The following is a 288,358-nucleotide window of genomic DNA, read 5'->3' as shown; positions in this document are numbered from 1 at the left end:
CGTGCATACATGCACTTGGAAGTGTGACGCAGCCTCTTAATAATAGTTTGTAAAGGTCATATCGGCTTCTTTTTTGTGGTTCTTTCAGTTTGATTTTAAAAAGAAAAACTTTCGTAACCCGCTCCTGGTGTATTTGTTTTGGATTTAGAAGAACGGCTGTGTTTTGTTTTATTCAACTCTATATTTTAATTTATGCCAATATGTTTTTTTTTTTTTTAATTCATTTTGAACAGAAAAGACATTGTGTTTAGATTATTAGTGTGATTACATGTGGCCTGACCAACTTCGATGAGTTGAGCTTGGACACTTCTTTGTGGCTGTCATGGGCGAGGCTGGAGCACTGCCTGGAGGGGCGTGGCCTGGTCACCGCTCTGGGCGGTGCCACCTCTGGCACTCGCCACAGCTGTTGCGCGTTCGACATGTTAATTGACAATCTATTTATGTCGGAGTTTTTGTCACGGGCATTTGCCAGTTCATTGAGTTTGCGCTGTGTCACCGTGTGCGGACACTTCTACTTCCGCAATAAAACTCACTGGACATTATGCCTTTGTCTCGGAGTCCTGCATTTGGGTCCTCCCCCGCACGGATAACTCGTGACAGTGGCTTTGTATTTAAGTTCCACTGGCACAGGCTTTCACCACGGTTCCTAACCCCAGAGCAACTGGAGCGACACAGCACGCATCTCCTTGTAGTCCGTACAGTCTAAGATCATATCTGTCTTTTCATCCATGCAGAAAATACAATTTAAAAAAAATAAGGATGGAGATCCATCCTCCAGAAAATGAACAAATAAAACGTGTCATTCATCTTAAATCCTGCTCATCCCAACACCCGCAAATCGCTCTGCAGATGAGTGGTAATTGTAACGTCGCTGTAATGTTCAGAGTAGCTCGCCGCAAATTTCTAGATCCCGTTTTTTTTTTTGGGGGGGGGGGGACCGCGCACCATTATTGAAATATTTTTCTGTGTTGCGACTACACAAAAAGAAAAAAAAAAAAGCTGTCCTCTGGCCCAGAGGCACGCCACTGTTCCTCATTTCTCTCGGCCTGACCTCTTAAACGCTGATGTGGAGCACAAATCAAGTGCAATGGTGAATCATTTGACTTTGCCTTTTAATTTTCAGAAACTATGCCTATTCAGACCCCGGTCACCAGGTGACAAGTGGCGACAAGGGTTTCCCTCCGCGCCTTCATTCCAACACAAATTAGAGCTCTGCTCACTGTGTGCAAATGAAGGGGTATTTAAAATGCCACAGCTTTTACTTGTGTGTAAATCAGGGCTCGGGGACGTCGCTTTACGTGCAAATCTCCACTGTTCCAGCTGGGTTCTCTGTAGATTTGCTGTGTATCTTCTCCACTGAAGCTGACCCCCGCGTACTGACATCTTAATTACATCTTTAAAAGATTTCATTGGGCCAGAGACATATGGCTTTACTCCGAAGCCACTAGGGTCAGATGAGCCCTGTTGTTAGAAGTTACTAAATGACAAAGGCATACGGTTTCAATTTCCACTTGCCTCTTCAAAAGTGTTTTTTTTTTTTTCCTCTCTCTCTTCGTCTTTTTTAGCAAACGTTCAGTGTTGACTTTGGGATCCACCAAGCTCTTCTCCATCTCTCTTTTATGGTCATGCTGGCGAGGTTGGCATAATGGTTAATTCATCCTCAGCCTCACAAGCAAGCCCCCTGCAATGCTTCTGACAGCTGAGAAATGTCATTACGGGCCATAATGAAGAATGAAATCAGTTATAGCATCACCACATGGCCAAAATTTAATTAGGGATCTCTGAAGGTCAGCGCGAAATGCTTTGCTTATGATGTTTTCATGTGCACACGGCGTCGGCTGGATATGTATTTCCACTTTACTTCTGCATTTGAAAATAGAACACACACACACACACACAAAAGGTGGAGAAGCAAAAATACGATAAAACTGAAACCGAAAAAAAAATGAAGCAAAAAGGAGATAAAACTGAAACTCAAAGCATGCACTGTACAAATGCCAATAAACAAGCAGCGGTTTAACAAAGGCAACTGATCAGACATTGAGATTAAAATGAGGTGCGGAGAAAAGCTCCTTTTTATCGTCTCATGCTACACCTTCACACAATGTACAATTAGAGCTCATACGGGAAGGGAGACACAGCCTTGGTGTTGCATCAATTTGCAGATCATTTAGTCTTTTCACACGCACTCGTCCTCCGCTAAAACAGCACAAATCAAAGCGGGATAAAGATGAAAATAGAGCATGACAGGAGGAGGAAAAAAAAAAAAAAAAAAAACGTCATGCAAATGACTTTTGTTTTTGCACTCTGATTTTTATCCGAATTGTAAGTGATCATTCTGCCTTTTAGTTACAGCTGTCAGCCTTCATTAATGTGCATTATAAATTGCATCAAAGTGCATAAGGCAGTGTGTGATTAATTTATACAGCTCTTTACGTGGGAGGAAACTGTGCAGGTGCCGAGGAGCCGAATGATTTGGCTTGGGTGGCACAGCTAATCGTGAGCGTCTCATTTCGGGGTTGTGTTTGTCGCACGAACGTCACTTTCGACCTCAACCGGCCGACAAACATAACACCGAAAGGACGCCCCGGCGCCGACGGCACGCAATACATACATTATTTTTAACCTCAACGTTTGCGTGTCTATGACCTTGTGAACGTGCGGCGTGGCTGCTTTTTAATTCACGTAAAGCATTCTGAGGTATGAAAAACAATCTTCTGGATGAATAAAGCGTGATAACATTAAATTTGCACTGTGAAAAAAATGACTACTAGTGCCATTTAGCAGTGACGATCTTCATCTTTCGTCATCAAATCTGTGCATTATGTACATATTATACTAGCCCCTAGTGGCCAATTTCTACAAACCAGTGGGAGCAACACAATGTCCACTGTTTGTTTGTTTGTCTCGTGTTTTATGTTCAATAAGCAGCACATCACTTTGTTAAACATGCGGTTGTTGTTAGAGTACTATATCAATAAACTTCAGTTGAGTTTTAAATAAATGATGACATGACAATCGATGGCGGCACGGTGAATCAGCTGGTAAAGCGTCGGCCTCCCAGTTCTGAGGTCCCGGGTTTCTCCCGGCCGGACACGCCTGTGTGGAGTTTGCGTGTTCTCCCCGTGCCTGCGTGGGTTTCCTCCGGGCACTCCGGTTCCCTCCCACATCCCAAAAACATGCAACATTAATGGGACGCTCTAAATTGCCCCTAGGTGTGATTGTGAGTGCCACTCTTGTCCGTCTCTGTGTGCCCTGCGATTGGCTGGCGACCACTCCAGGGTGTACCCCGCCTTCTGCCCGGTGACAGCTGGGATAGGCTACAGCACTCCCCGCCACCCTTGTGAGGATAAGCGGCGAAGAAAATGGATGGATGGATGGATGACAATCGAATGATGAGAGGCATTTCCATTTTTTTTATAAGCCAAAAGTAAGAAAAATGTTATTCCAGCGGGACTCAAATTGTCTTGTACAAAATCATCACATGTTGCTTTTAATGCCAGTGTCCAAACATGATAGTGAAGCCAGACAAAAACGCGAGGGGCGCTTTCACAACGCAATTGAATAAAACATTTTCATTTCCATTATTTAACTATTTTAAGCTGAGCAGTAGGAAAGCGCCCGTAGTGAATTTATAGACCAGCCGCCACTGGTTTCAACTAGCAAAAAGGTGATTTGCGATAGAATTTGGTTCACTTATGAGGGCGAACGAAGAACAAATTAAAATCGAGAGTGAAAGTAAAACGATATTGACAAGATGCATTGGTGACTGGTGTCAAAATGACTTCTTTCATTCCGTCATTTGATATTGAAGCCTTAAAATTCAACTGCAGAAATGACTTGCCTTATCACAACTGTCCCAGCTCCCAACTTGCTTCGGTGTGTTGTACAACTTTCTTCTTCCTGATAAAATGCTTTTTTGATATACACCCGATCATAATGCACTATATTTTGAAGATGCTCTTGTGGTACAACCTATTCTTATATTCAGCTTAACTGGCTTCTTTTTTCCCCCCTTTCGTGTTTACTGGTTGGCCAGCGTGGATGCGTATTTCTGCAACAAGATGTGTTGCTACAGCCACGGCACTAGTCATTTTATATATATATATATATATATATATATATATATATATATATATATATATATATTTCTTTTTCGGAGCAACAAGTGCAAGACTTATGCAAGTGTAGCTGCCTTGTGATTAGCTATTTTGTCGAAATTTTTTATTTCCATTCAACCTCCACGACATTATTGAGTAGAACGGTAATCTAATTCAAGCGGACGTGAAACAACTTCAATTCCCTGCAATATGGTGGACAGAACGGCGCTTCCATTTGGCATGTTGTTGCGATTACACAAGAGACTTGGCTGAGAGATGCAACCACCATGTTAGACAACCTCTTCAATTTCCCTCCGTACATCTGCTTGCACGAAGGAGCCCATATGGAGAGTACAGTGCTGTACGAAGATTTTAAAAAAAAAAGAAAAAAATCTTTTCTTCCCCTGCCAATGCCTTACTCTTATTAATCGACCGACCGTCCTGTGCGCTTGCGACCTCTAATGGATTTCGCATGACTACGGGCCAAGCCGGGACAAGAGCACGGGCCCTTGCTAACATGACAACCATTAGACTGCATGAGGGGAGGGGGGGGGTGAAAGAAGGGAGGACTGAGAGGGTCTCTCAGTGTCCTACAAGTGATGTGCGGCGCTCTGAGGCGTCTCCCTCGGGTGGGACGTGGATGTATCCACTCTGACAAGCGTCTCGCTCTTTTCTCCGCGTCCCGACGAGCCTATTATCATGAGGTCGCGCCAATGTTGCACATTCCGGAAAGTGGCACATAAAAGAATGATCAGGCAAAGCTTTCAGACAGAAGTTATTCGCACAGGCAGGCTCTTTGTTGAACAAAATGGAAATGCGGTGACGAGAGGTGCACCTGTTGAGTGTCCTTGCGGAGACACAAGCACTCACACTTGGCATTATGTGCCTTATTATTTATATGGCACTGTCATCTAATAATGCATAGCTCTCTCACCGGAGCACTTTCTGCCATCTTTGAAAGTTATGGCGAGAGGCAAGCGTGGTTTCGCGGACATCTGGGGTCCGCTCACAAGGGTGTTGTCTGAAGAAGCCCTTCCCACTTCTGCTGATATGATGCATCTGTGCTGCTGCAAGACGGTCATCATCTCTGCTCAGACTGTTTTTTCAAATCAACCAACATACTGTCAGCTTGACGATTATTTATTACATTTTTTTTTTTAACTAGAGACATCATTGACAATTGAGTAAAACTGTTTGAGTCAGCTTCAAAAGTTAAACTCTGTTCCTCATTTTTTCTGGATACGTTCTAGATCGTGTTCTTTATGAAGGAACCGGCATGGGGACAAGATTTACCAGATTTTGCAGTCACAACAGAGGAGGTGAAGCACAACAAGTGACACTGACTTCTCCCAACCTCTTGTGTTGGAAGTAATTGTTACTATCCAACATGTATGTCCCAAGTCGCGCCAGGCAACGGTGCTGATCATGTCGCGCATTTTCTGGGGTGCCTCATTCACAATCTTGAACGCAACTGTTTGAAATTCTGTTGCGTGACCTTTACGTTCGATGCTCTAGGAATACGGGTCCAAAATCCATCCCGACCATTGTGTAGATTAGATCTGCAAATACGGGAAATGTTTGGTTGAGGCGCTTCCTGCCAAAGAAGTGTCAACCACTTGTTAAAGGTAAATCATTTCAAAAATTTTCCACCATTAATGTGATCTTACAATATGCATTTGACATCCTAAAACTTCGAGTTGGTCTTTGTGTTGAAATCTAGGGTTGAACCTTTTGGCAATAATTCCAAAAGACTTGTCTGGCACTGAAACAACTTGGCTCATCTCCAAATAAACATCATAAGTTCAGTGACACGTGGTTGTTCCAGCATTATGATTTCAAAGCATAAGGCCACCTCCCCTAGTGGAAGGAATTGTGAGCAGTTCTCAATACCGGTCAATCTTAGCACAAAACCTTCAACTTTCTGCTGGAAAGCAAAAAAAATTAAAATAAAAAAAATCGGGGAAAGTCGACTAGAACAGCTCTAGGTATAGAGCTTGTGCACCTACTTGTGCTTCAAAATCTGGCCATATTGCCGGTCTAGCATTGCTAAGTCTTTTGGAGACGACACAAAAATACGTCTTAAAGCACGACGCCCAGAGTTTTGTCCGATACCGTTAAACATTAAGAAGGTGATAATAAATGAAGGTACGCGGAAAAATGAGAGACACTTGGCATAGAGGGCCCATATTTAATCACGAAGTCGATATTTTCGCTGATAAGAAAGTGGACTGTCAACCCGCTTTCGCTTGTCTTGGACAAGTGGAGAATTACGCGGAGGGAGTTTGAGAGCGTAGAAAAGTCTGGACGCATACAAATACTTCATTGCTGGATCTGTTCTCAATCAAGAATAAACACACATAGTGATGGAGCCACTCAGATTTCAACACAAATACCAATATTTAAATAAATGACCCCTGGTTTTACAGAAACTCGCATTCATTAAATGTGATTTAAAAAAAAAAAAAAAAAAGGACGGGGAGTCGGCTCTTTTGTACACGGAAGCGTATTGCGGCCACACGCGCACACACACACACACACACACACACCTCTAAACCTCTCTGTGACAAACGTTTTTTTGTTTTTTTTTTTAAATACTCATTGTACTCAAATGAGCTAACTTGGCATGATAAATACTTCTTGGTAATTTGAAATTGTGAAGAATAATTCCTACCTGAAATGAAGCGATTGCTACACAGTCGTGTGTATTCGGTTGGGCCCATCCATCACGTTTCATTGCCGAAATCCATCGATCTTTTCTCGTCTTTTCATCTGATATTCCATAGAATGATCTCTTTGTATATCTGTCTCGTCTGTTGTGACAACCAACAGCACAACAAGTCTCGGGCATTGTGAATATTCTGGTCCGGTTCAACGTCCCCCACACTGTCGAGCAGCTCTTTTTGACCTGGCAATATGGCGCCGTGAAAATGGTGACGTCACATGCACGAGCTCTATACCAGAAGCTCTTTGAATGGTGGCGGGTTTTTGTTATCACCCATTTAACATGTATTTGAATGTGTGTTCATTCCGAAGACAACAACATCCAAGTTTTAACATAATCTCAGTTGTTTATCTCATTTCCTGTCAAAATTTATTTCAATTGAGTTGTGCAAGACATGTCACATTATTATTATGTCACATTCGTTTTTACATACCACTATGTACATGGGGTATACATATGTAATGTATCAGTGTTTGAATTCCTCGTAGCAAGATACTATAGCCTCAAAGGGTTAAGGCATTGTTCCCTTCTGTGAGAGGGACATTTTTTTACGCAAGAGTGAGCCCTGATTAGAGGGTGAGTCTTAATGACAACTAATTAGCAAGCCTCTTTAGCCCCGGCGTAATGATCAAACGAGCTGTCATCGGGTACCTGATACAATGATCCTTTCGCTCTTGATATGATATTTTATTCCTGTGCAATTACGCAGCCCCCACTGCACCACGTGTGTTTATTGCCTCAAGCGCACATGTCAAATTAAAGAGCAGCTTATGCACCTGATATTTAATTATTGCCTTGATGCACAATGGGAAAATGTCAAAGGCGGCAATCTGCGGTCCTTCGAGCGCGGGCTGCGATGGCTGCGCCGCGATCGCAGCCCGCGCTCACGGACATAGATGGGAATTTTGAAATATTGAATTTGAACGGGAGCACTTCCAGCTCGTGTATGCTCAGTTGATCTTTGTGTCGTGTGTCTGGCGAGGGAATTCACCAAATAACTCCTCGGATAACCGTTGGAAAAATAATCTGCAAGTCATAAAATTGCATTACATTACAATAAATATGTACATTCTATGGTTTGAATTAGCAGAGCAGTATGTATACTGCGAGTACACAGAATATTATCTGTGAAAGAGAAACGGAATTACAAAGAATTCTTCATCTGTGTGTTCCGAAATTGATGATATTGCCATTTGAACAAAAAAAAAAGATTAAGAGAAAGCACTTCAATGACGATTCAATTGTGACAATCTGTCTTTTCACTAATAATTCAAATATATAGACCCAAAAAAATAAAGAGTTTTCTATTCTCCCTTCGTCATCTCGTAAGCGCCTTTTTTCAAATGTATATTTGGACAGTATTTGGAGTGGCATTCTCCTGTTCCTTCCATTTCCTTACTGCTAAGTGCCATTCAAATTGAAGTTAACAATGTGTTTGACTCCCCTAATTATATACTTGCAAGAAGTATTTCTTTGATTCCACACTTGGCCTGATTGATTTCTCGCTTTGTTCAGTATCTCCGTCTCCGTCTGAAAACAAGAAGCGTCAATTTGAAAAGGACAAGATGGAATTGAAGGAAAGAAATAGCGGTACATTTTACATTTGGATAGCTTTGCCGCATTTTTCTGTAAACGCTGTTTTGCGGACTGTCATTCTTCCACAGAATGACTGTAAGGAAAGCAATTAAGAAGCACTGAATTAAAATATTAATTGCCCGAGCGCTGATAAATTACGGCAGTAGCTATGCCAGGATGAGTGACTTAAACCCCCCCCCCCCCCAACACACACACACACACACACACACACACACACACATACCTTATGACTTTATGTCAAAGGTAATAAATCTGAGACTAACACTGGAATATGAAATCCATCTTGGCTTGTAAAGTTTGATTTACTACAGGGGCACGGCCAGACACTGTAAACATTCTGGGCTCAGCCTAAACAAGGCGAGCTTCGTCACAACTTGTTCCCAGGCAGCTGTCATCAAAGTTAAGGCAATGTCTTTAGTTTACTTTTGATTTTATTTGTTTTACTTGGGCGGCACGGTGGATCAGACGAAAAGTGTTGGCCTCGCAGTTCTAAGGTCCAGGGTTCGATCCCGGCCCCGCCTGTGTTGAGTTTGCATGTTCTCCGCGTGCCTGCGTGGGCTTTCTCCGGGCACACCGGTTTCCTCCCACATTTCAAAAACATGCATTAATTGGAGACTCTAAATTGGCCCTAGGTGTGCTTGTGAGTGCAGCTGTTTGTTTCGATGTGCCCTGCGATTGGCTGGCGACCAGTTCAGGGTGTACCCCGCCCGCCTCCTGCCCGTTGACAGCTGGGTTAGGCTCCAGGACTCCCCGCGACCCTCGTGAAGATAAGTGGCTAAGAAAATGGATGGATGGATGGATGGATGTCAAAAACATAAGTAATTTGACTCCAGTGTTTTTCCACCGTTTCATACCTCAGCTAAAGTCCTTTTCACCCGACCACTACTTAGTCGCTTCAAGTGTGCCTCACCCTCAAGACCTTGTCTTGGGGCCCCCGCTTATCATTATCTACCTCCTTCCCCTCTGTACTATTTTCTGTAAATTTAATACCTTCTTTGATTGCTAAGCGAATAACACCAAGCGCTACCTCTCTTGCAAACCCAACATTTCACTCACCCCCCCACCCTCTCCTTACCCAAATTAAATGAAATGAAAGTAGACAGACAAAACACAGGTTCTCCTTGTTTGCCTGAAATTTCCATTATCCAAATTTGGCTGTTATTCCATCTCAATTGACGATTGCTCCTTAGTTTACCTTTTACCCCTCAGATTATGTCTGGGTGTCATCCAAACTATCATTCCAAAAGCGTATCAATACCATCCAGAACCATTGGCATCTTATTTCCACCTGCACAACATCAACTTTTGTGCCAAACAAACTATCCTTCTTCACAGCCTGATCAACTGTTGTCTTGATTATTGCGACTTCACTTAACGTCACTCCGTAAGCTCCAACTGGTCCAGAACCACCAAAACCTCCTCTTTCAACCATGTCACCCCTGTCCTTCAGCAACTTGATTAGCTCTCAGGAAAAACTTTACAATTCAGTTCAAACTCCTACTTTACACCTTCCAGGCCACCCACAACCTTGCTACTTCATACTTGTCTGACCTCCTCCACATCGTCACTGCAGTTTACACAACCGCAAATCCACCTCCTCATCCATCTGATTGCTCCACCTTCCAATTAACGCTCTGTTAACCAAGCAGGGTTCCGGGTTATCTGAAATTATGACCAGCTTTTTTCAATGTTAAAAATGGACTAAAAGATCATATCCGCGTTCAGATTGCAAATCAGATTTGATCAACAGTGGTCGATAATGGTAAATGCCAAGTCGTTAAACTGGAAAAGGGGCACTAATGCACCATGTGGAAGAACGCAACATGGGTCAACAGAGGGTTAAAGGAGCCTTCAGCAACTCTGTTCCCCAATTTGGAAATCATTCCCACCAAACCTCTACCACTCATTCTCTTTTACCACTGTCCAATCCAGTGTGGCTAGGTAGCCAACCAACACAGCCAATTAGCTAGCTAGCAAGGAGGCAGCTGGTCTAAGCCACCAAGGATGCACGGTACCAACAGGCATAAAACCAACCCAGACTAGACTATTGGAGAAGTGGGATCCTGGTTAAAGTAAGCCATTTTTCACGAAAACGAAAAACTTTTCCAGAGAGTAGCTGAGGCCAAAACACACTAGCAGACTTCCTGGTTGAATCAGTCTGATTCTATTCATATTTCATAATATTAGTAACAATTCGGTTCTGATTCGGAAGTCATCCGTTGCTGTCCGAACAGACAGTGAATCGGGATTTAGAATGAGTCTAAGCCCAAGAGTGAAGCATGGTTGTGCCAGCATCGTGCCCAGGGCCTGTTTTTCTTCCTCTGAAACTGGGCCCTTAGTCAAGGTGGGATGAGTTATGACGAGTTGCACATTTAGCACAGAACCTTCAGGCTTCGGCGAGAAAGCAAAACAACAAAAAAATGGCCAAAGAAGCCTATGAGAACACTACGACTACACAAACTTTCAACAAATCTGGTCATTGAATGTTCTGACTAGGTAACTTGTTGCTCTGCCAGGTTCTTTTTTATTTGCGGTCGTGCAACAATGTTGTAAGAAGCAGGATAAAGACTCACTTTGAATAACGCTGGAATAATACCGCCGCTCTGTTAATGATATTTACATTGACTTGAAGCGGCTGAATGGCAGAACAGAAGCCTTCAGTGGGAGACCTCCCGAACACAGACGCACCACCCTGACGACTAGCAGCCCACTGAATGTTACTCACTAGTCCCTTGTGGAGGCCTTCTATTCCCACCTTCACAAACTGCGCAGTTTGTGACAAATGTTGATGGATGTTACAGGTTTGTGGAGATAACTGATTGTGTAGGCCCAGTGAATGAATCCCCTCGTGACAACTTCATTTAGAAGCAGCTTGTTTTTCATTTGTCAGTTTGAAATCATTTAGTGAGGCTTTCGCGGGTCAATGTGTCGCGGCAATATTGCAAAAAAACAAAAACAAAAAAATGCTGAGGAATTCAAATTATTTTTAAATGTTGATTACAAGGTGGTATTACAACAGCGAAGAACCATGTGGTCAGTAAATACTGTCCAAATCAGTGCGATACACACATGCTAAGGAGATGCAGGAAAGAATTCAGTGTGGGAAATGGGGAAGTTTCTTCCAGGGTGCCCCAGATGCCATTATAACACAGATGTTGTAGTGTTGCTCCAAAAACCACAATCACAACATATGGTAATTGCTGCAGAATTATTTTGGCGAGTGCCCTAACCAGGGGCTGATAAAATGGAAAGCGCACTATTTGCTACGGGGGCTCCACAGAATAAACACCTGCCAAATCCAACTACACGATACGGCGATCCTGTGTGTGAAGGGCCACCAGGTAAAGCCATCAGGGTCAACGACGGCCGCAGAGTCCTGAGGGGACACGGGTGAATAAATCCACAGATGTCTCAACATTCTGTAAAAGTTGATTGTTTATATACCTCTTGTTTGACCTGAATGTTCCCTCCGAGACAGTGGCTGTTGTTAGCATTTAGGAAACATTCAAACGCTGCGAAACAAAAATGTGACACTTTGGCAGTTTACCCCGAAACAATGCAGAACTAAGTGCAATGTGTCGACCTAAACTGCACAGTACTGTGTGTGGCTATTGACAGTTGAATGTGAAGTAAAACTGATTTGACAGGGTTACAAAAAAAAAAATTATTTTAAACGTGTATTTTCAATTTATGCAGGACAATTTTGCACCTTTGAATCTGAACATCTGTTTCTCTTCAGGTCATTTTATATGAAATCAGACGGAAATTGTCCTGTTTTAGGTCAATTACGATTAACAAAATTATTTTTATTTGCAAAATATATATTGTTTTTCATTTATTGTGTTTAACATTAGCATTTTACTTGTTACTCATTTATTTTGGGCTGTTCTTTTACTATTAAAATTTATATCGGAATGGGGCTAGGTCCCGACAGACATTCGGATTCAGGTGCAAAAAACATGAAATGTGGTGTGGACATACCTCGTTACAAACTTTGCTTACTCTAAATTGAACAATAAACATTGATGAAACTAAGTACCATAATTTCTCATGTATAATAAGTACCCATGTAAGATATGCACACCCAAAGCTGACCTCAAAGTTGTGGAAAACCTAATGTATGATTTTGCTTCTACCCATATGATCAAAACATGAATTGTTTTGTGTATTTTGTTTTTTTTCTCCAAAGAATTATTATATTATTTCTTTACCTGCTTTTGTTTTGAAACTCACAGCCCTACTTTTATTTCATCAATGAGAAAACATACAATTGTGCTCATATGTTTGATTAGCCAGGGAGAATTTTTAAGATGGGTACAATTCTTTAAAGAAAACACAAAGGCGTAGGCATAACACATTTATTTTTTTTAATTTTATCTAGTATATCAGAAAAGCATAATGATTAAAGAAAACATAACCATAACGGCTACACCTTTCTATAACCTCTAGGGGGCAGTGGCATACTGGAATTAAAGTGCACAGCTTTTTCAAAACTTCTGGATGGTGGCATACATTTATAAAATGTGCAAGTTGTTTTCATTTACCCCTGCCCCTTTGTATTATGCACACTATTTTGGTTATTTTTGAGGGGGGAAGAAAACATGCATTATACACAAGAATTTACGGTACCTGTAAACTGAAGGTTTTGTTTCGGATGGGTTTCAAAATTTAGAGCAAATAAAAAATTTTTTAAAATCGTGGCCGTAGGTCAGAAAGTTGACATGATTAAGCAAAACCAAAGTGATAGTGGGATTCAGCAAATTAAACTTGTCCTAAATGATCTTAAAAGTAATACCCATAAATGTATTGTTGATCAGTGTTATCAATTGCCATAGGAGAGTGTTCTCTTGTTTTCATGTCAAAATGTTTTTCATAGAAGATGAACAATATATTTGTGTTCTGTCCAAGTGTATTTCTACCATTTGTGTGCAAATATATGTTGTGTAAAGCTTTATAACCAGCGCATTATATTGATCGTTTTGTTAGCCTATCTATGCCATTTTCCATTATGTGCTGCCATTAAGCTAACCGCGCTTTGGCAACATAATTTTCTATGTATTATTTTAGTTTGACAGCAAACTTAAACTGGCAGTGGAAATAAACATCTGGAGTCAAGCACTTAGCCTCTTTTTTTTTTTTTTTTTAAAGAATTGTTCACTTTTGGTTAAACAACTGATTGTTGTGAATTTCAGTACCGCCATCTAGTTCTCCTAACTGTTTTTTAAAAAAATTATAATAAATTAACTTTAAAAAAATAAATTGGTTGAGAAACAAACAGCTCCGATTTTAAAAGAAAAATCAAAACAAAACTAAAATATACTGAAGTTGGGTCCCTTGTAAATCTGGGTACCACTATGTATTAAATATGGCTGTGAATGTTCCCATTGAGCAGGATGATTCCATTTGCAGGGAACTGAATCAAACAAAACTGGTTCTGGTTGCCTTAAAGGACGTTTCAGCTGTCATCCGAGCAGGCTTCATCAATTCATGCAGCGGGCTACTTAGGACAGCACTAGCACTGGCTTGGTGGGAAACCTAACGACTATATTTATCTTTAAATTTGGAGGCACAGCCCAAACCACAAATGATATTTTATTCCACTTTGCCTCGTGGCTTGAAGCAGCTTCACAAATGTTTTACAACTGAATGGAATATTAACTAGTGTGAAACATCTTCTACGAGTAATATAACCACAACAAACCCAGCCTGAATTATTTCTTTTTAAAGTAACTGCTATACATACTACTCACATATTTCCTCAGTTTCCCATCATCATGAATGGAAATAATCATAAAAAATAACAAAGAGCGTAAATAGCTTTTACTCTCTATGCATTGAATCTGTATTGTAGTACTTGGGATTTTTACCATTAAATTCTCATGTAACCCCAAATTACAAAATTTGTACAGCAAAATGATTCGATCACAATTAACGATCGACTTCGTAAATCGTATTTGTAAATTTCCAGACGTGGTGGTATTTTACTATTCAATAGTGCGGCGTTGTGTGGAATTGTGTTTTCTGTTTCAACGCAGTTGAATTCAGCCATTATTCATGCAAAGCCCAGAACCAGCCAATGTGGTAGAAAATGAGCCTTGTTGCATTTCTCAAGTGAGGGTTTTAGGCTGGGCGTAAACACAAACACGAACGCTTTAATACACTTGTGAACACAAGCACAGACCACAGTACTCACGTATGCTCAGAGACAAATACAAACTAAATCCACCCGAGCAACATGAAGGGGCAAATATTTCAAAAAAGAAAAAAGAAAAAAGAAGCCATCTTCTCTTTTTGAGTTTTTAGCTCCACCATCTGGTCTTCAGTGACACAGTCTCAGTCATCTCCAACATGCTCAGTACAAACCTGTACACTGCACATTCCGCCGGTGAACACTTTATTTATCACCTCGGCAGAAAAATTTGGAATCGTACTCAGCGGCTGGTCACGCAACGCCAGAGCCGTGCTATAACTGCGGCTTTGCGGCCGAGAGTTGTATCGTATCGGTCGTCGGAAGAGAGACCGTCGCAGTGAGGGTTTTGCTCACTCGGGGGTAGACCGAAAAAGGAAGGAGGGTGCCGCACTTAAAAGGAGATCATTTTATGAGAGATTTTATTAGGACTCCTATTTGGCTTTTGAAGAGAAGTCTGGGGGTGTTGTTGCTGGCAGGTTACAGAAATGCTGTCTCCATTAATTATTCTTTTGCTTTCAAATAAATCTGTGAGTGTTGTTGTGAGACGTTTGCTTCGGTTGGAAAAATGCTTCCCGTTGAGTCACGTTACATTTACACGTTACATTCAGTACTGAGACAAATGTATTGTGAAGAAAATGCATCATTTGTGTTTAATGATCAATTGTCCTATAATTGTACTGAAAATTAGCAGAAATGTTCCACATTAAACACTGAATGTAAAGCCTGAATGATTTCAGTCTAATCAATAAGAAACAGATTGGCCTCAGTGTTCTAAAACTTCTGGAAGAGATGCTTATCTATCGCTCATTAGGTTTGTTCGAATCCGATCACGTTATCGTAAATCAGGTCAGGTGATTTTTGGCATATCGATTTTTACATTTTCCTCATTTCTAATGTAAAAAAATAAATATTTCTTTCCTTGATTTGAACCAGTACTGTACAATACAAAGAATAGAATATGTTAGGATGGACACTTTCATTAAAATACCTTTATTCAAGATTAAGATCAATTTTGACAATTTGGATGTGCCCTTTTTTTTTTTTTTATTCTTAATGCATTGCCGAAGTATCGGATAGGGACTCTGAATTGGAAGATCATTAAAATAAAAGTGACTTGCACTCGAGTCCCCCCCCCCAGAAAAAAGAAAAGAAAGAAAAATATAAATATTATTGACAATTCTATTTGAGCGCTTAACAGTTTACTCGCACCCGTCACTGTAGGGAAAGAAAAGAAAGAAAGGGATATTGTGTGCAGTTACAATGAATCAGAAAATCACAATCACTGCCTTTTTTTTCCCCTGGCAAGTGTGTCTCCTATGACATGTCTTGGATTTGGATGCAAACCATGAAACAATTACGACAATAACTGCATTCCGTTTAACTCTTCTTGTTTGTAATTGCTAAAAAGCGAATATATGGGGGGCGGGCTGGGTGCTTACCGAAAACTGTACGCAACATCAAAGAACAAAAACACGAAGCGTTTAATAGCGTCTAGAATAGCGTGATCCCGGGAGGTTTTCCCCAAACGAGCAAAAAAAAAAAAAGAAAAAATAAAAAACTATTGTCATGCAATTTACAACCCTGCCCCCCCCCCCCTGATTTGAGGCAAATCCTCTATTTGGAGTATAAATGTGCAAGGCTTTGTGGGTAATTAGCGAACATGCTCAGGAATGTTAGCGGCAGGTGCGTTTGATCTGTGGCAAGAGGCAAAAGCGCTGTTGACAGAGATGGCAGGAGGGCGGTGATGGGAGGGCAAGTGGGCGGGGGTGGGGGGGGGGAATATTTCAGAGCTGAGGGGCACGTTCTCCACCTTGTAAGAGAACGGCGAGGTTTTAGGAGCTTTTAGCAAAAAAAAAAACACAATTGTTACTATTGACATAAGAAGTGTAATTATTATTGCCGATACTAATGAAAATAAAAGTAAACGACATACAATCACATGCATCTCATGTACCAATTTAAATATGGGGGGTGGGTAGTACAACTGACCTAAAAAAAAAAAAAAAACGGGACCCCCTTTTGGTGACACTGAGAAGTTGCTTAATTCATAATCAGTCACAAACATCCAACACAAATATGACTGGATTCCATACCTCGATAGGTGCCACGTCTCAAACTCATCCAAACGAATAAACAATTAGTTAAATACATCTCCCTCTACTGAATTATTCACATTATTGTATGTGGCTACCATGTACTCGGTGACGCCTAATTAGAGCAGATACACTAAAGCTAATTTGAAGATGCCAGAAGCAAAGTTTATATATAAGAGCTAATATTTGAAAGTCAAATTAAAGTTGAAACAAACAGTAATAACTGTTAATTAACTCTGGATTTCTGTCGCCCCCCCCCCCCCCTCCCCCAACACCCGACCCCACCCGCCCCCACCCTTTGACAAACCAGAATGTTGTATAATATTCACAAGGATAGAGCTTAACATTTCGGACCACAAAGCTACATTTCAAAGCGTTGAATTATTCTTTTGATGTGAGTATTCTCGGTAGAGCAGATATTATTTTAAGATCTCTTTGTTGAAAAATTCATTTTTATTATCGCCGCGTGAAATGCATGGTAATTCCCCACACAACTAGCCATTGGTGCAATTAACATCTTCGATCCATTTCATATCGCTGATAATTTATACAGACTCCGCACCTCCCCTGCGATTGCTCGCAGGAATCGACTCTTCCATGGCGCCGTCGCATTTACAGAATCCTTCTCATGCTGATGAAAACGGAATGTGGAACTTTCTTGTACAGGGCACCACTGTCGCAGTAATAAAGAGTCGGGGAAACGGCGCCGAGGCCAGTTCAACAAGTCGGTCGACGGCAAAGCCGGTGTAGTGACATCAAACCAATTAAAACTGACGATAAATATTAACAGCGGCGGGTGTTAACAGAACATGACTGGGAAGCCGGGCTGTAAACAAGTTGTTGGATGGCTGATCATTAAAACTGCGTCACATCGGGCTGCACAGCGGAAGAGAAATTGAGATTTAAACGTTAGAATGAATCGGAATTTTCTGCAGCATAAGACGCCCGTGATTATCTTGGGACTGATGAGGAGGAGGAGAGACATGAGACCAAGCAGGTATGACGTTATACAGCCTGATAAACGCACGGCTGGCGTCGGGCCAAAACCTCCTCCGTAATCTCCAGATTTGGTCAATTTCAAGTAAAAATACAGCAAAAGACTGTCAAATAGCGACAGTAAAGCATCATAAAACCCCCAAATTATCTTTTGATTACGTATTTTACGTAAATACATTGAATAACAGTTACCGGTAACCGAGAGGCTGAAAAACAAATGAACACGTAAATATTAAATGAAAATTCTCTCATGTTAAAAATTTCTAGAAAAATATATTACCGTAATTTCTGGACTATAAGCCGCACCCGATTATAAGCCTCACCCAGTACATTTTTAAAGGAAAAACCATTTTGTGCATAAATAAGCTGCGCTTTTCTTTCCAGTGGAAAAATATATATGCGAGAGAGAGAGAATTTATACATATAAAATGCTAAAGGTAAATACTGAAAACAAATAAACATGTAAATATTAAATGAAAATTCTGTTATGTTAAAAATGTCAATAAAAATATATTACCACAATTTCTGGACTATAAACCGCACCTGGTTATAAGCCGCACCCAGTACATTTTTAAAGGAAAAACCATTTTGTACATACATAAGCCGCACCTGTCTATAAGCCGCATGTGCCCACATTGAAACATGAGATATTTACAAAGGCGGTACACAGAAAGAGTTTATAAAGTTTTAATAATATACCTTACCTTTTCTTTCCAAACGGTAAAAAAATATATATACGCTTCATTTAATGCCAAGTTTATGTGCAGCAGCTCTGTTTCCTTCTTTATCATCCACCTCGATTACTTTCAACTTGAAATCCACGATGAGGGTCTGTTCATGCTTTAGTCATCCACAAAGCACGAAGTTACATTAAACTTGGGTCTTCCTCGACACATATATTCCACCTGTATCACTCTTACCTTTTCTGCTCAAGCGCCCCTGCGGCCGTTTGAAAAAAATCCATAAATTAGCCGCATCATTGTATAAAACGCAGGGTTAAAAACGTGTGACAAAAGTCGGGGCTTATAAAATTAGATTATGGTAAATTTTAAAAAATACAGCAAAAGACTGTCAAATAGCGACACAAAATCATAATAAAACCAAAAATTTTCGCTGACTACGTATACATTTTATTTGTCAAAAACTACAGCTTATGGCATGCACATTGAAAATTTCAGTATAAATTTGTGGTTTCTTTGCCACTTCATTCAATAGTTCTTTTAAGTAATAATAATAACAATTCCGATTGTAATAGTAATTATTTCAAAATAAAAGAAAATGTTGAATTCATCCAAACTATGTTTCAGTGTCAGAAACGGAGAATATTCTTCGAGCCTACTCACAGGTTCTGTCAATACACAAAGGCTGGAAATGGGAAACTTTGGTGACTGTCACAGCTCCTCATAAAAAGGGCTGGATTAACGCACGAGCTTTAATACTCGCTCCGCTTAATGGGCCGACATTGTTGAATTATCTATAGGTCTCGGCGATTCAAAAAGGCCCATCAAATCCAAACTTGAGAGCAGTGTCTTGTAATTGAATAATACATTACACGTGGCAATTATTTCTGTTAGAAGCAGACTGAGAAATCAATAACCAAGGGATCAAATCAAGGACTGTGAAGCTCTTGTTTCTACTCCCCTTGTGACCAATTACATCAGCACAGTTTAAACACCTGCAGTGTCACAGTGAGCTGTCACACACTATCTCGTGCCAAACACTTGCTGCCTCTCACACACTCACAAACACACCCGGTGTTCTAAGGAGGCCGAAATGTCATCCTCAAAAGTCATTTATTTGTGCACCGAAAGAGTGAGAAATGTTTGAATGCCGTCGTCGGGACAACTGTGGCCGTGGCGCCTTGAACGTTGAGAAAGACGTTCCGGAAGGAGAACTGTTGGGAAAGTAACGCATCTCGGTGGCGATCGTACAACCTCATCGGGCAGCCTGACCTGGAGCTATACATTATGCGCTACTTTTACCTTCAGGCTGTTTCTTCTCACGGCATACAATGTGGAGCGCGATTAAGAGAGGGTGAAATGGGCCGGTTTAATTAACATGTACAGAGATTCGGCATTGGAGGCGCAGTGGCGCTGACTTGACTTTCTTGGTGGAACAAAAAAAACAAAAACATTTTAGAGCAAATACTCACGAGCACTAAAAAGGCACAGCGATTGTGTGATGCTGCTGGTGGGCTAAGACAATTTTGGCAAGCGCGACGTACGTCTTTCTTTTGTCCACCAACTACGAGCACAGATCATCACTTAAGAAAGATCCCAAATTTGAAAGACTACATCGTCCCCATTTACATCTTAAAATTAGGAATGTGTATCGGAAATCGATTTAGTGAGTAGAATTTTGTCAGTCGTGGAGTTTGATCAAGCGTGCGTACCAGCAAAGGTTAACATGTACTGTCTCACATCACATCCTCAAGCCGGTGGGTAATAACATTCTGAGGGCCAGCGTAATTATCCATTTTCTTTGCCGCTTATCCTCACAAGGGTCGCGGGGAGTGCTGGAGCCTATCCCGCCTGTCAACGGTACACCCTGAACTGGTCGCCAGTCAATCGCAAATAAAATCGAGACAAACAGCCGCACTCATAATCACACCTAGGGGCAATTTTAGAGTGTCCAATTAATGTTACATGTTTTTGGGAAGTGGGAAAAAAACGGAGTGCCTGGAGAAAACCCACGCAGACACGGGGAGAACATGCAAACTCCACACAGGTGGGGTCCAGGATCCAACCCAGGATCTTAGAACTGTGGGGGCAACGCATACCAGCTGATTTCCAGTGGCGCCCAACGTAATTATAGAATTATAAAATAAGTTTGTTCCATACGCTAAAAAAGCTGAATTATATTTAGGAATAATCAGAGCACCTTTGAATTATGACACTTGTACACTGACTCACATTTAACAATAGTTTGAATGTAACTGGTCCGATCTGAAGTGTGAATGCAACCAATGGTTCCTGAGATAGCTGGGATAGGCTCCAGCACAGCCGCGACCCTAGTGAGAATAAGCGGAACGCAGTCACTCACATGTGAAAAATGTACAGGTGTGGTCAGTCACGCCTTCAGATATAAAGTCACGAGTGTGGTCCACCAGTCAAGCCCGTAGATATAAAGTTGCGGGTGTGCGTTCTGTTTGTAATTATGAGTGTACAACTTTAGGAGCAGAGGGGGGCGGTGTCAGGTAAACTAGGAAGTAGAAGTAGGCTGAGCAGCAGCTCGTTGTTATAGACCATGTGCTTCAGTGTTTAAAAAAATAATAATTTATTTCAAAAAATAAAAATAAAAAGACATCAGGCTGTGGTTCACTGCGCTGGATCAGTTTTCATGTGCACTGAGTGTGTGCGACAAGTGCGCAATTGCGCAGTGGCGCAGCTTAGAGGGAACATTGGTCAAGACTACACAAAATAAGCGACGTCTTTCCATCGTCCACCCGACTTTCCGACGTCCATCTATGTATTTCTCCTCGCAACAAATTTTATGTGCGTGATTTTTCGTGCTCGAGAATGAATGAACGAATGGTTTATTCTGAACAGTCACATCCCAAAACGGCGTGCACACTTGTGCAACCACATTATCTCAGTTGTTTCACTTTTTAAGTTTGAATTCCCCTGCGGTGTTCAAATCCACTGGCGCTACCTACTAATCATCGTTGAAAATTGTGGTACTTGTGATAAAGAAATTTTAATACTGTTTCATATTGGTTGGAACAGATATTTATCTGCTAGACCATGATTGTTACCTTTCGTAAATAGTCAAACGGGAAAATGTTTGGATGGCCATTGCTGCTTCAAATTTGAAATGCATCATTATCTTATAACGTTTGGTTCAAATGAACACTCAGACGATAGCGTGATCGCAACCGTACGTCGTATTTGTGCTTTTAACGCACCGGTCTGCTCCCGCTCATCTGAGAATAGATCATCAAAACTAAGGCTGTCAAAACTCAGAAACACACACAGGCTCCTCTGAGCAATAATAGCCTGGAGTCAAAGGATGTGTCTTCCATGATAGATTGGTACAAATCCCCAATGCATTGTTTGTTTGCTTAAGACTGAGTGCCTAATAGGGCGAAAATGTAAACTGCCATACCTTCATATTTACTTATGTTATCGAAGAACACAGCTTGTCCAAAATCGTATCATTCTTAATTAGGGTTGAACACCTTGCCAAAGGCAGTCCAACAGCAACTGAGCTCATCAAAAACCACGTAAGACGGAAGGAAGCCGGAGCGGCACCTGCCGTAGCCTGCCACTCATTTCGGGATGTCGGAGTCAAAGAATGGGGGCGGGGGTCGAGGGGGGTTAGTGGTAAACAGTGAAAGGAAGAGACATTCATGAATTAAAAATCACAAGTAGAACAGCGGCGGTAAGATGCTGTGATGTAAGCGGCGGCGAGAGAAGCGCTCGAGTAAGTTTTACAGAAGGTTAAAACGTCCACAGGCGAGCCGAACGAAGACACACGCAACCAAAGGACTTTGCACGCATCAAAAGAACCTGTGATTTCCACTATTCTCTGTGGTGGGCTCTCGCTTTGCATATTTCACATCAGTGGGTTTCTTATCAATGCGCACCTTTCTGCTTGACGCGCAATGTGTTTGGCGTCTTTTGCCGTTTTTACCCAAACAAACACAACGTGTTGCCTTGTCTTGTAAACCAAAAGGCCGTCTGGTCTAAACTGTAAGATGGCAACGTTTGTTTAGAGCACATAAAAGCTACGGGATGACCTATGCTTGCAGGCAGACCTTAAAAGAAATGGTGGACAATCAAAAGGACAAATGCGACACAGCCTCCTGTGTGAGGTAACAAGATGAATGTGAACCAGCGCATTGTGCATCTGTGATGTCTTTGACCTGCAAAGTTCAAAGCTGCTCCGGGACTCCGGACCCCCGTCCGGCGAGCGAGGACCTCAGACAAAGGCTTTGTTCATAATAAAAGTCAACCCACCATATTGTTTCCTTTGAGCTCAACGCTATTTCGACAGAGAGCGGAAAGTTGCAACTTGCCCTCGAATACGTCGCACGCGGTGCCTGGCATTTCCTCCCGTATCTCTGCAATTGAGCTTCTCCAAAATGTCGGGAAAAAAAACATGTCCTCGGTGCTGATTGAATGTGACACGCACACAGAGTCGATTTGTTCCAGCACACCTCGGTACACGAGTTACCTATGTGTACTTATCAGTGCACAGGCACTGTTCTCAACAAGTGCGGCCTTGTAACGGCTGCATAATGAGCCTCTGTTTCGAGGGATACCGGACAACAAGGCGGTGTGCTGTGGACCAACAGGACACCCAAATGCCCCACCAGCACCACCACCACCCCAACACACTCGCCCAACCCCCCTGCTCTGGTATGAAAAATCACAGGGAGGTGCTGCAGCCTGCGGTCATAGTTAACCACGGCCACGCAGCGAAAGGCTGGCTGCCGCGGTGCCGCCATTTCTCCCGAGACACAAGGGTGAGCGCCACTTTCAAGTTAAAAGTGTGGCTGGGAGACAATATGAGCTTCTCTGGGCTGTGTTGGTGAGCTGTGTGATGTGAGGTCAAAGGTGTCTGGTGAGAGCCAGACCGTACAATAGTTTTCGTGGAACACCATCGAGTTTCTGACAAGTGCAACATGCTACGCTTTAAACGTGTGATTTTTCAAAGTCTGGTATCACGAGCGGTACGCGAAATAATTACTGAACGAAATCTTCAAAATGTGTATGGGTGATTTTACAGATGCTAAAACTTCTTTTTTAATCCAGTGCAGTACGAGTACAGTTCAGTTGTTTTTGACTTAAAAGCACAAAACATTTCTATTTGATCTTTTTAAAAAAAAAAAAAAAGGCTTGTTTTCAAACTTTTATTTCAATACCATTTTTTTTTTAAAGCTGCCATCAATGCAAACCCCCCCCCCCACCCCCCAAGTCTATTCCTTATTCTTAAGTCATGAACAGCAATTTTCACTGGGGAAAGGGAGGCCTGCAGTTCTTCAGATGTTCTGGGTTCACTGAGCTCTTATTGTGATCGTTTTTGGAGCATAACTCCTCCTGGGAAGGTTCAACACTATTCCGTGTTTTCTCTATTCGAAGATAATGGCTCTTACTGTGCTTTAACGGAGACCTTCAATTTTGGACATTGATTTTCAATCTAGTCTAAGAGATCTATGACCTATCAATGACTTAATTTCTCACCTATTCTTGAATTTCTTTGAACCAGTAAATAATAAATCAGGTCCCCCCCCACAAAAAGATAGGACAGAGTTAATTCATGAGTTTTCATAGCTTTGAGTTTGATTTTTTTTTCCCCTGAATAAACAAAATCATAATTTAAAACACTGCATTCTGTGTGTAATTGTGTGATTTTGTCTGATATTGACATTTGTTTGATGATCTTAAACTACAAGTGGGAAAACAAAAAACAAAAAATACTTAGAATGGGGTGCATTTTGCCATGGCACTATACATAGAAACAATTACTAAAAAAAAAAAAAAAAAAAAAACAACCAGCTCTAAACTACAATATTTCATTGTTGGTTATTATAATGGTACTTGGAGAGTATTTTTTAGAGGTTTTTTTTTTTTTTTTTGAGGTGGTACTCAGTCTAAAACGTTTGAGAACTGCTCCAAACCAAAATTAAACCAATTTAGGAGCCCGAACAAAAACCTCTATACAAATATTACACAGAAATTATTTTTCATTTTGATTATGCCCTTTTGTTATTACATTTAATGGACTTTACTGATTACCTAAGGCATGGGTGTCAAACTCATTTTTGTCGCGGGCCACATTGTAGTTATGATTTTCCCTAAGACTGTGAAACCATGAAAATCTTTCGCCTCATCATATTTTCACCTGAATGGGTTTTTGAACTATTTCTGATGTTTGGGCACACAATAATGCTTATATGCAATATCTCAATGTCATCATTTATAAAGTGACAATGTGACATTTTGGGATAGATGTTAACACGAATCATGGAAGTTGATACGCATAATTTGCCTTCGCGGGCCGTACAACATCATGTTTAACTATTAAAGTTTTAAAAACTTCAACTTGACTTAGTTTACCTCTGAAAGGGTTACCAAAAATATTTTAGAGAAAATTGTCAAACGTCGAGATATGAGTTAAACTTCAAACTTCATCGTAACGTACAAGAGCCTTAAAATAATCATTTCCACGAGGAACATGTTTATAATGAAAACTATATAGTAGCTGCAGTTAACACCTGCTCGTTTTGTTTTTTTTTTTAATACAGGAACAAGTAATCAATACATTAGTACGTGCAGTTGTATGACGATGTATATGCCGTATAGATATAGTATTTGATGAATAAAAGTTTCTTCATGAGCCAGTAAGGCCTCTGGAGGCTCCGTTCTCATGACAATCAGGCCTTGTACGTTGGACTACAATATCGGATCTTTATCAAACACATCTCAAAAAGCCTTGCGCGGTTTACATTGCAATAGACGCCGGCTCCGCTGCAGCGCGCACAAGTGAACAGAACGCCTTCTTTGCATGTCGTCCTCAAAGGGGATGTCTGCTCCCACCAAAGCGGCCTTCGGGGAGGGTTGAAAAAGAGAGCGCGCGTGTGCAGAAGAGCTAAATCTTTGACGTGAACAACACAATTTCAGACGGTTTCTGTTGTCTTTGCAAATATGTCTCTCACACTATATGTCAGTCTCAGTGATGGCTGATGTATTGAATGCGACCTGAGGACCTCAGATTGATTCTGGGTGTTCAGAAAGCTGCGGATAAATATGAGGTACTGTAAATGTATGTAACAGCAAACGATTCCACTGGCCTACACCATGTAGCATATCTTTATGTTTATAATACAGTATATATATTTACAGCAATTTTTAGCACAATTGTATAATGTTACAAAAAAAGTGAAAACATAGCTGAAACTACTAAATACTAAATAAATATCTAAATGGAGACAAAAAGCAATTCAAAAAAATATATTTTTAACAAGTTCGTTAACTGTCTGAATTGCATACAGTATATCATGAAGTTTTACATATATATATGGAATATTCTGACTGGCACTGTTATGCATAAATATAATGAGTAGTGTTGTGTTTAGTTTTCCTTCTCATATGTTTTACAGCACAAAATGTGGTGGGTATATTAATGCGGAATGAATAACTTTTGCATTCTTTATGCATGCCTCCACAGGAAGAAAGTGTGGCTCTTTGCTGCCATCTTCAGTACTTCAAGTGCCGTTGTATATTTTGAGTAATTTCCCACTAATTTATCAACCAATGGATGGGGGTGAATTTTAGGCAGAATTAGATTTTTTTTTTAATTGGTTTGTTTAATTTGACCAATTTGACAAATCTATTATTATTCACAGTGAACGTAAATATAGATTTTTTTTTTTTTTGCACCCTTTGACTTTTGGTCTTCATAACAGATGTAAGCAGTTAGTATTAAAAAAAAAAACTAAGAAATGTTTTAGGTTTGTAGAATAACAGGTTAGAAAGGCTCTGGTACAGTGGGGGAAGTGGTTTGGGCATTGGCCTCAAAATCCTGAGGACTGGGGTTCAAGTCCCAGCCCCGCCTGTGCGGAGTTTGGGTATGTTTTCCCCGTGCCTGCACGGGCACTCCGCTTTCCTCCCACATCCCAAAAACATGCAACATTCATTGGTTGTGGAGAGAAAATAAATTGATGTGCTGGGGGGAAAAAAATGACTGCGATTTTATAATCAAAATGCCAATTTTAGTTTGAATTAGCATAACAATGTAGCTCAACAAATATTAAAAAATAATGTTCCCCAGTGAAAAGGAATTCCCACTGCTGACGGCAAGTAGCCAGATTAGAAAACAGCGCCATCACGTGGTTGATCACTCTGCACAGTTGTACTGAAGTGCAACCTTTTTGAGGCTGAGGGCTACTTCGTGAGAACTGATTGTACGAAGGGCTACAGGACTTGTTTGTTCATTATACATATATTAAATATTTTCATTTAAATTTCTTGTATGATGTGACATTACAGGTATTTTGAAAATTTAAATAACATCAACAAGTCAGATTCAAGATTTAAAGCTGTGGCATTTTTAGAACATGCCTCGCGGGCGCCTTACATTGTCCTCGCGGGCTACCATGCGCCCGCGGGCGCCGCGTTGGTGACCCCTGCTCTGCATTGTTGACCCTAAGTAAGGTAAGATTCAAAATTTAAAGGACCAATAAAAATTCATAATAATTTGTGAACTGTGCTATTTTTAGAATCGGCACTGCGTTAGTGAACATCAGAAAAGGATGACGGTGCAATACCCCCTTCCCCCATCCCATAAATGTCATAATAAGTGGATAGAGAGATTTATTTAAGTACCTTCTGTCATCTGGTGGAGCAGCATTTTATTGTCACTGTCGCTGCCACAAACCCTTGAGCAAAGATGCATCATAGACGTATCATTTGCAGTAAATATCTCATTTTAGACCAGTTAAATGTAATTGAATAATTACATCCGATGATACTTCCTCTGGATCGTCCCGCCTGAGTAACAAATAAGGGAAGACACACACAATAATACAGATTATTTGATTAATATACTCACCGTGATGACCCGTGATGCTGAAAGTGCGAAGAACAAGACAGAAGTGTTGACTGTATAGCCATTGACCCGACGAGAGAATCTAAAATCTTCATTAATTTCATGTACAATTTAAACAGTTGTCACAGATGTTGAGCCACACGGTGGCAGTAGAGGGCAGAGCAGAATCTTGTTTGTTTTTGTTTATTTAACTCGCCTTATTTTTAAAAATATTTGGGTTGTGATACCTAATTTTAAGATTTTTTTCTATACCTATCCTTGGGCTTTTTGTGTGTGTGTGTGTGTGTGTGTGTGTGTGTGTGTGTGTGTGTGTGTTCAGTTTTTAATTGGAGGCTCAACGTTGTCATGCGTTGGCATATTACAAAATGTCCGGTCATACAAAGGTTATCCATCCATTTTGAAAAGCGCTCGTCCTCACTAAGGTCACGGGCGAGCCGGAGCCTATCGCAGTCGACTTTGAGCGAGAGGCCAAGTACACCCTTGGATCACGGCACACAAAGGTTATGCGCGTCGAAAAAAAAAAAAATGAACAAAAGAAATAAACAGAAACATACTGGACTAAACAATTAAAGAGGAAATAACTTCATTAACTCCCACTTTTGTCAAACAGATGGTGATTAGGCTAAAGTGACAGCCGCTCCTCCCCAGACAGTCCAGAGAGAGAAAGACAGATTGCGAGAGCGAGAGAGCGCCGACGTCTGGAACAGCCGCCGTGACCCTTGAACCATCGCAAACAATATCTCCGGTCGCCTTCATTAGTTGTTTGGCGTCATGCACGGCTACTCACGTCCGGGAGAAGCCCTCCACGCTTTATAGACCGTCAGCCAATCGTCGAGGGAGGGTCGAGGCATTTTCAAAAACAAACGTCATACAACTGAAGGCGCCTTTACTTGGCGAGTTTTAGCTTTTCCGCTATACGGTCGTTATCTTTTGTACAATGCTATTTGAAATACAAGGTTAAAGGTCAACTGACACGTAAAGCGCAATTTTTAAGTGTGTTTTTACTTTAAAAAAAAAAAAAAAACAAAAGTCAGCTTGGGGTCAACAATACGGAGCATTGCAGAGTGTGGTAAGGAAGTGAAGAAACGGTTCCAAGCGGGGTGGAACAGTTGGCGGAAGATGTCTGGCAAAGTGGAAGGGCTGGTTCGAGCATCTGCCACACAATTCTCAAGAGTTGGGTTCAAATCTCAGCTACACCTGTGCGGAGTTTGCATGTTCTCGACGTGCCTGCGTGGGTTTTCTCTGGGCACTCCGGTTTCCTTTAGGGTCAACAATACAGAGCAATGGAAAGTGTGGTAAGGAAGTAAGGAAGAAACGGGTCCAAGTGGGGTGGAACTGTTGCTGGAAGGTGTCTGGTGTCCTACGTGACACAAGAGTGTCCGCTAGGATGAAGGGCAAAGTTTATAAAACACTGGTGAGGCCGGCCATGATGTACGGATTAGAGACGGTGGCACTGAAGAAACGACGGGAAGCAGAACTTGAGGAAGCAGAAATGCAGATGTTGAGCTTCTCGCTTGGAGTGAGCAGGTTGGATAGGATTAGAAACGAGCTCATTAGAGGGACAGCCAAAGTTGGATGTTTTGGAGACAAGGTTCGAGAGAGCAGACTTGGATGGTTTGGACATGTCCAGAGGCGAGAGAGTCTGACAATGGAGCTGCCAGGCAAAAGAGCGAGGGGAAGACCAAAGAAAAGGTTGATGGATGTGGTGAGGGAGGACATGAAGACTGTGGGTGTTAGTGAGGAAGATGCACGAGATAGGCTTGGACGGTAAAAGATGACACGCTGTGGCGACCCATAATCGGGACAAGCCGAAAGGAAAAGAAGAGGAAGCCAAAATGGACCCATCCTTGTTTGCACCACAAGTCGGGATGTTGTCATTTGTGGATTTTTGCATATTCCGCCATGAAAATCCTCTCGCATGATGGCATTTGTGTCGGAGAAGAACCAGGAAGTGACGTTTTTTTTTTTGCAGTAGCGGGGTCGAGCGTTTATATTGCTTTATACCTATTGTACCGGTGAAAAATTACTTGGTTTTTTTTCACCACCAAAATGCCGGCTCGTTGTATTGCTGGATTTGAACACTCGGGAGGATGGATTCACTCGTCACACTTTTCCAAAAAACCCGTTTCGTCGTGAAAAATGGATTGCACAGGTGCAAAGGACGAGAGCTTTGTGGGTTCTAAATGACAACTACGTGTGTATAGAGCTATTTTAAAAAATAATAGTTGCGGGGGACTAATTTGTTTCACAGTTTATAGCATATGTTACGTGTGAATTTAAAATAAACCCCCTTGGTCAAACCGGCAAAATATAACAAAGCACTTGTACTGCGTTTAAGACAATTTAATCACACGTAATACAACACAAAACAATAACAGAATGGAAGTACAAAGACAGAAGTTTAGTAGCGTGTAACACGAGCTGACTAGCCAAACGACATATAGTTTCATTGTCAGCGAATGTTCAAGGAATGCAGTGTGGCGTTCGTGTACTTGTCCGAAAACAGCGGTATTAATAAACAGTTCCGGCCGCGTCCGACGACATAATCCTTCTCTCAGAACGTAACAAAAGGTCCGGGTCATAATAACTTTATAAAGTATGTAAGTCAAGGGTGCTAAATGTGTCGATGTGCGCGGGCCAGCATTGTTGTTGTCCACCGTCGGCCCGGCGTTGTTGTCGCTCGCTGGACGCCGGCGTTGGCATCAATGCGGAGGTGGATAGGTGGTTTGGCCGCATGCGGGGGAGGAGAAAGGAGCTTCCCCCACCGGTGTCGGGGCACCCCAGAAGTCCTCCTGAGTACGCTACATACACAAGACTTGTAAAAGAGTCAGGAAATCGAACAATTATAGGCCTGTCATTTTGAATATTCCATCAAGTTCCTCATCCGTCTGTCGGGGAGTCTGTTGTTAGTTAGAAGTGAGCCGCATATCATCTAAATTTGGCTCGAAACGATAGGGTAAAATTGCCCCGGTCACTTCACTCGATTCTGAGATGTTCTCTTCTTCGAAATGAGCTTCAGTCTCAGAAGGGGCATCAGAAAAATCCGAAAATCTCTTGATCATCTCCCATAGCAGGCGGCACGGCGTCTTCTCAACGGCGAATGTCCCAGCGTGACATCTGCAAATGACGTTGCAGGCAATATGGCCGCCACTGGGATGTCGAGTGAGACTTCAACTTTGCGCATTCATCATGCTCTCCGCTCATTTTTTTTCATAACAACATCTATTTTTACATGTATACATGGTTGTCAGTTGACCTTTAAGGAAATGTAATGTAAGTAGGACAAAGAAAACAAACCCTACCAAAAAATGACGCAGTATCAGTGCTTACAATTTAACGTCCATACTGTAATCGTACTTTTAAAAAAAAAAATGCTTCAATATTGATACACACCCAGACCGGCACCGATGTCCCACTTTTAAATGCACTGGAGGTACTGTGTGTATTTTTCACTTTCACTCCAAATAAATCTGATCATTTGATTAATGGATGGAATGAGCTGTAGAATAATCAATTCTAAAAATATTTAATAGTGACAGCCACACATGAAACGCGTTTGAATTATCCCCAGTTAACGGAATTTTTGATCAGAAATACAGTGGTACTACATCGGTAAGTCACAGCAAAAGTAAATCATCGTATTAAAGTACTGTCGTGAATCTGTGGCATGTGATGACTTATTGTTTTGACAATGTCCCGTCCCTGAAGGGGGGAACAAGTGGCAGAACTTTCATGTCAATTAAGCAAGACCAGCAGCCATGAAAGTCAGGGTCTGCTACACAGTGACTATCACGACGTAGCTCGACAACCCCAGGAGACTTTTAGGACGCAAGTACCGGATTGCCAATCAGCAGAAGAAGAATGGTCTTATGCAACAGTATTGCTTGTTTCTCAAATCAGATGTCCGGTAAATAAGGTTTCATACATATATACATATCGCTGTTTTAGATCTCAGTGGCTACTTTATTCTGCACAATCCTCTTTTCAGTTGATGTCTGACTCCAAACTCATATTGTTGAACAACCCGACTTGATGCCAAGCGATGACTCTCAATGTCTGAATGTACCTTCACTGAATTATACGCTCATACTGTACTTTATGTTTTGTATTTGTATTAAATTTAAGTTAAGTCGATTGTATCTAAAAAAATAAAATTAAATTAAAAAAATAAATAAAAACATTTGCACGTAACCTTTTCTAACTCTTTGTTTTCGAACATTTATACAGGTGAGAATTTTAAATAAACACAGTTTTGATTTTTTTTTTTTTTCTATATTTAAGAGGAGTTTCAATGTATTAACAGTGCAAAGTGTTATAGTCAATGGCTTACAATATTGAGACTCTTTTGGCAGGAAGAAATGTTTTGAAAATGTATTTTTTTTATCAACAACCACGCCTTTTGATATATATATATATATATATATATATATATATATATAGTGTATATACACACATACACGAACAAGTAACTGTCCACAGTGCATTTGGGAATACTTAAATACATAAATAAATGATTGTTTTTTTTTTTAAACAAAAAAAAAAAAACATTGAGTGACTTACTTGGAGATGATTTCTTCACTGTATTCATGAAGACGTGGGAGTTTGTTACCCCGTAAATTGAGTCTTGGTCTCGTGTTGTATCCCAAGTTCATCTTGGAATCCCAAACCTTGCACGACATGCTTAGTTTATCATATTGAGTCTTCTTTTTGTTTTGTTTTTGTTTTGAAGTAGTGCGCTAGCTATCCTAGCTAGTGAATGCTAGCAGGTGTATGCTTGGCAGCTCGTCTGATTTTGGGCAACTGTCGGACTTGACGCGACATCTCCGCGTCTTTCATCCATCCATTTTCCAAGCTGCTCTTAGTTTTACACTTCAAACTTTACGAGTGAACGATTATCATATATTTTCGCGGCTGTTCAGTCAATCTTGCTCTTCCGTAGCCGCGACCAGGACGACGTCCTGTCAATCAAACATTTGTGATGGGCGTTGCTGTGCTCAAATACAATAAGTTAGAGTTGTTGTTTTTTTTTTTTTTTTTTTATTAGACTTTATTTCTTTAAAACATCCATACACACGCCACACTTAAAGTACTACGTTTGCGCGTGCGTGTGTACTAAGGTAAAGCATTTTCATTTTTTTTTTCCATGAACGTGACCTCAATTATGCAATATTTTTTTAGAGGGGAAAAAATCCAGATAATGTGTTTGCATGTTACCATCGCACACTGCATTCCAATAAATTAATAAAAAAAAATATGGGGGAAATAATGGGTAAAGAGGCTTATTCAGAATTGAAAGTTAGTTAAAAGTGAGTCATACAGGATATTTCAATTTGATATCATTTCTTTTTTAATCAGTGAAAAAATCAAAGAGCGTGTCAGCTTGTGAAATAGAACAACTGGGACTGACATAGGAATCTTGCTGTATTTTAAATAAAATAAGATCCGAGAATAGTCAGAACATGATTGTAATATTGCTTGAAAAGTTGCATGAAGGGCGCCACCGTGGCTCATCTGGAACGTGTTGGCCTCACAGTTCTGATGTCCAGGGTTCGATCCCAGACCCGCCTGAGTGGAGTTTGCATGTTCTCCCCGTCCCTGCGTGGATCTTCTCCGTGCACTCCGGTTTCCTCCCACACCCCAAAAACATGCAACGTTAATTTGACACTAAATTGCCCGTAGGTGTGATTCTGAGTGTGGCTTTTTGTCTCTATGTGCCCTGCGATTGGCTGGCGACCAGTTCAGGGTGTACCCCGCCTCCTGGGATAGGCTGCGGCACTCCCGTGACCCTCGTGAGGATAAGCGGCTAAGAAAATGGCTGGATGGGAGTTGCATAAATCACTTGAGTCTCTGCTGGCGTGGGTTTTTTCCAACTATTGCTATGCAAAAATGGCAAAATGTACCAATATGACGTCTCCACTTTTGCAAATGTATTTGCTTTGTACTATAAAAGAGAAAGCTGATATCCATACAAGTTTGCCACTAATGTTCTTGAAATAACCTGCTCGCATAGTTTTTATACAATATCACACTGAAACATTTTCTTTATTGTTGTGCCAATTCATTCTCGATTACAAAGGAAAATGCAATATAACATTTAATAATGTTTCTACCACATGGCCTGTGCGGTTTACTGCTCCTCCAGCAAAAAAAAAAAAAAAAAAAAAAAAACGAAATTAAAAAAAAACAATCAGACTTGAATGTCTCGTGTTGGTAAAATACAATTTATTACTGCTTCCAGCTCACAATTATTACAGATATTATATTACATGGTCACAGTCATAATCAGGTTTTACTGAAGCATTTCCAGTGTGCGATATGATTAAATACATAACGGGCATGCTTTATTCGAGTTGACGGTTAAACTTCAAGTGCGACACGCGATACTGCTCAGACGGGGGTCAAAGGGCGGCCGAGCTCCGGGCCAAACACGCCGTCCGCCATCTTTAACGTTCATTCCGATCATGTTTGCCAGTATAATGTACATGGGTGCGTTGAACTACGGGCTAACGACGAACACCAGCGATGGTCTGAGGGCGGAAAAATAAAAATTAAAAAAACATCAGTCCACATGTGTGATGAGGAGGCACAATGACGCAGCGCCTTCAGTTCTAGAAAAGCAAAGAGAAGAAAAATGGGTTAGTGATATTAAAATATGACTCTTTACTTTATTTGATCGCATGGCAGTTACAGTTTTGGCCTCGGTAAACAAGCACATATGAGGGAGGGGCCGTCAGGGATTTGAACCAGAGTCACATTTTACACAATTGCACGATTGCGACGTTCTTACTCAAACGTCTGAAATGAAACGGTTAAAAAAAAAAAAAACACGTCGTTGATTATGAAAGAACATTTCGGGATATTACATAAGTATGGAAGAAAATGTGTGATCACATTTTCAATAGTTGCTACAATTCGCTGTGTGAAATTCAGCCTCCGTGCCACCAGGCAAGGTCACTTCAGGTCAGAACCGAACAACCAGCAACAACAATCGCCGAGCCGCCGTCTTACCCGCTCGTGCGCTCACTCGGGGCTGCGTCGCCTCCGCCTGCCGAAGGCCTGCGCCCCCACGCTGGTGGGCACGAAGTTGCGGTGGCCCAAACCCCCGGAACGGCTCAAGAAGTCGGCCAAGCGGTGCGTGACGCAGGTGGCCGTGTTGCAGCCCCTCTTCTGCGCTGTCGTGTTGCTTGGGAAGACATTTGAGAAGATTCAAGATTTTGAAAAAATGACTTTAGCGCCGTCCACGATACCCAAAACAAGATGTATCATAATGTCTGCATTTACAATAAAAAAAATGCTGACTTGTGACTACAGCGACGCCTCGGTTCTCGACCACAATCCGTTCCAGGAAACAGAACAGAAGTGATTTGTTCAAAAACCAAATCGATGTTTCCCATTACAATGAATGGAAAAAGAAATAATGTGTTCCAAGCCTGAAAAAATTGGCTTTTTAAAGCATTTTTTTAGCTTTTCCTGATAATATGCTGCATAGTAGAATCACTTGTATAGTTCAAATACTTTATATATGAAAATAATTTAAGAAATATGTTTTATTTTGCTTAAAATGTACGCTTTAGTAGTAGAGTAAGCTAGGCTGGGAGTGAATTCCCGTATGTGTAGCGACTCGGCCCAAAGCCTTGTAAACTTTTTTTTATTAACAAAAGTGCAGAATAACTTTAAATAAGCAACTTGCCTTGTTTTGAGCCATGATTGGGGGTTAATAGGGTCGTCCTCGATAAGAAGAAAAACGGGACACGTCGGTGTGCAGAGGCTGCGTTATACAGAATAACAAAAGTGCGCTGGTTGCGGGGGCGCGTTGTGTCATTCTGTTTTTTTTTTTTTTTTTTTTTTCAGGGGCGGGGTTTGAATTGACAATAACAAAATGCGTCGTGGGTGGGTCAGCTGCTTGCGCCGCCCGCATTATGTTATTTCCGGGGATTTACGTGGGAATTCACAACAAATGTGTTTTTTGTGGGTTTTGCGGGGGCGTTTGAGTACCGATATTCATTCGAAAACAGAAGGAAAAAAAAATCTCGAAATTTTCGTTCGAAAACGATGACTTTTGAGAACCGAGGCTGTACTGTATTTGTTTAATATCTTTGCCATTGTAAATTGGAATGCAATTTCCATATTCCTCCAGGATACTATTCCTTAACTATAATCTGTGTCTTGCATATATTCTTGTTTATTGTTTCATCGTATTCACATTATTTATGTATTGAGACACATTATCCAGTTAAAACAAATACTAAATAATGCATCTAGGCATTTAGTCACATATCACTAAATATGATCAACTAAATTTCTTGTTGATGCTTGTGTGTTGTATTTTCCAGTGATAATGAAAAAAAACATAGCTTCATAAAACAGTCAGTAAAACCCCCTCAGCTTTTTATTTTAATCTTTGTCAAAGTTTATGTTATATTGTCAACTATGATAAAAACGAGTGTACACCAGTGGTTTGAGATGTGCCTTTTTTTTTTTTTTGCGGAAATTTGAGATTTGAGTGCTCTACGGTGGAAGGAAACACACTTGAAATATCTTCACAATAGGCAGCAGTTGGCAAGTAGTCGACAATTCATCGAACAAAGGGAATTACATATTGCGTATTTAAAATAACCAAAGAACAATGCCTAAAGAGTAGCCTGCTAGCTTAATGCTAACAATTGAAAATGCTATTGTCACACTAATCCTTAGCAATTATCTTTGCGTTCATAGAACCCAACATGGCGGCACGGTGACGCAACTGCTTAGAGCACAGGTGTCAAACTCATGGCTCGGGGGCCAGATCCGGCCCGCCACATGATTTAATGTGGCCCGCGAAGGCGGATCACGTGCGTCAACTTCCATGATTCTTGTTAAAATCTGTACAAAAATTTCAAATTGTCATATCATAAATAATAATATGGATATATTGCAAGCATTTTGGACTTACCAATCATCAACAGTAGTTGAAAAACACATTGACCTTGATTTCTGATTGCGAAACTAGTTCATAAATTTCCTGTGTAAATATGATGAGGCCATTAAAGATTAACGGCCCTCTGAGGCAAACCGTAACCACAATGTGGCCCGCAACAAAAATGAGTTTGACACCCCTGGCTTACAGTGTTGGCCTCACAGTGCTGAGGCACGGGGTTCAAATCCCGGCCCGCCTCTGTGGAGTTTGCATGTTCTCCCCGTGCCTGCGTGGGTTTTCTCCGGTTCCCTCCCACATCCCAAAAACATGCAACGTTATTTGGAGACGATGAATTGCCCTTAGGTGAGATTGTGAGTGCGATTGTCGCTTGTCTGTATGTGCCCTGTGATTGGCTGGCAACCGGTTGAGGGTGTGCCCCGCCTCCTGCCTGATGACAGCTGGGATAGGCTCCATCCCTCCCTGCGACCCTTGTGAGGATAAGCAGCTCAGAAAATGGATGGATTTTTGGCACCTCCCACATGTAGAGAGAAAATATAACAATACTTACAGGCATATATTCTTTATCCTCTCCCAAAAACTGACAGTCACTTAATAAGTTCTATTTGTCTTCCCTTGTGTCTGCATCCTATTTATTTACGAGTATGTTTTTTTTTTTATAATATACAGTGCTAATGATGAAAATAAATCAAAGATTTTTTTGTTTGTTTGTGTTTCATGGCGGCCACGTTGGCATTTTCGTTCTTTTTAATGGCAAAAGAGGATTTCAGATACAATTGTTTTGCGTTACAAGCATGATCACAGAGAGAATTAAATTTGTACCTCAAGGCAGCAGTGGATTAAAAAAAAAAGAGGAAAAAAAAAACAGAATACAACTAGAAACTTGAATTAAAAAAAATTTAACTTTAAAATGTTGACACCATTATTACATTTTAGTGTTATCATATGAAGGGATGCAATACGGTCACCAACAGGTGAAGACAAACAGCGGGGAACAGATGAATAATAAACAAATCAATGAAAAAAATGACATTTGACATCATCTCGCGACACTGCGCGGTGCACGTCTCGAGCTCACGACAAAGAAATGTTGGACATTCCTCCGACATGCATGAACAGTCCAAAGCGAGGGATGAACGAGCAACGTGACCGAGGAAGAGAAGATTTCAATTATATTCGTATTGCTCGGCTAGACTTCGCTTCTTTCCAGGCGTCCCCGCGCCCACGTCTGTGCGGGGGTACGTTTGGAGTTTGTGAATATCCTGGGACAGTTTGCCCAGCACGCAAGTGCTTAGGCCGGTGCAGCGCTTTGACATGGACCGATCTGGGCTGCTAGAGACACACACACACACACACACACACACACACACACACATGCAGAGACAGCTAACAGAGACAAAGCGACCGATGCGCGTAACGTGAATATGGCGGAGCCTCCAAAGTCAAAACGGCACAATTTTGAGATCAACTGCAAGATTGACAACGGCCACGACGACGCGTCGAGTGCGCCGGTGAACGCGAAGCTCACCGATGGATCAAAAACGGGATGAGGAAGCACTTAAATTGTTTTGGGAAAAAGATCGGAGCTGGAACGCGTTGGCCTCCCAGTTCTGAGGTCTTGGGTTCAATCCCCGACCCGCCTGTGTGGAGTTTGCATGATTCTCCCCGTGCCTGCGCGGGTTTTCCCCTCCCACATCCCAAAAACATTAATTGTACACTCTAAATTGCCCATAGGTGGGATTGTGAATGCGGCTCTTTGTCTCCATGTGCCCTGCGATTGGCTGGCGACCGGGTCAAGGGTGTGCCCCGCCTACTGCCCGTTGACAGCTAGAATAGGCTCCAGCACGCCCCTGCGACACTTGTGAGGAGAAGCGGCAAAGAAAACGGATGGATGGATGTCATGTTGTCTAACGTCAACGACAGGAAATAAATAATATGCAGGTAGAGCTCAATATGTGACACTGTGGAGGAATATTTCATTTAGTTCATTACTTTTGTTCAATTCAAAATGTTAAGTTCTCATGATATAGGTTCAGTATAGGGTTAGGGTTAGTACGCCCCGCGACCCTTGTGAGGATAAGCGGGAAAGAAAATGGATGGATGGCGGAGTGAACGATTCGGTCACCGAATGTTTTGGATGAATCTTTAAGGAACCGATTCGAGCAATTCAGTACACTCAAAAAGATGTGCTACGCTCATCACTAGTGCGATTTCATTTTTGCTTTTTCTTTTGCATTTTTGTGGGGTTTTTAAATTTTGTTTTTGGTCACTAAGTGTTGGTAAAGTGTAATAATAATCAGTGTGATAACCTGAGAATTAAAAAATGAAAACAAAGGCCAACCTCCCTGTTTTGTGAGGAGTTAAAACCAGTAATATATAAAGTGTTTGGGTTATTCTTATTTTTTATAAACTAAGCAAATAAAAGGGTAATTCGAGGGGGGGAAAAAATGATTTTCATTTAAAAAGAAGAAATTCGTGTCATTTCACGGCAAAACCTGAAACTCGGAAAAGAAAGGGGTGGGGGGGACGATCCAAAATAATTTTCACACAGCCAGTGAAAAACCCGTTCACTGCCATTGACGGATTTTGAAGTCAAATATTCACGTTAACTGGGAGGGTTGGCGGTGAATGACACTGAAATGGAATTGTGCTTTGTGAATAGAAATGAATAATTGTATTTATTTATTTATATTCAATCAAGGTTTGATAATATTGACCCACTCGACTACCACCAACATCCGGGAGGGATTCTTCGTAGAATCTGCTGACCTGATCGCTCAACACCAGTCTCACTGGTCACTTTCATGACATCACCTCTCTTTGGCCGATTTATACATTAGCAGCATGTTTTCGAGAAACGTTTGAGGATGTACAGTAAGTACGTGATTAATTTGTGATGACCTGGAATTGGATTCAGCGTAGATGACCGCAGTAAAAGGGATATTGTGTTTTTCAAATAAATCCTTTATTTTCGACAATATGCATGGTTAGAAAATGCAATATGGAGCAACAGTGCGGCAGTTTTGCTCGTAGGCGTGGCTCTATTTATTTTTGACTAAATGCTCCTCGTCGGCTTTAGCGCTTGAACCGGTCGCGTCCATCATTGGGTGAGAAAATGAAATTCAATAAAATAACTTAAAAAATGTTTGGAAAGGAGAACAATCCCTTAAAAAAAAAATAATAAAGATTCTTTTCCACTTTGGAGGTTCCATGACACAGCATGCATGACTCGGCTTAGCACGACATGCGGTGGCAGACAAACGGGAACGCTCATGCCTACAAGTTGCACTGGAACATAAACGCATTATCCACTAATATTACACCACCGGTACGTTTTTTTTTTTTTTTTTTGTCGGTTTCAATGACGTGCATGATCACATTCATGCATGGACAGAATGTTTATCCCCAACAACAACTACTTTTATTTTGGTAGCTACTGACTGACTGTTTGACCACAGTCTGACGTATTCTAGCACTCAGATCTAGATTTGATTAGGATGACATATTTCGACTGACAATCAAACACAATTAGTCGTTACCTGCTTCCGTCGCCTGTTTGACGCTCTTGTTCGTCCGAAGCCGGCTGCATGAACTCTTTAATAGCTCTTAATAACTTCATAATATCATCATTCGATAGAGTGACTCCATCGGCATTGGGGTCTTCACGACTTCTGAAACGTATTCACAGTGAGATGATTTTGCAGTTCCTGTAACATGTACAGTTTTTTCCTGCCCACCCACCCCGGTTTTACCTGGACGGAGCTGCCTGTGAGATGTACATCTGGCAAAAGATCAGCACGCACGATAAAAGAAAAGTCCCGAACTTCAGTGTGATCATATTTGCCTGCAGATGAAATACATAATGCCCGAGAAAGTTACAGTGTACAAAAAAAAAAAAAAAAAACAAACGTCCATCCGCTTCACCTACTGTACAATTTCATCGGATCGAGCCGTCGTCTTCTACTTACCGTTACCTGGAACAGTACCGGAGGATGCTCGAAGTGTCGGCTCAGTTGAGGATGTGCCGACCGCTCCCACGGAACGGCCTTATATGCACGTTCCCGTGGGCTCGGTGAGCACTTGATCGTGGTCTGCTGGCAGCCAATCAGATGTCTTGGTAAACCTGTAAAAAAACAAAACAAACAAAAAAAACAATAATGACATCAATCGATATGTACGTCATCATGAATTTTAATAAATTCAGTGTGTCACGTGGAATTTACTTATATAAATACAAGTAAGTGTGTCCATTTTATCCATCCATCCATTTTCTTCGACGCTTATCCTCACGAGGGTCGAGGGGAGTTCCGGCGCTTATCCCAGCTGTCAACGGGCAGGAGGCGGGCGGGGTACACCCTGAACTGGTTGCCAGCCAATCGCGGGGCACATAGAGACAAACAGCCACACTCACGATCACACCTAGGGGCAATTTAGTGTCCAATGAATGTTGCATGTTTTTTTGGGATGTGGGAGGAAACCGGAGTCCCCGGAGAAAACCCACGCAGGTAACGGGGAGAACGTGCAAACTCCACACAGGCGGGGCCCGGGATTGAACCCGGGTCCTCAGAACTGTGAGGCCAACGATTTACCAGCTGAGCCCACCGTGCTGCTGTGCCCATTTTAAGTAAAAGACAAATCTACCAATCTCCATTAAATCAACTTTCTGTCGTTTATTAAATTCATGTTACGACTAAGATGTCTTGAAAAAAAAAATAAAAAGATGCTGTTTGTGTAATCCTTACATAGTGTTTGGGTCAAATTTAATACATTTGGCAGCAGTAAAAATAATATAAATGTTATTTGTCACCTTAAAATTTGCTGACTTTTTACCAGGTGACTGACAAAAATTGTACAAGCGCTTCCAAGTTAGACAAAAATTGATTTTTACCACAAGCAAGGCGTGACCACAACCAGGAGGGCCGTGGCCGGGCCGTTGCTCCGGGCGGTGTCATCTCTGACGCCTGTCACCGGTCGCGTGAGCCACTTTGATTAGACCAAGTATTTAAATTGGAGTTTTGGCACTGGCATTTGCCAGTTCGTTGCTTTTGCGTTAGTGATTATGCTTCACCGCATGCTTCTCGTTTTTTTGGATCCTGCTTTCTTGGACCGTGTAATTGTGCATCTCTTTATTTACGAACAAAACCCGCTGGACATTATGCCTTTGCCTGGGAGTCCTCCATTTGGGTCCGCCTCCGCACCGCTGGGAGGTGGCAATTGTATATTTACCAGGCTTAAATAAACAAATAAATAGGAAGAATTAAATAATTGTAAAATAAATAAATAAAAAATAATTACATCTTAATAATAATAAATTTATGAATAAGTAATTAATTAATTAATAATAATGATGTTTAAATAGAATAAAATGTTGGGAATCGTGGGAATCTGGACAGCGAGAAACAAGAGTTCAGAGAATTGTCAACGTTTCTGCCACGTTCCGGAAAAACGTGCACCTGTTGGTCTTTGAAGAGCCCTGGGGGGGAAGCGAAACAGTAAAAAAATAAAATAAAATCCAAGTTATGTTGTGGATTTGTACTTTTTTTTTTTTTTTTTTTTTTTAACAGTGGATTTCATAAGGGTCCATTAAAGATTCCACCTGTTGGTGTTTGAAGAGTCACGGGGAAAATCTTAAAACAGTTCAAGAGTAAAACAGCTTAAGAATGATCATATACATTAAACATAAGCAACCAAATTCATACGTACATTTAGCCCTCTCCACAAAAGCAGAAAAAAATGACTCATCTATGAAACACATTGAAAAGACCCGAACCCCATCTGCTCACCACGCGTACCACCACCCGCACTCTCCATTCCAGCAGTTTTATGAAAGTTCCCAAATCCCGCAAAACTTTTGCTCTATTTTCTTTTCAATTTTCCATCCCAAACGCCTGGAACAGTCTTCAAAAATAATATGCAAAACTCGCCATATTCATCCCAATAGAATATTTTAAAAATAACAGTTAGGTATCGCTTCACCTGCTTTTGAACTTCACGTGCAACACGCGCTGTGATTGCAACGAACTGCTCGGCCACATCACACTGTCCACGCTTATTTATTTATGTTTTGCCTGATGTGAAAGCTCTACAGTTCATAATTTGATAACGAATATTATCAGGCTATTATTGGCCGGGAACATACTGCGCGTGTTTGCAAAATGAATTGTTCTGTTCTGCGACGATGTCACGAACTGACATTTATTCCTCGTTGTTGACTTCACTTGGCGGTTAACACGGTTTTGATTTTCAGCAACTGGTTTACTGTAAAACAATTTCTGCCTCTGATCGCTTTGAAACGTGATTAATTTTTGTTTATTCGGTTTATCTAATGACTTTGTCCCTTCGTGTAACATTACGACGCATCCTGCTTCGAGTTATTTCTGCACCGCGTGCAGGCCAGAGGATCCGTAGCGGAGTTTTAGTTTGAAGAAACTTCCAGTAAAGTGGCCAATTAAAGCCCCGCTGACACCAAAAGCGTGATTTTTAGTATGTTTTTAATCATTTAAAAAAAAAAAGGCAGCCGGAATGGACCAATCCATTTTTTCACCACAAAAACATGATTTTGACGTATATGGCTTTTTGCGACTCCCGCCTTGAAAATCCTCTCGAGGGATTTGTTTTGGAGAAACAGGAAGTGATGTTATCAGCAGGACCGCCCTCAAGTGGACTCGTTTGTTTCTATTAGTTTTACCTCTGGGAAGGTAGCTCGTTGTTCCTTCGTGTTAGCCACAATGCCGGCTCGTTGTATTCCTGGATATTGTTCGAACACTCGGGAGGATGGATTCACTCTTCACACGTTTCCAAAAGACCAGGTTCGACGTGAAAAATGGATTGCACGGGTGCAAAGGACGAGAGCTTCGTGGGTTCCAAATGACAGGTACGTGTGTGTATAGAGCTATTAAAAAAAAATAATAGTTTGGGGTGGGGGGACCACGTAATCCTCTTAGTAGTAACAAAAGAACCGCCTCTTAATAACTTAATAAAGTACATAAGTGCTAAATAAGTCCATGTGCGCGGCCACGGGAGGCGTTGTTCGTCGTCGCTCGCGGTGGGTTGGATGGGGAGGTGGTTTGGCTACGTGCAAAAAAGGAGCCCCCCTCCCCCGCCCACCCACCACTGATGTTTCGCCCGGCATGGGTCCTCCTGAGTATGCTACATACTGTCAGGGAATATGTTGTTAGTTACAAGTGATCCGCATATCATCAAAATACGGGTTGCAACGATAGGATAATATTGCCCCGGTCACTTCACTCGATTGTGAGATGTTCACTTCTTTTAAAAGAGCTTCCGTGTCAGAAGGGGCGTCGGAAAAATCGGAAAATCCGTTGTCTGTCGCCCATGGCGGGTGGAACGGCGTCTTCTCAATGGCGACTGTCCCAGTGTGACATCTGCTGATGACGTAGCAGGCAATATGGCCGCCACTGGGATGTCGAGTGAGACTTCCGCAACTTTGTGCATGATTGACACGCTGTATGCTCACATTTGTTTTTTTGGGGGGTTTTTTGTGTAGACATTGAAGTGAATAATGTTATATGTTATTTTCAATACAATATCTATTTTAGAATGTATATAGTCATGTCAGTGGGGCTTTAAGCATACAATGTAAATACAAATATTAGTGTACTGTTCTGCACTATACTCGGTGAACACAGTAAACTGACAAATGTCAAACTTTTCAAGCGACTACCGATGTCTTTGCATTTGACGCTCAGGCGCTAAAAAAAATTGAGGTTCTGGAAAACATCTGAAATCCAGCAAAAGGCAACAGTTACATTTCTCCCGGTAATTCAGTCGGTAAATAATTATGTAAAAGCGGAGTACGTAAAAGAGGCTCTCATTGGAAACATGACACATGGCGCTGGGTGGAGGTAATCAGGAACTGTGGCCCGCTAATTGTGATTCATTATATTGAGGAGAATGTCATTACGGGGGGGGGGGGTGCCATTTCCTTGGGGGCTTAGTACCGCGGTGGGACTGTCTGACAATTTGTAATCGATCAAGTTTACCGAAATACTTTGACTTTAGGATCGCACCCAATTCCATAAAACCGACATTTTAACACGTTGGCTGCCATTGACGGCTATAGAAGTCAAATATTCGTGTTCATTGGGAAAGTTGGCAGTCATGCAAAGAACCCAAAGAGAAAATTTGGTAAAACTGTGAAAAATGGGATCTGGTTTAAAGCAATATACAAAAAAAAAACATACATCCATCCATTTTCCTCGTCGCTTATCCTTACGAAGGTCGCGAGGAGTGCTGGAACCCTAACCCCAACAATTATCGGGGAGGAGGTGGCCAATCGCAGCGCACATGGAGACACTCACAATCACACCTATGGGCAATTTGGAGTGTCCAGTTCATGTCGCGTGTTTTTGGGATGTGGGAGGAAACCGGAGTGCCTACCTGGAGAAAACCCACACAGGCAGGCACGGGGAGAACATGCAAACTCCACACAGGCGTAGCCAGGATTTGAACCCCGGTCGTCAGAACTGTGAGGCCAACGCTCTCACCAGTTGCTCCACCGTGTCGTCTACATAAATATATTTATTATATTATAATAAATGAATAGGATATATAGATAAACAGGACGGCCTTATATTATTGCACAGAAGAGTACTAATTGCGTAGTTTTTTTATTTAAAAAAAAAAAAAGTACTACGGTACACAATACATAACTCTATATTTCATTAAGTGCACAGTTTTTTTTTTACATTTTTAAGAGAAATGGCCATTAAAATTAGTTTGGGGGAAACAATATTGGGATCTTTTTTTTATTGCAAATAAAAAAAAATGTCTACACACATCTGTTCTAAGGAAAGGTATTTGTGATTTTAATAAATGAGTTCAAACTAAATCATTTCAAAAATGTTTACTTTTATAATTTCGACAACACAGTTGGAAAATGGCGGGTTTATCGCCTGACTGGCAGGAATAATTGCACAAATAACGGACAAGAAGTCGTCTTTCTTCTGATCAGGAGGACGTGAGGCCAGTCACAGTCTCCGAACACGTTCCTCTCGCGTACTGTTTTTTTTTTATTATTAGAAAACACACGAGGTCAAAAGGAGGGGTGAGAGAGATGAAATGAACAAAGGCGCAGTTTTTGGTGATGATGTGACACGCTCTTTGGTTATGATGGAGTTGTCCGTGGCCACTTGGAGGAAGATACTGTTGCATCCGTGTGTAGGGGCTCGGCCTGTGAAGCAAGGATGATACTTTGGCTTTGTTGCAAGTCCGTAATAAATATATTAACGATAACTCTGACAGAAAATAAATGAAACCTTTCAAGAGGGGAAGTGAGAATAAATTGAGAACTGGTTGCAAAAGTGCGCACACCCTCTTCTAACTGAGGAAGCGGCTGCGTTCCGCATTAACCAATCACATTAAAACTCATGTTAAATGAATTTCAGCACCATTTAACGTTCAGGTCTTCAAGTGGGTTTTTCCTGGCATGTTTTTGTTTTCCAGCAGAAGCCTAAAAGATTTTGTGCTAACACTGACTTAACCGAGGCCAAAGTTCCGGCTGATTTTCTTCCAATATGCACACCGTGGCATGAATGTGGAGACAAACATTTGGATTAATTTTTTTGTTTTATTTCATGGTAAAGATATGATATATTTTTGGTGAAACTTTTCTTAATGGATCGCAGACCAGAAGGATCAGCCCGATGTCTGCTGAAATGAAGCAAAAAAAAAAGCGTGGCAAAAATGGTTTACCTATTTACAATTTTAATTGTTGTTACTTGGCAGCACGGTGGAGCAGCTGGTAAAGCGTTGGCCTGACAGTTCTGAGGACCCGGGATCGATCCCGGCCCCCGCCCATGTTCTTCCGGTGGCTGTGTGGGTTTTCTCGGGGTGGGCACTCCGGTTTCCTTCCACATCACAAAAACATGTCACATTAATTGGACACTCTAAATTGCCCCTAGGTGTGATGATTGTGAGTGTGGCTGTTTGTGCCCTGCGATTGGCTGGTGACCAGTTCAGGGTGTCCCCCGCCTCCTCCCCGATGACAGCTGGGAAAGGCTCCAGCTCTCCCCGCGACCCTCGTGAGGATAAGCGGCCAAGAAAATGGATGGATGGAAGCCCCCAGGTGTGATCGAGAGTGCGACTGTTTGTCTCGCTTGATGTGCCCTGCGATTGCTTCAGGGTGTACCCTGCCTCCTGCCCGATGACAGCGGAGATAAGCTCCGGCACTCCCCGTGACCCTTGTGAGGATAAGCGGCCAAGAAAATGGATGGATGCCCCCAGGTGTGATCGAGAGTGCGACTGTTTGTCTCGATGTGCCCTGCGATCGGTTCAGGGTGTAACCCGCCTCCTGTCCGGTGACAGCTGGAATAGGCTCCGGCACGTCCCCCCGACCCTCGTGAGGATAAGCGGCAAGGAAAACGGAGGGACGGATGGGTAAAGATATTTCCAAAGATCGTGCCGCGTCCTTCCGCGACGAGCCCGGGCACCGACAAGATCACCGCGCTCCAGTCGGCGCACGTTTATTTGATTACGGCGGACAGATGTGTGTCCGACGCTTTCCCGGGTTGCTGTTTTCCAGTCAGGGGATCTGGCAGGAAGCGACCGCATGATTTGCAAGAAAGTCCTCATTAGGTAGCCGTAACAAAGCTGAGTCATCGGCGCAGGTCCGCGAGAGGCCACGTGAGGCCGACTAAATCCTGCCAGCTGCCTCAGCGGGAAGAAACAGCTGGATAAACAGCTTTGGGAATAATGAGCAGTAACTAATCAGGGATAAGCCAAATAAAAAGCGTGCTTTACCAAAAGTGTAGATTGCATATGTACAAAAAACAGGAACAGGAAACAACCTTGCAGTGTGACCAGAATTCCCTTCAGGAGCAGCAAACCCGGCTACCTATATGGATGTCCTTACCATATGTGTACATTTTTTTTTTTTTTCCTCATATAGTGCAAAACTGCAGACAGGTTGAGGGTTTTAGTCGCCGAGCTCGAAGAGTCAGGAATGTCATGCATACCTCAACCTTTGACCTAAAAATGGAGTCGTGCCTGACCTGCACGGCTCGCCTTGCGTTTCCACCATCGGCGGCCGCTTGCTTACTGGGGCAAAGTTGATGATTTGCTGAACAAGCAATACTGGAGGAAATATGTTCTGTGGAATACATATTGCAATGTTAAATATATATTGCAATACATACGCCGTTGCGCTATAAACAATTGCGTTGCTGCGGGTGGGGGTGGACATTGGGCGTACATTAACTCTTTCGAAAATGAGATCTGAACCCAGGAAGGCATCACTGCAGAATAAATATCGTTTTTGCATATATTTCCCGATTTTTTTTTTTTTTTTTTGCAAAACAAACAGTCCTGTATAAAATTGTACTTCATCAAAGTGTACAGCAACAACAATATTTCCATCCGTCCATTTTCTTTGCCACTTATCCTCAACGGGGTCGCGGGGAGCACTGGAGCCTATTCCGGCTGTCAACGGGCAGGAGGCGGGGTACACCCTGGACTGGTCGCCAGCCAATCGCAAGGCACATGGAGACAAACAGCCACACTCACAATCACACCTATGGGCAATTTAGAGCGTCCAATTAATGCTGCATGTTTTCTGATGTTGGAGGAAACCGCAGTGCACACCCGGAGAAAAGCCACACAGGCACGGGAAGAACATGCCAACTCCACACAAGCGGGTCCAGGATCGAACCCGGGCCCTCAGAACTGTGAGGCCAACACTTTACCAGGTGAGTCACTGTGCACCCAAGTAAGAACAAAAATGTAAATAGGTAAACCGTTTTTGCCACAATTTTTTGCTTCCATTCAGCGGACATTGGGCTGCTCCTTCTGGTCTGCGATCCATTAAGAAAATTTTCACCCAAAAAAATCTAATCTATCTATCTATCTATCTATCTATCTATCTATCTATCTATCTATCTATCTATCTATCTATCTATCTATCTATCGAATTTGCATGGATATTGATTTGCTTCTAACATCCATATCTATCTATCTATTATCTATCTATCTATCTATCTAGCTATCTATCTATCTATCGTATTTGCATGGATAATATTGATTTGCTTCTAACGTCCATATCTATCTATCTAGCTATCTATCTATCTATCTATCTATCTATCTATCTATCTATCTATCTATCTATCTTATCTATCTATCTATCTATCGTATTTGCATGGATAATATTGATTTGCTTCTAACGTCCATATCTATCTATCTATCTATCTATGTATCTATCTATGTATCTATCTATCTATCATCTATCTATCTATCTAATCTATCTATCTATCTATCTATCTATCTATCTATCTCTCTATCTATCTATCTATCTATCTATCTATCTATCGTATTCACATGGATAATATTGATTTGCTTCCAACGTCCATCATATATCTTGGAATCAGGGCGACGTGAGTCCGTTCACACCCCCTCACCCCCCCACCCCCCACCCAAAAAAAAAAAAGAAAAAAGAAAAAAAAGATGGTTAATATTGATCAAGAGCAGAGCAAAGTTCATCGACCACAGCTGACTTTCTGGCCAATCTTCGGCCAGAAGGCGGGGGATGGAAAGTGTGCAAGATGATACATATGTTCTCCAGAGCCTCCCGGAGCAGTCCAGCTCCGGCAGAAGGGAGGCGAGCGTTGCACGGAGACGGGGGGCAACCGCGCGCACACTCGGGCAACGACGATGGTCTCGGTTCAATCGCCGTCTCTGGCGCACATGTCGCGCGCGCAGGTTGCGCTGGTCGCGTGCGGGGTGAGCGTCGCCCTGCTGGCCGCGCTGCTCCTCCGGCAGCTCGTCAAGCAGAGGAGACCCCCGGGATTCCCCCCCGGGCCTTCCCCAATACCTGTCATCGGGAACATCATGTCTCTGGTCACCGAGCCGCACGTTTTCCTCAAGAAGCAGAGTGAAGTTCACGGACAGGTAGGGTCACGCACGCGCCATTGCGAAAACCGTCACTTGTGAGCCCTGCGCGCTTCATACCTGAAGAAAAAAAAGGGGACAAAAGCGTCTGTAGCCTTCTTCAAATGAGACTTGAACTCATTCCAGCTCCTCTGCAGTCTTGTGTGCTTCATTACCAAGCCGTGCCTCGAATCGCGAATTGAATTCACTCCGCTGCCGGCCTCGGAGCTCAACTCAAATCAATGTTCCCTATTGAAAAGGGCTGACATGCTGTTAATCCGTTCCGCCGCAGTTAGGTCATTTGATTACAAAATGTACTGTATGGAATTGTAATGCACGGTGAGTCCTTGATCTACGAATGAGATCCGTTCCTACGCTGGCGACACAACCCGAAGTTCCGCGTAAGTCGGATTTCCCCGATACATCAAAATATTTTGTATAAAAAACTAAAAATTATTTAGATGAAAAAATAAGATGCTGTACTTACCATGACTGCAAGAGGCGGATGGTGAAAAATGAAGGGAGGCTGCGCTTAGCTATTGCTAAGGAAGCATGTGCAGGTAGCCCTTGCTAGCGGTAAATTCCTCAGTTTCCTTGTCTTTCTGGTCTGTCAAAGTTCGGAAAATATGCCGTGCCTTAATGAACATTAGTTTGGTATTAAGTCTAAGTTCATTCTGGTTATTAGGGTGAAACCCTTCACGTGCGCTAAAATACGGGCCTTGTCCTCAACAACGATCGCCACGGTCGTCCGACCGAAGCCCAAGTATTTACCGATGTTCGTCGGGATTACTCCGACTTTTTTCCGATCTTTTTATGATATTAAGCTTCGTTTCCACGGTAATTGTCTTCTTTTGGCTGGATTTCTGAAAAAAAAAAAGAAACAGCTTTCTTTTTTTGGGCTATAATGTGTAAAACGGTGGACGAAAAAGGCAAAAATACTTCCCGAAGCACAAACACAGATGAGCAATATGCATTAGCTAAGCAGAAACAAAATGGTGGACAGAACGCGAGTGTCATAATGTCGAAATGTTGTCGGTCGTTTTGACCCGAGGTCTTCCCGTATTAGACTAGTGGGAGAAAATGTGCAATTAAATTACTGTTGCTTCTGGAAATTTCCATCATTACAATTTTATTTTATTTGTATTTATTTGTTTAAATAAACAACTTCCTTTCCAAAGTGTGATTGGCTCTTTGGCCAGGTGTGATTCTGGTGTAGTGTCAAACATAACATTCATTTCCTCCCCTCTAAGCCCCCAATTTATGATACAATCGATTAGTTTGTCGGAGATTTTGGAAAGGTTACGATATTAAATATTATTAATGGAGAGGAACTATGTTTCCAGTTATTTTCCCTGCACTATGTTTTTAAAGCAGATTTGCTAAAATTGTCATTAATATTGTCTTACTTATGCAAGCAAATCATGGTAACGGTCGCTCAGGATAATTGGGAATATCAATATGCAACACTTAATTTCTATAAATCAAAATCCCTACAACATCGCAATGTCCCATCACTGCTGGGCTATTTTTAGAACAAACAGCAGGGGACAAACACCAAGAATCGGTCAATTTCCAGACAATCCACGTCCCCGTCACGGCACCCAGGTTGAAAACCTCTACGTTAAGGAAAACTTTTTTCGACGGAAATTCAGCATCGTGCTGTCCTATCTTGCATGATCTGACAAAGCCCGTACATAAGACTTCAAAGACAACCAGAACGGTTCAGGTGAGATCCATTCAATGCTGCGAGAACAATCCAAATGTCAACAAAATAAAGCAATTTTATAGTTTAACAAAGCCCAAAGCCACAAGCGCACACCGTAACATTTGTGTGGATCTGTGCCTCGAAGGGGCGTGGCCTAGGATTTGTATCAGAAACTCTCATCAGTCAGGTTAGTTTTGTTTCAGAGTCTCACAAGGTCCTTGCGAGTGTTTTCATTTTTTGTCAGATTTGCCCCATTCACTAAATGGACGAAGAAAGAACAGAATTAGTTAGGACACGTTATAAACACTAAACACTGAATGTGAGTGTACTAATCTTGGGTCTGAGGGAAGGACCTCAAAGCCAAGGTGAAGCCAACGTCCTTCGCAGGTCAGCGTGTCGTTTTTAAGACCCTTCACCCAATTTGCGAAGGCTCACTCGGTCACGTGTGGTTTTTTTTTTTTTTTTTTTTTCAGATTTTCAGCCTAGACCTCGGAGGCATCCTGACTGTGGTGTTGAACGGCTACGACTGCGTCAGGGAATGCCTGTACCACCAGAGCGAGGTGTTTGCCGACCGGCCGTCCTTGCCCCTCTTCATGAAAATGACCAAAATGGGCGGTAAGACATGAGTGATCTCCTCCATTAAGATTTCCAAACAGAAAGAGAAGACAAGGAAGTCATGAGAACTGTACCAATTGCGCTAGCGGTGATGAGTACCTTTATCGGTATTAGTGCAGTGGTGCCTTGACTTACAAGCTAATTCATTCCAGCAACACACGAGTAAGTCAAATCAAAATATTAATTAATTATAGAAACATGCAGATAATACATAAAATGTATGGAATGCATCCATGTAGATTTGATTTAAGGAACGTAGATCACCGTAGACCACCTCCGTAATATTAGCGCTGTGGGTGTGGATATAAGACTTGCAGTTGAAACGAAAGAAGGCTGCGAGATGTCTGCCTATAAAACTCGCTCCAGCGAACAGAACCTGCCGACCCGACGGGAAGCCTGCGGCAAACTCCAGCAGATTCTGTGGGGGGGTGTCAATGACTGTCGGCGTCAGATCTGCTCCAAGATCCAGACTGCAGCAGACACTGGATGTATGAAGCATCAAGCAAGCTCTTGGGCCTACGCAAAAGGAAACAGCCTCTCTGAAATCCTCTTCGGGTCAATCCTCAAGGACCGAGCAAAACAAATGAAACGCTGGGTCGAGCATTATTCTGAGCTCTACACCCGGGAGAACATCGTCTCAGAAGATGTCCTCGATGTTGTCTGCCAATGCTGGAGGACAGTGAATCTATGCTCAAAGAACTGCAAGAATCCCTGGACTCCCTCGCCACTGCCAAAGCCCTGGGGAAAGACGCTATCCCAGCGGAGGTCCTGAATTGCTCCTCTGCCTGTGCTGGAGAGAGTTTGAAATAGCACAAGACATGAAGGATGCCAACATTGTCACTTGCACCAAAGAGACTCCAGGTGCTTGCAGAGAGAATCTACCCGAATCTCAGTGTGGTTTCTGTGCCAACAGGTCCACCATTTACATGGTCTTCTCCCTCAGAAAGCTGCAGGAGAATTGCAGAGAGCAAAGACTGCCGCTCTTTGTAGCTTTCATAGACCTGATGAAGGCCTTCGATACTGTAAGCAGGGATGGCCTCTTCAAGAGCCTCCAAAAAATAAGGTGCCCGCCCCTCAATGCTGAACATCATCAAAACCTTCCATGATGGCATGACTGGCACCGTCGTCTTCGATGTCTCAATCTCAGAGACTTTCAAGATCAAGAGTGGTGTGAAACAGCTAGTTCCGACACCGTTCGGAATATTTTTCAAGGTCCTGCCGAAGCACGCCATCGGATCAGTCACTGATGGTATCTATCTTCAAACTAGATCAGACAGCAAACTCTACAACCTCTCTCAAATCAAGGCCAAGTCCAAGATCCAGCAGAAATCCCTTTGTGATCTCCTATTCACGGCTAACACTGGAATGACGACCCATACCAAGGAGGAGCTTCAATTGCTCATGGAGCACCTCAGCCAGACATGTGAGGCTTTTGGATTGACAACCAGCTGGAAGAAAATGGAAACCACAGGCTTCCCACCTGACATCAGACTCTCTGCCAGAGCACTGGCAGTTATTTATGACTTTGAGTACCTAGGCTGTACCATCTCTGACTCTCTCTTTAGACACAGCGTTAGAAAGACGCATTGGCTGGTTAGACTCAACAAGAGAGTTTGGACAATCGGCAAGTTGACGGAGCACACCAAAGTCCAAGTATAAGTCTTGTGTCGTGAGCACTCTCCTCGAAGAAAGCGAGGCATGAACAATGAGAGCCAAACAGGAGCACAAGCTTAGCGCCTTCCACGTGCAGTGTCTCCACTGCAACCTTGCAGAATAAGGTGACAAACACCGGCGTGCAGGACTGAACCATGGTCTCCACCATGTACACTTTGCTTAAGCAGAGGCTTGGCCATGTAGTGCGTATGGAGGATGGAAGCATTCCAAAGGACCTACTCTACAGAGAACTGAAACAAGGATCCCGTCCCATAGACAGACCCAAACCCCGCTTTAAGGATGTCTGCAAGAGAGACCTGAAACCCCTTTTGATTAATGTGGACACCCGGGAGGACGCTGCCTCCGACCAACTGGTCTGGAGACGAGCCGCGAAAGAGGAGCTGTCAAAATTTGAGGGGACCCTTGCTCGCCTGTCGGAGGCAAAGAGACAAAAGCTTCAACCCAGGCAGATAGACCAGCAATTCCACTCATCTGTCCTGGATCCGGGAGAGACTACCATTTTTGTATCAGCCTGACTAGCCACTCGGGATGTCTTCAACTCCAGCGTCCAAGCCCATGGTCTCCTGAGACTCGAATGCCGAAGAAGAAGAAGAAGAAGAAGAAGAAGAAGAAGAAGAAGAAGAAGAGGGTCTGGTGTGTACTGTGTACCTTGGCCAACAGAGGGCATTGGACTGCGTACATGTAGACTTGAGGAAAGAACATAGATAACCGTTGCCACTAAACTGCAGTAATAACAGCTATTTTCTGCAGTACATTAATATTCTACTCTATGCCTTTAAATAACATGTTGTTGCTGCAACATTTGAGTTCAAATATGAACAGTTTAAAGGTTTAAAACTACTACGGTATCAATGCTACTTTCACGAGTCCGTTGAGGGCATTCCTCATTATGTGTTAGCACAAAGCTAGCACAGATTCAGAAGACAAAGTTATGTGGTTTTGTTAAATACACATATTGTAAATTATCCGTTTCTTGTTCACTTCTTCACATCAGGTAAAGATAAATAAGCGTTACCCGCATGTTCAGTTTTTGTGAAGTTCGCTAACGTCATCTTGCAGGGGAGTCATGTCGGGTGTGAAATTTTTGATCACGAGACAAAGCAAAGAAAAAATGTAACTGTGACTCCAAAAACTTTTAATATGGGGCACTTGTAAGTCGAGGTATCACTGTAAAAAAAATGAGACCGTAGCGGAAGTGTCGTTTTCGGCTGCACATCCACCGACAGTATCTTAAAGACAGAAATCAGGACTGAATGAAGAATCAAAATGAAGCACTCAACTGACGGACAGTCCTCTCCCAAAAGGTCTTCTAAATTGCAAATACGGCAAAAGCTGGATCGAACACCGCAAACTGGCGTGCAACTCGTTCAGGTACTTCGGCGGCAGTCAAAGGCACTTCGAAAGGAAAATCTCGGAGGAGTGCATGTTCTTCGTGGACGCCATCGACGAGCACAAGGGCAGGGCCTTCAACCCCAAACACCTGGTGACCAACGCCGTGTCCAACATCACCAACCTGATCATCTTCGGCCAGCGTTTCACCTACGACGACGGCAACTTCCAGCGCATGATCGAGATCTTCAGCGAGAACGTGGAGTTGGCGGTGAGCAGCTGGGCCTTCCTCTACAACGCCTTCCCCTGGATCGAGTACGTGCCCTTCGGGAAGCACCAGAAGCTGTTCCGCAACGCCGCCGAGGTCTACGACTTCCTCCTGCAGGTCATCAAGGGCTTTTCCCGGGGCCGTGTGCCGCACGTACCGCGGCATTACGTCGACGCCTACCTGGATGAGTTGGAGCAGAACGCGGGGAACCCCGGCTCGTCGTTCTCCCACGAGAACCTCATCTACTCGGTGGGGGAGCTCATCATCGCGGGCACAGAGACCACCACCAACACCCTGCGGTGGGCCATGCTCTACATGGCCCTCTACCCCAATATACAAGGTCAGCTATCATTGCATCATGCTACCTACATTTACAAACAAAATGGAGATACAAGTGTAATTCACTCGCTGAGCACTCTTGCAACTCAAATCATCTTTCCCCATTGAAATGAGTAGAAATGTCCTTCATCTGTTCAAGTCTCTGCTAAAATCCCCCAAAATGTTTGTCATTTGGAAACGAGGAAAACAGCGTTCTCTAATTCGTCTTGAAAAGCACAGAAATAGCATGCACGGTTCAAAAGAATTTTCCTCCCACGTCCCAAAAACATGCGACTATAATTGGACACGCTAAATTGCCCCTAGGTGTGATTGTGAGTGTGACTGTTTGTCTCATGTGCCCTGCGATTGGCTGGCAACCAGTGCAGGGTGTACCCCGCCTCCTGCCCGTTGACAGTTGGGATAGGCTCCAGCACTTCCCGCGACCCTCGTGAGGATAAGCGGCTAAGAAAATGGATGGATGGAATACAACAACAACAGTATGGCCACCATTTAACCAATACAAGTTTTTGTTTAAAAGAGCTGAGGTTGAGTTTTGGGAACACACAGTTCAGGGTGTACCCCGCCTCCTGCCCGTTGACAGCTAGGATAGGCTCCAGCACTCCCCGCGACCCCCCTGAGGATAAGCGGCAAAGAAAATGGATGGATGGCTCCCGCTGATGTGTGATTTATCCACCAGGCGGCAATATAATACAGACACAAAGACAAAACTGCAGTTTCGTACCTACTGTACTGTAAGTGACAATAAGATGCAGCAACATCAGTTGTTCTTTGCAGAGGATAAAGAATATATGGCAGCTACTATTATTATATTATCCGTGCACATTTATTTGTTGCAGTTTTTGTTGAATAATCAGTTGCTTAAAAGCTCATAGATGCTTTTCATTAGCTCATATGGCTCACTCTCAAACAGGATTCAAGCTATATTAGCAGGGAATTACTGACAAATAATCAGCGCAAACGTGTGATAACGTACGCGACAAAATAAAATGCGTACGGCACTTGCTACCTTCTGAAAAAAAATATTTATTTTCAACGCGCTTGGTTTTCCGGGGTTAGAAAAGGCAACATTAAACGAGGCAGTTTGCTTGAAGGTGTGGGTGTATTTCTCCCTCGAAAATGCCACTAGTCAGCTTTTGTCCTTGAACTCGTCATAATTACTTTGTAAAACCAGATAGTTTTGTTATATCCTATGAATTTTTGTTGGTGTTTTATGTATTATCGAGTTACAAGCTTGCTCACAGGACGGATTGAACTTACACTATACAAAAAAAAAAAAAAAAAAAAAAACCAAAACTCTATTTTAACACAAGTGCAAGAAAATAACAGATTTTGGGATCGTTACTTTGCTGCCCAATTTTCAGTAATTACACTATCGTGTATGTGTTGCGCCTAACAGAAAGGGTGCACAGGGAGATCGACAGCGTTCTGGAAAACGGCCGAGCGCCTTCTTTGGAGGACAAACAGAAGATGCCCTTCGCGGAGGCCGTCCTCCACGAGGTCCTGCGCTTCTGCAACATCGTGCCCCTCGGCATTTTCCGCGCCACCTCCCAGGAGGCGCACGTCAACGGCTACACCATTCCGAAAGGCACGATGGTGATCACCAACCTGTATTCAGTGCACTTCGATGAGAAGTACTGGACGGATCCAGGCGTGTTCTCGCCGCAGAGGTTTCTGGACGCCAATGGTAACTTCGTGAGACGTGAAGCCTTCCTGCCATTCTCACTCGGTTGGTAGCAATACTTAGAAGGAAGCAAGCAAAAAGATTGCCAGTATGACATTATCACTTGTACTGCATGAATTTGACTACATATATATATATTTATATATACATATAAATATCAGTCACTCACATTTGAAAAATGTACGGGTGTGGTCAGTCATGCCCGCAGATATAAAGTTACGGGTGCGATCTACCAGTCATGTCCGCAGATGTAAAGTTTGTAATTATTTAAAAAATTAAATTAACAAATTTTACGCGCGTGATTTTTCGTGCTCGACTGTGCAGATTTGCGAGCGGGATGGCACGTGGGCGCATACGCACTTGTCAAATCACAGTGACTGATATATATATATATATATATATATATATATAAACAAGTATACACATATACGAGCAATGTTTACATACAGTGTGCAAAAACCATTTCATTTTTGTCTCACTGTCTGAAGTTAAATCAGACAAAACCTCTCCTCAGTCAGGATCACCAAAATTATTTAATTTTGTTAAATGCCACAATACTGAGAGATAAAGTTTCTTAGAGAAATTTATATTTTATTCGAGGACAAAAGTTTACATACGCAAAAAAAAAAAACACTACGCCTTTAAAGAACAAGTCCAGATGACGAGGTCGTGGGTTTGGAAGCTCCTGATAGGTTCACTGAAAACGTGAGTTATTTGATGGCACACCTGGGGATGTGTTCAAGGCCACATCTCAAACACTATGCTTCGTTGTTTGAAATCATGGGAAAATAAAAAAAATAAAAATAATCGGGCAGGAAATCAGAGAAAGTATTGTGGAGCTCCAGAAGTCTGGCTCATCCTTGGGTGCAATTTCCACATGTTTGAAGGTGTCAAGTTCATCTGTTCAAACAATTATACGCAAGTATACACATCGAGAGAAACACTCGGGAAGGAGTTGGGCCCTGTCCTCGAGAGATGAATGTGTATTGGTCTGAACTAACTCTAAAGACCTTGTGAGGATGCTGTATAAAGCTGGTAAAAAAAAAAAAAAGGAGTCCTGCACCGACATGGGCTGAAAGTCACTCACCGAGAATGAAGCCGTTACTCAGAAAGCAAAGACAGATTCACTTTTTTGTCGAGGGCCACATTGTCGCTTCAAATTTCTTCTGTGGGTCGATATGAAAGCACATCTCGTCGTGTTCTTTCATATTCACAACAAATTGAGGGAAAACTGCTCTTAAAATCAGAAGGATAAGAGTTTGTTCAACTATTGATCAAGTTACCGGAAGCAGGGGATTGGGAACAGAAGAGTCTCTGCTAGGGATGAAGGGCAAAGTTTATAAAACAGTGATGAGGTCGGCCATGATGTACGGATCAGAGACGGTGGCGCCGGAGAGACGACAGGAAGCAGAACTGGAGGTGGCGGAAATGAAGATGTTGAGGTTCTCGCTTGGATAGGATTAGAAACGAGCTCATTAGAGGAACAGCCAAAGTTGGACGTTTTGGAGACGAGGTTCGAGAGTGCAGACTTCCATGGTTTGGACATGTCCACGGGCGAGAGAGTGAGTACGTTTGTAGAAGGGTGGAGCTGAGGATGGAGCTGGCAGGCAAAAGAGCGAAAGAGAGGAAGACCAAAGAAAAGGTTGATGGACGTGGTGAGGGAGGACATGAGGACAGTAGTGGGTGTTCGAGAGGAAGATGCACGAGATAGGCTCAGATGGAAAAAGATGACCCCTCACAGGACAAGCCGAAAGAAAAGAAGAAGAACATTTTAGCAAAAACCCTGGAAGATGATTTCCACATAAAATGATCTGGCCCCCGGCTCTCGAGTTTGACACCTATGGACTTCACGGGAATAAAAGCGAAGAGTAGAATTTTTTTGCTAGGTTCCGACTTCAGGTTACAATCTCCCATATTTTAACGTTGCTCATAACGGGGACACTTGGGAAGCAATGGATTTGCCGATGACTATTCCGGATGAAAGCATTTTCTCTGGTTTTTGTTCCGTTGCAGGGAGGCGCCACTGCCTGGGCGAGCAGCTGGCCAGGATGGAGATGTTTCTCTTTTTCACAACTCTGCTCCAGAGGTTCCACCTTCAGTTCGCGCCGGGAAGCGTTCCCACCGTCGCGCCCAAACTGGGCATGACCTTGCAGCCCAAGCCTTACTCCATCTGCGCCCTGCGCAGGCAGCACAAAAACACTCCTTAAAAACGAGTAGCCGATCACCGCGACGCTGTAAGTTCCCGTCCAACTCGATCCGTACTCGGGCACGGCGACCGACTCCGCAACAGCCGAGATTCTTGTAGCGCTTTTTTTTTTTTTTTTTTTACTTTTTTGAGACTTCCATTTTCCATTTTATTGGGCAATATGCGTGTTTGCACAATAGACACAGAAGTGACTTTTCCAGACAGACGCGCGCTATCGATTTGAGTTCCGCGTAGCGCACGACACCAAATGTCTATGAACCCTGTCGAGTCCGGGACGTGTCGGGTATACGTCAATGATTGATACTAAGTACACACTCGTGCCGGTTCATAGCCTCACCCAAACCCCCCCTCCCCGGGGCGGCATCAATTCAGACAAATGACAGGCCTCGTTGGACGCCGCGGGCACAGGCGAGACTTTCCAAGAACATTCCGCTCAGGCTGGACGCGGGCCGGCTTTACATCACCTGAACTGACTTTGACACCCCCTCCGGGGAAAGCGCTTTTTTGGAAAGGCTTTCTCTCGGAAGGAAGGCCGAAGCGAACGCTGCTGGGTGTCTGTTTTTGAATCACTTGCCCACCCCCCACCCCTCTTTTTCCCCTTAATGGTGCTTATCAGTACTTACAAAGTACAGAACTTCAATGACATTATACCTTTTTTTTTTTTTTTTAATAATAATGGTGGTGTTTTTTTTTTTTTTTTTTGCTCAACTACAAAAGGCATACATTTCTGCTTTTATAAAAAAAAAAAAACATTTTACAAGAGTTCCATTTTGTCTATTTTGTATGCAATACTTGAAGAATCAACGGACCACTGAGAGCAACAACGTAGTTAAGCGGAATTGCTATGTTGAATGGAGACTTGAATTGTTTGTTTAAATGCTAAAAAAATAAACATTAAAAGTACACATTGTTGTCAAGCGTATGAGTGATCGACATGATTAGCATTTTCCTAGGATAGTGGAAAAATTGTACTATCACTCAAGAATATTAATACTAAAGTATATAAGTAGTCCTCCAAATAATGGACCTTTCCGACTGTCGCTCTTAAAGGGCCGCTGTCATGAAATGCATGATTTTTTTTTGTATGTTATTAATGAAAAAACGGCAGCAGAGATGGACCCATGTGGGTTTTTTTTTTTTCCCCACCACAAAACATGATTTTGAGTGTACAGCTTTTTGTAACTCCCGCCATGGAAATCCTCTCTTTCGAGAAGAAGCAGGAAGTGATGAACAGGACAGAGGCGCCCCCTAGTGGACTCGTTTGTTTACATTAGTTTTACCTACGGGAAGGTCGCTCGTTGTTCCTTCGTGTTAGCCAAAATCCAGGCTCGTTGCATTGGCGGATATTGCTCGAACACTCGGGAGGACGGATTTACCCTTCATAACTTTGCAAGAGACCCGGTTCGTCGTGAAAAATGGATTGCAGAGGACGAGAGCGTCGTGGGTTCCAAATGACAGGTAGGTGTGTGTACAGCTACTAAAAAAAATAACAGTTTGGGGCTCTCACAATGTAATAAAAGATCCGCGTACGTATGACAAGCGTGTCAAATGTGTCGACGTGCGCATCAGACGGCTTCCGCGTCAGGCTCGCCCGCGAAGGCTGCTGCATGCTATGATAACGCCGTAAAGTGGCCCAGCTCACCGCCGTGATAAGCCACCCCGGATCCTCGTCGACAAGGCCGAGCTTCCGTGTCTGAAGGGGTGTGTTTACAATGGCGAATGTCCGGGGTGACGTCATGGACAGAAGATGCAGCCAATATGGCGACCACTTGGATGCTTTGCGCACGGATGACGCGCTCACCGCTCATATTTATTTTTTCGGATAGACATTGACGTGAACAATGTTATAGGTATTTTTCATTTCAATACCTATTTTAGAATGTTTATAGGGATGACACTTGACCTTTAAGCTCCGTCCCCTTAGCTACAGTTGCCATGTCCCACAAGCTTCCAAAATGGTGTATATATATATATATATATATATATATATATATATATATATATATATATAATAGCAGATGGCTAACTTTAGTTATTTGAGGTTAGCTTTTTCTACTTTTTACTGTAGAATGAAGTAGCATCCACAATGCTATTAGCTGGTTACTGTACCGACTGAGCTAGGTACATAGCTTGGTAGCTAGCTAGCTAGCTAAGTAGCTGGCCCCAACTACAAACCCAGCTACCCGCGTAACATGTTGTGTACACATTTAGGAGACGTATTACGGGGGTAGTCAGAAAGAGTGGACCTTTCCGATGGGGATCTTAAGCTCCGCCCCTTAGCCATGTCCCACAAGCTTCCAAAATGGTGATTGAACAGAACAGGTTTGAAGTCGATACTCTATCGCGTATTCCTGATAATATTGGGGTATGTTTTTTTTTGCGAAATGCGTCAGACTTGTCCAAGAGTTCTGCAGAGAGGTCTCAACTATTTCACGCAAGGATATGCACACAGAATAAAGATTTGGGATGGAGCAGGACGCAATGTCAGAGTTGCAGCGAAACGTTGGCGATCGATGCAAAAAAGTTTGACGCCTCACAAACTTCATATTGAAATCCAACAGGATAAAATAGTGGAATCGTACTGCGCATGTAAAGCAGGGTGAGCACTTTTTACTTGGAAAGATCACGAGTAATAATCATTGGAGTCTTGTAATGAAACCCAGTGCTCTGTCTTAAAAGTCCCATGTGATCCAAATAGGCAAACAGACATTTGTCTTCCATTACATGGCGCATTTACAGTATGTATCACAAACCTGCCTTTTCGGCATAAAACATGACACGCTTCATTCAGCAGGTCAGTGATACAGTAACAAAGTGAAAGTTGTTCTCCTGCAATGTATAAAGAACTGATAATAATGAAATCAGAGAAAATACTTCTCCCTCACTTACCTTCGAACATACAGCCTAGTGTTTGATGATATTGTCCACATTTAGTTGGACGTGCGCTCTTCCGCGAGCCTTAATCCGTTGTAGACACTTCGTCAACTGTGTTTTAGGCTTTAGAAAATGAATCAACCGACCGGGCCCCTTGTAACCTAGCAGGAACTGCACATTCCCCAAGCGCATCTTAGGACCATTTTCCTTGTGACATTAACTTTTCCAAGCGCACGCTACTGACAACCAGCATTGCTTGTGAGGCAATACGGCGAGAGGGGCGTGTCAAGCCAGCGGTTAAGACAATGCGGCGATCTGATTGGCTATTATTGTACGAGTAATTGACAGGTAGGAAAGGTCCATTGCTTAAGTACTCAATGGAAAAACTAAAATATAAAGTAACTTCTGCTTCTTCAGTCCTTAATTTTTGTTAAAATCAGACCATGAACATCATCCATCCACCTGATTTCTTTGCCGCTTATCCTCACGAGGGTCGCAGGAAGTGCTGGAGCCTATCCCTATCCAAGCTGTCAACGGGCATGAGGCGGGGTACACCCTGAACTGGTTGCCAGCCAGTCGCGGGGCACATCGAGACAAACAGCCGCACTCACAATCACACTGACGGGGCAATTTATTTTTAAAAATGTAAAGTGTGTATTTTGCGAGAAAAAAAAAAATCAGCTAGATAATTGGCTCAATTTTTCATTGCGTTTTATAAAATTCCACAACCCCTTACTCGCACGCAATCACAAAAACCAACAAGAACAGTCAGTATTTGAGAGATTTTTTTTTTTTTTTTAATGACAGCTATAAATAAGAAAAATCAGTTGCTCCCACAGTGTTGGTTAAGGGTGAATGGTTACATTGGACCAAAAGGTATACATACAGTATGTAAAGTGATGACACACACATGTAACGTCATTGATGTTTTTTTTTTGTTTGTTTTTTTTAATGGCACGATCGTCAGAGGACACTTTGAACTCGGTTCGACGGAAAGCGACAGAATGGCTCCGTGGGAAAGAAGGAATATGGCTCTGACCTGAGTCCAGTTCGCTACTCTCGCCGCTCCTTTTGTCAATACCGGAACGGCCAACACGCACGGAGGTCAAGTTTGGCACTGGTGAAGGAGAGATGGTGATGATGATGATGATGAGGATGATGAGGATGAATACGAGAATCAACCCAATTGGAAAAAAAATAAATAAACATACCACGTAGCCGCACCTGGAAAAAAAACAAGGACGAGGATCTCGATGCACATCACAAATGTGTGTGTGTAGAAAACCAATATATTCAGTTGATTCTTCAAAAATATATATATTTATGAACATAGTCTTTTCGTTTTTTGTACAGTGGCTGAACACTTGTCTGGTATTAAAATGAGCACAAGTCCCCCCCACCCCCAACTCCCACCCCCCGCCTTTAGAAATAGCACTAACTCAATTGGACTTAACATGCGCCGTGCGGATGATTAGGATTATGATTATGATTATGACAGAGGCAACAATTGTGCCTTCCCTTTCATCAAATGGAATGCTGAGATGGGGGAGGAAAAAAACAAAAAACAAAAAGCAAACACCTGGGTCCTTTCTTCACACTGGCCACTAGGGGGAAAAACATGTACAAGAGTCGTGCCTTGAGATACAAGCGAGCCCGTTTGCGACCTTCTCGAGATGCAATCAGTCGTTCAGATGATATTTTTAAGTTTGATTTGTAGTTTTGGGAATGGGGGGGGGGGGGTGCAAAAAGTGGCTTCAAGCTGGTTCATGCCACTCCAAGTTCGAATTTGCTGCCAAACTGCCTGAAGCCTGCGCAAGCTAAAAGCTAACAAAGGAAAACGCCATTGCATCTGAACACAAACGGTGCAGCAGAAACACAGAGGCAGGTAATCTCACAGTTCTCAAGGACTCCGTTAAAAAACGGGACCACGAGCGTTGCAGCTTATTGGGTCAAAAGAATACAGGCAAACGAAGATCGATTCGCTTCATTGGTGTGTATTTGACTGTGCTATACTGCACCTGGTGGCCAAGGTGGGCACACCAGAAGGAGCAGCACGATGACCAAATTGAAGCATTTAATCATGCAGCACAAATTGTGTCTCTTCAATTATGTTATTAGAATGTACAATAGAAAGAGTTATTTCCCGAAAAGTTTTTTATTTGTTCTGGGGGTGGGGGGGCTGGAACAGATTACTGATCTGAAAATATTCATATCATACACAACGTTCCCGATATATTGCAGTCCAGGTATTGTGGACTTTTTTTTTTCCTCCATATTCATGCATGCATAATTGACCGTATTATGGGATTTTGAGTGTATGCTACAATTTTTGTGTGGTAACAAACAGTCTCTAGCCTAAAACCAAAAATTATTAAAACAAATATTACCGTAATTCCCGGCCTACAGAGCGCACCTGGTTATAAGCCTCAACCAGTATATTTGTAAAGGAAATACCATTTGGTACATACATACGCCACAGCTGTGGAAAAGCTGCAAGTGCCCACATTGAAACACGAGATATTGACAAAAAAAGAAGGTACACAGAGAGTTTAACGCTAATCCTAGTGCCGAGCTAATGCTAACACTAGCATTAGCGTTAAGCGGCGTGCTAACAGGACCGGTAAAAAAAAAAACAAACAAAAAAAAAAACTGTAAAAAACACGAGACACGGCAGTAACACGCTAGTGCAGCGCTAACAGGGCTGGACCGGTAAAAGTCACTTCCTCGGCACATATATTCCACCGTTCTCACTCTTACCTTTCCCGCTCGAGTACCCCTTTGCGGCCGTTAGAAAAAAAAAAAAAATACACAGATTAGCTGCATCACTACATAAACCGCAGGGTTGAAAGCATGTGAAAAAGGTCGTGGCTTATAGGCTGGACATTACGGTACAAAGAATAAAATGTACAGTGTATTACCTTGCATTATTGCATGTTTGAGTTCAAAAGGTGTTTCAGAATATAAAATGAGTTGACATGAATATGGTCGAGGTTCAGGGGTGTGGGCAAGATTAAAGGGGAAATCCGCTGGTTTGCATGAACAGGGTATCTGACAGCTCAAGTAATATGTACTCTATTTTGACAATGTGATGTTAAATCCTCTCATTTTGAGAAGATTTTTATAGACAATTACGAGTTTTCAGGAGTGCTGCCATTTCCGGGAGTCACGTGACCTCCGTGCGCGGATGTGACGCGTTACATGACGCAACAGAGGCTCGATTATATGGGACAGCATTTATGCCCAGCGCTGAGTTCTCGGATTTATCCTCATCTGATGAAGAAAGAGCAGTATCGGTTTATCGGGGAGACGGAGGAATACTTCCATACACACCCGAAGGCGGCTCCGCCACTCGGTTGAACGGGAAGATGGAGGAATACTTCCGTACACAGCCGTGAGCGGCGCCGTCTCTCGGTTGATCGGCCGTGAGCGACGGCGCTCCCCGCTGTGTATGGAAATATCCCTCCGTCTTCCCGAGCCGCTCACGGTTGTTTTCGGAAGTATTCCTCAGCCTTCCGGACCAACCGATACTGCTATTTCTTCATCGGATGAGGATAAATCCGAGAAAATCAGCGCTGGGCATAAATGGCGTCCCATGTAATCGAGCCTTTGTTGCGGCACGTAAAACGTCACATCCGTGCACGTAGGTCAGGTGACTCCCCTGAAAAGTCGTAATTGTCGATAAAAATGAGAGAGGATTTAACATCACATTGTCAAGATGGAGTACATATTACATGAGCTATTGGATACATTGTTAATGCAAACCAGTGGATTTCCCCTTTAAGAAGGTTCATCCAGCTCCAAACAAATGTACACTATAAATAAACAAACATGCGGTCGCCACTTTGTGGATTTCAACAATGAACTATCCACGAGCGATGACTACAATGCCATTTGGATTCACTCCAGCGAGAGAAAGATGACGTATGATACGAGTGCTTTGTCTTACAAGCGTGGTCATGGAACGAATGAAACTGGCATCTCAAGGCACCACTGTGAATGAAAAATGTTTGTTGGCTATTAAAAAAAAAAAAAAAAAAAAAAAAAAGAGGCACCTGGTCATTGTACTGTAAAAAAAAAAATAAAATAAAATAAAAAAGTCCTAGTGTCGCAACGCGGCCCTACAAGGTTTTTCTCCAGTGAGGATAAGCGAGCTGCGTGTGAATGGACAAGAGACGGCACATACTGTAAGGTCCGGTCACGGCGCCGACGGCGGTCTCGACTTGTTCCCTCCTCCACTCGCCCTCGTGCACTGGATGGTGCCACTATCAATATCAATGACATTAATTCCTGCAAAGTAATCATACAACTTTGCAAGAATCCTGAGTAACCTTAACAAAAAAAAAAAAGATGAAATTAAAAATCCATTCCCAACCTGAACGCAACACCAGATCGATGAAAGGAACCGCAACGCATACACACAAATCACATACTAAAAAATAATTCAAAATGTGCTCTCTTTCTTCAAAATCTCTCTCACGCTCTTCCGAAAAATATAATCAAGATGCGTTGCAGCGGAGGAAAAGACAAAAGAAGAAGGGGGGGGGGGTGGCAAACATGACTGACGGCATCCAAAATGATGCCGATATAATAATGCTAAATTATCAGTCGACATTTCATCAATCGCGCCCCAGCGACCGAGTGTCATACAGTGTTTCCGTGTCACCAGCGAGGAGAGAAAACTACAGAAGCCGAGGATCTGGGCCAATGTGGACTCGGTCAAGGTTCAGACAGGCACATCTGAGATAGATAGCGAGATAGAATTCCCAAAAATAAACCCAAAACTCAGGCTGAAAGAGTCTCGCTCTCGTCTTTCCGCGTATGAACAGTTCACTTTGGTAAAGGGCGTCGACGGCGTCTCCTTGTTGCCTGCTTGCATCATGCTCAAAAACATTTTTTTTTTTTTTTTTTGTACCTAAGAGAGGTGTCAGCGCTACGCACTCGAGGCATCCGTCGCAGCCGACCCGACGCTCTTCCCGGGCGCCCGCGACCCGACTCGCGGCGCTCTTTTTCGTCTCGGAGGGCCGAAAGTGCACAGGAGATGGACTCCCACTGTCGCAGCGAGGATCCGCTCACAGTGGTAAGGCCTTTTTTTTCCCGTTTGTTTGTTTCTCCAAAAGTTGACTGCACAGTGTGAAAAATGTCACGATGTGCATGTTTGTATGTCAAAGGCCGTTGGGTGAAGGACGACTATTTTTTTCTGCAGCTCTTCTCCTCCGCACGTTTTTCCGTGGCGCTACTGACGCTCCTCGGCTTCCTCCTCCTCCTGGATGACCTGGATGTCATCCGAAGGCGACGGGGGCCCGCCGACCGGCAGGCCGGCGGACGGCTGCTCCTGCTGCTGCTGCTTGCCGGCGTCTTTGCTCTTCTCCTCTTCCTCGATGACCTTCTTCCACACTTTGTGGTTCTCGCTCAGGTGCTGCATGATGCTGCAGAATAACTGCCGGTGGCTTTTCCTCCTTTCTGCAAAGGACCCAAGAAAACAGACCCGGTTAGCCCTTACGTACTGTTTAGGGTGAAATTTGACCACTTTTAGATGTTTGACGGCAATGAAAACATCTTAAATATCTTTTTTTTTTTTCACCCAAATTGAAATTACTTTTTCTTTTTCCTTAATGAAAATATTTTAAAATGTCATGCATTTGTACTGTTGAAAAAAATATGGGCACTGAAACAGTTATCCATCCATCCATCCGTTGATGTTCTTTGTCACTTATCCTCACGAGGGTCACAGGAGTGCTGGAGCCTATCCCAGCTATCATTGGGCAGGAGGCGAGGAACACCCTGAACTGGTTGCCAGCCAATCGCAGGGCACATCGAGACGAACAGCCACACTCACGATTATACCGAGGCACAATTTAGAGTGTCCAATTAATGGTGCGTGTTTTTGGAATGTGGGAGGAAACCGGAGTGCCCACCGTGAGAAAACCCACGCAGGCACGGGGGAGAACATGCAAACTCCACACGGGCGGGTCCGGGATAGAAACCGGGACCTCGGAACTGCGAGGCCAACGCTTTCCAGTTAAGCAATCGTGCCGCCCTTATGTACTGCTAAGGGTTAAATTTGACCACTTTTAGATGTTTGACGGACATGAAAACATTTGAAATGTCTTTGTTTTTCCCCAAAGGTGAAATTGGATTTTTTTTTCCTTAATGAAAATATTTTTAAAATGTCATAATTTTTTTTCTTTCCGAAATATATTGTGGAAAGAACGGATGGATGTCGATCCTTAGACTGCATTAACTGGTAAAGAGGGTATGGTATAAATTTGCTGGCCAGAATGTGAACTAGCAACATGCTTAGTACTAACTTCTTCTTTTCCTTTCAGCTTGTCCCGCGAGGGGTCACCACAGCGTGTCATCTTTTTCCATCTGAGCCTATCTCGTGCATCCTCCTCTCTAACACCCACTGTCCCCATGTCTTCCCTCACAACACCCATCAACTTTCTCTTTGGTCTTCCTCTCTCTCGCTCTTTTGCCTGGCAGCTCCATCCTCAGCACCCTTCTACCAATATGAGTATACTCTCTCGCCTCTGAACATGTCCAAACCATCGAAGTCTGCTCTCTCGAATCTTATCTCCAAAACATCCAACTTTGTCTGTCCCTCGAATGAGCTCATTTCTAACCCTATCCAACCTGCTCACTGCGAGCCAGAACCTCAACATCTTCATTTCTGCCACCTCCAGTTCTGCTTCCTGTTGTCTCTTCAGTGTCACTAATCAGAGACTCTTCCGTCACATAGAACACCAGACACCTTCCACCAACTGTTCCACTCCGCTTGGACCCGTTTCTTCCCTTCCTTACCACGCTCACCGTTACTCTGTATTGTTGACCCCAACTATTTGAAGTCGTCCACCTTCGCCATCTCTTCTCCCTGTAGCCTCACTCTTGCCCCTCCACCCCTCTCATTCACGCACATATCTTCTGTTTTACTTCGGCTAATCGTCAGTCCTCTCCTTTCCAGTGCGTACCTCCATCTTTCTAATTGTTCCTCCGCCTGTTCCCTGCTTTCACTGCAGATCACAATATCATCTGCGAACATCATGGTCCAAGGGGACTCCAGTCTAAACTCATCTGTCAGCCTATCCATTACGACCGCGAACAGGAAGGGGCTCAGCGCGGATCCCTGATGCAGTCCCACCAGCACTTTAAATTATTCTGACACAGCAATGGCACACCTCACCGCTGTTCTGCTGCCCTCATACATGTCCTGTACTATTCTAACATATTTCTGCGCCACACCAGACTTGTGCATGCAGTACCACAGTTCCTCTCTTAGTACTCAGTCATAGGCTCTCTATGTCTACAAAGACAGAAGGTAACTCCTTCTGACCTTCTCTGTACTCTTCCACGAGCATCCTTAAGGCAAATAATGCATCTGTGGTACTTTTTCTAGGCATGAAACCATACAGTTGCTCGCATATACTCACTTCTGTCCTGAGTCTAGCCTCGTCTAGCCTCCACTACTCTTCCCCATAACTTCGTTGTGTGGCTCATCATCTTTATTCCTCTGTAGTTTCGACAGTTCTGAACATCACCTTTGTTCTTAAAAGTGGGGACTACCACACTTTTCCTCAATTTTTTAGGCATCTTCTCTCCCGCTAGTAATCTATTGAATAAGTTGGTCAAAAACTCTATCGCCATCTCTCCAAATTGCTTCCATTCCTCCACTGGTATGTCATCGGGACCAACTGTCTTTCCATTTTTCATTCTGTTCAGTGCCTCTTTAACTTCCCCCTTACTAACTAGCAACATGCTCACTACTAAACATCCAGTAATTGCGATTAGCGTCAGCGTGCTGGCGATCACCGTGTTAGGTCAAAATACTGCCATTCAGCTCACTCACACTTATCATGTTATTTGTATGTTACACATCTCACAGTGACTTACAAAAACTTTATCATTTTTGTAAAAGATAAATGTTCCAGAGGTACAATCACGGTTTTGGGGCAGAACTTCATCTACCCTGGAATCAGAAGTTTCGCATCTTCCTACTGTACTTTTAGAATCGACTTAGCTGAGTTCTTGTATAATTTTTTTCCCAGGCCTAGTCGCTTGTGTGGCAGTTCCGTGTGTCAGTTTGGCTAGACTCAAGCTCCTGGACAAAATAAGCTGTGGAAAATGGGCGCACGGTTTTACGACTCACTCGGCCGTAGATCATCTTCAAGCTCATCCGCGTCCTCCTCGTCCTCCTCCTCGTCGTCGTCGTCCTCGGTGTCGGAATCCGCTCGGCCCTCGTCGTCTTCGTCCGACCCGTCCCCGCCGACCCACTGGCCAGGAAGTAAACCCGCAGCGTCGTAGGAGTTACAAAGCGGGCCGACGATATGTGTGATGAAGGACTCTTGCAGCTTCGCCAGCTGCGGGGCGGAGCGGTCCATGAAAGGGCTGACGGGTAAGCCCAGGCTGGCTTCTTCATCTCCCTGCGGGTAAAAAAAGAAAAAAGTAGCTTACGCTGGGTTTTCAGAATTTAACTTGCACTTCAAATATATGTACCATCAACAAGTATTCTTGAGCAGGTCTCGTATGGATACAGGCTATTACGGGAGGACGTGCATGTCTACATACCTGCTCATAAAACTCATTGACAATGCCTTCTGTCCATTTCAGATGCAGGTCGCGGACTTTGGCAGGTCCGTTGATGTCTGCCAGCTTGATACACATTTGACACACCAGCAGTCTGTCATTTTCGTTGGCCCAGTCAATTCCTGGACTGTTCACGTCATTGACCTAGTCAAGAGACAGGGACACTCATCAGAACCACAGAACAGCCACATTTGTCGACGTGGTCTATCCGACCGAGTCTCCCAATGGGTCAAGTCAATTTAACAATATCTGACCTTGGAATTGAACTCGGCCAGGAAGTCAAAGTGCTTCTTGAGGTCTGTGGCTAGAATGGCTTCAATGACCAGGAAGCGAAAGCGCTTGAACTCCACGTGATCGAGGTTGACCAGGAAGTTGAACTCGGGCCGGGACAGGTAAAGGTTCCAGGCGGACGCCGCGTGGTGGTTCTCTAGCACCGAGCGGTCGTTGTACAGCACCGCCTGCGTCGTGCACAAATGGGAAGAGACGTGGGTGAGAAGAACTACGACCAGAGACTTCAACAAAATCTATTAGAGTTTATCTCAGCATTTTTTTATATTAAAAATACTTTGTGGACTTCTTATATCCACTGCGTTGTTGCAGTTGGTGTCTACTGACCTACAGTGGAGAAAATAAGTATTTAAACACCCTACTACATTGCAAGTTCTCACACTTAGAAATCATGGAGTGGTCTGAAATTTTCATCGTAGGTGCATGTCCACTGCGAGAGAGATAATCTAAATGGAAAAATCCAGAAATCACAAGATATGATTTTTTTACGATTTATTTGTGTGATACAGCTGAAAATAAGTATTTAAACGCCTGATAAAACCAATGTTAATATTTGGTACAGTAGCCTTTGTTTGCAATTACAAAGGTCAAACGTTTCCTCTAGTTGTTCACCAGGTTTAAACACACTGCAGGAGGGATTTTGGCCCACTCCTCCACACAGATCGACTCTAGATCAGACAGGTTTCTGGGCTGTCGCTGAGAAACACGGAGATTCAGCTCCCTCCAAAGATTTCTTATTGGGTTTAGGTCTGGAGACTGGCTAGGCCACACCGGAACCTTGATATGCTTCTTACAGATCCACTCCTTGGTTTTCCTGGCTGTCTGCTTTGGGTCATTGTCATGTTGAAAGACCCAGCCACGACCCATCTTCAATGAGGGAAAGAGGTTGTTCCCCAAAATCTCACAATACATGGCCGCGGTCGTCCACTCCTTAATACGGTACAGTCGTCCTGTCCCATGTGCAGAAAAACACCCACAAAGCATGATCCTACCACCCCCATGCTTCACAGGAGGGATGGTGTTCTTGGGATGGAACTCATCATTCGTCTTCCCCCAAGCACACTAAGTGGAATTATAACCAAAAAGTTCCATTTTGGTCTCACCTGACCACAAAACTTTCTCCCATGACTCCTGTGGATCATCCAAACGGTCATTGGCAAACTTAAGACTGGCCTTGACATGTGCTGGTTCAAGCAGGGGAACCTTCCGTGCCATGCATGATTTCAAACCATGACGTCTTAGTGTATATTACCAACAGTCACCTTGGAAACGGTGGTCCCAGCTCTTTTCAGGTCACTGACCAAGTCCTGTCATGTCGTCCTGGGCTGATTCCTCACCTTTCTAAGGATCATCGAGACCCCACGAGGTGATATCTTGCATGGGGCTTCTTCCATTTTCTAATGAAGTGGACCTTTTTTCACCAAGCTGGTTGGCAATTTCTCCGTAGCTCTTTCCAGCCGTGTGGAGTTGTACAATTTTGTCTCTGGTGTCTTTGGACAGCTCTTTGGTCTGGGCTATGTTAAAAGTTTGAGTTTTACTGTTTGCATGGGGTGGACAGGAGTCTTTATGCAGCTAAGGACCTCACACGGGTGCACCTGATTCAGGATAATACATGGAGTGGAGGTGGACTTTTAAAGGCGGACTAACAGGTCTTTGAGGTTCAGAATTCGAGCTGATAGAGGTGATCAAATACTTATTTGCAGCTGTGAACACTTACGATGAAAATTTCAGACCACTCTATGATTTCTAAGTGGGAGAAGTTGCCATACAGCAGGGTGTTCAAATACTTATTTTCTCCACTGTATATGAAGCACCCAGAAAAGTCACCCATGTGGAGTAATATATGGATTCAAACAAAGATGCCATTCACAAAACGAGATAAGATAACGGTTTCGTCAATGAATGCTGAAATGCGAGCGGCTGGTTCCGGAAGCCAGAAACATTCGACGGGGTCACTTTCTAGCACCAAAGATCGTCTGACTGCCATGTTTGTCAACATCATTCGTGATCAATAGCGAGTTAGTTCAGGGTCCCGGGTCTTTGCTCTTAACCCACTTTCCCGGGAGCGCTATTTGAACGGGGGCGCGCAGCTGACCTCACTAACGCTCGCATCACAGCGCGAGACAGACGCTAAACATGCGGCGTCCGTCTCAACAATCAAACGTCCTTTCAGAGCAGCACATCCAATAATTAAAGAGACACTAACTTTCCAGACCAGAAAGTAGCGGGTGCTTCATCGGCCCGTGTTTCACCCTCCCATCACATTTGAATAATTCATCCAAATGGTTTTTTTTTGTGGGATCTCGCTGACAGTAGAGTACACACTTCTGCCAAGACAAATGAATAAGCGCTCCCCTTTTCCACTTTGTTCAAGTGGAAGGGATCCAACCAGGCTTTCTCCTTTGCTCTGGTTTCAACGTAATCCAACCGCTCGGGCAAACCGAGGCGACTGCACGCAAGGGGAGGCTAACGACATCTTTATTCAACCAAAAGCAGTTCGACCTTGAGTCACGAAGTTATCTCGACTATCTGGTTAACCCTTAACCGTCGGCGTCGACGGGAGGTTTCTTTCGGACGCCTGACATCTAAAAACACCCCCGTGATGAAGAGGAGCATAATTTGGAGTGTGCAATTATATTGATTGCGAAGACGAGAGGCAGATCATGCAAGCAGTCAATGCCGTGCGGTTCCCTGCACAGCGGCGGACCATTGAAATCCAAATGTTTTTGTTTTTTTTAGTTGGTGAGTGCATCAGCGGGGGAAAAGATACGCTACTGTACTATGATTGTTTGATATCACCGAATTCATTTATGGAAGGTGCCTTTTTATTTATTTGTGCGGTTTCGACCCATGTGCAACTCGGCAACCAGGAAAGACACATCATCACTAAGACAAAATGCATTTTTTTCCCCGAAAGAGTTTTCCAAAACTTTTGGTGCCGTTATATTGCATAAAACTGACCATGGCTGCACTCCTTTTTATTTGTTTGGGGGGGAAAAAAAAAAACAGGACTGTAACAAAACAAGACATTTCCATGAATCTGGTTAAAAGGTAGAAAAAATAGATTTTCTTGTCTTTTTTTGGGGGGGTGGGGGGGGTTCACATTGGTTCACATTTTATGTAACTTCTCAGTGGAAAATAAAACTCAACCAACTTCAATAAATCTATTTTCACAAAATGTTGAGGAGGCATTCTTCCAGGAAGGACACATCACCTTTTAGTGAGGACGCGGGAATTTGGTGTTTTAAATCAAGAAACTACCTTATTTTCCGCACTATAAGGCGCACCTAAAAGCCTTTAATTTTCCCAAACGCTGACTGTGCGCCTTATATATGGATCGATATTGAGCCTTTAGCGCAGCCCATCTAAAGGATGCATAACGTAACCCCAGCCTCTACTGTAGTGTCTATTCTATGCGCCTTATAATGCGGTGCGCCTTATATATGAAAACATTTTGAAATCGGCCATTCATTGAAGGTGCGCCTTATATTGCGGAAAATACAGTAATTCCGCGGCTATGGATGACTATGCCGTCTTCTCCTACGTTCGTGATGCATCTCACAGCCACTAATCAGGCTGGAGCACAACAGTACAGCGGACCCCCATGGTTTAGAGAGGATAGGAACCAAGTCCTCCCCCACACAAATAAAAATCAGCAAGTAGGGGGAGCAGGTCCGTTCGGCGGTGCGGGGGTTCTGTCAATAGTCTTTGAAATTGCAGGACAAAAATTTACAGAAATGGGAAACGAGCTCGGCGTTGGCATCACAGTTGTGAAGAACCGGGTTCGGTCCCGGCCCCGCCTGTGTGGAGTTTGGATGTTCTCCCGTGCTTGCGTGGGTTTTCCTCCCACATCCCAAAAACATGCAACATTAATTGGACACTCTAAATTGCCCCTAGGTGTGATCGTGAGTGCGTCTGTTTGTCTCGATGTGCCCTGCGATTGGCTGGAAACCAGTTCAGGGTGTACCCCGCCTCATGCCCCTTGACAGCTGGGATAGGGTCCAGCACTCCCCGCGACCCTCGTGAGGATAAGCGGCAAAGAAAATGGATGGATGGATGGATGGATGGATGGATGGAAACGAGCTCACCTCCAGGCTTCTCGAGTAAGACAGCTGAAAGGATATTTTACAATGTTGCAATTTTAAATGTTAGTTCTGTTATTTCTTCTAAGCTTTCACAAAATGGGTGCGTCATAAAAACTGCGAGGGGAAGGCAAATCTAAAGGTTAGATTGCTGTTTGCTCGCTAATTAGTTGCTGAACTTTTGTTAGCTGTGATGCTAGCAAGTAATTACAGCAACAGTTGGTTGTCACATTTTCCCACGTTGGCACAATAATGCATGGCAATATTACTGTTCTTGTGTCTTTTTTTAAATAAAGAAACATGGGCATAAACCTTAAAGTATATGGAAAAGCAAAGAGGGCCCTAACTCGACCAGATGTCGAGATGAGGGCAGGCGGGGAGGTGAAATTCGTCCATGTGAAGCACTGCCAAGGACTTTATTCAAAATTACAGAACACTGGCAAGCCATTGCTAAAAATGAATAGGGACGATATTGCTGGAGAAGTCCACTCATCGCTGCCAGTAGACGATGCCAAATAACGGTTGGCTTGAAGTGAGAAGCACGTTTGTAACGCTGGGCTTTTTCTTTTGTTCTTTATGCTTTAATATATAGTAGCGGGGCCTAAAGATGATTTTCCCGTTCCGATCTATTGCTCTTGTTGTGTTAAGATACATCGTCAATTTAATGCGATTCACCTTTCACATTTATGACTGTCTTCTAGCCTTATTTTAAAGATAAAAATAACATTGCGACAAAGAAATGTTGATAGCATGGAACAACCTTCTCCATGATGGAATTGTTTGTCATGATATAAAATCTTTGATAAGTTATTTGCATCTTCTTTTTTTTTAAATAAATTGGAAAAAAGACCTTTGATTGAATGTAGGAATGAGCAGGGAATTATGTTTTGATGAGAAATTTACACTAGAATAAAAAGCCCTGGGCGGCACAGTGGCTCAGCTAGTAAGCGTTGGCCTCACAGTTCTGACGTCCCAGGTTCGATCCCGGACCTCCCTGTGTGGTGTTTGCATGTTCTACCCGTGCCGGCGTGGGTTCTCTCCGGGCACTCCGGTTTTCTCCCACATCCCAAAAACAGGTAATATTAATTGGACACTCTAAATTGACCCTAGGTGTGATTGTGAGTGCGGCAGTTTGTCTCTATGTGCCCTGTGATTGGTTGGCAGCCAGTTCAGGGTGTGTCCAACCTGCTGCCCGTTGACAGCTGAGATAGGCTCCAGCACTCCCCGCGACCCTCGTGAGGATAAGCGGCTAAGAAGATGGATTGATGGAATCCAACAACAACAGTATGCCCACCGTCCTCCAAAAAGATTGTGATTACCGAAACATGCCACAAGATGGCGGCATAGCACTTGTCAATGCCCATATTCCAACCTGCTTATCCTCACAAGGGCCAGGGGGAAATGTCCCAACTAAGTTCGAGCTCAATGCGGACAACACCCTGAACTGGTCGGCAGTCAGTCGGTGGGCAGATATTAATTTGGTCTATGCACAAATATATGTGGGAGGGTTGCTGTACAGCCCTTAAACTTACTTGCTTTTTTTTTTTTTTTTTTAAAAAACATGTTTACCATCAACTCTTCTCTTTTTTATGTGTGCATTTACCTTTTTCCAGCGTTTTCAATGTTACACTCACTTGCAGTGTGCCATTTTACTTTACATGTTTCAACTATCACGCACAAGTGACTTACCTGAGGCGCGTTAGTGGCGACTAAAAAGGCATTAGTGCGACCAGGGTGGTCATAGTCGTGCATCGCGGCTGCTACATAGAGGGCCATGAGCTCCAGAGCTGGGATGTTCCAAGCCAGGCAGCCGTAGCTGTCATCCGATATGGAGGAACTCTTGGACGAGGCGTACGATATCCTGCCGGGAGAGATCCCGCTGTCTGAGTCTGAAACAGACAGCGTTAATGGATACACGTCAGATGCCCAGGATTGCAACATCAACGTCCCAGCGTCCATGTGACTCACAAAATGCTGCCTACAGGACACTTGCCAGAAATTTGTCAAAACTGGGACGGAATCGTGACAAATACATAGTGGAACCTTCAAAATGTGAACATTTGTAGGTCCATTTGAAAATTTAACACATTTTTTCTCGGAAAAAAAATGCAGACAGTTTGAAGCATCAGGGTGAGTGATGTTTTTCTCAATTATTTTGTTATGCGGTGGTTAACTTCATTTAACACTTGCATATTTGTTTAGAACAGAGTCGGGCAAAGCATCCAACAGTTTACTGCCACTGCTGGATGTACTCGTCAAGTATGGGATGCCCAGCCTGTCTGTGAAATTCAGGTTTGTAAACCATTGCAATGACTAACGGAGCTCTGTAGGTGGCAGCGTTGCATCTCTTTTGAGTGGATGATAATGATTAGAGGATGAATCTCTGCTTGTCACATCAGTTATGAGTGAGAGAAATGCCCAAATATTGGAAGTCGTTCAAATTTAGGCGTCTCACACTCAAACACAGTATGCATATTTATGGTATAAATAGATGACAAATACTATGGATTGAACGAAAAATGCCATTAAAAAAAGATTAAACTCGAGTCATTCGTTAAGTCAGTATCGCTCAGTGTTTAGTAGTTTTAAATAATTGCCATCAAAAAAACTTTCAATTTTCTTTTTGCTGTAAAGGTGTTAAAACTAAAAAACATTTCTGTAAAAGTCATTGTTCTGTTTGACAAGTTTCTTTTCACAAAAAGTGTATATTTTCTGTTTTTTTTGGGGGGGGGGCAGACTGGTGCTTTCGGTGAAAGGTACTTATTTTACAGCTGATTATGAAAATGGAAAAAGAGCAAAAAAATGGCTTCATTAATTTATTTAAAATAACATTAGCAGAATTAACAATGTAAAAAAAATATTTATTAAATTAAATAGAAATATTTAATCCTTAACCTCTTAATAATTTATTTACATGTTTTCCATTGTTTTACTTGCCTATGAATAAGATGGCCTATCTCTCCATTTAAAAAATGTAATGAGCACAAAGAAGTTGAACTTAAAAAAAAGTGTCAAAAACTGACTTTCTACATCATCTGTGCAATTTTAAATTCCAAATGTATACAAAGCAGAGATCACCGAGATTGTGTCTTGCAGGTTCCGGCGTGCTCACCCGTGTCACTTCCGGTCACATGCTCACTGTGGATCTGTTGGAACCCGGGGATTGGTCGAGTGGTCAGGTACCAGACAGCGTGCAGCACGTCAGTCGCGTGGACCCGGTTATGATCTGCGGGCATGACATCCAAAACAATGATCCGTGAGTGGACTGCAACTTTGCAACACGTGTGGGCTACTCAGCCTCATCCAGCAAAAGACATGAGCACATTGCGATGAGACACGAACAAATAATCCACACACATGAAACGTCGACATTTCTGGGTGCCTAGCGCAGTGTGAACACTCACAGGGAATGTCCCTGTAGCCATTTTCCAGAGCAAAGAAGTACGTCATGAACTCCCTCACGGGGATCTTGAAAATTTCAAACAGACACGTATCCTGGAAAAGGGTGTAAGTCACCTGGGGAAATACAGACCGGTTTTACTCAAACGCACCACAACACAAGGCAATCACAGTGCAATAACAAAATCTGTTAACCGTAATTTCCGGCCTATAAGCCACGACTTTTTTCACACGCTTTCAACACTGTTTATGCTTTGGTGCGCCTAATTTGTGCATTTTTTCCAACGGCCGCAAGGGGGCACTCGAGCCGAACAGGTAAGAGTGAGACCGGTGGAATACATGTGCCGAGGAAGTGACTTTTACCGGTCCTTTTAGTGTGGTACTGCCGTGTATGTGTGATTTTTACCGGTATCTTAGCATTAGCATTAGCATGGCGCTCGTGTTAGCATTAAACTTTCTGTGGACTGTCTTTGTAAATATCTGGTGTTTCAATGTGGGCACTTGCGGCTTTTACACAGCTCCGGCGTATGGATGTACCCAATGTTATTTCTTTTACAAACGTACTGGGAGAGGGTTGTAACCAGGTGCACACTCTAGGCCGGGAATTACGGTAATATTTGGAAAAAAAAAAAAAAAAAAAGTGTGTTGGCTACAACTTCAAACCTACGGCAGCTCTGTTGGGGGCAGAACGAAAGGCTACAATAAGCATTTATTAAATGTACCCTTTTATCTAGGCTCCAAATCTGCCTAGTAATGACAACTGACGAGTTTTGACTATGCATACAGTTGACAGACGTGCTGATGGAAACAAACAAACTACAATTAACCTTCCGTAGAGGATATTTACAAGGAGGGGACAAAGATAGTGACCACAGCCTCGACGCACAACAACAAAACAAGAGAAAATGTTTGTATCAGAGTACTAACATAGCTGAGAATTCTTCCGGTCTTTCCTCCTGTTTTGTCCACCAGGTCAAAAATCTGGAAGTTCCAGGTATTCATCCTGTCCATGAGGGCCTCGTGGTCTTCCAGCATCGGGTCTAGCCGGAACTCTTGATCACGCTGGAGTGAAACAACCGAGCGTTATTATGCCTCAATGTGAAGAGTCCTGATGCCCGCCTGATAAAACTGACCCCCGATTCCTGAGTTTGCTTCTCTGCGCCGGGGCTCTGCTCCTCCTCAGCGTGGCCCTGCTTCCCCCTGCCGTCAGCCTCCCCGGGCGAATCCGCTTCCGCGCTCTCCTCCCTGATTAAAGGCTCCCCTTGGAACTCTGGTCCTTCCCCCGCTGCTCGAAACACAAAGCAAAGAAATTCAAATTCAAATGAAATTCATAATTCAGCTTATATAGCTAGAAAAGTTTTGGTCTGAAGGCCTGCAATGGGGAGGTATTTTTCGGTCAACTAAATGTCCGACGGTATCGGGCAAGACTCTGGGCGTCGTGCTACAAGACGCATTTCCGTGTCTTCTCCAACCGACTTAGCATTGAGCAATGCTTAGCTTGACCGGCGATACGGCGACGTAAACAAAAGTCACGTGATTTTATGACGTAGGTGAACGAGCTCTATCGTATCGTCTTAAAATGTATCAATGAAAGGTGTCAATTTCAAGCCATTACATAATGTCTACTATTATAGGGCGCTGTCTTATTCACCTGAGCGTCTGCGTTGGGTCTCGCTGAGGAGCGGCTGATGAAGATCCCCCAAATCGTTGCCGGAAACCCCCTTTGGCATCTGACGCCCGCAGCTGGTGTAGACAAGTCAAGTCTCGTGCGTGACTCCAGTTAAGTACTTTTGAGCATGAAATTCCTGTTATATATTTATTGATTTTTTTTACCTGGTGCAAAGAGGTAAAGCGGAGCTGCGGAATGCCTGCTGGAAGTCGCACGAGCTGAGCAAGTAGCCCAAAGGCTTGTGCAGGTTCAGGTTGAGACTTGGCTTGGTCAGGAAGTCCGCGGTGTCCGGAAACTCCACGGGCGAGCGGTTGACCAGGGACGACGAAGACCCTGCGCCTACAGACGAAGGAGTGTGGCTGGGGGAGGTGACGGGACTCAGACTTGGGGAGGTCCCTGATAAGTGAAAGGAAAAAGCGTTTTATTAGTCAAAACACCTTTCGTGTATTTATTTGTCAGGAACTGTGTACAGAGAGTAAACCCAAGAGTAAAGATGATCTGTGCCAGATAACCGCTTTGAAGCAAATTTCCATATGCAGACCCCCTGGCTAGTAAGAAATAATAAGAAGTGGAAAAATTGGGTTAAAAATAATTAGGAACAGCAAACCTGGTGCAAAGAAACTCCATATTAGTGACGTTGGTTCTCAACTCTGACCATGAAAACCATTACTTTGGCGCCATCTAGTGTAATTGTTTTGTGTTGTTTGGTTTAATTCATTTAAGATGTTATTGAATTCTCCCCGTGCATCATCAAATTGAGTGGAAATATGCTCCTGCTTTTCTAGCCATGCACCCGCTGCAGTTTACTTTGCTTTCACAATTTGCTCGTATCCTATAGTTCAATTACTTAATTTCATTTGTGTAAAGTGTTCGTGTGGTTGTTTGTTTAGCCATGGGTGATGGCACATTAGTTTTTTTTTTTGCCCGCGGGTTACTTAAACTACTATTTTAGTTACTATTATTGATGAATACGGCTGTTTATGTATCATGGGTTCATGACTATGCATCCTAGATGCATGGTTTTTGAGACTTTATCCTAAATGAAATGTTTTGTCGCCATATTGTGGCATGTATATCCAACTACAAACCTTGTTTAAGGAGGAGTATGAATTATTACTATTGTATTTGCATTAGGGCTTAGTTAACATCACTGTACAATGACTACAAATATAAAAAGGTACATACTTATCGCATCTAATTTACACCTGTAACAGTAACAAAATGCATTTCTCCAAAAATAGCCGAGATAGATTGAATCATTCAATCATATTTAGTGGATTGAAGAATACATAGCTAAAATACATCAGTGCTGACAGGTTTGACTTCTGAATAGATATATAATTATATGGAATATAGTATTCCATATATGGAAAAATATGGATATATGGAATATGGAAATGGCATATGGAGAAAAATATATACATATATATTTTTTTTGGTTCCTTTGGAGAAGGTTCTACAATATATAATGGTTTTCAAATCAGCAGGGAATTTGTTCCATTCTTTATAAAAATGCTGAACACACACAGACACACACATGCACGCATATATACACACATTCACAGACATTCATAGTACTGCAATCTAGCGTCAGCCTTGTTGTTTTTTTCTTCTTTTCATACTAAGGTTAGGTGCACAAAATCATATTTTTAAACATGTCTGCAATATGGGCCCCACCTGTTCTCCTGGACCCCGCGTGGTAGGTGAGGGTGACAGAAGACGACCTCTGCTTGGGAATGGTGAGCAGATTTGCGCTCGGCCCGTTGGACAGACCTGAGCTACATGCAAAAAAAAAACAAAAAAAACAAACAGACTTTAAAATGTCACAATTCAGTTGCTTTCACCTCACCATAAATAAGTACACACTCTCAGGGAATCAGATGATGATGTACAGCACTTCCATCTTGTGGAGCAAGACTGTCACTACACGTAATTGCAGTTGTATGTATTCTTCCAGGGCTGCACAGTGTTTCATCTGGTAAAGCATTGGCTTCACAGTTCTGAGGTCCTGGGTTCAATGCCAGGACCTGCCTGTGTGGAGTTTGCATGTTCTCCCCGCGGCTGCGTGGGCTTCCTCCGGGCACGCTGGTTCCCTCCCACATCCCAAAAACATGCCACATTAATGTGAGACTCTAAATTGCCCCTAAATGTGATTAAGAGTGCAGCTGTTTGTCTCTATGTGCCCTGCGATTTGCTGGCAACCCGTTCAGGGTGTGCCCCGCTTCATGCCCCTTGACAGCTGGGATAGGCTCCAGCACTCCCCGTGACCCTCGTGAGGATAAGCGGCAAATAAAATGGGTGGATGGATATATTCTTCCGTAATAATTTTGTCATTCTTCCTGGTCATAGGTTGCTTCATTTAAACTAACTATAGGTTTTTGCTCAAACAATAGTCAACACATTATGAGAAATATCAAAAACTGCATAATGGTATGATTTTAGTCTTTTTTTTTTCCTCCCACCAAATTCTGAATGTGTGAAAAAAGATGTTACATGAGGTGAATCATGTAGCCATTTAGACGTTCATACAAAAATAGATAGTTAAAATGATCATTCAGGGAATGGCAAATGAATTAATTGACTTTTCTGCTACTTGGATTATTATTAATTCAATTATTTTTGGGGGGTATAATAATACACCTTTTGGGGTATATCTGAAGTAAGGTATTTAATTCCAGGCACAAAACCACACTGGCAATAATTGTTTCCAAGGCAAAGATGCAACATGTCTGATACCCCGAGGATCACAGCCACATCCCTTTGTCTTGCAACTTTAACCATTTTTGACTAATAAACCTCATCATACAGTATCTCATTTGAAATGTCTTAACAGACACCTTAAAACTGCAGCCAAATCCGTTGTGTTCAGTGTTTCCATGCTGAGGGATGCCTCAGAATGAGGAAAAATAATTTGGAGAAATGTTTACACAAGAATTGAGTCACTTTGCATCCTTGTGATCATTTATTTTGTCTGGCCACCAGCCAGACACACATTATATTCAATATTTAGATAAAGCGAGTAATAAAAGAATCTACAAAATAAGGAAACCTCCCTGATAGGACAGAGTTGTTTTACAACATGGACATTTAATATCGCTACACATATGCTAATAAACTCAAATAAAAATTCTCAGTTAACACGGATTTTTTAAAAATGATTTTTCAAATGCACTGTGGGTAAAGTTAGGGTAGTCCTTCCACACTAAAAAATGTCTACAAATGCACTGTACGTCCGAGAGGCGCTGAACTCTTAACGAAGTCCGACAGAATGAGGGGCAGCTCGTTTGGGTGTGCAGAAATGCGGTTGTGTGACAAGAGTGGTACCTAATCAAGTTGAGATCTGGATGGGATCTCTTGCCGCTGTTGCGTTCCCATCGTGACGAAAGGGAGTCGTGAGGAGGCAGCACAGAGGAGGAGGAAGAACTCCGTCTGGGCTGAGGAGTCGGGAGGCTGTTTCTGCTGCTCAAACCCTGAAAGGACAAACGCTGTTTATTAGTTTCCAAACATCTTACATTTATGTACTGATAAAACTTGGTTGAAAGTGCCTTTATTGTGACAAAATCTACTTTCAGACTTTTGTCATTTTGCATTCTATAGTGCAATTTCCCAACATAATGGAGAAGAAATTATTTACTCAATGTGCTGAATATAGCAGAAAAAATGTATTTAAAAAAGGATGCCCTACATATCAGCAACCCAACAGAAACGTACCTCTTAAATAAAAAATAAAACAATCCACAGTTATGACAATCTGATTCTAATGTTAAAATACATCCACAAATGAGATTTAGCACAACTAAGAGAATGGAGTGAGGCCAAAAAAATACAGTACAGTATTTATTTTACCAAAAATAAATACCTACATGGATGTAGATGTTTCATAAAAGTTGTTCAAGTCAGATTCTAATAATCATGTCTTCTGAATGATCATGAAAACTCATAATTTCATCAGAATTGAGAAAAAAAAGACCATTGTGAGCCAGTTTGAGATTTTATATTACTTGTGAAAATTAAGTATAATCCAAATAAATAAATCTGTGTTGCAAATCCTGTTACAATTTTCCCACAGTGGAGTATCAATAATGGGCATTACGCAAATTTGCTTATTACGCTCCTCTGGTGGTACGCAAAAGAATCACTGTTCAAGTACAGTCCGGCTGTTTTTATCTTTAGAGTAAAATTAATTTGCATTTCATCCTTAAGAACCATTTTCTGTTTTTAATTTTCATTAAGGTACGATTTAACTTTACTTTTATCCAAACAAGGACCCAGAAGATCAGGATAAAGAGATGGTGTGACATATTTTAGTTGACTTGCATTTGGGCCGAGTGGGGCTTTTCACGTGATGTCATGAGTCACATGACTTTTGTTTACCACGCCCACTGGACGCCAAAACTACAATACAACCCGCGTGATCTTTTTGTGAATATTGGCTCGCTTATAAGCGTGTTACGGCCTTTTCATGGTGGTATTTCGTTCTGTGACTTATGGTTGTAAGAACAGACAGAAAAAGGGGTCTGACACTTCAGGCATTGTTTACCTTTTGCTGGGCATTCAGCTAATTTACTGCGGTATCCTCCAAACTTGTTCCATATTTTTACGGAGGTCTTTGGGCTGACAATATGACCACCAGCACCCGCAGTGACACTTTGCTTTCCAGGTTTGCGGTGGATAACGTGAACCTCGTGGCTGTCGCTCGCCATAGCCTTTAGCTGCACTTTTGATAACTCGGCGCGAGCTGGCTATGTCCATCGCTTTTTTTTTTCGAGCATGAGCGCCAGCCTCTGGCTGAGTTGGTAGCGAAAACTATGCGGTCTCTGACCATCTCATCGCTGTTTGTGTAGTTACAGTCTTTAACCAACAGCTAAAGTTCTGTTATTAAGTGCTCACATGACTAGCTAATATGGGGTTTGCTTTCAAGGTGAGGTAATCAGAGAATTTTTCATAATAACATTTTAACAACTTATCTTCGTCCCCGGATCGCTGATCCACAGCAAGGGGAAACTGCACTTTTCCTCTCCAGCTCTGTTTTTAAGCGGTCTCGTGAACACGAGTTCGGCGTGTTGCGTGCATCTCCGCCACGCATTTGGTAAATTGGACGAGTTGGGTTCGTTCATTTTTTCTTTCTTTCCTGCGAGTCCGTAGTTATACTTCCGTCACTCTGACACCATGTTATGATCTTGCTGTCGTGTTATTGAATAACGTAGAATAACGTGGGTGATATTTATTGCCACCCCCCCCCCCAACCTCTCTAGCTCACTTAGTTATTGTCCTGTCTCATCGCTCCCCGCTGACGTTGACACAATGCTCTCGAGTTTCACATGTGGCTTCTTTCTTTATTCCTCACGCCAGCACAAGTGCCTCAATCACTTCTGGTTACTGTGTTCGTTTGTCAAAGGACTTTCATGATAAAAGATCAAACGATAACAAGAGGCAAAACATTACAGTAAACATTTATCGCTTCCTAGCCATGATGTGTAGACATGATCTTGCCGTCCAAAACAAACAAACAAACACGTGGTCGGCGTGACGTCAGCAAAAACTATCTATTACAATCACCTCCAGGTTGTAAGTGCAATAGTAATGCCCGGGACGTGATTTTGTCGAGTTTAAATATTCACAATGGTTCTACCAAGCTTTGGGTCTGCATGCTAGTCAATGACAATGTAGTTTTGGTCATGTATTTTCAGAACAACACCACTGACGTGTATACACACCTTTATGGTTTTGCGTTCACTCCTCTCTACCGAGTCATCCACCTCGTCACAGGGGTAGAATCCGGGGAAAGGGGTGAAAGGGTTGACCCTGGGGCGACACGACCCTGAGAAGGTCCCCATGAGGCTGGAGACGTTGTGCAGGGTTGAGGTGGCGTGCGGTGACAGGGACGAGTCCATCAACAGTTCTGACACCAGGTTCCTGGCCTCGTTGATGACTGACAGGTCCACGCCGTTGCCGCTCGCCGCGCCCTGACGCCCGTTAAGGAGGAACAGAACGTTAAGGAAGCCATCGGCGATTCACATTAATGCGTTCATGTTCGCAAGAAGACATGACTCGTTTGAAAAACACTTTTGGCCCATTGTTTAATGTTCACGTAACCACGACTACAGCTTCAGACACATCATTGCATGCAAACTCCTCGTTTTGAAAACAATGCACTCTCGGCGTGATCGTGGTTACAGTAACTAGCTGGGAAAGAACATGGAAGCCACACTAAAAAGAAAAAAAAAAATACTATGAGAATAAAGTCACAATTGTAAGAATAAAGTCTCGAGTTTCAACTTGATGAAAAATACCAAGACCTGCATAGAGATATGGACTAGTTGTAGTCTTGTAAAGATATACTTTAGAATAATAATCAAAATGATCAATGCTTGATAATATCGAGACCACCAACAGTATGAACATCTTCTTAGTATTGTGAAAGTTAATTGTGTTGCTGGGAGATGACAGTGGTTCAACCTGTAGGTAAGTTATGTATTTCTAAAATAAATATTCAAAATCATACAACTTTGTGAGACTTTCTTAGCCCTGTAAAACACACTGAAAACACTCATTATGTTGCGTTTGCTGTTTTCAGTCACATCAGCAAATATGTTTGTCATTGGGTAAATTAAGTCTTTATTTAATCTAGCATACATATTTGGGGAAAAACCACGAAAAAAAAAATAAAATGATGTTCCAAAGAATGAGGAACTCCTGACCTGCAGCAGATATGCTAAACACTATTGCGCCATCCTGTCTAACATTATAACTTTTATCCTCAAATAATTTGAAGTAGGGTCCAAAGAAGCAATAATTTTAACTTGAAAAGTTTCAACTTCTTTCTCAACTTGGTCACCCATCACTACCTTGAAAATTTACATGCAATGCACTTTCTTTTTTTTTTTTTTTTTTTAAATCATGCTCATTTGCAAAAGCAAATGTTTTTGCAGTGTATTTGTACCGTATTTTTCGCACTGTAAGGCGCACCTAAAAGCCTTTAATTTTCTTAAAAGCCGACAGTGCGCCTTATAATCGGGTGCACCTTACATATGAATCAATATTGCGCCTTTAGTGCAGGTCCATTTAATGGATGCACAACGTAACCCCAGCCTCTACTGTAGCGTCTATTTAATGTGCCTTCTAATGCGGTGCGCGTTATAGATGAAAATAATATAAGCCATGCATTGAAGGTACGCCTTATAGTACGTAAAATGCGGTATTTACTTGCTCAACAATAGAGTCTGCGTAATTTTAAAGTAGATAAAGTCATATAAAATACCAGAAAATATACAGAAGTAGCAATATTAAAGCAACGTGTTAGAGTTCCCCCAAAATTGTCCTATTATAATAGTAATAATAATAATAATAAATAAATAAATAAATAAATAATATACGTTCATCTGAGATGACACGCTGTGGCGACCCCGAAAGGGACAAGCCGAAAGAAAGAAACTAGAAAGAAAACGGGACTTTGAACCGTGGGAGCACATTTCTTTGACACAGTAAACAAATAGTTCCTAGAGGAGCAGAAATGTCTGAGTGCGATAAAATGTGGCAAGTCAACAATGTCAAGGTCATTATGTGTCAGGTTTCAAACAGCATGTGTGTGTGTGTGTGTGTGTGCGCAAGAGTAGTAGTACCAGCAATCGGTTACTTAAAGCCAGCTTTTATTAGCCTCAATAAGCTGGTACGTCTACCTCTATGTGCAATGTGAGCTATTACTGACCTGATACTGTGGCTTGTACCAGTGTTTAAGATCCCAGTCCCACAGGATCATCTGAAAAGAAGAGTCACAAAAGTACTTACAAAAGAAGTGGGTGCTCATAGCAGTGAGTATAACATTTACTGGCTGATATAAACATAATATTGCAGCTTTTCACAGTGAGGGCAAGGGCAGGTCGGCGTTAGACAGCCTTCTGTTGGTCCATTCTATTTGTCATTTAAATACACCGCGTAGTAAGCGTTGACATCAAAATTTGTTGCACAGCATGTTACACTTCCCATGACAGGTACGGTGACGGGTACTGCCTTACTGAAAGTGGACTGAGGAAGCAAACCACCAAACCACAGCGTTGCATCTACAATAGAGCTATGAGATCTTATCTGGCAGCAACTACGTCAATCGGCCGCATTTCCATGTTATCTGTTAGTAACCAAACTGCACTTGCGCTCCAGAACATGAATACAGTTAGCGTTGGACCAGGTTGCATAACACAACACCGCTTGGCCTCAAATGACCCAATCTGATGTCTAGATGTTGTCTAACTTCACGTAGAACTCCCTATGTAATATATTGCTCAAACGTTGTCGTCAAAACTTATGAACACCATCATATTTTGCTCGGTTTGGATGCAAACGCAAGGTTTCAGAGATTCAAAATGTACGTGGGTCGTTCCAGAATTGGAGTCACTCCGGTACCACTTCACAAGTGAAAGGAATATCAATGAGGGAATTTCTACGTAGTGACTTTGGTGGATAGGCAATGGCCTCTCAGCCAGGCAGTTAATGGCTTTCCCTTTTCTTTAGATTACAAAGGAATTATTACATCAGTGGCCTCTAAATTGGAGCATAAATAGTTGATTTTTCCAGACAAACACTGGCTAGTTTAACCTAACTAAAGGCCACTTTACACTCCCGCAGTTGACAACGGCCCTGTTACATCACATGACCTACGCCTTGGCCACCGCCCCCAGCCACTCTGCGTAACTTTTGTGTAGCCTGCAAAATACACATGAAAAAAGAGCTTCAAAGCTCATCTCTCACGATTGCCTCGTTTAGGTACTCACCGTTCCTCCCGGCTTTACATACGACCTACATCGCTGCCTTCTCGATCAATTTTGCAGTATAATTAAACGTATCACCTGGTCATTTAGGTCCATTTGTTCAAGCAGAAACGTTTCCACATCGACTTTGTTGTTGCTTTGTTGCATGTTACGGAAAGGAAAGAAAAAACTGGTATGGGTATTGACCAAAAGGAAACACCACCCGATGGCATCTTAGCCAATACCAGCCATAGCGAAACCTCTGACTTGGAGGAGAACTGCAGTACATTTTCAAACCTGAGTACGTGCGTTGCGCTCGAATATGAACGCAAACTACGCGCAGGAGACCCGCAGTGATGTCAGCACGGTCGCCACACGCACGAGTATAAAGAAGCCTTAAGCCTCGTTTCCTCCCGTCTTCAAATGCTGGAACGATCCATGTTTTTTAACAAAGACTTTTATGTATTTACAGTAGTCCAGTGTGCTAACAACCCCGTCAAACAGCCATCATCATGTTTCTCTCCTCTAGCCACAAGAGGCCAAGACACCCGTTTGTTTATCTGCTTAGTGCAGTGTTTCCCAGCCTTTTGTTGACCAAGGGACATATTTTATCTGAGAAAATTCAGACGCCATAAAACTGTCACAAAGGTATAGCAGAGAACATTTACACAGGACTGAAAAAATGCTCACTTCCTCTCAATTTACTCACAAACTTACTGAGTGGAAAATCTTGGGCTACTGAGTTGAACACCGAACTATCATGTAAATAGATTACCAGTCATAAATATGTTTTGGACCAATTCAGTGATTTTTTTTTTTTTTATATATCTGAAGTAGCGCAACACAAATATAATAAGTAATTTCACCGATTAGATGCCCACACAAAGTTGCCCCCCCCCCATAACAGTGTTAACGAGCTTCACACGCTGCATGCGCCAAGAGCAGTACAGATTGTTCCATAGATGAGTGGCTCAAATCCATCTCCTCTAATCACGTGCCGCTTCATTGATCAAAGTGGCATGTTGGGGTTTGTCATCAGAATCTGGACAATGGGGCCAAATATTTAATACTCCAAATAAGCCCTGCCATGGCAACCAGAGACAGAGGTCACAGGCCAGCAAAGGGTGGGGAGAGAAAAGAACCACGGCAATGAGATGGTGGGAGATGGCCAGGGGACTGAGTACAGTTCTTGGTCTTCCTGCACGTCTACAAAGCTCCATAGATTATCTGGAACAGATCTGTAGAAGTGGAGGGCTATAATTTGCAAAGAACACATGGGTGAAAAGAGGAAGTACTGAAATTACAGAAATAGGCCACTTTTTTTTTCAAGTTACTAGCCGTCGCTTGGTTGGTTGGTTGGTTGGTTGGTTGGTTGGAGAGTGTGGTAAGGAAGTGAAGAAACGGGTCCAAGCGGGGTGGAAGGGATGGCGGAAGGTGTCTGGTGTTCTATGTGACAGGAGAGTCTCCGCTAAGATGAAGGGCAAAGTCGATAAAACAGTGGTGAGGCCGGCCGTGATCTACGGATTAGAGACGGTGGCACTGAAGAGACAAAAGGAAGCAGAACTTGAGGTAGAAGAAATGATGATGTTGAGGTTCTCGCTCGGAGTGAGCAGGTTGGATAGGATTAGAAATTAGCTCATTAGAGGGACAGCCAAAGTTGGATGTTTTGGAGACAAGGTTAGAGACATGTTCAGAGGCGAGAGAGTGAGTATATTGGTAGAAGGGTGCTGAGGATGGAGCTGCCAGGCAAAAGAGCGAGAGAAAGACCTCAGAAAAGGTTGATGGATGTTGTGAGGGGAGGACATGAAGACTGGGGGTGTTAGAGAGGAAGATGGACGAGATAGGCTTATCTGGAAGAAGATGACACACTGGGGCGACCCCTAATCGGGACAAGCCAAAAGGAAAAGAAGAAGAAGGCTAGTCGTTGCTTGGTTGTACTTTTGTCCACTTCTGAAATGGGACAAACTAAAGAATCCATTCAGTCATCCATTTTCTGAGGCGCTTATCCTTACAAGGGCCACGCAAGTGCTAGAGCCTACCCCATCTATTTTCTGGCAGGAGATGGGGTACACCCTGAATGGGTTGCCAGCCAATTGCAGGGCACACATAAACAACAATTCACACTCACTTTTGCACCTAGGGGGAATTTAGTGTCTCCAATTATTGCATATTTTGGGGAAGCGTGAGAGAGAAAAACCCACGCAGGCACAGGAAAAATATGCAAACTCCACACAGGCGAGGCTGGGATTTGAACCCCTTGTCTTCAGAACTGTGAGGCAGATGCTGTAACCAGTCACGGCACTTAGCTGGAATATATCAATGGCATTTCAATTCATTTCAATAGGTGACAGAACGAATTCAACACATTACACAGGGAGTTAGCATGCAATGCCAATTTTGGGGCTAGGTTAGATGAGCGAGTGCTACGATTTGTGGAAAAGTGGGGCTAATATTGTTTTTGTATTGACCTTTGAATTGTGTCAGCTCACAAACATGAATCCCGGTCAACTCCTAAAGTAACTTCTAATAAATTAATCAGTCATCTAATTGGATTTAGTTAGTTGTAAAATAATCAGTAAAATAACTTGATTTTCAGTAATCAGATTACTTTTTCAAGGTAATGGTTGCCACGCTCGTAGCAACTTAAGAGATATAATGAATAGCATTCCAAGGCTCACTTTAACTTCCATTATTTCCAAGGGGGAAATAATTTGGTTGGTTGGACTTTGCAGGACCAAAGAGATTCTGCCGTAATTCTGCTGACCTGCTTTCTTGATGATCCAGAAACAAGAAAAGCTGGTGCCACCATGACCACCTGTGTCACAACACACAGCTTAGTGTATGTGCTGAACAAGGGGGACCTTTCAATTCATTGAACAGGAGATATTTTCTTTAGAAATGTTATGACAACATGACATGATGGTATAGACGCGGTGAGAGCCAACTAAGCTGTTCTCACATGCCGACACGCTTCCGTAACAACAATGCAATACTTCTCACGCCGAACACATTCGGGGCGCACAGGGACATGCTTACAATCTGAAGTCGTAAGCAAACATATGTTACCGCCTCTAATTGCTGCACTTGCGCCTCAGCACATAGTAAATCACTTGTGTTTGTGCATTTTATCAGCATTCACAAAATTGGTAGCACATTGACAGCCGCATACAAAAAAAAAAAAAAAAAAATCATGCTGACCTTCGGGCACAAAGTACAACATTGGGGGAAAAATGTACTGGACGTGAGAGCAACCGTAAATATCTCAAAACAGGATTGAATAAACTTGTGCAAGCTATAAGAGGGCCAGCTAGTTGCACCTGTGTGTCATATTGGCGAGGCTGTAGCACCGTGGTGTGAGAGGAGGGACCTTGCTCAAACGGATAAAAACATTCTAACTAGAGCGTGTGCGCCCGGGAGGGTGGGCCACAGAAAAGGTATCAATGGCGGGCAGGACGTTTGTATGGAAGGGGGGGGGCGGCCGCGCTGACGTCAACCTGCAGCGGCGCGCGCTGATAATGAGGACTGAGCTCCGGCTGCCAAAACACGCACAGGCAGGAAAGAAAAATGATATGGAAAAGAACATAAGAAATTGATGACAATACGCAATTTGTGTTTGTGTTCTGTTCCAGAAGTTCCACAAGACCAGGGAGGGGAAAAATGCCCTATTTCACCTCATTTCAATATCTTCATCTTAAGGGTTTGCTCACTTTTGCGGCCAGAGGTTTCAACGTTGATGGCATTTTAGAGGACAGTATATTAGTGTTGAAAACTGACATTGGAGAAAAGTCTCATTTCTTGAGAGTTGTCCCATTAAAAGATACTGCATAATAAAATGTTTACAAAAATCTGACAAGTGTACTCTTTTTTTTTTTTTTTTTTTTTTTTTTACAAGAGACTGTAGCCTTGAGGTTGCCAGAATGAGTCACGTCATAAGGCACCGTGCTAAACCTGCGAATTGCTGGCCAACGGTGTGATCAAAGGAGGAAGTGCAGCGTACTGCTGACGTGTTTTCTGACGTCTATAAAAATGTGAAATTCATGCTCAATTCAATAAAGTGTAACCTCAAGGCAGGACTCGATTTGCTTTCAAATGCTGGCCAAGAGTCAATTTGATGGGATTAAAAAGAAAAAAAAAATGGAAAAATATTATATTGCATTCTGATTTCTGACTGTCACCATCATCAAGCCTTTAGTATCTGTAGAGGTAATGTTTTAAGAAACATTTTCACAAGTTCAACGGCCACATACCGCGTACTAGTAGTGCATTAAAATGGTTTTAAAAAAAAAAAAAAAAAAAAAAAAAAGCTTCACTCTTAACCATAATGACAATGGAGTGTGTCATAAAACTATATTTTATATGTATATATAAGTATAAAATTACTTTGGAGATGTGGCACACCTATCATTTCAAAGTCATTTAATTCAAGTTAACCAATATGATATTCAAAACTCAAAAAGAAAAAAAAACTTCCTTTGAAGACAAGTGATGACATGTATAGCAGCGGAGGAAAGCAGAGTAGTACATTTTCTAGCAACAAAATGGACAAACAACGTAGAAATTCGACAAAGAAAAGACTGAATGTGCATGTGGACAATCCCTTACAGAAAGAAGAAAAAAAAGATAAATGTGTTTGAAGTAACAAGCGTTCAAAGCACTCCACAAGCAGCTGTCTGGATCGTGTGACGCCAGCGAATGTTCATTATCCCTCAAACAGGAAACAAGAACAGGAAGCGTATTATTTTTCCAGTCATAGAGCCCTGGAAATGAACCCTTGAATTTAACCTTGCCAATGACTGCATATTCTGATGACTGCTATGTTAATCTGCTGGTTTTTTTTTTTTTTCTTTGAGTCATTCATTGTTTTTGTAGGCCAACTGATTCCCTGGTGACTTAGTCCAATGACTGCATGTCATGTGAGGTCAAAAATAAAGAATATACACAGTGGATTGCACAAGAATGTTGGGAAGAAACCTTGTGTTCTGTTCCCCCATTCCTCCTGCCTTCCGGTGCAGTCGACATGCAAATGACATGACTGCAGGGTTGCGCAATTTTCAATCAGCGTTTTCTCGACTCACTGCAAATCCGCGGGTCAATCGGACGTTCGAAGCGGTCCAAGTGACGGGTAAAAAAAAGTCCTTGATGAGGGAAAATAGCCAAGCAAAATGTCATCCTTTGCTTTGACACACAATCTTCCAAAACTGCTCCCTCACATTGTCCAGTGCACTTGCTCGCTATGTGTCCTAGTTGGATCGGCGCCAATGAGTTTAATATACACTGCAGATAAAGTCAGCATCCAAAGAATTCCCACAAGTGGGGTCCATGACAGAGGGTTCATGTTTGATGCTCTTGTTTTAAAATCTCAAGTCTCTGGAACTCATGTAAAGTCATATCCAACACAAATGAAGATCATCTATTATTCTGTACTTTCAAAAGCATTTCCTCTTCCCATAACATTCAATTAGTTCTCAATGTTCTTTTCTGTAGGCCTCACACAGTTGTTATTGTGTTCGTAGTCCAGGCTAAAACCACAGACGTGTCAGCTAACACCAAGACAAACATTAACAGCTACGCACTGAACTTGATTCGTTGTGACAAATTTATGAAAAAGGTTGATATGTTAACAGTCCACCAAAATGTCCTCATCGTTTTGCAGGAAGCCAAAATTCTATACAGGGGCATTGAAAAGTGGAAATACTTTTTGGAGTATTATCATCACTACTTAAATACTACCAGTTGTTTTCCACTGGAGGCTGAATACACCCTCTGATAGATGCCATTTAAAACAGATAACAATTCCTTTTTTTTTTTTTTAAATTATTATTTTCACAACTTTAGTCGAATGTCCTTAGGTTGACTGATACATTCCAAAACACATGAGGAAAAATTCCTCAAAAGCGGCAAAACTCCAGAAGTTGAATCACAATCACGGCACGCTACTTGTTTTGAGCTCGCCATTTCATGTCCTTTTGTTTTTGCCCTTTTTTCTTTATCTGTTTTGGTGATGCTGTCACAAAGACTGTGTTATGACGTCCCTTATCGAATTTGAATAAGCTGTTACATTGTGGCAATGTCGCAACAAAAGTTGTCCATGTTCTTGTCCTGAATAATAACGACAATATGGCTAAAGCGTACATTAGTCGACAAAAAAAAAAAAACAACAACACTACACTCACATGAATTACACTTATGTATTATAATTGTTGTTATTATTACTATGTTATTATAATAAAATTTGTACAACGTGTTAAGCAGTTTAGCCTTTTTTCCTTAAAGGGGAAATCCAGCGCTTTGCATGAACAATGTATCCAGGTCATGTAATATGTACCATATTTTTGACAATGTGATGTTAAATCCTCTTTCATTGAATAATGTTTTGAGAAGATTTTTATCGACAATTACGAATTTTCAGGGGCGCTGCCATTTTCGCGACTCACATGACCTACGACGTGTACCATGCCGTTCCAAACGCTGGATTACATGGGACACCATTATGCCCAGCGCCGATGTCTCGGATTTATCCTCATCTAATGAAGAAATAGCCGTTTCGGTTGATCGGGAGGACGGAGGAATACTTCCATACAGATATGAACCTGTGGCTGTAATTAATGTTGAACATTCGAATGGTTCTTCGGGCGGAACGACACGGAGTCTGACTACTCTGTGGCCTACACGCAACATAAGTGCGTAAACAAAGGCCCACTGGCGCTCCGGGCCGGATTCTCTTTCTTCATCAGATGAGGACAGTACACGTCACATCTGCGCACGTAGGTCATGTGACTCGCGAAAATGGCAGCGCCCCTGAAAATTCACAATAGTTGATAAAAAAAATCTTCTCAAAACACCATGAAATGAGAGAGGATTTAACATCACATTGTCAAAAGAGGGTACATGTTACATGACCTATTGGATACACTGTTCATGCGAAGCACTGGATTTCCCCTTTAAGGGTTTTAGAGTCTCAACTCTTTTGGCATAACGTAGTTAAGGCCTGCAGATAAGTGGACGTATATGGATGAACGGGTGGTTAAGCTGAAAGCGGAATCATTTTTGTGACGCGAACAAAACTGTTTCAAGTATAGAGTTGATTTCATATCCGGCCATCATTCTCTGACAGCTAATTTGTCCTAACCTTTAAAGCTGTGCACTGTATTGAAATGAGACACCCTACAGCCGAGAGGAAACCCCCACGCCCCTTTGGGTTTTGGGCCTGGGTTTTATCACAATGCACAATTTTCCTGCCTCTGTGTTCATGCTCCAGGGGCTACTTTTAGTTGAGATTGTGCATTTTCAGGAATACTCCAAATTAGAGACTAAACTTTACATCCTTCAATTGTTTGGGCTCCTTGAATCGGTACCTGTCAACTCAATCGGTGTAGACTATCAATTCATGTTGTCTGGATACATTTACAAAATCCATATGGGGCTAAAACAATTTGTATGCTACTTAAGCAGGGATTTCTAGCTGACGACTGACAAATTTCCAAAGATTTAAAAACAAAGACAAGATAACTTTTTTAAAAATGACAAGTCAGAATGATCCATCCATCCTAATCCATCGCTTATCCTCATTTGGGTCACGGGCGTGCCGGTGCCTATTCCAGCGAGAGGCGGGGTGCACCCTGAACTGGCTGCCAGACAATCGCAGGCCACAGACAGTATAAACAAACACATTCACACCTTCGGGCAATTCAGTCTTCAAGTAACTTATCAGTCGTGTTTTTGAAAAGTGGAAGGAAATTGGGAAATCCAGAATAACATGTTGCAAAATTCATCCTATTTTAATTTTTTGCACTCAATTTCTGGTGTGAGTATAAATTTCTGGCGACACTATTAAACCGTGAAATGGATTTGGTCATCTTATGGCCAGACCTGAGATTGCTGACTTTATGACTTAAGCTCACTCTTTTTAAATAATATAACATGCACTTTTTGTCAGGCGGCTGCTGGAATATCAGACCTAATCACCTTTTGCAAAAGTGGTTTGCTCCTACATTTGGACTGAAAATGGCACCTAATTTTGCAAAGCAAAATGGAGACTTACTGAGTGCTGTTACCTTTTGCAACTTTTCGCCAATCAACATAAAACAGAAATACAAAATTGCCAAAGACGGAGCCATGAGACGGCAATATCTTAGAGTGCAATCTGAACGTTTTGTGCCTTTTCTAAGGGGTGAAGCTTTCACCTCGAGGTTTGCAGATCTGATTTCAGTAGTAGTCCAGCAACGCTACCACTTTTTCAATCAAGTTGCGTTTTGGCAAGTACAACTCGTACTGCGTAGCATTACTAGAGACAATAGTTTCAGTTCACCATCGACTCACACTTTTCAGATACAGCAGAGCTCACACGAACAACAGGCACAACACACAGGCCGACATAAATGCCACAATCCGACTAAGTTCAGCCGTTCGACGTCAGTGATGAACTTTTTACCACAATGGTATGTTTCATATTCAAACCGCCCTTAACTTTTTTGCAGGCTACATCAAAAGTCTGCAGGCGGCTGTCAGTGTTGCCAAAACAGGCCTTGTACACCACTTCCAGGATTATGCAGAGGATAAATACGGCGCAACGATGCATTAGAGTGCAATACAAGCATTCATCCTGGTTGTGGTTTTTTTTTTTTCTTTTCTGGTAATTGAATCGCGAGGTGTCTAGAAATATACAAACTGCAGCAAAATGAAAGAATGTAACCTCACAAACAGCTTGCTTACCGTAAAGTGTTAGAGAGGATTTATGTGGACATGCTGCGCGAAGCTGTGCGTGTTAAATGCACAATGGAATCCGCACATTCAAATGTTACTCAGAAATGTTCATGTAAACATTCTTTATTTTACGGTATGAATATAGAAGCGCTCCAATAATTCTTTGTCCCTATGTATCGGGGGAGCCTAAATTTTATGCAATTACGCCCTTCAACGTCATCCAAACCGATGATGGGGACAAATGACCTGCAAAATCTGCAGAGCACTGGCGGAGAGCTCGACATACATAATCCAAATATTGTGACTTTTTTTTAATAGTCTTTCTGCTGACAACCCTGATGTAAACATCCCACATTTTTGCATATTAATCAAGAAAGAAGGGCCGTTTTTATGTGGAATAAAAACTGATACACAAAACACTTGAGAGTTGCTCCCCCACCCTCCCCTAAATTTCCTTTACAACTGCAATGCACTACATGAAACACACTCACAGCTCTATAGAGTTTTGGGCAGAGAGGAGGTGGACAAAATATCGTCAGGACGACTTGAATTATTAATTATTGGCAATTATTTGTAACACACGCGCACCCACACACACACACACACATACACACACACACATACATACACATACACATATACATATATTTTTTTTTTTTGCAGGATGTAACCCTGCATCATTTATGTTGTCAAGTTAGATTTTAGATCTTATATTCATATATATAAAAACCAGGGTCTTCAGAACAAGCTGACAAAATTGTCTTCCTAAAACTCAACCTCAATTCATTTAATAACACTTTTACTGGTTAAATGTTGGGCATACGGTTGTTGTTGGATTTCATCCATCCGTTTTCTTAGACGCTTATCCTCACGGGGGTCCCGGCGAGTGCTGGAGCCTATCCCAGCTGTCAACAGGCAGGAAGCGGGGTACACCCTGAACTGGTCGGCAGACAATCGCAGGGCATGTGAAGACAAACAGCCGCCTCACAATCACACCTAAGGGCAATTTAGAGTGTCCAATTAATGTTGCATGTTTTGGGGATGTGGGAGGAAACCGGAGTGCCCACCCGGAGAAAGTCCACACAGGTGGTTCGAGCATCGAACCCGGTACCTCAGGACTGTGAGGCCAACGCTTTCCAGCTGCTCCACTGTGCCGCCTTGTTGTTGTATTTATTTCTCAAAATTCTTTGCACTTCATTAAATGCTTTAAAAACTGCAGTACCGTATTTTCAGTGGTATTTCTCTCCCGGACATTTATAGGTGCACATTTATTTTATTTTATTTTATTTATTATTAAGAGAAGGTTGTCATGCCAGGTCATTTTAAGGAAAAACATTATGAGGACATATTTTATTATCAGGATATTAAACTACCTAAATTAAGATGTAAAATATTCTTCACATCTGCCAACACTTCCATGGCAGTCGCGTCTGTTTTGCTGGTCAACTCGAGGGCACAAAGCCCCTGAATAAGGCAGCAGAAACAGAAAGCTGCAACAATGGGAAAAAATAAAAATAAAAATTATACTGCTACAAGAACATTTATTTAAACATAAGCATTACACAATTGAAACATTTAATATTTATTGTACAGCGCTTAGTTCAGCAAGATAAGGAATAAGACTGGTTGTTTTTCTTTGTTTTGGGCTTTATGTGACATTAATTCCAAAAGGAGGACCACCCTCAACCAGAGGTGCTACTGTAAGTTAAGAACAATGTGAGTTCTCAAAGTTGTAAAGTAATTTTTGATTTTTCAAACATTTTTAATCATTTTGTACACTTGCTATAAAGAATATTGTTAAAAAAAAGTGTGACGGAGATCTCATTTCCATACTACTGTTGCCTTGATCATTAGAAAGAATGGCTATTCCTAAATTGATATTTCCTCCTTGCTGTACATTTATCACAGTTATAAATAATGTAAACAGACAACAGCTTATAGCGTGAGGGCACCACAGCTGTGGGTATGAGCCGGGATCCCCACAGCAGTAAGCGCTGACCTTAACCACTTGGCACTTATGTCAATATATTTTGTTTGTCAATATGTTTTTTAAGGGTATAATAAGCAATGTGACCTGATCTTTCTGTAGCCCCTCTCCATATATTAGCCTAATTCCGATCACGCTTTTAAAGGTCGCATTTATCAAGGACTCTGTCGATGCCAGGGGACAAAGGTGATCTCACTGCAAATGTTTTTCTATTGAAGCAGCGCCCTGGCAGCCCCGGACCGGACAGGTTTTCTGCATGAGGCAAGAAAGTAACCCTTCGTGTGCTTCATTCCTTGATCGGTTTTCGTTTAAAAATGGAAGACCATCCAAACTGTGATGTCAATGATGTTTTTGGAAGAAAAAAAAAAGTCTTAAACGGTTGGATGGATTTCTTTATATAGGTGGATTTTTTTCTCGTGTCCAACATCTGGATTATAGGAACTCAAATGAAGTCGGTGTTTTGTTTTGTTTTTTTTTTTGTTTTGTTTTTTGGGGAGGGGGATAGATCACATCTTTAAGTGTTTCTTCTCCAACGCGAAACTGTTTGGACCGCTGTGCTTGGGAGGCATCAGGGCAACAGGAAGGTTATACTTGATATGGACATGAGAGCGAGATCGGCGACTCCGAGCCTTGTAAGGGAACATCTGATTTTATCACGGAATCAGCGCAAGCTCCTCTCATAAACACAACGCCTGAGCCCCGGAGCTCTGGCCAATAACAAGCATGCGAACACAAGCGCCATCCATCAGGGGCGAGCCATGAGAGGAGGAGTTAACAAAGAAGTGGAAGTGAGCGAGAGAGTGTGAGAGGAAAGACTGAAACAGTGATTGTTAAAGTCAATCATTTACACGCAAGTGAACGAAGAAGGATTTGATTTCTCATGCATGCAATGCATACATTGAAGCATTTGTCACTTTGAAGGTAAAGATAAGTACGCCTGCGCATCTCGCTGTATATTTTTGACAACGACGCCATGGCCAACCAGACTGATTTCATCAAACATCCCTGCGAATCAGTTAATGTGCGCCATAGCAACAAAGGCCATTATTTCAGGCAGTCCTTTCCCCCCTCTCCCAATCCCAGTGAGGGGGCCTGGGTTGGCTCGCAGAATGTAAAGGTCACGATCGCTGCTGCCTCTAAGCATGCCTTGCACACAATTTTCATATCCTGACTGCTGTTTTTGCATAGTATGGCTGCAAGACGACAAAAGAAACAACAACAAAAAGTTGATACTGGACAACTGTGTTCTGACTACTTAAAAGAGTAAAATTACGCAGGTGTACTCATAAAATACATTACATACAATTTAATGATGCTATAAAGTTGTGCTTACCAGCCACAATAGTAAATACATATAATATTTGATACAAGAACATTGTAAAAATAAATTCTAAACAGAATAAAGCTCAGTTTTGATTGAGACAGTCATTTCACAATAAGTTTTTAGATTTGCAGAGGGTTTGAATTGAACTACATCATACCGAGAGCTGCTTCTCATACAGTTGTTCCAATTATTGAACTACGTAAGAGACACCGACTATTAGAGGCACCTCTCACGTATGAATGACACAATGAAGGCGCACCGAGGTTTTCAGCGTCACACTGCCCTCGATAAATCGTTGTCAAAACTCAACAGACAAAACTCTGACAGGGGAGGTTAGGACACAACGCGGGGACCGCTTAAGAGATTTGACATGGCCTGCGAGGGGCTAAGGTGGACGGATCCTGGTGTACTGGCGCGTTGCCCCACTGTCAGATGAGTCACAAAAACAGACCTGTGACAGGTTTACTAAACAGAGTCGAGCAGAGCAAAGGTGCCATCTTATATGCCTGATTTACTGCCCGTGCTAATGTGTCATTTAAATGCCCAGATTCTATTACCAGAACTGAATTTATTTACGATATCCTGACGTCGTGTGTGACTACGTGCACGGCGGGAGTTATCTCTTTGAGGTTTTGTGTGACATTTTGCGACATCTTGTACGCAAGTGACTGTAACACAAAACTCTGTACGTCCACCATACAAGTAATGTAATGCCTCTTTAATCCATGTGTACAGCGGGCCAAGTTCTGCGGTTAGCGGCCCAGCGGCAACTGCCAAGTCCACAGTCGCTGTGAAACCGTGTCATGCTACCGGCTGCTAGTGTGCGACATCAAGCCCATGCTTCAGCCGCATGATCCTTGCGTTCAAGTTCAGCCATTGATAAGGCAAGCGAGGGTCCCACAAAAGGTAGCTGCAGTTCACTGGAACCAAGACTGAAACATTTATGCGGGTGAGGCTACTTTAAAAATCTTAAATAACTAGTGGAAAACTTGGGGGAAAGAATTTGGTATTAAGTAAGTAAAGTGGTTCCTTGTCTTATGTGTTTAATTCATTCAGTGACTATGCACGAAAAGCAAAAAGGACATATCTCAAATCATCTTTCCACATTGAAATGAATGGGAAAGCCATTGATCTGTTCCTGGACCCCCCCAAAACCACAAAAAGAAATATTTGTACCATGTTTGTTTAAATCAGAAAAGTAGCACTCTATAGTTGTTTTGTACTTTAAAAAAGGAACACACAGTAATAACATATTTGGATATAAGGTAAAGAATTAGTCATGTTAAGTGAAAATGAACGTAAATCTGGGACACCAGAGAGAAGAGCCTCATTAACAAAAGCACTATCTTTGAATCAGAAAAATAATATGCCCAAAAAACACAAAATATATAATGGTGGTACATGTAGAGGCAAGTTTTTTTTTTTTTTTTGGAAAGATGAAATTGGCCTAAAAAATGCAACTTATTGAGAACAATCAAACAAAACAAAACTATTGAACATTTCATAAATTTTGTATATCTAGTACCGTCCAAAAGACAGACCGCTTTATGATTTGTTGTTTTAGCAATGTGAACATGATCATATGAAACCACAAGGATATGAAGTTTATCTTTGACCTCCGCCAAAGTTGAAATAATTGAAGTGAAAATAATTCACAAAGCTTTGTTTTTGGGTTTGTTTCTCCATTTTATCAGTTAGCTTCCTGGAGGACGGGGAACGGATAGGAGGCACCAATATGATTCCGGGGTGTGGATGAAAAAAAAAAAAAAAATCCCATCTGCAACTTGGATTCAGATCCACAGCTAAATATAATGTCTTCACTTTATCGCTAATGACCCAATTAGACTGCACAGCTTGGGGCCTAGTCCTTTAGTCCGCTATGCAAACAGTGGCCCCCTTTCCAGTGTCCGTCGAGGCGCGCCCTGCCTGTTGGCCATGTAAGCAAAATAATTAGATAACACCGCATGTGCCGTGTTCTCCGCAACAGAGTTTAATGTCGGCAAGAGTGTGAGAGTTTGCAGCCACATGCCTGCATTTGTGCGACAAGGACACAGACACGCTAAGCGCCAAACACTCTGGCTACATTTTTCACCCCCCTCTTTTCCCCTAAACTTCGAGTACTTAAAAATGTTGATATTGAATAATTCTTTTTTTGCTAGATAAAAATCTCAGTTTGGTTTTGGTACCAGTGCTTGGTGCAACAGGATTATCACAGCAAACACTTTGCCTCTTTTTCAAAGTCAAATTTTTGCAACTCGACAAGTAAAATTCTCCACGCGATGGCTCAAATCTTGAAAAAGTTGATGTATCACTGTAGTAAGGTTATAAGCTTCTTGGCTACAGCGCTCCGAGAAATATGGACGGGTTATGTTTGGTGGGAGGTGGAAAAGACACAGGTGAACAATGGCGGGCTGGTGGAGAGCTAACTTGGCCAAGATAACATGGCCGAGGCTTTGCTTAACCACACACACAGACACGCAAAACAAAAAATAATTGACAAAGTCTGTGTCAAATGTGCAGAGAGGCAATGTTTACATGTGTATATGCAGAGGAGGGCATTTGAGGTTCTGTGTTTAGCTGTGCACTGGGGGAGGGGAGGGGAGCCTGGGCTGAGACAGTGACAGACTAAATAAAAAGTCAAGAAAAGGGGGTGGCGACAAGCATTTTTTTCATGATCTTTTCTAAACTGTAACGTTGACATTTTTTGTACACGTTACAGACATTTTGAAATGCTGTAGTTATGGGAAAATAGCGATGGCGCAAGTCGAAAGTTGGGGTTTTCAGTGCGCTGACCAAAAGCGCTTCACAGTTTTTGCCCTTTTCAGTGGGATCTGCCCTGAGCTGCTAAACACACACAAGCCCTCCTCTGTAGCTGCGGCTGACGTCAACCGTCACTTAGCAACGGCCTTTTGGTGTAAAAGCAACGGCGCTGACACCGTTTTCAAAAGAGGCACACAGAGGAAGACAGAAAAGAAAATTCTGAGAAAATGAGAAACAGAGCAAGAGGGGATGAAAGAAAAGAATGTCGATGGGGTGGAAATGTGCCTTGTGATGGTTCGAGTAGGAGGTCAAGTGATAGGATAGATTTGAAATGGCAAACAAAGTGAAATGACAATGACGGTCTTGTCTCTTCCTTGAAATGATCAGCAGAAACCCACATGTTGTCTTAATATCAGTTAGGTCATCTGGAGACTATTAACAGGCAGTAAATTGAAAAAAAAAAAAAAACATTTACAACATTCTTCCATTCAAGTATGGACTCCCACTGTCACTTAAACATTTTCTTTCCTTTTTCCCTGTCACTGGGTTGAGGAAACGTTCAGCGCAGGCTAGGTTCAAAAAAACCCTCTTTCTGAACCTAAAAAGCTGAGCCACCACAACAGTTTTCCATTGTAGGGAACATCTTTGCGCCTTTACGAGCGTGAAAGCGGAGTCCTTCCGTGCGTGCTCGCGCTGCCCTGGGAACACGGCGTCTTCACTCATTCGACATTTGATTTTAAAAGTAACCAGAACGGGCCCTTAACTCCGAAAAGTTGTACGCTGATAGTGCTGCATTCCTCTCTACAGACAAAAAAAATTGTGCATCTACAATGCACAAACTGAGCAAAAAAATGAGCTTTTGACATTGTTGGAAAAAAAACAAGTAAATGAGGCCAAGCGATTCCTTCAAGGAAACGGCGTGTTGCAGGATCTTGAAGCTAAAACAACCCGAAATAAACAATTTATAAATTTGATCTATGGCGACATGTACGTAAACCAAGTAACAACATTAACGCCTCTATGAATATGCCGTGAACGCTGTTCTGACAGCACCTCCTCAGACACCAGCGTAATTAGGGCCGGCCTCTGCTAGACCTATCATGAAAACTAAAGAGCTGCAAGCTAATTGCCGGGGATCGTGACGCAAACCGGTTACCAAGGTAACAGCGAGTTTTGGAGTACCCGCTCCGGCGTTTCCTCATCTGTTTGCACTCACACCGGCAGGCTGACAATGCAGTCGATGCTTCCAGTCTCGGTCCGGACCCGCCATCTCACGACACTTAACCCTTTCACAAATGGCACCCTTGCGATCCCCTGGAAAGCGGGGTGAAATGTTTTCCTGCATGAACTGCAGAGGAACATTTCAAATACGCATCCGCACACTCATTAAAGGTCAAGTGTCATGAAATGGATGATTTTTAGTATGTTATTAATGAAAAAAACAGCAGCCGGTATGGACCCATCCTTTTTTCACCACAAAACATGATTTTGACGTCTATGGCTTTTTGTAACTCCCGCCATGAAAATCCTCTCGAGGGATTTGTTTTCGACAAGAAGCAGGAAGTGACGTTGGAGGCAGTAGCGCGCTCAACCGGACTCGTTTTACCTACGGGAAGATAGCTCGTTGTTCCTTCGTGTTAGCCAAAATTCCGGCTCGTTGCATTGCCGGATATTGCTCAAACACTTGGGAGGATGGATTCGCTCTTCACTTTTCCAAAAGATCCGGTTCGTCGTGAAAAACGGACTGCACAGGTGCAAAGGACGAGAGCTTTGTGGGTGCCAAATGACAGGTAGGTGTGTATACAGCTACTTTAAAAAAAATCCGTAAGTCAGGGGTGCTAAATGTGTCAATGTGCGCATCGGAAGGCTTCCGTGCAGCAGCCACTGAAGGACAGCCTCTGCAGGCCTTGTGGATCGCCACCGGCCTCGTCGACAAGGCCGAGCCGTCCGCCGGCCGACAGCTCCTCGCGGCGGCGGGGCACGGTGGCTCTTCTCCGCCGCGGAAGTGGATCGAACAGGGACGCGGTTTGGCCGCGGCGTCGTCGTCGCCCTTAGGCGGCCTTGTTTCCATCACCGCCGTCGGAGGTCTATCGGGCCGGGAAGTGGTTTGGCCGTGATCCGCATATCATCTAAATAAGGCTCGAAACAATAGGGTAATATTGCCCCGGGCATTACACACGATTCGAAAAGAGCTTCCGTGTCTGAAGGGGCGTGTCCCATAGTAGGGGCCACAGCGTGTTTTCAATGGCGAATGTCCGGGGTGACGTCACGGACAGTAAATGCAGCCAATATGGCGACCTTGGATGTCGAATGACACTTCCGCAACTTTGCGCATGGATGACGCGCTCATCGCTCAATTTATTTTTTCGTATAGACATTGAAGTGAATAATCTTTTCTGTATTTTTCATTTCGATATCTATTTTAGAATGTTTATAGGATGACACTTGACATTTAAAGAAAGAGACTTGTAAAGGTCACAAATGCTGATTCAGCTTTTGATTTGATTTTATGCTAAATGTTTTCCCGTTTGCAACAGTACCCGAGTCACTCACTGTCCATTAATGGTTGCTTAACATTGAATTGGGACATCATGCTCCTCGTAGCCCAACTCTTACACAAGCCTCTCCACAGTGCAGCTCACGCAGACATCGTGTTCACTTTCCCGCGTTCAAAAACAGCCAACTGGATGCCGCGAAGATCCCAAGATTATTGAGAAACTTGGGGCAAAAAAAAACATACAAAAACCAAGCTTCCATTGGAGTGTATGCACCAAGTTATTTAAGTGGAGCAATCAATTTCAATAAATGCCGATACATAATAAACCAATATACTGTACTCCGTTTCCAGCTAAATACAATGAACTGGTATTTTTTTAATGATTAATTTCGTTAAACATCCGTGAGTCACAGAGCTTCCGAGAAAGATTAGATACTATTGTCCTTTTCTAAGTTATCTGACGACTCACTTTTATATCCGAATAAAAAAAAAAAAAAGGTGTGATGCCCATTGTACTATAAAAGGAGTGACGTAGAAAACACTTTTACAAACGCGCACTTTTGCGAGACTGTTTAAGTGCTGAGCGGACAGCTGATAAGATCAATAAACACATTAAAATGTGTCATCAGTAAAAACACAAGGGGACAAGCAAGATAAAGAGACCATTAGATTATACTCATACTACTTTACCTTTCAAAAATTATATATATTTTACATGGGTGGTGGGGGGTTGACACTCCAACACAGTACACGGTATTTCACACCAATTGCTTCCGCTCTACTGCTACATAATTGTGATAAAGAAATTAAAATTACATAACGAGTGGGGGGTGGGGGGAACTTTCCCAGATTGTCCCCATAAAACACAATGAGCATTTATTAAACCTACATATAAAATAAAACGACAATGAAAAACAATCACAAACAAAGCGCATTAGTGTGAAGATGGAGCATTGCGGGGTCTCTACTCCCTACTGCAGGCGCACACGATATTCTACAGCATGATTAATACGTCTTGGCATTTTTTTTTCTTCTTTATAATCAGCCGCTGGTACGTCACCCGGCCGTGACGTCAATGTTATATCATTCCACATGGCTTTACAGCGAGCGAACGTGACAGCCGAGAGCCGCTCGGCCCTTTTCAGCGCCACCCCCCCCCCCCAATCTTCCAGCTTTTCCCTCCGCAGCTCGCTTCTTCTCGTCAGAGAGGAGGCGAAGTTAAGTGCATTATTTACCCCCATCTGCCCTCTTGCACACAAAACGAGGACCCTCTCGCCTGAATTCGACGCCCCATTGCAAGTGTGAACACTGAAAGATTCAACGCTACCTTTTTGGAAAAAATATAACTCAGCATGTTTTTAGGAAAATACATTACATGTAAAATAATTCACAAAATTACACGTAACCTCTGTTAGGTCAGCCCCAAGTGTGGATGTTTTTAAACCCAGGTTGAAAACTTTTTTTTTTTTCCTCATGCTTTTTAGAATGTATCCACCTTTTGATCATATTGCTTGCACTGTGTGCGGTTTTAATTGCCTTTTTTTAAATATTTTGCTTGTCATTTTTATAGTTTTTATGCCGTTTTAAATGTTTTATCTCTTTGTTTTCAAATGCCTTTAATCATGTAAAGCACATTGAGTTACCTTGTGTATGAAGTGCGCTTTACAAATAAATTTGTTTTGCTCTGTTTTTCCAATTTTGAATTTTGATATTCCAGATGAGCCCTCAAAAATAAATCCACTTCCTTATAATAATGAAAAAAAATAGATGGTCAATAATCAATATTTATAGTAGAGTAAAAATTACACAAAACCTGATTGGGTTTTCACCTAGAAATATTGGCATTGTTTTAGTGGACATACATAATTACTATGAGGAGAAGAAATCAATTCTGCTTACGATCAAAGTCTGCAAAGGCCCAATTATCACTTGTCTTTAAAATTTAATTTGACCGATCATCCCACGGTGTGGTGTGTTAATGATTTTTTTCCGAGCCGATCTGCTCAGAAAAACACTTTGATGCGTAAATAGTAAATGTTAATGTTCAACGTTTATGACCAATTCTTGCATGTGTGATCAAAACGGAGGTCAGCCCAACCAGACTCGCCAATTAAGAAGCGACTTCAAGTTCGCGCTGTTGCACAACTGGTTGCGTTTTGTACAATGTGTTGCAAAAGTCATTCACCACAGCATAAATGACAAGCGTTTGCCACTGCTACGTTATCACAGTTATCACAATAACGCCTCGTAATTTTTCTTGTCCAGTGTTCCGACCATTTGTGCCAGCCAAATACGAAAATGATTGGCAATACTATTAAAAAGGGTTTATAATTGCCTGTAGATAACCTTAAATAGTAGAAATGCACTACTTTTCTGTGAGACTGATAAATTGGCCTGTCAAAACAATATTGTACTTCTATATTGGTGTGTGTGTGTGTGGGGGGGGGGCTTTCAATTTAAAAAAAAAAAAAAAGTTTTTTTAAATCGATGATAAGATTCTAAAATCAGCATCTATGTAGCTGGCTTTATTGGACCATTTGCATTACATCGTTCATTTTTAGTTACTTTGAGGGCAGGGAACTTAAAGTGCTGCCTTACAAATTTGAAACAGCGCCTACATTTGAAAATACTAACATGAGGACTTAAAAATGGTCAAAAATAGCGTAAATTATTTAAACCAATGTCTCCTCTGTCATGATTGATGCATTTTAATACCGGGAGAAAAGTGTGGGAGTAGTACTTTCTTTTAGAGTCAAATTTAAGAAGTTAGCTGTTTAAGAAGAAGGTTCCTCAAGTCGCTGCTATTTCAGCCTCTTCTAGGAAAAAAAAAAAAAAATGAGCACCGGACGCTTCCGTGCAAGCAAGGTATAGACCCATCTTTAATCTCCCTTTTATAGCCAAGATTAGGGAGAAAGTTTTTTTTTAATCAACTCGGCAATTTCTTGAATTTAAATGGACTACTTGACAAATTTCAGTCAGGTTTATCACAATACAGAATCTGCTCTTATCAAGATGGTAAATGATATCAGATTGAATACTGACTCAGGAAAGTTGTAAGTTTTGGTCTTGTTGGCTCTCGGTGCAGCTTTTGATACCGTAGATCACGATATACAGTACTGCTAACCACGTTGGAAACTTGGGTAGGACTAAATGGAACGGTCCTTAAATAATTCAGGTCCTACCTGGAGGACAGGACCTACTTTGTAAATACTGGAAGTGCTCAATCTCAACAAATGGCAATGACAAATGGGGTCCCTCAAGGGTCAGTTATTGGACCCCTCGTGTTCAGCCTGTATACGCTACCATTGGGTCAAAATTTTCCAGAATTTTAGTTTTGACTGTCATAGTTATGCAGATGACACACAGTTATATGTAGCAGTGTCTCCTGATGAATATTGTTCATTTGAGGTGTTGTGCCACTGTCTAAAGCATTTAAATAACCGTAGAAGCCAAAATTTCCTCCAACTAAACCAAAACAAAACTGACACAATTGTTTTTGGCAATAAAGAAAAAGGGATTGCTGTTCTTACATACCTGGACTCACTGTCTTTAAAAGGCATACACCAAATCCGAAACCTTGTTCTAGTAGATTCTGACTTGACCGTCAACAGTCATACCAAATCAATTACTAAAACTGCCTTTTACCATCTCAAGAACATAGCGAGACTGAAGGCCTGCGTGTGTCAAGCAGACCAGTAGAAGCTCATCAATGCTTCTATCACAGTTAGACTTGACTATTGTAATGGTCTTCTGACTGGACTCCCCAAAAAGAGCATTTAAACAGTTGCACCTCATTCAGAATGCTGCAGCTCAGGTTGTGACCAGAACAAAGTGGTCAGAGCATATAACTCCAATCCTAAAGTCCTTGCAATGACTTCCAGTCAGCTTTAGAATAGTTCTGCTACTAGTCTATAAATCACTAAATGGTTTAGGTTCTGAATGCAAGAAAGAAATGCAAATGGAATACACACCCACTAGGGGTCTGAGATCGACTGACTCAGGTCTAATAACGGAGTTCAGAGTCCAAAGCAGCATTTAGCTATTATGGTGCACACAAATGGAATAAACTGCCAACAAAGGTGACGTCAGTCCCAAATGGGAATGTTTTTGAATACAGATTAAAAAACTTTTTCTCATGCGTTTGAGTACTTCCACTTTTTGGTGACACTTCTTGCACTAAAAGTGGTTTTGATTGTACTTTTTCAAATGTTTTCATCTGTTTTAATACTTTTAATCATGTAACGCACATGGAGTTGCCTTGTGTATGAAATGTACTGTACAAATAAATTTGCTTTGTTTCTTTTGCAATACTACTGAAATGTGAAAACAGTAAATTATGACTATTGTATTTCATATATTTTCGGAGTCTGTAAACCCTGAAACTCTGCTAAAATATTTTGTCAAACACATTCATCAAAGCGACATAATACTTTTGTTTTTTTAAGTTGTTTGATGACATTGTATAATTGGCCAAAAATCTTTTCACGATTCACCCAAAGTTCCATATGGAAGCCAAAGATTTTACGACAATCCATCATACTGAAACAGTATCCATAATTATTGTCTTGTTGCCAAACTTATAGAGTATGCTTGTGAACATAAAGGTGACTTGTGTGAAAGTGTGACGTCAACAACAGGTCATTGTGACTGAAACCCAAAGTTACACATTTTAGTCGTGTGCACAGGCTCCACAGTTTCAAAGAAATCGTGCCATTTTACCTGGACTATAAAGAAGCTAAACATTTTGGATAAGGCAATACCAGTATAAAATTTTAGCTGCTTATATTATGCTATACTCTATTGTAACTCACAAAAAAAACACCATGTTTTTATCCTCCAAAAATGTAAACAAAAAAAATAACTGTTTTTCTCCCCCAGAGAGTTTATGGATTTGAAATGCAAAGGAGGGGTTGCAGATAAATTGCGTATGCGGAAAAAGAGCATGTGCGCTATCATTAGGGGACCAAGTGACTTGTTCGAACTGTGCGTCTCTCATGAAACATCTGTCGCTGTTAGGATAGAATCTCTGTGGTGATGACCAAACATGATGATTTATCGCAAGATATCGCAGGTTCAGTTTCAGGAAAAGGACATTGAAGGATGTTCCATTTCTGGTACTTTTCCTTATGCCCCTCCTTAGCTTTTCCTTTCTCTGATAGCACAAAAATACATAAAACAAAGGACCAAAAAAAAAAAAAAAAAGAGGATGCTTGTGGTATTTACACTTTTGATGCTTAATGTAGTCTTGTGAAATCAAACATGATGATGGTTTGAACGCCGAGAGGGTTGAACTACAAACGATGCTACTTTGGGGGTATTTGTCTGTGCAGGTACTGACAAGAATTTTGTCTGTCTGCGTCTTTCTGTTGACTGTGGCTGTGGTGTAAAACCGTATTTTATCAAAATATTTCTAATATGCCCCTCACTAAAATACCAGCCTCCCTCTGAAACTGATACCTAGAAGACTAAAAGCACACTACTGTATAAAAAAAAAAAAAAATCCATACGGTACTTCTTAAAAGTGAACATCAGTGTTAGGGTTATTGAATGCTGTGCACCTCAGATACATTATATGCATATATAAAATGTGAAAAAAAAAACTACAGTGAATTAAGATGAAAATCAAAGAGGCCACATTAAAGCTTGTCATGCTGCATGGTCTCTGAGACTAACATAGGAGCTGAATTTTAGAACAATAAAAGCAAGTGTGCAGATCAGATTTTTTAACCAGGGGACAATGCTTATATAATTGGAAGTATGAAATGACTGTATAATTATGTATCTTGTCACAATTGGATTTGTTTTCCCCTGCTGAACCTGGCCTGATTTCCTTTTTTTTGTATTTACGTCAACATTCTTCACTTGACCCATATCGGATACCGTAGTGTTTATATTGACTAAACACATGAAAGAAAGCAAAATGTGCAAAATGCAAAATGACAACAACACTGAGCAGGAACAACACAGACATAAATGATAATAAATGAATACTATATTAAGCATTACATACAGTTTAGTGGCCCTGAAGTGATGCTTCCTGAGATATGTTTATCAGGTAACCTCGAGATTACGTCACTGGCTGCCAATGGTGATCTATGTAATGTATCATATTTTCACCATATTGGCTGTCGCTGATCAACATATTTCGATCTCCACATTTTGTTTTGTTTTTAACAATGTATTTGAGCATTGCTATTTACACACGACGAAAATGTCTTCTTCGTCCTCCTTCGTCCACAAAACAAGACTTGAAAGGGGACAGGTCAGCAAGTCTTGTCTCAAAACTCAAAGACATCTCACTTGAAAGCAATCTTTAAGCTATTCTTTACAGCGCATGATTATAAAAAATTCACATTTCTGTGAACTCACGACGGTCTTCAGTAAAACTCAAAAGAACTCGAGATTGTAATCTTTTTATCTCGTTTGATTTTTGGATTCTTTACACAGGATGGGTCTATGGATTTACTCTGCTAATTTGGATGTTCTGGTATCATGTTTGGTGCCTTATGTGTAAACGCGTGTATGACAAATGAATTCCTCGACTCACTGAATTTTCATCAGCAGGAGAAAAAAAAAAGACGCTTGTGACATTAACAGCTATAAAACAAATCTAAATACCAGTCACAAACAGCTGAAAGGCCTTGAAACTCAACGTGACTGCAAATCTGCTAATAGTGGCCGACACAATGAGTAAAACAGTTACAGGAAATGAGTGATACGGTCTGGACATACTTTTTTTGTCTGCTCTGTTATCATCTGGAACAAAGCACGAAGGACAGAAAAACTATTTGCGAGGAGATGGCTTAGCACTCTACGTGTGAACGAGGGGCGCACTGATTACAGTAATGTACATTTGCACTTGTAAAAATGCTCCGATACGAAAACATCAATTCTGTATATTACCAAATTATTAAACGTGCGTTGTGCAGTTTGGCAGAGAACAAACAGTTCTTCAAAAAAAAAAAAAAAAACTCCATCTGTGCTTGTTTCAAGCCAGTTAGCGAAAACTCTCAGTTGAACTTTAGTGTAAAACCAAGACATAAAGAAAAGTATGTCATTTTGATGAAACATAGTTTCATCTTACAAAGATCTGCTAGCCTCAAGCTTGTGCATGATGCGAAATGCAATAGACGGGCTACAGAAATTAGCACTGACGTCACAACATGAACTTTTAAATAACAAATGACACTAACAGCATAATACAGAAATATCTTCTACTCATATTTGCAGGTATATACTTTCTATTCTGCAAGAAAAAAAAATGGTACATTATATTACTGCATCTTATCCGCGATGGTCTTGTGTCTTTTTCATCAAATCTATGCGAGTTACAGTATCTGTATGTGGCCACCAGGCTGAAACTTATGCCATGTTTAATAATCTTGTATTTTCATCACAATTGCAAAACGTAATATTGGAATAACGCATTATCGAGTATCAGAATTTGTTATCTGTGAGTACTCCAATGTAAGTACACTACTTTCCGAAACACATTCAAAAATTTGATCCAAGAACAAATTGTGATGGGAAAATTATTTTTGGCCATGCTTAACACTTTTTTTCAATACTGTATTTGACTTCTTTATTAGGAAGATCAAAGCTAGTAAACAAGATGCATGTCCTCTAACTACAGTGCAGGGAAAAAAGTATTTCCCCATTCTCAAATTCTTTTTTGCATAAAGAAAGTGGGGAAACTGCAAAAAAATAAAAATGATAGAATTAGAGAAGGGGGAAATACAGTACTTTTTTCTCAGCAATGCATACTGTACCTGCATTTAGTTGTAATTTTCAGCATTGTCTACCTCATTTTTTTGTTTTTATTGCTACCGAGCGTTTTTGCTCCCATTAATAAGCCCATGCTAGAACGAAAAGTATATCCAGTTAAGATAAATAAGAGTAATGTTATCCCCCTGCTGCAAATGTATGTTCAAGACGTCGGACATGAACGCGATTCAGCTTCATACAATAGCAAACGGAGTTCCTGATAATACAGTATTGCACATACAGTATATTGTCACAAAAATAATGTACGTCATAAAGATGAAAAATGTTAGGACAAGGTGTTGCTAAAAAGAATATTCACGTGAAATTCCTTCCCATGACAAAACCCGTTGCTGGCTGTCAAGTGCTTTTCAGTAAAATCAACAGCAACCACCTCGCTCCGCTCATTCCGATGATTTCATTCCTCGATAGAGTGACAAATAACTTTTCTATTGTGCACCTTCACCTGCCAAATATCTTCCAAATATCTTTGTTTGAAATCAGCAGTGGTATTTTTGTAGTTACATAAACTGGAAATGGCTGACATGAGGCGGTAAGACTGCTGGACAAGTTCTACTGTCGAATAGAAACCAATGGAATAGAAAGAAGTATATACAATATGGAAACCATATCACAAATAAATACTATACAATGTACGTACGATGCAATTTTTGGAGAATATAAAATATAAATAACTATTTTTGGTGTACAATTGCATGGGAAAACTGTATACATCTATCCATTATCCAAGCCGCTTATCCTCACAAGCGTCACACCTATTCAAGCTGGCTTCGGGCGAGAAGCAGACTACACCGTGAACTGGTCGCCAGTCAGTCGCAGGGCAATACTGTATACAGTAAAGTAAGTTAGTAAGTGCAAAAAATATAGCATAACTAGGTTTTGAAAATTTTTTTGTTTAGTATCAAAAATATATCATTAGCCTGATAGCACAATTGTCGATTTTCAACGTACTGTCACAAAAATCTTGTCAATTGCTTTTTTCTTTGTGTAAATTCTCAGTCATCCCATCCAGGTCACGATTGTCCTCAAAGATCGAATCAGTACGAGTGACATTTTCTTTTTTCTTGAATCTTCTTTCTTGAAAACGCTCAAATATGACTTGAGCAATAATGCTATTAGGCTAACAATACATGTGTTAAAAAAAAAAAAACAGGTTGAGAGGGACTGAAGCAAAAATCACCAAATCAGATACGCTAGCCACGTTGTCACCTTCCATGCGGCCCGCAGCCCGGAGGCATATTTGCATGCTATCTGGGGATTGTCATGATACGCTACGCCATCCTAACCAGATTAAATGTCTTAATTAGTTGCTTTATTTGTGATATTAGTTCAGTTGCTGCATCTCTTGCCATTCACGCTCAATGCCAGCGGTGGGAAGCAATGTGGCACAAATATTGTTACTGTTCTTAAAGTGCCACTAACACGTAAAACGTCATTTTTAGTACGTTTTTAATGAAAAAAAAGGCAGTCGGAATGGACCCATCCGTTTTTTTTCACCACGCGTCATGATGTTGTATATGGATTTTTGCATCTTCCGCCATGAAAATCCTCTAGAGGCAATTCGTTTTGGAGACAAAGCAGAAAGTGACGTTTTTTCCAGACTACCACAGTGACGCTTTGTCTGTTTATACCAGTTTTACCGGCGGGAAAGTAGCTGTTTTTGTCTGCGTGTTAGCCAAAATGCCGTCTCGTTGTATTGCTGGATATTCCTCGAACACTCGGGAGGATGGATTCACTCTTCACACGTTTCCAAAAGACCCAGTTTGTCGTGGAAAAATGGATTGCACAGGTGCAAAGGACGAGAGCTTCGTGGGTTCCAAATGTCAGGTACGTGTGTGTATAGAGCTATTAAAAAAAAAAAATAATAGCTGGAGGTACGACGTAAATCTCTCAAAACAAAAGATCCGCGTCATAACTTAATAAAGTACGTAAGTCAGGGGTGCTAAATGTTTTGATGTGCCACGAGCTGCCGGCGGTATTGTTCATCGCTGCTGCGGAGGTTGATCGGGCAGGGAGGTGGTTTGGGCACGTTCAGGAGGAGGAAGGACCCCCCCACAAGCCAGTTACTTTGCCTCCGGAGTACGCTACATACTGTCATACATACTGTCGGGGAGTCTGTTGTTAGTTAAAAGTGATCCGCATATCATCTAAATATGGCTCGAAAACGATAGAGTAATATTGCCCCGGTCACTTCACTCGATTGTGAGATGTTCTCTTCTCCGAAAAGAGGTTCCATGTCAGAAGGGGCGTCGGAAAGATCCGGCACAGCGTCTTCTCAATGGTGACTCTCCCAGTGTAACAGCTGCAAACGACGTTGCAGGCAATATGGCAACCACTGGGATGTCGAGTGAGATTTCCGCAACTTTGCGCATGAATGACACAATTTTTTTTTTTCATATAGACATTGAAGTGAATAATATTATACGTAGTTATCATAACAATATCTATTTTAAAAGGTATATAAGCATGTCGGTGGCACTTTAAGTAGATTTTTCAGGAGTTGGTATTTTTGACCGCTGTTTCCTTCCACTCACTGCATTTGAAAACAGATAATTGTTCTTTCTAGACCGTACTTCAGACTTGTTACTCCATTGGTGAGAACATGACAAAAAAATTAAAAAGAAAGGTTAAATTTTGGGGACTTTAATCTGTACTACAGTATTTGTGCTGTTACCAAGGTCTTTTCTTACATGAGTATCGGTACTTTAATGCAAGTACAAACTGGTGTGATTGGCTCATTCCAGGTAACAACATTTTTTTTTTAAACGGCAAATTATTTGACAATTTTTTTATCTTTTCAGGAAAAACAGGCAATCAACTATCATGACCCGCCACCATCAACGCAACACTTTTTACTGTACTGCATACATCAGCCATTTTACTGTGTTTAGTGCAACCCTGTTAAAGATACAGTACTCAGGCACCTGTAAAACATGTTTGAAAAATATTGTTCAACAAATTATTGACAATTAAATAAAGAATAGTATTCAAATAAAAATTCATTATTTGAGTGGAATCAGTGCTAGTCTTTTATTTACACAAGAATCTGTACTTGGAGCATGAGTACTTTTTCCAACTTTGTTCAATGCAATTTCTGTTATGTACTAGAGCAGTACATCAGTCTGTATTGTTTTGGGGTTTTTTTGTATTTTAACTTCAGTAAATGAGAAGAAAGAATATTTGTACCATTTTATTCCCAAAAGAATTTGAGAATGCAGTTTCTGTACTTTTGTACTTAAAGTAAAGGCTGAAATTTAATTTTAACTTTAACTGTAGTTAGTTGATTCAGTATATTATTTATATTATTCTGATATCTTTTTTCCACAACTTGCAATTGAAATGAGCACTTTTGCCACCCCCTGCACAGTTACATTTCTATATTTTTGTACTAAATGTACATTTCAGATGCTGTACTTTTATTCAAGTAAATGAGTTGAAGCAGTACTACTACTACTAGTACTAATACCTTGAGCGATGCCATTTTTACACAATTTGTATCTCTACTTAAGCAGAGAGAGTGAGTGAGTAGTTTTTCCCAACTCTGATTAATGCAATATCTGTTCTTTTGTACATTTCAATCTGTTTTTTTTTCAGTATATACTTTTACGAGAGTAAATGAGTTGAAAGCATACTTCGGTGTACCGGTCTTTCTTTTTCACACTAATTTGTGCTTCTACTTACTGGTAAATACTGAGTGATTGCCCTTACTGCCCCTGCTCAATGCAATTTCTGTACTTTTGTACTTAAAAGTACAGACTCTGAAATGTACTCCTGACTTTTACATTTGTGAATGAGTTAATTCGCCATTTGTACTTTTTCCACAAAAAATGTGCACTTCTCGTGAGCCCTTTTGCCACCTCTGCACAGTTACATTTTGTACTTAATGTACATTTCAAACGCTGTACTTTTATTCAAGTAAACGAGTTGAGGCAGTACTACTACTACCTTGAGCGATGCCATTTTTACACAATCTGTATCTTTACAGAGGGTAAGCGAGTACTTTTTCCAACTCTGATCAATGCATTATCTGTACTTTTGTACTTTAGCAGATTTCAATCTGTTTTTTTTTTTAATATATACTTATACTGGAGGAAACGAGTTGAAAGCATACTTGTGTGTACTAGTCTTTCTTTTTCACACTAATTTGTGTTTCTACTTGCTGGTAAATACTGAGTGATTGCCCTTACGGCCCCTGCTCAATGCAATTTCTGTACTTTTGTACAGACTCTGAAATGTACTTCTGACTTTTACATTTGTGAATGAGTTAATCCAGCAATTGTACTTTTTCCACAAAAAATGTGCACTTCTCGTGAGCACTTTTGCCACCCCTGCACAGTTACATTTTGTACTTAATGTACATTTCAAACAGTGTACTTTTATTCAAGTAAACGAGTTGAAGCAGTACTACTACTACTACTACCATGAGCAATGCCTTTTTTACACAATCGATATCTCTACCGACGGTGAGCGAATACTTTTTGCAACTCTGATCAATGCAATATCTCTTATTTTGTACATTTCAATCCGTTTTTTTTTCAGTATATACTTTTACTAGAGTAAATGAGTTGAAAGCATACTTCGGTGTACCGGTCTTTCTTTTTCACACTAATTTGTGCTTCTACTTACTGGTAAATACTGAGCGATTGCCCTTACTGCCCCTGCACAATGCAATTTCTGTACTTTTGTACTTAAAGTGCAGACTCTGAAATGTACTCCTCACTTTTACATTTGTGAATGACTTAATTGGGCATTTGTACTTTTTCCACTAAAAACGTGCACTTCTCGCGAGCACTTTTGCCACCACTGCTTAATGAAATCTCTGTAATCTTGCACCTTTCTGAGGCTGTGCCGTTACTTTGATTAATAATAATAATTAATGATCTGTAGCTTCACTGAACTGCTCAGCTGCAAGTGGCCACGACGGGCTGTTTTCCTCCTCGAGTGAACATGTGAGTCTTGTTGTCGGGATCGCGATAACAACAATAACAGCAACAACAGCAACAACAACAACCGTGGAACTGCGTGGAAGTTACGCGTACCTGTTCGCGGGATATGCAGGGTAAAGACGGTCTCCGGGGCATTTTACAGCTGCCGTAATAACTGCTCGACGTCTCCCCCAGGGACACGCAACTGGAGCGCCTCCTGGCCCGGATGACGGGAACCCTGTCATCCGCGCCGGAGCCCCCGCTCGGAGCGTCCCCGGGCGGGCAGCACCGGTCGAAGCCGAGCCCCAGCAAGGAGCCGCAGAGCCCGGCGGCGCAGGCGAGCAGCGGCCTGAGCAGCGGGGACAGTCCGCCCAAACTGGTGAAGGAGAGCAGCCACACCAGGCTGGCGAAGATCAGGACCAGCACGCTGTGTTTGAGCTTGAGCGTGGGGACGAGCGTGACCAGTCCCACGCAGCCCAAGACCAACAACAACCTGCCCACCATTTGCATCTGCTGCTGCTCCTCTCCCCATTGCGAGAAGCCGAGAACCGCGAAGTCCCCCAGGTAGCAGGACGCCGGCAGCGACAGGAGCCACCAGCGGCTGCCGTCCTCCTCCTTCTTCTTCTGCTGCTGCTGCTGCTGCTTCCTCCTCCTCAGGTAGAAGGTCAGGAAGAAGAAGGCGCAGCCGATGCTGAAGAGCGGACTGGCGGACTGCGAGATGCCCGACACCAAAGTCCGCAAATCCCACCGAGAGTCGCTGGGCGAGCTCCGGGAGAGGAGCACGGACAGAGCCAAAATGACAACGGCGCCGACGTACACGGCGGAAACCCTGAAGACCTTGGAGCCGAGCAGGTCTTGGTTGAACCACAGAAGCCCGCGGGGGTCCTGCTTGAGGGGGGTGACGCAGCTTTTCACGTAGCCGTTCCTGAAGCCGTCCGAGCGGCTGCCTCCGTCGTGCTGCTGCTGCCTCGCTTTACCGTGTGCAGCCTCTCCTTCCTCCCGCGCGGCCATGGCTCGAAGACCGCGACTCGTCGTCCGTCCGTCCGTCCGGTCCCCCCCACCCTCCCACCCCCCCGCGCCAAAGCCCCCACTCGACGATCTATTCGCGCTGCGTTAACGCCGGACTACATGGCGGCGAAAGCGCTCCGGTGCTCGGTCCCACGTAACATGCTCCTGCGGCGGTGCGGTGGCACTCGAGAATGAAGCCGAGATGGTTGTTTTCACACCGGGCGCCCTCGCTGGCTCCGCCTGCAGGCCGCGACGGGCGTTGCACAGACCCGTGGACTGATAAGGGGCCTTCGGGGGCAGAGAAAGAATCATAAGAAAAAAGATGCAAAGGCAAATAAAACCATTTTCAGTGGAAGTTCAAGGTTAGATTGAATATTAATTAAAAGCTAGAGTTCAACTGCTGGTTTTGAGACGTTTTTAAACAAAAAACAAAAGAAAAACCCTGAGGCACTCCCCCTTTCACAGACCCGGTTTTGAAACTGAAACGATGCCTGCTTGTGGGTGGGTGTTTTTTTACGCCACTTTTCAGGCTTATACAATCTATTACAATTGTCTATCATCCTCAAGTACAATTTTAGTTACAATTCCTTAGGAAATAACATTAACTAATAATTATCCATCCATTTTCTAGCTACATATCTTCACGAGGGTCACGGGGAGTGCTGGAGCCTATCCCGGCTGTCCACGGGCAGGGGGGGGGGGTACAGCCTGAACTGGTCGACAGCCAATCGGAGGGCACATGGCGACAGACAACAGTCGCACTCGCAAGCACACCTATGGGCAATTTAGAATGTCCAGAGCGCCCGGGGGAAACCCATGCAAGCACGGTGAGAACATGGAAACTCCACACAGGCGGCTCCGGAATTGAACCCAGGACCTCAGAACTGTGAGGCCAACGCTTTACCAGATGATCCACCGTTCCCTCGGAATATTCATTCGTAGACTCGTTTAAAGTAACTTGCGCACTGGAAAAATAGTATTTGTCAACTGTCACTGCTTCCTAAAATTAGACTTTCACAAGAAATGCAAAATTTAAAATTCTTTAGAAATGTTATATTTTTACATATTTAGATACTCGTCATCCCAAATATATATCATAGTATATAGTAGTATCATTTCTTCCGCCCGACCCCCCAAAAAAGCTTCATATTCAGTTTGGGTGTTGCATATTAGCATTTTCTACAAAAACTATGCTAAGGTCTGGGATGCCTTTATTTCCCATGATTATTAACATTCTTATTTTTGTATCTGCACCTAAATAAACAAATCAAATAAAAAACGAGAAGTCTCGTTTCGTAAATGTCCCTTTTTTATGGAAGAGGGGATGGCTGATCAGGAAACACGCGTGATCATACATAATTTATTTTTCAGCTCATCCTTTGAGAAGCAGCGAGAAACAGCGCGTCCGGTGTGGAGTTACATCCTTCTCCACCTGGGGGCGATGAAACTCATTCAAATGTTCGACCCACTGATACTGAACTTGACAGTGACCAGTTCAGCAGTTCTCATGCTAACTAAACACAAGAAAGTAATTACAACAGAAAAGTGTGCGTTTTGCAGTGAAATGTGCTGGGGTTTTTTGTTTTTTTTTTTTTTTTTTTTTTTGGGGGGGGGGTCAAATTCCTGAAATGTTTTTGTATGAACATACGAAAAAAAAAACATCCATCTAGCCATCCATCCATTTTTCTTAGGCACTTATCCTCAAAAGGGTGCTGGGAGTGCTGGAGCCTATCCCAACCGGCAGGAAGATAGATAGATAGATAGATAGATAGATAGATAGATAGATAGATAGATAGATAGATAGATAGATAGATAGATAGATAGATAGATAGATAGATAGATAGATAGATAGATAGATAGATAGATAGATAGATAGATAGATAGATAGATAGATAGATAGATAGATAGATAGATAGATAGATAGATCACTCGAAGGTACATTCTTCTTCTACGGATAGATAGATAGATAGATAGATAGATAGATAGATAGATAGATAGATAGATAGATAGATAGATAGATAGATAGATAGATGATAGATAGATAGATAGATAGATAGATAGATAGATAGATAGATAGATAGATAGATAGATAGATAGATAGATAGATAGATAGATAGATAGATAGATAGATAGATAGATAGATAGATAGATAGATAGATAGATTTTTGGGGGTGAAACTTTTCTTAATGGATCACAAACCAGAAGGAGCAGCCCAATGTCTGCTGAATGGAAGCAAAAATCGTGGCAAAAATGGTTTACCTATTTACAATTTTAATTGTTGTTACTTGGGGGCACGGTGGATCAGCTGGTAAAGCGTTGGCCTGGCAGTTCTGAGGGCCCAGGTTCGATCCCGAACCCGCCGATGTGGAGTTTGCATGTTCTCCCCGTGCCTGCGTGGGTTTCCTGCCACATTGAAAAAACGTGCAACATGTATTTGACATTCAAAATTGCCCCTAAGTGTGATTGTGAGTACAACTGTTATCTTTCTCCACGTGCCCTGTGATTGGCTGGCAACCAGTTCAAGGTGTACCCCGCTTCCTGCCCGTTAAAGGCTGAAATAGGCTCCAGCACGCCCCACAACCCTTGTGAGGATACGCAGCTAAGAAAATCTATATATGTATGTGGATATTTGTATGTTTATATGTATCGACAATTGGAATATAAACATAATTATGACATCATTTTGTCAGTAAAGAACAAAAAAAATTTGACCGTCAAATACACAAGAAACAACAAAAGGTCAAAGGTTATGAATAAAGCGCAGTCGATTCCTTTTTATTCAGGTTCAAACAATCATTTGTCACCAAGGTTTTATTGCGTAAAAATAATTTTTTCTTTATTTCACACCCAGGGGTTCCCGAGTAAAACACATTTTAAATAAGGTTGGGGGAAAAAATGAGAAAAGTAAATACTTTTTTTTATTATTTGCTCGTTTCAAAGCAAAAAGTGTTTTAGAAATGATATTCTTCAGGAATACGGTATTTTCATAGATTTGGAAAAGTTCGTCTTGTGTAGGTAAAAGGACAAAATCACTAATTTAAGATTAATGACAATGCACAGAGATTGCATGGAATTTTTGTAACAATATCCTCAGATCGACTTTGGTTTATGTCCAATTTAATCTCAATATATTTTTCATCCCTCAAGGAGCAAATACATTTATGTCAAATTAATTTTTAGTGACTCAGACCCACAAAAGGGCATTAATCATCCAAGTAAGTACATCTGGAAATTGTAATAGTTTGCAGAGCATTTTCAATTGCAGTTGTTACTTTATCGATTGCAGTTTATTGTATTCATAACTGTATCTCGTACGACTTGTTTTCAATCGCTGTAATTTGAGCCTCCCGGGGCACCGTAGCAGTGATGTGGCCATCAAGCTTTCCGACTTCCACGTCACGAGGAAGTTGTGGCGACCCGAAGAGGCAGCTCACCCTACGGCCCGACTCCCCCCTGACTGACTTTTGTAAATGTAAAGCGTACAACTGCATAGCAAGGCCGCTTTCCAACCCGTTGGTGGTGATTTGAGGTAAACTGCGCACGCGACATTTTGTTAGCACTGCTAACCGCGTCCATATTTGTTCTTTGGCGTCAGATGCTAGCTAGCATTAGCACTAATCATGTCCTCCATTTCATTGCGTTGGGCTAAACGAGAGAAGCTAACGCTAGCCAATGGTTGGTGATTATTTGTCGTTTCTACGTTTTTTTAATCCAGTTTGGGATTAGTTGGATTTTGTTGTCCTCGTTTAATGACCAAGCAAGATGTCTTGCTGTATAATTGGGCGGATGTTAACGTTGCACGATGTCAATACGCTCCGTACTACGTGTCACTTGATTCGGTTTTTTTTTCAAGTCGGAAATCGCATTTTCCAAGATAATCGTCATCATTTTTTTAACGTCAACGTGACCGTGGAGTGATGGGACTTTTACCGTGGACGCGATTAATTTAGTTCTCTGACTTCTATTAGCCATATGCTTTGAGAACACAAACAACATAGATAAACAAATGTATTTAACTTCCATGGTCAACTCCTTTTTACATCCCGCACAGCATCCCTTTAACTTTTCTTTTCGAATCTGTTGATCTTATAGACAGTCAGTGTTCATATTCGTGCATTCTTTAATTGATTTTACTATGTATTAGCTCATGAAAGACGGCAAATAAATCAACAGTGTAAATTTAAACAACTCTTTACAATGCTGTGTATTTTATGTGTCCGGTGTAACTGTTCAAATGAAGCTTGTCCTACCTGGGTTGATAAACCATTTTCATTTGTAAATTTGATTTCTTGGTTAATAAATGAGTTAATGTTGTCTGGGATTTACTCAATTTACTGATGATGTGGCCACTACAGGTGAAAAGCCAGCCAGCCAGTCAGTCATATTTATCAGATTCTTCGAGAACATTCCACATCCAGCAACAAAATGACAGCGGCGGAGAATGTTTGCTACACTCTCATCAATGTTGCCTCCGACTCGGAGCCCCCCTCTGAAGTCTGCTTGAAGACTGATCTGGGTAATTGACTCTCAGAATCTTTTGGAGAAAGTCTTGTGAAATGTTGAAGTGTGATTTTTGCCCACATGGATGTTTCTGTGCTAATCGATGATTTGTTCATCAATTCTACAGAAAAGGGAGAGATTAAAGCAAAAACTGAGGCCCTCAAGAAAGTGATAATCATGATACTGAATGGTGAGAAGCTGCCAGGTCTGCTGATGACCATCATCCGCTTTGTGCTTCCACTTCAAGACCACACCATAAAAAAACTGCTGCTTGTTTTTTGGGAGATTGTTCCCAAAACTACTCCCGATGGCAAGCTGCTCCAGGAGATGATCCTGGTTTGTGACGCCTACAGGAAGGTATGCTAACAAATGTTCTTAACCAATGGAGATTACCTTGGTACCATTTGATTGCTGAATTACATGCTATCCAATAGTCATCCAATAGGAGTATGGAGCCATCATTAAAAAATAGCCATTGATACTTTAGCCATAGTGTTTTAAATGTCGATACATTAACTAATATGGCTTCACTTCAATTTTAGGACCTACAGCACCCCAATGAGTTCATCCGAGGCTCCACTCTCCGTTTCTTGTGTAAATTGAAGGAGTCTGAGCTGCTTGAGCCTCTCATGCCAGCAATCCGTGCTTGCCTGGAGCACCGACACAGCTATGTCCGCCGGAATGCCGTTCTGGCCATTTACACCATCTACAGGTACAGATGTAGCTATATTTACGGGTTGCAGGGAATTGGCCTTTCTATATTAACGTGCCTAATAGCCTTTACACCGATTTGATCGGCCTGATCGGATCAGGTGATGATTTACATTTTTTGCTGATGGCTTTTGATGTCATAATTTGCCGATCTGACTGGTGATGTCATTGTTCAGCTCAGAGAAAGACCTTTGCTCCGCGTCGCTGTCGTACAGAGTATAACGGAATGGAAAAGCTAGTTTTTTTATGTAGTAGTGTTTATATGGAGTTTTTGTTCCCTTTTGACATATAACTGTTAATATCAGACTGTCAATACAGTTATTTTAAAAAAAAAAAAAAAGTCGGCTGCATGGGAGAGAGAAGACAGCATTATCTCAGACTATTGGAATAAAATTCTGGATTCCATTACCATTGCATTCTTTTTTTGTTTTTACCATCATTGGGCTTTATCTTGTCAAATTGTATGTGACCGGATACAGTCGTTACCGTGGAGACGACAACATGAATAGATTGCACAGATTGTATTATAAGGGAAAAATAAAACAACTTGGTGGTCACCTGTGCTCAGGACAGGGAAGGAAGTTCTTGTAAGGCTTGCTTGAGGATATTTTCACGTACTTTTGATACGATGTGGCTTGCAAGCAGGCAACAAAATGTTATGTCGCCTTGCAAGCCTGTGGTAGTAGTTGTTTGTGAATGTGCTTTTCCATGGAATACATGATCTGAGCAGAGTAGTGATTTCCAGCGTTTATGGAGCCATAGGCACATACTTTACAATTGCAAAATATCACGACACACCAACAAACAAAAAATGTCACAAAAAATAGATACATTAATTACTGCCATCTAATAGAAGACGATTCATGTGTTCTGTCTGTCGGATGCACATAGGTAAATGTATATATTTTTGGACAATTAATCACACATATAATAAATCAGTGGTTTTCAGACTGTCAAACGCTCATTTGGTAATAATTGTTTGATACAGAAACTTTGAACATCTCATCCCGGATGCTCCAGAGCTGATCCATGATTTTCTCGTGAATGAAAAAGATGCGAGCTGTAAGAGGAATGCTTTTATGATGCTGATTCATGCAGATCAGGTCTGTGACATATCAACCTTTTTTTTTTTTTTCCCTTGTTGTTGGAATTTGACCTGACACAACAAGCTACCAGAACCCGACTAATTTTCCAAGTGTGTCCTCTAGGATCGAGCTTTGGATTACCTGAGCACGTGCATAGACCAAGTTCATACTTTTGGAGATATTCTACAATTGGTCATTGTGGAGCTGATTTACAAAGTAAGTCACACGTCCTTGAGGTGTAAAAAAAAAAAAAACGAAACTTGTGGTTCCGGTTTCCCGACCGACCCTCAAAATCCCCTGTGACCCTAACATAGTCATAGCGTGACTGAGCCATACCAAATCGAGTTATGTTTTCATGTTTTGCCATGTCCAATTTTTGACATTGTTCCATGTTTTTTGGACCAAACCTTCATGAATTTTGATCTCGTTTTGCACGAGAGAGCCTGAATTAAAGAGGACTGACGAGAAAATGGCAGCACCATGTGCTGGACACGGATTAAAAATATTTTGTAAAAAAAAAAAAAAAAAAAATACCCTAAGCCTCGGTTCTCGAATGTCCTATTTTCGAACAAATCAGTTTTCGAACGAAAATTTTTAGATTTTTTTTTTTTTTTTTTTTTTTTCTTCTGTTTTCGAATGAAAATCGGTACTTGAACGCCCCCAACAAAACCCGGAAATAAAATATTGCGCGTGGCACAAGCAGCTGACCCACGTACGATGCGCTTTGTCAATTCATGCCCCCCCCCCAAAAAAAAAAAAAAAAACCCGGAAATAACATAATGTGCGCGGCGCAACCAGTGGACCCACCCACGACACGTTTTGTTATTGTCAATTTGAACGACTGAAAAATGACATAACGCACGCAGAGCAACCACTTATGTTTTTCTGTATAACGCAGCGTCTGTACACAGACGTGTCCCGGAAGTGACTGTTTTTCATCTTCTCGAGGACTACCATATTAACCCTCAATCATGGCTCCAAAGAAGGCAAGTTGCTTGTTGAAGGTTATTCTGCAATTTTGTTAATAAAAAAAAGTTTACAAGGCTGAGGGCCGAGTCGCTACAGATACAGCAATGCACTCTCAGCCTAGCGCACTCTACTAGTAAAGCATACATTTTAAGCAAAAAATAAATATACTTCTTAAATTCATTTACTATATAAAGTATTTAAACTATACATGTATTTCCACTATGCAGTTTATTTGCCGGAAAAGCTAAAAAAAATGCTTTAAAAAGCCAAATTTTTTAGGCTTGGAACGCATTATTTGTTTTTCCATTGGGAAACATCGATTCGATTTTTGAACAAATCATTTCTCGAACCGTTTTCTGGAAAGGATTGTGGTCGAGAACCGAGGCATCACTGCATAGGAAATCGGAACAAATTTTTTTGTGTTTGTTTGGCATTATCACTAGTAAACCAAAGTCATCTCCAGTGCCCAGAAAATGTTTTTTTTTTTCTTCTTCTTCCTTCATTAGGTTTGTCACGCAAACCCTACTGAGCGTGCCCGCTTTATCCGTTGCATCTACAACTTGCTTCAGTCTTCCAGTCCGGCTGTAAAGTACGAGGCAGCTGGCACGCTTGTAACTCTCTCGAGTGCACCCACAGCCATTAAGGTACACTGGCAAGATTGAAGGCTCATATTTTAAAATGCAGGAAATTGACAGTGACAGTTTATGATTGATTTATGATCTGCACGCCTCAAACTTTACAGGCTGCTGCCCAGTGTTACATCGATCTGATTATCAAGGAAAGTGACAACAATGTGAAACTCATCGTCCTTGATCGATTGGTCGAGCTGAAGGAGCATCCCACTCATGAGCGTGTACTCCAGGTATTTGAAATTTTGGGATATTAATATATAGAATGCTTTTGAATGTCACATGCCAGGCCAATCCGCAGCAGCCAATGTGTTGTGGTAAAAAGTTGAGAATTTTCGAGCTGTTGTGAAATTACTTCATTACTGGGCATTTTTTATTTTTGTAATTTTTTAGCACATGTAGGAATAATTAGAAAATATGTATTATTTGTTGCCAGTGGGTGACACACACACATCCCCTTCTTCCTCACTCAGGACCTCGTCATGGACATTCTCCGTGTTCTCGGGACTCCCGACCTGGAAGTGAGAAAAAAGACCTTGCAGCTGGCCCTGGACCTTGTGTCGTCACGCAACGTGGAAGAGGTCTGTCGAGTCGTGTGTGTGTGTGTGTGCTATGTTTCAGGTTTGTGTTGTTTCAAAACTTAATAGACTTTTCCCTTTTCAGTTGGTGATTGTTTTGAAGAAAGAGGTGATCAAGACGAACAATGTGACCGAACATGAAGATACGGACAAGTACAGGCAGCTCTTGGTCCGCACGCTTCACTCCTGCAGCGTGCGCTTCCCTGACATGGCGGCCAATGTCATCCCTGTGGTGAGATTTTCTTTCAAGGATCGTATCATGCTTTAAATATTTTTGACATGCCATACATATCAGCTTCTCAAGTCATGAACAACTATTTGACACATTTTCAGCTGATGGAATTTTTAAGTGACACAAATGAAGCAGCCGCCGCTGACGTGCTGGAGTTTGTGCGAGAAGCCATTCAGAGATTTGACATCTTAAGACCGCTTATCATTGAGAAGATGCTGGAAGTCTTTCATGCGATTAAAACAGTCAAGTAAGTTAATTTTGATGACTATCAGAAAAACAACACCACTACCTAAACAGACTTGTTTTATTATTTAAAAATAAATAAATAAAACTGACAAGTAAACTGTTCTTTTTCACTGTGAGTGATCAAAGAAATTACCATAACACTTATATGAACAACAAGTGAATGAAAAGGCAAATCATGTGTTTACAGGAACCACTGATGAATAAATCACGTTCAGAAATAATGAACATGGTCACCATGGTTTCCAGTTTCCACTACGCGGGAAACAAGGCGCTTTTTCAACACTAAGCAATTTTCGTCACTTTTCATTATGAAAACCTCCGTCATAGATGGCACTAATTTGATTGCATAACATGTGCAATTTAGGAGTCTCATGGTTGTGTCCCTGAATGCGATCCTTGTTTTTCAGGAACGCTACTGACGTTATGTTTGAGTATGTAAATGGGATGGTGTGCTGTGTGATTATTTCGTGGTTGTCGCCCTCAGTGAATATTGCCAGCGAAGGGAAAGGCATTGACCAAAGTTATTCAAATCATTGGAGGTTATTAAATACAGGATATTCACAGATCCTATCTTTGGTTAGACAATTAATGTTAATCATTCAGCAGAGTCTTTACTATACCGACATTTTCAATAGATACATTTAATAATACATGATTAAAAACTTGAAATATGTATCCATGAAACTGCTATATAGTGTTTTCAACATACCGATATTAAAACTTGGATGTTATAACTGTGTAAAGTACTTCAATAGTATTCACATGATGTCAAAGAAGCTAGCTAATAGACATAGCGGCCATTTTGTGGGAGAAAGAAATACTTGCAGCTCGGCGAGCGAACAATATTATTATATTCTATATTATATTCTATACAGGTACTTAATGGTAAACACCTGTGCTGTTCATGGGTGTAACAAAAGGGCCAAAAGCATTATTAAATCAGTTTTTAGTGTTTAAAAATATGATGTAAAAAGACATCCATCCATTTCTGAGCTGTTTATCCTCACGAGGGTCGCGGTAGTGTGGGAGGAAACCGGAGTGCCCGGATAAAACGCACGCAGGGACGGGGAGAACATGCGAACTCCTCACAGGGGCGGGGCTGCGATTGAACACGGGTCTTCAGCACTGTAAGGCCAACGCTTTCCGTGCCGCCATTTGTACACAATATTGTCCCGTTTTAGTAGTCGAGAATGGTCAAACGATGTGCGGGCGTAAAATATTTTTCGCTTAGAACTAGACAACCCTACTGCGATATCAGTTTGAGGCCTTCCGCTTTACTTTCCAGAATATTCAGAGGAGCGCTTTGGATCTTGGGGGAATACTGCAGCACTAAAGAAGACATCCAGAGCGTGATGACGGAGGTCCGCAGGTCACTGGGCGAGGTATGTGTGTCCTGCAATCTATTCTATGTGCGTCCCGTAAATTATTTTGTAGCTTTCACAAATATATCTGAAATGCTGTTTAACTGCGCAGATTCCGATCGTGGAGAATGAGATAAAGAAAGAAACGGGGGAGTTGAAGGCAGAGGATGAAGTGACTGCAGCTCCAGCTCAGAAACTGGTGACGGAGATGGGCACGTATGTGACACAGAGCGCGCTCAGCTCCTCCAGGCCTTCCAAAAAAGACGAAGACAGGTCAGAGAACAGCTTGGACAGTTTGTCGCATAATTTTGTCAGCCCACTCATTCTGTTCCTGGTGCTCAGGCCTCCGCTGAGGGACTTCTTGATGCACGGCTACTTCTATGTGACTTCTTCTCTAGCCACAACACTGACCAAAGTGGCTTTGCGCTACGTTTCTATCGTTCAAGATAAAAAGAAACAAAATGTAAGTTCGCCAGCAGTCGTGAAACTGAATACATGCCCGACTAACCTCGTTCTCCTTAATAGTCTTTTGTCGCAGAGGCCATGTTGATCATGGTCACCGTGCTGCACCTGGGCAAGTCCTCCCTGGCCAAGAGGCCAATCACAGACGACGACGTGGACCGCATCTCGCTGTGCCTGAAGGTCCTGTCAGAGTGCTCGCCGCTCATGAATGACATCTTCAACAAGGAGTGCCGGAAATCCCTGTCGCGCATGCTGACTGTCAGAATGGAGGAGGAGAAGCTTTCACAGAAGGTACCGACTCTTACCTCCAAAACTGAAGAAGTAAACGCCTCTGAATGTTCTTTGTATTCACCTGGGATTTTTCCTGGTTAAAGAACAGTCTTCCCCTTCTTTTGGTAGCTTGTGCGCTTTTATCGTCAGAGGACACAATGTTTTGTGGGTCCTGAAAGATCAGTTAGAATGCTCTAAGATGTGGCAAATATGCGCAACTCTGCTTTGAAAATGTCTGACAGGGAATGAGTTAGAGGCGGGGAGAGGCCTCTGTTGGAAACACCCTGGGATTACACTTTTCCCTTCAGTTGTAAAAGTTGTCTTTGACGGAACAGAATTCCAGAATTTGATCTTTTTTTTTTTTTTCTTTTTTTTTTTTTTGAGACTAGATTATTTGAAGGAATGCAAGGAGCGCACTCTAAATGTGACAGAGAGAGGGGTGTTGTCAAATACTTTTTTTTTTTTTTTTTTCTCCCCAAATCATCCGTTGTCTCTCTCCAGGTGACAGTTGTGTTCACAGCAGAATGTTCATTCTGTTACAATTCAGGGGGTGCATCCCGGGGATTTGGAGCCACAATACTGAATATCACTTTGAGGCCTGCCACATTCGTTCTCTAAATATGATTAAACCTGCACCCCTTCATGTATACTTGCGGCAGGCCTTTTGGTTGGCTTGGTAACACAAATGTCCTTTTCCGTCTTTTTCCGACTTCAGAAAGAGTCCGAGAAGCGCAGTGTGACGGTGCAGGCCGACGACCCCATCTCCTTCATGCAGCTCACAGCCAAAAATGAGACCACTTCGAAGGAGGACCAGTTCCAGCTCAGCCTGTTGGCTGCCATGGGCAACACTCAAAGGAAGGAAGCCGCTGATCCAATGGCTTCAAAACTCAATAAGGTGTGACGACAGCAGTGGACACATCCTTTGCTTCACCAGCAGATGGAAGCATTTAAAAGATGAATTTCCGTATTTTTCAGACTATAACTCAAACCACACTATAATGCACAGTGTCAATGAACGGGTCTTTTATCATACATAAACCGCACTAGATTATAAGGTGCATTAAGACAAGCAATGCAGATGTCATTTTCCACACATAATAAAATGTTGAAGCACAGTATTACTCCGCGAGGGTCATCACTACGGTGTCCGCAATGGACCTTTCCGATGGCGATCTTAAGCTCCGCCCCCTTAGCCATGTCCCACAAGCTTCGAAAATGGCGATTGAACAGAACATGTTTGAAGGCGATTCTCAATCGCGTATTCCGGATAATATTGGCGTATGTTTTTTGCTCAATGCGTCACTTGTCCAAGAGAGTTCTACAGAGAGGTCTCAACTATTTCACGCAAGGATGTGTACACGGACTTAAAATTATGGACGGAGCAGGACGCATTGTCAGATTTGCAGCGAAACGTTGGAGATCGGAAAAAAAAAAGTTTGACGCCTTACAAACTTCAACAGGATAAAATAGTGCATGTAAAGCAGTGTGAGTACTTTTTATTTGGGAAGATCACGAGTAATATCACTGAAGTCTTTAGAAGTGAGCGGGTGTATTCATTTGACTTTGCTCGTAATGGAATCCAGTGCTCTGTCTTAAAAGTCCGATGTGATACAAATAGGCAAATGGACATTTCTCTAGCATGACATGGCGCATTTACGTATCCCTAAGCCGACTCTTCGGCATAAAACATGACACACTTCATTTGGCAGGTCAGTCATACACTAACAGAGGGAAAGTTGTTCTCCTGCAATGTATAAAGCACTGATAATAATTCAATCAAACTCAGAGAAGAGACTTCTCCCTCACTTACCTTTGAACATACAGCCTTGTGTTTGTTGATATTGTCCACATTTAGTTGTACGAGCGCTCTTCCGCGAGCCTTAATCCGTCGTAGCCACTTCGTCAACTGTTTTTTTTTTTTTAGGCTTTGGAAAATGAATGAAGCGGGCCCCTTGTAACCTAGCAAGATACCTTTCATCAGAATTGCACGTTCCCCAAGTGCATCTGAGGACCATTTTCTTGGAAACATTAACTTTTACAAGCGCACGCTACTGACAACCAGTATTGCTTGTGGGACAACATGTCAGAAGGGGCGGGTTAAGACAATGCGGCTTTCTGATTGGCTATTATTGTACAAGTTATTGACAGGTCGGAAAAGTCCATTCTCAGTCATGCTCCGTAGCTCACACGAATACTCGTACTAAAGCATTTTGACGGGGTTTTGACTGCCATGTACGGCGTAAAATCAGTTCGATATCAGTAAGCACAACCAGAATTCGTACATAAGGTGCACCAGATTTATAAGCCGTACTCTCGATTTGTTAGAATTCGTTAAAAATTTTAAGCGTGCCTTATAGTCTGAAAAAAATGTGCTACAGATAGAATGACTGAGCCGTAATATTTGCCCCTTTTTTCTATTTTTCACTGCATGTTTAGGTGACCCAGCTTACAGGTTTCTCAGATCCAGTGTACGCAGAAGCCTATGTCCACGTCAACCAGTATGATATTGTGCTGGATGTGCTCGTCGTAAACCAAACCAGCGACACGCTCCAGAACTGCACCCTCGAGCTGGCTACTTTAGGTAAGTTCCCTTCGCTGTCGTTTATCTTAGTGTTGCTGAGTTGCTTCTCTTATGAAAGACATTTTTCCGCAGGTGACCTCAAGCTTGTCGAGAAGCCTTCCCCACTCACTCTGGCCCCTCACGACTTTGCGAACATCAAGGCTAACGTCAAAGTAGCGTCGACTGAAAATGGCATCATCTTTGGGAACATAGGTGAGAAAAGTGAACAATTCAACAAGTGATGACATTGTGTGCTAAATGGAGTTTTGACTCTTTTTTTTTTTTCCCAAGTGTATGATGTGTCCGGGGCTGCAAGCGACAGGAACTGCGTTGTCCTCAGCGACATCCACATCGACATCATGGACTACATCCAGCCGGCATCGTGTACAGACGCTGAATTCAGGCAGATGTGGACTGAATTTGAGTGGGAAAACAAGGTGAGTTTTGGAATTCTGTTCAGTGCTGACGTAAGGGCAGCCTTTTTTTAGCCGTTCCGTCCGTTTATAATCACCATGAGTTTTAGAATAACTTCATGAACTGTGAAGATTTGTGTATCAACCCGTTCACGGATTTTACTCCTGGTAGGTGACTGTAAACACAAACATCACTGATCTGAACGAGTACCTCCAACATATCCTCAAGTCCACAAACATGAAGTGCCTAACTCCAGAGAAGGTTTGTGAAAGCAGCCCAAAATATCTAAATTCGTTTGGTACATTTTAAAAAAGACATCTTGATGTGTTTTGCCTGGCTGTGTGTCACTTTAAAAAAGAAAAAATGATTCCATGGCAACATGTCAGACAGACGCAAAGACTGTTATTGTCAATTTTTAAAATTTTCTTTCTCTCCTATCAAGCAGGCATTGTCTGGCTTCTGTGGTTTCATGGCCGCCAACCTCTACGCCCGTTCCATCTTTGGCGAAGACGCCCTTGCTAACGTCAGCATCGAGAAGCCCATCCACCTGGGGCCAGACGTACCCGTCAATGGACATATACGCATTAGAGCCAAAAGTCAGGTGGGTAACCGCTGCTGTACCAACCAGCACTCCCTGCGACCCTCGTGAGGATAAGCGGCAAAGGAAATGGATGCATGGGTGAATACAGCGGTACCTCGACTTAACTAGTTTCTCTACGTACAAAGTGACGCTCGGATGAGTTTTTGCTTTGACATTATGTTTTGGTATGACAGGCCTTGCGTAGACTGTCGCATTAAATATGAAACAAAAAATTACATGTAATATTTTTAAACAACCACATAACTATCTTACAAAACTCCACTGGCTTAATGGTAACACAATACATAATGCCATAGACGGGGTAACGAAACGAGCATTTTTTTTTTTTTTTTACGGCGTTACGGCCCTTTAAGCAGCGGACATTTGACGTGTTGCCAGACAATAATCAAGCGTGATCATGGAACAAATTAAACTCGTAAATGCGGGTTAGCAGGGATACTGACTGAATGTGATTTAGTACAATAAATCTTCACTTCTGTGTTCAACAGGGGATGGCCTTGAGCCTTGGTGACAAGATCAACCTCTCCCAAAAGAAGGCAACTCTCTGAAAGAACTTTCAGCAGAACTTGATCCTTCTGACCTTGTAAAAGTAACTCACTCTTCTATGTATCGTCATCCTTGTTCCCTGGCAATTCTGCGCATTTACAATTCTGGATGGTTAATGGCTCCTCTACTGCTTTTTTTCTTTCTTTTTTTTTTTTTTATCATCGCTCGTCTCGGATATCTACTCATTTCTGGTTCATTTGAAATAAATGTCCATTAAAAGAGCCGTAGTCAATGTATTTATTCGTTCTGTCATTAATATATTGTATCTTAAACAACTGTCTCACAATGAAATGCACTGTTTAAATAATTTCTGAACATTGTTCCCGTTGTGTAATTTTCACCTGAATGCACCACAGTACTTTTTGGAAAGACCAACCGTATGAAATGCTATTAGGGAATATTGCATGTAAAGTAGTACTGTATTTTCCCACATGTAGTACATATAAATTAACTATTGAGTAGCTGGCATCTTTTTAGGGGAAAGGCTTCATTTGTACACCTTGTTTTTGTATTTTTTTATAATCCCCCCCCCCTCAGAATACTGACATTGTGACGAGCTAAATACAGTAATGTGTAATTTAGCCTTCTAATGTTACAATGCTGCAGATAAAGTACTTGTGCTGTTCTCAATTTCTTTATTTTTTAGGTAAAAAAAAATTATTCAACGCTACTTGCCCCCGTGTTGGGAAAAAAAATTGGCATGAGCAACAAGTGAAATTGTTTTCTCTAATGGGCAAATGAGTCTTTGTCTCTCTAGAGATATTTTAGCGCACTTTTCCAAGCGGAATTGTTTCAGTTCAGCAACACGTGAGAGTTTTCGAGCATGATCGGCCTTTTGAAGGTCATGCCACAGTACTTCAGATGGATTCAAGTCTGGACTTTAACAAAACAAAACAAAACCTGCATTTTTTTTTTTTTTTTTTTTTTTTAAGCCTTTGAGAAGGGGACGTGCACCAAAACTCAAAAGTGCATCGGCCTGAGGTCACAAACTGATTCTCTCGAATTGTCCAGGTTCTGTTGTAAATAAGTAGCCCCAAACCATCACACAACCACCACTACCATCTTTGACTGACGGTATAATGTTCTCTTATGTTTACACCGGATGTAATGATAGTTTTCCAGGCTGTGTAATATTCTCACAAAAGTCTTTTGTAATCATACAGTTGTTGTTTTACATAAGAAAGACGGGCCTTAATATTCTCTTTGGTCCAGGGGTTTTCACCTTGGAACAATGCTCAGGATGCCATTTTTGCACAGTCTTTATTGTTGAGTCATGAAGTCGGACCTTAACTGAGGTAAGGGAACCCTGCAGTTCTTGAGATGTTGTCCTGCGTGTCTATTGGGAATGTGGCATTTATTTCATGACATGGATTATTTATTGGGTTATTTTGTGGACTCGAGCCAAGGCCACTGTTTGAGGATTTTGAGGTATTTCTATTGGAAAGTCCTGCATTTGATTATAATTTTGCTCCTATCAAAATTATAAAAAAAGGGATCGTATCAACAGGATGTCATAACTGAACGGCAAGTCCTTGTTTCCAAGAAACAGTTACTGTCACAATAATACACTTTCTTGAGCATCCGTTGTGCAATATCAAGTCCCAGTTCTTCAGAATTTAAGATTTGTAACCAAAGAAACAGGATTTCAGTATATTTGGAAAAACGTCAACTATAACAGATCTGATGCAGCTAAACTCCCTTTGATTTATTATGATTATTTTAGGCATTCATCATAAACTGTGCAATAAGTCATGCATTAACACAAATACTTGTATTAAATTTTACATTATTCAATAAGATATAACAATGTGAAACTATTTTGCAAGTGGAGGGGACTCCCACGTGAAGCTTCATAGCTGCGGAAAGAACTCCAGGCTCAGGCCGTAATCGGAATTCCTCACATGCCTGATGCGTTACGCAGTCTGAGGCCGATGTGGAAATAATCCTGTCAGGGCCCTGAACGCCACAGCGACAACATGAAACAGACCACACATCCTCGTCACTAACCTGCAACAAAAGTTGAATTACTCCGATGGGAACTCCAGGCGCCACAACGGCCCGTTCAGAGTCTACTGGACGCTAGGTGGCGTGACAGTCCTCAGCGGATACTGCAAAGTGACCGGCGGTTTATCATCCTTTATTTATCAAACTGGAATTATCGAAATGCCAGAAAGCACACAGGTACTGCTTGTCAACTCAAGCATGAGTGAAAGCGGAAGTAATGCTCAGGTTTTCCCCCTATGATCACACATTCTTACACAATAATCTACGTGAGTACTTTTTCCCACCTCTGCGCAATGCAATTATTGTGCATTTTTAGGGAAAATTTTGCAAAAGAAAATAGCTTCATCACTTCTACTTTTACAGTCTTTGGAAACACTGCGTGAGTACTTTCTCCACCTCTGCTCTATACAGTTTCTGTACTTTTGCAAATGTAATCAATCAGTACTTCGTCATTGTATTTTATTCCCCGCTCAAGAGAGGCGAGTCACTTATCTTTAAAAAAAAAAAAAAAAAAAAACACATCGAGCGGTATGTCGATTGGTTGAAGCCAATTGGCCGCCATCTTGGTACTCCCAAAATTTGTGGAGGACATGGTTTACAGGTTGGATTATGGCGGGGTTTTTCCTCAAAATTTGGCATGGAGAATTAAAACTGGTCGTGTGAGCGTGACATTTTTTCACTTCTGGTAACGTGAAGGATTTTGAATTCGACTTGGTAAACCAAAAAAGGCGAAGTGCAAAGGAAAGACAGAACAGCGTGACTAGCAAGAAACCTTGCAAATGACCTAGGGCCCGATTTCCGGGACATGTTATCTTTTACCAAAATACGCTGTGAAGCACTATCATCATAACATAGCAAAAAACTAAGCATTTTTTTTGTCATTAAAAACATTAAATTTTAAGTCAATCAGTTAGATATATTTTTGGAAATAATGACTTGCAATGGGAAAATACATCCTGAACGCATTGTTTATTTGTTGTCTCTGCGGCGTCCTCTTTCAGACAGAAAGTTTAAACTGATTTCCTTGTATTTGAAAATCAAATTAAATTTTCAGAGTTCTGTATTATGAAAATCATCAAAATTTTCACAGAAAATGTGTTTTCTTGCTAATCCACTGATGAAGTTTTTCGCAAAAAAAAACATCGGCCTATGGATAGGTTTCCAATGACGTCGCCACAGTCCTTAGCAAAGCAAAGCAAATTTCTTTGTAGAGCTCATTTCATACACGAGGTAACTCAATGTACTTTACATGATTAAAGGTATTTCAAAACAAAGAGATAAAACATATAAAATGGGATAAAAACAATAAAAAATGACAATCACAATATTGAAAAAAGGACAATTAAAACTGCATACAGTGCAAATATGATCAAAAAGTGGATATATTCTAAAAAGCACGAGAAGAAAAAAGTTTTCGACCTGGATTTAAAAACATTCACACTTGGGGTTGACCTCACCTCTGTCGGCAACTTATTCCATTTGTGTAAAGCAAATGTGCGTGCGATTAGACCAATCGGATAAATTAATGATTAAAAAAAAAACTTCACGCTTAACCTATCAACTGTGTTCTCTGACCTCTATGACACACAAGATGGTGTAATTGGAAACACATCCATAAAGGTGAAGCAGAGCGTGAACAGTAAACAACAACAACCGTAAACAAAACTTTGTTCAAGTGAATTAAGGTCATCAGATAATTAAAAAAAACTTGACAAACAAACTTTAACAGTGTCAAAGTAAATCTTTTTAATTTACGCGTGGAATGTTTTCTCACAACCACGAAATCGGAGATTAACGCAATTAATCGCTGTCGCTGCACAGGTCAGCATGCTTGTTTTGGGAGTATCAAGATGGCGGATGGCGAATTCAGTTTTGGCGGCCGATGAGCCAAAAGTTTTTTTTTTTTGGTTTGTTTTAGATCAGTGGTCGCAAAGTTAGTCTCAGGACAGCCGGGACGAGGGCTAAAAAACGATGCGCACGCGGGGAGCCCCTGTCGACAGACGCCGGTACCGCACCGGCTGAGGCCGACTCCTCCGGCGTCCTCGTCTCGTTGAAAGCGTCGCGCGCAGGCGGAGGCGGCCGGCCAGTGTTGTCGACGAGCCCGTTTCGGCATCTTTCTGGGGGGTGCTCCCTGTTCCCCCCCCCCACCACCACCACCACCACCACCACCACCACCAACCTCCTCCTCCTCCTCTTTCTCCAGACTGCGTAAGGCTTCCCCCCCCCCCCCCTCCCTCCCCGGTTGGAAAGGAGAAAAGTGGAGCTCCGGTGCGGCGAAGAGGCGGTGGCGGCCAAGTGTCCTCGATGGCAGGCTGGAAGGACGGCTCGGTGCAGGAGAAGTACCGCTTGGTCGTCGTCGGAGGCGGCGGGGTGGGCAAGTCGGCCCTGACGATCCAGTTTATTCAGGTCAGTGAGGCTTGCGCTCTCTCTTCCACCCCCCACTCGGGTGCCCAAAACACGGGGAGAGGCCGGACGGAGCCCCCGAGTAGCGGGCACCGGGGGCGGTCTCGGCGGCGGTGTTTGTTTTCTCCGCCGCGACTTTGCTGAGGCCTGCAGCAACTTAGCGACGGAGGGATTCGAAATCTTCTTTTTTTTTGGGAATCATGGCCGTCAACTGCGTGAAACGTCGCCGGCTGACTTTGCGCTCCGCTTGTTAGTCGGAAAAGGGGGAAGTTGATTTTAAGCAGAGGTGGCAAAAAGTACGCGCACTCTGTACTTAAGTAGAAGTACAAGTACTTGTGTTTGGGGGCGGGGGGGTTGAAGAAGAGATTTATATATTTTAACCAAAATGCAGTCAACTACTAGAGTAAAAGTAAATCTTATACAATATCCATTAAAAAAAACTTGGTACAATGTAAACAAAAAAATCTTTTAAATATAGACACATTAAAACGGGACCTTGATTTAGGACTTTTTTTTTTTTAAATTCTATGATCAAGTTTGTAACTGAATTTATTTGCATATCAAATACATTCCCCTGCTGAAATGAACGAAATGCCGTTCATCTGTTCCAAAATGTTTTTTAGTTTTTGTTTCAATCCCTGATTTGATAACTTGGCACAATTGAAATTAAAAAAAAAAAAAAGAAAAGCCAAAAATCTGATCCACCCCCCCTGCCAACATCCTTTATTTATTTAACAATACCGCTTGTAATCATTTAGCACAACAGGAAATAACACTTCTGTAGTCTGCACACAAAATAGTTTAACTATTTTATGAACTTGTATTGTGATCATATATAGTAAAAAAAAAAAAAAAGCAAAAATGTAACTTTACATGCAAAAAAAGGCCAATAATTTTGCTTAAATTGTCAACTCATTAACAATAAAATATACACTTATTTATTATTGACAACAACTGAGAGATGACCCATACCTGTATATATTTCTTTCCAGATACTTTTTTGAGCACTAGGAAGCACATGTTGATTTTTTTTTTTTAAGACCCAACATATTTGCTGACAAGATCAACCATCTCTCGGATGAGAAATCTCTTTCCTCTCCAAATTATTTTGCTGTCAATGTTAATGCTTTATCTGCCTCTTTTAGTGTCACAATCCTATTTTGACAAAGTACAGATTTATGTTTTCGTATCTAGGGAGTAAAACAAACAAGTTGTCAGGTAAAGGACAAATACCTCAAAAATCTACTTAAAGGGGGAATTCACTAGTTTGCATGAACAATGTATCCAATAGATCATATAATATGTACTCTATCTTGACAATGTGATGTTAAATCCTCTCTCATTTGGAAAAGATTTTTATCGAAAATTGCGAATTTTCAGGGGTGCCGCCATTTTCGCGAGTCACATGACCTACGTGGGCGGATGTGACGTGTTACGTGCCGTTGCAAACGCTTGATTACATGAGACACCATTACGCCTGATTTCTCGGATTTATCCTCATCTGATGAAGAAATAGCAGCATCGGTTGATCGGGAAGACGAAGGAATACTTCCACACACAGCCGTGAGCGGCACGGCCATGAGCAGCTCTCCGCCGCTCGGTTGATCGGGAAGACGGAGGAATACTTCCATACAGATTTGAACCTGTGGCTGAAATGACACCGCCGAGCAGCGGAGCCGTGAGCTCGCTCCCCCCGCAAGCGAGCTCCGCCGCTCGGCTGTAAATAATGTTGAATATGCGGATGGTTCTTCGGGTGGAATGACGCGCAGTCTGACGAGCTCGCCTCGGCCGGGGAGCGGCGTTATCTACAGCCACAGGTTCAAATCTGTATGGAAGTATTCCTCCGTCTTCCCGATCAACCGATACTGCTATTTCTTCATCAGATGAGGATAAATCCGAGAACTCAGCGCTGGGCATAAATGGTGCCCCATGTAATCCAGCGTTTGGAACGGCACGTAACTCGTCACATACGGCCACAGAGGTCATGTGACTCGCAAAAATGGCAGCACCCCTGAAAATTCGCAATTGTCGATTAAAAAAAATCTTCTCAAAACACTTAAATGAGAGAGGATTTAACATCACCTCGTCAAGATAGAGTAAAGATCTATTGGATACATTGTAAATGCAAACCAGTGGATTTCCCCTTTAAGTAGAGTAAAACAAGATTTTCTACTTACTGCCCATCACTCAATTCAAGAGCCTATAACTTGTTCTACTTCATCATCAAGACAAGCAAAGTCGACCGATTTACGTCACTACTTTCAAACAACGGTGTAAGAGATGTAGCAATATTTACGTGCAAGGTAAAAGTTGCCCTAAAGTTGCCTCAGTCCCCCTCCCCCCACCCCCTGCAGGAAGAACATCACGGCAGCAGCCATAGACAAAAGTCCGCAGCTAAATCACATGAGAAATATGCTGGAGCCGCACAGGAGGGGGAAATTTGTCCCGCTTGACTGACTGCAAGTAAGCAAGCTGGCAGCACAAAGTGTCCAAGAAAAGATGATTAACTTCGGAGTTCAGCTGACGTCTCGCCCGAAATGCGACTATTGTTCCCGGGGACCACCCGGCTTTTTTTTCGTGTTGACGATGCACCCCTTTTCGGGTGCAGACAGAAGCGGCCTTTACTTCGACCTCCCCGCCCCCCGGCCCTCATCGTGGCCGTTTGGTTAGCCCCCACCGTTCGCAAAAAAAAAAAAAAAACCAAAACAAAACAAAAAAAACCGCACACGCGCAACATGGCAAAACTTTGCCCTTTGCGGCGTGTTTGTGTCTCGGTCGCGTAGAAGTGATGCCTGACTTTTGCTTCCAAGAGACGAGACTGCAGGCAGCTGCATGTCTCTGCGGTGTCAGACAATGGTGGGCTGGCACATGTTTCAGTGTGGGGGGGTGAAAAGCTTCTGATGAATGTGTGTGTGTGTGTTGGAGGGGGCGGGGGGCAGTCACGTCTAATGAGGGTTCAAAAAGCTCATTAACTGCATACCAAGTAAAAAGGGATCAGATAGATGTGGCCCAAATTCTTGCCGTAGCCTACTGACCCTGTTGCCCCCCCCCCCCCTCCACGCAGGTTTTAAAGAACAAAGTAACAGTTCGAGAATGTCCGAAGTTTGTGATCATTTCACAATTAAATGAAAGATAAAGTGTGCCATGTTCACTGCAAATCAGAACTAACAAGACGTGATTTTTTTTTTTCCGTTTATAGGCGGAATTCCGTCTTTTTGAATTGCATTGATAAAAAAATATATATATATATAATCTCTGTTTTTCTGCAATATTCCGACCGTAGCCTGTGCCAGAATCCACACTCTCGTTCATGTTGCGGTCCGACTTTTGCAAGCGAGGTGGAAGATTAGATACACGTCTGTTGATTGGTCGAATGCGTTCCTCCTGACCAATGGAAACGCTTGTTGTATACGAGGCGGTTCATGGGGACATTTTCAAGTCAACACGATGGCGGCGCTCAAGAGGAAACACGCCTCGCAAGTGAAAGATATCGATAGATATGTCAAAAATAAGTTCCGATGGGATTGGATGGAAGGAGGAATCGTCGATACAGTTGGAAAGACGGAAGTTACCCCTCGGTTAAGTGACTTCGTTTGCAAAATTGTTCGACCGCGTAGGGTCAGGATATTATTGACTATGGATCAAGCGGTTTCAAGGCATTGCAAGTTCACGCCAAACGACAAAAACACGTCGAACAACTGAAAGCAACGAAAACAAACTTTTCCATCGCTGCTACATTAAGATGTCAACCCAAGTCCAACAAGCAACCCCAGTTGCAGACAGTGAGAGTTCAGAAGCAATTACTTCCAAAAATGTCTGTATTATTTACCAATAACAACACATGACGTTAATAATTGTTGTCAAATTCAGGCGTTTCAATCATATACTAAAGAAATTAAAATGTTTTTGAATGGAGACGATATACGCGCTATGAAAGCACGCTTGCATGCCATGATGCAAATCTGAATTCAATTTAGTATTTAGTTGAATTTGCATTTGAATTTGTGATTTTTGGGGGGTAAATGTATGCTTCCTAAATAATGAACGATTGTATTGTATACATTTTGAAAACAGAATAGCGTTTATTTCAAAGATATACTGGATATATTTCATGCATAATGACATTTATAAAACTTGCATGTTAAAATTGGTAATCATCCTTTGATCATGCTTGGACCCCCCAGAAACCCCCGGCTATTTTTATATTATTTTATATTTTTCTTTTTTTCATTTAGTCAAATCACACATCTGATTAACGTGCTCAAACCGCACATCCCCAATGGGCAACAAAAGCTATCGCTGATCACTAATTTAACTTAGCCGACCACGACTACTTCAAATGTTTTGCAATGCCCCCACAAGTGACAAAGCCGCCGATGCGCTTTCAATCGCTAAATTGAGCAAATGAGCACAAAATGAACACACTGGGCAAAGTTTCACAAAAAAAATGTGTTTTCTTGCTTATCCACTGATGAGGTTTGGTAAAATATCGACATCGCTCTTTTGCAAAAAAACGTCGGCCTATAAAGGTGAAGCAGAGAGTGAACAGTGAACAACTGTAAACAAAACTTTGTTTAAAGAGAATTAAGCTAATCAGAAAATGAAAAAAAAAACATAACTTTACAAACAAACTAACAGCGTCAAAGTAAATCTTTCTAACTTACCTGTGGAATGTTTTCTCACAGCCACGAAACTGGCGATTAACGCACAGGTCGGCGTGGTTGTTTTGGGAGTATCAAGATGGCGGATGGCGATTTCAGTGTTGGTGGCCAATGAGCCAACCAGTCTTTTTTTTTTTTTTTTTTTTTTGATGAGTGGGCTCCTCCCCTCACATCAACATAGTTCCTTGGCACCAAGATGCCACAAGATTGGACCAAAGCAGCTTCGGCCTGAGTGGATCAGGGTGTTTTTTTTAGCGAATAAATGAGGATAAGTTAAAAAAAATGTTTAAAAATGTTTACACTGTGTTTTTTATTATACAAGTTTATTGTACAAGTTTCCTTAGTATAAATTAGTATATTATATTTGTATCATTAATATAAAGGCTGCCTGTCAAACTTTTTACAGCTAAATGTGAGGTTGGTTTCGACACAAAAATATTCAATTTACAAAAGTTTTTAATAGGGTATTAATAATTATTAAATTTTTAGCCTATGGATTTTTGTAATTACTCTGCTTCATCCACCTTGTAGAATTTTCAATACAATAATTTGATCCAAAACAGTTTGGGGCTTTTTGACTCAAGGTTTTACTGTATGTAATTGCAGAAAACAATGAGTCATCGTATCCCGTCGTGATTAATTCCAAGCCACTATCATATCAGCGCATTAAAAACACAACCCGACGCGATTCCCCGGCGATTTCTCTCGTGGTATCATTTGAGAAGTGAGTACGACCGGCTGGATGGAGGTCTGGATCCTAGCGTGTGTGTGTTTGGGATGAGTTCATCTGCCCTCGTCCTCCCCCGGCGTAAACGCCGCCGTAAAAAAGTGAGCGACGAGGAGATGTTGACAGCATGAGGAAGTGTACTACCTCTTCCGAGATCTCCTGCCAGGGTGGGGGGAGAAGACCTAACAGCTGCTTGCGAAGTCGAGGCTTTCCCGGAGAACTGCGCCGAGAGTTTTGGGTGGGGAGGGGCGCGGCCCGGTCTGGGTGGGATGATGTTAATGGTCGTGGACCATGCGGAATTTGGCCCCTTGGCAGAGGAAGTGACTCAAACTGCTGCTGCATGTACGACCTCCTCGTTTCGGACGGAAAAATGTGACCCGCTTCCTGAATCCGTGGAACCTGGGTGAGTTTGGAGGGATTTTGGCGGAGTGTTTATTGTTTTCCCAAAAATATAAAACACTCAAAAGACGTTTCCTCATGCACTCTACAAGTATTATTTTTTATGGGTGTTGAATTTTCTTGCCCTGTCTTCAAAATGATCGCAAACAAAAATATATATGACAGTATGGTACAATTTTTGCAATCATGTTATGCGTGTAAAATGAGTTTGACTGGTAGGCCACATATTAAGCATAATTGCTTAAATTAAGGCTAAATGGAAAAATTTATATTGCGCTTCTTCTGGCGTGTGTACTTTGGCCACCGGGGGCAGTATAATACAGAGATACAAGAAGAAGAGTTTCCCTGCTGACTCGGTAAACTGCAGTAATGCTAGCTCTTTTTCACGAAAAAGTCTGTGAATATTGTTTCAGTATATCGTCCGTGTTGCCGCACCATTTTTGTTAAAATTTCTGTTGGATAATGGGTTGTGACAACTATGAAACGGATGATGCTAGTTTTGTTAGCCAGTCAAAGGTGTTTTGCCTTGTGTGTTAGCATTAAACTAGCAGACGTCCAAGAGGCAAAATTATGTAGCAGTTTTATATACACTGATTTGTTTTTTATTTTTGTTTTGTTTTTTGAACACTTGCTCACTATCTGCCAAAATACTACTTTTTGTAATGTGAGTTGAATTTATTACAACCATCTTTTGCTTGAACCTCAAATTTTTGCTCACAATTCCAAGCAAAAAATTGTCTGTGACAGCTCATTGCTGTCATATTGAAATATACTGCTGTCAAAAGATGATCATGTTCAATTTGGACTGTCAGTGAAATATGAATTATTGTAGTAAAATATGGTAAACTGTTGGAGTTTGCAGTGGTAGTTTTGACATGTTGCTAATCATGTACAGTTTGACCTGAAATTCGGTACTGATGCACCATTAAGTACTGTACAATACCACAGGAACTCTTCAATGTGTACCCTAAATTAATTTAGCAGTGGAACAAATGTAATAAGTCTGAATCTTCGCTACAATCTCTCAATTTGATATAATAAGTAAACAAGATTACCAATGCTTTCGAGTGCTTGGTTGCCACGCCCCAGTCAGACCGAGACGGGGGGGAAAAAAAAAAAGAGACGTTGTGCTGAGGCAGGGATTTTTGGGGGAGTTAGCGTATAAAAGAGGATGTCGCTCACAACCACAGAGCGGCGGGTCCCGCCGGCCGCCCGGATGCCGACCGGTTGAGCCGAGCTGAGATCGCAATGGGATGACACACCTTTGAGTCATTTGACAAACGGGGAACGCGCTGTTGTTTAACGCGACAACCTTTGAGGGAGGAAGCGTCTTCGTACGGGAAAGCGTGACTCATATTGGAGACTGCATGTGGGGTAGTGTGTGTGAGTGTGTGTTTTGTGTCACTTGGTGTTTTTTTACCAAAGAAATGTTACCCCTGGATCAGACTCCGATTGAGACTCAATCACATAATGATTTCACTTCACACGCAGTTTGTCTCAATCTCTGGTGCACTACTACTCCATCCATCCATCCATTATCTACCGCTAATACCGGGGGAAGTCACTTCAGCAGGGATACCCAGCCACTTCCTTCAGCTCAACCGGAGGGATCCCGAGGCGTTCCCAAGCCAGCCGAGAGACACGGTTTCTCCAGCGTGTCCTGGGTTGTCCTCGGGGTCTCTTTCCGGTGGGACGTGCCCGGAACGCCTCACCAGGGAGCCGTCCGGGAGTCCTCCGAATCTGATGCCCCACCCACCTCATCCGGCTCTTCTCAATGCGGAGGAGTAGCGGCTCGACCCTGAGCCCCTCCCGGGTGACCGAGCTTCTCACCCGTTCTCTAAGGCAGAGCCCGGACATCCTTCCCGACGGACCCTCCTCTCCAGTACCCCTGAGTAGACCTTACCAGGGAGGCTGAGGAGTGTGATCCCTCTCTAATTCGGAACACACCCTCCACTTTTTAAAGTATTTCGTCATATATTTGTACATTTTTTTTTTCATGTACTTGTTTGATTGTCTGAAACGTCACAGGCTTTGTCTTATTGTTCATGCGCAAATCTAATCCATGACAGTTGTAGAATTTTTAGTTCGGTTTATCCAAGTGACTGAATTTCTAGGATTGTCCGTTGTTTGTTGGTTGCGACAATATCAGCACCTAACACAGACGATCTAAAATCAGTTTTTACCCGATTACTCAATTGGAAAATCAGTAGCACAAATTGATTGATTGAAAAATATTCAAGACCACCAAGCCTAGTAGAGAGTATTTTAATATAGCTTTTGAAGTAGTCGTGGCCTTAACATGCCATCTGCTCAGTAAAATTCATTTAATGTATTGCTCAGATTGTAGTGAGCTGCTAGATATTTTCCCGTGTCGCAAGTTGTCGCTGCGCTTCTACATAACGTCTAACATGAATTTTCCTTTGTCATCAGCGATACAAAATCCTGTCTTCCGCGGCGCATAAGACATAATTGCTCACTGAGCCGAAGTGACGTGAGAATGTCAGCAAATCTCGAGAGAGTCACATGATGGCGCTTCGCACTTCTTTGAATTTTGAGGCTTATTTTTTTCCAGGGAATGTTGGTTGGTCGGTCTTAAATTGCACCATGGGGAGTTCAACTTTGGAGGTTCCACCGTAATTTGTCGCGAATAAGGCTCCTATTGTTTTGTTTCCTTAGATGCTGAAAACACTGTGAACATCCTCGTGTTTCAGAGAAAACGGGGCCACAGTAAGTCAGTGGGCATGTACAGACAAGGTGAATAAATGATTGAAACATTTCTTGTGAATGTAGCCCGCATGGTCCCATCTTTGGAAATGAGCTTTGTAACCTTTTCTTTTGGCCTACTGATACTGTCACATGCTGCACTGCTGAGTGCTAGGAAGCCCATTTATATATTCTGCCTCACCGCAATTTGTTCCTCTCCAGGAAAGCAAGAACGTTTCTTTGTTATAACAGACTGGACCGCGATAAGACCTTTTGGTTTGAAAATGCGGCAAGTCCCTGTTTGCAAGCGTTTCCTACGCGCTGATGAGCTCGGTGTTTAATGCTGAGTAAGGTCACCTGTTGATTTGCCAAAAACATTCTAGGCTCGAGAGCACCAAAATATCCCATCACTTTTGGCATCATATAAGAACACTTTGACTGTAAATGCACTTGTCAATAGTCCACAGTTTTTGAGAGTTGAAGCTTCTCATTGTATTTCTTTTGTGTTCGTCTGAAAGGTTGACGTGAACCATCAAAGGGCAGCTTATCATAAATGGCTATTTCAACTCAACAATAACCCTATGCAGTGCAGACGTATAAAGTCTACTCACCCCTTTTTTTTAGAGGCAGTTTAAATTATGGAAAATGTGCGGCGATTCCCATTTCTACACAAGTTTGAATGCGATTCAAGCATCCCTACAACCGGTTAAGGCTCGACTATTCTGGAAGCAAAATCTGGGGAAAATATGCCTCTTAAGTCGTTGCAAAACCTTTTCCAATAGTTTTGAACCGCTGTCACAGAAGTCACATTGCCAGATGTTAGCATATTGTCAATTATCATTATTATCTTTGGGTTTTGCTTTGGATTTTTTTTTAGCTACACTTTTTCGAAAAGAAGCAAACACGTCAACAAGTGGTGTTAAGAGAAGAAGTCGCATTGATAGCATAAATTGGCAAGACTTTGCAGCATGTAGACTGACAAAATATTACTGCGGGTGTACAGTTAACACTTTTCTGATGACATTTTGTCGACGGCTTCTTTTTTTTTTTTTTGTTTTGCACCCAGGCGTCCCCTGTTGTGGTGCACGTTAATTAATGTACAAGCCCTTTTGCACGGTCCGACGGGAAGCCTTTATGTGCCGTGGTCCTTCCAGGCAGCCATGAGCCAGATTGTGGTGGCTCTGTTAGAACCGAATAATGACTACAGACATCGGCAGTCAGGCAATTAGAAAATAAGAATAAATAAGAGAGAAATCCAGCCCGGGACAGCCTCTCGGATTTGCCGATTTAAACAACTGCAAACATGGTTAATGATCAATGACTTCAGTGACTACCATTGATTGAAGTCTTCTGTTTTTGTTTTCGTGCTGATCAGAGTGTTTTGAGTCTGATGCCATGAATCACGTAAACGTGTGTGTTGACGCTTGACAGACAGATATGAATTGCTTTATGCTCGTATCTCATGATTTAATGGGGATTCTTCACATATATCAGTTTGGTTTGATTGACTATGACAGGTCAACGAGTGCCAACCAGCTATGATACAATAGATTTTTCGCCAAGGTCTGAACCTCTGTGGAAATTATGACTATTTTCACGCTTATTTGTGAATTTGGGGACGTGAACGGATCTACTCTGGCTACTTTCGGAGTCCTTAAATACATGAAACCATTCCTGTTATTGAGGTAATATACTTGGGCCTGGCAAAATGCCGTGCAGCATACCAAAGGAATGCAGACTCTGAAGGGAGTTCAGGATCTGTAAAGACACTCCCACCCATCTGGTAACGCTCAAGAGACTAGCTGGTCTCTGCTTTTACTGCAAGATAATGAGAAACTAATGAGTATCCAGGGAGGAATGCCACTCTGCACATGCTACAATACAAACATACTTGTATTACTCAACGTAGTCTTTGGCCACAGCATTAGATCCAGCCAGTTAAAAATTAATTATCTTTGTAATTGCCACATTATTTTTTTTATCGCAGTGTGGAAAAGAATCAAATTGTACATCTTCACCTGCATCTGCCAGAATTGGAAGATACATGCACAGTTCTCTAGGAAATTTGAGAGCCAACTGTCAAGGGGCTGTTGTTTTTGTTTTTATTCCAGCATTAAATAATAATGTCTCTCTTTGAAGAAATATAAATAAATATGTGCTGTAAAGCACTCAAACATTCCAAAAAGTGAAGATAAATGCCTTATAAATTTGACAAACCACAGAGGAGAGTGTCGTTACCCCTGCCAGATTCGACCAATTAAAGCAAATTGCCAAGTATAGAAAATGAGACTTGAAAATTATGAAAAATGAAACTGTTGTTTCTGTTCTCAAACACTGTTGGCCCGACTGATGACTACGCTGAAACTGCACCCCGCTCCACTGCCAATCAAATACCACTTCTAAGACTTGGGAAAAATGGATGCTACTTTGTGTAACATCTGCATTATGCCTGCACATAATTACACGTTTAACCACAAAAATATATCCGCTTGAAGTCTCCGGTGGCTGGAATATATCACACAAAGTAGTGGGGGGGGCTTTTTTACGCCGCGACAATGAGGTGTTCTGAAGAGGCCACACCCGTTCCAAGGCCATGTCGACATTGTGGCTCTCCCCTTGACTTGTGACGTTGGCACACCCAAGGCGGACAACGAGGCACTCTAAAGCGGACACGCCAGTGGACTACCCGAAGGGAAGCTGTATTTTCGGCGTTTGGGCATCGGTAGCTAGCTAATATCACATCACAATCGCGTTGTGACCACTGATACTTGCAAAAGGCACTTGAGTTCTTATATGGAGGGGGAGGGGCAACTCACACAGGAATCTAAAGTATGTCGGGCTGCGCCTTTTTAACCATGAAATGTAGAAAAACAGTTTAGTTTCATTAATTACCTCTATGTATAATAAATTCTGGAATCATAACTCTGTGCAAGAACACTTTTTGCAGTCTACGCATGATTTAGAAAATGTCTTCAAATATACGATTATTGTGCCGTACATGTTATTGTCCGCAAAATATCACAATACATTGTATCGATTCCTGAGTATCATCTTAAATAACAGTTACCGTTTGTCAACGAGAGTTTTTTGAGATTTTGAACGTCAGTTTTGTGCTCAACGTTGCGCCGTCAGCGTTTTCCGCTCACTGAGCCTCACGTAGTGGGCAGGAAGATGAGGCGGCGGGGCTGCTTTGTGTTGTTTTGCCGATTGTTCTGCGTTCTCGCATCTGTCCGTTTCAGAATAGCCGGCAACCGTGTCGGGTCGCACATCTCGCAGTCGTCGCACAGCACAGTCGCGACAACTCTGCTGATGGGAAAATAACACGTTTCTTATTTTAGCTTCTCACCCCCTCCAACTTCAAAATGGAACACTCAAAGACTTTGCAGAGGCTTCTCAAATGGTAAAACTCCTGTGGAGTTTATTTGTATTCAAAGGGGGATTTTGCACTAGGAGTTTTCCTTCTCTGGTCCAAATCACTTGAGATATTCGTAAACTTGATTTTTGTTTTCACTTCAGTTCCTTATTTCATGATAAATTATCCAAGTGACCCAAATTGCATCGGAAGTACTGTCCATGACATTGCTGTCTTCCATTATTGGTAGATTTGTATTAATTCTCGGAGTGCATTATTAATCTGTTGCTCCAGAAATGTACACGTTTATTTCCTAACTCACTTTGCGCGGTATGATGATTTTCTGCATTACAAAACTCAAGATGTATATGTACTGAACACCTGTTTTCCTAAATGGGGAATAAGCGAATATTATTATTATTAAATGAATTAAAAGGTGTATTTTTCATTTTGTATGCAGTAATATGGCATATACACGTAATATATATATCATAATGAAGATTTACTGACATACAGTATGTATTTTACACATATACTCTCCGATTGCGTACTTTTTAATCTTTTTTTTTTTTTTAACTTGTAGTATTTATATTTTTAATATTTTGCGTTCCAGTTTCACACTGTCGTTCAGTGACGTCCAAAAAGAAGTTCTGGCTTCAATGGGATTCATTGAATTCTGTGTGTAACTGATTGAGAAAGATAACCACTGGTAAGACAAGAGTAGTAAGAAAGAATTAAAAAAAAAAAAAATTCGGGAGTCAGTATCCCTTTTCGGACAAAACAGTTTTATTCTCACAAAGTGAAATTTCCAGGCATCTGCTGAGATTTTTTTTTATTTTTTAATTTTATAATTGATATTTATTGAGTCGAACAGAAAAAGGTTTCTAGAGGTGGAAGAAAAATACAAAAGACAAAGTAATTATAAACACTACATATATACAAGAAACCAACATTAAATGAAAATATTGCCTGGGGCTTTAGCTCTACGTCCTGTGGGGGAAGGACAGGACTAGATAGGACAGGACAGACACAGGAGAAGAAGCTTGGCGGATGGGGGTCGTGAATCCGGCTGTACAGCTGAAATGTGCAGTCACTCACATTTGAAAAATGCACGGGTGTGGTCTGTCATGCTCGCAGATAAAGTTGCGGGTGTGATGAGGGATGGCCTTAAAATAATTTACTGGATTAATATAACATAACTGTAAATTAAAAATAAAATAAACAAACGGATAACGGGACTGCCCTAAATAGGAGGCCGGCTTGCTAGAACGCGCCTTTATGTGCGTGCGATCAACGTATTGCCCACACCTGAATCAAGCAACGAGGTGGATGATAAGTCCGTTTTTTTTTTTGTTTGTTTGTTTTTTTTTTGGGGGGGGGGGGCACGCCGTCACACTGCCTCGCTATCGACGCAAGGAGCACCCCTGGTGTAACTGAATTTCCTTTGACATGGCTCATGATGTTGATGACTTTCGACGTAAATGCGCTCGCAGTACGTGAAGCAGCTCTGAACATGTGCTTTCGGCCTAACTTCCGTACATGCTCAGTACGGTGCATTTCCTGTTTCCGGGTGAATACCGGTTGTTTTGGAGCAGGCTTGTTTAGTTAACAACGTTTATGAAACAAACACGTAAATTAATGTCAAGACTACACAAAATAAGCGACGTCTGTCATTATCTATTTTTTCTACTCATGACAAATTTTACCCACGTGACTTTTTCGTGCTCGACTGCAGATTTGCGAGCACGGAGCCGCGCGGGCCAAATGTGAGTGACTGAATGTTTGAGAATTATTGATGTAAATTATTGAAGGCTATCGAACAAAAGTATCAGTGAGGGGGATACACAAACAATTCAGAAGTTATTTGTCGCAACAAGTGAGTGACCGCCACACCCAGTGAAAGAGTCCAAGGGGTGCCTGTGGATACGGACGGGGAAGTGAATTGACACCGTTTTCACCAGACAGAAACGTCCCGTAATTCCTCTGCCTCGCCCATGGAGGCCGAGGACCCCACCCAGTCAATCGAGGGCGGGGTCAGGCCCAAGGGCCCACTTTATAGCCACCCAGTGGCCGGGCTGCATCCCGCACAGAGGGACCCAGGGCGGTCCGCCGGCCCTTCTAAGGTTCCACGGCGACTGGCCGCAAGCCTCCAGTGCCATGCCAGTTCTTGTGTACTAAAATGAAGGGGTATATTAGTAATTATTGAAAAAAAAAAAAAACGAATAAATTAATCCTTTCTACTCTGTATCAGTGAGTACTCAAGACTTCTACTGGTGTCATTCAAAGAAAGTGGTATTGAACATCCCTCTTGGTTAATGTTTTAAAAGAGCAAATCATCAGCACCAAATACAGTTAATTTAGGACAGTTCAATCATGCATTTCTGTCTTTGAATCATTTTCTTTTATTTGCAAGCTCAACGATGACCTCACGGACAGAAAACCAAGCGCGGCAATGATGTCATCGCTTTACCAGAAGATAGCGCTTGCTCAGCAACCAATCGGCTTGTTCTGATGTCATCCTCTGCTCGCGGCCCCCTTTGGCAGACATATTTCCCCAGCAACGATATATTGCCCAGGACCCGGCGTAATGAAATGGTTTATGAGTCAATTGCAGCTTGAACCAATTGAGGCAAAGTGGATTGCAATATTCATTTTTTTTGTCAAAATGAATCTTAGTTATCCTAACTCCTCAGATGAGGAGGATAAGAGAATATAAAAAAAAAAAACAGGTTGGACAATAATTTACAACTTGGGAAGTTTTCATGTATCATGTTGTGGGGCTGAATCGTGAAATCGGTTTTGTGTGACGCTCCCTTGAGGTCTGTTCTGCGTTATTCTGTTCAAACCGTGGTTGCTAAAAGAGGGTCAAACATAAAAAAAATAATAATCGATTTTTTTTTTTTTTTTTTTTTTTAATATTATTCTTGAAATGCATCAGTGCTCGTTGCCGATGCCGGCTGCCAGACAGCTGACGGACATTTGGCGTCGTCTCGTGCGGAAAGTGTCCGAGTGGATTGCGGGACACCTGTTGTCCGCCTGGGGGGGGGGGGGGTTGCAGTGTGGGAGGAGCCCCCCCCGCTCAACAGGTGATGGTACGTGCCGATGACAAAGGCCACGTGCAGTTTGGGTCATTTCGGAAAGCCATCGGAAAACTATTGAAACAAAACCAGGCGCAAAAGAAGACTCGACAGTATGGAAGTTTTTTTGGGGGGGGGGAAATTGCCACTTAGCTTGTGTTACCCCGCTGATAGGCAAACAGCGTGTGTGGCACAACTGCGAAGATAAATATTTGAGTTGGCTCGAGTCACTTAAACAGCTGTCGCGGGACTGTTGTTCCGATCTAAAAGGTGCAGCAACTGCACGCGCTCGTGTGTCCTCAGCCGCAGATGGCGCCGGAAAACACGGGGTAAAAATCGTCGATTGGCACGTGCCGGCGCACGTAAACCAAACAGCTGTTGAACATTTCGCCTGGAATGTTTAACCAAAACAGTCGTATTGCTGCTGCACTTCGATTTTGATCTGGTTTTGAAAGTGGTTGGTTGGTTTCTGGGAAAACCCAACTGGGGCAGGGGTGCCCAAACTGCCCCCAAGCGTTCATTTTTTTTTAGCTGTTCGCAGCAACTCCGATCGTTTTCCTGGAGGACGTTCTTCAAGATCCCGATATGGGGAATTTTGGGGCTGATGCTGAAACTGACTATGGGAGATTAGAAAAAGGTCGGCAGTAGATAGAGCGACCAATATATAAATATAAATAATGCAGTACATAACATATACTGTATATGGAAAAAAATTATCGTACACAAAATATAATTTCACGACAAAGAACTGTTGACTGTATGCTAAACATTTGTCTTCTTATATAATATGGGGACTTGAATTAAGAGTTTTATAGCACTACTTTACAAAGATTCAATTTACTAGAAGTTCCATCCATGCATTTTCTTACCCGCTTATCCTCACGAGGGTCGCGGGGAGTGCTGGAGCCTATCCCAGCTGTCAACGGGGAGGAGGCGGGCTACACCCTGAACTGGTTGCTGGCCAATCGCAGGGCTCATAGAGACAAACAGCCGCACTCCCAATCACACCTAGGGGCAATTTAGAGAGAGTGTCCAATTAATGTTGCATGTTTTCGGGATGTGGGTCGAAACCGGAGTGCCCACCCAGAGAAAACCCACGCAGGCAGGTGGAGAACATGCTAACTCCACACAAGGAGGGCTGGGGTTGAACCCGGGACCCCAGAACTGTGAACTTGAAGTTAAAACATGATAATAAGCTCGGTAAAACTAGAAAAATGACAACATTCTCCCTGAAGTGCAGGCATGTTTCAGCGAGGACATTAACGTCTTAGGGAACCAAAGTGTATTGTTATATAATCTTATAAATCACAGTTTACTGCAGAGTAAAAGAAGTGCGGTTTTTGTTCCGTGTCAAAGTGAGCCGAGTACAGATTGCTCTCGTTTTGGTTCTGAATGTGGATTTGTGAGTTTGAAGCTGGTAAGTACTGGGGAATATCTCATGTCAGCTAAATAAAATAGTAGTGGCTTACAGAGCAACTGCAAAATTTAGAAAAATCCTCGATGTTTGCATTTCCAGGCTGTTTAACTCTATTAATGCTGTCACACGCTAGTAGCCGGCTGCGGTTTTCACCCTAGAATCTCAAAAACGTGAAGAAAAATGGGTTGCTGGAAGGACCTTTTTTTAAAATCTGAAATTTAAAACATAAAAAAAAAGCAGCACCTATGTCTTTAATGTACAAGGAAAAATATGTAACATGCTATGACAGGAACAGCAATGAAAGGGCGACGATAATGTTGCATTCCTCGCATCTCTTGCTCAGTATATGAACAAAATATTTGATTTGATCCGTTTGTACAATAATTGTATGTATACAAGCTAACCATCGAAGAACACGTTCACTCCCATTGTCGCTAAAAGCAGTTCTCATTCTGACGCAGTTGCGTCGCGTTCGCCAGCAACGGCGGGCGTAACTGGACTGAATCTGTTGTCCAATTGCAACGTTTATCCATGGATGTGTGAAGGCGCTTGCAGTGCGTTCAGATGGCTTTGTCATGGGAAGTCCCATTAGCTTTCGTCCAATAACCCTTCTTCGTCCATAAAATTTGGTTTCTTGAACTTGTTCAGGTACACTGCTAACTGAATTGGAATGCTAACACTTGAATGGAATCCGATTAGATTTTCTTCGCCGGAGTTTCTTCAATTCCAACTTCTCTTTTTTTTTTTTTTTTTTGCACCGCAGATCTCATCTGGCTTGCTAAACTAACAAGTTTACACTAGTGAGGAACATGCCCGCGCTAGCGAGTCCCAAAGGGCTTCCTTCTCTTCGGTGCACTCTTTTCTCCCTTGTGGCGTTTTCTTCTTCTGGATTGTACATTTCACTCCCTCGCTCTTTTGCACGAATTAAGCTTCATTTAATGTCAAGCGACTGAATGGATCGGTTATTCCACCGATCGCCTAAAATTATTCCAACACAGTAGTCGTCCAATTTGATTTAAATCTTTTTCTAGTATTTTCACTAGGGTTTTGTTATTGTTTTAAATTTAGTGATATTGCATCCTCATTTGATTGAAAGTACGGACATCTGTTTTTTTTTTTTTTTTAGGGGCCCGCAGCTTGGACTAAAATGAACATTTGTGACTCTGCCCCTGTCCTTTGCCTGCATTGTACTACAATACTTTCTACACGAGGCTGCAAGGCAGAAGTCAAGAATTATTATTTTTTTTTGTTCCTCATGCTCTTACTTTCCGATGGCGTGCCCACTCTGGGTCAGAGATGAGATCCTGCCCCAGGTGGAGGAGTTCAAGTATCTTGGGGTCTTGTTCACGAGTGAGGGAAGAATGGAGCGGGAGATCGACAGACGGATTGGTGCAGCGTCTGCAGTGATGCGGAATTTGGAATCCGATGTGGTGAAGAGAGAGCTAAGTCGAAAGGGGAAGCTCTCAATTTACCAGTCGATCTACGTTCCTACTCCCACCTATGGGCACAACCGGTGGGTCGTGACCAAAAGAACAAGATCCCGGATACAAGTGGCCGAAATGAGTTTCCTCAGCAGGGTGTCCGGGCTCTCCCTTAGAGACAGGGTGAGAAGCTCGGTCATCCGGAAGGGACTCAAAGTGTCAAGCCGCTACTTCTCTGCATTGAGAGGAGCCAGATGAGGTGGCTGGGGCATCTGATTCGGATGCCTCCCTGGGGAGGTGCTCCGGGCACGTCCCACCGGAAAGAGACCCCCGGGGATGACCCAGGACATGCTAGAGAAACTGTCTCTCGGCTGCCTTGGGAACGCCTCGGGATCCCTCCGGAAGACCTAGAAGAAGTGACCGGGGAAAGAGAAGTCTCGGTATCCCCCCTGAAACTACTTCCCCCATATGTGTACATATATACATACCATACCATGTATATACACACGCACACACAGGTACTGTGGCTTCACACATTCTTGATGAACACTGATGAAGTAGTTTCACCAGTGTTTTGTGGATTGCGTACGCTCTTCCTTCCGGAATCTTTGACACTTGGTCAACTCTGTTTTAGGCTTTGGAAAATGAATCAACCGAGTGGGCCCCTTGTAAACTTGCAGGCCATCTTTCAACAGAATTTCACGTTCCCCAAGGGCATCTGAGGACCATTTTCTTAGTAACATTAACTTTTCCAAGCGCACGCGACTGACAACCAGCATTGCTTGTGGGCCAATACGGTGAGAGGGGCGTGTCAAGCCAGGGGTTAAGACAATGCGGCTATCTGATTGGCTACTGTTGTACGAGTGATTGACAGGTCGGAAAGGTCCATCACGTTACCTGAGTGTTAAATGCTGATGGTACTTAAAGCGGTACTGAACTCCCACTGATGGGCTAACTGGGTGTATACTCGTGTCAGACAGAAGTAGAACCACTTGGCAACCCAGTGCAGAATAGCTGCAGATACCGTACTAACTCAAAACAGTTCTTGTTTTTGTTTATCATATCTTCCTTTTCAGACAATGTGTGTGAGTATTGGAGACAGTGTCTCCTGCGCTCGCTTGGTAAAGTAAGCTGATCATTTGCATTTACGCTGAAGTCTGGGCCTTTGATTTTAACTTGCGAGATGCCTCAATGTTGGCATTAGACGTACAGGTTTTGATCGTTTCACTCACCCCATTGACTTCCCTGAAATCCACCCCACTGTAGGTTGAGACTCGGCAGATGTTGCACTGAGGAAACTTGTATTCTCGACGTGTTATGGCCACCGCGGGTTGGTTGGGGCCGCCATGCCCTTTTCGCCTGAGCCACAGCACGACTGCGTCTCTAATACGATTGCCGCGAGTCGGCCCAGATCCTTTGTCATGTCCGGCCGTGCTCATAATGAAAGTGCGGCAGAATGAATGTCGGTAGAAATGACGCACAGCTGCTTTGCTTGAGGAGAGATCAAGATGTGCAGTACATCCCTGCAGTTGCTGCCAATACCTTATTTTGTATTTTTAAGGTAGAAACTCTGCATGCTGCAGAAATTGTCTGAATTATTCTCAACAGTTCCCGGGTTGTTTACAGGTTGTGACCTGAAAGCAGCTTTACTTGATGAGAAAGATCTAAAAATAGCACTGACTAATAATGTGTGCAATGACGTCTTTGTCATCTGTCAATTTAATCATTATATGACTTTGTACTTGCTTCAATTATGCTGTTAGTTTTTTTTTTTTTTTTTTTCACTTTTGTGCCAATTCACTTCAAAGTCGAGAGCTGTTGCTTACATGTTAGAATTTATTCATTTTATTTATTATTATTTATTTTTTATTTTATCTATTTTATTTCCTCCCACTTGCACATTTTGTCGAGATGCTCAACATAAAAATATCTCGACAGAAATAATTAATGTTCTTATTTAGTCTTCACATTTTTAAAACCAAAGCTGCCTATTGGAGCTGGGTTTGTATGTCTTTTTTTGACGGTGGCTATATTATACTTTTATTAAATATTAATCCTACACATTTCACAAGACTCTGGTGCTCTCAATACGGTACCTGATTATGGGATGCTGCGTCACTGTACGCATAGTTTCAAAAATGTGAAAATTGTGTAAGGACACCTTATTGTTGTATCTATTGGTTACGGCTATTCAAAATGAAAGAGGCCGTAGACTCGTATTGAGCGATATTCAGTGGGTTTTGTTTTTGGTGGAAGTTGGAAAATTTGCTCACGAATAATTCTGTATTGCTGCAATAGAAACAGACTCCAAAATAAAGCACATGCATTTGTCATTGCAAACTTTTTAATAACATCTGAAGACTAAAATAAAGCGAATTTGTGCCACTACAAAGAGAAGATTTTGTGTTAGGCCTTATCCAAACAACAACAATTTTCACACAATCCACAAGAATAGTAAGGGTTGTTCACAAAATCTGCGTCATTCTACTTAATCAGCTTGTAACTCTCTGCAGTCGTAACATAGATCTCCATTTTTTAAATTCCTGCCAAAATGCAGTTATGAAGTGTAGCTAAAGCAACGACGGTACGGAGGGCCGCTTTGAAAGCGGCTATCCGGTGGGCAAAGATCCGGTAAATGTCACCACTTTGATTCAGCGCATTTGATCGGTTTCAAAAAGTCTTTAGATTGCCACACGCGCTGATATTTAGCTGCACGATTGAAGTCTTAATGCCAGGGGTCAGAGGAGACCAGGGGGGGTTGGCTGAACCAGTGGTTAGCTCGCTTGGTGGGGAGGGCTAGCCTACGCTTTCTTCTTCTTTTGGAAACCGACTGGCGCTTCAGACTTTACAATGCCTGTTTGGACAACACAACAGCCCAACATTCAACAAAGTCCCCCCCCCAAAAAATTACGCGTTGTGTATATAAAAGAAGAGAATGGCTTTTTCATACATTTATGCTTCCAGACAATTGAAAACGCCATGGCTAACAAAAAGTATTCACAGAACGTGGCGGTCTTAGCATTTCAGCAACAGATATTTGAACGCAATCAGCGGAGTAACAGATTTAGGCTTATAATGTCACAATGAGGCGGCACGGCGGCTCAGCCGGTAAAGCGTTGGCCTCACAGTTCTGAGGTCCCCGGTTCAATCCCGGACCCGTTTTGTGTGGGTTTTGCATGTTCTCCTCGTACCTGCGTGGGTTTTCTCCGGGCACTCCGGTTTCCTCCCACACCCCAAAAACATGCAACATTAATTGGACACTCTAAATTGCCCCTAGGTGTGATTGTGAGTGTGGCTGTTGTCTGTCTCTATGTGCCCTGTGATTGGCTGGCAACCAGTTCAGGGTGTACCCTGCCTCATGGCTGTTGACAGCTGGGATAGGCTCCAGCACTCCCTGCGACCCTTGTGAGGATAAGCTGCAAAGAAAATGGATGGATAGATGGCTCACAGATCTATATTCTTTGTCCTCTGTGACGAAAGACAATTATTACTGCAACTTACTGAGTACTTAATTCATGTATATCCACTTCTGTATTATCCGTATTATTATCGCAATGTTCATTGATAAAATTATTTAATTCATAAATACAAACAAAACAAAAAAAATATGCATTTTTTGGGGGTGGGAGGTGGGCCGAGGGGTCTGGGACAGATTAATGGGGATTTTGGAGGGTTCTGAGTTATGAATGTGGTTGCGGAACAAATGAAACTTGTATCTCAAGGCACCACCCTGAATATGAATTCTCGCATGATCGCTATAGAGCGGGGGTGTCAAACTCATTTTTCTTACGGGCCACATTGTTGTTCCGGTTTTCCCTCAGATGGCCTTTATAACAGTGGAACAAAAAATATTGATTAATATTTAATCGCCTCATCATATTTACATAATTTATGAATTCGTTTTGGAATTAGACAATTTGGAATTGTGTTTTTCAACTATCCATGGTTGGTAACACAAAAATGCTTGGGATAGCTCATGTTTATCATTTATGATATATGACAGTTTGAAATTTTGGTACAAATTTTTACAACAATCATGGAAATTGGCACTCGAGATTTGGCTTTGGGGGCCACATAAAATCATGTGGCGGGCCAGATCTGGCCCCCGGGCCTTGAGTTTGACACCTGAGAGAGATAGAGGTAGAGTACTACAGTAACAGTATGTGCAAAATATCAAGCCATGTCTACTTTGCACATCCTGGGCTGTGCAGTTTGTTTGGGTTCCTTTTTATGTAACGTCCAGTAGACTTGGCAACAACAAGTGGATGGCGACAAAAACCGTCTTTGCTAAGCAAACACTGCAGCAGCAGAAGCGGCTGGTGTTTATTTTCACACGGAGCGATATTCTCGGGGCCCGTCGCTTGCGACAATGTTAGCGCGACGCCAGGTTTCCCGCCTTGGTCCGAGTCCGGCGGGGCCAAATATCGACTTGCCGTCATCTAAGGACAAGGCGGTGAATAAAGCGAGCGATTATTGATCCCCCGCCATTAGACGCACGGGGAGCTTGTCAGCTTCGCGCTGGGGTTCATCGCGTCGGGCATCGAGCCAGGGCCTGGCCTTTCACTGCACGTCCAATGAAAGCAGTGGACGGCGAACATGCCTCATGATCGTTCATCCGGCTCAATCGCGGCTTTATTTTCTCCGGCGGTGTGCGCCGTCTTCGAGCTGTCCCGCCCTTTTAACGGAATGTTCCCGAGTGGCTCGACGAGCCGGCAGACGCATTGTGTGCTCCCTTTCTTTCCGTGTGTACTGAATAAGTGACCTTTCTATTTTGTATGAGCTCATGGGAAAACTCCAGCGGAAGTTGAAGCTGATCCCTTCCCCTTCTGGTTCTCCCGCTCTCCCGTTCTACATCGTGTGGAGACTCCGTCCTCCGCAAGTCCTTTATATTTCTCGCTCTTTCGCCATTCCGTCTTCCACTTCCCGCAATCTCGCAGGAATAATGGTGCGCACGCAACTTCGTGATTAAGTGATGTGAAACTCAAAAGAAAATGTAAAGGAAGTGTCACAATGTGTTTAACATTTTAACTCTTGGATTTCTTTTTCTAGCATCAGAAATTAAGCATGGGCATTTGATGAAATTAATATTATTTTTAATGGGATGTGAAATCTTAAATTTTATAAACTCCTGTTCGCAATCGCTTAGGTCAGGGGTGCCCAGACTTTTTTTTACCCCAAGATCTACTTTTCCAGCAGCCAGCCTCTCGCGAGTTACCGACGACGGGGGGACGGGGTGGGGGTGGAGGGGGTTATGGGATGCTATGGGCCTTGTCCTGGTCTTCATCGGAGGTTGTGCCAAGGTGGAATTTTCAAATTTTACACCATCTCATCCTCCACTTCCTACTTTCGATTCAGACTAGACCTTTCCCACTCGGAAAAGAGAAAATCTCGTCCAGTTTCACCACTTTTTCTTCAATTATTCACATACTCCGACAGTCATTGCATCTTAAAACAACAGCATTTCTTTTTTAACTTCCTCCGTTAATATCAGAAGCAAACATAAGCAGCATGTCTTGCTCGTCTTTGCTCTACGTTGCCCAGACTGTGTTGCTAACTAAAGCAGCCGTGGTGGACGCTGTCATTACAAAGCACATTGATGGGCTCGTAAGTACGGTATAATTTGTAATTATGAGTGTACGTCTTTTTAAGAGCGTGGGGAAGGTGTGTGGGGGGGGTGTAATTTAAACTAGGAAAAAGAGAGTGTGGCGGAGCAGCGGTTGTTGTTAGAGAAAGTTCCGTGTGCTGCCTAAAAGAAACCAGTGGCTTCCTCTTTTCATTTTTCCAGTACGTATGTGAATTGTGCCGTTGGAAGTAACAACCAGTCATCCCTCACTCATTGAATCACATTGCAAAATGCCACAAACTGAATATCTGTATGTTATACTTTCAATTTGCATTGGATTTTTTTTTTTTTTTTTTGGCGCGCAACACTGAATATCTGCGAAGAGACTGCATCAACAGTGCACAATTTAGAAGGAACATTTTTTGGGCACGCCTTCCCACGGTCGACCAAGACTGCCTCGATCGCGATCGACGCATTGAGCACCCCTGGCGTAGGTGAATACTGGTAATAATGCCTGGGGGAAAAACTGCGATATCTTTACAGCTAACACCAGTTAACATCGTCTTTTTCTTTACTAGTTGAGACGGAATCAACAGCACCTGCTATATGCAGCTAAGTTGCAGACATTTTTTTTTTTTATCAATGATTTTGAGTGTGTATGGATTTAAAAGGCGAGGCCTGACCTGGTGAGTGACTTGGACGTCAGCCGATGAGCGTTGTTTGGCTCTTAAGGCAAGTTTCAGTCATTGTGAACTTTTCAGCAAAACTGCGAATGTGCCCTTTTCAAAACGATTTTGCAAAATGCACAAAACCACTCTGAGCTCATTTTCACACCCACAGCTCGGTTTCGTTGGTGTTTGTGCATCTCTCTGCTGTGATGTTTATATACGCAGTTGACAACACGAGTGCCAAAAAGGAAGGACCCACAAGAGTAGAGGTTGAGTGATGAGGCGCACGATTTCAAGGAAAGTTGCAAGAGTAGAGAAAAAGCTCGCTAAGTGTTGACTCCTGACCTGCAGTCGCAGTACTGTGTGTTTCATCTTAAGGAGTGGAACCATTTAATGTGTTTTGGGGCGCGAGGGCTTTGCGGGAATTGTACGTCTACACACGATCGTAGGGTTTTTGACACATTTTAAGCAATTTGCCACAAATGCTAATTATTAGCCCATGGGCCTATGGAGTTTCCCTCTTGCATATTGGCATTAAGATAGTGGAGTTTGACAGAAACCTTGAGCTGAAAGTTACAATTAACATCACAAAGCCTCCTTTTGAAAAATATCTTTGAATTATATTTCCAACGCTCCCTCTTGGTGCAAAGTGAGTTGGGTCACCTGGCACAATGCGGCGCTTTCATGTCAAGTTTGCGTTGTAAAAACTCGTGTGGGCACTCATACCTCAAGGCGCCACTGTGCTCTCATTCAGACCTCCGTCTGGCACACTACCCACATTTTGCACACCCTTAACATGTAACTAATGCTTTCTGTTATTTGCATCTGAACTGTCAGTTCTCGAGTTAGCCGCTGCAGACCGGTTCAGTCAGCCCACCGACAATAACCAGACTACAAGGAACTGGGATTAAGTGACAGAGATAGAAAACATCTATATTTAGTGTCTGTAAACCTGTTTTGTTGGAGAGGAAGTGGGTACGTCGTGCGAGCATGATGTTGATTACACGCCTACACATATCTCGCTCGCTTTCCCCGAGGCTGGCGACCAACAGTTTTAACAGACAGGATTTATTGCTTCACGTTGTGACGCTGGCAGTCGGGGGGTGGGAAATCCCGACAAGAAACTAAAAGATCCTAGCAGATTTAGAAAGACCGCAAAATATCACTTTTTTTTTTTTTTTTGTGGTGGTAATTGTCATCTTTATAACTGTCAATAATGGTAAAAATGTAGCAGCACAGAGGAAATGTGTTGTGAAATGAATTGGAAAGTTAGTTTCAATCATTAACTTTTTTATTCACTCATTTCGGTAGTCAAAGTTTAAAATTTACGACGAACCTTTTCCCTGAATTTGGTGGTTTGAGAGCAATGCCGTTGTTTTTGCACAAGTGGGATTGACAATTGACCAAAGTATCAACAACTGGCATCAAATCGCCTGGCGATTACCCAGAGTGTACAGTATCTCGCCTCTCCCGCTCACCCGCTACCCTCGTGAGGATTTGGCGCTTTACAAAATGGACGGCTGGATAAGTCCCTCTCTTTTGACGAGCCTTGTCACGAATACAAGAGTTGGATCACCCATGTTTTTACGGTGGAAAGAGGTGCCTTTATTGTTTTCCTGGCGCTTGTGTGTGTGTGCATGTGGGTGGGTTGGTGGAATGCTGGAAGGGAACTGAGCGACGGGTCTGGACTTCGGGGAGGTAGGCGGGGGTCGCAAAACTTATCGGCCGTGACGTCACCGCCGCTCGGCCCGCTGCAGAGGTGGAGTTTCCTTCCTGTAAAACTGCCACCTAGCAACTAACGTCGAAAATGAGTCGCAGATTGCCGCTTGCAAAGGGACCTCACCGAGTATGTGTTGTGATTGACACGACAAGCCCATCCTAGTGCGACTCGACCGCTGAATAGGAATCAAGATCCACGACTGTTATCGACCCTGTTGGATCTGAGGACATTATAGCCAACTGCCTTGCTTGACGGCAACTTTGATATCTGTCTGAAGATTCATTAAAAATCACGAGACACATTATAAAAGGTTGTTGCTGGTAACTCGAAGTTTATAGTTCATGCAAAATGCCTCTGTTGATTCTAATGCGGTTAAAGGGGAAATCCAGTGGTTTGCATGAACAATGTATCCAATAAGTCATGTAACGTACTCTATTTTGACAATGTGATGTTAAATACGCTATCATTTATCCGTGTTTTGAGAATATTTTTATCGACAATTACGAATTTTCAGGGGCACTGCCATTTTCGCTAGCCACGTGACCTACGTGAGAGGATGTGACGCGTTACATGACGCAACAGAGGCTCGATTATATGGGACAGCATTTATGCCCAGCGCTGAGTTCTCGGATTTATCCTCATCTGATGAAGAAAGAGCAGTATCGGTTTATCGGGAAGACTGAGGAATACTTCCATACACAGCCGTGAGCTCGGATGCTCGGTTGATCGGGAAGACGGACGAAAACTTCCATTCACAACTGTGAGCGGCACTGCTCCGGGGCTCGGGGGAGCCGTGAGCTCGCTCCCCGAGCCTCGTGAGCGAGCTCCTGGGCTCGGGGAGCAAGCGCACGGTTCGGTCGCTCGGTTGATCGGGAAGACCGGCTGTGCATGGAAGTCTTCCTCCGTCTTCCCGAGTGGCGGAGCCGCTCACTGCTATGCCGCTCATGGCTGTGTATGGAAGTATTCCTCCGTCTTCCCGATCAACCGATACTGCTATTTCTTCATCAGATGAGGATAAATCTGAGAAATCAGCGCTGGGTATAAATGCTGTCCCATGTAATCGAGCCTTTGTTGCGGCACGTAAAACGTCACATCCGCGCACGTAGGTCATGTGACTCGCGAAAATGGCAGCGCCCCTGAAAATTCGTAACTGTCAATGAAAATCTTCTCAAAACACTCTTAAAAGAGTTGACGTGGTCAAAATAAAGTACATATTACATGACCTATTGGATACACTGTTCATGCAAACCACTGGATTTCCCCTTTAAATATAAACTAGGTATGCATCCTATTGGTGCCGATACTTTGTCATTACACTACTCGGTACTAATAAATATTCTCCGATACGACACAGCAATACCACATGACCATCCTACCAGACTTTACAGGGAGGTTGTGGCGATGGAAGTGGCCGCCATCTGGCAAGTACCGACTTTTACACGCCCCCTAACATACATGCAGAGAAGTAAGCGATGGTGTAAAAAGTAATTACTACAGTTGTCCTGTTGCAGTCTTGTTTTCTAGCTTTATTCTCAAGAAGCAGATTTGCATTTCATTTTAATTTATTTTGTAGGGCTCTAACTAGTATTTCAAGTACCTCCACGTTTATTTTATTGTGAAGCATGGGGGGGGGGTAATATGCCACAACATGTTCGTCATTTACACGTTGGAAGTAGAAGGTGAAGCGAAGCTATTTAGTTGATGGAGCGGGAACATGGCGATGGCAAGAAGAAAACTGTGAGGGAATAAAAGATGTTTTTTTTTTTTAATTTTTTTTTTTTGCATGTGATGTGTAATCGTTGGAACTGTCTGCCGCTCGGGCAACCCCTTTACCAATTGGCCGAGACGTTTTAGTAAAAAATTGACTCGTCTTGACCCAAAAATTAAGAGATGTGGAATCATCTGTTTACATTCCATGTTTATTCTTTTGGCGGCCCGGTGGAGCAACTGGTTGGATCGTTGGCCTGACGTCCAGGGTTCAAATCCCGGCTTCGCCTGTGTGGAGTTTGCAAGTTCTCCCCGTGCCTGAGTGGCTTTTCTCCGAGCACTCCAGTTTCCTCCCACATCCCAAAAATATACAACATTAATTGTACACTCTAAATTGCCCCGAGGTGTTATTGTGAGTGCATCTGTTTGTCTCAATGTGCCCTGGGATTGGCTGGCACCCAGTTCAGGGTGTACGCCGCCTCCTGCCCGTTGACAGCTGGGTTAGGCTCCAGCACACCCCTCGACCCTCGTGAGGATAAGCGGCTAAGAAAATGGATGGATGGATGTGTATTCTGTTGTGAACATGCTTGGTCCTCGTGACAGCTGTGCAGTGTTTCCAAGAAATCCAAATTCCTGGAATGTCTTAACAGTGAAAGATGTCAAGGGGACTTGACTGTAGGAAGTTTTCCAGGTTCAGTCAAATCTCCTCACGTTTGCACCATGTGACATTTCACGAAAACTCTCTTTCATTACATTTTCTATCCCTTATCCTGCTCGGGGTGGGGGGGGGGGGGGTCATTGGTGGCTTGACAACATGCAGCAAACATAAACATTTTAATACTCGCACTCTTCAGTTGACCCTGACATGCATGTTCTTGGCTCGTTGGGAGGAAACCGCAGGACCCGGAGGACACTCAAACGCCGCGCGCAGAGATTCGAGGCGAGCTTTTAAGGCGGAATCTTTCGACTGTGACGCGGTTTTCCCCACTGCGTGCGTCGTTACCATGTTGCCTTCACATAATTGTGGTTCAATGTTTGGTTCATCAGTCAGGCGGCAATATTCTGGGAATTGTTGGAAACATTCATGGCAATTATGGCAGATTTAGGGGAATTAACGGGTACATACCGGAAATTTTCCAAATTAAAAGTTGGTAGGAAGCTATAAAATAAAATATTTATACAATTAAATATATTTTAGCATAATCCTGAAGAGAGGGTTAATGTACCTCCAAGTAATTGTAATTCCTTTTCATCAATTCCCAGCTCATTCACTTAAATTCCCTTCATCCCCCCCAAGCACCCCATCATAGCTTCATATTGAAATGGATCCATTTTGCACCCCTTTGCAGTTTAAGTCAGGTCCCGTGATTGTCTGCTGAGCAATCCACGGTATCGTCCGACTTTTGGCCAAAGTCAGCTTGGATCTGCTTCAGTTCACCTGAACCTTAAGAGGTAAAGTTAGCTCAAGTAACATCCATCCATCCATCACTTCTCCGGGTCGGGTCGCAGGGGAAGTAGCTTCAGCAGGGATACCCAGACTTCCCTTTCCCCAGCCACTTCTTCCAGCTCTTCCGGAGGGATCCCGAGGCGTTCCCAAGCCAGCCGAGAGACATAGTCTCTCCGGCTTGTCCTGGGTCGTCCCCGGGGTCTCTTTCCCAGAACACCTCACCCGGGAGGCATCCAGATCAGATGCCCAAGTCACCTCATCTGGGGAGTAGCGGCTCGACACTGAGCCCATCCCGGATGACCGAGGTTCTCACACTATCTCTAAGGGAGACCCCAGACACCCTGCGGAGGAAACTCATTTCGGCCACTACCTAGTAACAAGTAACAGACACGGCAAAGCCTGACAAAATCACTGCTGTCATTCTGTTCTGAGGCCTTATGGGAAGAGTAGCAAGGGTGGGGGGGTAATTCATATCTCAAACTTTTATTACATACCGGTTGCTTCTGATGTGGTCATAACCGAAGGTGTCACAGGTGCTCCAGTATTTCTGGAAGTGACTCAGACTTTCATTCCTCACCAGTTATTGGTAGATCCTCTGAGTCATGTCGCATGTACTTCTCAGGTGCCCTATAGAAAATAGCTCCGGGGTTGTGGCGGTGTATACCGCTGTCTGACTTTGACAGAAACAGGAATAAGAAGAGGGTTGACAGCAAGCGGTGCGGCGAGAGACGACTGGGAGAGGAAAAACACGGCCCTGTCGTTTCTTTTTTTTTTTTTTTTTTTTTTATGTCTCACTCGCCGTCGCCTTCACTCGGTTTTAGTTTGGTCGTCTGAAGACACCTGGGGTTTGCTGCAATGGAGCACGGTGTTGCACGCAGTAATGCTGGTGAATTATTGAAGAGTAGTGAATGGACGTGAGTCAGGCCTTCGCACTTGCGTGCCGCAGACTGATGGAGGAGTGAGAAGGAGAGATTACCTGCTTCCTCATTTTGGTCACCTTTTTTAGTGACACGAGTGGCATGTACTGTATTGCAAACCAACGTAAAGCTTTTGCCCCGGTCAAGTCTGTTCATACGAAACGTCACGGACCAGCTGGCGGAGAGCAATAACATTACCTCGCTATTGCATTTACACGTCAACATATGATAGAACAATACTCACAGGCATCTATTCTTTATCGTGATTGAAAAATGACAGCTATTACTGGTTTGGTAAACCAGGGGTTGTGGGTTCGTATCCCACTGGGGCCTCCACTCCCTGAGAAGGGTTGCGTCAGGAAGGGCATCCGGCGTAAAAATTGTGCCAAACATATATATGCGTTCATCTCAGATGACACGCTGTGGTGACCCCGAAAGGGACAAGCCGAAAGAAACACACACACACACACTGCAGTGTACTGAATCTTTTGTGAAAAGCTCCTTCTCTTAATGTGTGTATTATACTGCTCCCTGGTCGCACACCAGAAGGAGTAGCGCAATGTCAATTGACTTGAAGCAAAAAAAAAAACAAAGTACCGTAATTCTCAGCCTACAGAGCGCACCTGGTTACAAGCCTCACCGAGTACATTTGCAAAGGATATACTATTTGGTACATACATACGCCGCAGCTGTGTAAAAGCCGAAAGTGCCCACATTGAAACCCACACTAAAAAACGGGATATTTACAAAGACATACAGTACACAGAAAGAGTTTACGCTAGTACAGCGATGGCTAAAACTAGGGCTAGCACTAACAGGGGCGGTTAAAATAAAACTTACCGGTAAATATCACTGAGACACGGCAGCAACACGCTAGCACAGCGCTAACGCTAGCGCACCCCTAACAGGGCCGTAAAAGTTTCTTCCTCGGCACATATATTCCAGCGGTCTCACTCTTACCTTTTCCGCTCGAGTGCCTCCTCGCAGCCGTTGGAAAAAAAAACGCACTAATTAGCCGCATCACCGCATAAACCGCAGGGTTGAAAGCGTGTGAAATAAGTCGCGGCTTGTAGGCCGGAAATTACGGTAAAACAAAAAAAGAAAAAAAAATGGAACAAACCTGTTTCATTCTTTACATTCTATTTAAATGTGTCATTACTGTATTTCTTTCTGAAGTACATCTATTTAAAAGAAAAATGGCATAAGTTGCCACCAGAAGTGACGTCACCCCCAAGTGTCTTTTCAAATCCGGGTTAAAAACTTTTTTTTTTTTTTAAGAGTAGTTCAATTTTCAGTGGTATTTCTTGCACTAATTGTATTTTTTTCAAATGTTTTTATTTGAATGCGTTTAATCGTGTGACCCGCATTGAGTTACCTTGTGTGTGAAATGCGCTATGTGAATAAATTTGCTTTGCTTTATTTAAAAAAAAAACAAACACCTTATCAACGGTGGTGAGGGAACAATGGTGTTGTGAGCAGACCCGATTCATTGTTTTCGGTGCCATTAGGGGACAATTACTGTTGTTAATACAGCTGTTGTTGTGCCCATTGTTCTCTCGTGCTTGCACGTGTGGTTTTTGGTTGTTTTTCGTTTTCTTACATACATATCAAATATGTGAGGCGTGCCGTTCTTTACCTGTCGCTAGTGCCTCGTTATTACTAAGGTTCTTCCGGTGTAGAAAACTCTTCCTGATGAAAGTTGCAACAACTTTCTGAAAATTGATACAAGTTGGATTAGCACCTCATTTAATCTTTTTAAAAGTACAATCTAAGGTTTCTCACTGGTATTTTGTCTTCCTGCCTACCAAGTAAGTGGAACTAAATTAAAAAAAAAAAAAATGCAATAAATGGGATTTGCGTGTTTAGAAAGCAGCATTTTGCATCCAACCCGCAGTGTCCGTTCATTCCTGAATTTGCGCTGACGTGCGGCGTGGCACAAGTTGACAGCTGAGCACTTTTTCGCTGGTCCCGAGGAACACCGTGTGTTTTACGTGCAGTTTGATAATAAAGGCAGACGTCACTGAGGTGTTGCAAGCAAAAACAAAAAGTCCAGAGTAAATGTTTCCTTTCTTGCCAGTCTGTTTGAAGCAAAAAAAAAAAAAATCTCTTACACAAAAGCTTTCGAGCAAGCCTTTACGTGTCTACGCTTTAAAAAAAAAAAGATAAAAATAAATGATCTGTGTTTGATATACTGAAAAATATTTGCCATGATTTTCCTTTCATCAATTTCATCTCAGCTGCTGTGTCACATGACGTGCAAACGTCGTATTTCATTTTTTGTTTTCATAGCGGAGAGTTTGCTCCAGTCAAAATAGTCTCTTCAGAATGTTCTGTGATGGTTTTTCTCGTTGGTCTCTGCAGGGGGTTCACGTCAGAGCTGCTACTTTGGATGATAGAGAAGAAGCAATGTCGTGATCACTGCTTGTCTTGTAACTTGTTGTTTTTGTCCCTCTTCCACCAGCTTTGACCCCCAACGTCGTACAACCCAATCTTACAGTGGCTGATAATAAGTTAGGGATTCAACAATGCAATGTTTGCAACCTGTGGATTGAGTAATGGGATAAAAATGGATTTTGGATGATTGAACAGAACGAGTTACATGTAAATGTAAGGTTCGGGTATTATTTTTGTCCACTTGGGGCCGTCATCCTGACGTTCTATTGTAGTATCTTCGACTACAGTGATGAAAATAAGTATTTGAACACCCTGCTGTATTGCAAGTTCTCCCACTTAGAAATCATGGAGGGGTCTGAAATTTTCAGATTTTTTTTTCTTTTTTTTTTTTTAACGATTTATTTGTGTGATCCAGGTGCAAATACGTATTTGAACACCTGATAAAACCAATGTTAATATTTGGTAATTCCATAAACTGTGTTTAGAGGAAGACGAATGATGAGTTCATCCCAAGAACACCATCCCTACTGTGAAGCATGGGGGTGGTAGCATGCAAGATATCACCTCGTGGGGTCTCAATGATCCTTGGAAAGGTGAGGAATCAGCCCAGGACTACACGACAGGACTTGGTCAGTGACCTGAAAAGAGCTGGGACCACCGTTTCCAAGGTGACTGTTGGTAATACGCTAAGACGTCATGGTTTGAAATCTCTCATGGCACGGAAGGTTCCCCTGCTTGAACCGGCACATGTCAAGGCCCGTCTTGAACTTGCCAATGACCGTTTGGGTGATACAGAGGAGTCATGGGAGAAAATTTTGTGGTCAGATGAGACCAAAATGGGACTTTTAGGTCATAATTCCACTACCCGACGAATGATGAATTCCATCCCAAGAACACCATCCCTACTGTGAAGCATGGGGGTGGTAGCATGCAAGATATCACCTCGTGGGGTCTCAATGATCCTTGGAAAGGTGAGGAATCAGCCCAGGACTACACGACAGGACTTGGTCAGTGACCTGAAAAGAGCTGGGGCCACCGTTTCCAAGGTGACTGTTGGTAATACACTAAGATATCATGGTTTTGGAATCATGCATGGCATGGAAGGTTCCCCTGCTTAAACCAGCACATGTCAAGGCCCGTCTTAAGTCTGCCAGTGACCATTTGAATGATACGTAGGAGTCATTGGAGAAAGTTTTATGGTCAGATGAGACCAAAATGGAACTTTTTGGTCATAATTCCACTACCCGACGAATGATGAATTCCATCCCAAGAACACCATCCCTACTGTGAAGCACGGGGATGGTAGCATCATGCTCTGGGGGTGTTTTTCTGCACATGGGACAGGACGACTGGACTGTACTAAGGAGAGGATGACCGCGGCCGTGTATTGTGAGATTTTGGGGAAAAACCTCTTTCTCTCAGTCAGAGCATTGAAGATGGGTCATGGCTGGGTCTTTCAACATGACAATGACCCGAAGCACACAGCTAGGAAAACCAAGGAGTGGATCCGGAAGAAGTTTATCAAGGTTCTGGCGTGGCCTAGCCAGTCTCCACACCTAAACCCAAGAGAAAATCTTTGGAGGGAGGTGAAACTCCGTGTTTCTCAACGACAGCCCAGAAACCTGTCTGATCTAGAGGAGATCTGTGTGGAGGAGTGGGCCAAAATCCTTCCTGCAGTGTGTGCAAACCTGGTGAACAACTACAGGAAACGTTTGACCTTCATTGTCTGAGCTTAAAATAATTTGATTCATCATTACAGCCCTATTTGTTTTTTTGGAATAAAACTTTAAAACTGTCTACTGGTCACAATACTGTTTCTGTTACAGAACAAAATGTTTTTTTTTAGGTGGTACTAGTAAAAAGTATGCAATGACCACATCCTGTCTATACCCATCACTAGTTTTGATTTGTTCATGTCATATATTGACCGGCGTATCTCTTTTGTCCTGCAGTCGTACTTTGTCACGGACTATGACCCCACGATCGAGGACTCGTACACCAAGCAGTGTGTGATTGACGAAAGGGCTGCGAGGCTGGACAGTAAGTGCCACCCCGCCGCACTGATTCAACGCATATAGTCATTCACGCACATAGTCCGTCGCGGCATCAAGTTCTAAGATGTGAAAATGTCTGTTGGCACGCTGCGCAGTTCTGGACACGGCGGGGCAGGAAGAGTTCGGGGCCATGAGAGAACAATACATGAGGACAGGGGAGGGCTTCCTGCTCGTCTTCTCGGTCACCGACAGAGGAAGGTAAGTGACAGTTCGGAGTTCTGATCACGAACGAGCGTGCGCTTGCCTCTTTTATTTCTCTGCGCGCTCACGCGGGTGTTTACTCTGCACAGTTGGTTACACCCTCTTACTGGATCCCCACCCCAAACCCAGAACCGTGACATAAATCTCGTCGCAAAATGTCTTTTGCTGTAGCCGCTCGCCGATTGTTCGGGTCTTTTTCTTTTGTTTTCCGCACTGGAGTTCAGCGACGTTGACAAGGACGTTCGGAAGGTTTGTTTGCTCGGAAGTTGAAGTCATAATAAGGAGCTTTGCAGAATAAATTAAATCCATTGTGGAAACCTTGAGAAACGCTACAGTCCCGCGAAAACTATTTACCCCTCTTAAATTGTCTTCTTTTATATCTGAAATCATCAAAAGACTGTAAATACCAATGATAATCCATAAAATGGAGATTTTAAATGATTTCATTTGTTAAGGAATCTATTCAAAGCAGGCAGCACGGTGGAGCAGCTGGTAAAGTGTTGGCCTCACAGTTCTGAGGTGCCGGAGGGTTAGACCCCGGACCAGCCTGTGAGGAGTTTGCATGTTCTCCACGTGCCTGCGTGGGTTTCCTCCGGGCACTCCGGTTTCCTCCCACATCCCAAAAACATGCATCCGTTAATTGGACACTCTAAATTGCCCATAGGTGTGATTGTGTGTGCGATTGGTCGTCTGTCTCCATGTGCCCTGCGATTGGGTGGCAACCAGTTCAGGCTGTACCCCGCCTCCTCCCCTCTGATGGCTGGGATAGGCTGCAGCACTCCCACGACCCTCGTGAGGATAAGCGGCAAAGAACATGGATGGAAATGCAGTACAACCTCGGTTCTCGACCACAATCCGTTCCAGAGGTCGTGAGAAGTGAATTGTTCAAAAAAATAAAAGCTGACAAAATTTGGCTCTTTAAAGCGTGTTTTTTTTTTGTTTTTGTTTTGTTTTTTTAGCTTTTTCTCATAATTTTAACCCTGTTTTCAATTTTGCACCTCCAAAAATAGTCAGAGTTAAATGGTTTGACTGTGTTTTGACTGGCGGCATATTGACGCAGCTGTAAACCGTTGGCCTCACAATTCTGTTCAAATCCCGGGCCCGCCTGTGTGCAGTTTGCGTGTTCTCCCTGTGCTTGTGTGGGTTTTTCTCCGGGTGGGCGCTCCGCTTTCCTCCCACATCCCAAAAACATGAATGCCTTTATTGCACACTCTAAATTGCCCCTAGGTGTGATTGTGAGTGCGATTGGTTGTTTGTCTCCATGTGCGCTGCGATTGGCTGACAACCAGTTCACGGTGTACCCCGCCTCTTGCCCGTTGACAGCCGGGATAGGCTCCAGCACTCCCCGCGACCCTGGTGAGGATAAGCAGCAAAGAAAATGTATGGATGGATCTATTCAAAGCTATCTGTCCCTGTGTGATAAGGGACTAAATATAGTCAATGGTTACTTTGTAAAGTTGGGAGAAGCAATACTGTTATTATTTGCATAATTACATCCACGCAGTTCCTGTAGTGCTTGAACGGATGGAAAACGGCTAACCTGAGCCAACGACGGGCAACTACGCACTCATTCGCCGACACGCGTGTCGCTCATCAGGCCATGTCCCGCCTTTAAAAGCCACGCACACAGCTAACGCGTGCCATTTCGTGAAAACCTGACGTGAAGAGGTTGCCATTTCCCCTCACCTGCTTCGCATAACCCCACGCATTGCCGTCATCTTCATGTTCCGACTAAGTTGACCACGAAGCCCAAATCCTCTTCCCTAACCCACAGCTCCAAATCCCCGTGTTTATGTTGTAAATAGTCTTTCCTTCCTCCATTTATACTGGTCTAGTTTTTCCAGATTTACTAGATCCATTTTGTCTGCGGACTTGTGTCTGAAATGGCATCCCGTTTTTTTTTTTTATAGTTATTTGCTATTTTAATACAGTTTGGCAATAAGTTAAAAAGAATATTCAAAAAGAAGCTACAAGCTGTTTATTGCCCGGCTGTAATTTATTGTCAAACTAATCATGGACAAAGAGAATTACACTTTGTCTATTTAAAAAAAAAAAGCCAAATAACTTAGTCTTTCAGTCCGCTAGCTTAATGCTAATGCTAAATAGAATTTGTTGTCACACTATAACCCTTTAAGCCAGGGGCATCAAACTCATTTTTGTCACGGGCCACGTTGTACTTACGGTTTCCCCTCAAAGGGCCGTCATGGCTGTGAAACGATAAAAAAAAATCTTTAACCGCCTCATCATATTTACACATGAAATTCATGAACTAGTTTTGGAATCAGAAATCAAGGGCAATGGGTTTTTCCAACTATTGTTTTTTGGTAACACAAACATGCTTGTAATAGCTCAATGTTATCATTTATGATGTGACAATATGAAATTTTAGTACAGATTTTTACAACAGGTGTGGAAAATGACACTCTAGATTCGGCTTCGCGGGCCACATAAAATCAGGCGGCGGGCCAGATATGGCCCCCGGGCCTTGACTTTGACACCTGTCCTTGAAGCAATTGATTGAACAGAAAGAGTGCAGCCACATGTAAAGACAGGCACTACGACAGTACTCAGTCATATATTCTTTATCTTCTGCAAAGAACAACTAATAATATGAGTGCTGCACTGATAAGTAGTGAGGAGTTGAGGCTTCTCCCTTTTTGCTGTTTTTTGTTTTCTTTTTTGTCCCGTTTGGCTGTTAGGTCAAGCACAGTGGAGGATCTTTTATTCCTTTTATGCCGGAACAGTTTTGCTGTGTCACGGTGGGGTTTTTAAGCTTTCTTTGTGGTTTATGGAGAATCAGAGTCGACCAGTCAAACTGAGTACATTTTTAGGGAGACAAAAAAAGACAAAAGACAAAGCACTAATTGCAAACGGAATGAGAAAATTAAACCACAACATATCTACAACAATGAAAGTGCTATCGACGTGTTATGTAGTATAGTAGCGCTGTCGTGCTTCACCCTGTGAGGGAAGGACAGGACAAGGACGTGAAGTGCGGTGAGATTGACAAAATGGAAAATACAAGCCGATAGGAAAAGAGTATAAATGAGGGGATACACAATGAATTTTATTTTCATTTTATTGTCACAATAAGTGAGTGGCCCAACACTCTGTGAAAGAGTCCAAGAGATGTGTGCCTGCGGACTCGCGCAAGTGACCTGATACAGTTTTTACATGCACAAAAACTGACAGAAGTGTCCTGTGATTGCCGTGCCCGTACGGCGGAGGCCGAGGACCCCACCCGATCCGTCAAAGTATTTCATTTATCGTGTTTCTATTCATTTCATCGGAAAAAGAACATTTCAGGTACGATTGCGTTGAGTTGCGACCACGGTTAGGGAATGCATTAAACTCCTATCTCAAGGCAGCATTGCACACTGAAAAGAGGAGAAAAAAAAACTTGCTTCTAAATCGACAATATAGTTGGCCTTCAAAATATGAAATGCATGCTAGCGATCCACAGCGGTTCACTGTAAACGGGGATAGTTAAGCAACATACGGGCAAATGTTTTTATTGATATGTAAATTGCGCCGCAATCTTTTTTTGATGTTTGTTTCTTAGTAGATGTTGTTGCAAAAGCGCTGTCATCCGTTTTTCACCGCAGCACGCCAAATTAACACGCCCGCCTTGTGTGTTTCTGCAGCTTCGAAGAAATCTACAAATTCCAAAGACAAATCCTGCGCGTGAAAGACAGAGATGAATTCCCGATGATCCTCGTAGGGAACAAAGCCGACCTGGAACTGCAGAGACAAGTAAGTCCAACGGAGTGCGCCGTCGCGCTCTCTCCCGAATGGCCTGATGAGATAATAAGATCCAATCAGCACCATTGACATATTTGCATATTTGAGATGGGAGCAAGCGGCAGGAAGCGATCATAAAAGGGACATCTGTAGAAATGGTGATGTCGAGATTGGAGGGAGGGAAGGGGGGGGGTGAAATCAGGAATTTTCTGGGTGTTGGTGCACGGCTACTGTGCGTCTCCACAGCGCCATCGCATGGTGAACAAAAATCATTACAGCCACTGAGTGTTATGAAATGTGTGGTTTTCAAATCCATCAAACATGTATTCAATATAGTCCTTAGTCGGAAAAGGGTGGCGTGCCCTCTCCTGGTCGGGGATGAGGTCTTTCCCCAAGTGGAAGAGTCCAAGTATCTTGGGGTCTGGTTCACGAGTGAGGGAAGAACGGTGCGGGAGATCGACAGACGGATCGGCGCAGCGTCTGCAGTGATGCGGACTTTGTATCGGTCCGTTGTGGTAAGGAAGGAGCTTAGTCCAAAGGCAAATCTCTCAATTTACCAGTCGATCTACGTTCTTACCCTCACTTATGGGCATGAGCTGTGGGTCCTGACCGAAAGAACAAGAGCCCGGATACAAGCGGCCGAAATGAGTTTCCTCCGCAGGGTGTTCTGGTTCTCCCTAAGAGATAAGGTGAGAAGCTCGGTCACCCGAAAGAGGCTCAGTGTCGAGCCAGATGAGGCGGCTGGGGGATCTAATTCGGATGCCTCCTGGACACCCCCTGGTGAAGTGTTCTGGGCATCTCCCATCAGAAAGAGACCCCGAGGACGACCCAGGACACGCTGGAGAGACCGTGTCTCTTGGCTGGCTTGAGAACGCCTCAAGATCCCTCCGGAAGTGCTGGAAGAAGTGGCTGGGGAAAGGGAAGTCTGAAGCTACTTCCCTTGCGACCCGACCCAGAAAACCAGTAGATAATGGATGGATGGATGTATTCAATGTGTATTTTTATTCAACACTGGTGTAAAGTGGAATAGATGATTTACTTTCGGCATGAAAAGCTGTTTGACCTTTTTTTTTCCCAATTATCCATGATATTTAGCTCAATGTACTCGTACTAGTAATGTACATTTTGTCCTCACTCGTGACAAAATTCACTGCATTAGTAAAACTACTGGGGCGTTTGAATGTTGTTTTGGGGTTTGTTTGTTTTTTACTTCTGAGTGACAAATCTTGCCACATTACACCAAGACTAGTATATCAAGGTCCGTTTTGACACAAATGTGTAGTTTTCAGATGGGGTTATTATTTTGGTTCCCGTGGTTGTTTACCTGTCTGTCTGTCTGTCTCAGGTAACCCAAGAAGAGGGCCAGCAGCTGGCCAGACAGTTGAAGGTCACGTACATGGAGGCGTCGGCCAAAATTCGAATGAACGTCGACCAGGCTTTCCACGAGCTGGTTAGAGTAATTAGGTATGAGCATGATTTGAAAACTGATCCATATTCACAATTACAGCAACAGAAACAAAGAGGAACTGACGCCATAAAAGAAGAAACTCTGGGTAAAGGGAAGAAAGCAATGGTGTGATCATGCATCAAAGCAGTCACCCTCCCAGCATTTTATTTTAGAACTAAAATTGATGTTCGGGGTTAAGACGGCTTTGTAATTACCCGTTAATGCCACAAGAGGGAGGCAAGCCACTTGAAAACGTGATTGGTTTCTGCAACAACAGAATATTCGGCAGAGTGTCACCACTGTGCATCTCGGATGATGAAAAAAAAAATCATGGACCAACTGTACATAAATCCTTTTTGATTTCAGCAGTCGACTTATTCGACATAAACAAAGCACGCTCCTCAATAATAATATGAGCTGGCAAATTAGCCTCGTTCACACGTTAGCACAACATGTACTATTACAATATTCAAACAAGTGATATGTGGTATGAAAGTCAACTTTTGGTGTTTGCACACAATAATAAATGTTGACAAAGTAGACCACTCTGGCAAATTTTAGGTGGATCATGATGAAAGTGAAAAGATCCTTTTTGTTTCACTTTTGAATTCGGCTCACCTAACGACGGCCGACGTACTCGAACAGATGAAAACGCCGTCAACGAATCAAAATGACAACATCAACGCCACGTTTCCATGAGATGACACCAAAGCAATATTAGTATCATAATATTTATGTCAGGTACAGTAAACGGCGCTAAATATTAGATCCTCCCTCCCTTAAAGGAGTTTGCAGTTGCTTTATAAGACCAAGATGGTGGCAAAACACTTAAATAAGACGTCGCGATTCCGTTTGGATTACGAACATTTGTAACATTTTTACTGTAATCCCGAACAACACAAATAAAGATCAAAACAATCATGGACACCATCGTGAGCCCGTGTCACAGAAACGACTTTATTCAGGAGGTCAAAGTGCTCATACAGTTACAGTGAAGAAAATAAGTATTTGAACACCCTGCTATATTCCAAGTTCTCCCTCTTCGAAATCATGGAGGTGTTTGAAATTTTCATCGTAGGTGCAAGTCCACTGTGAGAGAGATCATCTCCAAAGAAAAATCCAGAAATCACAATATATGATTTTCTAATGATTTATTTGTGTGGTACAGCTGCAACTAAGTATTTGAACACCTTGTAATGCTAGAATTGGTAGAATGGTAGAATCAGCTAGAATTCTGATCCCTCAAAGACCCATTAGTCTGCCTTTAAAAGTCCGCCTCCACTCCATGGATTCTCCTGAATCAGATGCGCCTGTGTGAGGTCCTTAGCTGCATAAAGACACTTGTCCCCCTCATACATTCAGTAAGACTCAAACTTGTAACATGGCGAAGACCAAAGAGCTGTCCAAAGACACCAGAGACAAAATTGTGCAACTCTGAGAAATTGCCGAGAAGCTTGGTGAAAAAAGGTCCACTGTTGGAGCAATCGTTAGAAAATGGAAGAAGCTAAACATGGCGGTCGATCTCAATCGGAGTGGAGCCCCGTGCAAGATATCATCTCGTGGGATCTCAGTGATCCTTGGAAAGGTGAGGAATCAGCCCAGGACTGCACGACAGGACTTGGTCAGTGACCTGAAAAGAGCTGGGACCACCGTTTCCAAGGTGACTGTTGGTAATACGCTAAGACGTCATGGTTTGAAATCTCTCATGGCACGGAAGGTTCCCCTGCTTGAACCGGCACATGTTTAAGGTCCGTCTTAAGTTTGCCAATGACCATTTGGGTGATACAGAGGAGTCATGGGAGAAAATTTTGTGGTCAGATGAGACCAAAATGGGACTTTTAGGTCATAATTCCACTACCCGACGAATGATGAATTCCATCCCAAGAACACCGTCCCTCCTGTGAAGCATGGGGGTGGTAGCATGCAAGATATCACCTCGTGGGGTCTCAATGATCCTTAGAAAGGTGAGGAATCAGCCCAGGACTGCATGACAGGACTTGGTCAGTGACCTGAAAAGAGCTGGGACCACCGTTTCCAAGGTGACTGTTGGTAATACGCTAAGACGTCATGGTTTGAAATCTCTCATGGCACGGAAGGTTCCCCTGCTTGAACCGGCACATGTCAAGGCCCGTCTTGAACTTGCCAATGACCGTTTGGGTGATACAGAAGAGTCATGGGAGAAACTTTTGTGGTCAGATGAGACCAAAATGGGACTTTTTGGTCATAATTCCACTACCCGACGAATGATGAATTCCATCCCAAGAACACCATCCCTCCTGTGAAGCATGGGGGTGTTAGGATCATGCTTTGTGGGTGTTTTTCTGCACATGGGACAGGACGACGGCACTGTATTAAGGAAAGGATGACCGCAGACATGTATTGTGAGATTTTGGGGAACAACCTCTTTCCCTCAGTCAGAGCATCGAAGAAGGGTCATGGGTGGGTCTTTCAACATGACGACGACCCGAAGCACACAGCCAGGAAAACCAAGAAGAGGCTCCGTAAGAAGCCTATCAAGGTTCTGGCGTGGCCTAGCCAGTCTCCACACCTAAACCCAAGAGAAAATCTTTGGAGGGAGCTGAAACTCCGTGTTTCTCAACGTCAGCCCAGAAACCTGTCTGATCTAGAGACGATCTGTGTGGAGGAGTGGGCCAAAATCTTTCCTGCAGTGTGTGAAAACCTGGTGAACAACTACAGGAAACGTTTGACCTCTGTAATTGCAAACAAAGGCTACTGTACCAAATATTAACATTGATTTTCTGAGGTATTCAAATACTTATTAGCCGCTGTATCACCCAAATAAATTGTTAAAAAAATCATACATTGTGATTTCTGGATGTTTCTTTTTAGATTATCTCTTTCACAGTGGACTTGCACCTACGATGAAAATTTCAAACACCTCCATGATTTCGAAGAGGGAGAACTTGCAATATAGCGGAGTGTTCAAATACTTATTTTCTTCACTGTACATAACGGCCCACCGAGGGAAACCGTAACCTACGTGTGTGTGTGTGTGTGTGTGTGTGTGTGTGTGTGTATACCATCACATCATGAATTTGACACGTGTGGTCTAGTTCATGAAGGGTGGTGCGTTTTTTTTGTTGTTGTTTTGTTTTTTTACCCCCAACGACACACTTTAAGTTTGAAAACCGGCGATGACGCCAGTCCGCAAACGCTTCGATTAAAGCGCATCTGCTCGGCTCTCTCCAAAAACCTCCAGAAAGTTCCAGGAACAGGAATGTCCACCGTCGCCGGAACCTACGAGGAAAGAGAAAGACAAGAGCGGCTGCCACTGCGTGATCGTCTGAGTCGGCCTCATCACTGTAACCCCGTGCGGCTCCCCCCCCCCACCCGTCGGCCCCGCCCACTCCGCCTAAACATCGCATCCCGACGTTGGATGACGTACCGCTGCCTTCTCCATCACGTGCATGATTGCAGACAGCCCCCCCCCCCCTCCCCCCATCCTCACCCCTACTTCTGGGATACTCGGACTCTCGGGGTCGCCGCGCCCAGGACGCGACTACGGACGTGTGACAGTTGCCAAAATTGAAAACATAAAAAAAATAAAAACAAAACACCACTCTACCTTCAGCCATAGCCCGATTTACACGACTAAACATTGCCTTTTAAGATCCGACCGACCAATTCACGTTTTGTACGCGGAAAGGACTTCTCTTGCCTTGTAGTGATTTGTACTTACTGCCGAGATTGAATGAAACAAACAAACAAAAAGATATATATATATATATATAATATATATATATATATTATATATATATATATATATATATATATATATATATATATATATTATCCCGAATGTTACCGAGTTTCTTTCAAGTGTCTGACGGAGCAGAGAAGAGATTTATTTTATGTCGTGCCATCTTTTCTTCCTCCCACGTGCTAATCTGCTACTGTACATATGTGAGATTTGTTGTGATTTTTAAAGTGTATTTCTAATGAGTATTAAATCACCGCAGTACAGTGCGTGAACTCGGTTTTGCGAATATGAAAGTGACTAAATATTGAGGTATGTACAGTAAATGATGCCTAGACAAGCTTTTAGCTACGATGATACAAATTTTAGTCTTTTTTTGTTTTTGTTTTTGTGGCTTCTGCTTCCATCTCAATTGCCAAATATAGAATGTCTGCAGTGTGCTGTCTTATTTTTAATGATTATTATGATCAGGAAGTCTCGTAGGATGCTTCCATCCCTCTCTTGTTCGGGATGAGGCGGTCAAAATGAGAGGTCACGCGTTGTTCTCGAAGCTGCTCGTGTTCTAGATTTGCTTTCCAACGTGATAAAAGACAGAAAAAAAAAACGTCACCTGTGACCACTTACGTGATTCTATTTATTGAAGTCTCCTGAAAGTGCAAATAAATAGTCTTGTAAATTTCACACGGCAGGTAAGAGTGTTGTTAGCAAGCCTGCCAAAGTCATTTCTTTACAAAAAAAGATATCGTTGAGTACATGACATGAAGCTTTAAAATGGGGAAAAAGCAAACGATTGTGTCCGCTGAATGTGTCAACCCAAGCCAAGAATAGAGCTCGTGCACGTGACGTCACCATTTTCACAGCGCCATATTGCCGGAGAATATTCCCAATGCCCGAGATTTGTTACAACACACGAGACAGATATTCAAAGAGATCATTCTATGGAATACCAGCTGAAAAGACCAGAAAAGATCGACGGATTTCGGCAATTAAACGTGATGGACGGTGCCCAACCAAAATACACGCACGCCTGTGTTGCGATCACTTCATTTCTGGTAGGAATTATTCTTTTCAATCTCAAATTCCCAAGAAGTATTTATAATGCCAAGTTGGCTCATTTCAGAACAATGCGAATTTAAAAAAAAATAATAATAATACCTGTCGCAGAGGTTTACCGAGGTTAACTGTGTTAAAAAAAAAATGATGGAGTTGTCTCCAACGTACACGGAAAGGTGTTGCGGCCACACATTAAACTTCAGTAAACCATTCCCCAACAGATGTTTTTTTTTTCTTTTTTTTAATATGCATTGTTCTCAAACGAGTCTAATGCGCATTTAAAAAAAGAAAATAAACCGTCAGTCACAGTGATGTTTACGTAGGATAACGTGTGGCCACAACACGCTTCCGTATACGGGGGCTGAAGCCTATCCCAGCGGTTTATTTTCTTTTTTTAAATACGCATTGGACTCCTTTTGAGAACAATGCATATTTTTAAAAAAACATCTGTCACGGAGAGGTTTACCGAAGTTTAACGTGTGGCCGCAACATGCTTCTGTGTACGAGGAGTCGACTCCCTGTCTTTTTTTCCCAATCATCGTTAATGAACGTGAGTTAGTGTAAAACCAGGGGTCATTTATTTAAATATTGGTATTTGTATTGAAAAAATCTGGGTGGCTCCATCATTATGTGGGATTTATTCTGGACTGAGAACAGATCCAGCAACGACGTATATGTATGCGTCCTGACTTTTCTACGCTTTCAAAGTCTTACAGGTGAATCTCGACGACTTACTCACCAGATCCATGCGTTGATCCAGTTGTCCAAGACAAGCGGAAGCGGGTTAACGGTCCAATTTCTTAGCGGCGAAGACATCGACTTCGGCCTTCTGAATGTTTGACAGTATCAGACAAAACTCTGGGAGACGTATTTTCGTGTCGTCTGCAGCCGACTTAGCGTTGAACAACGCTTGATTTCGGTGACGCAGGTGCACCAGCTCTATTAGTTCTCCGACCTGGAAAGATGGATGCTACTTCATCTACACATCCAGTAAATATGTTTGGCCATGAAAAACATATCTGCTTAAAACCCCCCAGTGGGTGGAATATATCCCATCAGGACTCTTCCCCACTGCAACCACGAGGCACTCTAAACTGCTAAATCTCGCTCTTCCTGGTTTGCTGTGTGTGGGTTGATGGCAGACAACAAGGCGCTCTAAATCAGCGGACTATACTAAGGAAAGATGTATTTTCGGGGGGGGGGGTCAGCATAACTAGCGAGCTAACTGCATGTTGCAGTCGCACTCCTGTCTCGTCTACCGGCTCTGTTTTAGCCGAGCCCAATAACTGCACCTTTTCAAATATTCTTTTTCACTTGGAAATAAATCACAAAATTAACTTGATTTTCAGTTCCTTAAGATCATTCCAGTACTAAAAATTTGTTCAACAAAACTGACTCATCTGGACTTGTTTTGTGTTCTTAAATAAAAACTTTGACCTCTTTTTTTTTTTTTTTTTTTTTTTTGTCCTGTCAACGTTGGACCTAAAACAATATTTAAACGCACGTGCCCGGCAGTTGCGCCTGCACCCGATCGACGTGCCACCTGCGGCGTCGTGTCCACACGCAAAAAAATGAACTTACTCTCTGCCTTCTCGCCACAGTTTTGTCTTTCATATCGTCTCGTATCAAAATGAGAAAAATGAGACGGCAGTAATGAACTTGGCAAAATGTTTCTACTTTCATACGTTATTCTAGCTAGCTAGTTATTCAAACTAGCCGGCGAGTACTAGATGAATTTTTAATTATCCTTGTTGTTCAAAGATTAGGTTGAAACAAATACAACTTTTTTTTTTTTAAATCATGTTTTTTTTGCTTCAGAATGCTTTTTGTGGCCTACGAATGGAGATTGTATTTGTCTTCATCTCAGCGGATGAAGAGCGCGTTGAAACTCAAGTGGGCCACGAAAATGAGATTTCAAAGAACCCATCGCAAAATAAATGCTCATGTTCATCACAATCGTACACTTTTTCCCTGCTGTTAAACTATTTTTCTTTTTGTTTTCTATTTTATTTTTTTTGGTGCTTAAAATAAAATCTGTCATTGAGCCGAAGGGGTTATTTTTTTTTTATGTAAAAAAAAATATACATCTGTAAGCAGATTTGATGCTAAACCTTGTTTTTTTATTATGGTTTATATAGATACTGTTTTGTAATTATTATTTATGTCACATATTGAAGTATGGATTTGGTGAGCTCAGCAGCAGACCAGGAGTCAGTTTCTGGCCAGATTTCTTTCATTTCATTTCATCTTTCTTCTTTATGCAACCCATTCGACAGAAATCTTGCTGCCGATAAATTCTCGGAGGCCACGGATGGGTAATATCATTTGTTCCTCTTGCACCTCTCTCTATTGATGTCTTTAAAAAAAAACAAAAAAAAAAAAAACATTTTTTCATTCATAGCAGTCAAGTCGAAAAAAAGGTGTCATCCCTATTTTGGTAATTTAAGGAGTAGAATACTGTATATAGGTTTTCAAATGACGTAAAAAGTAAAATATCAGAAGACGAAATGCTTGAGATTTTTCCCAACCCTTCCAAATTTAAGATTCACTCTGATCAAATTTGATATTTTACAGCAACTAAATGCCCAAAATTTTCTTAAAAAAATTGTGACTTTACCCATAGCGCACCAAAATACAAAAAAAAAGAAAATATTTCAAAATCTTCCACAAACATGCCACAAAATTAGTGCAGTCAGATCCTGTTGAAATTGAACCGACTTCAGATTTGCTCAGTTTCTATCTGAGCTGTCTTTGAAATGGCCCCAAAACTCGAGATTTTCCACTGAATTTGATAGTAATTGTGTTAAGTGGATATTTTGATATTGGAAATGCAGATTGGCCACGCTTAATTAAACAAACAAAATCCATTCCAGAGGGCGGTTCGAGAAATGATTTGTTCGAAAACCAAATCGATATTTCCCATTACAATTAATGGAAAAAGAAATAATGTGTTCCAAGTCTAAAAAAAATTGGCTTTTTAAAGCATTTTTTTTTAGCTTTTCCTGATAATAAGGGTTAGGGTTAGGCATAGTAGAAATACATGTATATTTAAATACTTTATATAATAAATTAATTTAAGAAATATATTTATTTTTTGTTTAAAATGTATGGTTCAGTAGAAGAGAAGGCTAAGCTGGGAGTGCATTGTCGTGTATCTGTAGCGACTCGGCCCCCAGCCTTGTAAACATTTTTTTATATTAACAAAAGTGCAGAATAACTTTAAACAAGCAATAATGAGGGGAAAAAAGCCATTTTGTTTTTTATTTTTACAAAAAGTAACATACAAAAACATGAACTTGTAACTCAAGTTAACGAAATCTTTGAAACAAGACAAAAATGCAGAAATGCTCATGGAACAGAGCATTCTTCAAGTTCACAAGAAAATGCAATGCAAAAGTAAAAAAAACATCAAATCTCTTTGGTGGGAGTGACTCGCCCCCTTGGAAGTTCTTTTCTTTTTCCATAGAACTTATCTCGTGTCACTTCTTTGGAGCCACGATTGGGGGTTCATAGTCCTCAATAGGAAGAAAAACTCAGTAAATGTAGCTAATGGGACACGTCTCCGTACAGAGGCTGCGTTATACACAATAACAAAGCACGTCGTGGGTCAGCTGGTCGGGCCACGCGCATTATGTTATTTTCCGGTTTTGACGGGGTTGTTTGAGTACCGATTTTCGTCTGAAATCAGAAGCAAAAAAAAAAAAATATCAATATTTTCATCCGAAAACCGATTTGTTCGAGAACTGGGACATTCGAGAACCGAGTATCCACTGTATATGAGATATCCGAAAGGGTGGACATTTTCGGATTCGGTGAGCAAGCACACGACAAATATATTTCTAATTCCGGGAAGGTTTTTATATCGTTAATGACAGAGCGAACATGTCCAGCTTGACAATATCCGATTACACATATGATGAAAATGTTTTTTCTGAAACTCGCAGCCACGGTTCCGGTCTCTGTTGAAGAAAGACAAAAATGTCAGTAAAAAAACATCAGCGGGTTTCTAAAAGGGGCAGTTACCACGTGGCGACAGGGTGTAAATACAAGAGACGCGCTCAAAATGCACAATATGGTCATGAAGGGGAAAAATGTACATCACAAAAATCGACAAAATTCAAAATTGTTGTGGACCGTAAAGCAACGTATTGTTTTTAGTCCCATTAAATCACTTGTTGCACATCAGCAGAGCAGCGGCAAAATCACATGCGGTACAATTTTTTTTTAAAAAAAAAAGTCCAAAATGATGCGACTATTTTGCCATCATTTTAAAAACTCACAGTTGAATTATTGTACTACTTTGAGATGCAATAGATTAGATGTTATTTATGCCGTGTGTCGATGAAAATTATTATGCGGATATTTTTTGTCAGGCTTAAATGGCGGAGCATTTAAGGTAATTCATTTCATTTCATTTAATCAAGGTATTTCCAACCGCATACCGGCTGGGTCGCTCCATCAAGTGGGTGAGCCGCTTCCTGATGCGCAAGCCCCGCCCCTTTCATCCAGAGGAAGTCGAACGCAGCATCGATCCGCGTGGAGCCAATGAAAAGGCGCGTGCACGCGGAACTGACAGCTATCCGAACCCCCGCCCCCACTACGCCGCCCCCCTCCTCTCTCTCTCTCTCTCTCTCACTCACCCTACTGTCAGACGAGCGCGGAGAAAACCCAACAGGACCGCCGCCGGTGCCGGACGCGCACCGCATCTGCTCGCTCCGATCCCGGTGGGCGGAGGACCGAGCGAGCGACCGAGGCCTCTCGCGCAGTCGGCCGTCGGGAGACATGGAGGGGGTCGGCAGCAACAGGAGCATGTCGTACAGCAGATGGAGCTATGACAAGTAAGAACTCTCTCTCTTTATCGCTCTCTCTATCTCAAATCATCTTTCCCCGTGCCAATGAATGGAAACGCTATTAATTCGTTCAATCCGCCCCACCCCACCCCCCAAAAAAAATCAAGAAAAAAAAATCTATTTTTTTTTTTTTTTAAATAGCACTGTATCGTATTTTGCTTCCTAACAAACACGCAATAATTACACATTTCACCTGAATGTAGGGAAATAAAACACTTTTTTGCCACTTATTTTGCTTCAGTTGTGTGGACATTGCGCTGCTCCTTCTGGTCACCATAGCCACCTGGGGGCAGTATTGTACAGACTTATAGATTTGCTCTCCACGGCGAGAGTTACAGTTCCTCAGTATGCCTGTAATATTAGTTGTTCTTTGCGGAGGATAAAGAATGTATGCGTAAGTATTGTTAACCCCTTGACGCTCCACTATTTATGTTCAAATATCTTATAAGCTTCGAACACTGGGACACAAATGCTATTTGTTAGCCCACCCATGCCGTTTCCCTTCATGTTTAGCGTTAAGCTAGCGGACCGAAAGGCTAAGCTTCGTATCGGTGCAATCTTATTTTGTTTTACGTATAGTTTGAGAGTAAACCGAGACTGGGAGTGGCAAAAAAAAAAAAAGAGCCGGTAGCAGCTTTTTCTGAAGAATTTTTCATAATATGCCAAAGTGGTGCTGATGATGAAGACGGACGGTTGAGTTGAGTTCACCGCCACCGTACGTACTAGTAACTTGGGAAACAGCCAATCTACTGAACATCATTCATACCACGCACGCATTTCATTGTGTTATCCCCGCACTTGTCTCTTTTGCAACCAACATGATTATTCATGAGTAAATAAAGCTGAGCCGAGCTGCCCGCCACTTCGCCCTCCTCTCAGTCTGGCAATTTGTCACCGACGGGGAGCCGCCGACAACGTCGCCCGCGACCGTGTAATTTGCCGTTCCGAATACGTTTTCGGGCAACCCTCGAGAGACGCCGCGGCTCGAGCCGCTGATCTCTCGCAGCCCGAAGGTTTTTCGCCGGGGCTGCCGATTGTCAACGCTACGCGGGAGCTTGTAGACTGCGCCGCGATCAATATCAATAACGGAGTATTGTTTGTCGTCATTGTGCGGCGGTAATGAGACGAAAAAATTAAAAAAAATTCAGGCAACACTGACTGGGGTGAGTTATGATATATTAAAATTAATCCAGGGCCTGTTTTGTTTTCATAACACGGCAAAAATGGATCAGTAATGTAAGCGGAAACCCCTTTTTTTTTTAATTATTATTATATTTTTTTTTTACATAAGACACGGGCAGCACTCGTCAAACGACTAATTATCAGTTATGAGAATATAGAAAGCACATCGTCGTTCAGTCTCCTGCAAAAAATGTATCCATTACATTTGGGAAATTGCTGCTGCAGTGTTGACTATTTTTGTTTTTCCACTTGTTGCGGCAACATTTTTCTCATGCCGCTGTTTGTTCCCCACGCCATTGTCAGAACTCATCCGTATGAAGATTTGAAAAAAGACCTCCCGATAGAGCTCCGCGCACGTGACGCCACCGTTTTCACGGCGCCATATTGGGGGTCAATCAGAGCGGCTCGACTTTGTGGAGGACGTTGAACCGGGGGAGAATATTCACAAAACCCGAGACTTGTTGTGCTGTTGGTTGTCACGACGGACGAGACAGATATTCAAAGAGGTCGTTCTATGGAATACCGGCTGAAAAGTCCAGAAAATATCGATGGATTTCGGCAATTAAACGTGATGGATGGTCCCCAACCAATATACACGCACGCCCGTGTAGCGATTGCTTCATGTCAGGTAGGAATTATTCTTCTCAATCTCAAATTACCCAAAAATATTTATAATGCCAAGTTGGCTCATTTGAGAACAATGCGTATAAAAAAAACGAAAAAAAAAAACGACAGGGAGTCATCTCCAACGTACACGAAAGCGTGTTGCGGTCACACGTTAATCTTCAGAAGACTTTTTTTTTTTTTTTTTTTTTGCTGTCGGAGGTTAAGTGTGGCCGCAATCGCTTCCGTGTACGTTCCGTGGAGATGACTCCGTCCTCTTTTTTTTTTCTTCTTCCAATCATAGTTAATGAATCCAATTTTGTGTAAAACCAGGGGTCATTTATTTAAATATTGGTATTCGTATTGAATACTAGCTGAAAAGATTGATGGATTCCGGCAAAGGTTAACGCATCGCCGAAAACACTTCCGCGTCCACTAGCCGTCAGCTGTCTTTTTTTTTTTTTTTTTTTTTTTTCAATCATAGTGAATGAATGCTAGTTTGTGTATAACCGGGGATCATTTATTGAAATATTGGTATTTGTATTGAATACTAGCTGACAAGATCAATGGATTCCGGCAAAGGTTAACGTGTGGCCGAAAACACTTCCGTGTTCGCGAGCCGTCAACCGTCGTCTTTTTTTCAATCATAGTTAGTGAATGCGAGTTTGTGTAAAACCAGGGATCATTTATTGAAATATTGGTATTTGTATTGAATACGGCCACGCTACCCTGACAAGGCCCGATCTCGTCAGATCTCAGAAGCTAAGATGGTTTGGCCCTGGTTAGTACTTGGATGGGAGACCGCTTAGGAGTACCAGGTGCTTTAAGGTTCTCTCCCCGGCTAAAATGCAGAGGGGTTGCGTCAGGAAGGGCATCCGGCGTAAAACTGTGCCAAACAACCCCTAATGGGACAAGCCGAAAGGAAAACAAGAAGAAGTATTGAATACTAGCTGAAAAGATCAATGGATTCCAGCAAAGGTTAACGTGTGGCCGAACACGCTTCCGCGTTCACGAGCCGTCAAAACCGTCACAATGTGGGATTTATTCCTGATGAGAACAGATCCAGCAACAAAGTATTTGTATGCATCCAGACTTTTCTACGCTATCAAACTCTTCCGTGTAAATCTCGACGACTTACTCACCAGATCCATGTCTAGATCCACTAGTGCAAGACAAGCGGAAGCGAATTAACAGTCCGATTTCTTATCGGCGAAAACATCAAATACGGGTCCTCTGTGCCTAATTTTTCCACATACCGTCGTTTGTTTTCGCCTTCTAAATGTCTAAATTTCTCCAACCGACTTAGCATTTAGCAATGCTTAGCTTGAGCGGCAATATGGCGACGTAAACAAAAGTCACGTGATTTTATGACGTGGGTGCACGAGCTCTATAATCAAAAGGTGTTTTGATGTGAGAGTAATCTAGTGCATATTTGTGCTTCACTAATTCACCTATTCATATTTTTGGCGTTGGGGATCATGAGTGAAATCAGCTAGCACACGTTAGCACGAGAACCAAATGGATGCAAATGATGTTTGCGCGACTGTTCCGACGGTCGCAGAGTTCAGCGCCAGAGTTCACGATTGTTTGGAGTGCTTCCACCTCCTCCCTCATGCAATGGACGAGTCCATCTTCTTACACACGATTATGGATTCCTCTCTCATCCATGTGTACAGAATTATCCCAGCACTGCGGAGTGAGTGGAAAAGGTGAGAGGAAAGCAACCTTTATCCAAATTAACAAAGGTTGCAATCTTGTTTTTTTTTTCCTTTGTTTGTTTTTTTCACGGTGACACCAAAAGAAAGGAGCTGGATGCTCTTGCCAATTTGCAATAGCGCTGCTGTCAGTGTCACCTGAGGAGGATGCAGTCGTGATGAAGTGGAAAGTGACGGGAATGTTTTCATCACACAGATTGCCCTCATGATGTACGCAGTCATACGTGCCCGTCATGTTGCAACAAAAGTGTAGGCGACACCTTTTTCTTAACCTTTAGGTGGCGGTGACATATTAGAATGAAAGTGTAAAATACACCAGAATCGCTTCACTTTGTCGTTCAGAACAATAAGATATACGGTCCTCCTGGTGAAACGAAATGAAAATCTGATGAAAAATGGATAAAGACAATTTTCTTTCAAATCCAGGAGCGTTCAACAGTTCTGCTGAGTCATGCATAATCACTCAGCTGCAACACGCCAGCGTTTTGTCACAAAGTTGAAACTCACTGTATGAGTCGGCATTACCTTGAGCTGAGTTTTGAAATGAAATATGCGTTGCAAATCGTAGTCAGACCATATAAATATTATGTCTGCGAGTGCCTCAAAATATTTGGGCCTCGAATGATGTTTCCTGAGGGAGGCACTGGGGATCAGCTGGTTAAGCGTTGGCCTCACAGTTCTGAGGTCCCGGGTTCGATCCTGGACCTGCCTGTGTGGAGTTTGCATGTTCTCCCCGTGCCTGCGTGGGTTTTCTCCGGGTAGGCACTCCGGTTTCCTCCCACATTCCAAAAACATGCAACATTATTTGGATACTGTAAAATTGCCCCTAGGTGTGATTGCGAGTGCAGCTGTTTGTCTCAATGTACTCTGATTGGCTGGCGACGAGTTCAGGGTGTGCCTCGCCTCCTGCCCGTTGACAGCTGTGATGGGTCCACAACTCCCTGCGACAATCGTGAGGGTAAGCGGCAAAGAAAATGGATGGATGGATAAATTGCCCCTAGGTGTGATTGTCTCAATGTGCCCTGCGATTGGCTGCCGACCAGTTCAGGGTGTGCCCCGCCTCCTGCCCGTCGACAGCTGGGATAGGCTCCAGCACTCCCCTGCAACCCTTGTGAGGATAAGCGGTGAAGAAAATCGATGGATGGATTTTTAACAAAGTGTATGTTTTCTTTACACTCTAAATTGCCCATAGGTGTGATTGTGAGTGCGGCTGTTTGTCTCAATGTGCCCTGCGGCTGACTGGCGACCAGTTCAGGGTGTGCCCCGCCTCCTGCCCGTTGACAGCTGGGATAGGCTCCAGCACTCCCTGCGACCCTCGTGAGGATAAGCGGCAAAGAAAATGGATGGATGAATATTTCCTGATCATACCATTTTTTTTTTTTTTTTGCTGCTAAAGCATGCGTCATGTTCAAAACACTCACGAGGAGAAAACCTCGGTCGTGACAAACAAAAAGTGACGGGAGTGAGCAATGATGACCCACAGCGCAGTGACGATTCCGAGGACGTGCATCTTCGCGGTGTTTGCAGGCTTCTGTGGTCTCAGGTGGGAGAAGTCATCGCGTGTCTGCCAGTATTTGGACCGGCAGTGCGTAGCATCTCGCAATGTTCTCGCACCCACTCGACAAACAGCCGAGAGATGGAGGCACGAGGCGGGCTAACCAGATCATATCCAAATTCTTCTTCAAATTCTCATTTTCATGCTTTTATTTCAATCTTATTTTAATTTTTTATGGGGGGGGGGTGCGACATTTTTTGCCTCTCCCAACTTCAGCACGGTCCCACCTAGTCGATGTTTTTCCTCCTCCTCAGCATTTTCCAATTAATTTAAACAAACGTAGTGGTGAGGCATGCTGTCCATGTCCAATTCCGATCCTTCAATCCATCCATTTTCTCAGCCGCTTATCCTCACTGGGTCACGGGAGTGCTGGAGGCAACCCAACTATCAATGGGCAGGAGGCGGGGTACACCCTGAACTGGTTGCCAGCCAATCGCAGGGCACATAGAGACAAACAGCCGCACTCACGATCACACCTAGGGGCAATTTATCCATCCATCCATTTTCCTAGCTGCTTATCCTCACAAGGGTCACAGGAGTGCTGGATTCAACCCAACCATCAACGGGCGGGAGGCGGGGTACACTCTGAACTGGCTGCCAGCCAATCGCAGGGCACATAGAGACAAACAGCCGCACTCACGATCACACTTAGGGGCAATTTATCCATCCATCCATTTTCCTAGCTGCTTATCCTCACAAGGGTCACAGGAGTGCTGGATTCAACCCAACCATCAACGGGCGGGAGGCGGGGTACACTCTGAACTGGCTGCCAGCCAATTGCAGGGCACATGGAGACAAACAGCCGCACTCACAATCACACCTAGGGGCAATTTATCCATCCATCCATTTTCCTAGCTGCTTATCCTCACAAGGGTCACAGGAGTGCTGGATTCAACCCAACCATCAACGGGCGGGAGGCGGGGTACACTCTGAACTGGCTGCCAGCCAATCGCAGGGCACATAGAGACAAACAGCCGCACTCACGATCACACCTAGGGGCAATTTATCCATCCATCCATTTTCCTAGCTGCTTATCCTCAGAAGGGTCACGGGAGTGCTGGAGCCAACCCAACTATCAACGGGCAGTAGGCGGGTGCACCCTGAACTGGTTGCCAGCCAATCGCAGGGCACATGGAGACAAACAGCCGCACTCACGATCACACTTAGGGGCAATTTATCCATCCATCCATTTTCCTAGCCGCTTATCCTCACAAGGGTCACGGCCAACCCAACTATCAATAGGCAGGAGGCGGGGTTACACCCTGAACTGGTTGCCAGACAGTCACAGGGCAAGTATCAATACCATCACCGAGCGGGAATCGATCCCACGCTGCCCGCACCAAAGCCAAGCGTGTGTAGCACTATCCCATCGGTGACTGGGGCAATTTGGAGTGTCCAATTAATGTTGCATGTTTTTGGGATGCGGGAGGACGCCCACGCAGGCACGGGGAGAACATGCAAACTCCACACGGGGAGTGCCAGGATCGAGCCCTGGTCCACACAAATGCGAGGCCAACACTTTACAGATGCCGCTGTAACAAAATTAAACTAATTAAACAAAACAAAAATAGAATTAACTGTACATAGACAAAGAAGTATTCACATTCGCACCTGCAGATAAGGTCAAGTCTCCATTGAAGCTGGTATGCAAATTTATGGAATGCGGGAGGAAGAACACCCACGCAGGCACAAAAACAAGCAAATCAAAGAAATGGGAGGGTGAGGCACTAAGCACTGGCCGCGCCGGCCCGTACTAGTACCCGTCTCGTGAAGCAACTGCGCTCCTGACGATAGCGAGTCAGCTGCATTAAAGACGATCGCTTCATTGGCTCGAGCTCATAAGCGTGCCGGATGCTGCAAGACTAAAGTCGTCAGCGTTATCTAGACAAGCGGAGAGCGTCTTCTCACCGAGCAAAAACCTCTTTTTGGTCTCCTTTTAATGATGAACCTTTGTTCGGTTCTGATAAGACGATGAGTAATGTCCTCGGGAGACATTTACAAGACATTCAAACTGTCAGTAAATGTCACTTGTATGTAAATCAAAGGGTACTTAAGATAGATCCTTTGTAATTGCGCTCCTCCGCTTTACACCCACAGAAAAGCATTCTGTGTACTAGAAACCACTTGTCGGTGATTTTGCCACAGCCGGTTTGTCATCCTGCTTCACGCTGCGGTTCTAAAGGCACACCTGCTGTTGAAAGGGTCATTTAACAGGAAATCCACTTTGATGCAACCGAGGACCGACAACCGTGCCCGGTCCGCGACAGCGAATGCGGCAAAGTAACAAGGCTTCAAACCCGCGGGCGGGGCTGCTCGTAAACTGTACTGTAGTCCGAATGGAAAAAATTGCGGTCAACCCATTGAACGGAGAAGAAAAAAAGAACTTCACCCGAGCTAATTTCCAAAAGCAACACAACAAACGGACAGCCACGCTACCATGGCAACAGTATTTGGTATCCCAACAATTAAGCTTCTGTGGTTTAGTAAAGCACCTTTTTTTTTTTTTTTTTTTTTAATCAGGCATGGCGTAGTCGTCGCAGGTAATTTCAGTTCTGAGGAAATTTAGTGTGATGTTTAAAAACAGTTTCAAACTTTCAAGCTCTTGATCGAAAGAGACGTTGCAAAAGGAAAATACTTCCCACGGGGCTTGGAGGAGATGATGACACTGAGCTAACCGGAGGCTAAACGGCCGTAGCAGAGCTCCAGATGTCACCCACGAGGTCCACACAACACATGAATACTCCAGTTTTTACGTGGACAGGTGTCACGTTATGATTATTCAAACTTGATTAAAACAAAACTTTTTATTGCGGTAGGTTTTGTATCGGCCCGTTGTAGTGAAGAAGGAGCTAAGCCCAAAGGCGAAGTTCCCAATTTAGCGGTCGATCGACGTTCCAACCCTCAACTATGGTCACGAGCTGTGGGTCACGACCGAACGAACAGCGGCCGAAATGAGTTTCCTCGACAGGGTTTTTCCGAGCTCTCCCTCAGCGAGAACGTGAGGAACTCGCTCATCCAAGAGGGGCTCAGAGTAGAGCCACGACCTCCTCTGCATTGAGAGGAGCCACGTGAAGTGGCTGGGGCATCTGATCCAGATGCCTCCCTGGTGAGGTGTTCTCGGAACATCCCACCAGAAGGAGACCACAGGGACGACCCGAGACTACGTCCCTCGGCTGGCCTCCGAACACCTCGGGATCCCCCTGGAAGAGCTGAATGAAGCGGATGGGGAATGGGAAGTCTGGGAGTCCCTCCTGAAGCTACTTCCCCGCGACCCGATCTCTAGAAGATGGATGGATTTGGATTTTTACAGGCGGCACGGTGGCTCAGCTGGTAAAGCTTTGGCCTCACAGTTCTGAGGTCCCGGGTTGTCCCTGTGTGGGTTTTTTCCGGGCGCTTCGGCTTCCTCCCACATCCCCAAAAAAAAAACCCACTCTAAATTGCCCCGAGGTGTGATTGCTGTCTCCATGTGCCCTGCGATTGGCTGGCGACCAGTTCAGAGTGTGCCCCGCCTCCTGCCCGTTGACAGCTTGGATAGGCCCCACCATTCCGCCACCCTCGTGAGGATAAGCGGCAAAGAAAATCAATGATGGAATAGATTTCATGGATTTTCAATTCCTTTCAATGGGAAAGTTTGAGTGACATACAGTCATGGAACAAATTGAATTTGTAACTCAAGGTTTTGCTGTATTTATAATATTTTAGTTAGCTCTTAGCGAAACAAGAACGTTGAAATATTAGCAACAGCTCCAAATATTATTCGCTATTGTTGTACGCCGGTGTAATTGCAACCTCAGTTATCAGCACTCGAATCCTTACGACGGCTCACTAGATCGTTTACATAATGTTGTTGTGGGTGGTTGATGAATATGTCCAATATTAGCGGAAGAGTGTTAAATGAGCTCGGATTTCTCCGTTCGGTTCCAGGTCTGGCTTAAACCCCGTCACCGAGAAGGAACTCTTTCGCGTGCGTCCATGACGACAGGGCCACATTTTCATTAAAGTCGTTCGGCAAAAAAAAAAAGGCAGTTTCTCTTAGAGACGTTTTAGAATGTGGACTTTGTGAAAGGGAAGTTTGCACAAGTGTCTGGGGATAAAAATCACTAACTTGATTGGCAACATCCCAGCAACGAGCACTTGTAGGCCTCAATGTTCTTTCCCCCAAAAAACGGATGGAACTGGAATCTGTTTTGATTCAAATTTTGTCTGTTATCGGCTCTCGGATGGTCAAGCTTTCAAAAAAAAAAAAAAAAAGTGCATAAATTGGGGAAGTACCGTAATTCCTGGCCTACACAGCCCACCTGGTTACAAGCTTCGCCGAGTACATTTGTAAAGGAAATACCATTTGGTACATACATACGCTGCAGCTATGTAAAAGCCCAAAGTGCCCACATTGAAACCCAAGATATTTACAAAAAAAGACTGTACACAGAAAGAGTTTAACGCTAGTGCCGCGCTAACGCTAGTGCTAATGCTAGCACTGCCCTAACGCTAGCTCCAACGCCAACGGCGTTTATTTTTAAAATAAAACTTACCAGTAAATATCCCTGAGACACGCCAGTAACACAGCAGTAACATGCTAGCACAGTGCTAACACTAGCTGTAACACTAGCGCTGCACTAACACTAGCTCTAATCCTAACAAGGCCGGTTAAAATGAAACTTACCGGTAAATATCACTTAGACGCGCCAGTAACACAGCAGCAATACACTAGCACTAACACTAGCGCCGCACTAACGCTAGCTCTACTGCTGACAGGGTCGGTTAAAATAAAACTTACCAATAAATATCACTGAGACACCCCAGTAACACAGCAGTAACACGCTAGCACAGTGCTAACGCTAGCACGAACACTAGCGCTGCACTAACGCTAGCTCTAATGCTAACAGGGTCGGTTAAGATAAAATTTACCAGTAAATATCACCGAGACACGCCAGTAACACAGCAGTAACATGCTAGCACAGTGCTAACACTAGCAGTAAGACTAGCGCTGCACTAACGCTAGCTCTAATGCTAACAGGGCCGGTTAAGATAAAATTTACCAGTAAATATCAGTGAGACACGCCAGTAACACAGCAGTAGCATGCTAGCACAGCGCTAACACTAGCAGTAACACTAGCAGTAACACTAGCGCTGCACTAACGCTAGCTCTAATGCTAACAGGGCCGGTTAAAATAAAACTTACCGGTAAATATCACTGAGACACGCCAGTAACACAGCAGCAACACACGAGCACAGCGCTAACGCTAGCGCAGCGCTACTAGGGCCACTAAAAGTCACTTCCTCAGCACATATAGTCCATCCGTACCTTTTCTGCTCGAGTGCCCCCTTGCGGCCGTTAGAAAAAAAATGCACAAATTAGCCATATCACCGCATAAGCCGCAGGTTTGAAAGTGTGTGGGGGGGGGGAAAAGTCGTGGCTTATAGGCCGGAAATTACGGTAGCTGTTTTGTGGGTAGCAACTACTTTATTTATGAAATTCAGAACAACAGCATGGGCCGAGGAAAATAATCCCAATTCTAATCGCAATTCCAGTGCCGATAATTTGTCGTGTATGCGCACCTATGTATAATACGCACCCGCAAGTTTGACCTCAAAATTCTGGAAAACCCTCCTACCTATGTATCATGTATTTTTACAATAATGTACATGATTTATCATCGACCCATATAATCCCAACATGAAGTATTCAATGTATTTTTTACAAATAATTATTATGAAGTTAAGGACTTTATTGGAGCACACTGCATCATAATACTTTCTATTTACTTGATCTCATTTTGAGATATTGATTTGACAATTTCATGGCAAAAAAATGTGCATTGTACGTGAGACATTACGATAAGCAATCTCACATTACAGCGAGTGATGTTGTACTCACCAAATACTGCATTCTGAAACTTCAAGATACTTTTTGGACACAAGTACACGTCGTTCACAGGTCATTGATACCCGAATGAATCAAATTCTCAGAGCCGTCGGTTAATGTGATGATCGATCAGTAATCGATGAATCGATTAACTGTTCCACTTCGCCTCTCCGCTCGTACTTGAATTTTTGCTTCAGTCAAGCGCCGATTGAACTGATAATTGCTCCATTATTTTTTTTTGTTTTTTTTTTTGTCCTCGTGCGCGCCGTCGTCGAGGACCACACAAAGAGAAACGTCGATGAAACGCGACGCTGAGGAGGATTCGTCTTCTCGAGTGTCTGTCGACGTTTGCAGACAAGTGAGCGGACGAAAACTCATTAGCGCCGAATCGTCCTCTTTTCCACGTGTGAATAATGAATTCCCTCATCTCCGTTGTACTCTTACTGTCCTTTTTTTTTTATTAATCTTTTTATGGCGGCATTGATTCTCACTCCGCCATAACGCGTGAGGCTCTCCGATAATATTATTTTCAAGACTTCAAGACTTTGCATTCAGAATGTAAAACGAATACTAGCAGTTTTTTTTTTTAATAGCGCATTTAAGCACTCACTCAGGTCAAGTAAAGCTGGCCCAGGGCTTACAGTGAAGAAAATAAGTATTTGAACACCCTGCCGTATTGCACTTTCTCCCACTTGGAAATCATGGAGGGGTCTAAAATTTTCATCGTAGGTCCAAGTCCACTGTGATAGAGATCATCTCAAAAGAAAAATCCAGAAATCACAATGTATGATTTTTTTTTAACGATTTGTGTGTTACAGCTGCAAATAAGTATTTGAACACCTGATAAAACTAATGTTAATATTTGTTAAAAAAAAACAGTCACCTTGGAAACGGTGGTCCCAGCTCTCTTCAGGTCATTGACCAAGCAAGTCCTGTCATGCAGTCCTGGGCTGATTCCTCACCTTTCTAAGGATCATTGAGACCCCACGAGGTGATATCTTGCATGCTACCACCCCCATGCTTCACAGGAGGGACGGTGTTCTTGGGATGGAATTCATCATTCGTCGGGTAGTGGAATTATGACCTAAAAGTCCCATTTTGGTCTCATCTGACCACAAAAGTTTCTCCCATGACTCCTCTGTATCACCCAAACGGTCATTGGCAAACTTAAGACGGGCCTTGACATGTGCCGGTTTAAGCAGGGGAACCTTTCGTGCCATGCATGATTTCAAACCATGACGTCTTAGCGTATTACCAACAGTCACCTTGGAAACGGTGGTCCCAGCTCTTTTCAGGTCACTGACCAAGTCCTGTCGTGTAGTCCTGGGCTGATTCCTCACCTTTCCAAGGATCACTATGACCCTACGAGGCGCTATCTTGCACGGGTCTCCACTCCGATTGAGATCGACCGTCATGTTTAGCTTCTTCCATTTTCTAACGATTGCTCCAACGGTGGACCTTTTTCCACCAAGCCGCTTGGCAATTTCTCCGTAGCCCTTTCCAGCCGTCTGGAGTTGGACGATTTTGTCTCTGGTGTCTTTGGACAGATCTTTGATCTTACAAGTTACAAGTTAGAGTCTTACTGATCCGTATGAGATGGACGCGTATCTTTATGCAGCTAACGACGTCACACAGGTCCATCTTGAGGTGGACTAATAAAGGCGGACTAACAGGTCTTTGAGGGTCAATTCTGGCTGTTAGACAGGTGTTCAAAGACATATTTGCAGCTGTATCACACAAATAAATCATTGAAAAAAAAATCATACATTGTGATTTCTGGATTTTTCTTTTGAGATGATCTCTCTCACAGTGGACTTTCACCTACGATGAAAATTTCAGACCCCTCCATGATTTCTACGTGGGAGAACTTGCAATATAGCAGAGTGTTCAAATACTTATTTTCTTCACTGTACCTACCTTTCCATCAATGAATCTGTTTTTTTTTTTTTTTTTTATAGTGAGATAAGATATCTAAAATTGTTTCATGCCTCTTTTTTTTTATTATTTTGCCTTCAGGGAGGATTTTGATGTATTTTCTGTCCTTGATTTATGCGTTAATATTCTCCCCTCTCGCTATTGTTTTTCTTCATCTCCCCTCCGAAGCACTGCGCAGGTGCTGAACGTGCCTCTGGAGCTCGTTGCTATGGTTAAAAATGATGGCGCAAAAAAAAAAAACAAAAAAAACTGGGAGGTGGTGGCACGGCGTTTTTTTTTTTTTTTTTTTTCCGAACCAAAGATTGAGTCCGGAGTGCCGCAATTATGGTCGGCGCGCCGTTAAATGCGGAGACGGTCGTCCCCGCCATCCTCCTCGCTTCTTAAAGGCAAACAGTGGCAATCGTGTGCCAGCGTGGGAAAGGTGACAACGTGTGGCCATCATATTAGGTACACCTGCGCAGTCGGTGTCATCTTGACTACCGACACAAAATAGATTGGAGCAATTTGGCCTTTGCGGACATATTTTTTTTTTTTTTATTGTCTAAGAGGTACGCGTTTGGCTGCGTTTCTGATTGCAATTGAAGACGAAGTGCACTTCACGTGCACTCCGAAATGGCGGACCCGCCTGCTCGCCGGAACGTGGAAAAGGACGCGGACGTCGTGGCGTCGGACGGGGAATTTTCAGGGAATTTTTATTCAAAATGTGGGGAAGATGTTGTGATTTTCTCAGTGGAAAAATGCTAGACATTTAAAAAAAATTTTTTTGAGTCGTACCATGGAAGTAAATATGTGCCACCAGGATTTGAATTTGAAATGTAAAATTTTCAATGGTTTTATTTCAGTGTAACTTTTCACTGTTAACAATTCAACTGGCTACAATTCGCTGTCTGAAATTCACCGTCTGCGCCACCAGGCAGGGTTACTTCAGGTCAGAACCAAACACCCAGCCAATCCAGTTACGCTTTCTTAGCATGTGACGTCACGTGACTAAGAAAGCGTAACTGTGATTGGCTGGGTCTTCGGTTACGACCTGAAGTAACCCTGCCTGGTGGCACAGACGGTTGAATTTTAGACAGCGAATTGTAGCCGGTTGAATTAATTATTATCCTACAAAGATAATAACCAGTAGCTAGCTAGTCAGAGTACACTACTGCTGTTGTGGCGTATCACTTCCAAGCACCCCTAAAAACATAAATTTTTTTGTAACGTATTTTTAAATAAAAAAAAATAACCCTGTACAATATTGTTCTTTATAAAAAAAAACCAGCAATGTCATTATTAGTCTAGTCTTGGCTGGTCTGTCTACATGTGTTGCTTTACCATTTGTGCTCGATTACGGAATTAATTAAAATAATCAGAGTATCTGACATCGATGCTCTTGGTTAGCCCGTCCATGGCGTTTTACTATCTATGTTAGCATGAAGCAAAAAAAAGACTTATCGTGAGCTTAAATCTAAAATATTTTTCTTGTTTTACATGCATGTGTAATTATCTTTATTTTGCTCATTTTGACAGTAAATGTCGTTCGGGAGTGGGCGCAAACAACTTGAAGCCTCTTTTATGAAAAATTGTACAAGTACAAGAAACTTAGATCATACCTTAAAGCCATGCTCATAAGTCAAAGCAAAAAATAAAAAGAAGGGGAAAAAAAGAACCATATTAACTGCAACCATCCATCCAGGCATGATCTGAGCCGCATATCCTCACAAGGATTGCGGGAATGCTATATTCGGGTAGGAGTTGCCGATCGCAGGGCACATAGAGACAAACAGCCGCACTGACAATCACACCGAGGGGCAATTTAGTGTCCAATTAACGTTGCATGTTTTTGGGATGTGGAAGGAAACCGGAGTACCCGGAGAAAACCCCACACAGGCACGGGGAGGACATGCAAGCTCCGCACAGGCGAGGCCGGCATTTGGACCCCCGGGTCCTCAGAACTGTGAGGCGGATGCTCAAAACAAGTCATCCACAAAATGGAGGATAGAGAGTACAAAGATATTGTTGCAAATTCGTGTAGTTGTGCAAATATACATACATTAAATGCCTCTCTCTCTCTCTCTCTCAACCTCCCTCTCTCTCCCGCCAAAAAAACATTTACACGTATGTATTTAATATGTAAATACACTGTGTAAAGTTGCATCCGTAGTGAGACTTAAACTGTTGAACGGCACCATCGTGCGACCATCCGCCGACACTACATTTCCCCCTTTCACGAGATCGCCCCCTGTTGACCAAAATCATGACTTTCACGGAGCGAATGGAAAAAAAATCAACACGTTTTCATGCATGTTTCCATGTTTTGACCACATATATGCGTGTGTGTTTGTGTTTGGACACACCAACATCACAGTAGCATCCCTCAGAGCTTCTCCATCTCTCTTTTAAATCATAAAAATGAGTCTCCGCTGTTGCCATGGTGACGAGAACCGGTGCAATTTTCCGAGGAAGCCCCCGGTGAGGGAGCTGAGTCAGGATGCCCCCACCTCTCTGCATATTTTGTTTTTGTTTATTTTTCAGGGAGGTGACAAATTTTTGCAATTTGTTCACGATGTGCCGCGCGGGAAGACAACAATAAGGAGTCATTTAAAATTCATTTTATATTGATAACGTGGAAACATGTACAAGGAAGTAAGTATTTTTTCTGAAAGGTGCTCTGCTCGTGTGCAAATCTATCCATCCATCCGTTTTCCGAGCCGCTTATCCTTACGAGGGTCGCGGTGTGCCGGAGCCGTTCCCGGCAGTTATCGGGTAGGAGGGAGGGAACACTCTCAACCCGAAGAATATTTTTGTACATTTGACAATACGAGCGAGCGCGCAAGCTGATGTGGACGAGCGTGACTCATTCTGCTGAGTCACCACAAATTACGCTTAAACCGTCAGGCCTCATCTTTGTCCGTTGCCCCTGGATACAAGTCTTGTCCAAATGAAAAAAGAAACATTTGTTTGTGTCCCCCGTTGATTCCATCCATCCATCCATCCATCCATCCATCCATCCATCCATCCATCCATCCATCCATCTTCTGTTTATCACCATCCCACCCATCCATCCATCCATCCATCCATCCATCCATCCATCCATCCATCTATCCATCTATCCATCCATCCATCTATCCATCCATCCATCCATCCATCTTCTGTTTATCACCATCCATCCATCCATCCATCCAATCCATCCATCCATCCATCCATCCATCATCCATCCATCTTCTGTTTATCACCATCCATCCATCCATCCATCTTCTGTTTTTCACCATTCCATCCATCCATTCATCCATCCATCCATCCATCTTCCGTTTATCTCCATCCATCCATCCATCTTCCATTTATCACCATCCATCCATCCATCCATCTTCTGTTTATCACCATCCATCCATCATCCATCCATCCATCCATCCATCCATCCATCCATCCATCCATCCATCCATTTTCTCCCGCTTATTCGAGGTGGGCTCACGTGGGCCGCAGTTTGAACAGGGACTCCCGGACTTCCCCTTGTCCCCAGCCACTTCATCCAGCTTTTCCGAGAGGTTCCCCAGGCGCGCCCAAGCAGGTTGAGGGACGTAAGTCTCTCCGGCGTGCCCTGGGCCGTCTCCTCCCAATGGAACGTACCCGGAACACCTCACCAGGTAGGCGTCCGGGGGAATCCGAATCAGATGCCCCAGCCACCTCATCCGGCTCCTCTCGATGCGGAGGAGCAACGGCTGTACTCTGATCCCCTGAGCTTCTCAAGGGGAGAGCCCGGAAACTCATTTCTGCCCCTTGTGTCCGGGGTCTTGTTCTTTCGGTCACCACCCACAGCTCATGACCGTAGCCAAGAGTAAGTTTCTTTCGGCTTGTCCCGTTAGGGGTCGCCCCCCATGGTGCCACCTCAGATGAACGCTCAAATTTGTTCGGCTCAGTTTTTACGCCGGATGCCCTTCCTGACGCAACCCCAAGTAGGGAGTGGAGGCCCCAGTTAGATACAAACTCACGACCCCTGGTTTTCCAAACTAATGCCCGATCCCTGAGACAACATTTTCGTGTAGCTCCAATGTCTCAAATTAAATGAAACCTTTCCCCAAAAGAAGCCCTATGAATATGACATTCAGCATATTTCTCCGCAAATTCATTTTTCATCAGCCCAAATCGATCCATGTGGGCACACTGGATTCGATCATCGCTGGACAAACGCCAATATGATCAGTCGCTTTTCATTCGTATCATGCATGAAGCCGCTCAGTCTCTGCCTGAAGCTTTTAGTCAGATCCAGCGGATAGGAAAAGTCCGCACACCCCTTTTCAAACGCCACGATTTTGTGATGTTAAAAAACCCAAAGGAATCCTTTTTAACGTTGGTCCACCTAAAGCAATATAGAGTTCAATTGGAATGATGTAAAACCATTTTGGGGGCGGGGGGTGGAATGAAACAACAGAGATAATGCATTTGCACAAATGTGCACACCCTCAAAAAAGGGTGAACTAATTAAATGGACCCCAACCAAATTTCAGGATTCTAGTAGGATTTTCCTGACGTTTTGTTGTTGTTGTTGTTGCTGCTGCTTTCTAGCATAAGCGTGAACCATTTTCAACTGCTCACTGTTACCTCGATCTTGACTGAGGCCCCGGCTGAAGCGTGATGCTGCCTCCCACATACTTTTGTTTTTTTTTTTCAGTTTTGGGAAAACGCACTCACGAGCAATGTTAAAGATCGCGGGAGTTCGGCTGCTGAGACGTAGTTCTTGAGGCAAAAAAAAAAGTTTGGGCACCTCCGCTTTAATGTGTGTAATTATGCAAGTGAGCATTTACACGGAGGGGATTTTCAATTCATTATTGCAACGTGACGCCAACAGGGCTTAATTATCTTCCATTAACGTTTTGCCTACAAGTTCCCCGAGCCCGCCTCCCCGTCTCCTGTGTCAAATGTGACATCATTTTCATCCACGCAGTTGCGCGCTTCTCTTCCTTGGAGAAATATTTAATGTAGGCTGTAATGACGCATTTCAGTTCTCGCTGCTGTTCCTGTTTTATGCTGTAAGTACAGGAAGCTTCTCAGAAACGAATGTGATGGGGAAATAATTTCATATTACATTGATGATGCCTGAAGTCAATCAGATCTGTTTTGACTATTGTTATATCATTTGTATGAAATGATTTTTGTAAACATCATCTGCCTGTGGAGGTCTACTGGAACCTCCGTACAAACGTACTTCATACACTTCGACCTCCGGGACTTGAGCAAAGCAGTTCCTTCTTCTGCCATGTCAAATGGCAGGGCGCTTTTACCCTGCTGCATTTAAAGGGAGTGGGAAGAGCCACTTTGATTGGTCAGGATTGAATTCGGCTGTGATCACAGCCTCAGGAGTGTAGCTGTCCCTCTTTTAGACGCCCTGGTCCACGACATTACCAACGCTGGGTCGAACCCTCCTCTGCGCAGTTACACTACGTGGCGCCAGTCACAAAACTTGAGCCCTAAATTTGGTTGAACCAATCAAATGAGTGTAGGATTAAATCTTAAATTGAGACACAGATTTACAAGAACTGCTATAATTTGCACACTGTTGTGCAGCTAGAATAGAGAATGTGCTAGAACAGGGGAGGGGTGTCAAATTCATTTTTCCATCCATCCATCCATCCATCCATCCATCCATCCATCCATCCATCCATTTTCTACTGCTTCTCCGGCTCGCAGTAGCTTCAGCAGGGATACCCAGACTTCCATTTCAAATTCATTTTCGTCATGTCTTCTTTTCCTTTCGGTTTGTCCCGTTAGGGGTCACCGCAGCGCGTCATCTTAGATGAACGCATATTTTGTATGGCAGGGTTCGACACCCGATGCCCTGCCTGACGTAACCCCTCTGCATTTTAGCCGGGGAGAGATGCATACAGCACCCGGTATTCCCAGGCGGTCTCCCATCCAAGTACTAAGCAGGGCCAAACCCGCTTAGCTTCTGAGATCTGACGAGATTGGACGTTCTCAGGGTAGCGTGGCCGTAAGCAAATTCATTTTCATCTTCATTTTCGTAATGTAAAAATGAAATTTTGGTCGAGATTCAGCCAGAATCACGTAAGTCATTTTGCTTTCGCGGGGCACCTAAAATGATGTGTTGGGCCCGATTCTGGCCCCCGCACGTTAAGTTTGACACCTGGGCTTTCGACCTTCAAACCGGTTCGAGTCCCGCCGATCTCTGCCTGATCCCGTCGTGTTCTCTGCGGCTTAAGTTCAGCTGGCTCGAGACAGACGGACAAAAGGCAGAGATCCGTTTTGGCATGGCCTGTGCTTCCAGTGAATTGACCACTATTACAGTATAATTACGCACACTGCTGGTCTGCTTTTACTAAAAATACAGCGCCTCCGGGAACTAAATGGAAGAGTTATGGACTCGAAAATTATAATTCGTTATAAGAGACCTTATCATCGCATGTGCGGTGCTGCACACTTACTGTAAGGCCAGCGGGGGTGGGGAAAAAAAAATCTGGACTTAGAAAATAGGCTGGAGTAGGAAGGAAGCAGGAAGAATACATATTCTTATCTTCGCCAAAAGTCCCTCCTGACCAAATCCACCCTTCAAAGTCAAACTTGAAAGTCTGCTCTCCAGCATCAAATATTCAGCAGGGGGCTTTTTTTTTTCTTTTTTTTTTTTTTTGCGTTCAGGAGCATTCCCGAGCCGAGTGGGCTCGTTCCATTTAGCGCCGCTTTCATCTCGGCGCCTCGCGCTCGATATGCAAAATCATCCGTGCCGGATTTGGTCATTTTAGGACACTTGTGGATCACGTCCTCAAACGCTGTCGATTCCGTTCGGGATGTAGAAACTGTTTTTGTTTACTGACCTTTGTTCTGATTTCATGTTATTATTGGACAGAAAGACTTTTTTTATTTGTATTTTTTTTTCAAAGCACAAAGCTGCACAGCTGTGTAGGATAAGCATCTCACTCTGCTACACACAATATATCAAACTACAATATATGCTTTACATGTATTACTGCACTACTACTACTGTTTATGTAATATTTGTCCATGGCAAATAGTAACCTTATGTACCGATAGTTAGAGTTGGTGAAAACTATTTTCTTGTGCTGGTGTACCCAATCAAACAACCAGGAAGCGCAGACGTACAGTATGTTGATGAACGGCCAAAGTGCCAGAAGACCGAAGTCACGCTCAAGTTTATCCTAAAATCCTTGTGACCGTGCGCGCCAAATCCGCTCAACTTCTTCCCTCACCTCGATGACCTTGAGCTTAAAACGCCAAATTCCAATCTGTTCATCCTCGAATCCGAGGGAATTTCGTGTGCCAAATCTAAAACAACAACAACAACAACATAACGTATCACTGGTTGATTCTGTAAACAGAAGATGAGGAATTGATGGACTGTAATAATTTGCCCACAAATTTCTGTGACATCGCGCCACATTTTTGGCAGGCCACCCATTCGAGTCTTCCGTGAGTTTTTTTTTCAGGAATGTTAACGTCAGATGTTGTTTCAACCCAATGAAAAAAAAAAAAAAAACATCCTGTAGGAGACAAATGTAAAATTAAAAATCTCTCCTCTTCTAACTAACGAAACGAAATTGTACATAATATATTTGTTTATTGTTGTGTGATAGTAATGCTTTTTCCTTATTGAGTTAAGGTGTATGCTTATGCCAAAAAAAAAAAAAAAAAGAGTGCCACAGATGCATTATATGTCTTGAGGATGCTCGTGGAAAAGTACAGGGAAGGTTGGAAGGAGTTACATTGTGTCTGTAGACCAAGAGAAAGCCTATGACAGATTAGCAAGAGAGGAACTGTGGTACTGCATGCGCAAGTCCGGTGTGGCGGAGAAATAGGTTAGAATAGTACAGAGCAGCAGAACAGCGGTGAGGTGTGCCGTAGGTGTGTCAGAAGAATTTAAAGTGGAGGTGGGACTGCATCAGGGATCCGCGCTGAGTCCCTTCCTGTTTGCGGTAGTAATGGATAGGCTGACATGAGGTTAGATTGGAATCCCCGTGGACTATGATGTTCGCAGATGATATTGTGATCTGCAGTGAAAGCAGGGAGCAGGCGGAGGAACAAATAGAAAGGTGGAGGCACGCACTGGAAAGGAGAGGAATGAAGATTAGCCGAAGTCAAACAGAATGCACAGTATGTGTGTGAATGAAAGGGGTGGAGTGAAGCTACAGGGAGAAGAGATAGCGAGGGTGGACGACTTCAAATACTTGGGGTCAATGAAGGGTGTGGTAAGGAAGTGAAGAAACTGGTCCAGGCGGGGTGGAACAGTTGGCGCAAGGTGTCTGGTGTTCTATGTGACAGAAGAGTCTCGACTAGAATGAAGGGCAAAGTCTATAAAACAGTGGTGAGCACGGCCATGATGGACGGATTAGAGACGGTGGCACTGGAGAAACGACAGGAAGCAGAAGTGGAGGTGGCGGAAATGAAGATGTTGAGGTTCTCGCTCGAAGTCAGCAGGGTGGATAGGATTAGAAACGAGCTCTTTAGTGGGACGGCCAAAGTTGGATTGGTAGAAGGGTGCTGAGGATGGAGCTGGCAGGAAAAAGAGTGAGAGAGAGGAAGACCAAAGAGAAGGTTGATGGATGTTGTGAGGGAGGACATGAGGACAGTGGATCTTGGGGAGGAAGATGCACGAGATGGGCTTGGATGGAAAAAGATGACCCCTAACGGGACAAGCCGAAAGGAAAAAGAAGTTAAAGTGTATGATTTGAAGTTGTAAATTGTGTAGGATTTGACGTATGGCTTGGCCAATAATTAAGCTGTGTTGTGTATGAGGCGACGCTAGACGAATAGACGACAAACTGATCTTTTTTATTTTTCCCGTTACCAGTTACAAATCCAAAATGCCTTTGGAGATGCAGCACAAACAAACACAAATGTTTTTGTCTGTTTTGTTTGCAAGACAAAGTGTCAAAACCGCCGCATATAAACAGACACAAGTGCAATTGTGGAAGTGTTCCTAATTTAGTGGCCTGTGAATTTATGTATTTCGATACATACGAATACTTACAGTCATACTAAGAGCTCTACGTACCATTGCACAAGCAATGCGGTCTATGGTCTGCGTGTCAAATTTGTGTTAGTGTGTTTTAGTAATGTGCTTTATCCAAGACATGTTATACTTTGGCTGTAGCTGTGTGCCATATCACCTCAATTACATTTTTTTTTTCAATTTTTGAACCGTGAGGATCTCATAATAATGCCTTTCCAGGGTGTGTATTACGAGCCCCTAACGTGCATGTTTCGATCACAAAATGCTGGAGTGTGGTGAGCCACAAGAGGGAGACATTCACCAGGGCCGTGTATCTTCAAGGGAGGGGCAGGAGGTGAAAAGGGAGTTGTTGGCTTCAAAGGGAGTGGTTGGCAGTTTGATGTGAAAACACACAGTTTGTACATGGACAGTAAAGTGAGATGTCACATGACGTCTCCTCGCCTCGTGTGTCTGCGAGCAAGCTCATATTTAAATTGTTATTTTGAAATAATTCCAAGAATGTATTTTTCCCGAGAATTTTAGTCTAATATTTGAGATTTTTACGTGTGCTTTGAGTTGCAGACACCATGTTTTCAGGTTTCAGATGTGTTTGAAGAGAGAGAAGAGATTCAACCTTGTTGTGGTTTTTCCATACAGATATCTGTGGTCTTGTCATGGGCAGCACGGTGGAATAACTGGTTAGAGGGTCAGCCTCACAGTTCTGATGACCGGGGGCTCAAATCCCAGCTCCGAGGTTTGCATGTTCTCTCCGGGCACCGTGCTTTCCTCCCACGTCCCGAAAACACGCATTAATTGTCGACTCTGAGTTTCCCGATTGTGAGTGCGAATGGTTGTTTGTTTAGATGCGCCGCGCGATTGTCTGGCAACCAGTTCAGGGTGTCGCACACCTTCTCCGCCAGCGGTTCCCAAAGTCAACCTGGGCCCGGACCCCCAACCTCAACTTTCGCCAACAATGTAGTGCCGGACACAGCTATGCCCTTCTGGTACAAAGAAATACTCAATTTTAGTGGCTCACGTGCTCTTGCTTTTTATTTTTGCACAATATTTCAAAACGTCGGTTCGAAACTGGAAAGGGCAATTCTCACATCGTGATAAGCTTCCAGACGATTTCGTTTTTTCGTCTTCTAATAGAGTCGAAAACCCCGCCTCACCCTTGTACGTCGTAACGAAGGGACCATAATTGGATAGATCGGATGTGGGACATAGCGAGACAGGAGAAAAAGCATTTTTTTTTTTGGTTCTTTTCTTCAGAAAAATATTTCATTATTACTCTGTCTCAGACATCGTGCCACGGACCCCCTGGAAAGACGTTTGAAAGACGAAAGACTTTGGGAACCACTGTTCTCCGCGAAGATAGTTTGGATAGGCTCCGGTGTTCCCGGGACCCTTGAGAGGCTAAGCGGCACAGATAATGGATAGTCTAGTCATGACCTTGGCTTGTTTCAGTCTTGGTCTTGACTTGGTCTGTTTCTGTTTTGGTCTTGGTCTAGACTCCCAAATGTCTTTGGTCTCGCATGTGGATGATATGACGGCTGTTGTGCGGGAAAGTCGTCTTCATTCACCAGCTGCATCGTCAAGTTGACACCCACAAACACAGAGAGAAGATCTTCATCAGTGAAAACATCAAATTAATATGAAAGAAGTTTGGCAGCCGCGGTGTTTCCCAAAACGTCCACGCCCCAATTAGTGTCGACGATTGCCGCTCGTTCCGCCTCGGATCCAGGCGAGACCCCGCACGTCCACGTGTTGATGAAGCCGCCGTGAATCGACTCCTTGTGGCGCGCCCGTGCTCCCGAGGAAGCCGCCCGCGTTAGGCGTCTATAGACGGAGTCGGCGGTGGGCCAGGGAACACAGTGAGTGATGTGTGACAGTCAGGCGGAGGCCGGAAGCAGATGCGGCCGAGGGCGCTTCGGAGCTTTCGGCCGCTATCACTGGGCGCCTTTGTCTGGCTGTGACGAGTGTTAATTAATTAAAGCCTGCTAACACTAGCCGCCGCAGTCATATGCTAATGCTTCGCACTCGGGGAGAATAAATCAATGACTGGTCCAGAAACACATCTGAGTCCTCTGATTTGCATTCCGAGCGCGGCGAAGAAAGCCGATGAGAAAGAATATGAAAGATGCTAGAAAAGAGGGGGACGCGACATCGTTTTTTTTTTTTTTTTTTACTCCCCTTTCTCCCCGCTGAAATACTCGGATGCCGCTGTTGATGATGCTGCACGAGGGAGACGGATGGGGGAGAGAGGGAGGCAGAAGGGAGGAGGGGGGACTTAAAGGGCAAGAAACGGAGGGAGATTTAGATCCAGTCAAGAGCAGAAGCGATGGATGCGAGCAGAGGAGAGGAGAGGCATTGACGCGTACGCGGGAGGACGAGAAAAGGGCTCATTTCGTAAGCGCGCGGTGCACGACGCTCGACGAGTGCGGATTGAGAGTCGACGAGACGCACGAGCGGAGGCTCGGGGATCCGAGGAGCAGCGATGGTCGGGCTACGTGGGCTCTCGCCGCGTGAATCCCGTCCTCTGACCACTTAGCCACTTTGCCGTGGTGCCGTCGCAGGCCGCCAGCCTGGCAGCAGCAGCAGCGGCGGCGGCGGCGGCGATCCGGACAGAATGAGCTCCAAGCACACCTCCGATTGGATCCCCTACAGGTAAGCGACCCAAGCGGAACCCGGGGCTTCATTTCGGGTGCGCGGAGGCGAAGCGGGCGGCTTCGTCGTCGTGATTTGACAGAGTGATCGAAACGAGCGGAACCGTCTACTTTGCGTCACTGGGGACGTGGTGAGTAGAAAGATTCAAATCCTTTCAGCACCACAACATTAGGCACACCTGCACAATCTCATGTCGTTCAATACAAAAAAGGTGATAAAGGTCACTTTGACTCAATTAATTTCATATTTGGTACACTGCTTGTAATTTGCAGTGGTGTAAAAACTGTTGTCCTTTCTTTTTTTTTTTTTTCCAAATATTTTGTGCCTCATCTTTTTAGATTTTTTTTTTGGAGAGGGGTGTATTGTTTTTGGATCTTGTGCTGAAGTTAATTTTGTTAAACAAGACAAGAATAAGGATTCATGTCGGGACCAAAATGGAGGTTTAATCTTGCTCATCGTTTAAAAATTAAAAGATTCTAGAGAACTGCTACGGCTTCCTCGGCACGAGAACGTATAAAGGATTCCAGACACACACACAAAATAATCCACCCAAAAATGTAAGGTCAAAATGCCAATATATTATTTTTTTCACAATCAAGAATGAATTCAAATGAAGAATCAAAAAGGAAGTGCAGATTGAAATGACTCTAAAAGTGGTCACCACTGGACCGAGCCCCAAAGCTCAGGTTGTCGGATCCGACGCTGTCCCCACAACCTGACAAAACACAGGAATGTGTGTTAACAGAAGAAATGTCAAATTGTCTCCCCGTGATCAGCGTAATTATCATCCACGCCGCTGGCCAAAGAGGCTTCGGCACCGACTCGGTGCCATGTGCGTTTAAAAGAAACTACGTCGTCCTCACCACCGGTCCAAATCCCCTCCGCCAGGTGCTGCAACAAGCAGATAGGGACAAAGTGAGGAGCTCCTAATGGAGGCCGGAGGAAGTGCAGGGAAACCATCGCGGTCACATGTAACCGTGCCCATTGACGGTTATTTGGCTCGGAACCAGAACGCTTATGGGCCCCCATTCTTACTGGTTCTACATACAGTACAACAAATTATTCATACGGAAAGCGATTTGGGTCTTAGATATTAAAGAACCGAAAAAACTTTGTCGTGCTCTGCGGAATCACGTGAAGCCTAATATCGAAAAAAAAAAATAAAATTGCGCTATTAATATAAAACCTCTGAAGCACCTTGATTGTTTTCTTTTAAATATTCCTGATCAAAATAAGATTTGCTCATCAGGACTATAGCAACTGCCAAATCGCTGCGATATGTGCATCTGCCTTATCGTTAAATAATATGTTCTTTATATTGATTTTTTTTTTTGTTTTCTTTTGCTTTTGAGAGCCTCATAAAGTTAGAAAGTGATATTTTTTTTGCGCTAAGCGACAAAGATACAGTATATTTAGAAGCTAATGAGCCGGATGTAAAACTGGAACAGCCAATTGGAGCTATTATGTTTTTAAATCAATACTTTATGTCCGGCAATATTGTAGACCTCATAAGAAGGTGATTAGGGTCAGCGTTGAAAATTCTCTCGGATAAAATAATCTTCAAGCTGTCCTTTAAGTACACTTTACAGTTTTGCTTTAAATTTATGGAATTTTTGTTCTTATTGAGCCACTCGAAAAAAAAAAAAACAAAACACCAAACAAAAAAATATTGAAAGAGAAGGCAGTCAATGGAGGCAGCAAATGAATATGAAAGAAATTTGGCATTTCCCAGCCTGTAAGATGAAACGCTGAGAGGGCAAGCGAGAAGGCGGCCGCGCTCACAATAACCGCATCGTCTCGTGCCATTAAAAATGTATTTTCTGCTGAGAGCGTTTCATCCCTCATCTCATTAGCGATACGCGCCGTGCCCGTTTTGTGGAAAGGCGCTCGACACGTCGCACAAACGCGTTCACACACCTCAGGTGGCGTTCGACTCGTGCGCGTCTATAATTTCCCTTTGTTTTACATTTTGAAAAAAAAAAAAAAAAAAAGTATTCTCAGGGAACCACAGCAGGAATCAGAGGAGATTTTTTTGTATGAAATTGAAAGGTTCTCATGCGAGCTTGCCCAATTTCACCAGTGGATTCTGTTATGAATTCAAGAGTTTTCCTGACTTTTCATTTTGTAAAGCATATTTAATAGGCAACACCAACTACGCACGTACTGTAAACTTACTGGTGCTATTTTGGAGAGCTTCCTTAGAGTGTCTTTGGCGCACCTTTAGCGCCTTTTGCAGCCTGGTGGGTGTAAGTGGCATAAATATATATATATATATATTTGTCAATAGGCCTCGATGTTGAGTGAGGATAAGCGGTACACGAAACGGATGGATCTGTTCAATTATAGTTAACAGTGATTAAAAAAAGACAAACGAGGTTGTCTTGAGATTCAAGGTCCGTTTAAGCGACGGATAAATTCCCTTTCATGTAATTTTTCAATACCTCGCGCTATGAACATTAAACAGATGTGATTATTGATTTGTCCTTCACAAGAGCCGTTTGCTGGAGAATCAAACGTGGAACTTTCATGCGTTGAAAAAAGTCCACGTTTGTTTCAAAACGTCACCAAAAGCCAACAGAGAAAGAAAAATTGCCAAAGTAACAAATGAGCTCATTTTCGACATGTTCATGGAAAAAAAAATGACAAGGCCACCTTTGTTTTTTTCTAGTTTCTTGTTCATTTTTTTTAATTCCAGTACTGCTATACAGTACAACCTCGGTTCTCGAGAACCGATTTGTTCGAAAACCGAATCGACGTCATGGATTTGTGAATCAGCTGGTTGGGCCGTGCGCGTTATGTTATTTCCGGGTCTTGTTGCCGGCGTTCGAGGACCGATTTTTCGAAAACAGAAGCAAAAAAAAAAAACTCGAAATTTTCGTTCGAAAACCGATTGTTCGAGATCGGAGACGTTTGAGAACCGAGTATTTCACTGTATTAGGAACGGGACTCCCCCGCAAAAATCAAATTAATGAATTACATATTGCATGTATCCATCCATCCATTTTCTTAGCTACTTATCCTCACGAGGGCTGGAGCCTATCCCAGCGTTCAACGGTCAGGAGGCGGGGTACACCCTGAACTGGTCGCCCACCAATCACAGGGCACATGTAGACAGACGACAGCCGCACCCACAATCACACCTAGGGACAATTTAGAGACTCCAACTGATACACCTTTTTGGATGTGGGAGGAAACCAGAGTGCCCGGAGCAAACCCACACAGTTAAGGGGAGAACATGCAAACCGCACACAGGCGGGGCCGGGATTTGAACCGCGGTCCTCAGAACTCGCACTCACAATCACACCTAGGGGCAATTTTAGAGTGTCCAATTAACGTTGCATGTTTTTGGAATGTGGGAGGAAACCGGAGTGCCTGGAGGAAACCCACGCAGGCACGGGGAGAACATGCAGACTCCACACAAGGAGGGCCGGGATCGAACCTGGGACCTCAGAACTGTGAGGCCAATGCTTTACCAGCTGCATATACACACACATATATATATATATATATATATATATATACACATCTATACATATATATAATTGTAATATAGTGTGTGTTTATGGGACTAGATCAAAGGAAAAAAATGTAACTAATTGGAGGCTTTGTAATGAATTCATCTCTATTAAGCGCATTACAATCATATTTGTCCTAAACGGCAGCACGGTTCAATTTAAACAAATTTCAGTGGACAAAACGGAGACGATAACGTTGCTCTACCGAGCGGTATCTCAAGATGACCACAGTCGGAGCTGTCGCGTCACTGGCTATGGTCCTAAAAAGAATAATAATTCCGCCGCACATTATGCAGCGCCCGCCTTTCAAGGGACGCTAAGGCGAAGGTTGAGAGATTCACAAAGGCCCGCGCACGAGTCACCATCTGTGGGCTCCGGGACGAGACCCTCGAGCGTGATGAGCCGTCGGACCTCCATGGGAACGGCAGCTCGCTTTCAGTCATCATCTTCACGTTTGATGCCTATTCGCACACTTAATAACTGATTGCAGGCATAAGGGCTTTGTTTTTCTGCCCGTTTTTATTTTTTTATTTTTTTTTTTTTGATTGCGTCCTCGCGGGCGGGCCTCCGCCTTCCACGGCCCGACGATCCGCTGTCGCTTTTAATGCCGCGACCTGTCGAGTGTGTGATTGGAAAACAATCGCTTGTGACGCGCGACAAACTGCCTTTCAATATCGTTGCTTATGTAAAGCGGAGAGGGGAATTTGAAAGAGCCGTAACGCGATTACAATGCAACTCAGAGCGGAACGATGACCTTTGTGCGGCCGTTTCATTCCAAATTATTGACGATAGATTTGATATGATGCGCCGAGCAGAAAGCGAGTATTGATCGGACTGGTGGGATTTTCCAGAATCCACACGAGAAACTTCTTTCAATGGAAAAAAAAAAAAAAAAAAAAAACACTCAACAAATACATTTTACATGCTCATGTTTGGAGATTAGGCCTCGCAGTTCTGAGGACCGCGGTTCAAATCCCGGCCCCGCCTGTGTGCGGTTTGCATGTTCTCCCTGTAACCGGTTGGGTTTTCTCCAGGCAACATCCCAAAAGGTGAATCAATTGGAGTCTCTAAATTGCCCGTAGGTGTGAATGTGAGTGCGGCTGTCGTCAGTCTCCATGTGCCCTGCGATTGGCTGGCGACCAGTCCAGGGTGTACCCCACCTCCTGCCCGATAACGGCTGGAAATGCCTGCGGCACTCCCGCGACCCTCGTGAGGATAAGCGGCTCAGATACTGGATGCATGGATGTTTACATGTGCTCACGAGTTAAGTGGTTAGCACATCTGCCTCCCGTTTCTGAGGTTGCCAGTTAAAGTCCCAACCTCTCCTGTGTGGAGTGGGCAGTCTAGTGTAGCGCCGGAGAAAAGGAGTCGGAGGCGGAGTGTCGGACACAGGAACAGAACTTGCTTTATTGTTCGACATCACCAAACTACTCGCATAACGGCGGGAACTCTGTTAACCTTTCCTCCGGAAGCGCAACAACAAAAACAGTCCGTGCGGAACCCCGCACCCCAACTCGAGGTCCCGCGGGTGAATTATGTAAACACCACACAAGCCCCCCCAGAATTCACCCATAGTCAAAATCCTTGTGCCGTGGAGGGATGATGACCCGACCCCGGCGAGTGTGCACTGTAGGGGCCGATGGGGGCGGGGCCGCACTGTCCATTGAGTCACAGGACAAGGGCTCAGGCGGGGTCAAGGGTACCCCGGCGGGCGCAGGGGCACAGGGCAAAGGGGGACGACCCCGACGCGGGGGGAGGGCCAACCCCAAAGGCTGGGCAATGTCCAGGTGCGCGGGTTTGACCCTGTCCACGGAAACAGTCTCGGGTCTGCCGCCAATGTCCACGAGCAGGCTCTTATCCCCGTGCTCCAGGACCCTGAACGGCCCGTCGTATGGGGGGCGGAGAGGTCCACGGTGGGCGTCACGACGAACAAACACAAAATCCGCAGAGCGCAGGTGACGGGGCAGCCGGGCAGCTGGGGTGCCACGTTGCGACGTGGGAACCGGCGCGAACCCTTTTGCGGCCTCCGGCAGGGAGGACCGTTGCCTGGCTGCGGACCAGGGCGCTGTGGCGTCCGGGATGAATTCGCCGGGGACCCGCAGTGGCTGGCCGTAGACGAGTTCGGCGGATGGGGACAACAGGTCCTCCTTGGGGGCGCACCTGAGGCCGAGCATGACCCACCGGAGCTTATCCAACCAGTTGCCGTCAGTCAAGCCGGCACGCAGGGCTGCTTTCGTGGAGCGGTGGAACCGCTCGCAAAGACCGTTCGCCTGGGGGTGAGAGGCGGTAGTGCGGTGCAGCTTGACCCCCAAACTCTCAGCGACTGCGTTCCAGAGTTCAGAGGTAAACTGAGGGCCACGATCTGAGGAAAGGTCGCACGGTGTCCCGAAGCGTGCAACCCACGTGCCGATGAACGCCCGGGCCACGTCTGACGACGTTGTCGAGGAGAGTGGAACGGCTTCGGGCCAGCGGGTCGTCCTGTCCACCATAATTATACCTCGCGAACCTCGTGAGGATAAGCGGCTCAGATACTGGATGCATGGATGTTTACATGTGCTCACTAGTTAACTGGTGAGCACATCTGCCTCCCGTTTGAGGTTGCCAGTTAAAGTCCCAACCTCTCCTGTGTGGAGTGGGCATGTTCTCCCCTTGCCTGTGTGGGTTTTCACTGGGTGCTCCACTTTTCTCCCACATCCAAAAAGGTGAATTAATTGGAGTCTCTAAATTGCCCGTAGGTGTGATTGTGAGTGCGGCTGTCGTCAGTCTCCATGTGCCGGGCGATTGGCCGGCGACCAATCCAGGGTGTACCTCGCCTCCTGCCCGATAACGGCTGGGATTAGCTCCGGCACTCCCGCGAACCTCGTGAGGATAAGCGGCTCAGATACTGGATGCATGGATGTTTACATGTGCTCACGAGTTAAGTGGTTAGCACATCTGCCTCCCGTTTCTGAGGTTGCCAGTTAAAGTCCCAACCTCTCCTGTGTGGAGTGGGCATGTTCTCCCCTTGCCTGTGTGGGTTTTCACTGGGTGCTCCACTTTTCTCCCACATCCAAAAAGGTGAATTAATTGGAGTCTCTAAATTGCCCGTAGGTGTGATTGTGAGTGCGGCTGTCGTCAGTCTCCATGTGCCGGGCGACTGGCCGGCGACCAATCCAGGGTGTACCTCGCCTCCTGCCCGATAACGGCTGGGATTAGCTCCGGCACTCCCGCGACCCTCGTGAGGATAAGCGGCTCAGATACTGGATGCATGGATGTTTACATGTGCTCACTAGTTAAGTGGTTAGCACATCTGCCTGCCATTTGAGGTTGCCAGTTAAAGTCCCAACCTCTCCTGTGTGGAGTGGGCATGTTCTCCCCTTGCCTGTGTGGGTTTTCACTGGGTGCTCCACTTTTCTCCCACATCCAAAAAGGTGAATTAATTGGAGTCTCTAAATTGCCCGTAGGTGTGATTGTGAGTGCGGCTGTCGTCAGTCTCCATGTGCCGGGCGATTGGCCGGCGACCAATCCAGGGTGTACCTCGCCTCCTGCCCGATAACGGCTGGGATTAGCTCCGGCACTCCCGCGAACCTCGTGAGGATAAGCGGCTCAGATACTGGATGCATGGATGTTTACATGTGCTCACTAGTTAACTGGTGAGCACATCTGCCTCCCGTTTGAGGTTGCCAGTTAAAGTCCCAACCTCTCCTGTGTGGAGTGGGCATGTTACCCCCTTGCCTGTGTGGGTTTTCTCCGGGTGCTCGGGTTTTCTCCCACATCCCAAAATCACGCACAGTAGTTTAAGATGCCAAAAGGTACATTTGTTCATTTTTTCATGTGCCCTGCGATTGAATGGTGACCAGTTGATGTCATGAACAAGGCTTGGGCACTACCAGGAGGGGCGTGGCCGGGCCACTGCTTTGGGCGGTGTCATCTCTCACACTTGTCACCGGTCACAGCTGTTTCGCATGAGGCACTGTGATTAGACAAAGTTTTGAAGTTGTAGTTTTGTCACTGGCATTTGCCAGTTCGATGCTTTGTGTTAGCGATAATGCATCACCGCATACCAGGTTGCTCCGATACTTCGATTCATAGTCATCGAACCCTGATTCTCGTTTTTTGGAACCTGCTTTCTTGGACCGTGTAATCGTGCATCTCTTTAGTTAAGAATAAAACCCACTGAACATTATGCCTTTGCCTGGGAGTCCTGCATTTGGGTCCCCCTCCTCACCGCTTCGATGTGACAGTTCAGGGCGTACCGAAGACCGAAGATAGCTGGCAACGGCATGCTTACAACCTGCGTGAGGATGAGCGGTCCAGAAAATGGAGAGATCGGTGAAAAATCACATTTGAAACTGGACAACACTGTTTTTAAATCGCTTCATTTAAAAGGGATTTCAGTGAACGACAATCAAATAATTGACACAGATGTGTTTATTGTTAATACTGGAAAAATTGGGTTCGGGTTTGATTGGATTTTCAACACAAAACAGTAGAACAACCAACAGAAAACATCTTTGGCCAAAATTAAACAGACCTAAAGTTAAAGACCCATTCTTGTAGATTTCTCAATTGAATTGACTTATTATTATTATTATTATTTTGTTTTTTTTAAAAAAGAATGGCCTCTAACTAGTTTCTGCGTAGCAACTGAAAAGTCGGATCAATAAAGTTATGTTGAAGTGCTTTGGCAATACGACAACTCGTTTTGACACAATTTGCACAAAACCACGCATATTAAGGCTCCACTGTGTCGCTTCATTTCTATTTTTAAAATAAAATATGGCTCTCATTAGACTCAGCAACACTTTCATTCAGCTCATTTGGCACTGCACTGTCAAAGGTTCCATGTTGCTGGAACACAAAATGTATTAAAATGCATTCATTATTTTTAAACTAATGAATTGTTTTTTAACCCTGTCTGGACCAAATAACATTTTGCAGCGAGAAAAATCTGATACTTAAAAAAAAAAAAAAAAAAATTATACTCTGGACATAAAATTTGGGATTATATGAAACCCGTTGCAAATTTGCAACCCCTGCCCGGAAAGGGTTAATAATTAATTGCAGTTAATGCCTTAAAGTCACATCCTTCATTTCTAAAAAAAAAGATTCTTTTCACTGCTTTTTGTTGGAATCCGAAAAGATTATTCCTCAGTTGCTGACACGTGTCGCGTAAATGTAAACGTTATTGTTGCGGCCGTGTTTGAAATCATTCAGAATGTCATTGTATCCTCATCGCTTGTGCTACGGTGACCTTTAAACATTTGCTCGGACCAATGACATTAAGTCCGCGTGCAGAGCGCCGTCGAGTCAGATAAGCTGGAAGTCGATAGCGCTGTTTGCGGAGACCGGAACACGGCCCAGCCGCGTTGGGAAGAACACTCTGCTCGTCGGGGCAAAACTCACAAAATGCACTTAATGACGGCAAGTCAGATACGCGCTTGACATTGTGCAGCCACTTGTGCGCTAAGCCGCTTGGATAGTCATCGCTGCAGTCAGTCCGCCGTGATTTGTCATCGTGCTGTCGCCCAAAAGTCGCAGCAGCAGCAGCAGCGGCAGCGGCAGCGGCAGATCCTCTCGGTTGCAATACCAGCGAGACGGCCGGAGTCAATATGACGGATCAGAACAAATCCCAAACGCGCTTCCCGAGCTCGGCACCATATGACGTGCCGAACCTCGGCCGACAGACGCCGTTGCCCGTATGCTCGCTTCGGTCGCGTTCTCGTTTTCGTGCGGCTTGACGCGACGCCGCTTTCATCAGACTACAAAGCACAACGTGATTACATGGAAATTATAAACGCTTGCTGTCAAGAGGCGGCGTGAAAACAAAACATGTCTCATCCAAACCGGTGACCTGATAGCATTGGGATTGTGGAGCACAATCAACTCCCTGCGCTGAACAACTATTGTGGCATCTGAGGAACTATATTGCAGTGAGTTGAGGAGCTCCGTGAAGACAAAAGTTGTGATTTGCAAGCAGATTTTTGCAAAGCAAGTGAAGAAATGGGTCCAAGTGGGGTGGAACTGTTGGCGGAAGGTGTCTGGTGTTCTATGTGACAGAAAGATGAAGGGCAAAGTGTAGAAAACAATGGTTGAGGCCGGCCATGACGTACGGATTAGAGACGGTGGACAGCAAGCAGAATGGAGGTGGCAGAAATGAAGATGTTGAGGTTTTCCCTCGGATAGGATTAGAAAGGAGCTCATTAGAGGGACAGCCAAAGTTGGACATTTTGGAGACAAGGTTCGAGAGTGCAGACTTCCATGGTTTGGACACGTCCACGGGCGAGAGAGTGAGGAAATTGGTAGGAGCTACAGAGGGAAGAGAGAACGGGAGGAAGACCAAAGAGAAGGTTGAATGATGTTGTGAGGGAGGACATGAAGACAGTGGGTGTTAGAGAGGAAGAAGCACGAGATGGCCTTAGATGGAAAACGGGACAAGGCGAAAGTAAAAAAAAGAAGATTTTTGCAAAGCGTGGCAAGGTTCAACCCCCGCTATTCGTGGCCCGCTGACCAAGCCCTGCCAAAAATCTGATGCCTCCAATCCCCCCAAAAAAGGGTTTTGAGTGCATATGTGCCCCAAAATGGCAGAAAATGTGAAATATAGAAAAACATGAAGAATCAACACCATGCAGCCAGCATGCGCACAATCGCGTACTCGTGTTACATAAACGACTTCGGAATTCAGTCGTTTATTTGTTCAAGGAAAGCAAACCACCTTCACTTGAGGCGAATAACATCACACACGTGGCCACCAGCACGTTACGCAAGCGGCATCGAGTCAGTAAACAAAGCCGTCGTATTTTTGGGGATCATACTTATTGCAAAAGCTGCGTGTTACATGGAGTGCGCATCTGTGTGTGTGTGTGATATGCAGCCTCGTAGCAGATGACTCAGAGTGACGCAGGGAGCGGGGCCTCGCCGTGGCGCAATTTGCGCATGTGCTTCGCTCTGCCTGCCGGCAGAAAGGATCCTCGAGATCTTCTGACTTTAATTTGTGGAGTTTGCGTTTCCTGCGCCGGTGCTCGTGTGGGTTGTCTTCGGGTATTCTGGCTTCCCTCCCCGCATTTCAAAGTGGGACGCAAAATGAATGAATGAACCCAATCCGTGCGCATATCTTGGCATGATTGTTGTGCTTGTTCATTCGTCTGACTGGCCAGCGGTCTCCCCATTAAGAGGGTTTGATGTCACCGTCTCAACTTATTCCCCGGGAGCACTTGTTGCCATGGCGACCCAGCCTAGGTAATGAGCCAAGATTTTGCATCTAGGTAGCGTGCTTGCCGATTCTGCCCATCGAGTCCGTCGCTTCGTTGAAAGCGGTGGCGATTCAAATCCAGTCATCCACCGCGGTACGGAGGATTAAAATGAAATTCAACAAAATGTCATTTCAATTATACATTTAAAAAAAACTGTGTTTAAGTGAACACCCCCTGCTAAAAAAAATTCTATAGAATTCTATAGAATTTGTACACAACATCTTGTTCTATAGAATTTTGGCTGTGATTTTCTATGGGATTTCTACAGAACAATAAAATTTACATGGAAATTCTATAGAATTTGTAAAGAAAAATTTGTTCTATGGAACATTGGCTGTGATTTTCTAGAGAATTTTTACAGGACAATAGAATTTATATAGAAATTCTGTAGAATTCTATAGAATTTGTACAGAACAACTTGTCTATAGAACATTGGCTGTGATTTTCTATAGAATTTCTACAGAACAATAGAATTTCTATTAATATTCTATGGGGCTTGGGTTTGGGTCCTAAAGTTCTATAGTTCTTGAGAAATTCTTTAGATATGTTCTATAGAAATTTTTTTTAGCAGGTCCACAAGGTTCTCAGTATCAACAATCTGCAAACCGTTAGCAAACAACTACAGTAATTTCCGGCCTATGGAGCGCACCTGATTACAAGCCTCACCCAGTACATTTGTAAAGGAAATACCATTTAGTACAAACGTAAGCTGCACCTGTGTACAAACCGCAAGTACCCACATTGAAACATGAGATATTTACAAAGAAAGACGGTACACAGAAAGACTTTTCAAAGTTTTAATACCTTAGCTTAGCTTAACATAGCAACAACAGGGCTGGTGAAAAAAAAAAAAAAACAAACAAAAAAACATACCAGTAAAAAAACAACTGCAGGGGTCACCAACGTGGTGCCCGTGGGCGAATGGTAGCCCGCGAGGACCATATAAGGCGCCCCTGAGGTATGTCCTAAAAATACCATAGGCCACAAATTGTTACCATTATTTGTGCTTTAAATTCTGAATCTGACTTGCTTACGTGAATTGAAATTTTAAAATACCTGTAATGCCATTTACTACAATAAATAAAAAAATAAATATTTTGTGTACGTATAATGAACTGAGTCTGAAATTTGCCGCAAACAGGTCACGTAGCCCTTCATACGATCGGTGCTCACGAAGTAGCCCTCACCCTCAAAAAGGTTGCTGAGCCCGGACCTACGCCTTAGCAACATGCTAGGACAGCGCTAACAGGGCCGGTTAAAAAAAACAACAACACATACCTAAATCACTGAGACGCGGCAGCAACACGCTAGCACGGCACTAACACTAGCACGGCGCTAACAGGGCAGGTTGAAAAAAAAAAAAACATACCGGTAAAAATCACTTCCTCGGCACATATATTCCACAGGTCTCACTCTTACCTTTTCCGCTCGAGCGCCCCCTTGCGGCCGTTCGAAAAAACGCACAAATTAGCCGCAGGGTTGAAAGCGTGTGGAAAAAGGTCGGTAATTACGGTAAGTGTTGAGCCTTGTAAAATGTTCTATTATTCAGTGTTGAATTATCTTCCTCGTGTCTTCTCTTTGCAGCACTTTGGACGACGAGGGCACCAACCTCCGACAGCAGAAGCTTGATCGGCAGGTAAATCTTTAAAAATAAAAATGAAATTTAATTAAAAAAAAAAAATGATTTAGCCAACACTCAAACTGAATGTGTAGTAGGGCAAAAACACAAAAATAATGTTGCTCTCATCTTAATTTACTCACAACTGGACTTTCTCAGTGTGAAATCGGATAAACTGAACATAAAGCGAACGGACACAGGAAGCCATAATTTATTCTTTATGATTGGCCACTAGTAAGTATTTCTGCCATCGAGAAGCATTTAATTTTTCCATCCTTTCACTGTGCTGGGCGAGCCAGACGATAAAATCCATGTTCATAATTGATAATGAATCATTTTCCATCCAAAGCAAGTGAAAGTGGGCGATTTCCCACGCCGCCGCCGCGCTCTCTCGGAGGCACAAAGGGTGCCTCGGCACCGCGCTCGCAAATGGCTGCAATAGAGGAACACGTTGACACCGCGGGCGAGAACATCTCTTTTTATTCCGAAATCGAGCCGCGAAAGGTCAGCTGCCGAAAGTGCTGACGACCTGTCACTTTTATGCTCTCGGTGCCGGACAAAATGGATGATCACAGAGTTACTTTTTTTTTTTTTTTTCTTTCTTTGAAGACCTGTTAAGAAATCCGTTTCATCAACTATTGCGACAGTTACTGACAGTTTTTTCCCCTGATTAATTCAACTTCAGTATTATGCTAATAATATTCATTTTCTCTTTTATATTTTTAAACCTGTAACGTTCAGATTAAAAAAAAAAGCAAAATCTTTTTGAAATTACACATAATTTGGGAGTAAATGAAATTCCATCTTTTTGTGACAAAATTTCCCACATGGCAGCACGGTGCCACAGTGGGTAAAGCGCTGGCCTCACAGTTCTGAGGTCCCGTGTTCGATCCCGGCCCCAGCCTGTGTGGAGTTTACATTTTCTCCCCGTGCCTGTGTGGGTTTTCTCCGGTTTTCTCCCACATCCCAAAAACATGCAACATGAATTGGACACTCCAAATTGCCTCTCGGTGTGATTGCGAGTGCGGCTGTTTGTCTCCATGTGCCCTGCGATTGGCTGGCGACCAGTTCAGGGTGTAGCCCGCCTCCTGCCCGTTGACAGCTGGGATAAGCGCCGGAACTCCCCTCGACCCTCGTGAGGATAAGCGGCTAAGAAAATTTATGGATGGACGGAATTCTTGCGATGGTTTTTAGAAGTCATCTGGTAAAGCGTTGGCTTCACGATCCCGAGGTCCCAGGTTCGATCCCGGCCCCGCCTGTGTGGAATTTGCATGTTTCTCCCCGTGCCTGCGTGGGTTTTCTCCGGGTGGGCACTCCGGTTTCCTACCACATCCCAAAAACATGCAGCATTAATTGGACACTCCAAATTGCCCCTAGGTGTGATTGTGCGTGTATTTGTTTGTCTCGATGTGCCCTGTGATTGGCTGGCGACCAGTTCAGGGTGTACCCCGCCTCCTGCCCGTTGACAGCTGGGATAGGCTCCACCACTCCCCTCGACCCTCGTGAGGATAAGCGGCTAAGAAAATTATTGGATGGATGATTCATTGGCACCTAAAAAAACAACAAAGCCTCGATTTGATTCCATTCCATTTTGTTATATACTTCTAAACATAACCGAGAGGGTGCGCGCACTTGCGCAACCACATTACTGAAGTTGTTTGAAGATCCCCTCGAGAAAAGATAGGACCAAATTCAATTGAGCCCGTGTTGGTTGTGGGAAAATTCTTGAAACGATCGTTCTTAGTCGGATTTGTTTCCACCACAAAACCAACAAATAAAGTATTTGAAATGGGGTGTGCAGACTTTTGATATCCACTGCATTTGTCTCTGTCAGTGTTCCTCTCCTCTCCTTTCATCCTTAATTCATGCAAGACGGATGGTTTAATTTGTTCAGTGACTCAAAAGATCCCGGATTGAGATTCATGGTCGGCTTGCGTGTTGAACTCCCATTTTCCTGCGCGCGGCAAGTAAATGTAGCCTCACCTCAGGGCAACGTCGACGCAGAGCGCCCTGCGTGCTCTTCACCGAATTCTCCGCGAATAGAAGCGTTCAATATTTGATGAGTGCGCGTCCAGGCGTCCAGACGAAATGAAGACGTCAACGGCGCGTGTCCCTCACCGTCTTGCTCGCTGTGCAGCGGGTGCTGCTCGAGCAAAAGCAGAAGAAGAAGCGTCAGGAGCCCCTGATGGTCCAGTCCAACGTGGACGGGCGATCCCGCGCCCGCCGCGGTGCCAAGCAGAGCGAGGAGCAGGCGCCGTTGGTGGAATCCTACCTCAGCAGCAACAGCGGTGAGTCGCAACTGCGGGCCCCCAAACCTGCTCTCGTTCGGGCAATCCGGAGGAGTCCGTTTGTGTCTTTTAAAAGTCCAATCTTACACGAGTGCATGAACTCTGCCGAGCCAACTATTTGAACGCTTTGCGTAGCACACAAAAATACTTTACATTTTCCAAAGTTGTGAGGATACCCGTTTAGTGACTCTACTAGCCTTGCCGCTACCCTTGGAATTGTTGCTTAGCAACGTTATGATGGCCATATACAAAATAGTCAGTGCTTCCCTGCGTATTTGCAAACGTTTGCTGAAGCTACCCTCTGCTTTTTGCTGACAAACCTCATTTGACTGTTTTTATGAGGACCGGGGTTCAAATCCCGACCTCGTCTGTGTGGAGTTTGCATGTTCTCCCTGTGCCTGCGTGTGTTTACTCCGGGGTGGGCGCTCCGGTTCCCTCCCACATCCCAAAAACATGCAACATTAATTGGAGACTCTAAATTGCCCCCAGGTGTGATTGTGACTGTTGTCTGTCTTCACGTGCCCTGCGATTGGCTGGCAAGCAGTTCAGGGTGTAACCTGCCTCTCACCCGATGACAGCTGGGATTGGCTCCGCTGCTCCCGTGACCCCCGTGAGGATAAGCGGCTAAGAAAATGAATGAATGAATGGATGGATGATTCATTCATCCTCCATTCATTCATTCATTCATCATTCTGCCCATTGACAGCTGGGATAGGCTCCAGCCTTGTGAGGATAAGTGGCAAAGGAAATGGATGGATGGATATTCAAATAAATTGTGGTGGCACGGCGGAGCAGCTGCAGAGAGTTGGGCTCACAGTTTTGAGGAAGGGGGTTCAAATCCCGACCCCCCCCCCCCACCTGTCTGGAGTTTGCATGTTCTCCCCGTGCCTGCGTGGCTTTTCTCCGGGAACCTGCAACATTAATTGGAGACTCTAAATTGCCCCTAGGTGTGATTGTGACTGTTGTCTGTCTTCACGTGCCCTGCGATTGGCTGGCAAGCAGTTCAGGGTGTAACCTGCCTCTCACCCGATGACAGCTGGGATTGGCTCCGCTGCTCCCGTGACCCCCGTGAGGATAAGCGGCTAAGAAAATGGATGGATGGATGAAAAATTCATTTCACAACATCCGACTTAAACCGATTAGCTTCCATCGACCGATCCATCCATTCATCCATCCATCCATTCGTTTTCTGAGCTGCTTATCCTCACAAGGGTTGCGGGAGTGCTGGAGCCTCCCAACTATCAACAGGCAGGAGGCAGGGGACACCCTGAACCGGTTGCTAGCCAATCGCTGGGCACATCGAGACAAACAGCCGCACTCGCAATCACACCTTGGGGCAATTTGGAGTGTCGGATGTTTTTGGGATGTGGGAGGAAAGCGGAGTGTCCACCCGGAGAAAACCCATGCAGGCACGGGGAGAACATACAAATTCCACAGTCGGGTCCGGGATTGAACCCGGGACCTCGGAACTGTGAGGCCACCGAATATCTTATCAAAAATCAATCTAAAAGAATAATGAAGTAGATGAATGAAAATGTACAAAACTGTACTGGACCTTTGGTCCTCATTTCTTGCCGTATTTGTGGAATGGCCGGTACTGGGTACTTTTTAGGGGGTTCAACAGACGGCAAAGAGGAAGTTTTATCGGCGACGCCCGTCTCCTTGGTACCACCCGGGCAAATTGAGGCGACCTTGGCGAAACAAACCTTGTCGAAAGTCAGGCCATAAAAATAAAAGTGCGCCTTTGTAATAACAGTTGACACATGTTAGCTTATTTCTCGTTCGCGCTCAAACTATTTTGTTATGTTTATTTGAGCGCGGCTGCTAAATAAGCCACCACGACACCAAAAGAAAGTGTGCTGATACTGTGTCGTTACACGGCGTGCTTTCATTTTCAGTCTGACTTTTGATACTGATGCAGCCCGAGTGTTGCTGAGCAGAGCGTGGAGGTTGTTACAGTTCCCCTTTTTCTGTTTTATTTTGATCATCTATTAGGTCCATTTATCGGTTTATGAGATTATTTGGGTTGAAAATGCCCAGAATGTCCTTTTTCAAGCTATTCAAATTGGTCTTTTCTGCCTGGTATTTGTCAGATTTCTCATTATTATGTGACGCGTTAATGAGCTCTCCTCTGAATCTTCCTTCGACGCAACGTTAAGACTCGCCACCCTCGCAAGAGCTTATTTATACACGCTGAAAATGATTTCCCCCTGACTTAAGACTATAAGTTTTTGCGAGTTTATGTGACGAAACAGCCTGTGCCGATATGGAAAAATGAGAGCACAAACGTAATTTCCACCTCTGAGGGCCTCAGAGCTCAGGATCATCAGCCGGGAGAAAAATATATTGTCCCGCCGCTGTTTAATATTCTGCAGAGTTGGGGAAATAATAACCTACACCCCCAAACGTCAGATGAATCTTCTGACGTCTCGTCACTTTTTATGAAATCCTTCATTTATTTGCTCTTCCACGTGATTTCATTTGAAGCGTTTGACACAGAAATGCGTCTCCACGGTGCACCTCGTCAACCCGACACTAATGAGCACTACGAACCGCGGTAAAAAATTGGATTCGGATCTCATTAGATGGTGCGGGTCTACCTCGCGGACGTCTTCGTCTCGTCACTCTTCCACGACTTGTCGCTTTTGCACGCGTCCTCCGCTGACAGACTTCTGTCTGTGCTCAGTGCAAGAAGCCAAGCCGGAGGAGGTGAAGGTGAAAAGCGACCCGCAGCCGCCGCGCTCGGCCAAAAAGGGCCGAGGGTCGGCCGGCTCCACTCCTCAGACGGCCAGCGACAAAAAGGAGAGGAAGGGGAAGCACAAAGGTCAGTCTGCACACACAACAACAACAACAAAAGCAAGTCAGAAGGAGTCGCAACTTCAGATGCGTTGCTTGAGGGGCAAAAGTCCGACCGAGAGAGCAAACCACAGAAAAGGGGGGGGGGGGGGGGGGGGGGAGAGAGAGAAAGCGACACAGTAGAAAACAAAAGACACTTTTAAATATTAAAAAAATGATCCAAATAACAAATGGTGGCGGCACGGCGGCGCAGCTGCAGAGCGTTGTGTTGTGTTGCGTTGCTCTGAGGACTGGGGTTCAAATCCGTCTGGAGTTTGCCTGCGTGGCTTTCCTACGGGTGGGCACTCCGGTTTCCTCCCACGTCCCAAAAACGTGCAAAATAAATTGGACACTCTAAATTGTCCCTAGGTGTGATTGTGAGTGCGACTTTTTGTATCTATGTGCCCTGCGATTGCCTGGCGACCAATTCAGGGCGTACGCCGCCTCCTGCCCGTTGACAGCTGGGATAGGCTCCAGCACTCCCCGCGACCCTTGTGAGGATAAGCGGTGAAGAAAATGGATGGATGGATGGATGGATGGAAGGATGTACCACTTCCACTCGAAATGTACTGTAAAACTGAACAAGACAACATTTAAATCGCATTTTGAGGATAAGCGGCAAAGAAAAGGGATGGATGGATATTTAGATAAATTGTGGTGGCATGGCGGAGCAGCTGCAGAGCATCGGGCTCACAGTTTTGAGGAAGGGGGTTCAAATCCCGACCCCCATGATGGCCCCACCCCGTCTGGAATTTGCATGTTCTCACCATGTCTGCGTGGGTTTTCTCCGGGCACTCCGGTTTCCTCCCACACCCCAAAAACACACAACATTCATTGGACACTCTAAATTGTCCCGAGGTGTGATTGTGAGTGCAACTGTTGCCTGTCTCTGTGTGCCCTGCGATTGGCTGGCAACCAGTTCAGGGTGTACCTCGCCTCCTGCCCGTTGACAGCTGGGATTGCTCCAGCAGTCCCGCAACCCTCGTGAGGATAAGCGGCTACGAAAATGAATGAATGGATGGATGATTCATTCATCCTCCATTCATTCATTCATTCATCATTCTGCCCATTGACAGCTGGGATAGGCTCCAGCCTTGTGAGGATAAGCGGCAAAGGAAATGGATGGATGGATATTCAAATAAATTGTGGTGGCACGGCGGAGCAGCTGCAGAGAGTTGGGCTCACAGTTTTGAGGAAGGGGGTTCAAATCCCGCCCCCCCCCCCGTCTGGAGTTTGCATGTTCTCCCCGTGCCTGCGTGGCTTTTCTCCGGGAACCTGCAAAATTCATTGAACACTCTAAATTGCCCCTAGGTGTGATTGGGAGTGCGACAATTTTGTCTTTCTCCATGTGCCCTGCGATTGGCTGGCAACCACTTCAGGGTGTGCCCCGCCTCCTGCCCGATGACAGCTGGGATCGGCTCCAGCACGCCGGCGACCCTCATGAGGATAAGCGGCTCAGAAAATGGACGCACGGATGATTCATCGGCACCTCGAAAACAACGCGGAGGAATCATCCAAGCCTCGATTTGATTCCGATAACACAAATATCTTGTAAATGTTCACATAAACATTCCAAGACCAAGTCCGAGAATCGGTGAGTCAAGTCCCGCTCGAGTCAAGTCACGCGACTGGAGCCCGCCACCTCTGCGGTTAAGCACGAGCATTTAAAACAGCACGCGTTCAGGCGCCCTTTGCCGTTTGTTTGCGGCTCAGCAGGCGCGGACGGCCTGGCCTGCCAGTCGGAGGACGGCCAGATCCAAATCTTGACAGTCGGTCACCCCTCGTCAGAGGACGGCGAGGGCGAGCCGGTCATGAGCTGCACGCCGTCGCAGAGCAAGCAGGACCTCCGGGTGACCATGCTCAAAAAAGGTGCCGTTAGTTTCTCGCGCTGAACCGGAACGGAACTCGGGCCGGGGATGCCGGCTCGCGGCGAGATGGTCAACCCGCGCCAGCTTCTTTTCGTCCGGACAGGCATCTCCAGCAGTATGAACTTTGATGAAGAAGAAGACGACGACGACGAAATTAGTTCCACTTCCTCCCAGCTCAACAACAACACGAGGCCGGGCTCCGCCACCAGCAAGAAGTCGTGCAAGGTAAAAAGTGCACGACCAGGACCTCGAGTGCTGTGCGGGGGATTTTCTTTCTCAAAAATTCCCCTCATTTTGCTTTTCTTTCCATATTTGCGTACAATCATTTGGCATGATACTGAGACACCACACAGAGTCGGAAGGAGGATGTATTTCTTTGATTTCTTTTTTGATCGAAAGACCTTTCGCAGATGACTCACTTTGGACTCGTTTAAATATAGAGTGGTACCTCGTCTTCTGAGTGACCGATTTATAAGTTTTCCTGATTCAAGCTTTGGTTTGGCTGATTTTCAACTTTTTCACGAGTTGTGAGCATTTTTTTTAAATTTCAGGGCAACAAACTTCAAAACGAGCAACAGTTTGCCTTCAAAATGCGTCAAAATAGGCCAAGCGCTTTCTTTTCTTTAAGCTCTTATGTACCACTTCGGGCGGCACGGTGGATCAGCTGGTAAAGCCTTGGCCTCACAGTTCTGAGGTCCCGGGTTCAATCACAGACCTGCCTGTGTGGAGTTTGCATCCTCTCCTCGTGCCTGGGTGGGTTTTCTTCTGGGTGCTCCGGTTTCCTCCCACACCCCAAAAAAACATGCAACATTAATTGGACTCTAAATTGCCCATAGGTGTGATTGTGAGTGGGGCTGTTTGTCTCCATGTGCCTTGCGATTGGCTGGCAACCACTTCAGGGTGTACCCCGCCTCCTGCCCGTCGACAGCTGGGATAGGCTCCAGCACGCCCCGTGACCCTCGTGAGGATAAGCAGTGCAATAAATGGATGGATGGATGTACCACTTCCACTCGAAATGTACTGTAAAACTGACCAAGACATTCGGCAACATTTTTTGCTGACCCAAATCGCATTAACTCCATCTCACAAAATTCTGCTATCTTAATGCTAACATGCGATCCAAAATGCCATAGATTGGCGAACTAAACTAGCATTGATGCAGCAGCAATTACAATCAGTAGTAACATATGCACACAGCGCGTAGTGTTAATTAATCTAGACTCATAAATAAGCGATATGAACGATTTTAGATTCACTCGCGGCTTCATTTTCGCCGATATACCCGCAAATTCTCAATCCCGAGGGAGGGTCCGATCCGTTGTTCTTATCTCATTAAAAAAAAAAAAGGAAATGAATTCATCACTCACCTTCGAATGTCCGAATCAAGGTCTCAGCCTTGAGACGTGTATGCGTATTTTTCCCCGCTACAGGACGTTGCATCTGCCCCAACTCCGCCCGTCACCGAACCTGCCGTTGATGTGGACGACCTTGAAGAGTTTTCCCTGCGACCTGCGCCGCAGGGAGTCCGGGTGAAGTGCAGAATCACCAGGGACAAGAAAGGCATGGACAGAGGCATGTATCCCACCTACTATCTTCACTTGGAGCGAGAGGACGGCAAGAAGGTGAAGGACGACGGAGCTGAAAAGCATCCGCGTTCGGCAGCGTTTTCCTCCAAAATCCGTGTTTCTACTCTGCTTTTGTCGCAGGTGTTCCTGTTAGCCGGCAGGAAGAGAAAAAAAAGCAAAACTTCCAATTACCTCATCTCCATCGATCCCACCGATCTGTCCCGAGGTGGAGAAAGCTTCATTGGTAAATTGAGGTCAGTCTTGTGTGTGCTGTCGTCATTTTTCTTTAACTCGATATTTATATTTACACCGTGTGCAGAATTAGTGGCCGAGTGTCATTATTGAGGATTATTTTCATTATGCGGCAAACTCAAACAGCTCGTCGTGAGTAACGTAGCAGCATCCCACCTACACTTTGCCGGCATCTGAGTCTGAGTGGAACTCTGTGCCCGTTCGCGATCTGGTCTGTCGAGTGGCTTCTCACTTCATCCGTCCATAAAACCTTTTCAGATATCTGTTCCCAGATTTTTCTTGGGCGACATTACACGTTTTATCCTGTGTGTCTTGATCGTGACCGAAAGAACAAGATTCCGGATACAAGCGGGCGAAATGAGTTCCCTCCGCAGGGTGTTCTGGTTCTCCCTTAGAGATAAGGTGAGAAGCCCGGTCATCAGGGAGGGGCTCAGGCGCATTGAGAGGAGCCAGATGAGGCGGCTGGGGCATCTGATTCGGGTGCCTCCCGGACGCCTCCCTGGTGAGGTGTTCCAGGCATGTCCCGCTAGAAAAAGACCCCGGGGACGACCAAGGACACGCTGGGAAGACTATGTCTCTCGGTTGGCATGGGAACGCCTCGGGATCCCTCCGGAAGAGCTGGAAGAAGTGGCTGGGGAAAGGGAAGTCTGGGTATCCCTTCTGAAGCGAGTTCCCCTGCAACCCTACTCGGAAAAGCGGTAGAAAACGGATGGATGGGTCTTGTTTGGCTTTTCTGGTCGGCTTTTGTTCCGCTTTTGTCTCCAAACATTACATGTTGTATTTCAACATATTTCGGGCAGGTATGACGAGGTATGACTTGAAGAATACGGGTTCCCGATAGCTTCATGTTTGATTCTTTTCAAATCCATGGCAGTTTTTTTCCCCTCCCGTGTCTTGAGACCCCGTTGACCTCGCAACAAAAACATTTGATGGTTCTGCGATGACCTCTTCAAGACCTTCAGTACTTCAACAGTCCTCCGGAGACACTTTTGCGAAGTTTTGACTTTTCGGAGACAGTTTAATCTTTTTTTCGCCCCCTTTTTGCCTCAAGACGTCGTCGCATAACCACGACACCTTTACCTTAGGTGTTGATCTCCTTAGGCCACCGTCCTTATACTTTACCCGCAGTTTTTCCACCTAGGAGGAAGGAAATCTCTCTTAGAATGATCACCCAGTCATTAATAATTAATAATTCTGCACGAGTGTCTATCTATGGCCTCAGTATCTTAAATATGAAAAATGAGACCAAGATGAATCGTTAGCTTTTTCCACCGGTTACCCTTTACAACTCAAGTGAAGGAAAGTCATTTTTTTGAGACGGGAGGGTAACTGATAAATGAAATAACGTGGCTACACACGTATACCCTCTTATAACTGGAAATCAAAATTAATGAATCTGATTCAAACTCATATTTCGTAGAAATCAGCACAGAGGAGCATCCCAAGCATCAGAGGATGTGCTCACTTGTGCAACCACATCACATGGCAGCAGTTATTTGTACTTCCCGTCTCCAAAACGTTTTTACATTTACATTATATATATATGTGTATCATTGAGTTCTATGATTTAAAAACCAAATTCCAGCTGCGTGATCTCAGCTGCGCGGCATTTAAGCGACAGGAATGATTTCCCTGACGTGTAATGAAGATGTAATAAAGCCTTGCTCTGTACATTGAGACGTGCTCCCGGATCACATCAATCAGCGTTGTAGTACAATTTCTTCCTGATCGGTTTAAACGAAGCGCATCGTCGTCGTCGTCATCATCCTGACAGTTCATTTCAGTTGTGGATCGCCTTTCTCTACATCCTCGTGTATTTTCCGACAGCTTTACATTCATGACAGCAAACACTGGTTTTACAAAAGTGTACCAACGCAATATTAGCTTGAATGTTCTTGGTTGTCACAAATTTAACCTCAAATTTATTGGAATATATCAGTTTATACCTTCGCGCGAGTATTTCGTGTTGTTGTGCTAGCTCTCCGTGTACAGGTAGATTTCAAACGCGAGATTTGCAGTTTCCTTGTTAGACCTCAGAACTGTGAGGCCAATGCTTGACCATCTCATTGTTAGACCAACTGAGGAAAACCACAAAGCAAATATTGCAGATTCCAAATGGCAACCATGCAAGATTTGTGTGGTACATTGAATTTCTGAGAATTTTAGAGATCTTTCTTTATGATTATACATTTTTTATTATCATTTCCATTCAACAGTTTTTCCACGATTTTCAGCAGAGTTCGTCACTGAAATCTGAATCTCTGTCACCGTGAAGTGTGCAGAGTCCGTATTTAACACCCAGTTTATTGACCAAAAAGGGCACATTGCCCGATAAAGGGCTACGTTTGAAATCACAAAAAATATGTGAGTAACCATTCTCTATTGATTAGATCGCTATAAAACATTGATCTACAGTGGATAAAGAACGGAGCGCTGGACCCGTTGACTCTCAGTTGTACTGCTCGCCTCTGCCGTGTGCAACGGAGCGTGACAAGGTCTGGCCTCTTTGAACCTTGACTGTGCGAACACCTCCCCCAGTCTCAGTGGCACCTCCCGCTGCTTGATGAAATGCCTTGACCTCCTCTCCACAAGGCCGAATCTCTTTTAAAGAATCCTTTCGACTCAAGTAGCATCTGGAAAGTGCGGCTGACTGTCCGTATGTAGTGAAACTCCTTTTGTTGTACTTCTATCTTGCTTAGCCGCTGTTTTCCGTCCACCACTCCGCCAAGAGCAAGTGATCCATCGCCTCTCGATCACTCATACTTTCGTCCTCCTTGAGCGAATTTTTTTTTTTTATCAGATCCTTTTTCATGAAAACAAATTCATGTCAGTCCTCACCCCGTCTTTGATGGTCCTGAATGTTCTTCTCCCTCTTGCGCCCTACAACTTTCGTCCTCTATGGAAGATTGCCCCTCATCATCAACCAGATCAATTTCTTGAATGCTCCGTGCCACCTGACGGACGCAGTTAGGCATCGACGAAACATCTTCCTGCGGTCTGAAATCATTCCTTATCTTTTCACCTCCTGACTCCAAATCATCTCTGGACTTGTTTCCAGAATCACCAGGCAGAGGGTTTTCTCCACCATCTAAGTCACTGCCACTGTCCGAGCTGTTATCTTCAACTCCAAGCCACCACTGGAAATATTTGCTACCCGTTGTCTCGATCTTGTGTCCAGCCTCATCTGTCGAGCGAGTCCCCAAAGGTCCGGACAGAGAGTTTTTCTTTCCTTCTTGCCCACTGAGGTCTGCGCTCTCCGTGGACCCAAGCCTGTCCTCGGCTAGATCACGACAGTTTTTAGCAAGTTCATGGACACATTCGACCGATTCATTGTCGTCTGAATCCAAACGATCTCTTGACCTTGTGTCGGATCTGGATAGCAGCGGTTCTTCATCATTGTCTAGGTCCACACTGCTGTCAGAGGTGTTGTCAAACTCATGCCACCACCGAGAACATTTCCTAATTCTCGTTTCCTCATCCTGTTCAGCCTCATCTCTCGATCTGTATCTTGATGGTCCTGGCTGAGGTTCTTCTTCTTCTTCTTCCTCCTCTTCTTCTATCACCTGGTTGACTACCATCTGAACCTCGGCTGAGAAATCATTGTCCGATTCGTCTTCATTTTCTTCGTTCTCTTCAATCACCTGATGAATATGAGCTGCGTGATTTTCAATGTGGACATTCACGATGTTTTCATTGACAAATCCAATTTGGTTTTGTCTAAAGACCCTCATGTGATGATTTATGATAAAATGCAAGAGGAAGATAAATTCCATGTCATTATTGTCTCCGTTCGGTGGTTGATCTTCAGTTGGAATATGAATATGGTGGCCTGTAAGACAATGAAAGTTTGTAGATGATACAACCCTACTGAGCTGTCTACCAAGCGGAAATAGAAATCATGTTGATCAGATACTTACGATTCGGGCCGTTGTGGTCTCCGTCTCCTTGTCCATCCATTGATCTGACATAACCAGAAATGATAATCATCGATTTAGTCGGACGTTTGCAGAATGCTTCTAGCCGTCAAATTTGAGGTCACATCCCAAATCACTTTTCAAGGGATAAAAATCAATAATCAATACATGTACACTACTGTGGGGGATTAAATTGAAGTGGCTGATGGTCTTCAAAATGCAGCGATGACAAAGACCTTGGCTCCACCCCCCATAATGTCACACCCTTGCTTCATATAATCATTATGACATTTCATTTGAAGATGATTCTCATACTGTCACAGAACCGCCGTACGCTTTTGGATTTATAAACTGACCTCAAGCTGGAGGATCTGGTCTTCGTCCAATATCGCTCGTTACAAAGCCATTGGAAGTCGGAAGGTGAAGGTCTCCTGCGGGTTTTGCATTATTCAAGCCGCAGTCGTGCCCGTCCAGACCAGTTCAGGGTTAAAGGTTACTCAATTTTTGGCTTTCCACATTGTGCCCTTTCAAAATGTCGCGGCAACAAAACACTTCACCCCAACCGTGCGCAGAATAATGCGATTGTGCTCTTTGTAGCCATTAAATGGAAACGCTTTGAATAAAGCACTTTATGGCATCACGCACAATGTCATCATCATGATGATAAATGTATTTTTTTGTGAGAGCTTGTCATACTGCACTTCCTCACATGTACTGTTCCAAAGAACATGAATACACCTCCACTGCTGTTGCTATTGATGGTCCAAGCGCTGAATGATGTGCAAAGCCAAACGGGGAATTTTAGGCCTGTTCTTGATGACATTTCAGGCTGAACCGGTCTTTTGGTCTCGGGACGAAATTCTTCAAAGTAGCCGGAAGGCAACTCACCTGTTTAAGTTGCATTGCAGGTCAAACCTCATGGGGACCAAGTTCACTGTATACGACAGCGGTCTCAACCCCATGAAGACCACCAGCAGCCTCGAAGCCTGCAACATGCGCCAAGAGCTTGCGGCCATTTGCTACGTGAGTTGATTTTTTATATATATATATATATATATATATATAGTTGAAAACATCTGACGATGAGAATTGCATTCGGCAGAGCGGAAACATCTGCCATTGTCAAACTGTTGATAAAAGTGAAAATTCCGAGAATTCACAGGGTGCCTGGGTTAGCCCACTTGTAAATAATTGTCAATTGTGACATTTTTTAGTCTGGATTCTGTGCACGGTCCCATTGATGAGAGAGTGATTCAGACTTTTGCAACAATTGTCAAGGGCGTTCACGTCGCAGCTCGCGTTGTTCATCTCCGGTGACAACCTTCCGTAACGGAGAACGGATTGTTTCCGCATTCTTCGGCACTAACAAATGAACGCTACGTTGACGTATGTCCCCCGGCGGCTCCGTTTCAGGTCACGGACAAAACAACATGCTCACGAGACTGAGAATGTGGAGTTTTTCTTTAAAAGTTTGACAATTTGCCACGGCAGTCACGCCGCGGATGAGAAACTGCGTCGACTGTAGTAAAACGGAGCGAAGGCAGCTAAAACTGACAGCACGTAATAGGGCAGATCAAAAGTTGGAGGTGGTCTGGAGTGGGATGGGAAGCCGCCGTGTTCCTGCCATCTCGCGGTTGCCGCCTCCGACTCTTCTAAAGTTAACACGAGTTTAATTTGCATACCGTGCCTGCCATGTTATACAAACGGTATTTATGATATTTCATGTTGGTTACGTGATGGAGTGAGCAAGAGGCGCAGAATCTTGCGGCGATGCGAGCGGATTGTGCAGTCTTTGCGACGAGACGCGCCTCAAAAGCGTGTTCCCAGATCCACACGGATGTTAGATGATCTGTTTTGTGTAGAAAAAATATGCGATCCTAATACATTTTGGCATTTTAAACAGGAAACAAACGTCTTGGGATTTAAGGGACCCCGTAAAATGAGCGTCATCATCCCCGGGATGAACATGGACCACGAGAGGGTGTCCATCCGCCCACGAAATGTACGTTTCTCGAGATCCACGCGTGCTGATCGGTTCAACCTCCTCTAAAATATTCACATTGCGATATCGTGCTGAGGGTGAGTCTGCTGCAATGTTTTCTTTTTTTCTGTCGTAGGACCACGAGTCATTGCTGGCGAGGTGGCAGAACAAGAACACGGAAAGTGTGATTGAACTGCATAACAAAACTCCAGTGTGGAACGACGATACGCAATCGTACGTCCTCAACTTCCACGGCAGAGTCACTCAGGCTTCTGTCAAGAATTTCCAAATTATCCACGACAACGACCGTGAGTTTCACATACAGCCGTCTTGCAAAAAATAATAATAACAGGGCAAGGAACCGTACCTGTATTTGGTAACTTCAGATGAAACTCAGTAAACATGACTCACTATAAAGCAAAAGAATCGGCGGCAAAACATGCAACATAAATTGGAGACTCTAAATTGCCCGTAGGTGTGATTGTGAGTGCGGTTGTTTGTCTTCAATGTGCCCTGCGATTGGCCGGCAACCGGTTCATGGTGTACGCCGCCTCATGTCCCAAGAAAGCTGGGATAGGCTCCAGCACGCCTGCAGCCCTTGTGAGGATAAGCGGGTAGGAAAATGGACGGATGGATGGATTATTGAATGAAATTGCAATAACGTTTTAAGAGCTTCATTCTGATTGGATCTTAAATGACTTCCTTGAAAACCTTCCTCAGGCATCTTGGCCTGATGATATTAACTTACTGGTCCTTGTAAAAGTGCTTCAAATATGTTAGCTTTGTCCTTGGCATCTCAAACATTTTCAATTGATTTAGGTTTTAATCTAGACTCCTCAAATTTTTCATTTTCCTGTAATTATTCATTTTTTGGGCTGCACGGTGAATCAGCCGGTAAAGCATCGGCCTCGCAGTTCTGAGGACCCGGGTTCCATCCCGGACCCGCCTGTTCTTCCTGTGCCTGCGCGGGTTTTCTCCGGCCATTCCGGTTTCCTCCCGCATCCCAAAAAACATGCAACATTAATTGGACACTCTAAATTGCCCCAAGGTGTGATTGTGAGTGCACCTGTTGTTTGCCTCCATGTGCCCTGCGATTGGCTGGCGACCAGTTCAGGGTGTCGACAGCTGGGATAGGCTCCAGCACTCCTGCGACCCCCGCGAGGATAAGCGGCAAAGAAAATGGATGGATATTAATTTCATTTGTTTATGCCTACGACACCTTTCATCCTTTTTCTCGAACGTGCGACGACTTCAAGTTCTTCTTTGCTGCGGTTACTTACCCGTGCTCAATGGTTTCAGCCGACTACATCGTGATGCAGTTCGGCCGCGTGGCCGAGGACGTCTTCACCATGGACTACAACTACCCGATGTGCGCCCTCCAAGCCTTCGCCATCGCCCTCTCCAGCTTCGACAGCAAGTTAGCCTGCGAATAGACGGCAGCCCGGCGCGTGCAGCGGCCTCATCAAGGGCTCTTCATGAAAAAAAAAAACTGGGCGCTGGTCCGACAACTCCCGAAAAAAAAAAAAACACGTATCCCAAAATGCTTTACGGCTTTCAAGGTCTGCGTGGACGAGCGTGTGTGTGTGTGCGTCCGAGGCAGGGGAGATGCTCCATGTGGGGCGTCAAGCACAAAAAACAAAATCAACGTTTTTTTGTAAACATTTTCGAATGCGTGCACATTCGAAAGAATCAACCGTTCCTTTAAGCACTCGCTAGAGAGGTAGAACATTCTTTATCTGTGACTAATAACTGCATATTTGTACATTTTTGAAGTTGGCCGAATTTTGTGTACAGTACCCGTCATGAAAATAACCCAAGGTTAAAACAAGCGACCAAAAAAGAAATAAATAAACAAAATAAAATAAATACCCATCCTCAAGCATGAAGAGTCATACAGTTCCTAGATTCAAAATAACACGCATGTCACAGGCTATTTATTTTGTTATTTATCTATTTATGACACGCTTCTTTGGACAGTATTGGCTCTGCGGGGGTCTGCAGGCAACGTCAAAGGCAAAGTGCCCCCCCCCTCCCCCACCCCCACGACGATTGGACGTGGGCGGGGCAAAGGCACCCTCCACCGCGCCGCGTGCCGCGCGAAATCCTTCCGCCGGGGTCACGTACGCGAATGTATCGAATATTGGTGCACTTTAATTTCAAGCCGGGAGTGGATGCGATCTCGCCGTACGTTCTGTCGTTTCTTGTGCCTTTTGAACACCGACTGCAAGTGTCGCGCTTTGGCTGTCAAGTGAGCTCGTTGCTGTTCTCGCGATCACCCTCTCCCCCCCCCCCCCCCGGGGGTCATTTGAGGTCACCGAAATCAGTGCCCCGGTGCGGACCTGGTTCTCAATAATCAAACAAAAACGTTGATAAGAAGCCCAAATAAAAGAATCAAGTTGGATGATAGCTTGATCAGAGATTATTTTCTTTTAGTCCCCTTTTTATTTCACTCTGGTGATGTAACATTTGTGCTTAGTAGAGCGTCCGATGCCGTTTGGATCGGACTTGGATTTGTCACAGCCTCAACACTTGCATAGATGCGCGTCTTTGAAATATTTTTATACCTCCGCTGATGTGACAGTTGGCTAAAAGGTAGTCTTTTTCTAGAGTAAAATTTAGGCGGCACGTCCTTTCTCACCATTTTGTACCCCCCGCCCCACCTCAAAACACACACACGCAAAAAAAAAAAAAAAAAAAAAGAATCATCAAAATGAAGGCAAAGAACAATCTCTGGCACCACAATTATTACTGTGGCTCACGAGGAACTCTTATCAGATGTGCTATTCTTGTACTTTGTGTTCTAACTATTTGGGAGTTCTATTTTGAAACTCGTTATTTCTGTGAAGTCTGCTTTTCGGCACACGTGTTCAGGATCCCCCCCAGCCCCCACTCCCCCCGCGCTTCTTTCAATTTCTGTTTTTCGTGCTTGTGATGATGTACAGTGAATGCCGTAAGATTTACATGATGGTATAGATACTCTTTGAACATGAGAAAAAAAATGTGAACAAATAAAAAAAAAAAAAGAAAATTCGGTATGTTTACACCTGTCTTCTGTTTAAAATATTCTTAAATTCCTCAAAGCATATCAAGAGGTACGGCTGTCCTTGGCTATTACCAAGGAACCTGGTCCTCAATCCTCTCCATCTCGACAAATATCAAAGAACCGTTTTTGTGATTGTATCCGACATCTACCCTCACCTATGAGCACGAGCTGTGGGTCATGACCGAAAGAACAAGATCCAGGATACAAGGGGCCTCTGCAAGGTGTCCGGGCTCTTCCTTAGAGAGAGCGTGAGAAGCTCGGTCATCAGGGAGGGGTTCAATGTCAAGGCGCTACTCCTCCGCATTGAGAGGAACCAGATGAGGTGGCTGGGGCATCTGATTCGGATGCCTCCTGTGGACGCCTCCCTGGTGAGGTGATCCGGGCATGTCCCACTGGAAAGAGACCCCGAGGACGACCCAGGACACGCTAAAGAGACGATGTCTCTCGGCTGGCTTGGGAGCATCTCGGGATCCAACCAGAAGAAGTGGCTGGGGAAAGGGAAGTCTGGGTATCCCTGCTGAAGCTACTTCTCCCGTGACCCGACCCGGAAAAGCGGTAGATAATGGATGGATGGAAAGATGGATGTGTCCGACGAAGGAACGGAACCCTTCACATGGGCTAAAATACAGGCTTTGTCTTTCATACTTGTCACCACGGACGACCGACTGAAGCCTTGGTGGTGCTGGTGTCTCTCCTTTCTCCAATCTTTTTATGATCTTGAGCTTCGTTTCCATGGTAAATGATTTTCTTTCGGCTGCAGAAGCATTGCTAAAAGACACAGCTTTCTTCTTCGGGGCCATAATGTCTAAAAAGGAGGACGAAAAATGCAAAGATCTCCTCCCGGTGCACAAACAGACAAGCATCAGCCAGACAAAATGGTGGACGGGGGACAGGTGTTGTATAGTCGAAATGTCTTAGGTCGAGACCGTCTTAACTTATTGTACGGGTTCACCTAAGGGTTGCATTACCTCAAAAATACTCTGAGGTCTCTCCCCCCAAAAATTTGCCCAAGGAAATTGGTCAAAGACTATCAAGAAGGCACTCAGGTTTATGATAAAAGGTTGTTGTTCCTGTGCAATTAGCAGGATGTTTCAATAATTTAACGGTGGGTTGCAAGACTTTGCTGATTCATGACAAATTGCCATTGTTCACGCTGATTTTTTTATGTTTCAGATTGTCTACTAAGGCAGTCATAGGAAGTGAGGATTCCCAACTCATCTACATATGAATTGGTAATCAAAGGTCATCACATCTGCCAGATAAATTAGGTATCAGTAAAGTTTGTGAATCCAGCTCATATTGCCCCAAAACAGCTACAGAGGTACGTCTACTCCGAACGTCTCTAGGAATGAAAAATTCAGGTTACGAAACTCCTCCTCGGAAAAATATTGTCTCTAGTCACGAAGGAAATTCGGGATATGAAAGGCTATATGAAATAGGAACTGGATTCGCAGCCCCCAAATGCCCCGAAATGTAAACATCCTGTATCTTGAATTGTGTGGCACGATAACGCTGCTCTCCCATTAGCTATCACCGTAGGATATTCCTGGCATCCCATTGGCTAAGAGGGACATCAGTCTTTACCCATGATGCTTTGCGTTTCCCTTGCTAGCAAACATTGGGAAACTACAACTTTTTTGCCATTTTTAAACAATTTTTTTTGCAAGTTTATTCATCTTTATTTATCATCTTGTCACTCAACCTTCACTTCACATAGTTGCCCAATGCTCAGGGTAAATGAGCATAATTTTCTGGATTATTCTTTGCATGATGTACTTTGAATGCTCATTTTTGGTGGTGTGTGTGTGTGAGGGGGTGCTTGGAACAGATTAGGCTATTTACATGTAAAATGTGCTTCTACTGGTGAAAGTTTCGCATTACGAAATAACTTCCAGAACAGATACATTTAATAATTAGAGCACGTTGAAACCGCAGTTGGAAAGTGATCCCTCCACATGGAAGCCCCGGGACTGGACGAACTTCTATCATCTGCTCGTGATCATTCCAAACTTCCAAGGAGCTTAATTATTGTGTATATAGACAAAGATTTAGCCAACCAATCATGGTTAAGGACAAAGTTGAGGCAGAACCATCGTTTGTGATTTGTCGTGGCGAGGGTGACATTGTTTTAGTGTTACTATTAAAGTACGTTGAAGTTTTTATGCATTTGACTACATGCTACATACTGTAGTTTTTGTGTAAAATGTTAAATTCCGATTTTTACGACCAAAGGGTACCTTTAACACCGTGAGTTGCTTAGAGAAACACAAGAGCCGTTCCTCTGTCTCGATTTTTTATTTGGATTTACAGGAAAGTTCAATGGGTTCTTTCTGTTTTCCACACTGTCCATCTGAAAAATCAACAAACTAAAGTAACCTTCACGACAAGGTCCACACTTTACTCGAACCCAAATTCTAAGCTGACTCCGCCCTTGCCCGAAGACCCGAACAAATCAAACCTAACCACTCCGTAACAACCTATCTCGCATCCGAAAGTTTGTCCTGACCAAATCGGATCTACCCCACCTCTACACTTCCATATAGATACATGCAGTACAGTCCGTGAGGTATTGGCGGGAAGTGAGTCTTGTTGGTGATCGGGATGTCCCCCTATAAGTACTGACTCTAAACCCCTAACCCTAACCCGTCAGCCAGGTTCCTGAATCCCAACCGCTCCTTTATCTTCTCTCTACAAAGACAGGATAGAAAACCTCTTTGTATTCCCAGTAAGAAGCATCTAGTTTAAAAAAAGGATCGTAATCTCAACTGGTCTATAGACTACAACTTCTTTCACGCGCTAGTGTCTCCATTTGAAAAAGGATGAACAGAAAGAGACTGTTCCGAGACTACTTTGAAGGGAAATTCTTCACGTCTCTCTCCTGTTTCGCATCCTCAGGCCGCTGACCTCTTTCCGAATGTCTCGGTGAACGTTACTGTCGCCCCCCGCGGACGCTAACATCGGCAAATACGTCGCACCCCCCCCCTCCTCCGCGTCTTCCTCGGGGTCGGGACACTCTGCGCCGGCGAACTGGAGTCTCTCTGCCTCGGTCACGGGATCTTCCTCATCGGCCTCCTCGTCGTCTTCCACCTCCGGTCCGTCGTCTTCGTCGTCATCTTCTCCTCCTCCGTCCTCCTCTTTCTCCAGCTGCCCTTCGTAGGTCCCCTCCTTGGGGTAGTGGAAAACATCCCTTTGGTCATTGAAGCTAATGTGCTTCCTCCCCGCTGTCTGACGACCTTGCAGCTCGTTGTGTATTTGGAGACCTAATCTTTCATGCTTTGTTTTTGCATCATCCTGGGACGCAAGAGGAAGTAGCAAAAGTCTTTTCTCAGCTTCTGCTTCCTCTTCCTCCTCCTCCTCCTCCTCCTCTCCTCCTCCTCCTCTGCTATCTCTTCATTGTACTCCGCCTCCCCTTCCTCCTCCTCCTCCACCTCCTCTTCCTCTTCTTCCTCCACATCCTCATCTTCCTCCTCCTCATCCTCATCTTCCTCCTGCTCATCTTCATCCTCCTCTCGTACGATAGATAACTTCCTTGCCACCAACTCTTCCTCGTCTTGCTCCATTCGCTCCGCCAAGGCCTCCGCAGTGGGCTGGTTGGCGGGCTCCTCCAGGGCCGCGCGGTCAAATCCACGTTTGTAATCGGGTACTTCATACTCGGGGTAGGTTTCCTCTGGGTAGCCTGTACAAAAAAAAAAAAAAAAAAAATACATTTACTTTCAGAGAATATTAAATATCTGTTTTGTTTTGAGGTTTTTTTTGCTGTTGTTTTTTTTGTAAAAATGAGCATCTCCTCCCTGGAATGAACGTAGACCGTTCGAGTCGTGGTCGCCGCACCCGTCCTCGTAGCAACGTGTTGCAGGTCTCCCTTGACACAAACCCAGGGGATTTAATTGCTTGGTGTTCGGGCCATTCTCGGTCCCCTCATTGTCTTTCAAATCCATAATTCTGACGTTTGGCACCATGAGCCATTCCCACCTCGCACAGGGCAGGCCTGTCTGGCTCACCAGGTCTGCCCTTTGCTCTTCCGTCTTTTAATTTTGGCGTATTTGCTGCTCGTTACGTCACTTCCTTACCTGACATAATATTAATCGTCCACATATAGTTAAAATCCATCTTCTTTGTCACGTTGTTGCTACTGTTATATGCTCTTATTCGACTGTGATTTTCTCGTTTCTTTCTGTACCTTCTCCAGCCTAGTCTTACATTCAGTGGAATAAAAAAAAAAAAACAAACAAAAAACGAAACAAAAGAGGGAGTAAAACTGCTAACAGATAAAGATTAACAGTGTTTGTCCAACCAAAGTGTGGCGAGCAGCAGCGTCTGCAATCAGCAGTGTCCTCTGACCAGGGCCACAGATGGCAATAAATGTCCTTTTGTCGCGAAGCCACACACAAACACAAAAGACCGACACCTCCATCCACTTATCAGCCAGCTAAAATGTAACTGTAACAGTGATGCTGTCAAAATGTGAAAAATGACAAATTAAACTAGCTGACCTCAATAAGTGGATTAGTAGATGGCTAACTTTAGTTATTTGAGGTAATCTATTTCTACTTTTTACTGTAAAATGTCTAGTTACTGTACCGACTGAGCTAAGTACATAGCTTGGTAGCTAGCTAGCTAAGTAGCTGGCCCCAACTACAAACCCAGCTACCCGCGTAACATGATGCGTACACATTTAGGAGACCCAAGAGAACCTCAGATGAACAAGTATTATGGGGGTAGTCAGAAAGAGTGGACCTTTCCGATGGCGATCTTAAGCTCCGCCCCTTAGCCATGTCCCACAAGCTTCCAAAATGGCAACCGAGCAGAACAGGTTCGAAGTCGATTCTCTATCGCGTATTCCAGATAATATTGGGGTATGTTTTTTTGCCAAATGCGTCAGACTTGTCCAAGAGAATTCTACAGAGAGGTGTTAACGATTTCACGCAAGGTTATGTCCACGGAATTAAGATTTTGGACGGAGCAGGACGCAATGTCAGAGTTACAGCGAAATGATGGCGATCGATGCAAAAAAAGTTTGACGCCTCACAAACTTTATATTGAAATCCAACAGGATAAAAAAAATCATTACTCTCTATTGTAGCCTTTATAAGTAAGCTAGCTTCGATTTTCTACAAGTGCATTTAAACGATGGTGATTAATAACTGGGTGTATTCATTTGACTTGGCTCGTAATGGAAGCCAGTGCTCTGTCTTAAAAGTCCGGTGTGATAAAAAATAGGCAAATAGACATTTCTCTTGGATGACGTGGCGCACTTACGTATCACTAACCAGACTCTTCGGCATAAAACATGGCACACTTCTTTCAGCAGGTCAGTGATACGCAAACAAAGTGAAAGTTGTTTTCCTGCAATGTATAAAGCACTGATAATAATTCAGTCAAACTCAGAGAAAATACTTCTCCCTCACTTACCTTCGAACATACAGCCTTGTGTTTGTCGATATTGTTCACATTTAGTTGTACGAGCGCTCTTCCGCGAGCCTTAATCCATCGTAGACATCAACTGTGTTTTAGGCTTTGGAAAATTAATCAACTGGGACCCTTGTAACGCAACACGATATCTTTCATCAGAAATGCCCATTCCCCAAGCGCATCTGAGGACCATTTTCTTCGTAACATTAACTTTTCCAAGCGCACGCTACTGACACTTGTGGGACTACGTGGTGGCAAGGGGGTGTCAAGCCAGGGGTTAAGACAATGCGCCTATCTGATTGGCTATTTTTGTACGAGTGATTGGCAGGTCGGAAAGGTCCATTAAAAACTTTTCCCTCAAATGCTCAGAAGGCCAAGCTGGTACGAGGCCGCCATCTACCTCAAACAGGCGAGTGGTGCAGCGTACCTTCCCAGTCTGCGCCGTAAGGCACTTCCTCTGCCTCCATCTCCGGGGAGGCGCCCTCCTGGCGGCCCTCTTGCATCACTTGTGCTATCTGCCTCAGCTGCTTCAGAAGTTTCTCCTCTTTCTTAGTCGAAGTCGATTTACTTCTCCTGCGTCTTCCGCTGTGGGCCAGCAGAGGGCAAAGAAGAACCATGGAACACGAAGTACGCCGCTCTCGAAAGTCAACGGCCACAGAGGGCAGCAAAGCTTTTCATATTTTATCAATCTTAGTTTGTCGACTCTTCCGTAGAACAGCAGCTTTTTTTTTTTGTATTTAAATTTGCCTTCATGAAATTCCCAGCAATATAGTGAATAACTCCAACGTGAGATGTTTTTTTTTTTTTTTTTTTGAGGACTGTGCCAGGGATAGTACTTTTTCTAAACTAACCTCCCAGAAGCGCGAGTATTCCCCGAAACGATCCTCTCCAAGATCCTTTCCGACTGAAGTATTCGCTCCTGTAGTCTGGCAAGCTCGTCGTCAGCTGCTAAGAAAAACGTCACTTTATTGCGTCGTATGGGAATTTAATGACATTCAGAAAGATTACAGGAATTGATAAAAATTGTACATTTTATATCGATAACAAATATAGCGGAACTTAGTTTGTCGTTAACCCAATCCTGATAGTGTTTTTGTGCAACTGTTCAGTGTTTAAATATTGTTGTTGTTGTTTTTACATTTGAACTTCAAACTCAAGTGCCAAATTGCCCAACATGTTGACCAAAATATTTCCACTTCCATGGCTTTCTCTGATGAGTAGTGGTGCACACGTCTGCCTTTGGTGCGGGCAGCGTGGGATCGATTCCCACTCCCTGATGGTGTCGCTATCTGACTGGCGAGCAGTTCAGCGTGTAGTCCGCCTTTCGGCCGAAGCTAGCTGGGATAGGCTCCACCTTTCTCGTGACCCTTGTGAGGATAAGCGGCTTGGATAATGGATGGATGGATGGATGCCTTTCTGTGACACTTCAATACTTTCAAACGTTCACAGGCAGGTCGAATTATATTATTATTAATCAGAATTAATTACTATCTTATTATATAATAATAATAAAATAATATAATACTAATAATATAATATAATATAATATAATTATGATTTATAGCGCATTTTACTCTACACTCCCCAGTTCAACTGTCAGGGTTTTGTGATATAAAAAGAGAAAAAGAAATAATTTGGTCACTTTTTCCACTTTTAATGAAACTTGTAACCAATAAGATTCAATCAGGACTCAACTGGGGGGGAAAAAAATAATCACCGGACAAAATGTGGTCTGCACAAGTGTGCACACCCTTTTATAGTTGAGGGTGTGGCCAATCGACCACATGCGTCAGCACACACCTGACACCATTGAAGGTGATTAACCCCAAACAAAGTTCAGATGTTCCGGTGGGCTTTCGTGACATTTTTCTAGGCGTGTGCAGAACACTTCCACAACTTCGGAAGTATCTGACCGTTCAAAGGTCTCAATCTGGAGAAGGCAACATTGAAGGAACTGCAGAAATGTCTGGTAAGTGCTGGCTTTTTGGTCGTGCATTTGACAACAAAAATCTCTCGTTAACTTCGTATTTGATGTCTGGGTTGACTGATTGGGTGGCAAGTTGGATGCCTCATTTTACAAAGGAAAAGACAATTCAACTTTGAATAATTCATAATTCTGTAAGGCATATTTGCTCCAAATGCAACACTGGGCATCACTAAAAGAACACTAGCACAACAGTGAAGCAAAGTGGTGGCAGTAGCATGATTGGGGGTGTTTTTTTCCTTCATATGGAAGACAAAGACGAGTTTGGAATTGTAGTCAGTGTTAGCATAAAACCTTTTGCACGAAACCCTCCTAAAATTCAAGAAAGGTCTGAGAACAGCTGAAGTTTATTTGAGGCAGCTGTGAGCTATTCATCTTGGTCTCATTTTATGAAGATGACAAAACCTGGCATTTTAACAGGGGTGTGTAGACTTTTTATATCCAATTTAGATGACTGAGTAAGTGTTTTTTTTTTCTTCAGATGAATAAATCTACCGTAATTTCCGGACTGTAAGCCACGACTTTTATCATACGCTTTCAACCCTGCGGTTTATGCAATGATGTAACTAATATATGCATTTTGGCTAACGGCCACCAGGGGCGCTCGAGCAGAAAAGTAAGAGTGAGACAGGTATGTCGAGGAAGATGCAAGTTTAATGTAACTTTGCGCTTTGTGCGTGAATAAAATTAGCATGAACAGACCCTGGCGGCACAGTGGATCAGCTGGTAAAGCTTTGGCCCCACAGTTCAATCCCGGACCCACCTGTGTGGAGTTTGCATGTTCTTCCCGTGCCTGCGTGGGTTTTCCTCCGGGCACTCCGGTTTCCTCCCACATTCCAAAAAACATCCAACATCCTTTGGACACTGTAAATTGCCCCTAGGTGTGGTCATGAGTGCGGTTGTTTGTCTCGATGTGCCCTGCGATTGGCTGGCAACCAGTTCAAGGTGCACCCCGCCTCCTGCCCATTGACAGCTGGGATTGCCTCCAGCACTCTCTGCGACCCTCGTGAGGTTAAGCGGCGAAGAGAATGGATCGATGAACAGACCCTCATCATGGAAAATGCAAGAAAAATGTATATGGCGCAGCTTTCAAGTTAAAAGCAATCGAGCTTGCCGACAAGGAAAGGAAACGGAGCTGCTGCACTTAAACTTGGCATTAAATGAATCGATGGTGAGACGCTGGAAACGGCAGCAGGAAGAACTGGAGCAATGTAAAAAGATGAAAAATGCTTTCAGGGGTCATAAAAGCAGGTGGCCTGAACCGTGTTACTGCCACGTCTCTGTGACTTTTACCGGTATTTTTCATTTTTTTTACCCAGCCCTGTTAGTGCAGTGTTACTACGGTGTTGCTACTGTGTTATTACCACGTCACAGGCACTGTTTGGAAAGAAAAGCTAACATTATATGATCAAAACTTTTAAAACTCTTTCTGTGTACCTTCTTTCTTTGTAAATATCTTGTGTTTCAATGTGGGCATGCGCGCCTTATATACAGGTGCGGCTTATGTATGTACAAAATTTTTTTTTCCTTTAAAAATGTACTGGGTGAGGCTTATAATCAGGTGCGGCTTATAGTCTAGAAGATTTGAATAGAACATTTGAGTACTTACTCATATTCCTCTCCATGCTCACAGTTGTACTGTACTTTCCTGATGTCATATTCTTGTCCTTGGAAGTCAACTGTTAAAAATAGAAATGCTAATTGAGGCATCATTGTCGTAGACTCAAAATACAAAAATACAGATATATTATTACTGGTATGAACCTTGTAAATTATGTAGAGGATGTAAGTAGAATCCCAAATCCATAAATGGGGATGACTTGAGCCATCAGGTTGTGTTTTTTGCCACGTCCGATGTTTGCGACTCTGGCGGAGGCCTCGGCGCTGCGGGTCATGGAGCGGAAAAGGTCCAAGCCCCACTGGTCCGGGTCGTCGGACGACGGCACCTGATGCATCCGAGGTGGGGAGAACCCGGGCCCAACTGCACCACATAACAAGTCAGCAATAATATTACACTTCAGCCGTGCAAATATTCCCAATTTGAAACCAACTGCTTACAAAAAGGAAAGACAAAATGCCATAAAATGTGAATTGTGGGAGTAAACATCGAATGAAATACAATAAATATCCCTGTACGCTATATACAGTGCATATGTTTACCTGCTACAACTTTAGTACATCTGCTCAAGCGACGATAGATCTTAAAAAGGTGATAAAAATGCTCAACTTTCGTTAGACGAAAACAATCGTGAATATTTTGCATTATCCCATTCATCAAAATTGAGCATGAACATGAAAGATTTATGTTTTTCTGAGATCAAGTATATTCAAGATCAGAAAAATTGATAAAAATATAATCATGACGATAACAAAAAAACAAGAACAAGATTAAGGACTTCTGCAAAAATGAGTCAGCGACGTGGTAAATTCAAAAAGTTGCAATTAAATGTTAGTCAGTAAAGTGCTTCACTACAAAAGTGTTTGGTTTGGTAGCATCTATAAAAGAATAAATTCATATAAAAAATCATCGAATTGCTGGATTACACATATTTCCAGGGCACGTAATTATTTTCATTGTTGTCGATTCAAAATGCTGTAGTAAACATTCTAGTTTGCACGGTTCAGGGGTCGAAGTCGGGTTTGGGAATTACTTGGAGAAAAAAAAAAGAATACATACGTCTACATAAAGTTACTCCATTCCAAATTGCAATGCTGGTTATCCATCCATTTTCTTTGCCGCTTATCCTCACAAGGGTCGCGGGGAGTGCCGGAGCCTATCCCAGCTGTCAACGGGCCGGCGGCGGGGTACACCCTGAACTGGTCGCCAGCCAATCGCAGGGCACATTGAGACAAACAGCCGCACTCACAATCACACCTACGGGCAATTTAGAGTGTCCAATTAATGTTGCATGTTTTTGGGATGTGGGAGGAAACAGGAGTGCCCGGAGGAAACCCACTCAGGTACGGGGAGAACATGCAAACTCCACACAGGCGGGTCCGGGATTGAACCTGGGACCTCAGAACTGTGAGGCCAACGCTTTACCCACTCAAAGATAGGATCCCAAACCTAATTTGAAAGCTTTGAAAATATGATGCATCCTCCCCCAAAAAGAACAATAACAATAATATCTTTACTACGGAAACTGCATTTATTTTCCACAATTTTTGCATTTTTAAAAAATATAACGTAGCAACATGATCAGATGACCTAGTAGAGTTGTTTACCAGCTGACAGCAAACAACAACAACACTGAAGCGATGTGGACGACGACGCGACGCATGCGCTCACCCTGCGGCCGCCCCAACTCCTTTTTGGCTCCGGTCAGAAGCATCCTGGGCAAGAAGAGCGACACGCACAGAACCGAACACGAAATCAGAGTCACTTTTTGACAGGCCGTGATGGACATGTTGCCTCGCTCGACGGCGGCGCTTCGACGGCGAATCCACTCGCTCATCCGGTGATGCGCCGCTCAGATTAAGCAGATTATATGAGCGGCCTTCAAAAAGGCGGGATGGAATATTATCAACTAATCCCCAAAGAGGGACACAACTGGACATCTTCGATAGTTTTGCTGCTCGCATGCAACGCTTTGGATTTGATGGACATGATGACAAAAGAACAATCACAACAAATTCCAAGTGACGATGACTGGAATATTGCAAATATTAATCACTCTACATGTCAATACTAGGAACGGTGGATCAGCTGGTAAAGCGTTGGCCTCACAGTTCTGAGAACCTGGGTTAAATCCCGGCCCCGCCTGTGTGGAGTTTGCGTGTTCTCCATGTGCCTGCGTGGCTTTTCTCCGGGCACTCCGGTTTCCTCCCACATCCCCAAAAATATGCGACATTAATTGGACACTCTAAATTGCCCCTAGGTGTGATGATTGTGATTGCCCGCCTCCTGCCCGTTGATGGCTGGGATAGCCTCCGGCGCTCTCCGCGACCCTCGTGAGGATAAGCGGCAAAGAAAATGGATGGATGTATGTCAATACTACTTCTCGGTTATGTGCTTTATCGACGATTCACAATTCCCCCCCTCTATAAAAGCCAGATTTTTTCAACCGAGCACCTGAACGCAGCACTTGACCTCTCAACGCATCACAACATCGCAGCACACGCAGTGTGCTGATTTCTTTTCACCAGCAGGGAGCAGCACAGGTTCATGTACAAAACAAATTCCTTCCTAGAATATTGGAAGGAATGGTGCGCATACAAGAAGGGGAATAAAATAGAAAAAAACAGGACGATGGATGTGCAAAGAATTTCTTAATCACTTTGGAAAAGCTCAATCAAGCCAAAAAAAACAACAACAATAGCAACCCACCCCAAAAAAACAACAACAACACTTTACACCCCCCGCCCCCTTAATTCTGTGATGAAAAATGTTTATTGAGCCAAGGCACATTAAGGATTTTACACGACTCTCACAGAACACCATAAAAAAAAAAAAATATCTGGAAAAGTGTGGGACAGGTATACTGAAGTAATAATGATCAATTGTCTCAGTTTACTCAAAAAATAAGTGTGAAATCTTTTTAGTGAAACACAAAACTTACAAACGAGTGGATACGCAGGTAAAACGTACCTGCTTTCTTCTCCTGGGAGAGCATTACATTGTTCTGGTTGTCACAATATGGCGGCGGCATTAACAAGTATGCATTATTTCTGGGAAATAGCTTATCCATCCAGCCATTCATCCATTATCCAACCCGCTTATCCTCACAAGGGTCACAGGAGAGCTGGAGCCTATCCCAGCTAGCACCGGGCGAAAAGTGGACTACGCCCTGAACTGGTCGCCAGACATTCGCAGGGCATTATCGACAGCATCACTGAGCGGTAATCGATCCAATGCTGTCCGCGCCAAAGGCAGATGTGTGTACCGCTACACTAATATTGTACATCCCACTGATCTAAAAATTAAAAAGAGTGGATGGCTCGTTGGCCACCAAAACTGAACTCTCCATCCTCCATCTTGATACTCCCAAAACACGCATGCCGACCTGTGCAGCGAGTTTCGTGGCTGTGAGAAAACATTCCTCAAGGAAGTTGGAAAGATTTACTTTGACACTGTTAAAGTTTCTTTGTCAAGGGTTTTTTTTTATTTTCTGAGCTTAATTCACTTGAACAAAGTTTTGTTTACGGTTGTTGTTGTTGTTTTTCACTGTTCACTCTCTGTTTCACCTTTATAGGCCGACGGTTTTTTTGCGAAAAAGCGATGTCAATATTTTCCCAGGCTTCATCACTGGATGAGCAAGAAAACACATTTCTGTGAAATTTGTTGATGAATTTCATCATACAGAACTCTGCAAACTGAATTTGATTTTCAAATGCGAGTTAAAATGTTCTGAAATAGGATGTTGCACAGACAACAAATGAACACTGCGTTTCCTGTGTATTTTCCCTATTGCGAGTCCTTATTTCCCCCCCCAAAAAAAGACTTAAAATGTTGTGTTTTTATGACAAAAAATGCTTGTTTTTTTTTTTTTTTGCTATGTTATGATAATAGTGGTTCAGAGCATATTTTGGGAAAAGTTAACATGTCAAGGAAATCAGGCCTTAGGTAATATGCAAGGTTTCTTGGTAGTCACGGTGTTTATATGTCTTTCCTTTGCACTTAACCTTTTTTTTGGGCTTACCAAGTCGAATTAAAAATCCTTCATATTACCAGAAGTGATAAAATGTCACGCTCACATGACCAGTTTGAATTCTAAATGAAAAACTTTGAGGAAAAACCCAGCCATAATCCACAAGCATGTCCTCCACACGTTTTGGGAGTACCAAGATGGCGGCCAACTGGCTTCAACCAAATCGACATACCTCTCGATGTGTATGCGCTCTCCAGTCTTTTTTATTTTTATTTTTATTTTTTTTAATTTCTAGATGAGTGGCCCATATTGTACTGTATAATTTCTGTCGCGTCGGCAACGCAAATGAGCAGAGTTTGTCCTTGCGGGGTTGCCGTAGTTCACAGTGGCAGTCAATTTGCGCAGTCGCAGAAGGCTCCAACGCAATGCAGGCGGCAACAATGATTTGCGCTAACGGTGCTGAGGATCACTCAAAGAAAACAAAGATGGGGAGTTGTACAGTTTTTGGCAAGACTGGACAGTCCTGCACAGATGGAGGAGTACGCCAAAGCATTCGTGCCTGATGTTGACAATGAACTTTTGGACAACTTTTAGCATAAAGACAAGATAATCTAATGAATATAAGATATGCTATTGTCGGACATGATGGCAACTCAAATTGAATTAATGACCTTCATGATGAATGGATGGAAGTCTCAATGCCTACATGAAACTCAATCCGACGACATACGAAACAGACTACAAAGCCGTCAGCAAAACCGGGCAGCACCAGAAGTCGCATTCATGGTAAGAAGTACTTTTGTCACCATTGATTAGCAACATCATAGACTTATTGTACTCTAAAAGTGTTGGTTCTCCATAATTACGCAAGTGCACCTGCATTTAATTTTTAAAATATTCCATGGCTCTTTTGAAATTACATTTTTAAATATTCTGCATTTATGGCTCTCTCAGCCTAAAACGTTCCCTACACCATCAATGACTCTTAATACAGGGATGAGAATTTTACGGGGATTTGCAGAATTGTGAGTTTTTTTTCAGCTGAAATTGTCATTTTTGTGAAACGTGTAATTCTGTTGGGAAAATTTGGTAGGGGTGGGGTGGGCGAGGAAGTGATTTCCAACCTTTATAGAGCCAAGGCACATATTTTACAATTGAAAAATCTCACGGCACACCAACAAAAGTAAATCTCGATTAATTACTGGATGTATTTCCTGCCATTTAATAGAAGAGGATTTTTTTGTGCCTCACTGGCATAAGTAAATGAATAAAATACAATATTTCTTGGAGTAAATGTTTTTTTTTTTTTTTTTTTTTTGGCAATTCCAAAAAATTGGATAACTTCCCACGGAACACTAATGTACCCCGGCTCACTGTTTGGGAATCACTGGGCGAGGGTACGGCTTGATGCGGGGCGAGGGCGGGCCGCCAGCATCTATCGGCAACCCTCGTTGTGAAGTTAGTCACAGCTGTGAAATATTGGTGTTTCTAATAACGACAACATTCTGATTTCTGGAAGCATTTTGCTGGTATTTCGTCGGTATTTTCACTCTGATGCTAACCCGGGCAGCGTCCCATTTTTGGGACATCACGATTCTCACGCATTATATCCTTCGGTATATCAAAATATTCAAGTGTTTTAATCTGAAGCCATAATTTGGTATCGGGAGAGGATAACTCATGGGTCAAAGTTAGGACGGAGTTATTTCCCTTTCCTGCCTCAAGTACACGTGGAGCGTTTTCCAAGAGAAGAAAGGGAGTAAGGTCAGTATGCAACCAACTTTGTCTTCAAAATGCTAATCCATCAGTATTATTAATGCGTAAGTGTCATTTTAGAATAAAAATTAATTGATAATCATATCTCTAGTCTGCACCGCTGATAACGTACCCGTCCCGCAAGAGGGTACATCTTTTTTGCCCTTTGTTTTATGCGTTAAATGACCAAAAAGTGTTATTTTTTTGCTTGTGGCCTGTTTGGAGTCTTTTATCTCAATAAGGCAAAAAATTGCCACCCTGCCCATGAATGGATTTTAACATTTCATAGAGAAGCATTGTGTTTACTACGGCATAGTTATAGCTGATAGACATACGTACGCATAAGTTATTGTGTAAGTCTTGGAGCGAAAAAAATGAAGATCGTGCTAGGGAAATTGATAAAAACCACGGGGTAAAAAAACTGTTTCAGACGGGCATGGCTTGAAAAAAGTGTAACCGTGCAGATAGGAACGAAAAAGGCATCAACATGTCTAACCGAACACATAAAAAGTGGACGTTTGCGGCAAAACGCTGTGCAATCTGTGTTCCGATATGATCAATTATGGAAGCCGAGGAGCAAAAAAAAAAAATATCCAGGAGCATATCCAAACCAGGAAACGCAAAAGGTAAGTTGGATGTAAATTTCTCAAATATGATATAATTGACAACTGTTAATACGATTAGGCCCATCTGTAGCACTGGCCCTGTAAATCATGCATTTTATTGCTCACTTTTATTTTTCATATCTCTCAAATATATATAAAAACAAATTACTCGTGTACTTATTTCTGAAGTATAACTTGTATATCACTCAGTCTACATTTTTATGTCGGAAGTTTGGCAAAATTATTTTGGTTGTTTGGACTCATATTTTAAGTTTTCAAAATATTATGATTGCCTTGTATTTACACTGTTAGCAGTAACGAGAGGTCAGCGTTTAAGTGTGTTATATAAAAAAAATTCATGCCCAAACCCCACTTGCCGAACGCAGACATTTTCAGTGTTTTTCCAAAATTGTCATTCTCATCCCCGTTAATAGATGATCATATTCAAGACAAAAAATAGCGGATCATTTGGCGTTGCATCTCAAATGAGCTCTGACGCCAGGGTGGTCGAGGATCACTTGGATCGTGTCTGTGGAAAAACAAAACAAAATGAGGAAAAACAAGTACTGCAGTGCCAGATTTTATCTCGCTCATGTCAAGTTAAATAGCTCAAATTGGGACTCGCACAATTGCACCAAGGTGGTGAGGATTTTTCACGCGTTCGGGGCGTTTTTCCCGACGACGGACATTTTTTAAAAAGCGGCGTCAGCTCTTGTTAGCGCCTTTCGTTTAAGGCCACTGGCGCAAAGGTCAAGTAGCTCGGACCTCGGGGGACTTATTAGCAAAGACCGAGGCAGACGCCGTAACTCCCCGCGTGCATCTTTCAAAGAATACATATCAAGAAAACTAAATGGCTTCGGAATACTGATCAAGGGGATAAATCCTATAGAAATATTTATACTTCTGATACTACAACAGCTGCTACTCTCAATGCTTCTCAAGCCCCCCACCCCAAAAAGAAAAAAAAAAAAAACTGCATATGTTTTGGTACCTTTCTATACACAAAATGTCAGTAAATAGTCTACCGCACAGTGTATTTTTGTTTTTGTTTTCTTAACCCAAAACTGTGCGCTGCAGGACCGGAACGTACGCCAACCCTTTTAACTCAGGTAAAGAGAATTTGGCACATCAAGTCCTGATTTTCATGTTTGCAAAAACAACAACAACCCCCTGAAGTGTTGAAGTCGCGGCGCAAACAACGCCACCGTTCTCTGGTGTCATCATTTCCTTTTCAATAAACAGCAAATCAAGATCAATAGCGCGCCGCTTGCGACTCATCGACGGCCCGTTTTAGTCAAGTTTTAGCACGAGGAGGACTCTCGAGTCAATTGGCGTCTTGTTTGATTTCGTCAGGCGGGATTGCGGGATTTCATTTCCCTCAAGCGACGCCGGCTGACCATTTTCGTCTTGGAGCGCGAAACCGCCGACCTCCACGTGACAGCTCTGTTTCCCGACCGCACGGCAAACGGGCAGCCCCGGGCCGCAAAGTAAATCGTTATTTATCATCGGCGAAAATAACAAAACAGTTATGAGAAGTTGTCAGTGCTGAAATTTGTGCGTTTAAAAATCTGGATCCAAGCTAAAGTGCGCTTAAGCTTACAAAAGTGGGGAAAGAAACGACACCTTGCTTAAGTATAAAGTCGTCAGCGTATTTCTTGTGTAACCGTAAATTTACTCCCCCCTTGGAAATGATTCAACACAGCCATTCATGCTGGCAACAAAAGTGAGTGCGCGCTAAAGTGAAAATATCCAAATTGTACCCCCAAGTGTCGATATTGTGCGGAGCCACCGTTATTTCCCAGCGCTCTGAATCCTCTTGGGCATGGCGTCCCACAGGGCACCAAATTTACCACATCTGCCCCCCATCCACACGAATCAATTACATGAAACCGGGGAGGGGACATGTTTCACACAGGGGTGTACTCACTTTTGTTGCCATAGGTTTAGACGATTGTGATTCTGTGGTGAGTTATTTTTTTAAGGTTACCGTAAATTTACACAGTCATACCAGCTGTACTCACACTACTTGATATTGAAGTAACGTGTACTTCTTTTCAAGGATTTCACATGAAAATCTACAACAAAATGACGTTATTAAATATACAGCACAGCCTCGGTTCTCGGACATCCCCGTTCTCGAACAAATCGGTTTTCAAATGAAAATTTCGAGATTCTTTTGCTTCTGTTTTTCGAACCAAAATCGGTACTCCAACGGCCCTAACAAAACCCGGAAATAACAGAACCCGCACGGACCGACCAGCCGACCGACCCACGACGCGCTTTGTTATTGTCAATTCGAACGAACCCCCGAAAAACCCCCGGAAATAACAGAACGTGCGAGGCGGTTGATTCAGTTTTCGAACAAATCGGCGTTCGAACCGCCTCCGAGAACGTATTATGGTCGAGAACCGAGGCTCGACTGTACTTGATTGCACGGCCATTGTGCTGCACTTTTTGTTTGACCTACCCTGGCTACCATGAGGGAGCACAAAACAGATATTCACTGAGATTTTTCCACTCTTTCGCATCATCGGTGCGACACTAATATCAGCTGTTCTTTGCAGAGGATAAAGAATACGTAACTGGTAAATGTTATATCCATCCGTCCATTATCTGAGATGCTTAACGGGGAGAACATGCAAGCACCACACAGGCGGGGCCGGGATGTGAACCCCCCTCCCAAGGACTGTGAGGCAGACTCTTATGAAAGTAGATTAGTGCCACCAGGATTTGCATTTGAAATGTAAAGCGATCACATTTTCAACAGTTGTATTTCAGTGTAACTTTTCAATGTTAACAATTCAACCGGCTCCAATTCGCTGTCTAAAATTCACCGTCTGTGCCACCAGGCGGGGTCTACTTCAGGTCAGAACCGAACAGCCAGCCAGTCCAGTTACGCTTTCTCTGTATGTGACGTCACGCGACTAAGAAAGCGTAACTGCGATTGGCTGGCTGTTCTGCCTGGTGGCACAGACGGTGAATTTTAGACAGCGAATTTCAGACAGCGAATTGCAGCAACAATTGAAAATGTGATCACTTTACATTTGAAATTCAAATCCTGGTGGCACTAATCTACTTCCATAGGCTCTCTGACCAGTTGTTCACTGTGCCATCTAACTGTTATATAGCCTGTCTAAATGTGTTGCTGCAGTCTCTTTGTTCAATGCATTGCTTAAAGGATCATACCTAGCGCCACTTGATGTTAGCATTAAGCTGACGGCTAAGCATTGTGGTTGTTTTAAATATACAAAGTGGAATTCTCTTGGCTTCTTGTTTAGTTTGATCTTAAACTGCACCTGGGGTGGCAAAAAAAACAGCTTGACACTCTTCTTCTTCACAAAATGTTCACCATCTGCCCAACGGCGGCTAGTCGTGAAGTGAGCTGAGTGCTCGTATTTAAAGTTTTTGCTCAAAAGCCAAAAGGACAACAACTAAAACTCGTGAATGTCAGATCGTATATCGAAATAGTTGCTGTACTTGTATCTCAGGCACCATTGTCCTCACTTTTGCCAGATACTGTCGCGTACACATTCAGTATGCGGTCAATACCAATACAACACTTGTGTTTTATAAAAGCAGGTCTTCAAATAAATGTTGCGCCGTCTGTATTTACAACGTAAAACAACAATGTACAGCGTAGGCATTTAGACAAGTGTTCTTTTCAAAGACTGAGATGAAAAAGCAGCAATAGTGATGAAAATTCAGTCATAGCTTGGCATGGATGAATTATTATTATTGGCCATGCCATACTGTCGCTATAAGCTTTTAATCCGAGGAAACAAATATGCATTTGTGTGCCCTCTCTGGGTGAATGGATTATAGATTATCGCTGCCAGGCAGCATATGATGCCAACAGAGATTATTGCTGTATGTTGAATGAAGCAGATATCGCTGTTTGGGAACATTTGGCAACAGGAACAAGTTCAAAATAAGTTGGACATGATGTAGTGCTTAACATGAATGTTTTTATTTTTATGTATTTTTCTTTTTGTGTGTGTGTGTGTGTTCTTTTTAAAGGTCCACTGACACCAAAAGCATTATTTTTAGTATGTTTAAAAAAAAAAGAAAAAAAGAAAAAAGGCAGTCGGAATGGACACATCCGTTTTTTTTTCACCACGCAACATGATTTTGACGTGTGGCTTTTTGCAATTCTCACCATGAAAATCCTCCCGAGGGATTTGTTTTGGAGAGGAAGCAGGAAGTGACATTATCAGCAGGAGCGCACTCAGACGGCCTCGTGTGTTTATACCAGTTTTACCTGCGGGAAGGTAGCGCTTTGTTCCTTCGTGTTAGCCAAAATGCCTGCTCGTTGTATTGCTGGATATTGTTTGAACACTCGGGAGGACGGATTTACTCTTCATGCTTTTCCAAAAGAGCCCGTTCGTTGTGAAAAATGTAATGCACAGGCGCAAAGGACGAGAGCTTCGTGCGTTTCAAATGACAGGTATTTGTGTATAGAGCTATAAAAAAAAATAATAGTTGGGGGGGGGGGGGAACGTAATCCGTACATCAAGGGTGATAAATGTGTCGATGCGTCTGTCGACGTCGCGTCCGCCGATCACGGCTTCGGTCGGGGTGACTCATCGCGGCGGTGGGCCGGGTTGCTTTATGGCATTTTCGTCGCTCGTGGATGATTATGCTATATACTGTCATACATACTGTCAGGGAGTCTGTTTTTAGTTAGAAGTGATCCGCATATCATCTAAATTTAGCTCGAAACAATAAAGTAATATTGCCCCGGTCCCTTCACTCGATTGTGTGATGTTCTCTTCTTCGAAAAGAGTTTCTGTGACGGAAGGAGCGTCGGAAAAATCTGAAAATCTCTCTTGTTCCTCTCCCACTACGCGTTTTCAACGGTGAATTTCTCAGTGTGACGTCTGCCGATGACGTTGCAGGGAATATGGCCGCCACTTGGATGTCGAGTGAGACTTCCGCAACTTTGCGCATGGATGACACGCTCTCCACTCATATTTATTTTTTCGTACAGACATTGAAGTGAATATTGTTATATGTGTTTTTCATTAAAATATCTATTTTAGAATGTTTATAGGCACGTCACTTGGGCTTTAAATGATAAAATATCCGCAATGTCACTGTTGTCAAGTCGCCTCGATTCTAGACTGTCTGGGAAAAGTTCTATACCTTCTGCTAGGGTAATTGGACTATTGTTGAAATAAGACTTCAGTCTTTGAAAGTACACATCAAGCTTTAGCATTGCTATATATGTGATTGATAAAATATATACTTTTGTCTTTTTCTCCGTGGCGTCCTTCTTTAGGTATGCGCCACGTACTCGCCAGACTGTGTTCCATATTGTTAATAGCAGCTCTCGCCCTCGAGCTATTTACCATCCCTCTCTCCCATCGAGCCTTTTAATTACTTAATTATTCTTCACTGGGCTCGATTAAAACACATTAGACTGTGCTCCTCGGGAAAAAAAAAAAAAAAAATCAACTTTTGCTGCGACTGAACAAAACACAGGAGAGTCAATTACACTATTGTCTGTTAGGAATCCAATGTGTCGTTCTCGGGATCAAAGTCCGATGATTATGCTAAGAGCAAAATATAAGATTGACTTTTGGAAAGCGCTCGAGCACCCCCAGCAGAGGAATGGATTCACGTATGTGGCAATCAGCACGGTGAGCGCACCTTCCCTGAACAAAATGAGTCTTTAGAAAAAAAAAAAAAAAAAAGAAAGAAATGGTTTCCTTTCCCTTTTCATGCAAGTGATTTGTTGTGCAATGTCACCTTACTCAACAGTAGCGGATCAGGTTTACATCATTACACACAGACCTCCCCCCCCCCCCCCACGCCACCATCTAAATCAGCCAATTTATTTCCAAATTGCATGTCGAGTGTGGGTGCAAAGGCTTATGGAACTGTATTAAATCAATGCACTCCTTAGGTATATATTTTGAGGTGGCTTTAATTTTTCACCCTCCGTCTTTTTCATGTTATTGAAAGTCGTGAAGGACACGCTGTTGCAAATATGAACCCTGTATATTGATGGGGGGGGGGGGGTTCCAAAAAGTGAATGAGGTGGATTAACGGAATAAAGAAATGGTTTATGGTATCCAGACTTTGACAATTTTTTTTTTTTTTTATTTTTTTTTTTTTTACTTGTATGGTTGCCTGTCAGCAATCTGCAATTCATGAGCATCAGCAGCAAACAACCTATCAACCAAGGGATGCCATTGAAATTTCTCTTTCCTTTTTGGACAATCATGTATAAAAACTTAAAAAGCAAAGTCGCACTAGGTATTTACACAGGACTTCAAAGTAGTAGAAGGAGATACATACCGACCACAATATTAGGCACCCCTGTACAGTCAACGCAAAAGATGTATCAACAATTCATACTTTTCGGGGGTGGGGCTGGAACGGATTTCTGGCCTTTATATTCATTTTATTGGGGGAAGATGATTTGAGATCTCTCAAGGTGACCAGGACTATATTAGCCTCACTCGGTGGTTATTTGCACAAAAGTCAATAATTGATACAAATATTTGAATGCCTGGATCAATCAATCTCTTACTTTTCTCACAAAATCTTTTAACAGCACAGTAGACCCTCACGTACTCGTGGTTTGTCGCCCATGGATTAACCTCTTGATGGAAACGCCCCTCCGCCAATTTATTTAAAAAAATTCCAAAATATTTTTCCATTTTTCTTACTTTTGGGGAGGAACCAACCCTAAAATCAATTATATTTTGGGAGGGGCGGGAAATCACCTACAGCAGGTGTCGCCAACCTATGGCTGGCGAGCCATACGTGGCTCTTTTGGTGGTTGCATAGGGCTCGTGGAGACCTCATAACGACATACTGTCCATGTGATTTCTGTCGTGCAGAGAAGGTTTGTCCTAGTGGGGTTGCCGTAGTTAGGTGTGGGAGGCAACGCAAATGACGTAGTGACAGTTTGACCTAGTGGGGTTGCCGTAGTTTTTGCGTGGTAGTCGATGTCCAGAGGTGCACAAGGGTCTAACGTTGATCGTGTCCGAACAACTAATTATGGATTCACTTTTGACAAAGGTCGCTAAAAGAAAAAATATGAGTAACGAAGTTTTCAACAAGAATGGAGGGCCTTTATGGAGATGGATTGGTTCTGCTGTGTTTAAATTCACAGATGGGGAGTATGCCAAAGGATTCGTACTCGACAATGCCAGTAAACATTTTGCCGACTTCGCATAAAGACAAGAGAATCTAACGAATATAAGACATGCTATTCTCGGCAAGAACCGTTCACCATCGTACCAGCATGATGGCAAATCAAATTGAATTACGTTCACGATGAACGGATGGAAGTCTCAACGCCTGCGTGAAGCTTAATCTGACGATGTACGAAGTCCAAAGCCGTCACTAGCACTAGCTGTCGCATTCATGGTAAGAAGTACTTTTGCCATCTTTGGCGAGCAACAGCGTAACATTATTTAAAATAATTCAGAGACTTATTGGACTCTCAAAGTGCACTTTGTTTTGAAAATACGCTTTAGCTCTTTTGAAAAGACATTGTTAAATATTTGGCCTTTATGGCGTTCTCAGTCGAAAAGGTTCCTGACCCCTGACCTACAGTATAAGGGTCATCAATTACCCGTAGATTTTCGCGACTCTCTGTCTCCCCTACGAATAGCGGCGGTCCACGGTCGAGCCAGATCCAGGTCAAATCGTCGAGCGCCGTCCAAATGATATCTCGCCTATATAGACACACGATTACGGTCAGCTTTGTTTGCATTTTCATCTCATGTTTGACGTCTGACGCGTGCGACGTCACATGGCGTTGCGCAAAACAGACGACGCTTGTTTCCATATGTTGCCGTTACCATGGCAACCGGGAAACACCCAACGAGGAAATGGTATGCAGTGATGGAAACGCGTGACATGAGTGGATATGAATATGAGTGTCTACGGATGTCGTGTCAAACCAAATATGATTGTCCATTTTTTTTTTTTTTTTTTTTAAACCACAGCTCTTGTACCGGATCATATACAGAAGCGTATATCACGTTTAATGTTCTTCCACGTAGAGTATTTCACCGCTCCGAATTTGCCAAAGCACGTAACGCAAAAGAGTCGGATTAATTTGTTCGTTTTGCTCAAGTCATTGTGCTCCATCTTAAAGCGCAGCATGTTTCCCCTGTGTGTTTTCAGCACCTTGAATGTCCTCAACCAGCTCTAACACAAGATAATGATGGTGCTCAAAAAAAAAAAAAAAAAAAAAAAAACACAAACCAAAACATACACACACACGCAAAAAAGAGAGATTGGTTTTGAATTATTAACAAGTTAACTTTGTAGTGGCGGCACTTTATCCCAGAGGACAAACATCCCCAAATGTTTGCAAAATATAATTAAGCCGAGGCATCTTTAAATGTCATTGCCGCCTGTGCCATGTTTCAAATTGTTCTGCATCAACAGAATTTAACGAGATGGCTAAGGAATCCATTTCCTGCAAGCATGTGATAAGGCGCACATACAGTGGAGCACTTTCATTGATTGCCAAAATAAAGCATTTTGTATGCAAATGGGGGAATGGAGTGGCTAAGCTGATTCAGCCTCATGGACACCAAATAATGGTCTTTACAATTAATACTTTTACATGCTATCCATTGAAAAATTCATCTTTCATTTAATGGCTCGAAAACATTTACACGTGCCCAGAAAGGAAGGAGGGGAAAATGCGCTGCGTTCCAATGGATTAATAAGGCAGCCAAGAAACAAATAAAGCCACGCATGTCTCCCTCCCCCGGAGTGCGGTCCCTCCGTTGTCGTCTCATGCCCCTGCACATTTTGGATTAACAGATAATCTTTGAACATGAAGGAAGGTCTGCTAACCCTGAGGGGGCGCCGTGTAGTGAGTGAAAGGGAGCACGGGATTGGAGGCAGTGTTGCATTGTTCGGCCGTAATGTGCTTGTCTTGTGCTTGTAAACACGCGGCGCTTTTTTTTTTTCTTTTTTTTTGAGCCATTACGACCTCAAATAGCCCCGCTCCAGGTCGTGTTGCCGGAATGAACGGACAAAGGGCAGAAGGTCAGAGGTGGGCTCTATTAGCTGCTTCCGTTAAGGATCCAGGAAATACCCAGATTCGTGGAGTACTGATGCTAACGAATCTCTTCTTCTTCTTCTTCTTCTTCTTCTTCTTTTATTCATTTTTTTCAATCACCACAGCCCCCAACAGGGGGAAGACCTAATCCGTTTATATTTGGATTTTTTTTAAAAACCTTTTACCCCCCACAGGGGAGATCGTAACGATGATGCGCATTTTGTGTACAGTGCAAGTGACCCAACCACGTGTTAAAAGGACAGATAAAAAAAAAAAAATAAAACTAATAGATGCCATTACAAAACTGATTTGGAAGAACTCATTTTACACTCTTTATTACGGTGATTGTAGTTGAGACTTTGGTAGAATTGCACTCCATTATACTGAGAGCTGCATCTTATATTTGACCTCTCTCTCGCTCTAAAGGCAATTTTGTCCAATCGACCAGCCGACTTTACTTCTCCACATCGATGGTTAAAGGTTGAAATCATCGCCAATCGATCGACTTTCGACTCACCGGCGGTGCAAAATAATACGCCGAACTTTAATGCTCTATACAGTGGCAAAATAAAAAGAAAAACAAAACACTGTATGCTCAGCAAGGCCACACAGGCGTCATACAACGGCGTGGGTCGGAGAGGACGAAAACAAACTGTCCTTGTTCGCCTTGGCTAATCTGGTCACCGCTAGTCTTAAAATATTCAGTCACTTGCAAACCTCACCGAAAAAGTGAAATACCGAATTGGTTACTTTTTGTTGCCAGACTACGACGGCCCCATCTAACAACATGCTCTGCTAGTGAACATAAAGCTAACGTGTTGAAGAAAAACATGTGCGAGGTGCGTGACGTTTTTGGAAAAAACACAAAACTAATCGGGATAAGTGGAGGCTGTGGCTAAACCGATATTCTGTCGTCGTCATTTCGATAAACAGTGGCTTGGCATGATTTCAGTAGTTAATAGACAGGGAGGATGATGCTTGTCTATCACATTCACTGTTGGGTCTTTATGCATTAGCTTTATTTATTCAGCATACTTTGCTTGTGTAACTTCGATACGGCGGATGTAACCTTCAAAGGAATACTGAGCAACCCTCCTAGCTGCTTCTGTCAAAATTTTTTTTTTTTTTTTTTCCCCAAAAATTGGAAAATATTTCTCCAGGGGCTGCAGGTGCCAGAAGCTTCCTAATGAAAAGCGTGTTGACTTAGCAACAGCAACTAAAAGTCTTGAGTTCCAATTTCAAACTCCTAATGGTTGCTTGAGATCTCATTTTTTGGGGGGGTCCGGAGACCTCGACAAGGCTGAGAGAAAATCGTCGCTTCCACTAACAACGGATCTGTAAAGAAAGTGCATCGAGTTTACAAAAGCAGTCAGTATTGCTAACTTAACCATTTAGTTGCTGGATTTTACAATTTTTTTTATCGCCACCCCCGCTTTCCCTGCCAAAAAGCCCAAAACAGAAGCGATCTTAATTCCAGCAAAGAAAGAGACAACACGGGCAGAATCTTTTTCACGTTGTGTTCCGAATAACAAGAAAGGCGGCAAACAATTTGCCAAAGATGTGGTACTCATTTGTACCTCGCAACGGCAGTGATTTATCGACATGTTGCAATTGTCCAACGACAGCGGACGAATTCCTTTTGTGTTTTTGACATACTTGGCAAATAAAAATGATTCTTATTCTGATTTTGATTACCCCACTGGTCCCCATATAGCCACTGTCGGGTGCAAGTCCAGACATGGTCAATTTTAGATGTACTTTCCTCAAAAGTGTTGAAAATAGCTTTGAGAGAAAATCTATCTGTTTGAGACGTGTGGTCTAACTCCAGCTCTTCCTCAGTCCGTGGGAGCCTTGTGGCATCTCGTCACGTCAAGGTTAAAGTTTTGTAGACAATAACAAGTGAAAATAATGAGATTAGATGCATTTGAGTAGGCTTGTGTTGATGAAAAGGGCTAGTTTGCGTGCTGATTTATTTCGGCTTATTAAAATGTCTTGTCGGCACTGTTTTTCGTTTTTTTTTTGTTTTTTTTTTAATTGCCTCACTCATGGCTCTGAGGCCTTTGAAATGGAGTTTTGGAAGGTAACGCAACAATAGTCGTTAGCTTTTGTTTAGTAGTAAACCCTTTTCTCTTGTCGGGGGACACATGATGGTCGGAATGTGACCAAACGAGGCCCGGTTCTCACTCTTTTTATAAGTATTTCTGTCCCTTTCCATTATGAACCCACCTATTCCGCTACACCTTTCACCTCCTCCAGCAGCTCTGTGGATCACGAATGCCGAATGTGGATCATGTCTGGTAGCCATCTTGACCAGAACAAAAGGGATGGAGCAGTACACAGTATGTTGACAGAATCGTGTGAAGTCAATGGCAAAGCTGAGTCGAGTTCTTCAGCAGCTAGCGGAAGTCGTCAAAAATGCAAGATGGGCGAGACAGCCGACACGACGATGATGATGATGGCGGTGGAGTTGACCTTCCGATCAGATGAGCGTGAGGATTGGGATGAGGACAAAATCCCCACTCTGCTGTCCAGGCTGGAATTTTGTGCTCGAAAAGTGTTTTAACTTTTTCAAATCCCAGTTGCCCCTCAGTGGGGAGTCTGGTCCGTTCCCATCGCCCACAGGTTGGGGACTAGGAGGTGGTGGTGGTGGTGGTGGTGGTGGGGGGGTGTTGCTGTGGGGGTTGGGTGTTTTGGGGTTTTGAGGAGTGGATAGGGGATCAATAGGATAGCAGCTGGCCTGTTAGACAGAGGTAAAGCTAAGCTAGCAGGGAGTGAGTGGGGGGTGAGATAGTGAGCGCTGGAGCTATCTGAGCAGGAATTATCCATGACACCTGGGCTCTCAAGCAGCAACCTTTAAGCACATGATTTGGGATCAGCTCTTTTGCGGGATGGCGCATTCAGCACATTCAATCGTCGCCGTTCTGTTCTGTTTGCTGTCCCTTCTGAAAAAAAAAAAAAACAAACAAACAAAAATCCCTCGGTTATTTGTTTCGACGAGCTGTCATTATTAAATCCCCGCGCTTACATTGTTCCACTTAGGTGAATTCAATTCTGTTTTGTTCCATCTTAAGTTTCACTTACTTGTCAAAGAGATGTAGGAAATAAATCTCCTCTCCGTCATTGAGTCCTGCCCATGTGTTTTTCTGCACCGATGGTTTGAAAAATGTTCTTCTTCTTTTGGGTGATAACACGTAATATCAAATAATCTCGTTTTGCAGGTAGAGGGGTGTCAATAAAATAAATACGGCCGAGAACAAATGCGCCATCTCTTATCTGTTTCCAATCGGCTGCTTCAAACAGGCAAACAGCCTCCATTTTGCCGGTGAAATGCGGGATGGGATGAACGTGTTGGCTTACAAAAGGTTGGCAATTATTTATTGTAGATCTAATGATTGATACTAGAAATGGAGCATGTTGTCGGGGAATAACGATGTCACGGTTTATCTTACGAACGGAGGCCCATTAATCCAGTGTTATGGAAAAATGCTGATAAAAATGTACTGAACATTCAGTAACAAGTGGCATCAATTTGCACTTTGGCAGTCTGGGAATATAGATTTAGTTACAGATTGCTTTATTTACCCCAAAATCACACAGCGGTTTAAGACTTTTTTTTTTTTTTCTTTCTTTTTTCTTTTTCCAATTGGGTCCGCATGAGTGATTATGTCGGCCCCGCTCTCTGATGACGGGCTGACGCAAGATGTCGATTAAAGCGGGATCTTGCGGTTTGTGCAGATGGAGTCGAGGCAGCTTTTAAAGACGTTTGGACAATTTTGCGAAAACCAGACACGGTGTTTTTATTCATCATCTCTGTGAGCTCATTTGAAAGGGTCCCAATCAAGTGAGCGCAATTGAACTGCGAGTCAGAAATACGAGAACAATCGTAATGTACAGTTGGAATCGAGGATCTTCACGCCCCTGTTGAGATGAGACGACGACGGATAAATTCAAAACTTGCTCCATAAACCCATGTAACACAATAGAATTTAGAAAAAAATCTTTTGTGAATGGAATTAAAACTTAACTGAAATGGGGCAGCAGACGTGTGTGCAACCTTTTATAAATATGTTTAATCACTGGCAGCTTTCCAGGTCAACAAGGATACTTGACTTCTAAAGCAGTCAATGCGAGTGAATCTGTTAAAATAGTTATACAACATTGTCAAATTGGTGTCAGCACACACCGAGCACCATTTAAACTCCCTCTGATGAGCCCAAAATACATTTCTGGTGTTCTAGTGGGCTTTTTTGCCGATATTCTTGTTCTATTGTCGACGCCTGAATGTTTACCGCTTACACTAACGGATTTTTCGAACTAGTTTGTGTTTAATCATTGAACGACTGATTACAGCCCAATATGTAACATGGGTTCATGATTGTGTGCATGCTAGAAGCCTGGTCTTGATGTTTTATGCTCATCTCTGTTGTATGTGCAGTGCCGACTTTTGTGGCATATGCATGTGATTATCAGCACTTTTTAGATGGGCTGTGAATTATTTCTGGATTTTTACGCGCTTGGTCGCTATCCTCTCCAAAATGCAACGTGAGCCTGCACTAGTCCGTGTCCAAGTTGTGTAAGAGTGTAAATTTACTTTCCCTCAAAATAAGACACATCCTCAATGTGCGTAATTGAGCCCAAGGTTTTGTGTGGCCGCCGTTATTTTGCCGCACTGGCTTGAATTTCTTGCGTATGGCGTTTACCAGAGCTGCACAGGCTGCCACTGGGATCGTCTTTCACCGCTCCATGACGACATCGTGGAGCCGCTGGATGTTAAAGTCTGTGTGCACACTGCAGTCGCTCATATTTGAAAAATCTACGGGTGTGGCCAGTCATACTCGCAGATAAAGTTGCGAGGGTGATTAGGGATGGAATCTCAAGACCTTAACATAACCTACTGGATTAATATAATAAAATAAACAAATACATAACAACTAAAATCGAAAGGAAACATTTCAAACTCAGAAATTAAAATTTCCAATTTCGGCTGATATTAGTAGAACATGATATAGAACGGTATTGAAAAATTTTCATCAATAAAAATTCTTGATCTGACAAACTATATCTGAAGAAAAGTTAAATTTCAAGGAATAAACATGAACGGTCTACCAACACGAACGGTCTCTACCCGCAATGTTTTAAAAAGGCAGAAAGTTTAGTTCAACATAATCGGCGTTAGTAGCTACAAGCTAACGATACATTGTAACAATTGCAGGTGATGCATTGTTATAATCTAGGGAAATTTACGGCGGTATCTATTGTCAGTCAATCCATTAATGACATCTATATCTTCCAAAAGCATGTAGAGGGGTGCGCACACGCGCAATGCCGTGACTGCCGTAAATAGGAGGCGGGCTTGCGAGAGCGACATCTTTCAATATCAATATATATATATATATATATATTTTTTTTTTACTCGTAACAAATTTTACGCGCGGGATTTTTCATGTTCGACTGTGCAGATTCGAGCTCGTCAAATGTGAGTGACTGACACTGTCTGTGTGTGTTTTTTAAACTATATTTCATTGTTGTGGTCACAGATGAGACAACGTTTTACCATTTCATAGGATCTCATCTCTTTTGTATGAACGTGGCATAGCCAAACAAGAGCAGTACGGTTTTACGACAAACAGTGCCTTCCTTTTGTTTTTTCTGTACGAAGACGGCAACGGAGCTGGGACTCAAGAAGGCTTTGCTCGGACATCCATGCGTTCCACATAACTTGTTGAATAAAACATCTGCGTCGCAGCTCAAGCTAAGAGCAACAAGAGGTTCGTTTGCAGAGGTGAAAACACCCTCTCCCCCGCTCACCGACGCCCGGGAGAGTTTCGCCTTGATGCGTTTTAACGCGGTTCCCCAAAAACCCGCGTCGACAAGTTATCCGTGACCTGCGGTGGGAACAAAAATAGCGACGGTGAAAATCAATCTTTGCCACTCCTCTCGCCTTGAATAGCAGCAGAGCAAACAAACGGGCCTAAACAATACAATATATAGCACATATCAATTACACTAAATGCCTCAGTATCTATACTTCACTGTCCCAGGCGCACGGCGGCTACAAGGCGCACACGCTGCTGTAAGACGATAATGGTACCGCATTGTTCCTCACCATCTGCTGCACCGATAAGGCCTGCCTGCGCATACTTGATAATGAGAACAGGCAAAGGAGAAACTGAGTGTTAAACATTTCCTTGGCCCATGGAAAAGGTTCCATTAAGTCCACTGACCCCAATTGAATATTAATGAGCTAATTAACGGATTTATTGTTGTGCACAATTCCTGGAGGGGCAATTTTTTTTTTTTTTCAAGTGCTATTATTTTTTTTTTTTCTAATTATTTTCTGAACTTTTTATAATTGAATCTTTGTAGCTGCCAGCATCCTGTTTGTGCCTTGGCGACGAGGAAAAAAAAAAAAAAAAAACATCAATAAGAAAAAATCGGAACCCCTGTTTTCTTCGTTTAAGCTCGACGCGGACTGGAAAACAAACACTTTGGATGTGGCATCTCCATCGGTGCCGCACAACCTCCGACATACGATGACTAAAGTGGACAACGTGGGCCGTCATCGCGAGGGAGAGGCGAGCGGTGTTGGATTACAAAAGTGCAATTACTTGGGTTAGTGCAGGCTACGTTTGGTGCGGGGCTTGACAAAGGTTTAACTGGACGCTGACAGCTGGTGTTGACAGATAGCATAATCAGCTGATTTCAAGGATCCACTGAAGCAGTCCTCGGTGGGCAGCTGGAGAGCGCAGCCCGCCGTCGCCAAGCTTGCTTTGATACTTTTGGTGTACACAAGATATGCGGCGCACAAGGCAACACTCACAGGCGCCACCGTCGCCATACACTTTTTGTCGCATGCTAAACATTTTCTCTTTCAGGTGCACTCGCTTCTTTGAATTTCTTCACGAACAATGTAGACTTCATTTTTTTTTTTTTTAAATCACAAATGAAATCGTAATTTATACGGTGAGAATGAGCCCCCGATTTTATCGAGCAGCGGTAGGCAACGTTTATGCTCGTTTTGACATTTTGTCCAAATTGTTGTAGGCCAGACTGCTAATATGGACCCACTATTGTCAAAAATTGAGCACAATACTTTTTTTTAATCAAAATATTTTACTTTTTGTACATGTGAAGTACGTATTTTGTGAAGTACGTAGGCTACAGTACATTCCTTGAGTACAGCTCAGTTTTATTTTACGTTATACTACAATACAATGATTTTTCGTTCAATCTTAGAGAAGGCTTTTCATTTCAACATTTGTTAAAGTACAAATTGTATTTAACTTTTATGCGCAATCAATTTCAATTGAATCGTTATTGTAACGATGGACAAACAGTATGAGAACCAAGGGGCAAAGGGACTTTCACCACATGAAACGATTTAGTTTGATTGAACATCCATCCGTTATCTGAGCCGCTTATCCTCACAAGTCTCACAGGAGTGCTGGAGCCAATCCCGGCTAGCTATGAGCAGGAGGTGGGGTACAGGCCAATCGCAGTCGATTGAACATTTACATACCAAATATTTAAATATCTCCTGTTTTATGCGTCACTTTTACAATCAACCTCAACCGACAGTGAGCAGTGAACACCTTGAAGCAAAGCCGTCAAAGTGATGTCATACAATTGTGAGAAAAGGTGCTGAGGAATGATTTGTGTGTTTTAATAGGTTTAAATGTGTTTAAACCTTGCAGATGGGGTAAAACTATTTGTAAAAAATGTGGGTGGAACTGGAAGCCGTTATAAACGGGGGTTCAGTGTATTTGACACTATTACAGACATTGGCGCCATGCAGCGCCGCCATCTTTCGGGGATGAGTCAGAAGAAGAATGCGAATCAGTGTATTCATGCAAGTGAGCACGAGAACCTTTCTGAAATGAATAAAAATAAATGCTTTCAGACGCCCAAAAAATAAATGAATGAAAAAAAATCAGGTAATCAGATGTACTTGCGTTTGAGAACCTGGCAGGATACGTCTTATGTCATTGTTTGTTCGATGTGGGCTGTCAATTTTCAACCAGATAAACAGTTTAATTAGAAGACCAAAACTGTAGCTGAAATACACGCACACAAAACAGAACCATGTCAAAGTATTGCAAAGTATTTTACGTCAGCGTATTCGAGCCCCCCGGCGCGAAAAATTAAACCGATGTGATTCAAAGCCGCCAAGTTGACGTTTCAAGTCGACAGGATGTGATTTAAAGTCGTTCTGATGAGATGTAAAGTCACCTTGATGAAATTTAAAATCATCATCTTGAGCTTTCAAGTCAACAATTGCAAGAGTATCATTGCCAGCACAGAGTTAACATATAATGTCCCAAAAAAATTGACGAGCGGTGGCAACACGCTTTCGTCAATTGTGTTTACGTGATGCCGGCGTTTCGTACTCAACTTTTATGCGCACGAAACCAAAAACCGTCTTAAAAGCATGACTTTCTCGTGATTCATTCCCCAGTATAACTTAGACTAATGAACCCATTTCTCAGTTGCATGGAAATTTGGTCTCATTACAATAATTTTGCCAGCCAGTATTAAAGAGGAAGGCCCTACAGACATTGGCTGGGTTATTGTGCTATACATCACAAATGCATTAGGCTAATAAAAGCTGTCAACGGTAAGGCCAGAAAGTTTGTTCACTTGCTCCGCTAGGTTCATACATCTCTTCCAAAAGTCTGACTACGTGTTTCCTAGCCGTGTAACCAATTGCTTCCTAATCCAATAGCCTACACATCTGTAATCGACACCGATGCCCGGGCTATTCTCGTAGTCACTTGCAACACGGATCTGAACTATTTATGAAGTTGAAGCGTACATTTTGGTCCGCTGAGCAATTATATAGCCACACCTCATGAGCAAAAAAAGACCAGCAAGTGGAGCCGGTGAAATCAAATAAGCTCCAGACTCAGCAATTGTCTTCAGAAGAGGGTCCGTTAATGGTAAAACAAATGCGGAACAGAGCTGGGAAAGCGTAAGGCAATAGTTTTGCTAACTGCACGTCCAAGCGAACGCGAGCGCCTTCTTTTCACCGAGTTTCGAGGCGCCAAAATGGAGCTCTGGAGGTGGTTTGATGGCTCCTGCAACAATCAATTACAATGCATTCCCCACTCAGTCTTGCCACTAATAGCTCCTGTCTGTGCACATGGCGAAACATGCCTGGTAAATATACACTGTTTTCCTTTTAAATGTCTTATAATATGCATGGGGAACACAGAGACACTCTAACGTGGGGAGGTTGAGCATCAAAGCCAAGCCCGAGAAGCAATTCAGGCGAGTTTCTCAGTCAAAGAAATGAGAATGGAGCCATTTGTGGCTTTCTTCCCATTAGCCAGATTGAATTACTGTGTTTTACTTTCAAGAGCCATCTGTTCTGCTTTAAGTCATATTTCTAAATCTGTCATGTTCTGTGGAAAGAGGTTCTTTTGATGGGCGGCTCGAGATAGAAAGGGGTCGCGTGGGGCGGTGGGGGGGTGGGGGGGGTTTACGCGGGCGCAAATTGTGACGTGGAAATGCTTCCCGGTCAAGTTTTATGTCCGCAGGTATGGGCCTAAACGTAAAGCTTTAAACGCCGAAGCTGAGGCGCTTTGAAACACTTAAGAGGTTTGCAAATGCAACAAAAAAAAAAAAAACAGTTCTTTATAAGATATGGTTTGAAATACACTACTTTGTACAAATGTATTATTATTGTTTGGCGAAACTCAGGTGCTTTTGCAGAAAGTGTAAGAGGCAGACTGGTATTGCCAAGACCAGCCTGACTGTTACTCAGTGTCTAATCGGAAAGGAAATCTGTTGACTTGAACGTTCCTAATTCGGGGTAAAGGTGCATTGTGACACAAGTGGCAAAATGCAAAAATATATAAGAGATATAATATATATAACAATGGAGAGTGTGGTAAGGAAGTGAAAAAACGGTTCCAAGCAGGGTGGAACAGCTGGCGGAAGGTGTCTGGTGTTCTATGTGACAGAAGAGTCTCCGCTAGCATGAAGAGCAAAGTTTATAAAACAGTGGTGAGGCCGGCCATGATGTACCGATTAGAGATGGTGGCACTGAAGAAAAAAAACAGGAACCAGAATTTGATGTAGCAGAAATGAAGATGTTGAGGTTCTCGCTCGGAGTGAGCATCTTGGATAGGATTAGAAATGAGCTCATTAGAGGGACAGCCAAAGTTGGATGCTTTGGAGACGAGGTCCGAGAGTGCAGACTTGGATGGTTTGGACATGTCCGGAGGCGAGAGAGTGAGTCTGTTGGTAGAAGGGTGCTGAGGGTGGAGCTGCCAGGCACAAGAGCGAGAGGAAGACCAAAGAAAAGATTGATGGATGTGCTGATGGAGGACATGAGGACAGTAGTGGGTGTTAGAGAGGAAGATGCACGAGAGATGCCTAGATGGGAAAAATATGACACGCTGGGGCGACCCCTAACCGGGACAAGCCGAAAGGAAAAGAAGAAGATATAAGAGATATTAGAAAGAACTAATCATCTGGTGCTAGTTGGCTAATTTGGGGTTGGATTGTTTTTTTGAAATTGAGGTGTTTGTGTGTTTGTGGGGGATGGGTGGGGGTGGTGGTGGGGGGGTATTCCGGATTTGTTTGTAATTCAAATGGAAAGAGGAGTTAAACTTTGTGTTTGCTTGTCTGTTGGTTTGTTAGCCTGCCACTTCCCATTGAATGGAAGATAAAATATGATCGATTTGAAGTCTGCGACTGTGCTAATGTTCCATCACGACTATAAAAGCAAAACGGGACAATGAATTCCTTGACAAAAGTGAAAATGATTGCGGCGTCACATGAGAATACTTCCTGCTCGTTCGGAATGGACACCCCACACATCTCCCCACCGAAAAAAAAACCCAATAATAATAATAAACTGACTTGACTTGATTTAGACTACAAAATAGATAATTACATCCTCCTGGCTTTGTCACTGATGGAGTGATTACATAAAGCTGTTCATCTCGGTGACACGCATTCTGACGCAAGCTCGCTCCTTTTCTGTTCAACGAGCGAAGAACACATTTGATGTGTTGAGAGCGGGAAAGAGAACCAGAGTTTGGGAGAGAGAGAGAGAGAGAGAGAGAAAGTAGGGATGTGCTAGCCTCAAACGTTGACATGTAAGACGAGGTCTCGCACAAATGCAGTGAGAAGAGATTATCATTCAAATGCTGCACACAATTAATTACTGTTCTTTGTTTTATCGTGTATTCACGCCGGATCTAAGACCTTTTATTTATTAATTAGATGACTGTCAGCTTTTTGAAGTAGGACATGTGAAGACATTGCAAAGTCATTGATGATTGTACAAACATGAATCTCATAAAGAACGTGACATTTAGTACTTGCGATGTACGACGTAAAAAAAGAATAAAACATTCATTTTCCAATTTGGCCCCTTTGAGGTTTCTGCAGTGATTCAAACATTTCCAATTCGGGACAACTACTTACCACATCCACAAAATTTCACACCCTACTTGAGCTGTCACTTTATCGTGGTGGAGGGTTTGTGTCTCCCAGTGATCCGAGGAGCTAAGGTGTCTGGGGTTTCACGCCCCTGGTAGGGTCACAAACGGTAAAAAGGTCCCAGACAAACCACGGTCCCATGAACCCCAGTGACAAGTACAAAAAAACGAAACGAATCTCGGTTTCTCTTGTCCAGGACACCCCTCTGGAGCCAGGCCTGGAGGTGGGGCTCGAAGGCGAGCGCCTGGTGGCTGGGCCTTCACCCATTGGGCTTGGCTGGGCACAGCCTGAAAGGGTAACGTGGGTCCCCCTACCTATGGACTTACCACCTGTGGGAGGGGCCACAGGGGTCAGATGCAGTGTGAGCTGGGCGGTGGCCGAAGTCAGGGACCTTGGCCAGCCCATCCCTGGCAAAAGAAGCTGGTTCCAGTGACACGGAATGTCACCTCTCTCGCTTGCAAGGAGTTCGAGCTGGTGAACGAAGTCGAGAAGTTCCGACTAGATATAGTCGGGCTCTCCTCCACACATGACTTGGGCTCTGGTACCAGTCCTGATGAGGGCTGTTGGACTCTCTCTCTCTCACTCTGGGGTTGCCCACGGTGAGAGGCCTCGAGCAGGTGTGGGAATACCTATTGTCCCCCGGCTTGGGGCCTGTACATTGGGGTTCACCCCGGTGGACGAGAGGGTAGTCTCCCTCCGCCTTCAGGTGGGGCGGGTCCTGAATGTTGTTTGTGCCTATGCACAAAACAACAGTTAAGAGAACCCACCATTTTTGAAGTCCTTGGGGGGGAAGACCTTCAGCATCCTTAGAGATGACCGGGTCTGAGATGTGACCTTGAGAGTGAGTGGGACTCTTAAGTTGAAAGAGGTCAAATGTATCAAGTATAGCAGAGAGTTGTTTCAGTTTTTTTTGGTCCAAGTTATTATCAATATAAATGTTAAAGTCTCCCATTTTGGCAAAACTGTTTTTTTTGCCGTAATGGGTACATCAGTACAAATAACTGACAGCAGTTCTGAAAAATCCACCATAAATGTTACGTTGTATCTTGGAGGTCTATAAATTATTAAAACAATAACATTTGGGTCAACTTTAAGTATAAAAAAGAGGGATATTCAAATGGGCTAATATCACCCAGTATAATTTCGTTACACTGAAATAATGACTAAAATATAATAGCGATACCGCCGCATTTTTGTTCAAACGATTGTCCTGCCTTGCACAAAAAGTACAATACAGGAGCCGAAATCAAACCTTCCCACTCAACCTCATATTTCCTCCAGATATGATAGAAATGCTGGTAGCCTCACAAGTCGGGGTTACAAGTTCATCTAAAATACCAAGAAGGCATTTAATTTAATCGCTGCTTTCGGGCATCCATTTTTGTCACGTCATGTTCTTTCCACTTTTCCAATCTACGATGCGGACGCGACGCGGCGGAGGCCAGGAGAGAGTCCGGTCCGCTGGTCGCCGGCGCAAAGTTGGAAGCGCCTTGCCTGTGAGAGACAAACCGTTTTCCTGCCGGGGGGAAAAAAAAAAATATATAATAATAAAACAAAAATCCCGAACAACCTCCTTGAGCCCAGCAGGCCTTGCACTGTCACAGTCACACCAATGAAATGAATGGTCCGCAGACTACTCCATTATTTCTATATACCAGCCTTCCACGGCAGACTAAAGGGCTATTATTTGAAGGATCGCGACCATAGGAACTTATTACACGTGTGACCTTTTAAAGCCTTTCACTATGATGGATCTCAGGTGAGAAATTACTGGAATCAATTTTTATCTGAAAGCTTGATGCTTGCTTACTGGCCCAGCGTTGTGTGAAAGAGAGAGAGAGAGAGAGAGAGAGAGAGAGAGAGAGAGAGAGAGAGAGAGAGAGAGAGAGAGAAAAGATGCCCTTGACTAGTGGAAATGAGCAACATTTGAAGGTAGCCCAAATGCCTTTGTATCCTTTGGTCCCAAATTAAAAGAGACTTTGAAATGGATGGCTGGGGGGGGGGTTGCGCTGTATATAGTTTTGTGCTTCATCAAGGCAAAAATATGAAGACAAAGGTTCACATCAAACAGAGCATCCCACTTTGTGAGCTATTGAATTTGTTAAAACACAGATGGCGAGGCCGCCGCCGTTCATTTATCATATATGAGGCAGCCTACACCTGGAAGCCAAAATATATCAAGAGGACTGGAATGACTGCTCGGTTGGGGATTGGTGCCGGCTGTGGACTGGACGTATTGTTAACCTGCTTCATTTCAACTCCGCTTTCCCGAGTCGATTTTTTAAACACCTTTTATTGGATTAACTCATTTTAAAATATGAGAATTACATCCGACCGCATTTATGCTAGAGACACATCTTTTTGTTCCAGTCGAGAATGCAACAACAATGTTTCATCATCAGTATGTTTGCAGGTCACTCCAACTTGGTGAAGGATCCTGTATGTTGTGTACTGAGTCGAGAAAATCGGGCCCTTCCTACCCAAATGCAGCAGGAGTAGTTATCATAGGGTTAAGGTTAGCGCTCACCCTATGCTCGTTAGCATGCTCGCTTATTCATGGGGAATGAAGTCAGACTTTTGGGTGATACAGAGCGGGAGCCCCCTTTAATATTTAACAGCTAAAATACACGTTGGATCACCTGGAAAGCCTTGGCCTCACAGGTCCGAGGTCCCGGGTTCAATCCCAGTCCTGCCTGTGTGGAGTTTGCATGTTCTCCCCGTGCCTGCGTGGATCTTTTCCGTGCACTCTGGTTTCCTCCCACATCCCAAAAAGATGCAGCATTAATTGGACTCTCTAAATTGCCCCTAGGTGTAATTGTGAGTGCGGCTGTTTGTCTCTACCAGTTCGGGGTGTACCCCTCCTCCTGCCCATTGACAGCTGGGTTAAGCTCCAGCACTCCCGTGACCATCGTGAGGATAAGCGGCTAAGAAAATGGATGGATGGACTACATTCCTCCTGTTCATAATTGTCATTTCAGATATGTGATATGACAATTGATGTACCGCTTAAGGTATTGATGTAGGCAAATATTGAATTGTTTAAAGGTCAAGTGTCATGAAATGGATGCTTTTTGGTACATTATTAATGAAAAACCCACAGCCAATATCTTCCCATGTGTTTATTTACCACAAAACACAATTTTGACGTATACAGATTTTTGTAACCCCCGCCATGAAAATCCTCTCGAGTGATTTGTTTTCGAGAAGAAGCAGGAAGTGACGTACAGGACAGAGGCGCCCCCTAGTGGACTCTTAGTTTTACCTCCGGGAAGGTAGCTCGTTGTTCCTTCGTGTTAGAGAAAAACCGGGTCATTGCATTGCTGGACATTGCTTGAACACTCAGCAGGACGGATTTACCCTTCATAAGTTTGCAAGAGACCCGGTTCGTTGTGAAAAGTGGATTGCACGGGTGCAGAAGACAATAACTTGGTAGATTCCAAATGACCGGCAGGCAGTAATGCGCCCCGGCTCGACGGTGTTCAACAAGTACTGCGGCGGCTTTGAACATACCCCTAAAAGCAGCATGGCTCGGCTCCATCTCCTCCTTATGGCGCCGAAAATCAGCCACGCCGGCTGAGGCGCCGCGTTCGGCGGTCACTGCTTCTGCGAAGGCTGCGGGTCGTCGCATCTCATCACCGCCGCGGAAGTGGATCGGACGGGGTTGAGGTTTGGCCGTGATCGCGTATCATCTAAATATGGCTCAAAGCAATAGTGTCATAATGCCCCGGTAACTTCACCCGGTTGTGTGGTGTTTTCCTTTTCGAAAAGAGCTTCCATGTCAGACGGAGCGCGTTTGCCTCCCAAAGTTAGGGTGCACCGCGTGTTTTCATTTGCGGATGTCCGGGTGACGTCACGGACGGAGGACGCAGCCAATATGGCGACCGCTTGGATATCGTAGAATGACACTTCTGCAACTTTGCGCATGGATGATGCGCTTTCTGCTCACATTAATTTTTTCATGTAGAGATTGAAGTGAATTTATTTGTCATCTATTTTAGAATGTTTATAGGGATGACACCCGGGCTTTAAGGGAAGTTGTAAATATCCTGGCTTAGTCTTTGGCAGATTTGATGAACTCCAAAATAGAATCGGACTCAGGTGAGCACACAACTCAACCCAAGTCGGACACCCCAATTTCGTCAATAAACCTCCCAGGGCCAATCATTATTATAGTAGCCGTCTGTCTATAGTTGTATATTTTTCAAAGATCACCCGCACCAGTCACATGAGGTACACCTGCACAATCCAATCGCAAAGTGAATTCCACTACCTTTAACTCCATATATTTATAACTCTCTGAAAATTGAGCATTATCATCTCTGCAATGGCAGACTTGTTTTCCAAATGACCAAGTCCTTATCGTTCAGGACAGAAGTGGGTTCGCTTGAATTACCCAAAAACTTGTGTGGTTTGTTTCATTGTCGCTGTGACCTCAATACTCAGTCCATAAAACCAAAATATGCTATGAGCTGGAAAAAAAAAAAAAAGATTGTAACAAAAAGTCGTATAAAAAAAATCTGTTATACATCCTTTCAGGATCATCACCGCATAAAAATGTGCTCACCTACTATTTGAGCCAGAGGAAGAAAATTAATGAAGTCCAATTTTATTTTTCATTGGTGACTGCAATAAACACAGAATAAGCTGTAAATAAGCTTTTGGAAAAAAAAAAAGAAAAAAAAGCTGATTACCGAAGCAATTTATTGCCAGGCCTAGCAGGACTACGCTAAAGCGTCGAAGTGAAGGGGCCCCGCATTCCAAATCTTCTCTCCCCAGAGCTTTTCTTTTACGGCCTTATTAGCTGGCCCGCTTGCAGATGGGCCAATCAGATCAATTTAATTGTGCGAATGTTGCTGCACGAACAATATCAACCTTTGTACTGTACTGATAACAATAACTTCCCAGGCAAACAAATCAAACAATACCCCGCATCTACTTTTAATAAACCCAAACAGTCCAAGCAGAGATACAGCACGGCCCGAGTTTCTCGCTATCAAAAGCGACTTTTCCCTGACTGAGGTCCTGATCTACTAAGCTTTGCGAACGCTCACACAGACATACGAGGAAGCCGATCTACCAACCGGCACCCCCCCCCCCCCCACCCCCAGGATTGTCGGCCAAATTCTTGCCTAGTTCATTTGCCGCGTTCCGAGAGGAGTGTGCGCATTTTGATTTGGCACGGCAGGAAGGCTGCTGCAAACCGGATTGAGCGTGTCTCAAGCAATATGAGAGGCGGCGGGGAGAGGTTTTCTTCTCGTGGAAACGGAATTAATGAAATGCCAGAAACAAAAAAAAAAGATTTTGGCATATTGTCTATTGAGCAACGCAGTTTTGGAGCTTCTCAGTGATCTGACTTGGAGTCAGGCACCATAAGGAATTCCAGACCACTTTGACTTCCACTTCCCATTCTATCTCTTCAAAATTCATTTTGCTCTTCCCAAAGCTACGTATGGTGCAAAACTGTCTTTTACAATACGGGTGTCTTCGCCCCTTTTTCACTTGTTTCCTATGTTGCACAGAATCTGTTAGAAGAGAGAATATACGTGAGAAAATAAGATTTACTGGAAGTAAGTTGACTTGCATTCAGCTGTAAATCCTGGAGGGCTGCATTCAGATGCGTGGTTACAGTGACGCGAGGCTACTTGTCAAAGCCATCTGTGCATTATTACTTGAGTGTGGATGCCAAGAACACCAAAAAACACGAAGGATGCCGGCTACGGTGCTGGATGCAAAGGGTTACAATTGCAATCAGGGAACTTGCAGTAGGCGTTCTCAGGTTCAAAATCATTTTTGGCATTTTCTTTGCTTTTCTTCAAATGCAATGTATTTACAGAATACGCTTTGGCATTGAAGGGGGAAAAAACTGTAAACCCTTGAGAAATGAATAAGCTACAACTTCATTTTAAAGTCCATGCATTGCATTTGATGGGAATGTTGACCTCCTCAACATGGCCGCCATGTAGGCACGATGTTTAGCTACACTGCACTGATGTATCTCGTTTTCCTTTCGACATCACAATGGAATTCTGACAGTTGTTCCGACCTTGAACAGCTGCTGAGTCCTCTTCTTAGTCCCCGTGCTTCTGCTGTCAGGTCAACTCACTGTTCTCTGCAAATTGGTGATTAAGACATCCAATTCCTGACCTGCTAGCTGTGGATTACACGCCACTGCATTTTCTGGGCCTAGACCAAGCTATCTTCAAAGACTGACCCGCTTGACTGTGACGTGTGAAGCGACTGCGCTGAATGGTGGCTTTGATTTAACCCGTGGCAGTTGATCTCGGTTTGATTATTAAAATCTTTTCCAAGCTTAACCCACTGATCTAAAAGAAAAGACTGGATAGCTCATTGACCTTTTAAGCTGAAGTCGCAGAAAGCCGATATCCGCCATCTTGATACTCCCTAAACAACTATGCCGACCTGTGCGTTAATCGCCAGTTTCGTGGCTGAGAAAACATTCCACAGGTAAGTTAGAAAGATTTACTTTGACACTGTTAAAGTTTGTTTGTAAAGTTTTTTTTTTTTTTAATTTTCTGATCAGCTTAATTCACTTGAACAAAGTTTTGATTACGGTTGTTGTTCACTGTTCAATCTCTGCTTCACCTTTATAGGCCGACGGTTTTTCGCGAAAAAAGCGATGTCAATATTTTCCCAAACTTCACCAGTGGATAAGCATGAAAACACATTTTTTTGTGAAATTTTTGATGAATTTCATAATACAGAACTCAGCAAATTGAATTTGAATTTCAAATGTGAGGAAACAAGTTTAAACTTTGTCTGAAATTGGACGTCGCAGAGACAAAAAAAGGAACAATGCGTTTAGCGTGTATTTTCCCACTGCCAGTCCTTATTTCCAAAAACATATCTGGTTGACTTAAAATTTAAGGTTTTTATGACAAAATATGCTTAGTTTTTTTCCCATGTTATGATGATAGTGCTTCGCAGCGTATTCTGGGAAAATTTAACTTGTCACGGAAATTGGGCCGTTGCTAATATGCAAGGTTTCTTGGTAGTCACGGTGTTCTATGTCCTTCCTTTGCACTTAGCCTTTTTTGGTTTTACCAAGTCAAATTAAAAATACTTCATGTTACCAGAACTGAAAAAATGTGAAGCTCACACGATCAGTTTTAATTCTACATAACAAACTTTGAGGAAAACCCCCGCGATAATCCAACCTGTAAATCATGTCCTCCACATGTTTTGGGAGTACCAAGATGGCGGCCAATGGCTTCAACCACTTGACATACTGCTCGATGTGTATGCGCTATCCAGTCTTTTTTTCTTTTTTTTTTAAATCCATGATTTAACCTCCCTTCGGGTCCCAAGACTCGAGCATTTGCCCATTGTGCCTGAAGAAAAAGTCCACACCTGGTTGTAAGAATCCAGTGCCACCATACAGTGCCCGTTGTTACGTTTGTTATTTCATTTGACAGGACCGGTCCCCCGCTGCCCACCTGTTTCCAGTCTGTGGGACATTTGGTACCGGCCCACTCAGAAATTATGGAAAAAAAAAAAAAAAAAATAGATGAGCAGAGTTTGGAAGACGTTTTATTTTGAAAACCAGCGGCATCTGCTCGTGCCTGTGCAAAAATAAATAAATAAAATGCTCATCTGTGGTCATTAAAAAAAAAAAAGCCCACAAGCTGCCAAAAAGGAGTTAAAAAAAAAAAGTAATGTTTTTGGAGAGCTTCTTCAGGAAAGCGTAAAAGGCCAAAAAAGAAAAAAAAGGAGCCAACAACTTCTCATAAAAACCTGCATTCAAAAGACAATAGCAGCACTCCTACTTAAAATATTCAACTTTTTTTCATTAATATTGCACTTCCAGAACAATCAAAGGTAGAAAAAAAGAGACGTACATAAAAAAAAATGAACACAGCATAATTTCAGAATAATTTCAAAACAAACTATGAGAAAGTTAAAAGAACAACAAATGAGAACTAAAAATAAACTCCTAAAACATGGGCAAAAGTCTCAAGCTACGTACGGTCAAATCCAAGGAATACATAAAGGTTATGAAGTAGGTTGAAAAGAAAAAAATTAAAAATATGCGGTGACAGACTCGTAAATGAGCCGATGAAGGCCTTCTGCTGCAAATTACAACATTTTCACATGAAAGACACACGAAAGGGAATGTTTGGTAGCTTTAAATTTTAATATTTACTGTACGGGATTGTGGAGAAGAACAATGATGGTGAATGTTTAACCCAAGATAGTCCACAATTTCACATCATTTTTTTTTTTTATTTCAAAAGACCGTCTGGGTTCATCCGGCACCCCTGCAAATGATTTCGTTCAAGCTCAGTTTTCGCTGCAAACCTGACCGGAGCAGCCTCAACGCTCACATTCCACAAACGACCTCATCGGTGACATGAAAGCCTGAAAGTTTCCTTTTGTGTGTTGTGTTTGTTCCTTTCCCCAAAACGCAATTCATATTCAGGCGTATACAATATTTGTAATGCAGATTTGAATCCCAACTGGAACTTCGATAACGCTCCAGCAGTAAAATGTGCATTTTCTTTTTGACACAAATGGCTTATTTTACATCATACGGCATTATTTGCACTGCTTTTTCCTCAAGAACTTGCCTTTAATTTTGGGACTGGGATCATATTTACCTCCTTCACAGCGGTAAGCGTGAACTGCAATGTACCCCAAGACCACCTTCGGTCTCCTTTGTACAACAGATGCCACCCAAATGGCAGTCGCAGAACCGGACCTGATGCAAAGGCCTCGTTTGGGATCTGCGGCGCTTCTACGCTGATCCAATGTGTCTACGTTGCGAACCACATCACCCAAATCGCCCCCCCCCCCACCCAAACGCCGTCCGCATTTGCTCAAATACCGGCCGTCACAACGCCCCCGTCACCCAACGTATGTTTAAACCCAACGCGTTAACACGGTTTGCTCCCGAACTGACGGAACGCGGCTTTCAATTGCATTTCCGCCTGCGCCGAAATTGGCCCCAACAAGCGAGCCGCCGAGGGATAAGCGAGTTTAAAAAGTCCGCATGGCGTTTCGGAATATGAATCGCGGCGGGCGCGGGAGGAAATGCAATGTGGTGGTGGGGGGGGGGGGGGGAGCGTGGGGGAATTTTCACAGTTATATAATGCGGGAGAAGAAAAGCAGGCGCTTCTCATTTTGGTCACTTATCCCTCATTGTAAAAAGGCCGGCTGTATATTTCATTGCTGGTGCAGCAGCTTAGGGGATACATTTCAAAGCAGCAAATAAAAATTGGCTAAACTTTCAAAATTAGCACTTCAAAGTCAAACATGATTTGAAGGGTTGGAAGCGGTGTGACTGTAAAAGTGTGTGGGTGTGTGTGTGTGGTAGAGTTGGTGTACAGAGTTGAGCGTTAGGCCTTCAAACCAATTTCCAGGCAAATTGGTTTCATTTAATAATGAGATCACAGAGTATGCAAACGTCTTTCAGGGCAAGTTCACGCATCCGCCGCCGCCGCCGCCGCTTCGTATGCATTGCTCGGCAGCGGCCCTTTGGACCCACAAGCCGCATCAGCCGTGCACGCCGCTCCTCTAAATTCATTTTGTTTACTCGCGAGGAAGTCGGCGCCATTACGGCAAAACATCAGCGGCGGCAATCGAGGATGGCGCTCGATATATTCCTTTGAGCCGCCGCGGCGAAATCGGCGCTAATCGGAGCCGCG

The 288,358-nt window shown here is 43.3% G+C and overlaps 8 protein-coding genes and 1 pseudogene across 16 annotated transcripts; 4 read left to right on the top strand and 5 right to left on the bottom strand.

The window, feature by feature from the left end:
• Positions 1 to 33,611: 33,611 nt before the first annotated feature.
• On the bottom strand, positions 33,612 to 40,252 carry calca (calcitonin/calcitonin-related polypeptide, alpha). Of its 2 annotated transcripts, XM_061814185.1 has the most exons (5): positions 40,132 to 40,252; positions 39,916 to 40,007; positions 39,703 to 39,834; positions 34,258 to 34,432; positions 33,612 to 33,857 (listed from the first exon to the last, which is right to left on the bottom strand). In XM_061814185.1, the coding sequence occupies exons 2-4, from the start codon at positions 39,999 to 40,001 to the stop codon at positions 34,270 to 34,272; spliced, it is 381 nt and encodes a 126-aa protein (XP_061670169.1). In that variant the 5' UTR covers positions 40,002 to 40,007; positions 40,132 to 40,252; the 3' UTR covers positions 33,612 to 33,857; positions 34,258 to 34,269. The 2 variants fall into 2 exon arrangements, with proteins under 2 accessions (XP_061670169.1, XP_061670168.1); XM_061814184.1 differs by lacking the exons at positions 33,612 to 33,857; positions 34,258 to 34,432 and adding an exon at positions 36,981 to 37,495.
• An 8,388-nt stretch (positions 40,253 to 48,640) lies between these two features.
• On the top strand, positions 48,641 to 58,954 carry LOC133497901 (vitamin D 25-hydroxylase). 3 transcript variants are annotated; one of them, XM_061814158.1, is made up of 5 exons: positions 48,641 to 49,063; positions 51,221 to 51,362; positions 54,341 to 54,973; positions 56,369 to 56,698; positions 58,667 to 58,954. In XM_061814158.1, the coding sequence occupies exons 1-5, from the start codon at positions 48,827 to 48,829 to the stop codon at positions 58,858 to 58,860; spliced, it is 1,536 nt and encodes a 511-aa protein (XP_061670142.1). In that variant the 5' UTR covers positions 48,641 to 48,826; the 3' UTR covers positions 58,861 to 58,954. The 3 variants fall into 3 exon arrangements, with proteins under 3 accessions (XP_061670142.1, XP_061670143.1, XP_061670144.1); XM_061814159.1 differs by having other exon boundaries at positions 54,341 to 54,977; positions 56,373 to 56,698; XM_061814160.1 differs by lacking the exons at positions 48,641 to 49,063; positions 54,341 to 54,973 and having other exon boundaries at positions 51,217 to 51,362.
• A 6,804-nt stretch (positions 58,955 to 65,758) lies between these two features.
• On the bottom strand, positions 65,759 to 119,508 carry pde3b (phosphodiesterase 3B). Of its 3 annotated transcripts, none has more exons than XR_009794144.1 (17): positions 118,588 to 119,508; positions 87,460 to 87,510; positions 85,469 to 85,717; positions 83,076 to 83,221; positions 81,429 to 81,529; positions 79,916 to 80,147; positions 79,734 to 79,825; positions 79,216 to 79,367; positions 79,010 to 79,144; positions 78,088 to 78,199; positions 77,796 to 77,909; positions 76,373 to 76,572; positions 70,568 to 70,771; positions 70,296 to 70,457; positions 69,877 to 70,150; positions 66,646 to 67,193; positions 65,759 to 66,061 (listed from the first exon to the last, which is right to left on the bottom strand). XR_009794144.1 is itself a non-coding variant. In XM_061814182.1 (16 exons), exons 1-16 carry the CDS (start codon positions 119,482 to 119,484, stop codon positions 66,967 to 66,969), a joined length of 3,348 nt encoding a protein of 1,115 aa, XP_061670166.1. In that variant the 5' UTR covers positions 119,485 to 119,508; the 3' UTR covers positions 65,759 to 66,966. The 3 variants fall into 3 exon arrangements, 1 of the variants encoding a protein (XP_061670166.1); XR_009794145.1 differs by having other exon boundaries at positions 65,759 to 65,995; XM_061814182.1 differs by having other exon boundaries at positions 65,759 to 67,193.
• A 3,326-nt stretch (positions 119,509 to 122,834) lies between these two features.
• On the top strand, positions 122,835 to 134,881 carry copb1 (COPI coat complex subunit beta 1). 3 transcript variants are annotated; one of them, XM_061813756.1, is made up of 22 exons: positions 122,839 to 123,010; positions 123,837 to 123,997; positions 124,109 to 124,338; positions 124,524 to 124,693; positions 125,681 to 125,795; positions 125,901 to 125,993; positions 127,253 to 127,390; positions 127,489 to 127,608; positions 127,849 to 127,956; positions 128,039 to 128,185; positions 128,287 to 128,432; positions 129,717 to 129,813; positions 129,905 to 130,065; positions 130,135 to 130,255; positions 130,318 to 130,545; positions 131,240 to 131,419; positions 132,961 to 133,105; positions 133,178 to 133,297; positions 133,376 to 133,521; positions 133,670 to 133,759; positions 133,944 to 134,099; positions 134,588 to 134,881. In XM_061813756.1, exons 2-22 carry the CDS (start codon positions 123,907 to 123,909, stop codon positions 134,645 to 134,647), a joined length of 2,862 nt encoding a protein of 953 aa, XP_061669740.1. In that variant the 5' UTR covers positions 122,839 to 123,010; positions 123,837 to 123,906; the 3' UTR covers positions 134,648 to 134,881. The 3 variants fall into 3 exon arrangements, with proteins under 3 accessions (XP_061669737.1, XP_061669740.1, XP_061669739.1); XM_061813755.1 differs by having other exon boundaries at positions 133,941 to 134,099; XM_061813753.1 differs by having other exon boundaries at positions 122,835 to 123,010; positions 129,905 to 130,255.
• Positions 134,882 to 137,712: 2,831 nt separating this feature from the next.
• Positions 137,713 to 182,432, top strand: rras2 (RAS related 2). Its single transcript, XM_061813757.1, has 6 exons — positions 137,713 to 139,055; positions 173,178 to 173,265; positions 173,375 to 173,477; positions 177,125 to 177,233; positions 178,567 to 178,685; positions 181,889 to 182,432. The coding sequence occupies exons 1-6, from the start codon at positions 138,954 to 138,956 to the stop codon at positions 181,974 to 181,976; spliced, it is 609 nt and encodes a 202-aa protein (XP_061669741.1). The 5' UTR covers positions 137,713 to 138,953; the 3' UTR covers positions 181,977 to 182,432.
• A 5,439-nt stretch (positions 182,433 to 187,871) lies between these two features.
• Positions 187,872 to 242,783, top strand: tub (TUB bipartite transcription factor). 2 transcript variants are annotated; one of them, XM_061815022.1, is made up of 12 exons: positions 187,872 to 188,277; positions 225,085 to 225,136; positions 227,256 to 227,406; positions 230,093 to 230,230; positions 231,958 to 232,110; positions 232,213 to 232,334; positions 233,540 to 233,731; positions 233,816 to 233,928; positions 238,749 to 238,863; positions 239,744 to 239,842; positions 239,958 to 240,129; positions 241,121 to 242,783. In XM_061815022.1, the coding sequence occupies exons 1-12, from the start codon at positions 187,985 to 187,987 to the stop codon at positions 241,252 to 241,254; spliced, it is 1,734 nt and encodes a 577-aa protein (XP_061671006.1). In that variant the 5' UTR covers positions 187,872 to 187,984; the 3' UTR covers positions 241,255 to 242,783. The 2 variants fall into 2 exon arrangements, with proteins under 2 accessions (XP_061671006.1, XP_061671007.1); XM_061815023.1 differs by lacking the exon at positions 187,872 to 188,277 and adding an exon at positions 212,446 to 212,753.
• Positions 207,004 to 207,122, bottom strand: LOC133498727 (5S ribosomal RNA; annotated as a pseudogene).
• On the bottom strand, positions 236,201 to 238,402 carry LOC133498331 (uncharacterized). Its single transcript, XM_061815024.1, has 3 exons — positions 238,197 to 238,402; positions 237,844 to 237,887; positions 236,201 to 237,755 (listed from the first exon to the last, which is right to left on the bottom strand). The coding sequence occupies exons 2-3, from the start codon at positions 237,881 to 237,883 to the stop codon at positions 236,761 to 236,763; spliced, it is 1,035 nt and encodes a 344-aa protein (XP_061671008.1). The 5' UTR covers positions 237,884 to 237,887; positions 238,197 to 238,402; the 3' UTR covers positions 236,201 to 236,760.
• Positions 242,784 to 245,729: 2,946 nt separating the features above from the next.
• On the bottom strand, positions 245,730 to 253,667 carry ric3a (RIC3 acetylcholine receptor chaperone a). The gene is given in 8 exon segments (XM_061813379.1): positions 245,730 to 246,227; positions 246,269 to 246,540; positions 248,704 to 248,861; positions 249,128 to 249,224; positions 251,870 to 251,908; positions 252,015 to 252,050; positions 252,053 to 252,241; positions 253,550 to 253,667. Coding segments are annotated over 8 exon segments (1,407 nt in total).
• Positions 253,668 to 288,358: the final 34,691 nt, after the last annotated feature.

This window comes from Syngnathoides biaculeatus, chromosome 3, assembly GCF_019802595.1.
Source record: "Syngnathoides biaculeatus isolate LvHL_M chromosome 3, ASM1980259v1, whole genome shotgun sequence".
Lineage (NCBI taxonomy): Eukaryota > Metazoa > Chordata > Actinopteri > Syngnathiformes > Syngnathidae > Syngnathoides > Syngnathoides biaculeatus.
This window is presented reverse-complemented; position numbering and strand designations above follow the sequence as displayed.

Coding starts and splice junctions, on each gene's coding strand:
- calca (XM_061814184.1), bottom strand. CDS start 40,001: ATGATCACACTGAAGTTCGGGACTTTTCTTTTATCGTGCGTGCTGATC. Junction 39,835..39,915: donor TCACAGGCAGCTCCGTCCAG/GTAAAACCGGGG, acceptor AATACGTTTCAG/AAGTCGTGAAGACCCCAATG. Junction 37,496..39,702: donor CAAACAGGCGACGGAAGCAG/GTAACGACTAAT, acceptor GTGTGTCTCTAG/CAGCCCAGATCGGTCCATGT.
- LOC133497901 (XM_061814158.1), top strand. CDS start 48,827: ATGGTCTCGGTTCAATCGCCGTCTCTGGCGCACATGTCGCGCGCGCAG. Junction 49,064..51,220: donor AGAGTGAAGTTCACGGACAG/GTAGGGTCACGC, acceptor TTTTTTTTTCAG/ATTTTCAGCCTAGACCTCGG. Junction 51,363..54,340: donor GAAAATGACCAAAATGGGCG/GTAAGACATGAG, acceptor CTCTCCCAAAAG/GTCTTCTAAATTGCAAATAC.
- pde3b (XM_061814182.1), bottom strand. CDS start 119,484: ATGGCCGCGCGGGAGGAAGGAGAGGCTGCACACGGTAAAGCGAGGCAG. Junction 79,826..79,915: donor GCTTTACCTCTTTGCACCAG/GTAAAAAAAATC, acceptor TGTCTACACCAG/CTGCGGGCGTCAGATGCCAA. Junction 70,458..70,567: donor TGGCCGAGTTCAATTCCAAG/GTCAGATATTGT, acceptor TCTCTTGACTAG/GTCAATGACGTGAACAGTCC.
- copb1 (XM_061813753.1), top strand. CDS start 123,907: ATGACAGCGGCGGAGAATGTTTGCTACACTCTCATCAATGTTGCCTCC. Junction 133,106..133,177: donor CCTCGAGCTGGCTACTTTAG/GTAAGTTCCCTT, acceptor ATTTTTCCGCAG/GTGACCTCAAGCTTGTCGAG. Junction 134,100..134,587: donor GCATTAGAGCCAAAAGTCAG/GTGGGTAACCGC, acceptor TGTGTTCAACAG/GGGATGGCCTTGAGCCTTGG.
- rras2 (XM_061813757.1), top strand. CDS start 138,954: ATGGCAGGCTGGAAGGACGGCTCGGTGCAGGAGAAGTACCGCTTGGTC. Junction 177,234..178,566: donor ACCTGGAACTGCAGAGACAA/GTAAGTCCAACG, acceptor TGTCTGTCTCAG/GTAACCCAAGAAGAGGGCCA. Junction 178,686..181,888: donor GAGCTGGTTAGAGTAATTAG/GTATGAGCATGA, acceptor AAAAACCTCCAG/AAAGTTCCAGGAACAGGAAT.
- tub (XM_061815022.1), top strand. CDS start 187,985: ATGAAAAGGCGCGTGCACGCGGAACTGACAGCTATCCGAACCCCCGCC. Junction 227,407..230,092: donor CTACCTCAGCAGCAACAGCG/GTGAGTCGCAAC, acceptor GTCTGTGCTCAG/TGCAAGAAGCCAAGCCGGAG. Junction 240,130..241,120: donor AATTATCCACGACAACGACC/GTGAGTTTCACA, acceptor CAATGGTTTCAG/CCGACTACATCGTGATGCAG.
- LOC133498331 (XM_061815024.1), bottom strand. CDS start 237,883: ATGGATGGACAAGGAGACGGAGACCACAACGGCCCGAATC. Junction 237,756..237,843: donor AGACCACAACGGCCCGAATC/GTAAGTATCTGA, acceptor ATTGTCTTACAG/GCCACCATATTCATATTCCA.